This window comes from Carcharodon carcharias (genome assembly GCF_017639515.1).
Source record: "Carcharodon carcharias isolate sCarCar2 chromosome 40 unlocalized genomic scaffold, sCarCar2.pri SUPER_40_unloc_2, whole genome shotgun sequence".
NCBI classification, from domain to species: Eukaryota; Metazoa; Chordata; class Chondrichthyes; order Lamniformes; family Lamnidae; genus Carcharodon; species Carcharodon carcharias.
Window position 1 is genome coordinate 233,817 of NW_024470856.1, and position 261,787 is coordinate 495,603.

Below are 261,787 nucleotides of genomic sequence, written 5' to 3' on the forward strand. Positions count from 1 at the left end.
AAAAACACCAACAAATTCAACAACAACCTCAACATTGAAAAACACCAACAAATTCAACAACAACCTCAACATTGAAAAACACCAACAAATTCAACAACAACCTCAACATTGAAAAACACCAACAAATTCAACAACAACCTCAACATTGAAAAACACCAACAAATTCAACAACAACCTCAACATTGAAAAACACCAACAAATTCAACAACAACCTCAACATTGAAAAACACCAACAAATTCAACAACAACCTCAACATTGAAAACACCAACAAATTCAACAACAACCTCAACATTGAAAACACCAACAAATTCAACAACAACCTCAACATTGAAAAACACCAACAAATTCAACAACAACCTCAACATTGAAAACACCAACAAATTCAACAACAACCTCAACATTGAAAAACACCAACAAATTCAACAACAACCTCAACATTGAAAAACACCAACAAATTCAACAACAACCTCAACATTGAAAAACACCAACAAATTCAACAACAACCTCAACATTGAAAACACCAACAAATTCAACAACAACCTCAACATTGAAAAACACCAACAAATTCAACAACAACCTCAACATTGAAAACACCAACAAATTCAACAACAACCTCAACATTGAAAAACACCAACAAATTCAACAACAACCTCAACATTGAAAAACACCAACAAATTCAACAACAACCTCAACATTGAAATCAAGAACAAATTCAACAACAACCTCAAGATTGAAAAACACCAACAAATTCAACAACAACCGCAACATTGAAAAACACCAACAAATTCAACAACAACCTCAACATTGAAAAACACCAACAAATTCAACAACAACCTCAACATTGAAAACACAACAAATTCAACAACAACCTCAACATTGAAAAACACCAACAAATTCAACAACAACCTCAACATTGAAAAACACCAACAAATTCAACAACAACCTCAACATTGAAAACACCAACAAATTCAACAACAACCTCAACATTGAAAAACACCAACAAATTCAACAACAACCTCAACATTGAAAAACACAACAAATTCAACAACAACCTCAACATTGAAAACACCAACAAATTCAACAACAACCTCAACATTGAAAACACCAACAAATTCAACAACAACCTCAACATTGAAAAACACCAACAAATTCAACAACAACCTCAACATTGAAAACACCAACAAATTCAACAACAACCCAACATTGAAAAACACCAACAAATTCAACAACAACCTCAACATTGAAAAACACCAACAAATTCAACAACAACCTCAACATTGAAAAACACCAACAAATTCAACAACAACCTCAACATTGAAAAACACCAACAAATTCAACAACAACCCCAACATTGAAAAACACCAATGAATTCAACAGCAAACTCAACATTGAAAAACACCAACAAATTCAACAACAACCTCAACATTGAAAAACACCAACAAATTCAACAACAACCTCAACATTGAAAAACACCAACAAATTCAACAACAACCTCAACATTGAAAAACACCAACAAATTCAACAACAACCTCAACATTGAAAACACCAACAAATTCAACAACAACCTCAACATTGAAAAACACCAACAAATTCAACAACAACCTCAACATTGAAAAACACCAACAAATTCAACAACAACCTCAACATTGAAAAACACCAACAAATTCAACAACAACCTCAACATTGAAAACACCAACAAATTCAACAACAACCTCAACATTGAAAAACACCAACAAATTCAACAACAACCTCAACATTGAAAAACACCAACAAATTCAACAACAACCTCAACATTGAAAAACACCAACAAATTCAACAACAACCTCAACATTGAAAAACACCAACAAATTGAACAACAACCTCGACATTGAAAAACAGCAACAATTTCAACAACAACCTCAACATTGAAAAACACCAACAAATTCAACAACAACCTCAACATTGAAAAACACCAACAAATTCAACAACAACCTCAACATTGAAAAACACCAACAAATTCAACAACAACCTCAACATTGAAAACACCAACAAATTCAACAACAACCTCAACATTGAAAAACACCAACAAATTCAACAACAACCTCAACATTGAAAAACACCAACAAATTCAACAACAACCTCAACATTGAAAAACACCAACAAATTCAACAACAACCTCAACATTGAAAACACCAACAAATTCAACAACAACCTCAACATTGAAAAACACCAACAAATTCAACAACAACCTCAACATTGAAAAACACCAACAAATTCAACAACAACCTCAACATTGAAAAACACCAACAAATTCAACAACAACCTCAACATTGAAAAACACCAACAAATTCAACAACAACCTCAACATTGAAAAACACCAACAAATTCAACAACAACCTCAACATTGAAAACACCAACAAATTCAACAACAACCTCAACATTGAAAAACACCAACAAATTCAACAACAACCTCAACATTGAAAAACACCAACAAATTCAACAACAACCTCAACATTGAAAAACACCAACAAATTCAACAACAACCTCAACATTGAAAAACACCAACAAATTCAACAACAACCTCAACATTGAAAAACACCAACAAATTCAACAACAACCTCAACATTGAAAAACACCAACAAATTCAACAACAACCTCAACATTGAAAACACCAACAAATTCAACAACAACCTCAACATTGAAAAACACCAACAAATTCAACAACAACCTCAACATTGAAAAACACCAACAAATTCAACAACAACCTCAACATTGAAAACACCAACAAATTCAACAACAACCTCAACATTGAAAAACACCAACAAATTCAACAACAACCTCAACATTGAAAAACACCAACAAATTCAACAACAACCTCAACATTGAAAAACACCAACAAATTCAACAACAACCTCAACATTGAAAAACACCAACAAATTCAACAACAACCTCAACATTGAAAAACACCAACAAATTCAACAACAACCTCAACATTGAAAACAACAACAAATTCAACAACAACCTCAACATTGAAAAACACCAACAAATTCAACAACAACCTCAACATTGAAAAACACCAACAAATTCAACAACAACCTCAACATTGAAAACACCAACAAATTCAACAACAACCTCAACATTGAAAAACACCAACAAATTCAACAACAACCTCAACATTGAAAAACACCAACAAATTCAACAACAACCTCAACATTGAAAAACACCAACAAATTCAACAACAACCTCAACATTGAAAAACACCAACAAATTCAACAACAACCTCAACATTGAAAACACCAACAAATTCAACAACAACCTCAACATTGAAAAACACCAACAAATTCAACAACAACCCTAACATTGAAAAACACCAACAAATTCAACAACAACCTCAACATTGAAAAACACCAACAAATTCAACAACAACCTCAACATTGAAAAACACCAACAAATTCAACAACAACCTCAACATTGAAAAGCACCAACAAATTCAACAACAACCTCAACATTGAAAAACACCAACAAATTCAACAACAACCTCAACATTGAAAAACACCAACAAATTCAACAACAACCTCAACATTGAAAAACACCAACAAATTCAACAACAACCTCAACATTGAAAAACACCAACAAATTCAACAACAACCGCAACATTGAAAAACACCAACAAATTCAACAACAACCTCAACATTGAAAAACACCAACAAATTCAACAACAACCTCAACATTGAAAAACACCAACAAATTCAACAACAACCTCAACATTGAAAAACACCAACAAATTCAACAACAACATCAACATTGAAAAACACCAACAAATTCAACAACAACCTCAACATTTAAAACACCAACAAATTCAACAACAACCTCAACATTGAAAAACACCAACAAATTCAACAACAACCTCAACATTGAAAAACACCAACAAATTCAACAACAACCTCAACATTGAAAAACACCAACAAATTCAACAACAACCTCAACATTGAAAAACACCAACAAATTCAACAACAACCTCAACATTGAAAAACACCAACAAATTCAACAACAACCTCAACATTGAAAAACACCAACAAATTCAACAACAACCTCAACATTGAAAACACCAACAAATTCAACAACAACCTCAACATTGAAAAACACCAACAAATTCAACAACAACCTCAACATTGAAAACACCAACAAATTCAACAACAACCTCAACATTGAAAAACACCAACAAATTCAACAACAACCTCAACATTGAAAAACACCAACAAATTCAACAACAACCTCAACATTGAAAAACACCAACAAATTCAACAACAACCTCAACATTGAAAAACACCAACAAATTCAACAACAACCTCAACATTGAAAAACAGCAACAAATTCAACAACAACCTCAACATTGAAAACACCAACAAATTCAACAACAACCGCAACATTGAAAACACCAACAAATTCAACAACAACCACAACATTGAAAACACCAACAAAATCAACAACAATCCCAACATTGAAAACACCAACAAATTCAACAACAACCTCAACATTGAAAAACACCAACAAATTCAACAACAACCGCAAATTGAAAAACACCAACAAATTCAACAACAACCTCAACATTGAAAAACACCAACAAATTCAACAACAACCCCAACATTGAAAAACACCAACAAATTCAACAACAACCTCAACATTGAAAAACACCAACAAATTCAACAACAACCTCAACATTGAAAAACACCAACAAATTCAACAACAACCTCAACATTGAAAATCACCAACAAATTCAACAACACTCAACATTGAAAACACCAACAAATTCAACAACAACCTCAACATTGAAAAACACCAACAAATTCAACAACAACCTCAACATTGAAAACACCAACAAATTCAACAACAACTCAACATTGAAAACACCAACAAATTCAACAACAACCTCAACATTGAAAAACACCAACAAATTCAACAACAACCTCAACATTGAAAACACCAACAAATTCAACAACAACCTCAACATTGAAAACACCAACAAATTCAACAACAACCTCAACATTGAAAACACCAACAAATTCAACAACAACCTCAACATTGAAAAACACCAACAAATTCAACAACAACCTCAACATTGAAAAACACCAACAAATTCAACAACAACCTCAACATTGAAAAACACCAACAAATTCAACAACAACCCCAAGATTGAAAAACACCAACAAATTCAACAACAACCTCAACATTGAAAAACACCAACAAATTCAACAACAACCTCAACATTGAAAAACACCAACAAATTCAACAACAACCTCAACATTGAAAAACACCAACAAATTCAACAACAACCTCAACATTGAAAAACACCAACAAATTCAACAACAACCTCAACATTGAAAAACACCAACAAATACAACAACAACCTCAACATTGAAAAACACCAACAAATTCAACAACAACCTCAACATTGAAAAACACCAACAAATTCAACAACAACCTCAACATTGAAAAACACCAACAAATTCAACAACAACCTCAACATTGAAAAACACCAACAAATTCAACAACAACCTCAACATTGAAAAACACCAACAAATTCAACAACAACCGCAACATTGAAAAACACCAACAAATTCAACAACAACCTCAACATTGAAAAACACCAACAAATTCAACAACAACCTCAACATTGAAAAACACCAACAAATTCAACAACAACCTCAACATTGAAAACACCAACAAATTCAACAACAACCTCAACATTGAAAAACACCAACAAATTCAACAACAACCTCAACATTGAAAACACCAACAAATTCAACAACAACCTCAACATTGAAAACACCAACAAATTCAACAACAACCTTCAACAGTGAAAAGCACCATCAAATTCACAACAATCTCAACATTGAAAATCACCGACAAATCAACAACAACCTCAACATTGAAAAACACCAACAAATGCAAGAACAACCTCAACATTGAAAAAAACCAACAAATTCAACAACAACCTCAACATTGAAAATCACCAACAAATTCAACAACAACTTCAACATTGAAAAACACCAACAATTTCAACAACAACCTCAACATTGAAAACACCAACAAATTAAACAACAATCCCAACATTGAAAAACACCAACAAATTCAACAACAACCTCCACATTGAAAAACACCAACAAATTCAACAACAACCTCAACATTGAAAAACACCAACAAATTCAACAACAACCTCGACATTGAAAACACCACAAATTCAACAACAACCTCAACATTGAATAACACCAACAAATTCAACAACAACCTCAACATTGAAAAACACCAACTAATTCAACAACAACCTCAGCATTGAAAAACACCAACATAGTCAACAACAACCTCAACATTGAAAAACACCAACAAATTCAACAACAACCTCAACATTGAAAAACACCAACAAATTCAACAACAACCTCAACATTGAAAAACACCAACAAATTCAACAACAACCTCAACATTGAAAAACACCAACAAATTCAACAACAACCTCAACATTGAAAACACCAACAAATTCAACAACAACCTCAACATTGAAAACACCAACAAATTCAACAACAACCTCAACATTGAAAAACACCAACAAATTCAACAACAACCTCAACATTGAAAAACACCAACAAATTCAACAACAACCTCAACATTGAAAAACACCAACAAATTCAACAACAACCTCAACATTGAAAAACACCAACAAATTCAACAACAACCTCAACATTGAAAAACACCAACAAATTCAACAACAACCTCAACATTGAAAACACCAACAAATTCAACAACAACCTCAACATTGAAAACACCAACAAATTCAACAACAACCTCAACATTGAAAACACCAACAAATTCAACAACAACCTCAACATTGAAAACACCAACAAATTCAACAACAACCTCAACATTGAAAACACCAACAAATTCAACAACAACCTCAACATTGAAAACACCAACAAATTCAACAACAACCTCAACATTGAAAAACACCAACAAATTCAACAACAACCTCAACATTGAAAAACACCAACAAATTCAACAACAACTCAACATTGAAAAACACCAACAAATTCAACAACAACCTCAACATTGAAAAACACCAACAAATTCAACAACAACCTCAACATTGAAAACACCAACAAATTCAACAACAACCTCAACATTGAAAAACACCAACAAATTCAACAACAACCTCAACATTGAAAAACACCAACAAATTCAACAACAACTTCAACATTGAAAATCAGCAACCAATTCAACAACAACCTCAACATTGAAAAACACCAACAAATTCAACAACAACCTCAACATTGAAAAACACCAACAAATTCAACAACAACCTCAACATTGAAAAACACCAACAAATTCAACAACAACCTCAACATTGAAAAACACCAACAAATTCAACAACAACCTCAACATTGAAAAACACCAACAAATTCAACAACAACCTCAACATTGAAAAACACCAACAAATTCAACAACAACCTCAACATTGAAAAACACCAACAAATTCAACAACAACCTCAACATTGAAAAACACCAACAAATTCAACAACAACCTCAACATTGAAAAACACCAACAAATTCAACAACAACCTCAACATTGAAAAACACCAACAAATTCAACAACAACCTCAACATTGAAAAACACCAACAAATTCAACAACAACCTCAACATTGAAAAACACCAACAAATTCAACAACAACCTCAACATTGAAAAACACCAACAAATTCAACAACAACCTCAACATTGAAAAACACCAACAAATTCAACAACAACCTCAACATTGAAAACACCAACAAATTCAACAACAACCTCAACATTGAAAAACACCAACAAATTCAACAACAACCTCAACATTGAAAAACACCAACAAATTCAACAACAACCTCAACATTGAAAACACCAACAAATTCAACAACAACCTCAACATTGAAAAACACCAACAAATTCAACAACAACCTCAACATTGAAAAACACCAACAAATTCAACAACAACCTCAACATTGAAAACACCAACAAATTCAACAACAACCTCAACATTGAAAACACCAACAAATTCAACAACAACCTCAACATTGAAAACACCAACAAATTCAACAACAACCGCAACATTGAAAAACACCAACAAATTCAACAACAACCTCAACATTGAAAAAACCAACAAATTCAACAACAACCTCAACATTGAAAAACACCAACAAATTCAACAACAACCTCAACATTGAAAACACCAACAAATTCAACAACAACCTCAACATTGAAAAATACAACAAATTCAACAACAACCTCAACATTGAAAACACCAACAAATTCAACAACCCCAACATTGAAAACACCAACAAATTCAACAACAACCTCAACATTGAAAACACCAACAAATTCAACAACAACCTCAACATTGAAAACACCAACAAATTCAACAACAACCTCAACATTGAAAAACACCAACAAATTCAACAACAACCTCAACATTGAAAAACACCAACAAATTCAACAACAACATCAACATTGAAAAACACCAACAAATTCAACAACAACCTCAACATTGAAAAACACCAACAAATTCAACAACAACCTCAACATTGAAAAACACCAACAAATTCAACAACAACCTCAACATTGAAAAACACCAACAAATTCAACAACAACCTCAACATTGAAAACACCAACAAATTCAACAACAACCTCAACATTGAAAAACACCAACAAATTCAACAACAACCTCAACATTGAAAAACACCAACAAATTCAACAACAACCACAACATTGAAAAACACCAACAAATTCAACAACAACCTCAACATTGAAAACACCAACAAATTCAACAACAACCTCGACATTGAAAAACACAAATTCAACAACAACTCAACATTGAAAACACCAAATTCAACACAACCAACATGAAAACACCAAAAATTCAACAACAAAACATTGAAAACACAACAAATTCAACACCCCAACTTGAAAACACCAACAAATTCAACAACAACCACAATTTGAAAACACCAACAAAATTCACAACAACATCAACATTGAAAAACACCAACAAATTCAACCAACAAACATTGAAAAACACCAACAAAAAATTCAACAACAAACTCAACATTGAAAACACCAACAAATTCAACAACAACCTCAACATTGAAAAACACCAACAAATACAACAAAAATCTTAACATTGAAAAACACCAACTTATTCCACAACACCGCAACATTGAAAAGACAAACAAATTCAACAGCAGTCTCGACATTGAAAAACACCAACAAATTCAACAACAACCTCACACAAAAACCCAAATTCAGCAACAACCGTAACATTGAAAAACAACAACAAATTCAACAGCAACCGCAACATTGAAAAACACCAACAAATTCAACAACAACCTCAACATTGAAAACACCAACAAATTCAACAACAACCTCAACATTGAAAACACCAACAAATTCAACAACAACCTCAACATTGAAAAACACCAACAAATTCAACAACAACCTCAACATTGAAAACACCAACAAATTCAACAACAACCTCAACATTGAAAACACCAACAAATTCAACAACAACCTCAACATTGAAAACACCAACAAATTCAACAACAACCCCAACATCGAAAACACCAACAAATTCAACAACAACCTCAACTTTGAAAAACACCAACAAATTCAACAACAACCTCAACATTGAAAAACACCAACAAATCAACAACAACCTCAACATTGAAAACACCAACAAATTCAACAACAACCTCGACATTGAAAACACCAACAAATTCAACAACAACCTCAACATTGAAAACACCAACAAATTCAACAACAACCTCAACATTGAAAACACCAACAAATTCAACAACAACCGCAAATTGAAAAACAGCAACAAATTCAACAACAACCTCAACATTGAAAGCAGCAACAAATTCAACAACAACCCCAACATTGAAAAACACCAACAAATCAACAACAACCGCAACATTGAAAACAGCAACAAATTCAACAAAAACCTCAACATTGAAAACACCAACAAATTCAACAACAACCTCAACATTGAAAAAACCAACAAATTCAACAACAACCTCAACATTGAAAACACCAACAAATTCAACAACAACCTCAACATTAAAAACACCAACAAATTCAACAACAACCTCAACATTGAAAACACCAACAAATTCAACAACAACCTCAACATTGAAAAACAACAACAAATTCAACAACAATCTCAACATTGAAAACAACAACAAATTCAACAACAACCCCAAACATTGAAAAAAACAACAAATTCAACAACAACCTCAACATTGAAAACACCAACAAATTCAACAACAACCGCAACATTGAAAACACCAACAAATTCAACAACAACCTCAACATTGAAAACACAAACAAATTCAACAACAACCTCAACATTGAAAACACCAACAAATTCAACAACAACCGCAACATTGAAAAACACCAACAAATTCAACAACAATCGCAACTTTGTAAAAAATCAAAAAATTCAACAACACTCAACATTGAAAAACAACAACAAATTCAACCACAACCTAAACACTGAAAACACCAACAAATTCAGAAACAACCTCGACATTGAAAAACAGCATCAAATTCAACAACCACAGCACTGAAAACACCAACAAATTCAACAACAACCGCAACATTGAAAACACCAACAAATTCAACAACAACCTCAACATTGAGAAACACCAACAAATTCAACAACAACCTGGACATTGAAAAACACCAACAATATCAACAACAAACTCAACATTGAAAATCACCAACAAATCCAACAACAGCCTCAAAATTGAAAAACACCAACAAATTCAACAACAACATCAACATTGAAAAACACCAACAAATTCAACAACAACCCCAACATTGAAAAACACCAACAAATTCAACAACAACCTCAACATTGAAAACACCAACAAATTCAACAACAACCTCAACATTGAAAAACACCAACAAATTCAACAACAACCTCAACATTGAAAACACCAACAAATTCAACAACAACCTCAACATTGAAAACACCAACAAATTCAACAACAACCTCAACATTGAAAAACACCAACAAATTCAACAACAACCTCAACATTGAAAAACACCAACAAATTCAACAACAACCTCAACATTGAAAAACACCAACAAATTCAACAACAACCGCAACATTGAAAAACACCAACAAATTCAACAACAACCTCAACATTGAAAACACCAACAAATTCAACAACAACCTCAACATTGAAAAACACCAACAAATTCAACAACAACCTCAACATTGAAAAACACCAACAAATTCAACAACAACCTCAACATTGAAAACACCAACAAATTCAACAACAACCTCAACATTGAAAACACCAACAAATTCAACAACAACCTCAACATTGAAAACACCAACAAATTCAACAACAACCTCAACATTGAAAAACACCAACAAATTCAACAACAACTTCAACATTGAAAAACACCAACAAATTCAACAACAACCTCAACATTGAAAAACACCAACAAATTCAACAACAACCCCAACATTGAAAACACCAACAAATTCAACAACAACCTCAACATTGAAAACACCAACAAATTCAACAACAACCTCAACATTGAAAAACACCAACAAATTCAACAACAACCTCAACATTGAAAAACACCAACAAATTCAACAACAACCTCAACATTGAAAACACCAACAAATTCAACAACAACCTCAACATTGAAAAACACCAACAAATTCAACAACAACCTCGAAAATTAAAAGACACCAACAAATTCAACAACCACAACATGAAAAACACCAACAAATTCAACAACAACCTCAACATTGAAAAACACCAACAAATTCAACAACAACCTCAACATTGAAAACACCAACAAATTCAACAACAACCTCAACATTGAAAACACCAACAAATTCAACAACAACCTCAACATTGAAAAACACCAACAAATTCAACAACAACCTCAACATTGAAAACACCAACAAATTCAACAACAACCTCAACATTGAAAAACACCAACAAATTCAACAACAACCTCAACATTGAAAAACACCAACAAATTCAACAACAACCTCAACATTGAAAAACACCAACAAATTCAACAACAACCCCAACATTGAAAACACCAACAAATTCAACAACAACCTCAACATTGAAAAACACCAACAAATTCAACAACAACCTCAACATTGAAAAACACCAACAAATTCAACAACAACCTCAACATTGAAAAACACCAACAAATTCAACAACAACCTCAACATTGAAAAACACCAACAAATTCAACAACAACCTCAACATTGAAAAACACCAACAAATTCAACAACAACCTCAACATTGAAAAACACCAACAAATTCAACAACAACCTCAACATTGAAAAACACCAACAAATTCAACAACAACCTCAACATTGAAAAACACCAACAAATTCAACAACAACTTCAACATTGAAAACACCAACAAATTCAACAACAACCTCAACATTGAAAACACCAACAAATTCAACAACAACCTCAACATTGAAAACACCAACAAATTCAACAACAACCTCAACATTGAAAAACACCAACAAATTCAACAACAACCTCAACATTGAAAAAACCAACAAATTCAACAACAACCTCAACATTGAAAACACCAACAAATTCAACAACAACCTCAACATTGAAAACACCAACAAATTCAACAACAACCTCAACATTGAAAAACACCAACAAATTCAACAACAACCTCAACATTGAAAACACCAACAAATTCAACAACAACCTCAACATTGAAAACACCAACAAATTCAACAACAACCTCAACATTGAAAACACCAACAAATTCAACAACAACCTCAACATTGAAAACACCAACAAATTCAACAACAACCTCAACATTGAAAAACACCAACAAATTCAACAACAACCTCAACATTGAAAAACACCAACAAATTCAACAACAACCTCAACATTGAAAAACACCAACAAATTCAACAACAACCTCAACATTGAAAAACACCAACAAATTCAACAACAACCTCAACATTGAAAAACACCAACAAATTCAACAACAACCTCAACATTGAAAAACACCAACAAATTCAACAACAACCTCAACATTGAAAACACCAACAAATTCAACAACAACCTCAACATTGAAAACACCAACAAATTCAACAACAACCTCAACATTGAAAAACACCAACAAATTCAACAACAACCTCAACATTGAAAAACACCAACAAATTCAACAACAACCTCAACATTGAAAAACACCAACAAATTCAACAACAACCTCAACATTGAAAAACACCAACAAATTCAACAACAACCTCAACATTGAAAACACCAACAAATTCAACAACAACCTCAACATTGAAAAACACCAACAAATTCAACAACAACCTCAACATTGAAAAACACCAACAAATTCAACAACAACCTCCTCAATGAAAAACACCAACAAATTCAACAACAACCTCAACATTGAAAAACATAAATAAATTCAACAGCAACCTGAACATTGAAAAACACCAACAAATTCAACAACAACCTCAACATTGAAAAACACCAACAAATTCAACAACAACCGCAACATTGAAAAACACCAACAAATTCAACAACAACCTCAACATTGAGAAGCACCAACAAATTCAACAACAACCTCAACATTGAAAAACACCAACAAATTCAACAACAACCTCAACATTGAAAAACACCAACAAATTCAACAACAACCTCAACATTGAAAACACCAACAAATTCAACAACAACCTCAACATTGAAAACACCAACAAATTCAACAACAACCTCAACATTGAAAAACACCAACAAATTCAACAACAACCTCAACATTGAAAAACACCAACAAATTCAACAACAACCTCAACATTGAAAAACACCAACAAATTCAACAACAACCTCAACATTGAAAACACCAACAAATTCAACAACAACCTCAACATTGAAAAACACCAACAAATTCAACAAACTCAACATTGAAAACACCAACAAATTCAACAACAACCTCAACATTGAAAACACCAACAAATTCAACAACAACCTCAACATTGAAAAACACCAACAAATTCAACAACAACCTCAACATTGAAAACACCAACAAATTCAACAACAACCTCAACATTGAAAAACACCAACAAATTCAACAACAACCGCAACATTGAAAACACCAACAAATTCAACAACAACCTCAACATTGAAAACACCAACAAATTCAACAACAACCTCAACATTGAAAAAACCAACAAATTCAACAACAACCTCAACATTGAAAACACCAACAAATTCAACAACAACCTCAACATTGAAAAACACCAACAAATTCAACAACAACCTCAACATTGAAAAACACCAACAAATTCAACAACAACCTCAACATTGAAAACACCAACAAATTCAACAACAACCTCAACATTGAAAAGACCAACAAATTCAACAACAACCTCAACATTGAAAAACACCAACAAATTCAACAACAACCTCAACATTGAAAACACCAACAAATTCAACAACAACCTCAACATTGAAAAACACCAACAATTTCAACAACAACCTCAACATTGAAAAACACCAACAAATTCAACAACAACCTCAACATTGAAAACACCAACAAATTCAACAACAACCTCAACATTGAAAAACACCAACAAATTCAACAACAACCTCAACATTGAAAAACACCAACAAATTCAACAACAACCTCAACATTGAAAACACCAACAAATACAACAAAAACCTCAACATTGAAAAACACCAACAAATTCAACAACAACCTCAACATTGAAAAACACCAACAAATTCAACAACAACCTCAACATTGAAAACAATAACAAATTCAACAACAACCTCAAAATTGAAAAACACCAACAAATTCAACAACAAACTCAACATTGAAAAACACCAACAAATTCAACAACAACCTCAACATTGAAAAACACCAACAAATTCCACAACAACCTCAACATTGAAAACACCAACAAATTCAACAACAACCTCAACATTGAAAAACACCAACAAATTCAACAACAACCTCAACATTGAAAAACACCAACAAATTCAACAACAACCTCAACATTGAAAAACACCAACAAATTCAACAACAAACTCAACATTGAAAACACCAACAAATTCAACAACAACCTCAACATTGAAAAACACCAACAAATTCAACAACAACCTCAACATTGAAAACACCAACAAATTCAACAACAACCTCAACATTGAAAAACACCAACAAATTCAACAACAACCTCAACATTGAAAACACCAACAAATTCAACAACAACCTCAACATTGAAAAACACCAACAAATTCAACAACAACCTCAACATTGAAAACACCAACAAATTCAACAACAACCGCAACATTGAAAACACCAACAAATTCAACAACAACCTCAACATTGAAAAACACCAACAAATTCAACAACAACCTCAACATTGAAAAACACCAACAAATTCAACAACAACCTCAACATTGAAAAACACCAACAAATTCAACAACAACCTTAACATTGAAAACACCAACAAATTCAACAACAACCTCAACATTGAAAACACCAACAAATTCAACAACAACCTCAACATTGAAAAACACCAACAAATTCAACAACAACCTCAACATTGAAAAACACCAACAAATTCAACAACAACCTCAACATTGAAAAACACCAACAAATTCAACAACAACCTCAACATTGAAAACACCAACAAATTCAACAACAACCTCAACATTGAAAACACCAACAAATTCAACAACAACCTCAACATTGAAAAACACCAACAAATTCAACAACAACCTCAACATTGAAAAACACCAACAAATTCAACAACAACCTCAACATTGAAAACACCAACAAATTCAACAACAACCTCAACATTGAAAACACCAACAAATTCAACAACAACCTCAACATTGAAAAACACCAACAAATTCAACAACAACCTCAACATTGAAAAACACCAACAAATTCAACAACAACCCCAACATTGAAAAACACCAACAAATTCAACAAAAACATCGACATTGAAAACACCAACAAATTCAACAACAGCCTCAACATTGAAAAACACCAACAAATTCAACAACAACCTCAACATTGAAAAACACCAACAAATTCAACAACAACCTCAACATTGAAAAACACCAACAAATTCAACAACAACCTCAACATTGAAAAACACCAACAAATTCAACAACAACCTCAACATTGAAAAACACCAACAAATTCAACAACAACCTCAACATTGAAAACACCAACAAATTCAACAACAACCTCAACATTGAAAACACAACAAATTCAACAACAACCTCAACTTTGAAAAAACAACAAAAAATTCAACAACAACCTCAACATTGAAAAACACCAACAAATTCAACAACAACCTCAACATTGAAAAACACCAACAAATTCAACAACAACCTCAACATTGAAAAACACCAACAAATTCAACAACAACCTCAACATTGAAAACACCAACAAATTCAACAACAACCTCAACATTGAAAAACACCAACAAATTCAACAACAACCTCAACATTGAAAAACACCAACAAATTCAACAACAACCTCAACATTGAAAAACACCAACAAATTCAACAACAACCTCAACATTGAAAAACACCAACAAATTCAACAACAACCTCAACATTGAAAAACACCAACAAATTCAACAACAACCTCAACATTGAAAACACCAACAAATTCAACAACAACCTCAACATTGAAAAACACCAACAAATTCAACAACAACCTCAACATTGAAAAACACCAACAAATTCAACAACAACCTCAACATTGAAAAACACCAACAAATTCAACAACAACCTCAACATTGAAAAACACCAACAAATTCAACAACAACCTCAACATTGAAAAACACCAACAAATTCAACAACAACCTCAACATTGAAAAACACCAACAAATTCAACAACAACCTCAACATTGAAAACACCAACAAATTCAACAACAACCTCAACATTGAAAAACACCAACAAATTCAACAACAACCTCAACATTGAAAAACACCAACAAATTCAACAACAACCTCAACATTGAAAAACACCAACAAATTCAACAACAACCTCAACATTGAAAAACACCAACAAATTCAACAACAACCTCAACATTGAAAACACCAACAAATTCAACAACAACTTCAACATTGAAAACACCAACAAATTCAACAACAACCTCAACATTGAAAAACACCAACAAATTCAACAACAACCTCAACATTGAAAACACCAACAAATTCAACAACAACCTCAACATTGAAAACACCAACAAATTCAACAACAACCTCAACATTGAAAACACCAACAAATTCAACAACAACCTCAACATTGAAAACACCAACAAATTCAACAACAACCTCAACATTGAAAAACACCAACAAATTCAACAACAACCTCAACATTGAAAAACACCACCAAATTCAACAACAACCTCAACATTGAAAAACACCACCAAATTCAACAACAACCTCAACATTGAAAACACCAACAAATTCAACAACAACTCAACATTGAAAACACCAACAAATTCAACAACAACCTCAACATTGAAAACACCAACAAATTCAACAACAACCTCAACATTGAAAAACACCAACAAATTCAACAACAACCTCAACATTGAAAAACACCAACAAATTCAACAACAACCTCAACATTGAAAAACACCAACAAATTCAACAACAACCTCAACATTGAAAAACACCAACAAATTCAACAACAACCTCAACATTGAAAAACACCAACAAATTCAACAACAACCTCAACATTGAAAAACACCAACAAATTCAACAACAACCTCAACATTGAAAAACACCAACAAATTCAACAACAACCTCAACATTGAAAACACCAACAAATTCAACAACAACCTCAACATTGAAAACACCAACAAATTCAACAACAACCTCAACATTGAAAACACCAACAAATTCAACAACAACCTCAACATTGAAAAACACCAACAAATTCAACAACAACCTCAACATTGAAAACACCAACAAATTCAACAACAACCTCAACATTGAAAAACACCAACAAATTCAACAACAACCTCAACATTGAAAACACCAACAAATTCAACAACAACCTCAACATTGAAAAACACCAACAAATTCAACAACAACCTCAACATTGAAAAACACCAACAAATTCAACAACAAGCGCAACATTGAAAACACCAACAAATTCAACAACAACCTCAACATTGAAAACACAAACAAATTCAACAACAACCTCAACATTGAAAAACACCAAAAAATTCAACAACAACCGCTACTTTGAAAACACCAACAAATTCAACAACAATCTCAACATTGAAAAAATCAACAAATTCAACAACAACCTCAACATTGAAAAACACCAACAAATTCAACAACAACCTCAAAATTGAAAACACCAACAAATTCAACAACAACCTCAACTTTGAAAGACACCAACAAATTCAACAACAACCCAACATTGAAAACACCAACAAATTCAACAACAACGCAACATTGAAAACACCAACAAATTCAACAACAACCTCAACATTGAAAAACACCAACAAATTCAACAACAACCTCAACATTGAAAAACACCAACAAATTCAACAACAACCTCAACATTGAAAAAGACCAACAAATTCAACAACAACCTCAACATTGAAAAACACCAACAAATTCAACAACAACCTCAACATTGAAAAACACCAACAAATTCAACAACAACCTCAACATTGAAAAACACCAACAAATTCAACAACAACCTCAACATTGAAAACACCAACAAATTCAACAACAACCTCAACATTGAAAAACACCAACAAATTCAACAACAACCGCAACATTGAAAAACACCAACAAATTCAACAACAACCTCAACATTGAAAAACACCAACAAATTCAACAACAACCTCAACATTGAAAACACCAACAAATTCAACAACAACCTCAACATTGAAAACACCAACAAATTCAACAACAACCTCAACATTGAAAAACACCAACAAATTTCACAACAACCTCAACATTGAAAACACCAACAAATTCAACAACAACCTCAACATTGAAAAACACCAACAAATTCAACAACAACCTCAACATTGAAAAACACCAACAAATTCAACAACAACCTCAACATTGAAAAACACCAACAAATTCAACAACAACCTCAACATTGAAAACACCAACAAATTCAACAACAACCTCAACATTGAAAAACACCAACAAATTCAAAAGAAACCTCAACATTGAAAACACCAACAAATTCAACAACAACCTCAACATTGAAAACACCAACAAATTCAACAACAACCTCAACATTGAAAAACACCAACAAATTCAACAACAAACCCAACGTTCAAAACACCAACAAATTCAACAACAACCTCAACATTGAAAAACACCAACAAATTCAACAACAACCGCAACATTGAAAAACACCAACAAATTCAACAACAACCTCAACATTGAAAAACACCAACAAATTCAACAACAACCTCAACATTGAAAAACACCAACAAATTCAACAACAACCTCAACATTGAAAAACACCAACAAATTCAACAACAACCTCAACATTGAAAAACACCAACAAATTCAACAACAACCTCAACATTGAAAACACCAACAAATTCAACAACAACCTCAACATTGAAAAACACCAACAAATTCAACAACAACCTCAACATTGAAAACACCAACAAATTCAACAACAACCTCAACATTGAAAAACACCAACAAATTCAACAACAACCTCAACATTGAAAAACACCAACAAATTCAACAACAACCTCAACATTGAAAACACCAACAAATTCAACAACAACCGCAACATTGAAAACACCAACAAATTCAACAACAACCTCAACATTGAAAACACCAACAAATTCAACAACAACCTCAACATTGAAAACACCAACAAATTCAACAACAACCTCAACATTGAAAAACACCAACAAATTCAACAACAACCTCCACATTGAAAAACACCAACAAATTCAACAACAACCTCAACATCGAAAAACACCAACAAATTCAACAACAACCTCAACATTGAAAACACCAACAAATTCAACAACAACCTCAACATTGAAAAACACCAACAAATTCAACAACAACCTCAACATTGAAAACACCAACAAATTCAACAACAACCGCAACATTGAAAACACCAACAAATTCAACAACAACCTCAACATTGAAAAACACCAACAAATTCAACAACCCCAACATTGAAAACACCAACAAATTCAACAACAACCTCAACATTGAAAAACACCAACAAATTCAACAACAACCTCAACATTGAAAAACACCAACAAATTCAACAACAACCTCAACATTGAAAAACACCAACAAATTCAACAACAACCTCAACATTGAAAAACACCAACAAATTCAACAACAACCTCAACATTGAAAACACCAACAAATTCAACAACAACCTCAACATTGAAAAACACCAACAAATTCAACAACAACCTCAACATTGAAAAACACCAACAAATTCAACAACACCTCAACATTGAAAAACACCAACAAATTCAACAACAACCTCAACATTGAAAATCACCAACAAATTCAACAACAACCTCAACATTGAAAAACACCAACAAATTCAACAACAACCTCAACATTGAAAAACACCAACAAATTCAACAACAACCTCAACATTGAAAAACACCAACAAATTCAACAACAACTCAACATTGAAAACACCAACAAATTCAACAACAACCTCAACATTGAAAACACCAACAAATTAAACAACAACCTCAACATTGAAAAACACCAACAAATTCAACAACAACCTCAACATTGAAAAACACCAACAAATTCAACAACAACCGCAACATTGAAAAACACCAACAAATTCAACAACACCTTCAACATTGAAAAACACCAACAAATTCAACAACAACCTCAACATTGAAAAACACCAACAAATTCAACAACAACCTCAACATTGAAAAACACCAACAAATTCAACAACAACCTCAACATTGAAAAACACCAACAAATTCAACAACAACCTCAACATTGAAAAACACCAACAAATTCAACAACAACCTCAACATTGAAAAACACCAACAAATTCAACAACAACCTCAACATTGAAAAACACCAACAAATTCAACAACAACCTCAACATTGAAAACACCAACAAATTCAACAACAACCTCAACATTGAAAACACCAACAAATTCAACAACAACCTCAACATTGAAAACACCAACAAATTCAACAACAACCTCAACATTGAAAACACCAACAAATTCAACAACAACCTCAACATTGAAAAACACCAACAAATTCAACAACAACCTCAACATTGAAAAACACCAACAAATTCAACAACAACCTCAACATTGAAAACACCAACAAATTCAACAACAACCTCAACATTGAAAACACCAACAAATTCAACAACAACCTCAACATTGAAAAACACCAACAAATTCAACAACAACCTCAACATTGAAAACACCAACAAATTCAACAACAACCTCAACATTGAAAAACACCAACAAATTCAACAACAACCTCAACATTGAAAAACACCAACAAATTCAACAACAACCTCAACATTGAAAACACCAACAAATTCAACAACAACCTCAACATTGAAAAACACCAACAAATTCAACAACAGCTTCAACATTGAAAACACCAACAAATTCAACAACAACCTCAACATTGAAAAACACCAACAAATTCAACAACAACCTCAACATTGAAAAACACCAACAAATTCAACAACAACCTCAACATTGAAAAACACCAACAAATTCAACAACAACCTCAACATTGAAAAACACCAACAAATTCAACAACAACCTCAACATTGAAAAACACGAACAAATTCAACAACAACCTCAACATTGAAAAACACCAACAAATTCAACAACAACCTCAACAGAAAACAAACAACAAATTCAACAACATGCGCATCATTGAAAACACCAACAAATTCAACAACAACCTCAACATTGAAAAACAACAACAAATTCAACAACAACCTCAACATTGAAAACACCAACAAATTCAACAACAACCGCAACATTGAAAAAACACCAACAAATTCAACAACAACCTCAACATTGAAAAAATCAAAAAATTCAACAACAAGCTCAACATTGAAAAACAACATCAAATTCAACCACAACCTAAACACTGAAAACACCAACAAATTCAGAAACCACCTCGACATTGAAAAACAGCAACAAATTCAACAACCACAGCACTGAAAACACCAACAAATTCAACAACAATCGCAACATTGAAAACACCAACAAATTCAACAACAACCTCAACATTGAGAAACACCAACAAATTCAACAACAACCTCAACATTGAAAACACCAACAAATTCACAACAACTCAACATTGAAAAATACCAACAAATCCAACAACAACCTCAATATTGAAAAACACCAACATATTTAACAACAACCTCAACATTGAAAAACACCAACAAATTCAACAACGCCCTCAACATTGAAAAACAACAAAAAATTCAACAACAACCTCAACATTGAAAACACCAACAAATTCAACAACAACCTCAACATTGAAAAACACCAACAAATTCAACAACAACCTCAACATTGAAAAACACCAACAAATTCAACAACAACCTCAACATTGAAAACACCAACAAATTCAACAACAACCTCAACATTGAAAAACACCAACAAATTCAACAACAACCTCAACATTGAAAAACACCAACAAATTCAACAACAACCTCAACATTGAAAACACCAACAAATTCAACAACAACCTCAACATTGAAAAACACCAACAAATTCAACAACAACCCCAACATTGAAAACACCAACAAATTCAACAACAACCTCAACATTGAAAAACACCAACAAATTCAACAACAACCTCAACATTGAAAAACACCAACAAATTCAACAACAACCTCAACATTGAAAACACCAACAAATTCAACAACAACCTCAACATTGAAAAACACCAACAAATTCAACAACAACCTCAACATTGAAAAACACCAACAAATTCAACAACAACCTCAACATTGAAAAACACCAACAAATTCAACAACAACCTCAACATTGAAAACACCAACAAATTCAACAACAACCTCAACATTGAAAAACACCAACAAATTCAACAACAACCTCAACATTGAAAAACACCAACAAATTCAACAACAACCTCAACATTGAAAAACACCAACAAATTCAACAACAACCTCAACATTGAAAAACACCGACAAATTCAACAACAACCTCAACATTGAAAAACACCAACAAATTCAACAACAACCTCAACATTGAAAAACACCAACAAATTCAACAACAACCTCAACATTGAAAAACACCAACAAATTCAACAACAATCTCAACATTGAAAAACACCAACAAATTCAAAAACAACCTCAACATTGAAAACACCAACAAATTCAACAACAACCTCAACATTGAAAAACACCAACAAATTCAACAACAACCTCAACATTGAAAAACACCAACAAATTCAACAACAACCTCAACATTGAAAAACACCAACAAATTCAACAACAACCTCAACATTGAAAAACACCAACAAATTCAACAACAACCTCAACATTGAAAACACCAACAAATTCAACAACAACCTCAACATTGAAAAACACCAACAAATTCAACAACAACCGCAACATTGAAAACACCAACAAATTCAACAACAACCTCAACATTGAAAACACCAACAAATTCAACAACAACCTCAACATTGAAAACACCAACAAGTTGAACAACAACCTCAACATTGAAAAACACCAACAAATTCAACAAAAACATCGACATTGCAAACACCAACAAATTCAACAACAGCCTCAACATTGAAAATCAGCAACAAATTCAACAACAACCTCAACATTGAAAAACACCAACAAATTCAACAACAACCTCAACATTGAAAAACACCAACAAATTCAACAACAACCTCAACATTGAAAACACCAACAAATTCAACAACAACCTCAACATTGAAAAACACCAACAAATTCAACAACAACCTCAACATTGAAAAACATCAACAAATTCAACAACAACCTCAACATTGAAAAACACCAACAAATTCAACAACAACCTCAACATTGAAAAACACCAACAAATTCAACAACAACCTCAACATTGAAAAACACCAACAAATTCAACAACAACCTCAACATTGAAAAACACCAACAAATTCAACAACAACCTCAACATTGAAAACACCAACAAATTCAACAACAACCTCAACATTGAAAACACCAACAAATTCAACAACAACCTCAACATTGAAAAACACCAACAAATTCAACAACAACCTCAACATTGAAAAACACCAACAAATTCAACAACAACCTCAACATTGAAAACACCAACAAATTCAACAACAACCTCAACATTGAAAACACCAACAAATTCAACAACAACCTCAACATTGAAAAACACCAACAAATTCAACAACAACCTCAACATTGAAAACACCAACAAATTCAACAACAACCTCAACATTGAAAAACACCAACAAATTCAACAACAACCCAACATTGAAAACACCAACAAATTCAACAACAACCCAACATTGAAAACACCAACAAATTCAACAACAACCTCAACATTGAAAAACACCAACAAATTCAACAACAACCCCAACATTGAAAACACCAACAAATTCAACAACAACCTCAACATTGAAAAACACCAACAAATTCAACAACAACCTCAACATTGAAAACACCAACAAATTCAACAACAACCTCAACATTGAAAACACCAACAAATTCAACAACAACCTCAACATTGAAAAACACCAACAAATTCAACAACAACCTCAACATTGAAAAACACCAACAAATTCAACAACAACCTCAACATTGAAAAACACCAACAAATTCAACAACAACCTCAACATTGAAAAACACCAACAAATTCAACAACAACCTCAACATTGAAAACACCAACAAATTCAACAACAACCTCAACATTGAAAAACACCAACAAATTCAACAACAACCACAACATGAAAAACACCAACAAATTCAACAACAACCTCAACATTGAAAAACACCAACAAATTCAACAACAACCTCAACATTGAAAACACCAACAAATTCAACAACAACCTCAACATTGAAAAACACCAACAAATTCAACAACAACCTCAACATTGAAAACACCAACAAATTCAACAACAACCTCAACATTGAAAACACCAACAAATTCAACAACAACCTCAACATTGAAAACACCAACAAATTCAACAACAACCTCAACATTGAAAACACCAACAAATTCAACAACAACCTCAACATTGAAAACACCAACAAATTCAACAACAACCTCAACATTGAAAAACACCAACAAATTCAACAACAACCTCAACATTGAAAACACCAACAAATTCAACAACAACCTCAACATTGAAACCACTAATAAATTCAACAACAACATCAACTTTGAAAAATACCAACAAGTTCAACAAAATAAACATTGGAAAACACCAAACAATTATTTAATATTATCATGAGAGGGGGACGCCTCCTAAATGTCACAATGTTCAAAGCTCGCACCTGGTCTCCATGGTGACAGCATCATGGGAGGGGCGGCTCCTAAAAGTCACAACAGGCAGGTTGCGTGACCAGCTTCCCATGGTGATGGCAGCATGGGAATGGGTGCTCCGAAACGTCAGAATGTGCAAGGGTCGGACAAGGTTCCTATTGTGACGGCATCATGGGAGGCGAGGCTTTTAAAAGTCAGAACGGGCAGGGGGCGGGACCTGCTCCCCATGGTAACAGCATCATGGGAGGGGCGGCTCCTATCCGTCACAAAGTGCAAGGGGTGCAAGTGTTCTCCATGGTGACGGCATCATGGGCGGGGCGGATTCTAAACGTCACCACGGGCAAGGGGCGGAACCTGGTCCATATGGTGGCGACATCATTGGGGTGGGGTGGGGGGGGGGGGGCGGCGGCACCTAAACGTCACAATGGCCAGGAGGCCGGACTGGTCCCAGTGATGACCGCATAATGGGAGGGTCGAGAACTGTGATGGCAAAATGGGCAGGGTGGCGGCTCCTGGTCCCCATGACGACGGCTTAATTGGAGGGGCGTGTCCTTTGACTGCACCATGGAAAGGGCGAAGGACGTGGTCCCCATGATGATGGCATAATGCAGAGGCTTTTGACAGAGGCCTTGTGACAACACAATGGACAGGGGTTGGTGTCTGGTCCCCATGATGATGGCATAACAAAGAGGGGCGTGTCCGGAAGGGGCCCATTGGACGGGACAGTAACCTTGTCCCTTTGATGAAGGCACAATTGAAAGGGGCGAGCCCTGCTTCCATTGGCCAGGTTAAGCTGGACTGGGTTAGAGAGGTCTCCTGGCGGCCCCGCCCATGACCCTCAGCCATTGGAGCAGGGAGAAAAGGTGAGAGGGCAAATGGTCACCGCCCCTCCATTCCCACCGGCGCTCACGTGAATAGCCAATGGTCCAGCAGCAACAGGTATAACAATGGTTTTGTGAAACTTCATGCTGGATATTTCTCCTGCATTACCTTCCATTCTGCCCTTCAGTTACCCTTTGATGTTATAACAATCCTCAGGAGAATCAATAAACAGGAATCTGGTTGTGAAATTGCCAAATACTGGCCTGTAAAAGCACTACATTATCTCTAGGTTACCTCCGCGAGTTAAAATGTGAATATTTCACCAACATCACAGAGCAAACATGCCCCAATTAAAAACCATAGGATCAGAATTGGTAAGCATTGTGCAGAGGCCGATATTGAGAGGCCCCCAATACACACAGACACATATAGAAGCACACACAGGACACACACTAAGGCTGACACATACACGCTCACATAGACACACATTCACAGGCACATAGACACACATGCACACAGGCACACAAAAATACACACACAGAGGCACATACACACACACACACTCAGAGACACAAACTCAGACACGCGCATGCACACACAGCCACACACAGCCCCCGCACACACAGCACCCCCCCCCCCCCCACACACACACACACAGAGGCGCACACACAAAAAAGACACACGCAGACACGAACACAGACACACAATGGCACAGACACACACTCACACACCTCTATTAATTGCACGATTTGCATTAATTTCAGGGTCTGCATTATTTTCAGTATTTGTATTAGTATCAGGATCTGTTATAATTTCAGGGCCTGTATTAATTTCAGGTTCTGTATTAGCTTCAGGATCTGTATCAGTTTGAGGGTCCGTTTTTAGCTTCAATATCAGTTTAGGTGTCTGTATCAATTTTAAATTCGGTATTACTTTAAGGATCTATATTAATTTAAACATTTGTATTAGTTTCAGGACCTTTATTAATTTAACGATCTGTGTTAAATTAAAGATCTGTATTGATTTAAGGATCTGTATTATTTTCAGGATCTGTATTACTTTCAGGTTCTGTATTAGCTTCATATAGGACATTGCAGATTTTTTTCAACCAACATTTCTTCATTCCTTTTCTTCTTTGTTAATCACTTTAAAACTCTGTATTATCTAATTGGAGAGCATCCAAAACATGTTTATAAGGAACCCCCTTCTAGGTGTTACCTCAGATTCTCAGCGGGAGCATCGGCCCTGTGATTAACAGGGAAATGCAGTTGAAGAGAGAGAGAGGCGATCTCAGAATCTGAGAGCAACGGATTGGAAAGTTACAACAATGGATCAGAACCTGAGAACAACATAAAGGAATGTTACACCAATAAACAGGAGTTTATCGGAAGCACTTTATGAGCATTCCAGATATTATAATTAGATACCATTAAATTCCCGGATCTATTGGGCAATCCAGCTTATTCTGCCATTTTACTATCCGATCCTCGGTATTATTGGCGTCCCTCGTCAGTCTGATTGTGTCCGACGAACAATTCTATAAACCATGTTTAACTGCATTAATCTTCTTCACCAAAACTAGAGTTGTTTCGAGATTGCAAATTTGTCTAAACTAGTTCAAGTGAACAGGAGCGACAGTTTAATGATTAACAACTTGTTCAGAAATGTCAGTATCATATATATTCCTTTTTACTATCAGTTGTCTTCCACCATATCACAGACATTTCAGTTTATTGCCACCTGTACAGTAATTTCAATACTTCACTGGATGCCACAATAACATGGACCAATCCAGCACATTCAGCCAAGCTGATATTTTTTTTCTTTCAGCTTGATGTATAATTCCACTGTTTTCTCTGTTCCTGACAGTGAACATGGTGACAATTGTGATCTTAACTCAGGGAAATTGTGGTCTCTCCAAGTGTGTCACTCGCTACCTGGTGTCCATGGTAGCAGCCAATCTACTGGTCATTATTGTCGACCTGATATTGAGACACATTGCAATTGTTTATTGGGAATATTTTAATTTCCTGTGGGACATGCATGTGTGTAATATCCATGCCATCTTGCTTAATGCAGCCACTGACTGCTCTGTCTGGTTCACTGTTACTTTCACATTTGATCAGTTTGTGGTCATTTGTTGCCAGAAGCTAAAAATTAAATATTGAACTGAGAAAACGGCGGCTGTGGTTCTAGTATCAGTCACTGTGCTGAGCTTCTTAAAGAATATTTTCTGGTATTTTATGCTATCAGGTTTGTATATGCTGATGAACAGACCCTGGTTTGTTTTGTAACATTTGAAGTTCAGGATAATCCGGTCTGGATAATCATCAAATTCCTCCATCACATCCTTACTCCCTATGTCCCATTTGTCCTGATTCTGCTGCTCAATGTTCTCACCGTCAGACACATTTTAATGAGCAGCAGAGCCCGTAGTAGTCTCCGGGCTCACAGCAGTGTGGAGAGGCCCAGAGACCCAGAGATGGAGAGCTGGAGGAAATCCATCATTTTACTGTTTGTTATCTCGGCCAATTTCATTCTGTTGTGGGCGATGTTAATGGTATATTCTACAAGGAGGCGGATTTATTACATGGTGTTATTCTGTATGGATGGGTAACTATGTGCGGGAATTGGCCTTCATGCTGCAGCTCCTGAGCTGCTGCACAAACACTGGGATTTACGCCGTGACCCAGACTAAGTTCAGGGAGCAGCTGAAGAATGTGCTGAAATATCCCTTTACTCAAATTCTTCGATGCTTTCGATGATTTGAAGAAATTAGTGAGTGAGAGTTTCTACTTTTCCTCCATTTGATATCAGTCTTCCAGTGAGTCGGTGACCTGCCTCTGTTGTGGCAGAGTGGGGAACTGCCCTCTCCCCATTGTAAAATGTGAGGTCCCGGGTGTGTCCCTGTCACAGCAGAGTCAGCTCTCGCCTATCTCCCTGGTGACAGAGGGGATGGTGGATCCTGTGACCATGGTTAGAAAGCGGGGAGGGCACGCTGGCCATGGGGACAATGAGCCTCGTGGCTTTGAAGGGCAAACGAGGGCGGGAGTGTGGGGGGAGCGTGCGGAGTCTCTTACTCTGCAAACAGACGGGGAAGGCGCTCTCTCTCTCTGGGGACAGAGCCAAGCAAGCACCTGTCTTCATGACCATAGCCTAATCATAGGTTGTTGTTGCTCCATGGTCAGAGTGGGGGCGGGTCCTGTTGCTCCATGGTCAGAGAGGGGGGGGGTCCTGTTGCTCCATGGTCAGAGTGGGGGCGGCTCCTGTTGCTCCATGGTCAGAGGGGGGGCGGGCCCTGTTGCTCCATTCTCAGAGTGCAGGCGGCAATTGTTGCTGCATTCTCAGAATGCGGGCGGGGTCTTTGGCTCAATTTCAGAGCGGGAGGCGGAACCTGGTCTACAGTTTCAGGGCGGGGTAGGGCACTGCCATTGTGATGTCAGTGTTGGGCGGGGCCTGTTGTTGCATTGAGAGAGTGGGTGTGGATTTGGGTTGAGTGATGACATTTTGAAGCAGAGTGGACAAGCTCCTCTCGGCCACGTGGTCACAAGTTGCCCCTCCCACTATGGTATCCATAGTAACCAGGAAACAAGTCCAACCCCAACACGAGCATGCTGGGGCTGATGTCAAAGGCACATGGGAGGAATGTTGATATCACAGGTATTCGCGGGTAGGGGGAGGTTTACCAGCTTCACTGGGTGGGAGGGTGTCCATGTTCCCAGTGAAAGGCCGATAACATGCTGCAGTATAGGTGGGCGTGTATACCGACTTCACTGGGGCCCGGAGATAGATTGAAGAGGTACATACATCGTTAGATGTAGACCAGATAAACGGGGCCAGAGGTGACATGCCAAGATCGGGGCGGTGTGGATTTTGCAGCTGAATCATGGAAAGGGATAGACATACCAGCTGTAGGAATGGTGCAGTGTGATACACAAGGTACACGAGGGGAGAGATATACTCCATACTCCGTCCTGGTGGGGAATAGGCCAGGTACACAGGAGCAGCAGAGAGGAGTGATTCATTTCGCAGGCTGTGCAAGGGAGGGTGATGTAGCAGGTATAAAGGAGCATGGTTAAATAAACCAGCTACACGAGGGGAGGGATTGTTAGACGATGTACACTGGGGAGGGTGTTGATATACCTCGGGGAAGGAGGGAGGTTTATGTTTACAAGGAAAATTTGAGGGTAATATGCATCTTGCCCTGGGGCAGATTTTGTATCAGAATAATAGGGGAACGAGGAGATATATGGACCTGAAGTGATCTCTGTATTTGATTCAGAGACTGCAATAGTTTCAGGATCTGTTTCGGGCTCAGGGTTCGTGTTCAAGTTTTCAGAACATACACTGGGATCGGGGTCTGTTTTACATTCAGGTTCTGATTTAGGTACACGCTTGGTATTCTTATCAGGGTGTGTTTTGGTCCCTTGCCAAGGATTCACCTGGATAAGTGTGATCTCACTGTGGAGCCCAGCTTGATCAATCATAATTTATTTGTTTGTTTAGACATGTGGAGTTTAGCTACTGAACAGAGTCATGGTAGCCAGCTGAAGATCATTTCACAAATGAATGAAACGTTTGGTCAACATTAAAAGATGAACCATATTACACTACTCATTCACCCACAACTATACTTTTAAGATAAATATAGGTTTATAAAGATAGCACTAGCGACACAAACCTTCTTATGCTTTACTGTCCATAGTAAGTAGTCTGTCCATGTAAACCTAAGGTACCCTGTGGTCAGACAGACCGCACTCTGACGTCATGCGATAGATGGTTTCTGAACCAGATGCTATTGTTCTGTATTCAACTCCCTGGAAGCACTTGTTACACCGTGAGCAAACTAGTCTCACTGGATTCTGTCCTTTTGAAGAGGGTTTCCCATCTTCAGTCTGCAATACCTCGCCTTGGAATCTTCTCCCAAATTGACGTTTTCTCTCAGACAAGTTCCAGAAGGGTATAGCTCCAGGGTTTAGAACCAGACTTTCGATGTTCCTCTTCCCTTGTTCACCACATGCATTAAAGCTGTGTTCCAAGCACTCTCTCTCTCACAAGCTCATCTTTAACAGTACATAACTTTCGCATGCTTATAGAAAAGATTTACAGACCTCCAAGTCTTATTTAAACTTGTTGCTTTTTCAAATATCTCACTTTAGATCTAAAGCGTGAAGCCTTTCTCATTGCCCCTCACTCTTTACTTTGATTAACAGGACTTTTTCCCTCGTTCCAGAAGTTCCTTTGCCTCTAACTTCTCCTTTGGACTTTTACTCATTCACTTCCCTGGCATTTGGGTATGTTATTTTTGCTTGGTACATTTTTATTCTTCTGGGGAATCTGCAGCTCCCTCTCTCGGTGCCCAGTCTCTCTGGCGTCCTGGCTTCAAGTGAACTTAAAACTGCTGTTTCATTAGTTCTGTTTGTATGTCTGTGGGAGGAACCTGCCTACTTTGCTCCTTGTTGCTAGGCAACACCATTGTTTGTCAAATCTTCTGTCTTTACCTTTTCCTTAGTGCAGACATCAACTCCAGGTTTGAAATGCAAGCAACATTTTGAAGTGTAACTAAACCTTCTATTTGTCCTCTCTTAAAACACACAGATACAGAAATACATATCAAAAGTAAACTTTAAAGGAAAAACTCATCCTATGTTCAACAAATTCAAATATAACATACTTAAATTATCTCTATTTCCTAACATGGAGTATGTTCGTTTGAATCTGTGTTGGTTTAAGTGGCTGTGCTAGTTTAGGTAGCCGTAAAAGATTCATGGCCTGAAAGCGATTCAGTGACTCTATATGTTTCCGGACCTGTATTAATTGAATGGTCCATATTAGTTTCCTTGTCTGTATTATTTCAGCGACAAACTTGTCTCATCGGCTCTCTAGGTTTCAGCGTCTACATTAGTCCTAGACTCTTTAATAGCTTCAAGGCCTGTATTATCATCTTGGGCCCTATTAGTTCTTTGGGCTGGAGGAAGTTAAGGGCCTATGTGATTAAAGGTTCCTTAATAATTTCAGTGCCTGTAATTTGCAGACTTCAAACGACTACAGCACAGGAGATGGAAAAGATAAGACCTTGGGCACTTGAGTTGCATAGAATATTTTTATTTTAAATAAACGATATCATCATGATAATAGCTGATTGTGGTTGTGGACTCAAGTATTAGATACTTTATGGTGCTCTACCAGATATGACGTCACCTGACCTGAGGGGGGCTGAAGGTCAGAAAACACATGTTCAAAACTGTCTTAATAGAATTCAAACATTGTGGATAGGTATTCATGTTAGGTAGGAGGGAAGGTTTCAGCCTGTGTGAAAAACTAGGGACATACGATGCATGTACCTGTTACTAGAGATGTCTGTTTAATGTAAAACTGTATGTTGATGAGATCAGAATCTGGAAACGGTTCTTCAAAGTGACCAATAATATGTAAATATGTTGAACACTTGTAATTTAGCAGAGTGCGATCTCAAGCTGCTTTGAGATGGTTCTCTCCTTGCACTTGCTCGAATAAACGATGATGACCTGTGCCTGCGTGCCCTGTGGTCCGTTTGTCAAAGTAAACACAGTTTGGCGTAGTCGGCAGGATACTCAGATCGGATCCTTGGGGCGGCTCTGAAAATTGGGCGAGTCCATTTCATGTACTACCTGTAGTGCAGTAAGCCTACCCGACAACGGTCCAGTTAAGTTTCGAAATAATCGGAAGGACGACTCAGGACAGATGATAGGAGGAGCCGATAAGAGGCAGAGGCACGCAGGTGGGCTAACTTTTGAGATAGACCCTTAGCCGAATCCGCGTAAGTCAGACGCCAGTTAAACAATTAGACCACATATCCCACAAATAACAAAAACATTAGGGCCGCGGAATCTAACTTCCCGCAGACGGGGATATATGAACAGAAGGCCGTCAGCAAAACAGAATAGAGCTATAGAGCTCGATTGGGGAACCGCTGACTCCATTACGAGTTACATAGCGGAACAACATTCAAGATTAATCACAGAAATGCAGAAAGTGGGGTGGAATCCACAGGGAACTACTGGAGAACAAAATCAGTGGTGCGTAGAATTAAATGATAAGGCAAAGAAAGGGGTGATGGTTATTCTTACCTTGGATAATTGATCTAGGTTACAAGAACTGCTTGTGCTGAAGAGAGAGAGAGAAAAGGGTGTATCCCTAGGGAGTTAATAAGCAATGACAGGCAGGAGCAGGGGAAATGTCAGGTTTGGTCAGTTTGGTAGTCCCTAAAGTTGGAGCCTCCAAGATCACTTTATTTCCCCCACTGCTATTTGAAGTTTACTTTAGAATATAAGAGTTTAAAGTCAAGTTAAGGATACAGGAATATAAATACTTACCCCTGAACATATGTTTGTTTGTGGGCACGAAGCATTTGTATGTGAGCTTGAATGTGATTTCTTCCGTAAATTGTTATCTTTGTCTGTAATTCAGCACTTTAGGGTTGAATTCCCCATGTTAGATTAAATTAATATTATACTGAAACATTGCAAAGTTTTGTTTCTGAAGTTTGAAATGAAATTTCTGGCAAAGTAAAAACGCAAGTTGAAAGTCATATGAAGCCAAATAGGGTTTTATAAACCAACATTTGTACAAGCCCCTTGCAGACTAGTATCAGCAGCTTGCAAGCTGATTGGAATTCACACATTCGAGTTGGTATTCTAAAATTATGAGGGGGAAAATAAAGATTACTTGAAATTCGAAACAATTCTAGGGAAACCAAAAGACATAAATACAAGGTCTAAGTGGTTCCAATGGACAAAAAGGGGTTTCTTTTGAAGAGATGAATTAAATATTAACGGAGATCTGCATTTCAACAGCACTGTAATTTGAATTTGGGACAATATTGAGATGTAAAGTGCCGTGTAATTTAAGAGGTTACTATGAATACCGGGGAGACTATCCATAGATAAAGAACGTCTCGATAAAGAGATGGGACTTCTAATGTGGATACAAATCTTTACATTTTCAAAAGAGGTTGTTTTAATTTTGATATTTTAAATTACGTTTCTTATAAAGTTTAAAATTTAAGGTTTAGTTCCTGATACTTTCTCAAAAGACTAATTTAATTTTAAAAGGTTTGACAACAATAGGCACTGATTCAAATGCTGCAGACTTTTTTATTTTTAAGCCTATCCCCAAAATATGAAGACAAGCTCAAGACCTTGACAAAGTTTGCCATAAATCCAATTTTTTGGCCGAGTTAATGAATCTGTGATAATTCTAAAAGAAACAGGCGAGATCAATTAATGGGTTACTTTTGGGACAACAAAATGTTGTTTGACAAGAAGATAAGTAAGCAAAACATGTCAATGCCTGATTTCTGTTTTAAAACTATCATAACACTTAACTAGATTTTAAATTCTCTTCACACATCTGAACAAGATAAGATTGTAGTCTGTTGTATGTGTAAAATGGTATGAGGCAAGTAGGAGAAAGAGTTAGGGAAAGAGGACACAATATACAATCTGTTTTAAGGGAACTGAATTTGATAACCTCGCCATCAACTGAGATATTGGAACTGCACAGGCGAGATAAGCAAAGATCTGGAGGCAGAGATCTTAATTGATACAGAATAGTTAAATCTACCTAAATTGTAAGGAAACATTATAAACGATCAAGACAATAGAAAAAATGATCTCAAAAGAATCTTATGATGATCATATTCAGGGGAAAAAAGAACTTAGAGGTAAACTTATGATGAATCTATAGTTGAGGAATTGAAATATAAGGAGCAATAATACTTAAATACAATTTACCACAATGTGGATATAGGTAAAGGGAAACCTGTAAAAAGGCTAAATAGATGAATTACTGATTGTATTGACGTGCCTGCGAGCTACAAAAAGTAAGACCACACGGTTAACACTATGATGACAGACAGAGCTAAGCAACTCCCATAGAGAACCGTCACTGGAAGTGAAGATACTGAGCAATTTAAACATAGGACAAAAAGGTGCATTGTACTGTTATATCGGCAGTTTAGGAAATTGATGTCGGACGTGGGACAGCTGGAGACAGTAGCCTAGAAGGATGGAGGGTGCCTATCCAGATGTATTCAGATCAGGGAACTAATTTCAACAGAAGATTCATTAAATAAATTAATAAATTTAAATATAAACAGAAATTCCTTACCAGCGACAGAGCTCGGGGATGGTGGAAAGGATGAACTGAACTTAGAAAAAACTTTAATCACAAAAGCAATTCAAGATATAGGGAACTCTTTAATATGCAAGTGCGCCTTCGTGCTACCTCAAGCAGGATCCATTTGAAATAATGATAAGGAGAGCAATGCAGTTACCGAGGGAATCATCGTAGAATTGGGAGGTGTAGGACCCCTAAAAGGAAGGATGCGTGATTCTGTGAGGGAAATAATTCAGCAATTGCATGAGTTGAGGAAGGATGTTAGAGGCGGACAGTTGATTAAGGATATGGAAACTGGAAAATCCAATGAGCAACAATGGACCAGGTGGTGAATAGGTGATGGTTAAGGTGAACCCAGAGCGAACAAACATGGACCATACCAGGTAATTATGAAAGGTGATATATCAGCACTTGTAGATATGAGAATGAGAAGTAAAGGGAAGCATTACACACAGTTAAAGGTGCATGTAAATTGGCCAATCGGTAACGTGGAAAACGGGAGCCGATGATAATATCTCCACAGGTCTACAATCCTGGTCGTGGTTGTATCAGTACAGCCCACAAGGTCAGGAATCATCATTGCTCATCCCTCACTGCAGGAGGAACTTTGGTACAGTACGGACAGTGCCGAATGTGACACACAATGGTAACAGTAAGATAACAAGTGCTAGCTAAATGTAGTAAGGGTTTGCTTTAGGTCAGGCATGGGAGGTCCGTCACTATCCAGCCACCTCCAAAGTCTACTTACACAGTCCGAGTAGAGATAATTGAAGCCCCTCAAACCACACCGACTGACCCAACTTGTAACTGTGCATCCAGGACCGACTGGTTAATCAGAAGTTTTTTTTTTATGATAATGCAAATCACGAGCTGGTACCCGTAGTATTGAACATATCTGGAATGCCCTGCCCGAGTGGTGCTCAACCCAACAAACATATGAGGAATGCAATTGGTAAATTAGAGAGAGAGTTAGAGATCAGCTCTATGTAAACGCAGAGGAGGAAAGCAATTAATAAGATAAGGAGAGAGAAAGAAACCAACTTTGTGTGCAAGTAGAGGAGGAAAGCAATTAATAACTTAGTGAGAGAGAAAGAGACCAACCCAGTGTGCAAATAGAGGAGGAATGACATTAATAAATTAGAGAGGGAGAGAGAGCAACACAGTGTTCAAACAGGGGAGGAAAGTTATTAATAAATTGTAGAGAGAGAGAGCAACCAAATGTCCAAACAGAGAAGGGGAAATGTGATAAGTTAGAAAGAAAGCAATCTAGTTTGGAAAATGGTGGATATAATTATTAACTTAAAAACAAAGAGAACATCCCAGTATGCCAAAAGAGGAGTAATGTAATTTATAAATGAGAGGGAGAGGGAGAGAGAGAGCATCCTTGTGTGCCAAAAGACAATGAATGCAGTTAATAAATTAGAGAGAGAGAGACCCACTGTTCCAACAGAGGAATGCAATTAATAAATTGGAGTGAGCAACCTATTGTTCAAATAGAAGAGGAATGCAATTAAGGGATTAGAGGGTAACCCAGTGTGAAAATAGAGGAGGAATGTCATTAATAAAATAGAGAGGGCAACATGGTGCACAAACAGCGGAAGAATGCAATTTGTTATTTTGAGGGAGAGAGCAAACCAATAACAAATAGAAGAGCAATACAACTAATAAATTAAAGGGAGAGGGAGCCAACCAGTGTGCAAATCGAGAGCAAATTAATTTATAAATGAGAGAGGGAGCAAGCCAGTGTGCAATTAGAGGAGGATTACGTTTAATAAATTAGAGAGAAAGTTACCCAATGAGCAAATGGAGGAGGAATTTAATTAATGAATTAGAGGGAGGGAGAGAGAGAGAGAGAGAGAGAGCAACCCAGTGTGCAAATAGAGGAGGAATGGATTTTGTAAATTTGAGAGAGCGCGCTAGCAAACAAGTGTGCAAATAGATGAGGAATCCAATTAACAGGTTGGAGATAGGGCAACCCATTGAGCAAATAGTGGAGGAATGTGATTACTAAATGAGAGAGAGAGAGAAGGAGGGAGAGAGCAACTCAGTGTGAAAATGGAGGAGGAATGTAATTTATAAGTATGAGAGTGAACAACCCAGCGTGCAAATAGATGGGGATTACAATTAATAAATTAGAAATAGAGCAACACGGTCTGAAAATATAGGAGGGTTGTAATTATTAAATGAGAGAGAGAAAAAGAGAGACAGAGCATCCGTGTGTGCAAACAGAGGAGGGTTCTAATTCATAAATTAGAGAGTGAGCTACACAGTGTTCAAATAGAGGTGGGATGTGATTTATAAATTAGAGAGAGGGAGGCAGCAACCTAGTGTGAAAAGAGAGGAGCAATGTAGTTTATGAATTAGAGAGAGTGCTAACCGTTGTACAAATGGAAGAGAACTACAATTAATAAATTTGAAAGTTAGCGATAGAGCACACCAATGTGCATATAGACAAGGAATGTAATTTATGTGTTTGAGAGAGAGAGAGAGAGGGAGCCAGCCTTTGTGAAAATAGAGAAGGAAGGCAAATAATAAATTAGCGAACGAGATGGAGCAAGTCCGTGTGCAACAGAGGAATAATGTATTTGTAAATTTGAGAGAGAGAGCAAACCAGTGTGCAAATAGAAGAGAAATCGAAATAGCGGATTAAAGACAGGGTAACATATTGTGCAAATAGAGGATGAATGAAATTACTAAATTAGAGAGAGAAAGAGAGAAGCCTAGTGCGAAAATGGAGGAGGAATGTAATTTATAAATTGGAGAGAGAGCAACCCACTGTGCACATAGCAGGGGAATGCAATCAATAATTTAGAGAGAGAGGAAAGCAGTGTGCAAATCGAGGAGGATTACAATTAATAAATTAGAAAGAGAACAACGTGCTGTGCAAATGGTGGAGCGTTGTAATTAATAAATGAGAGAGAGAGAGCAACCCTGTGTGCCAAAAGAGTAGGATTGTAATTAACAAATTAGAGAGAGAGAAGCACAGTGTTCAGGTAGAGTAGGAATGTGACTAATAATTTAGAGAGAGAACGAGAGGGCAACCCAGTGTGCAAAGACAAGAGCAATGTAAGTTTTGAATTAGTGAGAGAGAGAGAACCAGTGTGACAATAGAAGAGAAATACAATTACTAAATTAGATAGAGAGAGAGAGCAAACCACTATGCAAATCGAGGAATGCAATTTATAAATTTGAGAGAGAGAGATAAAACCAGTGTGTAAATAGAAGAGGAAAACAATTAATAAATGGGAGAGATAGAGGGGGCAAATAGAGGAGGAATGACATTAATAATTTAGAGTGATAGAGAAGCCCAGTGTGCAAAGATAGGAGGAATGTAATTTATATATGAGGGAGAGAGAGTGAGGGAACCCAGTGTGCAAATGTAGGAAGAATTCAATTAATAAATGGAAGCGAGAGATATCGAGAGCCAACATCTTCACAAAGAGAGGAGGAATGCAATTGATCAATTAGGAAGAAAGACAAAGAAGAACAGTGCTTAAAAAGAAGAGGAACATAATTAACAAATGAAAGCGAGAGCATTTCAATGTGCAAATAGAGGACGGATGCAATTATATAATTACAGAAAGAGCGAGAGCAACCCAGTGCACACATATAATGGGAATTCCATTAATAAATAAGAGAGAGTGAGGGAGCGACGCATTGCGCAAATTGAGGACTAATTCAAATAAATAAATAAAGAGGGAAAGAGAGCAATGCAGTGTTCAAAGAGATAACGAATGCAATTCATAACTTGGTGAGATTCCTCACCAATGTGCAAATACACGAGAAATGCAATTAAGACAATTCCATGAGTTTTCAAAATGGCTTTCTGAGGTCATCACTGGACAGTACTGAGGGAGCACTGCACTGTCACTTAGTGACTGCTGAGGAGCTGTTGCAATGTTGGAGCATCAGTACTGACGGACTGCTGCACAGTTGGAGGGTCAGTACTGAGGCAGTGCCGCTCAGTTGGAGTGTCAGTACTGAGGGAGTTCTGCACTGTCGGAGGGTCAGTACTAAGGGAGTGCTGCACCGTCGGAGGGTTAGTACTGAGGGAGTGCTGCACTGTCGGAGGGTCAGTACTGAGGGAGTGCCGCAATGTCGGAGTGTCAGTAATGAAGGAGTGCTGCACTGTCGGAGGGTCAGTACTGAGGGAGTGCTGCCATGACAAATGGTCAAAGCTGAGGGTGCGCCACATTGTCAGAGGGTCAGTACTGCACTGCCAGATGCTGAGTACTGAGGAGGTGTTGCAATGTCGGATGGTAAGTGCTGAGGGAGTGCCGCACTGTCAGAGCGTCAGTACTGTGGGGGCACTGTTCTGTCAGAGGGTCAATACTGAAGCAGCACAGCACTATCGGATGTTCAGTAATGAGGGAGCGCCGCACTGTCAGAGGGTCAATTCCAAGTGAGCACTGCAGTGTCAGAGGGCCAGTTGCCAGGAGCACTGCACTGTTGGAGGGTCAATACTGATGGGGCGCGACACTATCTGAGGTTCAACACTCAGCTGGTGCTGCACTGTTGGAGGGTCAGTACTGAGGCAGCGTGTGTAACATAGAGGGTTAACCTATTTCCCAAGTATTGAGATCACGGAGTGGACTGATCCCGCGGTACATAGCATTAACATTAGCTTTGGGCCATTGAGGGTTAATGTCAGGAATCACACAAACACACAGAAGCCAGTGGAAAGCAGCTCGGTGTGTCAATTGGGAATGTCAAGACATAGATTGTTGGGTCTGTGCACCGTAAGGGTATTAAAAGTTCTGTGTCTCAACTGGGTCACTGTTGTAGTAATACAAATTTGCTGTAGACCCCCTGAATACATGAACCAGGCTAAAGGATTGGATTAACTTCCCCTGTTCTCATATTTGAAGCAGATCTCTGTTACCTTGCTCCTATTTGCACATGTTCCTGCATGTGTGGTTCCTGAGAGATTTTATCTGCACCTCTGTTTTGAACAATTACTGTCAAACAAAGCAACCTCACAAGTATTTATAGGTTTACCTTTCCTTGTTCGTGATACACGGTATACAGCATTCAAATATGCTCAGCACAGAGCCTGTTTCCATCACGCATCCCCAGCATTGACAAAGGCCCCATAGTGTGGGTGGGAGGAGCTGAAAAACTTGCCTGCACCCAGAAATGAGCATACTGAACTGGCCAATGAACCGTTCAAACTGAATTAGTTTGAGAGAGAAAGAACCATCAGGCAGAGTCTCAGACACTAAATTGGCGAATAATACTAACTATTACTGAACAAAAGCACAATCAAACAACAATGCACTTATCAAACAATGAAAGATTAATCAATCAACTTACAGAATTGTATAGAATTCATCAAATAACCAATAGGAGGAGACAAAGATAAAAGTGTTTTTTATGAACGAAACCCAACAGGACTCACACTTGAATTGTTAACACATTGATATTCATGACTGGGAGCAGCTCACTGCCAGTCGATCAAAATGGCGACAACGTGTCCATCACTCTGCATCACGCTCGAGAATCGGCCTGTTCACCAACATGAAGATCCACGGCAGGAAGTGGCGACTCCGATTAGACATCAACCTCGAATCGAGGGACAGGCGAAGATGAGGCAATTTACTACCCAGCTTGGTGTTGTGACCAAGCTTGGACACAGAACACCCAGTCCCCTCACTAAGTCAGTGATGCAGATTGTAAATTTGATGAAGATGGAGATTGATGAAGATTATTGGGGAGCAACCAATGGACACTGAGAGGTTTGGGACCCAGATCGAAAATCAGTACCTTACTGGGTGACTAATCCAGAGAGTCTGACTTCAAATTGCACTCCTGGGGCTTGAGAACATGACTTTAAAAACAAGTCTGTATACAAACAGACTCGACCAGTATAATCCACTGACAGATTGCGAATATTATAGGGATTTTCACAGTGAGAATTCTCTCTCTAAAACAGTGCTCATTAAGATTTCACATCACAACTTGCCAAGGCTCTTGACAGCACCTTCCAATCTGATGAAACAAACACATTAGAAGGACAAGGGCATCAGACTCATGGGAACGCCACCACCTGCAGGTCTCCCTCCAAGTCACACACCATCCTGACTTGGAATTCTGTCAGCTGTTCCTTGGCTGTCGCTGCGACAACATCCAGGGACTCCCTCCCTAAAAGTACCGTGGGTTTACCTAGACCACATGGAAGGCAAAGGCTCAGGAAGGCAGCTCAGCACCACCTCCTCAAGGGCGATTAGTGATGGGCAATAAAAGCTGGACCAGCCAGCGATGTTCACAACCCAAGAAGCAATGAAAATATATACCCGGACCATGGCACAATGTTGTGTAGAAAATGCTCCGGCCTGGTGCCAATTTCAAACCCCCTACACCTTTCATGATGGACAACTGAAGACAGGTTATGTTACGGGGAAATAAAACTTCCAAATATCAGGTGAGATGTTTCCTTGTTTTGTTTTCAAAATTCCTTTTGGAAAAAACAAACTTTAATTTGCATGGTTGGAGCCACAATGTACATCATTGCTGAATTTATCAGCCAACCAGCGTAGCCAATGTTCACATGTGAATCCCATATGATGAGCAGTGTTGGATGTATTGTTACAGAGACTGACACCACTCACAGCAGCTTGTACCTGAGAGTGAAGCAGAAGCTAAGTGACTGACCCCCACTGAATCTCAGACAGCAGCATCTCATTTGGGGTCTCTGGTAAGCAGTTCACGTTTAAACGACCTTTATAACAAGTTCGGGAATGTGTCGCTTGCTGGGTATTGGCTAGGTGTGTGTGCTGCTTTTCCTTTACGCAGGCATGGCTCAGCAAGAAACAGGATTCGAATATTAGCAGGTTGTCACTACAGGGGGGCTAGATAAGGAGCTAGAGAAGAGGAGGAATGTCAGGAACACCAATGATTTAAATAATTGGTGTTTTGAGAGTTGAACAAGGAAAATCGAAGGATTCGAATGAATGAATTGCTTTGCATTAAGGGCATGTAAGCAAGTGAACTTCACCTCTGGCTATAGAGGTCTCAATGTGAGGGGAAGGTAGAGCTTACATCGATGTGTTGAGGTCCCTGTGAAGGGGGGAGGTAAAGCTTGCGCTACCTGTTGGTGTTCCAGTGACAGGGAGAGGTAGGGCTTGCACTATATGTTGGTATACCATTGAGAGGGGGAGATAGAGTTCACCTATTGTAAATCGATATAATTACTAATCCACTGTCCCAATCTCTAATTAATTTTCCCTTCCTTTCCCTAATCCATTCACTCTCCCTAATGCCAATTCTGCCTTTCACTTTCCAGAATATCACCCAGTGAGATGTGGACTCTGCTGCTGATCCTCGGCTTCCTGAGTAAGTTTATATACATTGTTCTCCAGCTCCACCGTGCATGTTCAAACTACTTAGGGAGAGAGAGTTCATTTATGGTTTTGACGAGGGCGGTTTCACTGCTGTGCCTGAGGCACAAGAAATTGTGAGCAATACACATATTATATAAAATTACAAGGTATTGCTCGACACACAGAATGACAGCATTTTGTCAAATGGCTTGAATGTCACCTAATGTGAACCCATAGAGTCTGGGCCCAAAAAATGATAAGCCAGGGATCTTTCTAAATGGTGAACATCCAGAAGTGCTGCAGGTCCACAGGGACTTGGGGAACATTTACACTGATTATGGTGTAATTAAGAAGTTCCCAAAATAATCTAAAAGCCTAATGTGATGCTGACCTTTATATCTGTAGTAATGGACAAGTGTGTAGACCTCATGTGTCAGATTGATAAATCCCTGGTCAGACCACACACGGAGTAATTGTGAGCAGTCCTGTGCACCAGACCTCAGCAAGGATAGATTGACCTCGGAGGGTGTGACGTGTAGATGTACTAGAACGAAACCTGGATTCCAAGATTCAAATTATTAGGAGATTTTAAACAATCTGAGGTTGTTGTCCCATTTTAGAAGGGGGGATGATTTGATCAAAATGTTCCAGCTATTCAGAGAAAGGGGTTAGAATCTCTTTGCGTGACCTTGGATGTGGAGGATGGGGGGCCGTGATATAAAAATTATATTCAGAGAATCTTGAGTGAAATTAGCAAAGACTTCTATATATAACATTACTAGAAGTATGAATTATACTTCAGTAAAAAGTAATGGATGGTTAACTTCGAAATCTGGGATTGTTATATTTTTATTATCAATGATCTGAACGGACATGGGGCAAAGGATGGCAGATTGAGTTATTTCACAGATCAGCCATAGTCCCACTGACTGCTGGAATAAACCCGAGGGGCTGAATGGGCACGTCCTCTTCCTGTATTCTCAAAACTGATTGGAAAGTTTCAAATATGAAGTGAATTTTAAAAGTCTCGCATCCCTATTACTGAGACACACAATCACAAATCTGATTTAAAATATACCCCATGTATCATCGCTGTTACATATTTATCCTGCACTGTCAAATCTCCAAATTGTCAACAATAACATCTCTCAAAGTCCTGATTAAGGTGCTGTAAAAATAATTCACAAGGAAGATACCAGAACGGAGAGATTTTAATGTACCTGCAAATGCTGAGCTGACTGGGGCCTCTTTCTCTTGTTAAGGTTGAAGACTGAGGGACAACCCGATAGCGATGTTTAATATTGTGACTGTTCTGATAAGTTAGACGTAGAGAAGCTATCCTCACACGCGGGATGGACAACAATTAGGGCTCAAAAATCTTAGATACTCACCAGTAAATCCAGGTGGGAATTCAGGAGGGATCCTTTTCCCTGGATAATGGTGAGAATGTAGATATTGATACCAGGAAATGGATGGGGCGGGTAACAGAGATGGGTTTGTGGGAAAGCTGGATCAACACACGGAGGCGAAATGAAGAGGAAGGTATGTTAATGGGTTAAGTTGAAGAGGAGCTGGGAGGAGGCTTGTTTGTAGCATAAACAACGACATAGAGTAAATGAGCTGAGTGGTCTCTTTCTCTGCTGCAAATCTGACATTATTCAACGTTTTAATAATTTCATTTGCTCATTAATATTCTTTGTTCTATCCCAGCATTTTCTTTCCTTCATGTCCTCTTGAATCACACAATTGTTGCGGTGGAGGAGGAGGCCATTCAGCCCATTGTGTCAGCACTGGCTCTCCCAATGAGCAGTTGAACTAGTGCCACTCAGCCCCTCACACCCTCTCCCTGGAACCCCACACATTCTTCCTTTTCAGATAAGTCTGATTTTCTCTCGATCGCCTCGAGTGAACCTTCCTCCCCTGTAAGTACTTCCTCGTGTCTACATCTCTTCTCTTCCCAATCTCCATGTATCTGTGTCTCTCTCATTCTTGCTCCTTCCTCCAGTAGGAACATTTTCTCCCGATTGACCAGGCCCAGATCCCTCACAATTTTGACCCATCAAGATTTTGAACACCTCAATCATATCTCCTCTTAACCTTCTCTCCCCTAAGGTAAACAGTCACAACTACCTCAATATATCCACGGAACTGAAGTTCCACCTCCCTGGAACTAGTCTCATTAATCTTTTCCGTACCCTCTCCAATGCCTTCACAACCATCAGATGCACATTCCCCTCACTCTCTGTCCCACACACTCACACACCACAACACCCCGAGACATGCATTCATACTGTCTCGTTCTCTCTGTCACACTTGCACACTACCCCACCCCCTGAGACACACAATAAAACTCTCCCCCTCTCTCCTTCACAAAAACTCACTGTCTCTCTGTCACCCACACACACAATCACCACCCTCCCACCCCCCTCTTTCAAACACACGCTAACTCACTTGTCTCTCTCAAACTGACACTCTCACCCTCTCTCTGTCAAACACATTCATACTCTTCCCTCTCTCAATCTCAAACACTCTCTCCTCTCTCATATACATATTCACTCCTTCTCCCTCTCGCTGTCTCACACACACAGACTCTCTCCCTCCCTCTCTCATACGGTCACACTCTCTCCCTCTCCCTGCCTCACACGCTCACTCTCGCCCTCTCACTTTTAAAATACTCACACTTTCTCTCTCTATCTCTGACATTCATTCCATCATCTCTCCCTCTTACAGACTCATACGCTCCCCTGCTCTCTGATGCTGACACTCACAATCTTCACCTCCTTTTCTCACACACTCACACTCTGCCTCTCACAATGTCACACATACTCACAATCTCACCCGCTCTCTGTCACAAAAACTCCCACTCTCCCCATCTCTCTTACACACACTTTCTCTCGCTCTCTCTTTCACAAACTCAAACTATCCCAATGCTTCTTACTATCACATTCACACTCTCCCCTTTCTGTGTCACACATACTCACTCTCTCCCTCGCCCTCTGTCACACACACTCTCCCTCGCCCTCTGTCACACACACTCTCCCCCTCTCTCTGACACTCAAACGAATACTCTCCCCTCTGCCTGTCACAGACTAAACTTTCTCCCCTCTCTCTGTCATACAACCTCCCACTCTCCCACTCTCTCACTCACACACACACAATCGCACATTACCTTTCTCAGTCAGACACAATAACACCCACTCTCCCAAACATTCATCCTCTGTCCATCTGCCATTCATACTCAGACACATTGTCCCCTCTCTCACTCTCACATTCATTGTCCAATCTCTCTCTCACACACAAACATTCCCCCTCTTTCTGTCGCTCACAATCACCCCTCCCCTTTTCTCTTTCACACACATTCATAAGCTCCCCCACCCCCACAACCACCATGCCTCACACACACTAATATTCTGTCCATCCCTCACTCAAACACTCAATTTCCCATCCCTCCCTCTCAGATACTCACAAACCCCCAGGCTCTCTTTCACAACTGCTCACACTCTCCACCATCTCACTCTCACATTCATTGTCCCATCTCATTTTCTCACACACTCACATTCTCCCCTCCCTCATCCACACACACACTCTCTCCCTCTCTCTGTCACACACAATCTCAATCTCCCACTCTCTCCGCCTCACGTTCATTATCCCATCTTTCTCTCTCTCATACACTCACATTCTGCCCTCCCTCGCTCACACACTCACGCTCTCTCCCTCTCTCTGTCGCACACAATCTCACTCTCCCCCACACACTCATTGTCCCATCCCACTTTCTCACGCACTCACATTCTCCCCTCCCTCTCTCTCACGCTCACACTCTCTCCCTTTCTAAGACTCAGTTTCATTGTCCCATCTCTCTCTCTCACACAAAAACACTCTCCAACTTTCTCTGTCGCTCACACTTACAATCTCCCCATTTCTGTCACACAAACTAATACTCTCCCCCAACCCGCGTCACACCACTCTCACTCACGCCGACCCGTTCACTCCCATTCTCGCTCTCCCTCTGTTATAGACACCCACAATCTCTCCCTCTCCCTGTCACCTGAACTCCCACTCTCTCCCTCTCTCTGACACACATAATCACACTCTCCCCCTCCCTCTGTCACACACACACACACACACTCGCCCTCTCTCTCGGACTCACAAACGCACACTCTACCCCTTCCTCTGTCACACACAGTCACACTTTCACTCTCTCTCTCTGTCACACAAAGTAACACTCTCCCTCTCTCGGTTGCGCATACTCAAACTCTCCCCTTCTCTCTTTCACGTACACTCACACTCTTGCCCTCACTTTCAAACATATTCATGCTCGCTCCCTCTTTCTGTCACACAAACTCACATTCCTGCCCTCTCTCTCTGTCACACAAACTAACACTCTCCCCCTCCATCTGTCACACACCCTCACGCTTTCCCACTCTCTATGCCACACACACTCTTATGACCTCGCTCTCTCTGTCACACTATATCACCCTCTCCCTCTACCACTGTGACACAAATCCACACACTCCCCTCTCTCCATCACACAGACTCACGCTCTCCTCATCTCTCCGTCACACACAAACACACTCACCTCCTCTCTCTGTTACACAAACTCAGATTCTCTCACTTTCTCTCTCACACACACTCAGACTCATTCCCACCCTCTGTCACACACACTCACGCTCTCCTCATCTCTCTGTCACACACAAACACACTCACCTCCTCTCTCTGTTACACAAACTCAGATTCTCTCACTTTCTCTCTCACACACACTCAGACTCATTCCCACCCTCTGTCACACACACTCACGCTCTCCTCATCTCTCTGCCACATAGATACACTCACACCCTCTCTCTGTAACACATATTCAGATTCACTTAATTTCTCTCACACACACTCACACACTTACCATCTCTGTCACACACACTCACACTCTCGCAATCTCTCTTCTCTCTGCCACACATTCACACTCTCTCTCTGTCACACAAAATCACTCTCTCCCCAACTATCTCTCACATGCTCACAATTTCTCCCTCGCACTGTCAAAAAAAATCACAATGTCCCCTCTCTCTTTCACACATGCACAGACTCTGCCCCTCTATCACTCTCAAATTTATTGTCCAGTCTCTATCTGACACATACTCACAATGTCCCTTTTTCTCTGTCACACAATCTCACACTCTCCTCTCTCTGACTCACACACGCACTCTCTGCCCCTCTCTGTCATACACTCATGCTTTCCACCCCCCCTCTGTCATACATACTCAAACTCTCCCTCTCTCCCTGACACACACTGACACTCTCCCCCTTTCTCTGTCACACACTCAAAATCTCTCTCTCACTCGGGTAAAGACTCAGGCAATCTGCTCCTCTCTCGTTCACACACTCACAATCTCCCCTCTCTCTGCCACTCACACTTGTTCTCTCCCCCTTCTCTCCTACACTCACACTCTCTCATTCTCCCTGTCACACATTCTCACCCTCTCCCTCTCTCTGACTCTCACACTCATTTTTCCATCTCTCTCACACACTCTTGCACTCTCCCCCTCATTCTGTTGCTGAAACTCACATCCTCCCACTTTTTCTGTCACAGGCACTTAAACTCTTCCACCTCTGTCACCCACACTCATACCCTCCCTCTCTGTCACACCCACTCACTCCCGCCCCCTCCTTCTGTAACACACAGTCATACTTTCCCTCTCTCTCTCTCGATACAAACACTACTATTTCCTCCTCTCTTTGTCAGCACACTCACACTGTCCCCCTCTTTCTATTACACACACTCACTCTCTCACTCTTATTATGTCACATAAGGTCACACATTTCCTCTTCTTCCTGTCAAATAAACTCACAATATCCCTCTCTCTGTCACACACACTCGCACCATACCACCCCCAGGTCAAACACACTCACATGCACCCCCATTCCTTCACTTAAAGTCTCCCCCTCGGTCAAGTAAACTCACACTCTCACCCTCGCTCTGTCACAGGGAGTAACGCTATTCCCCTCTCTCTGACAAAAATAATCCCAATCTCTACCTGTCTCTGTGACACAGAATCACAACCTCACCTTCCCTCTGTCACACAAATTCACACTCTCCCCCTCTCTCTCACATGCACTCCAACTCACTCTCTCACTCTCCCACAAATACGCACACTTTCCCCCTCTCTCACTCTAAATTCAATGTCCAATCTCACTCTCTCACAGGTTCACATTCACCCCCTCCCTTTGTCACACCCTCACTCTCTCTCTCACAATGTCACACAAATTCACACCCTTCCCCGCTATCTTTCACTCTCTCCCACTCTATCTCTCACAAACTCCCTCGCTCTCTCTGTCATGCATGCTCACGATCTCTCTCTCTCTCTTGCACAAACTCACATTCTCTCCCTCCCTCTCTCACAGACACAGACAATCTCCCCATCTCTCTCACATACAATCCAAAAATCTCGCTCACGCTCCCACATATAATCACACTCTCCCGTCTCTCACTCTCACATTCATTGTCCCATCTCACTCTCTCACAGGCTCACACTCACGCCCTCCCTCTGTCTCACTCGTTCCTTCTCTATTTCAACCTACCATCCCCGGGTCAAACACACACATATGCACCCCCACTCTTTTGCTTACTCTCCCCCTCTGTCAAGTCAACTCACACTCTCACCCTCGTTCTGTCACAGGGAATCACACTATTCCCCTCTCTCTGACAAAAATAATCCGAGTCTCTCACTGTCTCTGTGACACAGAATCACAACCAATACCCTCCCCAGCTCTCGTTCACACATACTCCCTCTCTCCCCTCTCTCACATACAGTCTCTCGCTCTCTCTGTCACAAATGCTCACACTCTCTCACTCTCTGTCGTAAAAACTCTCACTTTCTCCTTCTCGCTGTCACACAAAAACACAGTCTCTCCCCCCCTCACACTTTCACTCTCTCTACCCCTCTCTGCCACATACTAAGTATCCTCCTCGCTCTTACATACATACTCACTCTCTCCCCCTCTCTCACTCACTAATTCATTTTCCCATCTCTCCCTCTCACATACTCACACTCTCCCCCTCTTTCTTACACACACACACACTCTCCACCTTTATCTGTCACACACAATCATACTCTCGCACATCCTTAATCACACTCACCCCCTATGCCAATAGCGCTCAATCGCTCCCACTAAGTCTGTCACACACACTCACACTCTCCCACTGTCTCTGTCAGACAATCTCACACTCTCCCCCTCTGCCTGTCACAGGCACTCACAAACTCCCATCTCTCTCACACAAGTTCACATTCTCCTCCTCTCTCTGAAACAGACTCTCACACACCCTCAAGCTGTCCTACTCTCTCTTTCACCCAGACTCACACTCTCCTCCTCATTCTGTTACACATACACTTAATCATCCCCTCGCCCTTTCAAAAACACTCACACTCTCTCCCTCTCTCTGTCATAAATAGTCACACACTTCCTCTCTCGATCACATACACTGACACACTTCCATTTGCTCTTTCACACATACTCACAATCACTTCCTCTCTCTGTCACACATGCACACACACAAACACTTTGGTCACTCATCACAAACACTCACATTCTTCCACTTTGTCTGCCACACACTCACAATCTCTCCCTCTACTTCCCACACACACTCCCTCCCACTCACTGTCACATACACTCACATTCTCCCAATCTCAGTGTCATATACTCACATTCTACCACCTCTCTGTTACATACACTGACATTCTCTCCCATTCTCTCTCACTCACTCACACCCTCTCTCTGTCAACCACACTCACACTTTCCAAAACTATTCCTCACACACTCATACACTCTCCCACTCTGTCACACACAATCACAATCTCCCCCTCTCTCTTTCACAATTACACAGACTCTCCCACTCTTCACACATACACAGACTCTCCCACTCTTTCACTCTAAATTGCATTGTCCAATCTCTCTCTCACACATTCAGTTTACCCTTCTCTCTTTCACACAAACTCACTTTCCTCTCGGTGTCTCAAACAATCACACTGCCTACCTCTCTCTTTCAAAGATGTTCACACTCTCCCTCTCCCCCTGTCACCCACACTGACACTTTCCCCCTCTGTCACACAAATTCCAAATCTCTATTTCTCTCTCTCTCTCTCTCTCTGGTAAAGACACATAAACTTTCATCCAAGCTCCCTCTTGCACACTCACACTCTCAACTCTCTATTTTACAAATACTCACATTCTCCCCCTCTATCTCACGCACTCACACTCTATCCCTCTCCCTGTCACACACATTTGCACTCTCCCCTTCCCTCTTTCAAAAACACTTACACTTTCCCCCTTTCTCTTAATCAAACTCTCCCCCTCTATCAAACAAACTCACACACGCCACATCCTTGTGTCCCACATACTCACACTTTCCCCCTCTTTCTGTCACACACACTCACACTCTCCCCCTCATTATGTTACACAAGCTCTCTATTTTCCCATCACCCTGTCAAAGACACTCACGCTATCACTCTCCCTATGTTACAAAGAGTGAGACTCTCCATCCCTCTGTCACACACACTCAAATTCTCCCCGTCTATTACACACTCACGGCTGCCCCCTCTTTCTGTTAGACACAGACACTATCCCCTGCCTTCTCTCTCACACACTAGCACTCCGTAGCTCTCTCAGTCACACAACTCACACTCTCCATCTCTGTCTCTTACACACTCACACTCTCCACTCTCAATGTCACACACACTCATACTCTCCCACTCACTCTCTCTGAGGCACACACACTCTATGTTTCTCTATCTCACGCACACTCTCCCCGACCTCTTGCAAACACACAGTTTTTCCATCTCTCTGTCACAGGAATACACAATCTCCCCCTCTCTCTGTCGCTCACAAGCACACTCTCCCCCTTTCCTCTCTCACACACACTATCATTCTTCCACCACCCAGCTCTGTCACACACTCACACTCTCCACATCAACACAAACTCAGACTCTCTCCATCTCTCTGTCACACACACTGGCACTGTCCCTCTCCCTATCACACACTCACACTCCCTCTGTCATACACACTCATGCTCTCTCCCTCGGCCTCTCGTACATACTCCCTGCCTCATTCTCTCACCCACACACACTCTCCTCCTCTCCCTCTCACACATACTCCCACTCTCTCCCTCACAAACATTCACAAACTCTCCCTCTCTGTCACACAAAATCACACGCTCCCCCTCTCTCTGACAAAGATACTCATATGTTCAACCTCTCCCACTCTCACATTTATTGTCCCATCTCTCTCCCTCACACACTCACACTCCCCCATTTCTCTGTCACACTCAAACTCTTCCTCCCATCAAAAACAATCACACTATCCACCTATCTTTCTCACTCACACTCTCCCCCTCTCTCTGTCACACATGCTCAAACTGTCACTCTCTGTCACACACACTCACTCTCACCCTCTGCCTTTCATACATACTCTCTGCCTCTCTCTCACACACATATTCTCAGACTCTTTCCCTCTCTGTCACACAAGCTTACACTATCTCCTCTCCCTTTCACACATACTCACAATTTCCTCCTCTCTGACTCTCACATTCATTGTCCCACCTGTCTCCCTCACATGCTCATACACTCCCATTTCTCTGTCACCCTCACACTCTTCCCCATCACAAGGAATGTCACTCTCAACGTCTCTTTCTCACTCACATTCCCCCTCTGTGTCACACACACTCTCACTCTCTCTCTGTCAATTGCACTCACACTCTCCCCAGCTCTCTGTCACACAGGTTCACTCTCACCCCTTCTCTCTTTCACACACTCACACTCTTTCCCCTGTAACAGACACACACTCTCCCCTTCTTTCTCTCATACAAGCAAACTCCCTCACTCTTTCTATTCTGCACACTCACACTCTCCCCCTCTCTCACACATACTCACATTCTCCCCTTCTCTCTGTCACACACACCACACTCTCCACTTCTCTCTCACACGGGCATGCTCTCTCCCACTGTCACTGACACTCACACTCACCCTCTCTCTTTCACACATACTAACAATCTCTCCCTCTTTCTGTCACACAGACGCACACTTTCCCCCTCACACACTTATGCTCTCCCCTCTCCCTGTCATTCAAAATTACACCCTCCCCATTTCTCTGTCACACACACTCACACTCTGACCCCCATCAGACATACTAACCCACTTCACCCCTCTCTCTAAGATACACAGTCATACCCTCCCCCTCTCACCGCCCTGCCCTCTTCCACCTAGACCCTCTCTCTCTCCCCACCTCGCCCTACCTCCCCTGGATATGCTCTCTCTGACTAACCCCATTCTCTATATCTGTACCCGTTCTTTCTAACAGCCAGGCACTCACACACCAGCTGTGCTCTCTAGCTCTGGTCCCACTCCTTCTCACACTGGCCAGGCTGTTCTCCTCCCTGACCTGCTCTCTACACACCGCCGCTGCTCTACATCCCCAGGCCCAGCTCTCTATCACCCAAATAAGCTACCTAAATGCCAGACGCTCTCTGCAAGACGGGACCAGCTCTCTTCTACCCAAGGAATCGCTCCCTTTACCCCATGGACCCTCCTTCCAACACCCTCGGCCCTGCTCTCTAAAGACCCAGCATACTCACTCTCCACGCACACCCACTTGCTACTCCCCAGTCAATCTCTATCTTCTCCCGGCCCCACTCTCTAAGCCCCCTGGTCCAACTCCATCTCTCTCTACCACAGGTACCTCGCTCGCTCCATCTGGCAAGGCTCTCTATCCCTAATAACCACAGGCCCCGCTCCCTAAAACTCCGTTCTGGATCTCTCTCCCCACTGTCCCACTCTCAAGCACCATGGCTCCGCTGTCTCTGCCCCAGGCGCTTCTTTCTCTAAGCACGTGGCCCTGCTCTCTCATCCCCCTGGCCCCTATCTCTCCATATTGCCCCAGTCATTCTCCTGCCAATCTCCCTCACCCATGCCATGCTCAATCTCACCCCAAACCCGATCTCCCTCTCATCGTCGCCGCTCTCAATAACACCCGGCCCCGCTCTCTATCCCCCAGCCCCACTCTCCATGTCCCTGGCACCGCTCTCTATCCCGTGGCACAGCTTTCTCTCCCTTCGGCCCCAGTTCTCTATCCCCCCTGCCCCACTCTCTCTCACCCTGCCATGCTCTCTCAACGCCCTGCTCCGCTCTCTCTTTCCCCAGCCCTGCTCTCTCTCCCCCTTGCCCCACTCTCTCTCCTCCCAGGCCCTGTCTCTCAGCCCCAGCCTTGTTCACTGCCACCGCAGTCCCACTCATTCTCCACCGTGGCCCCACTCTCTTTCCAAACGGCCAAGTTCTCTACCTCCCGGCCCCACTCTCTCACAACAGCCCCGCTTTCTAGCCCTCTGGTCCACCTCGCTCTCTCACCCCAGCCTCACACTCGCGCTCCCCGGCCCTGTTCTTTCCAACCCCCATAAGCAATCCCTCTCCCCCCAGTCCCAAATTCTCTCCTTCCTGTACTGCTGACTGACCCACCAGTCCTGGTTTCTGTGCCCCCCCATCCCACCCTCTCACACCCTGCTTCTGTTCTCTCGCTCTCTGGCTACGGGCTCTGATCCCCCGGTACCACTGTCGCTCCCCAATCTCCAAATTTCTCTGCCCCCTGTTCCACTCTCACTCTCTGGTCCTGCACTGTCTCTTCCCCTTGCACTTCTCTCTCATCCCCGTGGCCAACACTTACCCACCCCCTTCCCCGCTCTCCCATCACCATGGCACCGGTCTCTCTTCCTGCAGCCTCGCTGATTCTGTCACAAATCTCCCTCACCCCGACCCCGCGTCGTCTCCCCCAGGCCATGCTCACTCTCCGCACTGCCGTGATCTCACTCCCCCCAGCCACGATCTCTCTCTCTCCCCAGCTCCGCTCAGTTCCCTACAGGAACCGCTATCCCTCCCCAGGACCCCAAACTCTAAATGCCCGGCCCCAATCTCTAAACCCCCGCCCCGCTCCCTATCCACCGGCCCCGCTCTCCCTGCCCCTGAACCTGCTCCCTATTCCCCAGCCCTGCTCTCTAACACCCAACACCGTTCTTTATCACCCTGGCCCTGCTCTCCCTGCCCCTGACCCTGCTCCCTATTCCCCAGCCCCGCTCTCTAACACCCAACACCGTTCTTTATCACCCTGGCCCTGCTCTCCCTGCCCCTGAACCTGCTCCCTATTCCCCAGCCCCGCTCTCTAACACCCAACACCGTTCTTCATCACCCTGGCCCCGCTCTCCCTGCCCCTGACCCTGCTCCCTATTCCCCGGCCCCACTTCCTAACATCCGGCCCCACTTCCTAACATCCGGCCCCACTCTCTATCCCCCTGGCCCCACTCTCCCTGCCCCTGACCCAGCTCCCTATCTCCCTAGCCATGCTACCCCTGCCCCTGCCCGTTCCCTATTCCCCGGCCCCGCTCTCTAACACCCGGCCCCACTCTCTATCACCCTGGCCCCGCTCTCCCTGCCCCTGCCCCTGCTCCCTATTCCCTGGCCCAGCTCTCTAACACCCGGCCACACTCTTATCTCCCTGGCCATGCTCTCCCTGCCCCTGACCCTGCTCCCTATACCCCTGGCCCCGCTCTCCCTGCCCCTGACCCTTCTCCATATCTCCCTGGCCTCGCTCTCTAACACCCGGCCCCACTCTGTATCTCCCTGGCCCCGCTCTCCCTGCCCCTGACCCTGCTGTCTATCCCCCTGGCAATGCTCTCCCTGCCCCTTACCATGCTCCCTATCTCCCTGGCCCTGCTCTCTAACACCCGGCCCCACTCTGTATCTCCCTGGTCCCACTCTCCCTGCCACTGACCCTGCTCCCTATCTCACTGGCCAAGCTCACTTTCCCCCAGGCCCCTCACTATTACCCTGGCCCCACTCTTTATTCCCTCTGCTCTGTTCTGTAACCCCCGGCCGCTCTATCTAATCCTCGGCCCGGCTTAGTTTCTCCGCCCAGCCCCACATACGCTTGTCCCAGGCCCGCTCTCTATTACCCACACCCCACTTTCTAAAGCCCCCGGCCATAGTCTCGACACCCCGGCCATGCTCTCTATCCATTCGGCCCCACTCCCTCTCCTTCTGACCTCAGTCTCTCAACCCCGGCCCAACTCTCTAACCCCATTGGGCCCACTGTACTTGCCCGTGGCCCCACTCACTCTACCCCCAGCCCGGCGCTCTATTTGTCCAGCCCCAAACTTTAACAACCTGCCCGGCTCACTATCCACTCAGACCCTGTCTCACTTTTCCCCAGCCAAGTTCTCTATCCCACCGACCCCGCTCCATAAACCCAAGCCCCGCTCCCTATACCCTGGGCTCCACTCTCTATAACTCGGGCGCCACTCTCCATCCCATGGAACCGCCGTCTCTCCCTCCGGCCATGCTCTCTAAACACTCGGTCCCACTCTATTACCCTGGCCCCTCTCTCTATTCCCTAAGCCCCGCTCTTTAATGCACCGTCTCCTCGCTCTATCCTCCCGGAACTGCTCTCTATCCCCCCGGCCCTGCTCTCTATCCCACCGGCCCTGCTCTCTATCCCCCCGGCCCTCCTCTCTATCCCCCCGGCCCTGCTCTCTATCCCCCCGGCCCTGCTCTCTATCCCCCCGGCCCTGCTCTCTATCCCTGCGGCCCTGCTCTCTATCCCTGCGGCCCTGCTCTCTATCCCTGCGGCCCTGCTCTCTCTCCCCCCAGCCCCGCTCTCTATCCCCCCGGCCCCGCTCTCTCTCCCCCCAGCCCCGCTCTCGATCCCCCCGGCCCCACTCTCTATCCCCCCCCGGCCTCGCTCTCTATCCCCCACCCCCAGCCCCGCTCTCTATCCCCCCGGCCCTGCTCTCTATCCCCCCCCCGGCCCCGCTCTCTATCCCCCCGGCCCTGCTCTCTATCCCTGCAGCCCTGCTCTCTATCCCCCCAGCCCCGCTATCTATACCCCCCGGCCCCGCTCTCTATCCCCCCCGGCCCCACTCTCTATCCCCCCCTGGCCCCGCTCTCTATCCCCCCCCGGCCCCGCTCTCTATCCCCCCCCGGCCCCGCTCTCTATCCCCTCCCAGCCCCGCTCTCTATCCCCCCCGGCCTCGCTCTCTATCCCCCCCCGGCCCCGCTCTCTATCCCCCCCCGGCCCCGCTCTCTATCCCCCCCCCGGCCCCGCTCTCTATCCCCTCCCGGCCTCGCTCTCTATCCCCCCGGCCTCGCTCTCTCTCACCACGGCCTCGCTCTCTATCCCCCCCGGCCCCGCTCTCTATCCCCCCGGCCCCGCTCTCTATCCCCCCGGCCCCGCTCTCTATCCCCCCGGCCCCGCTCTCTATCCCCCCGGCCTCGCTCTCTATCCCCCCGGCCCCGCTCTCTATCCCCCCGGCCCCACTCTCTATCCCCCCCCAGCCCCGCTCTCTATCCCCCCGGCCTCGCTCTCTATCCCCCCGGCCCCGCTCTCTATCCCCCCGGCCTCGCTCTCTATCCCCCCGGCCTCGCTCTCTATCCCCCCGGCCCCGCTCTCTCTCTCACCACGGACCCGCTCTCTATCCCCCCGGCCCCGCTCTCTATCCCCCCCGGCCACGCTCTCTATCCCCCCCCAGCCCTGCTCTCTATGCCCCCAGCCCTGCTCTTTTTCCCCCCGGCCCCGCTCTCCATCTCCCCAGCCCCGCTCTGTATCCCCCCGGCCCTGCTCTCTATTTCCGCAGCCCTGCTCACTCCCGCGGCCCCACTCTCACTCCTCCGCACCACAGCAGCCCGCTCTCTCTCCCCCAGCCCAGCTCTCTATCCCCCCGGCCCCGCTTACATCCCCCCGCCCCCCGGCTCCGCTCTCTATCTCCCTGGCCCCGCTCTCTAACCATCCCCCCACCGGCCCAGCACTCTGTCTCCCCGGCCCCACTCTCTATCCCCTTGGCCCCACTCTCTCTGCCCCGGCCCCGCTCTCTATTCCCCCGGCCCCGCTCTCTTCCCCCCCCCACCCCCGGCCCCGCTCTCTATCTCCCTGGCCCCGCTCTCTAACCATCCCCCCACCGGCCCAGCACTCTGTCTCCCCGGCCCCACTCTCTCTGCCCCGGCCCCGCTCTCTATCCCCCCGGCCCCGCTCTCTATCCCCCCGGCCCTGCTCTCTATCCCCCCGGCCCTGCTCTCTCTCCCCCCGGCCCTGCTCTCTCTCCCCCCGGCCCTGCTCTCTATCCCCCCGGCCCTGCTCTCTCTCTCCCCGGCCCTGCTCTCTATCCCCCCGGCCCCACTCTCTATCCCCTTGGCCCCACTCTCTCTGCCCCGGCCCTGCTCTCTATTCCCCCGGACCTGCTCTCTCTCTCCTCGCCCGTGCTCTCTATCCCCACGGCCATGGCCTCTCTCTGCTTCTGGCCCCGCTCTCTATCCCCCAGACCCGCTCTCTATTCCCCCGATCCCACTCTTTATTCCCTCGACCCCGCTCTCTCTATCCCCCAGCTCTGCTCTCTTTGCCCCCGGCCCTGGTCTCTCTCCCCCCAGCCCCATTCTCTAACACCTCGTCCGGCTCTCTCTACCCCCGGGTCCCGCTCTATCTCCCCAAGGCCCCGCTCTCACTCCCCCCGCCCCGCTCTCTCTCCCCCAGCCCCACTCTCTACCCCCGGCCCCACTTTCTATCTCCCAGCTCTGCTCTCTCTTTCCCCAGCCCCACTCTTTCTCTCCCCGGCCGCACTCTCTCTACCCCCGGCCCCGCTCTCTCTCCCTAAGGCCCCGCTCTCCCTCCCCCCACCCCGCTCTCTATCTCCCAGCTCTGCTCTCTCTTCCCCCGGCCCCACTCTATCTCCCCCCGGCCCCGCTCTCTCTTCCCCGAGCCCCCTCTATCTCCCCCTGGCCACTCTCTCTTCCCCTGTCCCCACTCTCTCTACACCCGGCCGTGCTCTCTCACTCTAGATTTTCTGTCAGTTTGAGATGATGTTATTGTCATTGTTGTTTTCTCTTAATTGTGTGTGAATGTTTCATTGCAGATACGGAACACTGTCTGTGAGCATTTAGTTAGAGTTGGAGGTTGAGCTATGTGAGAACCTGGTTCAATGAAGGAGGAAACATTCAAGCTTGAATTTGTGACATTTTCAAGCGGTTTGGTGGGGGTGGGGCAGAGTAACTGAGGTTATTGCGACTTTGGGGGTGAAAATTACGTCACTGTGTAACTTCAACTATATTTTATATTAATGTGAAACATCTTTTGTCTCTCAGTCACAGACTCGGGACTCACAGACCCGTGTGTGGATCACACCATCCTGGACCAGGTCTGGAGGAGCGTAAATTGTATATGGCCTGTGTGTTCTTGGCAGTGGAAGTGTGATGCAAATCTTCAGGAAGGATGGTACCGATTTAAAAGGTAATGTGCCAGGAAAATTTCTCATAAACTAGGCAAAGGGAGAAAAATGTGAGTGTTGGCACAGCAAGTGGACAGAGACAGAGATCAACAGTGATATCACTTAGTACAAACAGAACAAAAGCAAATGAATTTCCCATCAGTAGATAGCGATTTGATGCGACTGAGCGGGTGGGCCGCCAGTTCAGACTCAATAACATTGCTGTGGGTCTGGAGACACATGTAGGGCAGGCGAGGTAAGGGCAGCAGATTTCCTTCACAAAAGATAACCACATCAGTTGTTGCAACAATGCTCGATGGTCTCACTCTTCCACAGCTACTGAGAGTAGCTTTATATTCCAGATTCACTCGTTGCATTTACTTTAACAACTGGAGTGGTTGGACCTGACCAGTGTCCCCAGGACATGAGCCTGTCTCACCGGGTCACTCGTTTCCTGACATTAGCACTGTACCACAGCCTTCCCATAAGTGAACAGTAACATTTTCACCATGCAATCACCAGGCAGTGACCATCACTAACAAAAGAGAATCTAACCTTCTCTCCCTGACAAACAAGGGCATTACTAGCGTTCAATCCTCCACTATAAACTAACTGATTAACTCCCCATTAACTCTCCGCCTAACTCCCCAAAATCTGTCCACAAGGCATCTGTCCATATCTACAAGGCACAAGTCAAGAGTGTGATGGAATAATTTCCACCTGCCTGGATTAGTGCAGCTCCAACAACTCAAGAAACTGTGAAGACCATCCAGGACAAAGCAGCCGCACTTAATTGACACGTCATTAAGCACTTTCAATGTTCACTCCATTCATCACCGATCCATAGTAGCAGCAGCGGTGTATACCATCTACAAGATGCACTGCAGAAACTCACCAAGCCTCCTTCGGCAGCACATTGCAAATGCACAGCCTCTGACACCGAGGAGGACAAGGGCAGCAGACATATTGGAACTCCATCACCTGGACGTTTCACTCCAGGTCACTCAACATCCAGACCTGAAAATGTATGACTGTTCCTTCACTGTCGCTGGGTAAAAATCCTAGTGCTCCCTCCCGAACAGCACTTCCAGTGTAACTACTCCAGATGGACTGCAGCTGTTCGAGAAGGCGGCTCACCATTACCTTCTCAAGGAAAACTAGGGGTGGGCAGTAAATATTGGGCCAGCCAATGATTCCCACATCTCGGAAATAATTTTTAGTAACTTGGGACGAGGCCTCATCTCAAGTCATTTATTAATTGCCGGCACCAGACTTTAATAATGTTGTCCAGGCTTTGAATAGGGAAGAGAGGGGATTCAACAGAATGTCTCCAGATGTTGGAGTGGCGCGGGGTCGGGGGCGGAGGGCGGGAGTGAGTGGTGTTGGGGCGCTGGGACGACATGGGGAGAAACAAGGATTGTTCTTCCTCGGGTAGAGAATGGGAGTGAAGAGGTTTAGCAGAGGTGTTCAAATGCATCAAGGGTTTGAATAGAGCAGAAAAGGAGAAATTGTTTACACTGGAATAAGAAACGGAAACAAGGAGACAGGATAAAAGTCATTGGCATAAAAACAAGGACAACGTAAATTTATATTTTTTTTATGAAATAGATACCTCTCCCAGTCCCATCTCCCTCGGTGTCCACTCCCAGTCCCCTCTCTCTCGGTGTCTTCTCCCAGTCCCCTCTCCCTCTGGGACATCTCCCTGTCCCCTCTCCCTCTGGGACATCTCACGGTCCCCTCTCCCTCGGTGTCCACTCCCAGTCCCCTCTCACTCTGGGACATCTCCCTGTCCCCTGTGCCTCTGGGACATCTCCATGTCCCCTCTCCCTCGGTGTCCACTCCCAGTCCCCTCTCCCTCTGGGACATCTCATAGTCCCCTCTCCCTCTGGGACATCTCCCTGTCCCCTGTGCCTCTGGGACATCTCCATGTCCCCACTCCCTCGGTGTCCACTCCCAGTCCCCTCTCCCTCTGGAACATCCCCCTGTCCCCTCTCCCTCTGGAACATCTCCCAGTCCCCTCTCCCTCTGGGACATCTCCCAGTCCCCTCTCCCTCTGGGACATCTCCCAGTCCCCTCTCCCTCTGGGACATCTCCCAGTCCCCTCTCCCTCTGGGACATCTCCCAGTCCCATCTCCCTCGTTGTCTTCTCCAAGTCGCCTCCCCCTCTGGGACATCTCGCTGTCCCCCCTCGATCTGCGACATCTCCCAGTGCCCTCTCCCTCTGGGATCTCTCCCAGTCTCATCTCCCTCGGTGTCTTCTCCCTGTCCCCTCTCCCTCAGTGTCCTCTCCCAGTCCCCTCTCCCTCAGTGTCCCCTCCCAGTCTCCTCTCCCTCTGGGACATCCCCCTGTCCCCTCTCCCTCTGGGACATCTCCCTGTCCCCTCTCCCTCTGGGACATCTCCCAGACCACTCTCCGTCGGGGACTTCTCCTTGACCCTCTCCATCTGGGACCTCAAATTGTCACCTCTCCCTCGGTGTCAACACCCAGTTCCCTCCTCCTCTTGGACATCTCCCTGTCCCCTCTCCCTCAGAGACCTCTCCCTGTCCCCTCTCGCTCGGGGAACTCTCCCTGACCCCTCTCCCTCATTCTCCTCTCCCAGTCCCCTCTCCCTCAGTGTCCTCTCCCAGTCCCCTCTCCCTCAGTGTCCTCTCCCAGTCCCCTCTCCCTCAGTGTCCTCTCCCACTCCCCTCTACCTCAGTGTCCTGCCCCAGTCCCCTCTCCCTCAGTCTCCTCTCCCACTTCCCTCTCCCTCAGTCTCCTCTCCCAGTCCCCTCTCCCTCATTCTCCTCTCCCATTCCCCTCTCCCCCGGTCTCCTCTCCCAGTCCCCTCTCCCTGAGTGTCCTCTCCCAGTCCCCTCTCCCTCAGTGTCCTCTCCTAGTCCCCTCTCCCTCTGGGACCTCTCCCTCTCCCCTCTCCCTCTGTGACGTCTCCCTGTCCCCTCTCCCTCTGTGACGTCTCCCTGTCCCCTCTCCCTCTGTGACGTCTCCCTGTCCCCTCTCCCTCTGTGACGTCTCCCTGTCCCCTCTCCCTCTGGGACCTCTCCCTGTTCCCTCTCCCTCTGGGACCTCTCCTTGTCCCCTCTCCCTCGGGACCTTGCCCTGTGTCCTCTCCCTCTGGGACATCTCCCTGGCCCCTCTCCCTCTGGGATATCTCCCAGTCCCATCTCCCTCTGGGACATCTCCCTGTCCCCCCTCGATCTCGGATATCTCCCGGTTCCTTCTCCCTCTGGGAGCTTTCCCATTCACATCTCCCTCGGTTTCCTCTCCCAGTCCCCTCTCCCTCAATGTCCCCTCCCAGTCCCCTCTCCCTCAGAGACCTCTCTCAGTCCCCTCTCCATCTGGGACATCTCCCAGTCCCCCCTCGATCTGGGACATCTCCCTGTTCCCTCTTCCTCTGGGAACTCTCCCTGCCCCCTCTCCCTCTGGGAACTCTCCCTGTCCCCTCTCCCTCTGGGAACTCTCCCTGACCCCTCTCCCTCTGGGAACTCTCCCTGACCCCTCTCCCTCTGGGAACTCTCCCTGACCCCTCTCCCTCTGGGAACTCTCCCTGACCCCTCTCCCTCTGGGAACTCTCCCTGACCCCTCTCCCTCTGGGAACTCTCCCTGACCCCTCTCCCTCTGGGAACTCTCCCTGACCCCTCTCCCTCTGGGAACTCTCCCTGACCCCTCTCCCTCTGGGAACTCTCCCTGACCCCTCTCCCTCTGGGAACTCTCCCTGACCACTCTCCATCTGGGACAACTCCCTGTTCCCTCTCGATCTGGGACAACTCCCTGTCCCCCCTCGATCTGGGACATCTCCCTGTTCCCTCTCCGTCTGGGTCATCTCCCAGTCCCCTCTCCCTCTGGGTCATCTCAATGTCCCCTCTCCCTCTTGGACATCATCCTTTCCCCCCTCGATCTGGGACATCTCCCTGTTCCCTCTCCCTCTGGGACATCTCCCTGTCCCCTCTCCCTCTGGGACATCTCCCTGTCCCCTTTCCCTCTGGGACCTCTCCCTGTCCCCTCTCCCTCTGGGACATCTCCCTGTCCCCTTTCCCTCTGGGACATCTCCCAGTCCCCTTTCCCTCTGGGACCTCTCCCTGGCCCCTCTCCCTCTGGGACAACTCCCTGGCCCCTCTCCCTCTGGGACCTATCCCTGGCGCCTCTCCCTCTGGGACCTCTCCCTGGCCCCTCTCCCTCTGGGACCTCTCTCTGGCCCCTCTCCCTCTGGGCCCTCTCGCTGTCCCCTCTCCCTCTGCGACATCTCCCTGTCCCCTCTGCCTCAGGGACCTCTCCCTATCCCCTCTCCATCGGTGTCCTCTCCCTGTTCCCTCTCCCTCGATCTCCTCTCCCCATCCCCTCTCCCTCAGTCTCCTCTCCCAGCCCCCTCACCCTCGGTGTCCTCTCCGAGTCTCCTCCCCCTCTGGGACATCTCCCAGTACACTCTCCATTTGGTACCTCTCCCAGTCCCCACTCCCTCTGGGACCTCTCCCTGTTCCCTCTCCTTCAGTCTCCAATCCCAGTCCCCTCTCCCTCTGAGACCTCTCCCAGTCCCCTCTTCCTCTCGGACACCTCCAAGAACCCTCTCCCTCTGTAACATCTCCCTGTCTCCTCTCCCTCTGGGACCTCTCCCAATCTCCTCTTCCTCTCGGACAACTCCCCGTCCCCTCCCCCACTGGGAACTCCCCCTGACCCATCTCCCGCTGGGACATCTCCCTGTCCCCCCTCGATTTTGGACATCTCCCTGTTCACTCTCCCACTTGGACCTCTCACTGTCCCCCCTTTATCGGGAAGATCTCTCTATCCCCCCTCCCTCTGGGAAATCTCCCAGTCCCCTCTCCCTCTGGGTCATCTCCCTGTCCCCCCTCCATCTGGGACATCTCCCTGTCCCCTCTCCCTCTGGGTCATCGCACTGTCCCCTCTCCCTCTGGGACATCTCCCTGTCCCCCTCGATCTGGGACATCTCCCAGTCCCCTCTCCCTCTGGGTTATCTCACTGTCCCCCCTCCATCTGGGACATCTCCCTGTCCCCTCTCCCTCTGGGTCATCTCACTGTCCCCTCTCCATCTGGGACATCTCCCTGTCCCCCTCGATCTGGGACATCTCCCATTCCCCTCTCCATCTGAACATCTCCCTTTCCCCTGTCCCCCTGGGACATCTCCCAGTCCCCTCTCCCTCCGGGACCTCTCCCTGTCCCCTCTCCCTCAGCCTCCTCTCCCAGTCCCTTCTCCCTCAGCCTACTCTCCCTGTCCCCTCTCCCTCAGCCTCCTCTCCCAGTCCCCTCTCCCTCAGTCTCCTCTCCCAGTCCCCTCTCCCTCAGTCTCCTCTCGCTGTCCCCTCTCCCTCAGTCTCCTCTCCCAGTCCCCTCTCCCTCAGTCTCCTCTCCCAGTCCCCTCTCCCTCAGTCTCCTCTCCCTGACCCCTCTCCCTCAGTGTCCACTCCCTGTCCCCTCTCCCTCGGGGAACTCTCCCTGACCCCTCTCCCTCAGTCTCCTCTCGAGGTCCCCTCTCCCTCAGTGACCTCTCCCAGTCCCCTCTCCCTCAGTCTCCTCTCCCAGTCCCCTCTCCCTCAGTCTCCTCTCCCAGTCCCCTCTCTCTCGGTCTCCTCTCCCTGTCCCCTCTCCCTCAGTCTCCTCTCCCAGTCCCCTCTCCCTCAGCCTCCTCTCCCAGTCCCCTCTCCCTCAGTCTCCTCTCCCAGTCCCCTCTCCCTCAGTGTCCTCTCCCTGACCCCTCTCCCTCAGTCTCCTCTCCCTGTCCCCTCTCCCTCAGTCTCCTCTCCTAGTCCCCTCTCCCTCAGCCTCATCTCCCAGTCCCCTCTCCCTCAGTCTCCTCTCCCAGTCCCCTCTCCCTCAGTGTCCTCTCCCAGTCCCCTCTCCCTCAGTGTCCTCTCCCTGTCCCCTCTCCCTCAGTGTCCTCTCCCACTCCCCTCTCCCTCAGTGTCCTCTCCCAGTCCCCTCTCCCTCAGTCTCCTCTCCCACTTCCCTCTCCCTCAGTCTCCTCTCCCAGTCCCCTCTCCCTCATTCTCCTCTCCCATTCCCCTCTCCCCCGGTCTCCTCTCCCAGTCCCCTCTCCCTGAGTGTCCTCTCCCAGTCCCCTCTCCCTCAGTGTCCTCTCCTAGTCCCCTCTCCCTCTGGGACCTCTCCCTCTCCCCTCTCCCTCTGTGACGTCTCCCTGTCCCCTCTCCCTCTGTGACGTCTCCCTGTCCCCTCTCCCTCTGTGACGTCTCCCTGTCCCCTCTCCCTCTGTGACGTCTCCCTGTCCCCTCTCCCTCTGGGACCTCTCCCTGTTCCCTCTCCCTCGGGGACCTCTCCTTGTCCCCTCTCCCTCGGGGACCTTGCCCTGTGTCCTCTCCCTCTGGGACATCTCCCTGGCCCCTCTCCCTCTGGGATATCTCCCAGTCCCATCTCCCTCTGGGACATCTCCCTGTCCCCCCCTCGATCTCGGATATCTCCCGGTTCCTTCTCCCTCTGGGAGCTTTCCCAATCTCATCTCCCTCGGTTTCCTCTCCCAGTCCCCTCTCCCTCAATGTCCCCTCCCAGTCCCCTCTCCCTCAGAGACCTCTCCCAGTCCCCTCTCCATCTGGGACATCTCCCAGTCCCCCCTCGATCTGGGACATCTCCCTGTTCCCTCTTCCTCTGGGAACTCTCCCTGTCCCCTCTCCCTCTGGGAACTCTCCCTGTCCCCTCTCCCTCTGGGAACTCTCCCTGACCCCTCTCCCTCTGGAACAACTCCCTGTTCCCTCTCGATCTGGGACAACTCCCTGTCCCCCCTCGATCTGGGACATCTCCCTGTTCCCTCTCCGTCTGGGTCATCTCCCAGTCCCCTCTCCCTCTGGGTCATCTCAGTGTCCCCTCTCCCTCTGGGACATCTCAATGTCCCCTCTCCCTCTTGGACATCATCCTTTCCCCCCTCGATCTGGGACATCTCCCTGTTCCGTCTCCCTCTGGGACATCTCCCTGTCCCCTCTCCCTCTGGGACATCTCCCTGTCCCCTCTCCCTCTGGGACATCTCCCTGTCCCCTTTCCCTCTGGGACCTCTCCCTGTCCCCTCTCCCTCTGGGCCATCTCCCTGTCCCCTTTCCCTCTGGGACATCTCCCAGTCCCCTTTCCCTCTGGGACCTCTCCCTGGCGCCTCTCTCTCTGGGACCTCTCCCCGGCCCCTCTCCCTCTGGGACCTCTCCCTGGCCCCTCTCCCTCTGGGACCTCTCCCTGGCCCCTCTCCCTCTGGGACCTCTCTCTGGCCCCTCTCCCTCTGGGCCCTCTCGCTGTCCCATCTCCCTCTGCGACATCTCCCTGTCCCCTCTGCCTCAGGGACCTCTCCCTATCCCCTCTCCATCCGTGTCCTCTCCCTGTTCCCTCTCCCTCGATCTCCTCTCCCCATCCCCTCTCCCTCAGTCTCCTCTCCCAGCCCCCTCACCCTCGGTGTCCTCTCCGAGTCTCCGCCCCCTCTGGGACATCTCCCAGTCCACTCTCCATCTGGTACCTCTCCCAGTCCCCACTCCCTCTGGGACCTCTCCCTGTTCCCTATCCTTCAGTCTCCACTCCCAGTCCCCTCTCCCTCTGAGACCTCTCCCAGTCCCCTCTTCCTCTCGGACACCTCCAAGAACCCTCTCCCTCTGTAACATCTCCCGGTCCCCTCTCCCTCTGGGACCTCTCCCAATCTCCTCTTCCTCTCGGACATCTCCCCGTCCCCTCCCCCACTGGGAACTCCCCCTGACCCATCTCCTGCTGGGACATCTCCCTGTCCCCCCTCGATTTTGGGCATCTCCCTGTTCACTCTCCGACTTGGACCTCTCACTGTCCCCCCTCTATCGGGAAGATCTCTCTATCCCCCCTCCCTCTGGGACATCTCCCAGTCCCCTCTCCCTCTGGGTCATCTCACTGTCCCCCCTCCATCTGGGACATCTCCCTGTCCCCTCTCCCTCTGGGTCATCTCACTGTCCCCCCTCCATCAGGGACATCTCCCTGTCCCCCTCGATCTGGGACATCTCCCAGTCCCCTCTCCCTCAGAGATCTCTCCCTATCCCCTATCCCTCAGTCTCCTCTCCCAGTCCCGTCTCCGTCTGAGACCTCTCCCAGTGCCCTCTCCCTCGGGGACCTCTCTCTGTCCCCTTACCCTCGGGGACCACTGAGTGTCCCATCTCCCTCAGTGTCCTCTCCCAGTGCCCTCTCCCTCAGGGTCCTCTGACTGTCCCCTCTCCCTCGGTGTCCACTCCCAGTCCCCCCTCGATCTGGGACATCTCCCTGTTCCCTCTTCCTCTGGGAACTCTCCCTGTCCCCTCTCCATCTGGGAACTCTCCCTGACCCCTCTCCCTCTGGGAACTCTCCCTGACCCCTGTCCCTCTGGAACAACTACCTGTTCCCTCTCGATCTGGGACAACTCCCTGTCCCCCCTCGATCTGGGACATCTCCCTGTTCCCTCTCCGTCTGGGTCATCTCCCAGTCCCCTCTCCCTCTGGGTCATCTCAGTGTCCCCTCTCCCTCTGGGACATCTCAATGTCCCCTCTCCCTCTTGGACATCATCCTTTCCCCCCTCGATCTGGGACATCTCCCTGTTCCGTCTCCCTCTGGGACATCTCCCTGTCCCCTCTCCCTCTGGGACATCTCCCTGTCCCCTCTCCCTCTGGGACATCTCCCTGTCCCCTTTCCCTCTGGGACCTCTCCCTGTCCCCTCTCCCTCTGGGACATCTCCCTGTCCCCTTTCCCTCTGGGACATCTCCCAGTCCCCTTTCCCTCTGGGACCTCTCCCTGGCGCCTCTCTCTCTGGGACCTCTCCCCGGCCCCTCTCCCTCTGGGACCTCTCCCTGGCCCCTCTCCCTCTGGGACCTCTCCCTGGCCCCTCTCCCACTGGGACCTCTCTCTGGCCCCTCTCCCTCTGGGACCTCTCTCTGGCCCCTCTCCCTCTGGGCCCTCTCGCTGTCCCCTCTCCCTCTGCGACATCTCCCTGTCCCCTCTGCCTCAGGGACCTCTCCCTATCCCCTCTCCATCCGTGTCCTCTCCCTGTTCCCTCTCCCTCGATCTCCTCTCCCCATCCCCTCTCCCTCAGTCTCCTCTCCCAGCCCCCTCACCCTCGGTGTCCTCTCCGAGTCTCCTCCCCCTCTGGGACATCTCCCAGTCCACTCTCCATCTGGTACCTCTCCCAGTCCCCACTCCCTCTGGGACCTCTCCCTGTTCCCTCTCCTTCAGTCTCCACTCCCAGTCCCCTCTCCCTCTGAGACCTCTCCCGGTCCCCTCTTCCTCTCGGACACCTCCAAGAACCCTCTCCCTCTGTAACATCTCCCTGTCTCCTCTCCCTCTGGGACCTCTCCCAATCTCCTCTTCCTCTCGGACATCTCCCCGTCCCCTCCCCCACTGGGAACTCCCCCTGACCCATCTCCCGCTGGGACATCTCCCTGTCCCCCCTCGATTTTGGGCATCTCCCTGTTCACTCTCCCACTTGGACCTCTCACTGTCCCCCCTCTATCGGGAAGATCTCTCTATCCCCCCTCCCTCTGGGACATCTCCCAGTCCCCTCTCCCTCTGGGTCATCTCACTGTCCCCCCTCCATCTGGGACATCTCCCTGTCCCCTCTCCCTCTGGGTCATCTCACTGTCCCCCCTCCATCAGGGACATCTCCCTGTCCCCCTCGATCTGGGACATCTCCCAGTCCCCTCTCCCACAGAGAACTCTCCCTATCCCCTATCCCTCAGTCTCCTCTCCCAGTCCCCTCTCCGTCTGAGACCTCTCCCAGTGCCCTCTCCCTCGGGGACCTCTCTCTGTCCCCTTTCCCTCGGGGATCACTGAGTGTCCCATCTCCCTCAGTGTCCTCTCCCAGTGCCCTCTCCCTCAGGGACCTCTGACTGTCCCCTCTCCCTCGGTGTCCACTCCCAGTCCCCTCTCCATCTGGGACCTCTCCCTGTCCTCTCTCCCTCTGGGACATCTCCCTGCCCCCTCTCCCACTGGGACATCTCCCTGACCCCTCTCCGTTGGAGAGTTCTCCCTGTCCCCTCTCCCTCTGGGACCTCAAATTGTCACCTCTCCCTCGGTGTCAACAACCAGTCCCCTCTTCCTCTTGGACATCTCCCTGTCCCCTCTCCCTCTGGGACCTCTCCCTGTCCCCTCTCCCTCTGGGACATCTCCCTGTCCCCTTTCCCTCTGGGACCTCTCCCTGTCCCCTCTCCCTCTGGGACATCTCCCTGTCCCCTTTCCCTCTGGGAAATCTCCCTGTCCCCTCTCCCTCTGGGACATCTCCCTGTTCCCTCTCCCTCTGGGACCTCTCCCTGTCCCCTCTCCCTCTGGGACATCTCCCTGTCCCCTTTCCCTCTGGGACATCTCCCTGTCCCCTTTCCCTCTGGGACATCTCCCTGTCCCCTCTCCCTCTGGGACATCTCCCTGTCCCCTTTCCTTTTGGGACATCTCCCTGTCCCTTCTCCCTCTGGGACATCTCCCTGTCCCCTCTGCCTCAGGGACCTCTCCCTATCCCCTCTCCGTCTGTGTCCTCTCCCTGTTCCCTCTCCCTCGATCTCCTCTCCCCATCCCCTCTCCCTCAGTCTCCTCTCCCAGTCCCCTCACCCTCAGTGTCCTCTCCGAGTCCCCTCCCCCTCTGGGACATCTCCCAGTCCACTCTCTATCTGGGACCTCTCCCAGTCCCCACTCCCTCTGGGACCTCTCCCTGTCCCCTCTCCCTCTGGGACATCTCCCTGTCCCCTTTCCCTCTGGGACCTCTCCCTGTCCCCTCTCCCTCTGGGACATCTCCCTGTCCCCTTTCCCTCTGGGAAATCTCCCTGTCCCCTCTCCCTCTGGGACATCTCCCTGTTTCCTCTCCCTCTGGGACCTCTCCCTGTCCCCTCTCCCTCTGGGACATCTCCCTGTCCCCTTTCCCTCTGGGACATCTCCCTGTCACCTTTCCCTCTGGGACATCTCCCTGTCCCCTCTCCCTCTGGGAGATCTCCCTGTCCCCTTTCCCTCTGGGACATCTCCCTGTCCCCTCTGCCTCAGGGACCTCTCCCTATCCCCTCTCCGTCTGTGTCCTCTCCCTGTTCCCTCTCCCTCGATCTCCTCTCCCCATCCCCTCTCCCTCAGTCTCCTCTCCCAGTCCCCTCACCCTCAGTGTCCTCTCCGAGTCCCCTCCCCCTCTGGGACATCTCCCAGTCCACTCTCTATCTGGGACCTCTCCCAGTCCCCACTCCCTCTGGGACCTCTCCCTGTTCCCTCTCCTTCAGTCTCCACTCCCAGTCCCCTCTCCCTCTGGGACCTCTCCCAGTCCCCTCTCCCTCTGAGACCTCTCCCAGTCCCCTCTTCCTCTCGGACACCTCCAAGAACCCTCTCCCTCTGTAACATCTCCCTGTCTCCTCTCCCTCTGGGACCTCTCCCAATCTCCTCTTCCCCTCGGACATCTCCCAGTCCCCTCCCCCACTGGGAACTCCCCCTGACCCATCTCCCGCTGGGACATCTCCCTGTCCCCCCTCGATTTTGGACATCTCCCTGTTCATTCTCCCACTTGGACCTCTCACTGTCCCCCCTCTATCGGGAAGATCTCTCTATCCCCCCCTCCCTCTGGGACATCTCCCAGTCCCCTCTCCCTCTGGGTCATCTCACTGTCCCCCCTCCATCTGGGACATCTTCCTGTCCCCCTCGATCTGCGACATCTCCCAGTCCCCTCTCCATCTGGACATCTCCGTTTCCCCTGTCCCCTGGGACATCTCCCAGTCCCCTCTCCCTCCGGGACCTCTCCCTGTCCCCTCTCCCTCAGTCTCCTCTCCCAATCCCCTCTCCCTCAGTCTCCTCTCCCAGTCCCCTCTCCCTCAGTGTCCTCTCCCTGTCCCCTCTCCCTCAGTCTCCTCTCCCTGACCCCTCTACCTCAGTGTCCTCTCCCTGTCCCCTCTCCCTCGGGGAACTCTCCCTGACCCCTCTCCCTCAGTCTCCTCTCCAGGTCCCCTCTCCCTCAGTCTCCTCTCCCAGTCCCCTCTCCCTCAGTCTCCTCTCCCAGTCCCCTCTCCCTCAGTCTCCTCTACCAGTCCCCTCTCCCTCGGTCTCCTCTCCCTGTCCCCTCTCCCTCGGTCTCCTCTCCCAGTCCCCTATCCCTCAGCCTCCTCTCCCAGTCCCCTCTCCCTCAGTCTCCTCTCCCAGTCCCCTCTCCCTCAGTGTCCTCTCCCTGACCCCTCTCCCTCAGTGTCCTCTCCCAGTCCCCTCTCCCTCAGTCTCCTCTCCCAGTCCCCTCTCCCTCAGCCTCCTCTCCCAGTCCCCTCTCCCTCAGTGTCCTCTCCCTGTCCCCTCTCCCTCAGTCTCCTCTCCCAGTCCCCTCTCCCTCAGTCTCCTCTCCCAGTCCCCTCTCCCTCAGTGTCCTCTCCCTGTCCCCTCTCCCTCAGTGTCCTCTCCCAGTCCCCTCTCCCTCAGTGTCCTCTCCGACTCCCCTCTCCCTCGGTCTCCTCTCCAGTCTCCTCTCCCTCGGTGTCCTCTCTGACTCCCCTCTCCCTCAGTCTCCTCTCCCAGTCCCCTCTCCCTCAGTGTCCTCTCCCTGTCCCCTCTCCATCAGTCTCCTCTCCCAGTCCCCTCTCCCTCAGTGTCCTCTCCCTGTCCCCTCTCCCTCAGTGTCCTCTCCCAGTCCCCTCTCCCTCAGTGTCCTCTCCGACTCCCCTCTCCCTCGGTCTCCTCTCCCAGTCTCCTCTCCCTCGGTGTCCTCTCTGACTCCCCTCTCCCTCAGTCTCCTCTCCCAGTCCCCTCTCCCTCAGTGTCCTCTCCCTGTCCCCTCTCCCTCAGTCTCCTCTCCCAGTCCCCTCTCCCTCAGTGTCCTCTCCCAGTCCCCTCTCCCTCAGTGTAATCTGCCAGTCCCCTCTCCCTCAGCCTCCTCTCCCTGTCCCCTCTCCCTCAGTCTCCTCTCCCTGTCCCCTCTCCCTCAGTCTCCTCTCCCTGTCCCCTCTCCCTCAGTGTAATCTGCCAGTCCCCTCTAGCTCAGTTTCCTCTCCGAGTCCCCTCTCCCTCAGTGTCCTCTGCCAATTCCCTCTACATCGGGGATCCTGTCCAGTCCCCTGTCCTTCGAGGACATTTCCCTCTACCTTCTCCTTTGGGGACATCTCCCTTTCCAGTCTCCCTCGGTAAGCTGTCCCCGTCCCCTCCACTGTGTGGAATTTACTGCGTTACCTCGCACTCGAGGATCTATCCCTGCCCCGCTTCCGCGGGGACCTCTCTCTGTGCCATCTCCCTCACCGACCTCTTCCAGTCCCCTCTCCCTCGAGAAACTCTGCGCGTCCATGCCTCTGGGGGCAACTCTCCCAGACACTCCTCCCTCTGGAGCAACACAAGGTCCCTTCCCTCCATCCCCTGACACCGTTATCTCTCCCTCGTGAACCGCCCCAGTTCCTATCCCAGAGAGGCCGATCCCCATCCCTCTCTCTCGGCAAACTCTCCCCTTCAACTGTCCCTCGGGGACATCTCCCAGTCCCCGCTCCCTTGGGGAACTATCCCCATTCGTTCTCAGTCAGGAACCTCGCTTCCTCCCCTACCCCAGGGGACCTTTCCCTGTCCCCTGGCCCTCACGGGCCTATCACTGTCCCCGCTTCCTTGTGAGCCTCTCATTGTCCCCTATACCTCGTGAACCTCTCCCAGGCCCTGCTTCCTTGGGGACCTCTCCCTGTCCCCGCTTCCACGTGAGCCTCTCTCTGTCCCCTATCCTTTGTGAACCTCTCCCTGTCCCCGCTGCCTCGTGAGCCTCTCCCTGTCCCCGCTGCCTCGTGAGCCTCTCCCTGTCCCCACTTTCTTGTGAACCACTCTCTGTCCCCAATTCCTCATGAATCTCTCCCTGTCCCCGATTCCGCGTGAACCTCTCCCTGTCCCCGCTTCCTCGTGAACCTCTCCCTGTCCCCGCTTCCTCGTGAACCTCTCCCTGTCTCCTCTTCCTCATGAACCTCTCCCTGTCCCCGCTTCCTCATGAACCTCTCCCTGTCCCCGATTCCTCGTGAACCTCTCCCTGTCCCCGCTTCCTCAAGAACATCTCCCTGTCCCAAATTCCTCTTGAACCTCTCCATGTCCCCGCTTCCTCATGAGCCTCTCCCTGTCCCCACTTCCTCTTAAACATCTCCCTCTCCCCGCTTCCTCGTGAACATCTCCCTCTCCCAGCTTCCTAGTGAACCTCTCCCTGTTCCCACTTCCTTGTGAGCCTCTCCCTGCTCCCGTTTCTTCGTGAATCTCTCCCTCTCCCTGCTTCCTCGATATATTCTCCCTGTCCCTGTCCCCGCTTCCTCGTGAACCTTTCCTTGTCCCCGATTCCTCCTGAACCTCTCCCAGTCCCTGCTTCCTCATGAACCTCTCCCTGTCCCTCTTTCCTCGGCGACTTCTCTGTCCCCTCTCGCATGGGGACCTGTCCAATTCCTCTGCCCAGGGGGACCCCTTCCCGTTCCTTCTCCCTTGAGGCCCTATCCCTGCACTCTCGTACCGTCCCCTGGTGCCATCGCCTCAAACTCCAGGACCTCTATATGTCCCCTCCCCCAGGGTAACTCTCACCGTCCCCACTCCTTCGGGCACCTCTTCTCATTCCATGTACTTTTTTTCCTGCTCCTAGATGGCATTTCCCCTTCCACTGTCACTCAGTGACCTCACCATGTTCCTTCTCCGTTGGGATCCCTCTGCATTCCCACCACATGCGGGAAATCTCGCAGTCCCCTCTCCATTGGGAACCACTCCTTGGCCCCTCTCCCTGTCCCCTCTCCCCATCCGCTGCCGCAGGGGGAGCTCTCAACATCCCCTCTCCCTAGGGGACCTCTCCACATCTCCTCTCTTCTCCCTCAGGGAGCTCTCCCTCTCACCTCTCCCTCGGGGACATCTCCGTGTCGGCACTGCCTCTGGGACCTGTCCCTTTTCCCTCCATATCTTGGGATTCTCACTGTTCCACTCACCCGACAGCCTCACCCTGTCCTCCCTCCCTCGGGGGCCATTCCCTGCCCCCATTACCTCAGGGTCCTCTCCCTGACAACTCTCCCTCGGGGACCTCAGCCTATCCCATCTCCCTCGAAGGCCAGTCCTCATCCCCTTTCCCCCAGGGCTGTCTCCCTCTCCTCTCACCTTCGGGGAGCTCACCACGTTCCCATTCCCTCGTGGATCTGTCACCCATCACCCTTGGGAATCTCTCCCTGTCCCCTCTACAACAGGGACCTCTCCCCATCCACTAACGTTCGGAGCCCTCTCACCACCCCCTCTCACTGTCCCCACCCTGGTTCCCTCTCACCAGCTCCTCTCCCGCTCCGCACCACGACTGACCGCTGCATCCCCCTCCCCGCCCCCTCTCCCTCTCCCCTCTCCCTCTCCCCACCTCCTCTCCCTCTCCCTGATGCATTACCCCTTCCCAGCCCCTTCCCTCACCCCACCCCCCAAATCCCACACCGAGCCCTTCTCACTCTCCCCGACCCCTCTCCATCTCCCCTCTCCCTCTTCCTCTCCCAGCCCCCTCTCCATCTCCACACCCACGCTCTCTCTCCCCACGCCTTAAGCCTCCCCACGCCCCTCTCACTCTCCCTGACCCCCTCCCTCTCCTTCTCCCTGCAGCCTCTCCCCAGCCACTCACTCTCTCTCAACCCTCTTGTACTCAACTCTCCACTCCTACTCCCCGGTCAGTCTCCCTCTCCATGTCCCTCTCAATCTCGCTGCCCAATCTCCATCTTCCTGCCCGCTCTCCCCGCTCCCTCTCCAGCCCCTGCTTCCCGCCCCGTCCCTGCCCCTTTCCCTCCCCGCGCCGTCTCAGTCTCCTCTGCCCCTCTCCCACCTCTCGCCCATCTCCCTCTCCCCACCCCCTCTCACTCTCCCCGCCCCCTCACCCTGCACCTTCTCCCTTCACCCTCTACAACTCTCCACTCCCGCACACTCTGCCTGCCCCCACTCCCTCTCCCCACACCCTCTCTCCCCCTTCTCCCTGCACCACTCACACACCCTGGCCCCGTCCCCGCCCCCTCTCCCTCTCCCCACCACCTCTCACTCTCCCCGCCCCCTCTCCCACTCCGCGCCCCCTCTTCCCTCTCCCCGCCCCCTCTTCCCTCTCCCCGCCCCCTCTCAATCTCCCCACCCCCACTCCCTCTCCCCGCCACCTCACCCTCTCCCTCTGCCCGCAACCTCTCCCTCTCTCCACCCCCTCACCCTCTCCCTCTCCCCGCCCCCTCACCCTCTCCCTCTCCCCACCCCCTCACCCTCTCTCTGCCCCCTCTCCCCGCCCCCTCTCACTCTCTCCACCTCCTCTCCCAGTCACCTCTCCCTCTCCCCCTCCCTGCCCCCCTCCCTCTCCCTCTCACCGCCCCCTCTCCCTCTACCTCTCCCTTCCCCTTTCCCTCTCCCCCCTCCCTCTCCCTCTCTCCGTCCCGTCTCCCTCTCCCTCTCCCCACTCCCTCTCCCCGCCCCCTCTCAAACTCCCCGCCCGTCTCCCTCTCCCGCCCCCTCTCCCCGCCCCCTCTCCCTCTCCCTGCCCCCTCTCCCTCTCCCTGCCCCCTCTCCCTGCCCCCTCTCCCTCTCCCACCCCCTCTCCCCGCCCCCTCTCCCTCTCCCACCCCCGCCCTCTCTCCCTCTCCCACCCCCGCCCTCTCTCCCTCTCCCTCTCACCGCCCCCTCTCCCTCACACCACCCCCTCTCCCTCTCCCTCTCCCCACACCCTCTCCCTCCCTCCGCTCTCTCTCCCTCTACCTATCAACATTCCAGTTCTGTCGAAGGGTCATGAGGACTCGAAACGTCAACTCTTTTCTTCTCCGCCGATGCTGCCAGACCTGCTGAGTTTTTCCAGGTAATTCTGTTTTTGTTTTGGATTTCCAGCATCCGCAGTTTTTTTGTTTTTAACATTCCCTATCACTGCCCGTCCCCTCCCCTTGTCCCTCTAACTTCCCTCCACATTTGGGCACCTTAATTACTTACGTTGCGCATGTGCAGTTCGCTCCCATTCCTTGTTTTTGCAGCTCGCTCAAAACCGCAAACTCGCTCTGTTTCTGCGCATGTGCGAATGATGTCAGTTCGCGATTTTGCAATTCGCCCCCAGAGCGCGCTTGTGCATTTCGCTCCCATTCGGAGCATGTGTTTTTACTTTGCAGTGTCCGCATTTTGAGCTCGCTCCCAATCCGTTCATGTGCAGCCCACTCGCAAACCGTGCACCTGCAACTCGGTCCCATTCCACGCATGTGCAGCCCTTTCCCGGTCCGCGCATGTGCAGCTTGCTCCAATTCCGCGCATGTGCAGCCCTTTCCCGGTCTGCGCAAGTGCAACTCGCTCTCATTCCGCGCATGTGCAGCTCACCCCCATCCTGCGCATGTGCAGCTTGCTCGCATTCTGCGCATCTGCAGCTCACTCCCATTCTGTGCATGGGCAGCTCGCTCCCATTTGTGCATGTGCAGCTCGCTCCCATCCTGAGCATGTGCAGCTCAGTCCCATCCTGCACATGTGCAGCTCACTCCCATCCTGAGCATGTGCAGCTCGCTCCCATTCTGCGCATGTGCAGCTCACTCCCATCCTAAGCATGTGCAGCTCGCTCCCATTCTGCGCATGTGCAACTCGCTCCTATCCTACGCATGTGCAGCTCACGCCAATTCTGCGCATGTGCAGCCCACTCCCAACCTGCGCATGTGCAGCTCGCTCCCATCCTGTGCATGTGCAGCTCGCTCCCATCCTGCGCATGTGTAGCTCGGCCCCAGACGAGGCCAGCCCTGGAAGGGGAGGTTCTAAGTTTTTGGGTTAGAATAGGACCGGAGTGGCATTAATTGTACAGATCATTCAAAGAGCTAGTGGCAACATGATGGACCAAATGGCCTCCTTCTTAGCTGTAACTTTGCTTAACCCTATGATGCTGTGATTGTTGTTGCAGTTCTGGTGGATGGAAGATTCCAGACTCTGTTGTCCCAGAGCTTCACTGCTCCACATATTCCCCAGGCTGGTTACAGGGTAATGTCAGACTTTCTAATATCAGATTTACATTCACTGCCCAGCACTGCTCACATCGGTTACATTCTTCAATATTTACAAACCTCATTTCAGGTTCACATCCCACCCTGGGACAGGGGGTGGTAACCAGGACAGTTTGTTTTACCTCGCTTTGGAATCCCTGCAACTGGACCCGAGAGATAAAGGTTAAAAACTGCAGCAGGTACTTCGTGTATGAGCTGAAGCCGGCGCCAGGCTGTTCTGCTGCTTATTGCACAGGTACATTGCTGTTTATAAATGACACAGGAGGGTGACTCTGAATGTTCCAGGTCACTCACTGAAATAATAATGTTCCACCTGCTCCCCGCCGTTGTAAGAACCATAACGAATAAAGGTCTGAACGATAAAGTGAACTTTTCACCAAACATCTGGGGAGATGAATCAGACCCTGTTGTCATCACAGACAATAAACAAACCCACCGCTTGATGAAGGAGTAGGTTTTAAAGAGATTGTTAGAGGGGGAGAGAGGTGTGAAGAGGCGGAGCGGGCTAGGGAGGGATTTCCAATGCTTGGAGCCCAGGCGATTGAACACACGCCAGGCACGGCTGGGGATCCAGACTTGGAGGAGTAGAGATTTATTTGAGGGTTCTGGGTCTGGCAGGAATATTATTGCCATGGTGTGTGGGGGCTGTGGAACGTCTGGGTGGGGGTGCATGACCAGAAAGGATTTCAGCACCAACATAACGGCCTGAATCCTCCACTCAAAAAATCTTCTGAGATTGGGTGAAAATTGGGAAATGTGTGATGATCCTGTGGAATTCCTGATGCACACAAAAGCAGTGGAATTGCCCGTGAGGATTTAAGTTACGATGGGCCTGATTCGCATTGCTGGGACTCTCCACAAATTTCTTTGGTATAATCACCTAAGACTGAGTGACTGAGGGGTGTGGGATACAGTGTCTCAGGGAAGGGAGATGCGGTGACTGAGGGGTTTCAGGTGAAGCGACTGAGAGAAATGAGATGTGGTGACTGAGGGTGTAGGGATTTAGTGACTGAGGGAAGTGAGCTGCTCTGACTGGGGGGTTTCAGATGAAGTGAATGAGAGGAGTGGGATGTAGGGCATAACAAGAGTGGGATGTAGTTACTGACAGGAATGTTAGGTTGCGACAGAGGAGATTTGGATGTAGCGATTGAGGGTTGGGAAATCTGGTGACAGAAGGGATTGTGATGAATTGGCTGAGGGGAACGTGATGTGGTGACAGAGGGGATTGGGATATACTGACTGAGGGGAGTTGAATGTAGTGGCTGTGGTTGAATGTAGTGACAATCTCCCCTATCTGCTTACTTCATTGTAGATCCAGGGACAACTACAACTCCGAAATCTGAGGAACACTCGACTCGAGAATCCACTGCCCATCTATCATCTCCCCCAGCAGCATTGGAAATAACAGGTATCATCCTGGAGATCATTTTCTACCAAAACACTTCAGACAAAATGATCTCTGCAATCTCATGCTGAAGGAAGTAGGATATAGTGACTGGCGGAGTGTGATGTGGAGACTAAGGGATTTGGGATGAAGTTACTGAGGGGTTTGGGATGAAGTGACTGAGGGGAGTTGTATGCAGTGACTGAGGGAAGTGAGATACGGTGACTGAGGTGTTTGGGATGAAGTGACTGAGGGTAGTGGCATACAGTGACTCAGGGACGGGAGATGTGGTGACTGAGGGATTTCGGGTGAAGTGACTGGGAGGAATGGGATGTAGGGAGTAACAAGGGTGGGATGTAGGAACTGAGAGGAATGTTAAGTTTCAATGTCGTGACTGAGAGGTGTGAGATCTGGTGACTGAAGGGATCAGGATGAGGTGACTGAGGGGACTGCGATGTGGTGACTGACGGGATTGGGATATACTGACTGAGGGGAGTGGAATGTAGTGTCTGATAGGAGTGAGATGTAGTGACTAAGGGGATTGGGATATACTGACTTAGGGGAGTGGGATATAATGACTGAGGGGAGTGGGATGTAGTGACTGAGGGCAGTGGGATGAAGTGACTAAGTGTAATTGGAGGTAGTTACTGAGTGCAGTGGGATGCAGTGACTGAGGGGAGTGGGGTGCAATGACTAAGTGCAATTGGAAGTAGTAACTGAGGGGAGTGGGATGCAGTGACTGAGTGCAGTGGGATGTTGTGACAGGGGAGTGGGATGAAGTGGCTCCCCGGGTGAGAAGCAGTAAGTCAGGGGAGTTTGGTTGGAATTACAGAAGGAAAACTGACACCGAATCTCAGGGTAGCCAGGGGGAGTGAATGAGGGGAGAGCATTGTAGTGACTGAGGCGAGTTGGATTTAGTGGCTGAGTGGAATGGAATAGATCGAATGAGGGGAGTAGGATTTCATGACCGTTGGGATTGGGATGTAGTGACTGAAGGGTGTGTGATATATTGACTGATGGGACTTAGAGTTAGTTACAGGGGTACAGACAGGAGTGACAGAGCAGGGAAACATTGTTGGTCTTCCTATTGAATATCTGATGCAGTGAATCATTTCCTGACTTTTATTAGCAATTAAATGATCTCTTAAGTTGATAGGTGCACGTCAATCCCCGATGTCTCCTTACTTCATTGCAGATCAAGGGACAAAACCAAATCTGGAATCTGAGGAACACGTGAGTCGAATATCTACACTCCCTGAAACAACTAGAGCAACAGGAGCTGAAATTCCAGGTATCAGTTTGGAGGAGATATTCCACAGAAAATTTTCACACAACATGATCACTGAAACCTGGAACTGAGGGGTGTGTCATGCACTGACAGAGGGGAGTGGGGTATTGCGACTGAGTGGAATGAGTTGAAGTAACTGAGAGGAGTGGGATTCAGTGACTGAGCGAAATTGGATGCAGTGACTGAGGGGAGTGCTTTGAAATGATTGGATTTAGTGGGATGTAGTGACTGAGGGGAGTGGGATGCAGTGTCAGGAGCAATTAAATGCAGTGTATTAAGCGAGTGAGGTGCACTGACTAAGGGGATAATTAAGCTGTGATTTTGGGGAGTGGGATGCAACAATTGAGTGAAGGGGGATGGTCTTACCGAGTGCAGGGAGATATAATGATTCAGGGGAGCAGGATGTAATGAGTGTTTCCATTGGTTTGTAGTGACTGAGTGAAGTGAGATGCAGTGGTGGACGGCACTGGGGTGCAGCGACACTCTGGAGTTGGATGCACTAAATGGGTGGATTTGAAACCAATGTCTTAGTGGAGTGGGAAATAGTGACTGTGCGGAGTGGGATGCAGTGAAAGAGGGGTTGGGATGTAGTGACTGAGGGGAGTTCGATGTAGTGACTGAGGGGAGTTTGATGTAGTGATTGAGGGCAGTTTGATGTAGTGACTGAGGGGAGTAGGCTCTAATGAATATGGGGAGTGGGATGTGATGACTGAGAGAAGTGATATGTATTAACTGATGTGTGTGGGATTTACTAACTCTGGTGAGTTGGAGATAGTGACTCAGGGATATTGGATGTAGTGATTGAGGGGATTGGGAGATATTGACTAAGTGGAGTGAATGCACTGAAGGAGGGGATTGGAATTTTAGAGAGTGAGTGGAGCTGGAAGATATCACTGTTGTGATTGGGATGTAGGGCCTGAGGGGAGTCAGTTGCCATGATTAATGGGTGTCTGATGAACTGGTTGAGGGGATTCAAATTTATTTTCCTGAGGAGTTCAATGCATTGACCGGGGGGAGAATAATGCATTGGCTGAGGGAAGTGGGATTTAGCTACTGAGGGGAGGTGGATGGAGAGACTGAGGGTAATGGGTTGCAGTGGCAGAGTGGAGTGGGATGTAATTATCGAGGGAAGTGAGATGTAATATCTGATGGTAGTGGGTTGCAGTATTTGAGGGGAGTGGGTTGCAGTGTCTAAAGGAGGAGGGATGTAGTGAATGGGGAGAGAGGGATTTATTGGCGTGGGGAAATGGGATATAATGACAGAGGAGAGTGTGATGTACTGTCTGAGGGGAGAGGGATGCAGTGACTGAGGGGAGTTGGGTTTAGTGACTGAGGGCAGTGGGATGTAGTGACTGAGTTGAGTGCGATGTGTGACTGAGGTTATTGGTATATACTGACTGATAGGAGTGGAATCCAGTGACTGAGGGGAGTGGGATGAGGTGACTGAGGGAACTGCGATGTGGTGACTGAGGGGATTGGGATATACTGACTGAGGGGAGTGTAATGTAGTGGCTGAGTGGAGTGGAATGTAGTGGCTGAGGGGAGTGGGACGCATTGACTGAGGGGAGTTTGCTGTAGTGACTGAGGGGAGTAGGCTGTAATGAATGCAGGGAGTGGGATGTGATGTCTGAGAGAAGTGGTAAGAAGTAACTGATGGGAGTGGGATTTACAAATACTGGTGAGTGGGAGGTAGTAACTCAGGGGATATGGATGTAGTGATTGAGGGGCGTGGGAGTTAGTGACTGAGTGGAGTGAATGCGCTGATGGAGGGGATTGTGATGAAGTGACCGAGTGGAGCTGGAAGATATCACTGATGTGATTGGGATGTAGTGCCTGAGGGTAGTCAGTTGCCGTGATTGATGGGAATCTGATGAACTAGCTGAGGGGATTCGAATTCATTCTCCTGAGGAGTGCAATGCATTGACTGAGGGGAGAGTAATGCATTGGGTGAGGGAAGTGAGATTTAGCTACTGAGGGGAGGTGGATGGAGTGATTGAGTGGAGTGGGTTGCAGTGGCAGAGTGGAGTGGGATGTAATTATCAAGGGAAGTGAGAAGTAATATCTGAGGGTAGTGGGATGCAGTATTTGAGGGTAGTGGGAAGCAGTGTCTAAAGGAAGAGGGATGTAGTGAATTGGGGAGAAGGATGTAGTGCCATGGGGGAGTGGGATGTAATGACAGAGGGGAGTGTGATCCACTGTCTGAGCGGAGAGGGATGCAGTGACTGAGGGGAGTGGGATTTAATGACTGAGGGGACTGGCATGTGGTGACTGAGGGGATTGGGATATACTGATTGAGGTGAGTGGGATGCAGTGACTGAGGGGAGTGGGATGTTGACACTAAGGGGAATTGGATGTAGTGACTTAGGGGAATGGGAGATAATGACTGAGGGGAGTGAGATGTAGTGACTAACTGTAATTGGAGGTAGTGACTGTGGGGAATGGGATGCAGTGACTGAGGGGAGTCTGATGTTGTGACTGAGGGGAGTGGGAGGTAGTGACTGAGGGGAATGGGATGCAGTGACTGAGGGGAGTGTGATGTTTTGACTGAGGGGAGTGTGATGAAGTGCCTCCCAGGGTGGGACGCACTGAGTCAGGGGAGTGGGGTGGAATTACAGAAAGAGAACTGACACCGAGTCTCAGGGTAGCCAGGGGGAGTGAATGAGGGGAAAGCGTTATAGTGACTGAGGTGAGTGGGATTTAGTGGCTGAGTGGAATGGAATAGACCGAATGAGGGGAGTAGGATTTAATGACTGGTGGGATTGGGATGTAGCGACTGAGGGGAGTGTGATATATTGACTGATGTCACTTAGAGTTAGTTACAGGGGTACAGACAGGTTTGACAGAGCAGGATAACATTGTTGGTCTTCCAATTGAATATCTGAGGCAGTGAACCATTTCCTCACTTTTGTTAGCAATTACATGATCCCTTGAGTTGATAGGTGCACGTCAATTCACCATGTCTCCTTACTTCATTGCAGTTCCAGGCACAACACCAAATCTGGAATCTGAGGAACACTTGAGTGGAAAATCTACTCTCCCTGAAACAACTAGGGCAACAAGAGCTAAAATAGCAGGTATCAGTTTGGAGGAGATATTCCACAGACAATTTTCACACAACATGATCACTGAAACCTGGAACTGAAGAGTGTGTCGTGCACTGATAGAGGGGAGTGGGGCATTGCAACTGAGGGGAATGAGTTGAAATAACTGAGAGGAGTGGGATTCAGTCACTGAATGGAATTGGATACAGTGACTTAGGGGAGTGCAATGAAATGATTGGGTTGATTGCGATGTTGTGACTGAATGGAATGGGATGCAGTGACAGAAGGAATTAAATGCAGTGTATTAGGCGAGTGAGGTGCATTGACTAAGGGAATAGTTAAGTTGTGATTTTGGGGAGATGAATGCGGCAATTGAGTGAAGGGGGTGGCTCTGACCGAGGGTAGGGAGATGTAATGATTCAGGGGATCAGGATGTAATGAGTGTTTCGAGTGGTTTGCAGTGACTGAGTGAAGTGAGATGCAGTGGTGACCGGCATTGGGGTTCAGCGGCACTCTGTAGTTGGATGCACTAACTGGCTGGAATTGAAAGCAGTGTCTTAGTGGAGTGGGAAATAGTAAATGTGCAGAGTGGGATGTCGTGAATGAGGGGTTTGGGATGTAGTGACTGAGGGGTTTGGGTTGTAGTGACTGAGGGGAGTTTGATGTAGTGACTGAGGAGAGTAGGATGTAATGAATGCGGAGAGTGGGATGTGATGTCTGAGAGAAGTGGTATGTAGTAGCTGATGGGAGTGGGATATACAAACTCTTTTGAGTGGGAGGTAGTGACTCAGGGGATTCGGATGTTGTGATTGAGGGGCGTTGGAGTTAATGACTGAGTGGAGTGAATGCACTGATGGATGGGATTATGATGAAGTGATCGAATGTAGCTGGAATATATCACTGTTGTGATTTGGATGTAGAGCCTGAGGGGAGTCAGTTGCCGTGATTGATAGGAATCTGATGAACTAGCTGAGGGGATTGGAATTTTTGCTCCTGAGGAGTGCAATGCATTGACTGAGGAAAGGATAATGCATTTGCTGTGGGAAGTGGGATTTAGCAACTGAGGGGAGATGGATGGAAAGACTGAGGGGTGTGGGTTGCTGTGGCAAAGGGCAATGGGATGTAATTACCAAGCGACGTGAGATGTAATATCTGAAGGTGAGTGGGAAGCTATATTTGAGGGGAGTGTGATGCAGTGTTTGAGGCAAGAGGGATATAGTGAATGGAGGAGAGGGATTTAGTGGCATGGGCGAGTGGGATGTAATGACAGAGGGGATTGTAGTGCAGTGTCTGAGGGGAGAGGGATGTAATGACTGAGGGGAACGGGATTGACTGACTGGAGCAGCATGCAGTGATTGAGTGGGGTTGGATCTACAGACTGAGGGGAGTTGGATGCATTGACTGAAGTGAGCGGGATGCAGTTACTCAGGGGTGTGTGATGTCTGACAGGCATCAGATGCACTGACTGAGGAGCATAGGATGTAGTGACGCAGGGGTGTGGGTTGTAGTGACTGAGGGGAGTGGGAAATTGTAATTAAGGTGGAAGGGATGCAGTGACATAGGGGAGCGGGATGCAGTGACTTATGTGAGCGGGATGTAGTGATTGAGGGGAGTAGAAGTGGTGACTAAGAGGAGTGGGAAGTAGTGGGTTGGAGGAGTGGGATGTTGTGATGTGGGATTGGGATGCAGTGATTGAGAGGAGTGGGGTGCTGCGACTGAGGGGAGAGGGATGTAGTGTCTGAGGGGTGTGTAAGGCAGTGTCTGAGAGGAGTTGGATGTAGTGACATAGGGGAGTGAGATGTAGTTACTGAGGATAGCGGGATATAGTTACAGAGGGGAGTGGGATATATTTACAGAGGGGAGTGGGATGTGGTGACTGAGGGGAGTGGAAAGCAGTGAATGAGGGGGGTGTAATGTTGTGACTAAGGGCAGTAGGATTATTGACTGAGGGAAGTGGTATACAGTGATTGAGAGGAAAGTGACTGAGTGAATTGGGATTTTGCCACTGTGTGGAGTGGGATGCAGAGATTGATGGGAGTGGGATGCAATGACTGATGGGTTTGGGATGTGGTGACTGTGCAGTGCCTTGTTCAGTTCGTGAGATGAATATTAATAAGCGAGTGAGGGGAGTGTTATTAATTGAGCGAGGGGAGCGCAATTTAGTGACGGAGGTGATTGTAATTGAGAGACCGAGGGGACTGTTAATAAGTGAACAAGGGCATTTTATGTCATTGAACGGCGGAGGGGTTGAATTCAGTGAGTGAGCGGAATAAGGAGTGCTGTCTGAAAAGGAGTGGGATGTAATAAAAGAGGCGAGCGAGTTATAGTTATTGCGGGAAGTGGGAAGTAATAACTGAGGGCCATAGGATGTAGCGTGTGATGGGAGTGCGATGTTGTGACTGAAAGTAGAGGGAGCTTCCCACTGGGGTATAGTCAGGAGTGAAAGGTCGGCATTCTTTGGTTTCGGACTCTGTAAATAATATACTGATTCATTTTGAAAACTTTCCTACAAATTCAATGAAGTCTTGAGGTCATCTGTACTCTGCAATCTCCCATGTCCCCGTACTGCATTGTAGATCCAGGGACAACACCAACTCCGAAATCTGAGGAAGACTCGACTCGAGAATCCACTGCCCAACCATCATCTCCCCCAGCAGCATTGGAAATAACAGGTATCATCCTGGAGATCATTTTCTACCGAAACACTTCAGACAAAACGATCTCTACAATCTCATGCTGAATGAAGTAGGATATAGTGACTTGGGGGAGTGGGATGTGGAGACTGACGGGTTTGGAATGAAGTTACTGAGGAGATTGGGATTTAGTGACTGAGGGAAGTGAGATGCGGTGACTGAGGGGTTTGGGGTTTAGTGACTGTGAGATACGGTGACTGGGTGGTTTGGGATGAAGTGACTGAGGGGAATTTGATGTAGTGCCTGAGGAGAGTAGGATGTAATGAATGCGGGGAGTGGGATGTGATGTCTGAGAGAAGTGGTATGTAGTAACTGAAGGGAGTGGGATTTACAAACTCTTTTGATTGGGAGGTAGTGACTCAGGGGATTCAGATGTAGTGATTGAGGGGCGTTGGAGTTAATGACTGAGTGGAGTGAATGCACTGATGGAAGGGATTATGATGAAGTGATCGAATGTAGCTAGAATATTTCACTGTTGTGATTTGGATGTAGAGCCTGAGGGGAGTCAGTTGCCGTGATTGATAGGAATCTGATGAACTGGGTGAGGGGATTGGAATTTATGCTCCTGAGGAGTGCAATGCATTGACTGAGGGAAGTGGGATTTAGCTACTGAGGGGAGGTGGATGGAGTGACTGCGTTGAGTGGGTTGCTGTGGCAGAGCGCAATGGGATGTAATGATCGAGGGATGTGAGATGTAATATCTGAGGGGAGTGGGAAGCACTATATGAGGGGAGTGTGATGCAGTGTCTGAGGCAAGAGGGATATAGTGAATGGGGGAGAGGGATGTAGTGGCATAGGCGAGTGGGATGTAATGAAAGAGGGGATTGTAATGCAGTGTCTGAGGGGAGAGGGATGTAGTGACTGAGGGGAACGGGAGGTACTGACTGGAGTGGCATGCAGTGACTGAGGGGCGTTGGATGTCCTGACTGAGGGGAGTTGGATGCATTGACTGAAGTGAGCGGGATGCAGTTACTCAGGGGTGTGTGATGTCTGACAGGCATCGGATGCACTGACTGAGGTGCGTGGGATGTAGTGACTCAGGGGTGTGGGATGTAGTGACTGAGGGGAGTGGGACATTGTAATTAAGGGGGGAGGGTTGCAGTGACATAGGGGAGCGGGATGCAGTGACTTATGTGAGCGGGATATAGTGATTGAGGGGAGTAGAAGCGGTGACTGAGCGGAGTGGGGTGCTGCGACTGAGGGGAGAGGGATGTAGTGTCTGAAGGGTGTGTAAGGCAGTGTCTAAGGGGAGTTGGATGTAGTGACATAGGGCAGTGAGATGTAGTTACTGAGGGGAGTGGGATATATTTACAGAGGGGAGTGGGATGTGGTGACTGAGGGGAGCGGAAAGCAGTGACTGAGGGGGGTGTAATGTTGTGACTAAGGGGAGCGGGATTATTGACTGAGGGAAGTGGTATACAGTGATTGAGAAAATTGGGAAAAAGTGACTGAGTGAATTCGGTTTTTGCCACTGTGTGGAGTGGGATGCAGTGATTGTAGGGAATGGGATGCAATGACTGATGGGTTTTGGATGTGGTGACTGTGCAGTGCCTTGTTCAGTTCGTGAGATGAATGTTAATAAGCGAGTGAGGGGAGTGTTATTAATTGAGCGGGGGGAGTGCAATTTAGTGACGGAGTTGATTGTAATTGAGAGACCGAGGGGACTGTTATTAAATGAACGAGGGCATTTTATGTCATTGAATGGCGGAGGGGTTGAATTCAGTGAGTGAGCGGAATAAGACTTGCTGTCTGAAAAGGAATGGGATGAAATGACAGAGGTGAGCGAGTTTGAGTTATTGCGGGAAGTGGGACGTAATAACTGAGGGCCATAGGATGTAGCGTGTGATGGGAGTGCGATGTTGTGACAGAACGTAGAGGGAGTTTCCCACTGGGGTATAGTCAGCAGTGACAGGTTGGCATTCTTTGGTTTTGGACTGTGTAAATAATATACTGATTCATTTCGAAAACTTTCCTGCAAATTCAATGAAGTCTTGAGGTCATCTGTACTCTGCAATCTCCCATGTCCCCTTACTTCATTGTAGATCCAGGGACAGCACCAACTCCGAAGTCTGAGGAAGACTCGACTCGAGAATCCACTGCCCAACCATCATCTACCCCAGCAGCATTGGAAATAACAGGTATCATCCTGGCGATCATTTTCTACCGAAACACTTCAGACAAAACGATCTCTACAATCTCAAGCTGAATGAAGTAGGATATAGTGTCTTGGGGGAGTGGGATGTGGCGACTGAGGGGTTTGGGATGAAGTTACTGAGGAGATTGGGATTTAGTGACTGAGGGAAGTGAGATACGGTGACTGAGGGGTTTGGGATGCAGTGACTGAGGGGTTTGAGGTTTAGTGACTGAGGGAAGTGAGATGCGGTGACTGAGGGGTTTGGGATGCAGTGACTGAGGGGATTGGGATTTAGTGACTGAGGGCAGTGGGATGTAGTGACTGAGGGCAGTGGGATGTAGTGACTGAGGGCAGTGGGATGGAGCGACTGAGGGGAGTGGGATGTAGTGACTGAGGGCAGTGGGATGTGGTGACTGAGGGCTGAGGGATGTAGTGACTGAGGGCAGTGGAATGTAGTGACTGAGGGCAGTGGGATGGTGCAACTGAGGGCAGTGGGATGTAGTGACTGAGGGCAGTAGGATGTAGTGACTGAGGTCAGTGAGATATGGTGACAGAGGGAAGTGGGATGCAGTGACTGAGGGCAGTGGGATGTAGTGACTGAGGGCAGTGGGATGGTGCAACTGAGGGCAGTGGGATGTAGTGACTGAGGGCAGTGGGATGTAGTGACTGAGGGCAGTGGGATGGAGCGACTGAGGGGAGTGGGATGTAGTGACTGAGGGCAGTGGGATGTGGTGACTGAGGGCTGAGGAATGTAGTGACTGAGGGCAGTGGGATGTAGTGACTGAGGGCAGTGGGAAGGTGCAACTGAGGGCAGTGGGATGTAGTGACTGAGGGCAGTGGGATGTAGTGACTGAGGTCAGTGGGATATAGTGACAGAGGGAAGTGGGATGCAGTGACTGAGGGCAGTGGGGTGTAGTGACTGAGGGCAGTGGGATGTAGTGACTGAGGGCAGTGGGATGTAGTGACTGAGGGCAGTGGGATGTAGTGACTGGGGCATTGGGATGTGGTGACTGGAGGCAGTGGGATCTGGTGATTGAGGGCAGTGGGATGTAGTGACTGAGAGCAGTGGGATGTAGTGACTGAGGGCAGTGGGATGTAGTGACTGAGGGCAGTGGGATGTGGTGACTGAGGGCAGTGGGATGTAGTGACTGAGGGCAGAGGGATGTGGTGACTGAGGGCAGTGGGATGTAGTGACTGAGGGCATTGGGATGTATTGACTGAGCGGAGTGGAATGTGGTGACTGAGGAGAGTGGGATGCAGTGACTGAGGGGAGTGGGATGCAGTGACTGAGAGGAGTGGGATGCACTGACTGAGGGGATGCGATGTGTTGACTGAATGCAGAAGGATGTGCTGATTGAGGGGAATGAGATGTGGTAACTGAGGGGAGTGGAATGTAGTTACTGCAGTGATAGGGAAGTACGGACTGCGAGTTATTCACTGGGGTACAGCCAGGAGTGACAGAGCAGGGTTGACTATTCTGGGTTTCCAATTCTATAACTAATGAAGTGAAGCATTTCCCAATCTTTCCTATGAATTGAAAGCTCTCGTTAGGTGATGGATGTACGATAATCTGGTGTCTCTCCTTACATTTTTAAAGATCAAGCGACAAAACCATCACCGGAATCTGATGAACACTCGGCTCGAAAATCCACTCTCTCTGAATCAACGAGCCCAAAGGAAGGTGAAATAGCAGGTTTCAGTTTGGAGGGGATATTCCAGAGAAAATCTCTGGAGTCTGTGCAATATGCTGACTGATGGGAGTGGGATGTACGGACTGAGGGGAGTGGTTTGCCATGAATGAGGAGACTGGTATGTAGTGATGAGTGGAGTGGGATGTAGTGACTGAGGGAAGTGTGATACGGACACTGAGGGGAGCGGTATGCCGTACCTGAGGAGAATGGAATGTTGTGACTAAGTGGAGTGGGAGGTAGTGACTGAGGTGAGTGTGCTGCAGTGAGTTAGGGGAGAGGGATGTCGTAACTGAGGGAGTGGAATGCACTGACTGAGTAGAGTGTGATGTAGTGACTAAGGGGAGAGTAATGCAGTGACTGAGTGGAATGGGATGTAATGTCTGAGGGAATGGAATGTAGTGACTGAGAGAAGTGGGATAAAGTGACTGAGGGGAGTGGCATGCAATCACTGAAGGGGGTGGGATATAATGGCTGAGATGACGGGGATGTAGTGACTGAGAGGAGTTGGAGGCAGTGGCTGAGGTGAGTGGGATGCAAGGATTTAGGGTAGTGGGATGCAGTGACTGAGGAGAGTGGGAAGTAATGGCTGAGGGGAGTGCGATATAGTGACTGAGCGGATTGGGAAGTCGTGACAGATGAGACTGGAATGAAGTGACTGAGAGGAGTGGGAAGCAATGACTGAAGGGATTTCCATGTCGTCACAGAGGGGAGTGGGATGCAAGGACTGAGAGTGGAGTGATGTAATGACTGAGGGGGATAGGTTGTAGTGACATGAGTGGAGTGGGATGCAGTAACTGACGAGATTGGGATGCAGTGACCAAGTGGATTAGGATGCAGTGACTGATGTGAGTGGGATGTAGTGACTGAGGGGAGTGGGAACCAGTGACTGAGGGTAGTGGGAAGCAGAGACTGAGGGGAGCGGGATCAACTGAGTGAGGTGAGTGGGTTGAAGTGACTGAGGAGAGTGGGATGTAGTGACTGAGGGGAGTGGAATTTAGTGACTGAGGTGAGTGGGATGCATTGACTGAGGGGAGTGGGATGTAATGACAGAGGTGAGATTGATGCAGTGACTGAGCGGAATGGGATGTAGTGGTTGAGGGGGATGGGTTGTAGTGACTTGGGAATTGGGATGCAGTGACTGAGGGGAGTGGGAAGCAATGACTGAGAGGAGTGGGATGTAGTGCCTGGAGGAGATTGGGATGTAGTGACTAGGAGGAGTGGGTTGCAGTGGCTGAGAAGATTATGATGTAGTGACTAGGGGGAGTGGGAAGAGTGACTGAGGGGAGTGGGATGCAATGACTTAGGGGAGTGGGATGACGTGATTGAGCAGAGATGGGAAGTAGTGACTGAGCGGAGTGTGGTACAGTGACTGAGGGGACCGGGATGTCGTGACTAAGGAAATTGGAATTCAGTGACTGAGAGGAGGGTGAAGCAGTGACAGCGGGATTATCATGTCATGACAGGGGAGTGGAATACAGTGACTGAGGGGAGTGGGATGCATTGAATGAGGGAAGTGGGATGCAGTGAATGAGGGGAGTGGGATGCAATGAATGAGGGGATTGGGTTATCGTGACTGAAGGGAGTGGGATGTAGTGACTGGGTTGATTGGGATGTAGTAAATGAGGGGATTGGGATGCAATGAATTAGGGGAGTGGGATGCAATGAATGAGAGTAGAGGGATGTTGTGACTGACAGGAGTTGGGTGAAGTGACTGAGTTGAATGGAATGTAGTAAATGAGGGCAGTGGTATGTAGTGACTGAGGGTATTGTGATGTGGTGGGCGAGGGGAGTGGGTTAGAGAGACTGAAAGTGGAATCATGTAATGACTGAGGAGGGTAGGCTGTAGTTACTAAGGGAGTTTTATTTAGTAACTGAGGGGAATGGAAAGCAGTGACTGAGGAGATAGGCTGCAATGACCGAGGGGAGTGGGATGTAGTGACTGAGGGGAGGTGGATATAGTGACTGAGGGGAGAGGAATTTATTGAGTGAGATGAGTGGAATGCATTGCCTAAGGGGAGTGAGATGTAATAACTGAGGGGAGTGGGTTGTTATGACTAAGTGGTGTGGGACATAGTGACAGAAGGGAGTGGGATATAGTGACTGAGTGGAGTGGGATATAGTGACTGAGTGGAGTGGGATGTAGTGACTGAGGGGAGTGGGATGTTATGACTAAGTGGTGTGGGACATAGTGACAGAGTGAAGTGGGATATAGTGACTGAGTGGTTTGGAATGTAGTGACAGAGTGGAGTGGGATATAGTGACTGAGTGGAGTGGGATGTCGTGACAGAGTGGAGTGGGATATAGTGACTGAGTGGAGTAGGATGTAGTGACAGAGTGGAGTGGGATATAGTGACTGAGTGGAGTGGGATATAGTGACTGAGTGGAGTGGGATGTAGTGACAGAGTGGAGTGGGATATAGTGACTGAGTGGAGTAGGATGTGGTGACAGAGTGGAGTGGGATATAGTGACTGAGTGGAGTGGGATATAGTGACTGAGTGGAGTGGGATGTAGTGACAGAGTGGAGTGGGATATAGTGACAGAAGGGAGTGGGATGTAGTGACTGAAAGGAGTGGGATGTAGTGACTGAGTGGAGTGGGATGTAGTGACTGAGTGGAGTGGGATATAGTGACAGAAGGGAGTGGGATGTAATGACTAAGTGGTGTGGGATGTAGTGACTGAGTGGTGTGGGATATAGTGACAGAGGGGAGTGGGATGTAGTGACTGAGTGGTGTGGGATGTAATGACTGAGTGGTGTGGCATATAGTGACAGAAGGGAGTGGGATGTAATGACTGAGTGGTGTGGGATGTAGTGACTGAGTGGTGTGGGATATAGTGACAGAGGGGAGTGGGATGTAGTGACTGAGTGGAGTGGGATGTAGTGACTGAGTGGAGTGGGATGTAATGACTGAGTGGAGTGGGATATAGTGACAGAAGGGAGTGGGATGTAGTGACTGAGTGGTGTGGGATATAGTGACAGAGGGGAGTGGGATGTAGTGACTGAGTGGAGTGGGATGTAGTGACTGAGTGGAGTAGGATATAGTGACAGAGTGGAGTGGGATGTAGTGACTGAGTGGAGTGGGATTTAGTGACTGAGTGGAGTAGGATGTAGTGACAGAGTGGAGTGGGATGTAGTGACTGAGTGGAGTAGGATATAGTGACTGAGTGGAGTGGGATGTAGTGACAGAGTGGAGTGGGATGGCCTTACTGAGGGGAGTGAAATGTAGTCACTGTGGGCATTGGGATGTAGTGACTGAGTGGTTTTTAATGTAGTTAGTGAGGGACAGGGATATTGTTTTGAGGGTAGTGGGATGTAGTGGTTGACGGGAGTGTGATGTAGTGACTGAGGTGAGTTGGATGCAGTGTCTGAGGTCAGTGAGAGCTAGTAACTGACGGGAGTTAGGTGCCCTGACTGAGGGAAATGGGATATCCTCACTGTGGGGACTGGGATGGAATGACTGATGGGAGTAGGATGCAGAGACTGATGCGGAAAGGGTTGCAGTGACTGAGGCTAGTGAGATGCAGTGACTGAGGGAGTGGGATGTAGTGACTGAGTAGAGTGGGATGTTGTTACTGAGGTGAGTGAGATGCAGTCACAGAGAGATTGGGATGTAGTCACTGAGTGTATTTTAATGTAGTGAGTGAGGGGACTGGGATATTGTGACTGACGAGAGGGGGATATAGTGGCTGACGGGCGTTGGTTGTAGTGACCGAGGGGAGTGTGATGTCAGACTGAGGTGAGTGGGTTTCAGTTTCTGAGGTCAGTGAGATGTGGCAACTGAGGGGAGCTGGATGCTTTGACTGAAGCAAATGGGATATAGTCACTGTGGGGAAAGGGTTGTAAATACTGAGGCCAGTGAGATGCAGTGACTGAGGGAGTGGGACGTGGTGACTGAGGTGAGGTGGATGTAGTGAGTGAAGGGAGAGGAATGAAGTGACTGAAATGAGTGGGACGCATTGACTGAGGGGAGTGGGATGTAGCGACTGACCCGAGTGGGATGTTATGACGGAGGGGAGTGGGAATTTAGTGACTGAGTTGAGTGGGATGGTGTTACTGAGGGGAGTCAGCTGTAGTCACTGAGGGATTGGGAACTAGTCACTGAGTGGTTTTTAATGTAATGAGTGAGGGGACCTGAATATTGTGACTGAGGAGAGTGGGATGTAGTGGCTGACTGGCGTTGGGGAGTAGGATATAGTTACTGAGGGGATAGGGAAAAAGGGACTGAGGGGAGTGGGATGTAGTGACTGAGGGGAGTGGGATGTTGCGACTGAGGAGAGTGTGATATATTTAATGAGCGGACTGGAATATTGTGACTGAGGGGAGTGGGATGTAGTGACTGAGGGGAGTGTGATATATTTAATGAGGGGACTGGAATATTGTGACCGAGGGGAGTGGGATGTAGTGACTGAGAGGAGTGGGATTTAGTGACTGAGGGCAGTGGGATATATTTTATGAGCGGGCTCGAATATTGTGACTGAGGGGAGTGGGATGTAGTGACTGAGGGGAGTGGGATGGAGTGACTGAGGGGAATGTGATATATTTAATGAGGGGACTGGAATATTGTGACTGAGGGGAGTGGGATGTAGTGACTGAGAGGAGTGGGATTTAGTGACTGAGGGGAGTGGGATATAGTGACTGAGGGGAGTGGGATGTAGTGACTGAGGGGAGTGGGATGTAATGACTGAGGGGAGTGTGATATATTTAATGAGGGGACTGGAATATTGTGACTGAGGGGAGTGGGATGTAGTGACTGAGAGGAGTGGGATTTGGTGACTGAGGGGAGTGGGATATAGTGACTGAGGGGAGTGGGATGTAGTGACAGAGGGGAGTGTGATATATTTAATGAGGGGACTGGAATATTGTGACTGAGGGGAGTGGGATGTAGTGACTGAGAGGAGTGGGATTTAGTGACTGAGGGGAGTGGGATATAGTGACTGAGGGGAGTGGGATGTAGTGACTGAGGGGAGTGGGATGTAGTGACTGAGGGGAGTGTGATATATTTAATGAAGGGACTGGAATATTGTGACTGAGGGGAGTGGGATGTAGTGACTGAGAGGAGTGGGATTTAGTGACTGAGGGGAGTGGGATATAGTGACTGAGGGGAGTGGGATGTAGTGACAGAGGGGAGTGTGATATATTTAATGAGGGGACTGGAATATTGTGACTGAGGGGAGTGGGATGTAGTGACTGAGGGGAGTGGGATGTAATGACTGTGGGAATGTGATATATTTAATGAGGGGACTGGAATATTGTGACTGAGGGGAGTGGGATGTAAGGACTGAGAGGAGTGGGATTTAGTGACTGAGGGGAGTGGGATATAGTGACTGAGGGGAGTGGGATGTAGTGACTGAGGGGAGTGGGATGTAGTGACTGAGGGGAGAGTGATATATTTAATGAGGGGACTGGAATATTGTGACTGAGGGGAGTGGGATGTAGTGACTGAGAGGAGTGGGATTTAGTGACTGAGGGGAGTGGGATATAGTGACTGAGGGGAGTGGGATGTAGTGACAGAGGGGAGTGTGATATATTTAATGAGGGGACTGGAATATTGTGACTGAGGGGAGTGGGATGTAATGACTGAGAGGAGTGGGATTTAGTGACTGAGGGGAGTGGGATATAGTGACTGAGGGGAGTGGGATGTAATGACTGAGGGGAGTGGGATGTAGTGACTGAGGAGAGTGTGATATATTTAATGAGGGGACTGGAATATTGTGACTGAGGGGAGTGGGATGTAGTGACTGAGAGGAGTGGGATTTAGTGACTGAGGGGAGTGGGATATAGTGACTGAGGAGAGTGGGATGTAATGTTTGAGGGGAGTGGGATGTAGTGACTGAGGGGACTGTGATATATTTAAAGAGGGGACTGGAATATTGTGACTGAGGGGAGTGGGATGTAGTGACTGAGGGGAGTGTGATATATTTAATGAGGGGACTGGAATATTGTGACTGAGGGGAGTGGGATGTAGTGACTGAGGGGAGTGGGATGTAATGACTGAGAGGAGTGGGATGTAGTGACTGAGGGGAGTGGGATGTAGTGACTGAGGGGAGTGGGATGTAGTGACGGAGGGGAGTGTGATATATTTAATGAGGGGACAGGAATATTGTGACTGAGGGGAGTGGGATGTAGTGACTGAGAGGAGTGGGATGTAGTGACTGAGGGGAGTGGGATGTAGTGACTGAGGGGAGTGGGATGTAGTGACTGAGGGGAATGGGACGTCGGGAGTGTGGGGAGTGAAATGTAGTGACTGAGGGGAGTGGGATATAGTGACTGAGGGGAGTGAGATGTAGTGACTGAGGGGAGTGGGATACAGTGACTGAGGGGAGTGGGATGTAGTGACTGAGAGGAGTGGGATGTAGTGACTGAGGGGAGTGTGATATATTTAATGAGGGGACTGGAATATTGTGACTGAGGGGAGTGGGATGTAGTGACTGAGAGGAGTGGGATGTAGTGACTGAGGGGAGTGTGATATATTTAATGAGGGGACTGGAATATTGTGACTGAGGGGAGTGGGATGTAGTGACTGAGAGGAGTGGGATGTAGTGACTGAGGGGAGTGGGATATAGTGACTGAGGGGAGTGGGATGTAGTGACTGAGGGGAGTGGGATGTAGTGACTGAGGGGAGTGTGATATATTTAATGAGGGGACTGGAAAATTGTGACTGAGGGGAGTGGGATGTAGTGACTGAGGGGAGTGGGATGTAGTGACTGAGGGGAGTGGGATATAGTGACTGAGGGGAATGGGATGTAGTGACTGAGAGGAGTGGGATTTAGTGACTGAGGGGAGTGGGATGTAGTGACTGAGGGGAGTGGGATATAGTGACTGCGCGGAATGGGATGTAGTGACTGAGAGAAGTGGGATTTAGTGACTGAGGGGAGTGGGATATAGTGACTGAGGGGAGTGGGACGTCGGGACTGTGGGGAGTGAGATGTAGTGCCTCAGAGAGTGTGGAGTGGTAACTGAGGGGAGTTCGATGAAGTGACTGAGGTAAATGGGATGTAGTCACTTCGGAGAGTGGGATGCAGTGACTGAGGGTAGTAGGATATAGTTAATGAGGGGAGTGGGATATTGGGACAGAGGGGAGTGGGATGTAGTGACTGAGGAGTTTTGGGTTTAGTGCCTGGTGTACAGCCAGGGGTGATGGAGCAGGGTGACATTGGTGAGTTGAAATGCATAAAAGATGAAAGTGAATCATTGTCTGAAGTTTCCTGCCAATTTTACGCTCTCATGAGGTGATAGCGTACTTCAAAATTCTATGTCTCCTGGCTTCATTTTAGATCCAGGGACAAGACCAACTCTGGAAACTAAGGAACATTCGAGTCGAAAATCCAATCTCTCTGAATCAACTAGCCCAATAGCTTCTGAAATATCACTTAGCAGTTTGGAGGTGATATTCCACAGAACATGCTCAGACACCATGATAGCTGAAAACTGGCAGTGAAGATTGCTGGTTGCAATGACTGAGGGGAGTGGGATGTAGTGAGAGGGGGGAATGGGATCAGGTAGCTAAGGGGAATGAGTGGAGGTAAGTGAGGGGATAGAGATTCCGTGGGTAAGAGAAGTAGGATGTCGAATTGAGGGTAAAGGGAGGTACTGAATGAAGGGAAGGGGATGCATTGACTGAGGTAATCGAGAAGTATCAAATGAAGTGAGGGGATGCAGTGACTGAGGGGAGTGGGATTATGCAAATGAGGTGAGAGGGATCCAGGGATTGAAGCGATTGGGGCACAGTGAGTGAAGGGGAGCGGGGTGCAGTAACTAAAGGAAGCGGGGTTTAATGACTAAGGGGAGCGGGATGCAGTGAGAGAGGGAAGTGGGGTTAAGTGATCAAGGGGAACACGATGCAGTGACTGAAGAAAGTGTGGTTTAGTGACCAAGGTGAGTGGGAAGCAATGGCTGAGGTAAGTGGGGTTTATTGATCAAGGGGAGCGGGATACAGTGACTGAGGGAAGTGGGGTTTAGTGATCAAGGGGCGGGGTTTGCAGTGACTGAGAGAAGTGGGGTTTAGTGACCAAGGGGAGTGGGATGCAGTGACTGAGGGAAGTGGGGTTTAGTGACCAAGGGGAAAGGGATGCAGTAACTGAGGGAAGTGGGGTTTAGTGATCAAGGGGAGGGGGATGCAGTGACTGAATGACGTGGGGTTTAGTGATCAAGAGGAGGGGGATGCATTGACTGAGGAAAGTGGGGTTAAGTGATCAAGGGGAACACGATGCAGTGACAGAAGGAAGTGTGATTTAGTGACCAAGGAGAGTGGGAGGCAATGGCTGAGGTAAGTGGGGTTTAGTGATCAAGGGGAGCAGGATACAGTGACTGAGGGAAGTGGGGTTTAGTGATCAAGGGGAGGGGGATGCAGTGACTGAGAGAAGGGAGGTTTAGTGAGCAAGCGGAGAGGGATGCAGTGACTGAGGTAAGAGGGGTTTAGTGATCAAGGGGAGAGGGATGCAGTGACTGAGGGAAGTGGGTTTCAGTGACCAACGGGAGCGCGATGCAGTGACTGAGTGAAGGGCTGTTTAGTGACCAAGGGGAGCTGGATGCAGTGACTGAGTGAAGTGGGGTTTAGTGACCAAGGGGAAAGGGATGCAGTAACTGAGGGAAGTGGGGTTTAGTGACCAAGGGGAGGGGGATGCAGTGACTGAGGGACGTGGGGTTTAGTGACCAAGGGGAGGGGGATGCAGTGACTGAGGGAAGTGGGGTTTAGTGATCAAGGGGAGGGGGATGCAGAGACTGAGAGAAGTGTGGTTTAGTGACCAAGGGGAGTGGGATGCAGTGACTGAGGGAAGAGGGGATTAGTGACCAAGGGGAGAGGGATGCAGTGACTGAGGTAAGCGGGATTCAGTGACCAAGGGAAGCAGGATGCAGTGACTGAGGGAATTTCGTTTCAGTGACTAGCGGGAACGCGATGCAGTAACTGAGTGAAGTGCTGTTTAGTGACCTAGGGGAGCGGAATGCAGTGACTGAGGGAAGTGGGTTTCAGTGATCAAGGGGTAGGGGATGCAGTGACTGAGAAAAGTGGGGTTTAGTGACCAAGGGGAGTGGGATGCAGTGACTGAGGGAAGCGGGTTTCAGTGACCAAGGGGAGCAGGATGAAGTGACTGAGGGTAATGGGTTTCAGTGACCAACGGGAGCGCGATGCAGTGACTGAGTGTAGTGGTGTTTAGTGAACAAGGCGAGCGGGATGCAGTGACTGAGGGAAGTGGGTTTCAGTGACCAACGGGAGCGCGATGCAGTGACTGAGTGAAGTGGTGTTTAGTGACCAAGGGGAGCTGGATGCAGTGACTGAGTGAAGTGGGGTTTAGTGACCAAGGGGAGGGGGATGCAGTGACTGAGGGAAGTGGGGTTTAGTGACCAAGGGGAGGGGGATGCAGTGACTGAGGGAAGTGGGGTTTAGTGACCAAGGTGAGCAGGATGCAGTAATTGAGGGATGTGTGGTTTAGTGACCAAGGTGAGTGGGAAGCTATGGCTGTGGTAACTGGGGTTTAGTGATCAAGGGGAGCAGGATACAGTGATTGAGGGAAGTGGGGTTTAGTGATCAAGGGGAGGGGGATGCAGTGACTGAGAGAAGTGGGGTTTAGTGACCAAGGGGAGTGGGATGCAGTGACTGAGGGAAGAGGAGTTTAGTGATCAAGGGGAGAGGGATGCAGTGTCTGAGGGAAGTGGATTTCAGTGACCAAGGGGAGCGCGATGCAGTGTCTGAGTGAAGTGTTGTTTATTGACCAAGGCGAGCGCGATGCAGTGACTGAGTGAAGTGGTGTTTAGTGACCAAGGGGAGTGGGATGCAGTGACTGAGTGAAGTGGGGTTTAGTGACCAAGGGGAAAGGGATGCAGTAAGTGAGGGAAGTGGGGATTAGTGATCAAGGGGAGGGGGATGCAGTGACTGAGGGCAGTAGGGTTAAGTGATCAAGGGGAACACGATGCAGTGACTGAAGGTAGTGTGGTTTAGTGACCAAGGTGAGTGGGAAGCAATGGCTGAGGTAAGTGGGATTTAGTGATCAAGGGGAGCAGGATACAGTGACTGAGGGAAGTGGGGTTTAGTGATCAAGGGGAGTGGGATGCAATGACTGAGGGAAGAGGGGTTTAGTGATCAAGGGGAGAGGGATCAGTGACTGAGGGAAGTGGATTTCAGTGACCAAGGGGAGAAGGATGCAGTGCCTGAGGGAATTGGGTTTCAGTGACCAACAGGAGCGCGATGCAGTGACTGAGTGAAGTTGTGTTTAGTGACCAAGGCGAGCGGGATGCAGTGACTGAGGGAAGTGGGTTTCAGTGACCAACGGGAGCACGATGCAGTGACAGAGTGAAGTGGTGTTTAGTGACCAAGGGGAGCTGGATGCAGTGACTGAGTGAAGTGTGGTTTAGTGACCAAGGGGAAAGGGATGCAGTAACTGAGGGAAGTGGGGTTTAGTGACCAAGGGGAGGGAGATGCAGTGACTGAGGGACGTGGGGTTTAGTGACCAAGGAGAGGGGGATGCAGTGACTGAGGGAAGTGGGGTTTAGTGACCAAGGTGAGCGGGATGCAGTAATTGAGGGATGTGGGGTTTAGTGACCAAGGGGAGGGGGATGGAGTAATTGAGGGAAGTGGGGTTTAGTGATCAAGGGGAGCGGAATGCAGTGACTGTGGTAAGTGGGGTTTAGTTATCAAGGGAGGGGGATGCAGTGACTGAGTGAATTGATGTTTAGTGACCAAGGGGACTGGGATGCAGTGACTGAGTGAAGTGGGGTTTAGTGTCCAAGGGGAAAGGGATGCAGTAACTGAGGGAAGTGGGGTTTAGTGATCAAGGGGAGGGGGATGCAGTGACTGAGGGACGTGGGGTTTGGTCATCAAGGGGAGGGGGATGCAGTGACTGAGGGAAGTAGGGTTAAGTGATCAAGGGGAACACGATGCAGTGACTGAAGGAAAGGTGGTTTAGTGACCAAGGTGAGTGGGAAGCTATGGCTGTGATAACTGGGGTTTAGTGATCAAGGGGAGCAGGATACAGTGATTGAGGGAAGTTGGGTTTAGTGATCAAGGGGAGGGGGATGCAGTGACTGAGAGAAGTGGGGTTTAGTGACCAAGGGGTGTGGGATGCAGTGACTGAGGGAAGAGGAGTTTAGTGATCAAGGGGAGAGGGATGCAGTGTCTGAGGGAAGTGGATTTCAGTGACCAAGGGGAGCGCGATGCAGTGACTGAGTGAAGTGTTGTTTATTGACCAAGGCGAGCGGGATGCAGTGACTGAGGGAAGTGGGTTTCAGTGACGAACGTGAGCGCGATGCATTGACTGAGTGAAGTGGTGTTTAGTGACCAAGGGGAGCTGGATGCAGTGACTGAGTGAAGTGGGGTTTAGCGACCAAGGGGAAAGGGATGCAGTAACTGAGGGAAGTGGGGTTTAGTGACCAAGGGGAGGGAGATGCAGTGACTGAGGGACGTGGGGTTTAGTGATCAAGGGGAGGGGGATGCAGTGACTGAGGGAAGTGGGGTTTAGTGACCAAGGAGAGGGGGATGCAGTGACTGAGGGAAGTGGGGTTTAGTGACCAAGGTGAGCGGGATGCAGTAATTGAGGGATGTGGGGTTTAGTGACCAAGGGGAGGTGGATGGAGTAAGTGTGGGAAGTGGGGTTTAGTGATCAAGGAGAGCGGAATGCAGTGACTGAGTGAAGTGGGGTTTAGTTATCAAGGGGAGTGGGCTGCAGTGTCTGAGGGAAGAGGGGTTTAGTGATCAAGGGGAGAGGGATGCAGTGACTGAGCGAAGCGGGATTCAGTAACCAAGGGGAGCAGAATGCAGTGACTGAGGGATTTGGGTTACAGTGACCAACGGGAGCACGATGCAGTGACTGAGTGAATTGTTGTTTAGTGACCAAGGGGATCGGGATGCAGTGACTGAGGGAAGTGGGTTTCAGTGACCAACGGGAGTGCGATGCAGTGACTGAGTGAAGTGGAGTTTAGTGATCAAGGGGAGGGGGATGCAGTGACTGAGGGAAGTAGGGTTAAGTGATCAAGGGGAACACGATGCAGTGACTGAGGGAAGTGTGGTTTAGTGACCATGGTGAGTTGGAAGCAATGGCTGAGGGATGTGGGGTTTAGTGATCAAGGGGAGGGGGATGCAGTGACTGAGAGAAGAGGGGTTTAGTGACCAAGGGGAGTGGGATGCAGTGACTGAGGGAAGAGGGGTTTAGTGACGAAGGGGAGAGGGATGCAGTGACGGAGGGAAGTGGGGTTTAGTGACCAAGGTGAGCAGGATGCAGTAATTGAGGGATGTGGGGTTTAGTGACCAAGGGGAGGGGGATGGAGTAAGTGAGGGAAGTGGGCTTTAGTGATCAAGGGGAGCGGGATGCAGTGACTGAGGGAAGTGGGGATTAATTATCGGGGGAGGGGCATGCAGTGACTGAGAGAAGTGGGGTTTAGTGACCAAGGGGAGTGGGATGCAGTGACTGAGGGAAGAGGGGTTTAGTGATCAAGGGGAGAGGGATGCAGTGACTGAGGGAAGCGGGATTCTGTGACCAATGGGAGCAGGATGCAGGGACTGAGGGAATTCGGTTTCAGTGACCAACGGGAGCGCGATGCAGTGACTGAGTGAAGTGTTGTTTAGTGACCAAGGGGATCGGGCTGCAGTGACTGAGGGAAGTTGGTTTCAGTGACCAATGGGAGCGCGATGCAGTGACGGAGTGAATTGGTGTTTAGTGACCAAGGGGAGTGGGATGCAGTGACTGAGTGAAGTGGGGATTAGTGACCAAGGGGAAAGGGATGCAGTAACTGAGGGAAGTGGGGTTTAGTGATCAAGTGGAGGGGGATGCAGTGACTGAGGGACGTGGGGTTTGGTCATCAAGGGGAGGGGGATGCAGTGACTGAGGGAAGTAGGGTTAAGTGATCAAGGGGAACACGATGCAGTGACTGAAGGAAGGGTGGTTTAGTGACGAAGGTGTGTGGGAAGCTATGTCTGTGGTAACTGGGGTTTAGTGATCAAGGGGAGCAGGATACAGTGATTGAGGGAAGTGGGGTTTAATGATCAAGGGGAGGGGGATGCAGTGACTGAGAGAAGTGGGGTTTAGTGACCAAGGGGAGTGGGATGCAGTGACTGAGGGAAGAGGAATTTAGTGACCAAGGGGAGCGCGATGCAGTGACTGAGTGAAGTGTTGTTTATTGACCAAGGCGAGCGGGATGCAGTGACTGAGGGAAGTGGGTTTCAGTGACCAACAGGAGCGCGATGCATTCACTGAGTGAAGTGGTGGTTAGTGATCAAGGGGAGCTGGATGCAGTAACTGAGGGAAGTGGGTTTAAGTGACCAAGGGGAGGGAGATGCAGTGACTGAGGGACGTGGGGTTTAGTGATCAAGGGGAGGGGGATGCAGTGACTGAGTGAAGTGGGGTTTAGTGACCAAGGAGAGGGGGATGCAGTGACTGAGGGAAGTGGGGTTTAGTGACCAAGGTGAGCGGGATGCAGTAATTGAGGGATGTGGGGTTTAGTGACCAAGGGGAGGGGGATGGAGTAAGTGAGGGAAGTGGGGTTTAGTGATCAAGGGGAGCGGAATGCAGTGACTGAGGGAAGTGGGGTTTAGTTATCAAGGGAGGGGGTTGCAGTGACTGAGATAAGTGGGGTTTAGTGACCAAGGGGAGTGGGATGCAGTGTCTGAGGGAAGAGGGGTTTAGTGATCAAGGGGAGAGGGATGCAGTGACTGAGCGAAGCGGGATTCAGTGACCAAGGGGAGCAGAATGCAGTGACTGAGGGATTTGGGTTACAGTGACCAACGGGATCGCGAAGCAGTGACTGAGTGAATTGTTGTTTAGTGACCAAGGGGATCGGGATGCAGTGACTAAGGGAAGTGGGTTTCAGTGACCAGCGGGAGCGCGATGCAGTGACTGAGTGAAGTGGAGTTTAGTGATCAAGGGGAGGGGGATGCAGTGACTGAGGGAAGTAGGGTTAAGTGATCAAGGGGAACACGATGCAGTGACTGAGGGAAGTGTGGTTTAGTGACCATGGTGAGTTGGAAGCAATGGCTGAGGTAAGTGGGGTTTAGTGATCAAGGGGAGCAGGATACAGTGATTGAGGGTTGTGGGGTTTAGTGATCAAGGGGAGGGGGATGCAGTGACTGAGAGAAGAGGGTTTTAGTGACCAAGGGGAGTGGGATGCAGTGACGGAGGGAAGAGGGGTTTAGTGACCAAGGGGAGAGGGATGCAGTGACTGAGGGAAGTGGATTTCTGTGACCAAGGGGAGAAGGATGCAGTGACTGAGGGACTTGGGTTTCAGTGACCAACAGGAGCGCGATGCAGTGACTGAGTGAAGTGTTGTTTAGTGACCAAGGCGAGCGGGATGCAGTGACTGACGGAAGTGGGTTTCAGTGACCAACGGGAGCGCGATGCATTGACTGAGTGAAGTGGTGTTTAGTGAACAAGGGGAGCTGGATGCAGTGACTGAGTGAAGTGGGGTTTAGTGACCAAGGGGAAAGGGATGCAGTAACTGAGGGAAGTGGGTTTTAGTGACCAAGTGGAGGGAGATGCAGTGACTGAGGGATGTGGGGTTTCGTGATCAAGGGGAGGGGGATGCAGTGACTGAGGGAAGTGGTGTTTAGTGACCAAGGGGAGGGGGATGCAGTGAATGAGGGAAGTGGGGCTTAGTGACCAAGGTGAGCGGGATGCAGTAATTGAGGGATGAGGGGGTTAGTGACCGAGGGGAGGGCGATGGAGTAAGTGAGGGAAGTGGGGTTTAGTGATCAAGGGGAGCGGGATGCAGTGACTGAGGGAAGAGGGGTTTATTGATCAAGGGGAGAGGGATGCAGTGATGAGGGAAGCGGGATTCAGTGACCAAGGGGAGCAGGATGCAGTGACTGAGGGAAGAGGGGTTTATTGATCAAGGGGAGAGGGATGCAGTGATGAGGGAAGCGGGATTCAGTGACCAAGGGGAGCAGGATGCAGTGACTGAGGGAATTGGGTTTCAGTGACCAACGGGGGCGCGATGCAGTGAGTGAGTGAAGTGTTGTTTAGTGACCAAGGGGAGCGGAATGCAGTGACTGAGGGAAGTGGGTTTCAGTGACCAACGGGAGCGCGATGCAGTGACTGAATGAAGTGGGGTTTAGTGACCAAGGGGCGCGGGATGCAGTGACTGAGGGAAGTGGGGTTAGTGATCAAGGGGAGGGGGATGCACTGACTGAGGGACGTGGGGTTTAGTGATCAAGGGGAGGGGTATGCAGTGACTGAGGGAAGTAGGGTTAAGTGATCAAGGGGAACACGATGCAGTGACTGAAGGAATTGTGGTTTAGTGACCAAGGTGAGTGGGAAGCAATGGCTGAGGTAAGTGGGGTTTAGTGATCAAGGGGAGCAGGATACAGTGACTGAGGGCAGTGGGGTTTAGTGATCAAGGGGAGGGGGATGCAGTGACTGAGAAGAGTGGGGTTAAGTGACCAAGGGGAGTGGGATGCAGTGACTGAGGGAAGAGTGGTTTAGTGACCAAGGGGAGAAGGATGCAGTGACTGAGGGAATTGGGTTTCAGTGACCAACAGGAGCGCGATGCGGTGAGTGAGTGAAGTGCTGTTTAGTCACCAAGGGGATCGGGATGCAGTGACTGAGGGAAGTGGGTTTCAGTGACCAACGGGAGCGCGATGCAGTGACTGAGTGAAGTGGTGTTTAGTGACCAAGGGGAGCTGGATGCAGTGACTGAGTGAAGTGGGGTTTAGTGACAAAAGGGGAGGGGGTGCAGTGACTGAGGGACGTGGGGTTTAGTGATCAAGGGGAACACGATGTAGTGAAAGAAGAAAGTCTGGTTTAGTGACCAGGTTGATTGGGAAGCAATGGCTGAGGTAACTGGCGTTTAGTGATCAAGGGGAGCGGAATGCAGTGACTGAGGGAAGTGGGGTTTAGTGATCAAGGGGAGGGTGATGCAGTGACTGAGAGAAGTAGGGTTTAGTGACCAAGGGAATGGGATGCAGTGACTGAGGGAAGAGGGGTTTAGTGATCAAGGGGAGATGGATGCAGTGACTGAGTGAAGTATTGTTTAATGACCAAGGGCAGCGGATTGCATTGACTGCGGGAAGTGGATTTCAGTGACCAACGGGAGCGCGATGCAGTGACTGAGTGAAGTGGTGTTTAGTGACCAAGGGGCGCGGGATGCAGTGACTGAGTGAAGTGGGGTTTAGTGACCAAGGGAAAAGGGATGCAGTAACTGAGGGAAGTGGGGTTTAGTGATCAAGGGGAGATGGATGCAGTGACTGAGTGAAGTATTGTTTAATGACCAAGGGCAGCGGATTGCATTGACTGCGGGAAGTGGATTTCAGTGACCAACGGGAGCGCGATGCAGTGACTGAGTGAAGTGGTGTTTAGTGACCAAGGGGCGCGGGATGCAGTGACTGAGTGAAGTGGGGTTTAGTGACCAAGGGAAAAGGGATACAGTGACTGAGGGACGTGGGGTTTAGTGATGAAGGGGAGGGGGATGCAGTGACTGAGGGAAGTGGGGTTAAGTGATCAAGGGGATCACAATGCAGTGACTGAAGGAAGTGTGGTTTAGTGACCAAGGTGAGTGGGAAGCAATGGCTGAGGTAAGTGGGGTTTAGTGATCAAGGGGAGCGGGATTCAGTGAGTGAGGGAAGTGGGGTTTAGTGATCAAGGGGAGGGGGATGCAGTGACTGAGAGAAGTGGGGTTTAGTGACCAAGGGGAGTGGGATGCAGTGACTGAGGGAAGAGTGGTTTAGTGATCAAGCGCAGAAAGATGCAGTGACTGAGGGAAGTGGATTTCAGTGACCAAGGGGAGAAGGATGTAGTGACTGAGGGAAATGGGTTTCAGTGACCAACGGGAGCGCAATGCAGTGACTGAGTGAAGTCGTGTTTAGTGAACAAGGCGAGCGGGATGCAGTGACTGAGGGAAGTGGGTTTCAGTGACCAACGGGAGCGCGATGCAGTGACTGAGTGAAGTGGTGTTTAGTGACCAAGGGGAGCTGGATGCAGTGACTGAGTGAAGTGGGGTTTAGTGACCAAGGGGAGGGGGATGCAGTGACTGAGGGAAGTGGGGTTTAGTTACCAAGGGGAGGGGGATGCAGTGACGGAGGGAAGTGGGGTTTAGTGACCAAGGTGAGCAGGATGCAGTAATTGAGGGATGTGGGGTTTAGTGACCAAGGGGAGGGGGATGGAGTAAGTGAGGGAAGTGGGCTTTAGTGATCAAGGGGAGCGGGATGCAGTGACTGAGGGAAGTGGGGTTTAATTATCAGGGGGAGGGGGATGCAGTGACTGAAGGAAGTGGGGTTTAGCGACCAAGGGGAGTGGGATGCAGTGACTGAGGGAAGAGGGGTTTAGTGATCAAGGGGAGAGGGTTTGCAGTGACTGAGGGAAGCGGGATTCAGTGACCAATGGGAGCAGGATGCAGTGACTGAGGGAATTGGGTTTCAGTGACCAACGGTAGCGCGATGCAGTGACTGAGTGAAGTGTTGTTTAGTGATCAAGGGGATCGGGCTGCAGTGACTGAGGGAAGTTGGTTTCAGTGACCAACGGGAGCGCGATGCAGTGACTGAGTGAGGCGGTGTTTAGTGACCAAGGGGAGTGGGATGCAGTGACTGAGTGAAGTGGGTTTTAGTGACCAAGGGGAAAGGGATGCAGTAACTGAGGGAAGTGTGGTTTAATGATCAAGGGGAGGGGGATGCAGTGACTGAGGGACGTGGGGTTTAGTCATCAAGGGGAGGGGGATGCAGTGACTGAGGGAAGTAGGGTTAAGTGATCAAGGGGAACACGATGCAGTGACTGAAGGACGTGTGGTTTAGTGACCAAGGTGAGTAGGAAGTATGGCTGTGGTAACTGGGGTTTAGTGATCAAGGGGAGCAGGATACAGTGATTGAGGGAAGTGGGGTTTAGTGATCAAGGGGAGGGGGATGCAGTGACTGAGAGAAGTGGGGTTTAGTGACCAAGTGGAGTGGGATGCAGTGACTGAGGGAAGAGGGGTTTAGTGATCAAGGGGAGAGGGATGCAGTGTCTGAGGGAAGTGGATTTCAGTGACCAAGGGGAGCGCGATGCAGTGACTGAGTGAAGTGTTGTTTATTGGCCAAGGCGAGCGGGATGCAGTGACTGAGGGAAGTGGGTTTCAGTGACCAACGGGAGCGCGATGCATTGACTGAGTGAAGTGGTGTTTAGTGACCAAGGGGAGCTGGATGCAGTGACTGAGTGAAGTGGGGTTTAGTGACCAAGGGGAAAGGGATGCAGTAACTGAGGGAAGTGGGGTTTATTGACCAAGGGGAGGGAGATGCAGTGACTGAGGGACGTGGGGTTTAGTGATCAAGGGGAGGGGGATGCAGTGACTGAGGGAAGTGGGGTTTAGTGACCAAGGAGAGGGGGATGCAGTGACTGATTGAAGTGGGGTTTAGTGACCAAGGTGAGCGGGATGCAGTAATTGAGGGATGTGGGGTTTAGTGACCAAGGGGAGGGGGATGGAGTAAGTGAGGGAAGTGGGGTTTAGGGATCAAGGGGAGCGGAATGCAGTGACTGAGGGAAGTGGGGTTTAGTTATCAAGGGAGGGGGATGCAGTGACTGAGATAAGTGGGGTTTAGTGACCAAGGGGAGTGGGATGCAGTGTCTGAGGGAAGAGGGGTTTAGTGATCAAGGGGAGAGGGATGCAGTGACTGAGCGAAGCGGGATTCAGTGACCAAGGGGAGCAGAATGCAGTGACTGAGGGATTTGGGTTACAGTGACCAACGGGAGCGCGATGCAGTGACTGAGTGAATTGTTGTTTAGTGACCAAGGGGAGTGGGATGCAGTGACTGAGTGAAGTGGGGTTTAGTGACCAAGGGAAAAGGGATGCAGTAACTGAGGGAAGTGGGGTTTAGTGATCAAGGGGAGGGGGATGCAGTGACTGAGGGACGTGGGGTTTAGTCATCAAGGGGAGGGGGATGCAGTGACTGAGGGAAGTAGGGTTAAGTGAGCAAGGGGAACACGATGCAGTGACTGAAGGAAGTGTGGTTTAGTGACCAAGGTGAGTGGGAAGTATGGCTGTGCTAACTGGGGTTTAGTGATCAAGGGGAGCAGGATACAGTGATTGTGGGAAGTGGGGTTTAGTGATCAAGGGGAGGGGGATGCAGTGACTGAGGGAAGTGGGGTTTATTGACCAAGGGGAGGGAGATGCAGTGACTGAGGGACGTGGGGTTTAGTGATCAAGGGGAGGGGGATGCAGTGACTGAGGGAAGTGTGGTTTAGTGACCAAGGAGAGGGGGATGCAGTGACTGATTGAAGTGGGGTTTAGTGACCAAGGTGAGCGGGATGCAGTAATTGAGTGATGTGGGGTTTAGTGACCAAGGGGAGGGGGATGGAGTAAGTGAGGGAGTGGGGTTTAGGGATCAAGGGGAGCGGAATGCAGTGACTGAGGGAAGTGGGGTTTAGTTATCAAGGGAGGGGGATGCAGTGACTGAGATAAGTGGGGTTTAGTGACCAAGGGGAGTGGGATGCAGTGTCTGAGGGAAGAGGGGTTTAGTGATCAAGGGGAGAGGGATGCAGTGACTGAGCGAAGCGGGATTCAGTGACCAAGGGGAGCAGAATGCAGTGACTGAGGGATTTGGGTTACAGTGACCAACGGGAGCGCGATGCAGTGACTGAGTGAATTGTTGTTTAGTGACCAAGGGGAGTGGGATGCAGTGACTGAGTGAAGTGGGGTATAGTGACCAAGGGGAAAGGGATGCAGTAACTGAGGGAAGTGGGGTTTAGTGATCAAGGGGAGGGGGAAGTATGGCTGTGCTAACTGGGGTTTAGTGATCAAGGGGAGCAGGATACAGTGATTGTGGGAAGTGGGGTTTAGTGATCAAGGGGAGGGGGATGCAGTGACTGAGAGAAGTGGGGTTTAGTGACCAAGGGGAGTGGGATGCAGTGACTGAGGGAAGAGGGGTTTAGTGATCAAGGGGAGAGGGATGCAGTCTCTGAGGGAAGTGGATTTCAGTGACCAAGGGGAGCGCGATGCAGTGACTGAGTGAAGTGTTGTTTATTGACCAAAGCGAGCGGGATGCAGTGACTGAGGGAAGTGGGTTTCAGTGACCAACGGGAGCACGATGCATTGACTGAGTGAAGTGGTGTTTAGTGACCAAGGGGAGCTGGATGCAGTGACTGAGTGAAGTGGGGTTTAGTGACCAAGGGGAAAGGGATGCAGTAACTGAGGGAAGTGGGGTTAAGTGACCAAGGGGAGGGAGATGCAGTGACTGAGGGACGTGGGGTTTAGTGATCAAGGGGAGGGGGATGCAGTGACTGAGGGAAGTGGGGTTTAGTGACCAAGGAGAGGGGGGTGCAGTGACTGAGGGAAGTGGGGTTTAGTGACCAAGGTGAGCGGGATGCAGTAATTGAGGGATGTGGGGTTTAGTGACCAAGGGGAGGGGGATGGAGTAAGTGAGGGAAGTGGGGTTTAGTGATCAAGGGGAGCGGAATGCCGTGACTGAGGGAAGTGGGGTTTAGTTATCAAGGGAGGGGGATGCAGTGACTGAGATAAGTGGGGTTTAGTGACCAAGGGGAGTGGGATGCAGTGTCTGAGGGAAGAGGGGTTTAGTGATCAAGGGGAGAGGGATGCAGTGACTGAGCGAAGCGGGATTCAGGGACCAAGGGGAGCAGAATGCAGTGACTGAGGGATTTGGGTTTCAGTGACCAACGGGAGCGCGATGCAGTGACTGAGTGAATTGTTGTTTAGTGACCAAGGGGATCGGGATGCAGTGACTGAGGGAAGTGGGTTTCAGTGACCAACGGGAGCGCGATACAGTGACTGAGTGAAGTGGTGTTTAGTGACCAAGGGGAGTGGGATGCAGTGACTGGGTGAAGTAGGGTTTAGTGATCAAGGGGAGGTGGATGCAGTGACTGAGGGAAGTAGGGTTAAGTGATCAAGGGGAACACGATGCAGTGACTGAGGGAAGTGTGGTTTAGTGACCATGGTGAGTTGGAAGCAACGGCTGAGGTAAGTGGGGTTTAGTGATCAAGGGGAGCAGGATACAGTGATTGAGGGATGTGGGGTTTAGTGATCAAGGGGAGGGGGATGCAGTGACTGAGAGAAGAGGGGTTTAGTGACCAAGGGGAGTGGAATGCAGTGACTGAGGGAAGAGGGGTTTAGTGATCAAGGGGAGAGGGATGCAGTGACTGAGGGAAGTGGGGTTTAGTGACCAAGGAGAGGGGGATGCAGTGACTGATTGAAGTGGGGTTTAGTGACCAAGGTGAGCGGGATGCAGTAATTGAGGGATGTGGGGTTTAGTGACCAAGGGGAGGGGGATGGAGTAAGTGAGGGAAGTGGGGTTTAGGGATCAAGGGGAGCGGAATGCAGTGACTGAGGGAAGTGGGGTTTAGTTATCAAGGGAGGGGAATGCAGTGACTGAGATAAGTGGGGTTTAGTGACCAAGGGAAGTGGGATGCAGTGTCTGAGGGAAGAGGGGTTTAGTGATCATGGGGAGAGGGATGCAGTGACTGAGCGAAGCGGGATTCAGTGACCAAGGGGAGCAGAATGCAGTGACTGAGGGATTTGGGTTACAGTGACCAACGGGAGCGCGATGCAGTGACTGAGTGAATTGTTGTTTAGTGACCAAGGGGAGTGGGATGCAGTGACTGAGTGAAGTGGGGTTTAGTGACCAAGGGGAAAGGGATGCAGTAACTGAGGGAAGTGGGGTTTAGTGATCAAGGGGAGGGGGATGCAGTGACTGAGGGACGTGGGGTTTAGTCATCAAGGGGAGGGGGATGCAGTGACTGAGGGAAGTAGGGTTAAGTGAGCAAGGGGAACACGATGCAGTGACTGAAGGAAGTGTGGTTTAGTGACCAAGGTGAGTGGGAAGTATGGCTGTGCTAACTGGGGTTTAGTGATCAAGGGGAGCAGGATACAGTGATTGTGGGAAGTGGGGTTTAGTGATCAAGGGGAGGGGGATGCAGTGACTGAGGGAAGTGGGGTTTATTGACCAAGGGGAGGGAGATGCAGTGACTGAGGGACGTGGGGTTTAGTGATCAAGGGGAGGGGGATGCAGTGACTGAGGGAAGTGTGGTTTAGTGACCAAGGAGAGGGGGATGCAGTGACTGATTGAAGTGGGGTTTAGTGACCAAGGTGAGCGGGATGCAGTAATTGAGTGATGTGGGGTTTAGTGACCAAGGGGAGGGGGATGGAGTAAGTGAGGGAAGTGGGGTTTAGGGATCAAGGGGAGCGGAATGCAGTGACTGAGGGAAGTGGGGTTTAGTTATCAAGGGAGGGGGATGCAGTGACTGAGATAAGTGGGGTTTAGTGACCAAGGGGAGTGGGATGCAGTGTCTGAGGGAAGAGGGGTTTAGTGATCAAGGGGAGAGGGATGCAGTGACTGAGCGAAGCGGGATTCAGTGACCAAGGGGAGCAGAATGCAGTGACTGAGGGATTTGGGTTACAGTGACCAACGGGAGCGCGATGCAGTGACTGAGTGAATTGTTGTTTAGTGACCAAGGGGAGTGGGATGCAGTGACTGAGTGAAGTGGGGTTTAGTGACCAAGGGGAAAGGGATGCAGTAACTGAGGGAAGTGGGGTTTAGTGATCAAGGGGAGGGGGAAGTATGGCTGTGCTAACTGGGGTTTAGTGATCAAGGGGAGCAGGATACAGTGATTGTGGGAAGTGGGGTTTAGTGATCAAGGGGAGGGGGATGCAGTGACTGAGTGAAGTGGGGTTTAGTGACCAAGGGGAGTGGGATGCAGTGACTGAGGGAAGAGGGGTTTAGTGATCAAGGGGAGAGGGATGCAGTCTCTGAGGGAAGTGGATTTCAGTGACCAAGGGGAGCGCGATGCAGTGACTGAGTGAAGTGTTGTTTATTGACCAAAGCGAGCGGGATGCAGTGACTGAGGGAAGTGGGTTTCAGTGACCAACGGGAGCACGATGCATTGACTGAGTGAAGTGGTGTTTAGTGACCAAGTTGAGCTGGATGCAGTGACTGAGTGAAGTGGGGTTTAGTGACCAAGGGGAAAGGGATGCAGTAACTGAGGGAAGTGGGGTTAAGTGACCAAGGGGAGGGAGATGCAGTGACTGAGGGACGTGGGGTTTAGTGATCAAGGGGAGGGGGATGCAGTGACTGAGGGAAGTGGGGTTTAGTGACCAAGGAGAGGGGGGTGCAGTGACTGAGGGAAGTGGGGTTTAGTGACCAAGGTGAGCGGGATGCAGTAATTGAGGGATGTGGGGTTTAGTGACCAAGGGGAGGGGGATGGAGTAATTGAGGGAAGTGGGGTTTAGTGATCAAGGGGAGCGGAATGCCGTGACTGAGGGAAGTGGGGTTTAGTTATCAAGGGAGGGGGATGCAGTGACTGAGATAAGTGGGGTTTAGTGACCAAGGGGAGTGGGATGCAGTGTCTGAGGGAAGAGGGGTTTAGTGATCAAGGGGAGAGGGATGCAGTGACTGAGCGAAGCGGGATTCAGGGACCAAGGGGAGCAGAATGCAGTGACTGAGGGATTTGGGTTTCAGTGACCAACGGGAGCGCGATGCAGTGACTGAGTGAATTGTTGTTTAGTGACCAAGGGGATCGGGATGCAGTGACTGAGGGAAGTGGGTTTCAGTGACCATCGGGAGCGCGATACAGTGACTGAGTGAAGTGTTGTTTAGTGACCAAGGGGAGTGGGATGCAGTGACTGGGTGAAGTAGGGTTTAGTGATCAAGGGGAGGGGGATGCAGTGACTGAGGGAAGTAGGGTTAAGTGATCAAGGGGAACACGATGCAGTGACTGAGGGAAGTGTGGTTTAGTGACCATGGTGAGTTGGAAGCAATGGCTGAGGTAAGTGGGGTTTAGTGATCAAGGGGAGCAGGATACAGTGATTGAGGGATGTGGGGTTTAGTGATCAAGGGGAGGGGGATGCAGTGACTGAGAGAAGAGGGGTTTAGTGACCAAGGGGAGTGGAATGCAGTGACTGAGGGAAGAGGGGTTTAGTGATCAAGGGGAGAGGGATGCAGTGACTGAGTGAAGTGTTGTTTAGTGACCAAGGTGAGCGGGATGCAGTGACTGAAGGAAGTGGGTTTCAGTGACCAACGGGAGCGCGATGCATTGACTGAGTGAAGTGGTGTTTAGTGACCAAGGGGAGCTGGATGCAGTGACTGAGTGAAGTGGGGTTTAGTGACCAAGGGGAAAGGGATGCAGTAACTGAGGGAAGTGGGGTTTAGTGACCAAGGTGAGGGAGATGCAGTGAGTGAGGGACGTGGGGTTTAGTGATCAAGGGGAGGGGGATGCAGTGACTGAGGGAAGTGGGGTTTAGTGACAAAGGGGAGGGGGATGCAGTGACTGAGGGAAGTGGGGATTAGTGACCAAGGTGAGCGGGATGCAGTAATTGAGGGATGTGGGGTTTAGTGACCAAGGGGAGGGGGATGGAGTAAGTGAGGGAAGTGGGGTTTAGTGATCAAGGGGAGCGGGATGCAGTGACTGAGGGAAGTGGGGTTTAGTTATCAAGGGGAGGGGGATGCAGTGACTGAGAGAAGTGGGTTTTAGTGACCAAGGGGAGTGGGATGCAGTGACTGAGGGATGAGGTGTTTAGTGATCAAGGGGAGAGGGATGCAGTGTCTGAGGGAAGTGGATTTCAGTGACCAAGGGGAGCGCGATGCAGTGACTGAGTGAAGTGTTGTTTATTGACCAAGGCGAGCGGGATGCAGTGACTGAGGGAAGTGGGTTTCAGTGACCAACGGGAGCGCGATGCATTGACTGAGTGAAGTGGTGTTTAGTGACCAAAGGGCGCTGGATGCAGTGACTGAGTGAAGTGGGGTTTAGTGACCAAGGGGAAAGGGATGCAGTAACTGAGGGAAGTGGGTTTTAGTGACCAAGGGGAGGGAGATGCAGTGACTGAGGGACGTGGGGTTTAGTGATCAAGGGGAGGGGGATGCAGTGACTGAGGGAAGTGGTGTTTAGTGACCAAGGGGAGGGGGATGCAGTGAATGAGGGAAGTGGGGATTAGTGACCAAGTTGAGCGGGATGCAGTAATTGAGGGATGAGGGGTTTAGTGACCGAGGGGAGGTGGATGGAGTAAGTGAGGGAAGTGGGGTTTAGTGATCAAGGGGAGCGGGATGCAGTGACTGAGGGAAGTGGGGTTTAGTTATCAAGGGGAGGGGGATGCAGTGACTGAGAGAAGTGGGGTTTAGTGATCAAGGGGAGAGGGATGCAGTGATGAGGGAAGCGGGATTCAGTGACCAAGGGGAGCAGGATGCAGTGACTGAGGGAATTGAGTTTCAGTGACCAACGGGGGCGCGATGCAGTGAGTGAGTGAAGTGTTGTTTAGTGACCAAGGGGAGCGGAATGCAGTGACTGAGGGAAGTGGGTTTCAGTGACCAACGGGAGCGCGATGCAGTGACTGAATGAAGTGGGGTTTAGTGACCAAGGGGCGCGGGATGCAGTGACTGAGTGAAGTGGGGTTTAGTGACCAAGGGGAAAGGGATGCAGTAACTGAGGGAAGTGGGGTTAGTGATCAAGGGGAGGGGGATGCACTGACTGAGGGACGTGGGGTTTAGTGATCAAGGGGAGGGGTATGCAGTGACTGAGGGAAGTAGGGTTAAGTGATCAAGGGGAACACGATGCAGTGACTGAAGGAAGTGTGGCTTAGTGACCAAGGTGAGTGGGAAGCAATGGCTGGGGTAAGTGGGGTTTAGTGATCATGGGAGCAGGATACAGTGACTGAGGGCAGTGGGGTTTAGTGATCAAGGGGAGGGGGATGCAGTGACTGAGAAGAGTGGGGTTTAGTGACCAAGGGGAGTGGGATGCAGTGACTGAGGGAAGAGTGGTTTAGTGACCAAGGGGAGAAGGATGCAGTGACTGAGGGAATTGGGTTTCAGTGACCAACAGGAGCGCGATGCAGTGACTGAGTGAAGTGGTGTTTAGTCACCAAGGGGATCAGGATGCAGTGACTGAGGGAAGTGGGTTTCAGTGACCAACGGGAGCGCGATGCAGTGACTGAGTGAAGTGGTGTTTAGTGACCAAGGGGAGCTGGATGCAGTGACTGAGTGAAGTGGGGTTTAGTGACAAAAGGGGAGGGGGATGCAGTGACTGTCTCTTTCTCTCTCTCATCACCACCTCCCCCTTCCCATCCCCCACCAGCTAAACACACCCACCGAACATCCCCCTTTAACCTTAGTGATCAAGGGGAACACAATGTAGTGACTGAAGAAAGTCTGGTTTAGTGACCAGGTTGATTGGGAAGCAATGGCTGAGGTAACTGGCGTTTAGTGATCAAGGGGAGCGGGATGCAGTGACTGAGGGAAGTGGGGTTTAGTGATCAAGGGGAGGGTGATGCAGTGACAGAGAGAAGTAGGGTTTAGTGACCAAGGGAATGGGATGCAGTGACTGAGGGAACAGGGGTTCAGTGATCAAGAGGAGATGGATGCAGTGACTGAGTGAAGTATTGTTTACTGACCAAGGGCAGCGGATTGCATTGACTGCGGGAAGTGGATTTCAGTGACCAACGGGAGCGCGATGCAGTGACTGAGTGAAGTGGTGTTTAGTGACCAAGGGGCGCGGGATGCAGTGACTCAGTGAAGTGGGGTTTAGTGACCAAGGGGAAAGGGATGCAGTAACTGAGGGAAGTGGGGTTTAGTGATCAAGGGGAGGGGGATACAGTGACTGAGGGAAGTGGGGTTTAGTGATCAAGGGGAGGGGGATGCAGTGACTGAGGGAAGTGGGGTTAAGTGATCAAGGGGAACACGATGCAGTGAGTGAAGGAAGTGTGGTTTAGTGACCAAGGTGAGTGGGAAGCAATGGCTGAGGTAAGTGGGTTTTAGTGATCAAGGGGAGCGGGATACAGTGAGTGAGGGAAGTGGGGTTTAGTGATCAAGGGGAGGGGGATGCAGTGACTGAGAGAAGTGGGGTTTAGTGAGCAAGGGGAGTGTGATGCAGTGACTGAGGGAAGAGTGGTTTAGTGATCAAGCGGAGAAAGATGCAGTGACTGAGGAAAGTGGATTTCAGTGACCAAGGGGAGAAGGATGTAGTGACTGAGGGAAATGGGTTTCAGTGACCAACGGGAGCGCGATGCAGTGACTGAGTGAAGTGGTGTTTAGTGAACAAGGCGAGCGGGTTGCAGTGACTGAGGGAAGTGGGTTTCAGTGACCAACGGGAGCGCGATGCAGTGACTGAGTGAAGTGGTGTTTAGTGACCAAGGGGAGCTGGATGCAGTGACTGAGTGAAGTGGGGTTTAGTGACAAAGGGGAGGGGGATGCAGTGACTGAGGGAAGTGGGGTTTAGTGACCAAGGGGAGGGGAATGCAGTGACGGAGGGAAGTGGGGTTTAGTGACCAAGGTGAGCAGGATGCAGTAATTGAGGGATGTGGGGTTTAGTGACCAAGGGGAGGGGGATGGAGTAAGTGAGGGAAGTGGGCTTTAGTTTTCAAGGGGAGCGGGATGCAGTGACTGAGGGAAGTGGTGTTTAATTATCAGGGGGAGGGGGATGCAGTGACTGAGGGAAGTGGGGTTTAGTGACCAAGGGGAGTGGGATGCAGTGACTGAGGGAAGAGGGGTTTAGTGATCAAGGGGAGAGGGATGCAGTGACTGGGGTAATTGGGTTTCATTGACCAACGGGAGCGCGATGCAGTGACTGAGTGAAGTGTTGTTTAGTGATCAAGGGGATCGGGCTGCAGTGACTGAGGGAAGTTGGTTTCAGTGACCAACGGGAGCGCGATGCAGTGACTGAGTGAGGCGGTGTTTAGTGACCAAGGGGAGTGGGATGCAAAGACTGAGTGAAGTGGGGTTTAGTGACCAAGGGGAAAGGGATGCAGTAACTGAGGGAAGTGGGGTTTAGTGATCAAGGGGAGGGGGATGCAGTGACTGAGGGACGTCGGGTTTAGTCATCAAGGGGAGGGGGATGCAGTGACTGAGGGAAGTAGGGTTAAGTGATCAAGGGGAACACGATGCAGTGACTGAAGGAAGTTTGGTTTAGTGACCAAGGTGAGTGGGAAGTATGGCTGTGCTAACTGGGGTTTAGTGATCAAGGGGAGCAGGATACAGTGATTGAGGGAAGTGGGGTTTAGTGATCAAGGGGAGGGGGATGCAGTGACTGAGAGAAGTGGGGTTTAGTGACCAAGGGGAGTGGGATGCAGTGACTGAGGGAAGAGGGGTTTAGTGATCAAGGGGAGAGGGATGCAGTCTCTGAGGGAAGTGGATTTCAGTGACCAAGGGGAGCGCGATGCAGTGACTGAGTGAAGTGTTGTTTATTGACCAAAGCGAGCGGGATGCAGTGACTGAGGGAAGTGGGTTTCAGTGACCAACGGGAGCACGATGCATTGACTGAGTGAAGTGGTGTTTAGTGACCAAGGGGAGCTGGATGCAGTGACTGAGTGATTTGGGGTTTAGTGACCAAGGGGAAAGGGATGCAGTAACTGAGGGAAGTGGGGTTAAGTGACCAAGGGGAGGGAGATGCAGTGACTGAGGGACGTGGGGTTTAGTGATCAAGGGGAGGGGGATGCAGTGACTGAGGGAAGTGGGGTTTAGTGACCAAGGAGAGGGGGATGCAGTGACTGAGGGAAGTGGGGTTTAGTGACCAAGGTGAGCGGGATGCAGTAATTGAGGGATGTGGGGTTTAGTGACCAAGGGGAGGGGGATGGAGTAAGTGAGGGAAGTGGGGTTTAGTGATCAAGGGGAGCGGAATGCCGTGACTGAGGGAAGTGGGGTTTAGTTATCAAGGGAGGGGGATGCAGTGACTGAGATAAGTGGGGTTTAGTGACCAAGGGGAGTGGGATGCAGTGTCTGAGGGAAGAGGGGTTTAGTGATCAAGGGGAGAGGGATGCAGTGACTGAGCGAAGCGGGATTCAGTGACCAAGGGGAGCAGAATGCAGTGACTGAGTGATTTGGGTTTCAGTGACCAACGGGAGCGCGATGCAGTGACTGAGTGAATTGTTGTTTAGTGACCAAGGGGATCGGGATGCAGTGACTGAGGGAAGTGGATTTCAGTGACCAAGGGGAGCGCGATGCAGTGACTGAGTGAAGTGTTGTTTATTGACCAAGGCGAGCGGGATGCAGTGACTGAGGGAAGTGGGTTTCAGTGACCAACGGGAGCGCGATGCATTGACTGCGTGAAGTGGTGTTTAGTGACCAAGGGGCGCTGGATGCAGTGACTGAGTGAAGTGGGGTTTAGTGACCAAGGGGAAAGGGATGCAGTAATTGAGGGAAGTGGGTTTTAGTGACCAAGGGGAGGGAGATGCAGTGACTGAGGGACGTGGGGTTTAGTGATCAAGGGGAGGGGGATGCAGTGACTGAGGGAAGTGGTGTTTAGTGACCAAGGGGAGGGGGATGCAGTGAATGAGGGAAGTGGGGATTAGTGACCAAGTTGAGCGGGATGCAGTAATTGAGGGATGAGGGGTTTAGTGACCGAGGGGAGGTGGATGGAGTAAGTGAGGGAAGTGGGGTTTAGTGATCAAGGGGAGCGGGATGCAGTGACTGAGGGAAGTGGGGTTTAGTTATCAAGGGGAGGGGGATGCAGTGACTGAGCGAAGTGGGGTTTAGTGATCAAGGGGAGAGGGATGCAGTGATGAGGGAAGCGGGATTCAGTGACCAAGGGGAGCAGGATGCAGTGACTGAGGGAATTGAGTTTCAGTGACCAACGGGGGCGCGATGCAGTGAGTGAGTGAAGTGTTGTTTAGTGACCAAGGGGAGCGGAATGCAGTGACTGAGGGAAGTGGGTTTCAGTGACCAACGGGAGCGCGATGCAGTGACTGAATGAAGTGGGGTTTAGTGACCAAGGGGCGCGGGATGCAGTGACTGAGTGAAGTGGGGTTTAGTGACCAAGGGGAAAGGGATGCAGTAACTGAGGGAAGTGGGGTTAGTGATCAAGGGGAGGGGGATGCACTGACTGAGGGACGTGGGGTTTAGTGATCAAGGGGAGGGGTATGTAGTGACTGAGGGAAGTAGGATTAAGTGATCAAGGGGAACACGATGCAGTGACTGAAGGAAGTGTGGTTTAGTGACCAAGGTGAGTAGGAAGTATGGCTGTGGTAACTGGGGTTTAGTGATCAAGGGGAGCAGGATACAGTGATTGAGGGAAGTGGGATTTAGTGACCAAGGGGAGTGGGATGCAGTGACTGAGGGAAGAGGGGTTTAGTGATCAAGGGGAGAGGGATGCAGCGTCTGAGGGAAGTGGATTTCAGTGACCAAGGGGAGCGCGATGCAGTGACTGAGTGAAGTGTTGTTTATTGGCCAAGGCGAGCGGGATGCAGTGACTGAGGGAAGTGGGTTTCAGTGACCAACGGGAGCGCGATGCATTGACTGAGTGAAGTGGTGTTTAGTGACCAAGGGGAGCTGGATGCAGTGACTGAGGGAAGTGGGGTTTAGTTATCAAGGGAGGGGGATGCAGTGACTGAATGAAGTGGGGTTTAGTGACCAAGGGGAGGGGGATGCAGTGAATGAGGGAAGTGGGGATTAGTGACCAAGTTGAGCGGGATGCAGTAATTGAGGGATGAGGGGTTTAGTGACCGAGGGGAGGTGGATGGAGTAAGTGAGGGAAGTGGGGTTTAGTGATCAAGGGGAGCGGGATGCAGTGACTGAGGGAAGTGGGGTTTAGTTATCAAGGGGAGGGGGATGCAGTGACTGAGAGAAGTGGGGTTTAGTGATCAAGGGGAGAGGGATGCAGTGATGAGGGAAGCGGGATTCAGTGACCAAGGGGAGCAGGATGCAGTGACTGTGGGAATTGAGTTTCAGTGACCAACGGGGGCGCGATGCAGTGAGTGAGTGAAGTGTTGTTTAGTGACCAAGGGGAGCGGAATGCAGTGACTGAGGGAAGTGGGTTTCAGTGACCAACGGGAGCGCGATGCAGTGACTGAATGAAGTGGGGTTTAGTGACCAAGGGGCGCGGGATGCAGTGACTGAGTGAAGTGGGGTTTAGTGACCAAGGGGAAAGGGATGCAGTAACTGAGGGAAGTGGGGTTAGTGATCAAGGGGAGGGGGATGCACTGACTGAGGGACGTGGGGTTTAGTGATCAAGGGGAGGGGTATGCAGTGACTGAGGGAAGTAGGGTTAAGTGATCAAGGGGAACACGATGCAGTGACTGAAGGAAGTGTGGCTTAGTGACCAAGGTGAGTGGGAAGCAATGGCTGAGGTAAGTGGGGTTTAGTGATCATGGGAGCAGGATACAGTGACTGAGGGCAGTGGGGTTTAGTGATCAAGGGGAGGGGGATGCAGTGACTGAGAAGAGTGGGGTTTAGTGACCAAGGGGAGTGGGATGCAGTGACTGAGGGAAGAGTGGTTTAGTGACCAAGGGGAGAAGGATGCAGTGACTGAGGGAATTGGGTTTCAGTGACCAACAGGAGCGCGATGCAGTGACTGAGTGAAGTGTTGTTTAGTCACCAAGGGGATCAGGATGCAGTGACTGAGGGAAGTGGGTTTCAGTGACCAACGGGAGCGCGATGCAGTGACTGAGTGAAGTGGTGTTTAGTGACCAAGGGGAGCTGGATGCAGTGACTGAGTGAAGTGGGGTTTAGTGACAAAAGGGGAGGGGGATGCAGTGACTGTCTCTTTCTCTCTCTCATCACCACCTCCCCCTTCCCATCCCCCACCAGCTAAACACACCCACCGAACATCCCCCTTTAACCTTAGTGATCAAGGGGAACACAATGTAGTGACTGAAGAAAGTCTGGTTTAGTGACCAGGTTGATTGGGAAGCAATGGCTGAGGTAACTGGCGTTTAGTGATCAAGGGGAGCGGGATGCAGTGACTGAGGGAAGTGGGGTTTAGTGATCAAGGGGAGGGTGATGCAGTGACAGAGAGAAGTAGGGTTTAGTGACCAAGGGAATGGGATGCAGTGACTGAGGGAAGAGGGGTTCAGTGATCAAGGGGAGATGGATGCAGTGACTGAGTGAAGTATTGTTTATTGACCAAGGGAAGCGGATTGCATTGACTGCAGGAAGTGGATTTCAGTGACCAACGGGAGCGCGATGCAGTGACTGAGTGAAGTGGTGTTTAGTGAACAAGGGGCGCGGGATGCAGTGACTCAGTGAAGTGGGGTTTAGTGACCAAGGGGAAAGGGATGCAGTAACTGAGGGAAGTGGGGTTTAGTGATCAAGGGGAGGGGGATACAGTGACTGAGGGAAGTGGGGTTTAGTGATCAAGGGGAGGGGGATGCAGTGACTGAGGGAAGTGGGGTTAAGTGATCATTGGGAACACGATGCAGTGAGTGAAGGAAGTGTGGTTTAGTGACCAAGGTGAGTGGGAAGCAATGGCTGAGGTAAGTGGGTTTTAGTGATCAAGGGGAGCGGGATACAGTGAGTGAGGGAAGTGGGGTTTAGTGATCAAGGGGAGGGGGATGCAGTGACTGAGAGAAATGGGGTTTAGTGACCAAGGGGAGTGGGATGCAGTGACTGGGTTAAGAGTGGTTTAGTGATCAAGCGGAGAAAGATGCAGTGACTGAGGAAAGTGGATTTCAGTGACCAAGGGGAGAAGGATGTAGTGACTGAGGGAAATGGGTTTCAGTGACCAACGGGAGCGCGATGCAGTGACTGAGTGAAGTGGTGTTTAGTGAACAAGGCGAGCGGGATGCAGTGACTGAGGGAAGTGGGTTTCAGTGACCAACGGGAGCGCGATGCAGTGACTGAGTGAAGTGGTGTTTAGTGACCAAGGGGAGCTGGATGCAGTGACTGAGTGAAGTGGGGTTTAGTGACCAAGGGGAGGGGGATGCAGTGACTGAGGGAAGTGGGGTTTAGTGACCAAGGGGAGGGGAATGCAGTGACGGAGGGAAGTGGGGTTTAGTGACCAAGGTGAGCAGGATGCAGTAATTGAGGGATGTGGGGTTTAGTGACCAAGGGGAGGGGGATGGAGTAAGTGAGGGAAGTGGGCTTTAGTGATCAAGGGGAGCGGGATGCAGTGACTGAGGGAAGTGGGGTTTAATTATCAGGGGGAGGGGGATGCAGTGACTGAGGGAAGTGTGGTTTAGTGACCAAGGGGAGTGGGATGCAGTGACTGAGTGAAGTGTTGTTTAGTGATCAAGGGGATCGGGCTGCAGTGACTGAGGGAAGTTGGTTTCAGTGACCAACGGGAGCGCGATGCAGTGACTGAGTGAGGCGGTGTTTAGTGACCAAGGGGAGTGGGATGCAGTGACTGAGTGAAGTGGGGTTTAGTGACCAAGGGGAAAGGGATGCAGTAACTGAGGGAAGTGGGGTTTAGTGATCAAGGGGAGGGGGATGCAGTGCCTGAGCGACGTGTGGTTTAGTCATCAAGGGGAGGGGGATGCAGTGACTGAGGGAAGTAGGGTTAAGTGATCAAGGGGAACACGATGCAGTGACTGAAGGAAGTGTGGTTTAGTGACGAAGGTGAGTAGGAAGTATGGCTGTGGTAACTGGGGTTTAGTGATCAAGGGGAGCAGGATACAGTGATTGAGGGAAGTGGGGTTTAGTGATCAAGGGGAGGGGTTGCAGTGACTGAGAGAAGTGGGGTTTAGTGACCAAGGGGAGTGGGATGCAGTGACTGAGGGAAGAGGGGTTTAGTGGTCAAGGGGAGAGGGATGCAGTGTCTGAGGGAAGTGGATTTCAGTGACCAAGGGGAGCGCGATGCAGTGACTGAGTGAAGTGTTGTTTATTGGCCAAGGCGATCGGGATGCAGTGACTGAGGGAAGTGGGTTTCAGTGACCAACTGGAGCGCGATGCATTGACTGAGTGAAGTGGTGTTTAGTGACCAAGGGGAGCTGGATGCAGTGACTGAGTGAAGTGGGGTTTAGTGACCAAGGGGGAAAGGGATGCAGTAACTGAGGGAAGTGGGGTTTAGTGACCAAGGTGAGCGGGATGCAGTAATTGAGGGATGTGGGGTTTACTGACCAAGGGGAGGTGGATGGAGTAAGTGAGGGAAGTGGGGTTTAGTGATCAAGGGGAGCGGAATGCAGTGACTGAGGGAAGTGGGGTTTAGTTATCAAGGGAGGGGGATGCAGTGACTGAATGAAGTGGGGTTTAGTGACCAAGGGGCGCGGGATGCAGTGACTGAGTGAAGTGGGGTTTAGTGACCAAGGGGAAAGGGATGCAGTAACTGAGGGAAGTGGGGTTAGTGATCAAGGGGAGGGGGATGCACTGACTGAGGGACGTGGGGTTTAGTGATCAAGGGGAGGGGTATGCAGTGACTGAGGGAAGTAGGGTTAAGTGATCAAGGGGAACACGATGCAGTGACTGAAGGAAGTGTGGCTTAGTGACCAAGGTGAGTGGGAAGCAATGGCTGAGGTAAGTGGGGTTTAGTGATCATGGGAGCAGGATACAGTGACTGAGGGCAGTGGGGTTTAGTGATCAAGGGGAGGGGGATGCAGTGACTGAGAAGAGTGGGGTTTAGTGACCAAGGGGAGTGGGATGCAGTGACTGAGGGAAGAGTGGTTTAGTGACCAAGGGGAGAAGGATGCAGTGACTGAGGGAATTGGGTTTCAGTGACCAACAGGAGCGCGATGCAGTGACTGAGTGAAGTGGTGTTTAGTCACCAAGGGGATCGGGATGCAGTGACTGAGGGAAGTGGGTTTCAGTGACCAACGGGAGCGCGATGCAGTGACTGAGTGAAGTGGTGTTTAGTGACCAAGGGGAGCTGGATGCAGTGACTGAGTGAAGTGGGGTTTAGTGACAAAAGGGGAGGGGGATGCAGTGACTGAGGTACGTGGGGTTTAGTGATCAAGGGGAACACAATGTAGTGACTGAAGAAAGTCTGGTTTAGTGACCAGGTTGATTGGGAAGCAATGGCTGAGGTAACTGGCGTTAAGTGATCAAGGGGAGCGGGATGCAGTGACTGAGGGAAGTGGGGTTTAGTGATCAAGGGGAGGGTGATGCAGTGACAGAGAGAAGTAGGGTTTAGTGACCAAGGGAATGGGATGCAGTGACTGAGGGAAGAGGGGTTCAGTGATCAAGGGGAGATGGATGCAGTGACTGAGTGAAGTATTGTTTATTGACCAAGGGCAGCGGATTGCATTGACTGCGGGAAGTGGATTTCAGTGACCAACGGGAGCGCGATGCAGTGACTGAGTGAAGTGGTGTTTAGTGACCAAGGGGCGCGGGATGCAGTGACTCAGTGAAGTGGGGTTTAGTGACCAAGGGGAAAGGGATGCAGTAACTGAGGGAAGTCGGGTTTAGTGATCAAGGGGAGGGGGATACAGTGACTGAGGGAAGTGGGGTTTAGTGATCAAGGGGAGGGGGATGCAGTGACTGAGGGAAGTGGGGTTAAGTGATCAAGGGGAACACGATGCAGTGAGTGAAGGAAGTGTGGTTTAGTGACCAAGGTGAGTGGGAAGCAATGGCTGAGGTAAGTGGGGTTTAGTGATCATGGGGAGCGGGATACAGTGAGTGAGGGAAGTGGGGTTTAGTGATCAAGGGGAGGGGGATGCAGTGACTGAGAGAAGTGGGGTTTAGTGAGCAAGGGCAGTGTGATGCAGTGACTGAGGGAAGAGTGGTTTAGTGATCAAGCGGGGAAAGATGCAGTGACTGAGGAAAGTGGATTTCAGTGACCAAGGGGAGAAGGATGTAGTCACTGAGGGAAATGGGTTTCAGTGACCAACGGGAGCGCGATGCAGTGACTGAGTGAAGTGGTGTTTAGTGAACAAGGCGAGCGGGATGCAGTGACTGAGGGAAGTGGGTTTCAGTGACCAACGGGAGCGCGATGCAGTGAATGAGTGAAGTGGTGTTTAGTGACCAAGGGGAGCTGGATGCAGTGACTGAGTGAAGTGGGGTTTAGTGACCAAGGGGAGGGGGATGCAGTGACTGAGGGAAGTGGGGTTTAGTGACCAAGGGGAGGGGAATGCAGTGACGGAGGGAAGTGGGGTTTAGTGACCAAGGTGAGCAGGATGCAGTAATTGAGGGATGTGGGGTTTAGTGACCAAGGGGAGGGGGATGGAGTAAGTGAGGGAAGTGGGCTTTAGTGATCAAGGGGAGCGGGATGCAGTGACTGAGGGAAGTGGGGTTTAATTATCAGGGGGAGGGGGATGCAGTGACTGAGGGAAGTGGGGTTTAGTGACCAAGGGGAGTGGGATGCAGTGACTGAGGGAAGAGGGGTTTAGTGATCAAGGGGAGAGGGATGCAGTGACTGAGGGAATTGGGTTTCAGTTACCAACGGGAGCGCGATGCAGTGACTGAGTGAAGTGTTGTTTAGTGATCAAGGGGATCGGGCTGCAGTGACTGAGGGAAGTTGGTTTCAGTGACCAACGGGAGCGCGATGCAGTGACTGAGTGAGGCGGTGTTTAGTGACCAAGGGGAGTGGGATGCAGTGACTGAGTGAAGTGGGGTTTAGTGACCAAGGGGAAAGGGATGCAGTAACTGAGGGAAGTGGGGTTTAGTGATCAAGGGGAGGGGGATGCAGTGCCTGAGGGACGTGGGGTTTAGTCATCAAGGGGAGGGGGATGCAGTGACTGAGGGAAGTAGGGTTAAGTGATCAAGGGGAACACGATGCAGTGACTGAAGGAAGTGTGGTTTAGTGACCAAGGTGAGTAGGAAGTATGGATGTGGTAACTGGGGTTTAGTGATCAAGGGGAGCAGGATACAGTGATTGAGGGAAGTGGGGTTTAGTGATCAAGGGGAGGGGATGCGGTGACTGAGAGAAGTGGGGTTTAGTGACCAAGGGGAGTGGGATGCAGTGACTGAGGGAAGAGGGGTTTAGTGATCAAGGGGAGAGGGATGCAGTGTCTGAGGGAAGTGGATTTCAGTGACCAAGGGGAGCGCGATGCAGTGACTGAGTGAAGTGTTGTTTATTGGCCAAGGCGAGCGGGATGCAGTGACTGAGGGAAGTGGGTTTCAGTGACCAACGGGAGCGCGATGCATTGACTGAGTGAAGTGGTGTTTAGTGACCAAGGGGAGCTGGATGCAGTGACTGAGTGAAGTGGGGTTTAGTGACCATGGGGAAAGGGATGCAGTAACTGAGGGAAGTGGGGTTTAGTGACCAAGGTGAGCGGGATGCAGTAATTGAGGGATATGGGGTTTAGTGACCAAGGGGAGGTGGATGGAGTAAGTGAGGGAAGTGGGGTTTAGTGATCAAGGGGTGAGGGATGCAGTGACTGAGCGAAGCGGGATTCAGTGACCAAGGGGAGCAGAATGCAGTGACTGAGGGATTTGGGTTACAGTGACCAACGGGAGCGCGATGCATTGACTGAGTGAATTGTTGTTTAGTGACCAAGGGGATCGGGATGCAGTGACTGAGGGAAGTGGGTTTCAGTGACCAACGGGAGCGCGATGCAGTGACTGAGTGAAGTGGTGTTTAGTGACCAAGGGGAGTGGGATGCAGTGACTGGGTGAAGTAGGGTTTAGTGATCAAGGGGAGGGGGATGCAGTGACTGAGGGAAGTAGGGTTAAGTGATCAAGGGGAACACGATGCAGTGACTGAGGGAAGTGTGGTTTAGTGACCATGGTGAGTTGGAAGCAATGGCTGAGGTAAGTGGGGTTTAGTGATCAAGGGGAGCAGGATACAGTGATTGAGGGATGTGGGGTTTAGTGATCAAGGGGAGGGGGATGCAGTGACTGAGAGAAGAGGGGTTTAGTGACCAAGGGGAGTGGGATGCAGTGACTGAGGGAAGAGGGGTTTAGTGATCAAGGGGAGATGGATGCAGTGACTGAGTGAAGTGTTGTTTAGTGACCAAGGTGAGCGGGATGCAGTGACTGAGGGAAGTGGGATTCAGTGACCAAGGGGAGCAGGATGCAGTGACTGAGGGAATTGGGTTTCAGTGACCAACGGGATCGGGATGCAGTGACTGAGGGAAGTGGGTTTCAGTGACCAACGGGAGCGCGATGCAGTGACTGAGTGAAGTGGTGTTTAGTGACCAAGGGGAGTGGGATGCAGTGACTGAGGGAAGTGGGGTTTATTCATCAAGGGGAGGGGGATGCAGTGACTGAGGGAAGTAGGGTTAAGTGATCAAGGGGAACACGATGCAGTGACTGAAGGAAGTGTGGTTTAGTGACCAAGGTGAGTTGGAAACAATCGCCGAGGTAAGTGCGGTTTAGTGATCAAGGGGAGCAGGATACAGTGACTGAGAGAAGAGAGGTTTAGTGATCAAGGGGAGGGGGATGCAGTGACTGAGGGACATGGGTTTTCGTGACCAAGGTGAGCGGGATGCAGTAACTGAGGGATGTGGGGTTTAGTGACCAAGGGGAGGGGGATGGAGTAAGAAAGGGAAGTGGGGTTTAGTGATCAAGGGGAGGGGGATGCAGTGACTGAGGGAAGTGGGGTTTAGTTATCAAGGGGATGGGGATGCAGTGATTGAGAGAAGTGGGTTTCAGTGACCAACGGGAGCGCGATGCAGTGACTGAGTGAAGTGGTGTTTAGTGACCAAGGGGAGTGGGACGCAGTGACTGAGTGAAGAGGGGTTTAGTGACCAAGGGGAAAGGGATGCAGTAACTGAGGGAAGTGGGGTTTAGTGATCAAGGGGAGGGGGAAGCAGTGACTGAGGGACGTCGGGTTTAGTCATCAAGGGGAGGGGGATGCAGTGACTGAGGGAAGTAGGGTTAAGTGATCAAGGGGAACAAAATGCAGTGACTTAAGGAAGTGTGATTCAGTGACCAAGGTGAGTGGGAAGCAATGGCTGAGGTACCTGGGGTTTAGTGATCAAGGGGAGCAGGATACAGTGATTGACGGAAGTGGGGTTTAGTGATCAAGGGGAGGGGGATGCAGTGACTGAGAGAAGAGGGGTTTAGTGACCAAGGTGAGTGGGATGCAGTGACTGTGGGAAGAGGGGTTTAGAGATCAAGGGGAGAGGGATGCAGTGACTGAGGGAAGTGGATTTCAGTGACCAACAGGAGCGCGATGCAGTGACAGAGTGAAGTGTTGTTTTGTGGCCAAGGCGAGCGGGATGCAGTGACTGAGGGAAATGGGTTTCAGTGACCAACGGGAGCGCGATGCAGTGACTGAGTGAAGTGGTGTTTAGTGACCAAGGGGAGCTGGATGCAGTGACTGAGTGAAGTGGGCTTTAGTGACCAAGGGGAAAGGGATGCAGTAACTGAGGGAAGTGGGGTTTAGTGAATAAGGCGAGGGGGATGCAGTGACTGAGGGACGTGGTGTTTAGTGATCAAGAGGAGGGGGATGCAGTGACTTAGGGAAGAGGGGTTTAGTGACCAAGGGGAGGGGGATGCAGTGATTGAGGGAAGTGGGTTTCAGTGACCAACGGGAGCGCGATGCAGTGACTGAGTGAAGTGGGGTCTAGTGACCAAGGGGAAAGGGATGCAGTAACTGAGGGAAGTGGGGTTTAGTGACCAAGGGGAGGGAGATGCAGTGACTGAGGGACGTGGGGTTTAGTGATCAAGGGGAGGGGGATGCAGTGACTGAGGGAAGTGGGGTTTAGTGACAAAGGGTAAGGGTAATGCAGTGACTGAAGGATGTGAGGTTTAGTGACCAAGGGGAGCGCAGTGCAGTAACTGAGGGAAGTGGGGTTTAGTGACCAAGGGAAGGGGAATGGAATAAATGAGGGAAGTGGGGTTTAGTGATCAAGGGGAGCGGGATGCAGTGACTGAGGGAAGTGGGGTTTAGTGACCAAGGGGAGCGCAATGCATTGACTGAGTGATGTGGGTTTCAGTGACCAAGGGGATCAGGATGCAGTGACTGAGGGAAATGGGTTTCAATGACCAACGGGAGCTCGATGCAGTGACTGAGTGAAGTGGGGTTTTGTGACCAAGGGTAGCGGGATGCAGTGACAGAGTGAAGTGGTGTTTAGTGACCAAGGGTTGCGGGATGCAGTGACTGAGTGAAGTGGGGTTTAGTGACCAAGGGTAGTGGGATGCAGTGAATGAGTGAAGTGGTGTTCAGTGACCAAGGGGAGCAGGGTGCAGTGACACAGGGAAATGGCTTTCAGTGACCAACGGGAGAGCGATGCAGTGACTGAGTGAAGTGGTGTTTAGTGACCAAGGGGAGCGGGATGCATTGACTGAAGTGGGGTTTAGTGACCAAGGGAAGTGGGATGCAGTGACTGTGGGAAGCAGGGGAAAGTGACAAAGTGGAGCGGGATGCAGTGACTGAGGGAAGTGGTGTTTAGTGACCAAGGGGAGGGGGATGGAGTGACTGAGGGAAGTGGGTTTTAGTGATCAAGGGGAGCGGGATGCAGTGACTGAGATAAGTGGGGTTTAGTGACCAAGGGGCGTGGGATGCAGTGTCTGAGGGAAGAGGGTTTTAGTGATCAAGGGGAGAGGGATGCAGTGACTGCGCGAAGCGGGATTCAGTGACCAAGGGGAGCAGAATGCAGTGACTGAGGGATTTGGGTTACAGTGACCAACGGGAGCGCGATGCAGTTACTGAGTGAATTGTTGTTTAGTGACCAAGGGGATCGGGATGCAGTGACTGAGGGAAGTGGGTTTCAGTGACCAACGGGAGCGCGATGCAGTGACTGATTGAAGTGGTGTTTAGTGACCAAGGGGAGTGGGATGCAGTGACTGGGTGAAGTAGGGTTTAGTGATCAAGGGTAGGGGGATGCAGTGACTGAGGGAAGTAGGGTTAAGTGATCAAGGGGAACACGATGCAGTGACTGAGGGAAGTGTGGTTTAGTGACCATGGTGAGTTGGAAGCAATGGCTGAGGTAAGTGGGGTTTAGTGATCAAGGGGAGCAGGATACAGTGATTGAGGGATGTGGGGTTTAGTGATCAAGGGGAGGGGGATGCAGTGACTGAGAGAAGAGGGGTTTAGTGACCAAGGGGAGTGGGATGCAGTGACTGAGGGAAGAGGGGTTTAGTGATCAAGGGGAGAGGGATGCAGTGACTGAGTGAAGTGTTGTTTAGTGACCAAGGTGAGCGGGATGCAGTGACTGAGGGAAGTGGGTTTCAGTGACCAACGGGAGCACGATGCATTGACTGAGTGAAGTGGTGTTTAGTGACCAAGGGGAGCTGGATGCAGTGACTGAGTGAAGTTGGGTTTAGTGACCAAGGGGAAAGGGATGCAGTAACTGAGGGAAGTGGGGTTTAGTGACCAAGGGGAGGGAGATGCAGTGACTGAGGGACGTGGGGTTTAGTGATCAAGGGGAGGGGGATGCAGTGACTGAGGGAAGTGGGGTTTAGTGACAAAGGGGAGGGGGATGCAGTGACTGAGGGAAGTGGGGTTTAGTGACCAAGGTGAGCGGGATGCAGTAATTGAGGGATGTGGGGTTTAGTGACCAAGGGGAGGGGGATGGAGTAAGTGAGGGAAGTGGGGTTTAGTGATCAAGGGGAGCGGGATGCAGTGACTGAGGGAAGTGGGGTTTTTTTATCAAGGGGAGGGGGATGCAGTGACTGAGAGAAGTGGGGTTTAGTGACCAAGGGGAGTGGGATGCAGTGACTGAGGGAAGAGGGGTTTAGTGATCAAGGGGAGAGGGATGCAGTGACTGAGGGAAGCGGGATTCAGTGACCAAGGGGAGCAGGATGCAGCGACTGACGGAATTGGGTTTCAGTGACCAACGGGATCGGGATGCAGTGACTGAGGGAAGTGGGTTTAAGTGACCAACGGGAGCGCGATGCATTGACTGAGTGAAGTGGTTTTTAGTGACCAAGGGGAGTGGGATGCAGTGACTGAGGGACGTGTGGTTTCGTCATCAAGGGGAGGGGGATGCAGTGACTGAGGGAAGTAGGGTTAAGTGATCAAGGGGAACACGATGCAGTGACTGAAGGAAGTGTGGTTTAGTGACCAAGGTGAGTTGGAAGCAATCGCCGAGGTAAGTGGGGTTTAGTGATCAAGGGGAGCAGGATACAGTGACTGAGAGAAGAGAGGTTTAGTGATCAAGGGGAGGGGGATGCAGTGACTGAGGGACGTGGGGTTTAGTGACCAAGGTGAGCGGGATGCAGTAACTGAGGGATGTGGGGTTTAGTGACCAAGGGGAGGGGGATGGAGTAAGTGAGGGAAGTGGGGTTTAGTGATCAAGGGGAGGGGGATGCAGTGACTGAGGGAAGTGGGGTTTAGTTATCAAGGGGAGGGGGATGCAGTGACTGAGAGAAGTGGGTCTCAGTGACCAACGGGAGCGCGATGCAGTGACTGAGTGAAGTGGTGTTTAGTGACCAAGGGGAGTGGGACGCAGTGACTGAGTGAAGTGGGGTTTAGTGACCAAGGGGAAAGGGATGCAGTAACTGAGGGCAGTGGGGTTTAGTGATCAAGGGGAGGGGGATGCAGTGACTGAGGGACGTGGGGTTTAGTCATCAAGGGGAGGGGGGATGCAGTGACTGAGGGAAGTAGGGTTAAGTGATCAAGGGGAACAAAATGCAGTGACTGAAGGAAGTGTGGTTTAGTGACCAAGGTGAGTGGGAAGCAATGGCTGAGGTAATTGGGGTTTAGTGATCAAGGGGAGCAGGATACAGTGATTGACGGAAGTGGGGTTTTGTGATCAAGGGGAGGGGGATGCAGTGACTGAGAGAAGAGGGGTTTAGTGAACAAGGTGAGTGGGATGCAGTGACTGTGGGAAGAAGGGTTTTGTGATCAAGTGGAGAGGGAATCAGTGACTGAGGGAAGTGTATTTCAGTGACCAACAGGAGCGCGATGCAGTGACTGAGTGAAGTGTTGTTTTGTGACCAAGGCGAGCGGGATGCAGTGCCTGAGGGAAGTGGGGTTTAGTGAATAAGGCGAGGGGGATGCAGTGACTGAGGGACGTGGGGTTTAGTGATCAAGAGGAGGGGGATGCAGTGACTTAGGGAAGAGGGGTTTTTGACCAAGGGGAGGGGGATGCAGTGACTGAAGGATGTGAGGTTTAGTGACCAAGGGGAGCGCAATGCAGTAACTGAGGGAAGTGGGGTTTAGTGACCAAGGGAAGGGGGATGGAGTAAATGAGGGAAGTGGGGTTTAGTGATCAAGGGGAGCGGGATGCAGTGACTGAGGGAAGTGGGGTTTAGTGACCAAGGGGAGCGCAATGCATTGACTGAGTGATGTGGGTTTCAGTGACCAAGGGGATCAGGATGCAGTGACTGAGGGAAATGGGTTTCAGTGACCAACGGGAGCTCGATGCAGTGACTGAGTGAAGTGGGGTTTTGTGACCAAGGGTAGCGGGATGCAGTGACTGAGTGAAGTGGTGTTTAGTGACCAAGGGTTGCGGGATGCAGTGACTGAGTGAAGTGGGGTTTAGTGACCAAGGGTAGCGGGATGCAGTGAATGGGTGAAGTGGTGTTCAGTGACCAAGGGGATCAGGGTGCAGTGACAGAGGGAAATGGCTTTCAGTGACCAACGGGAGAGCGATGCAGTGACTGAGTGAAGTGGTGTTTAGTGACCAAGGGGAGCGGGATGCATTGACTGAGTGAAGTGGGGTTTAGTGACCAAGGGAAGTGGGATGCAGTGACTGAGGGAAGCAGGGGTAAGTGACAAAGTGGAGCGGGATGCAGTGACTGAGGGAAGTGGTGTGTAGTGACCAAGGGGAGGGGGATGGAGTGACTGAGGGAAGTGGGGTTTAGTGACCAAGGGGAGGGGGATGGAGTGACTGAGGGAAGTGGGGTTTAGTGATCAAGGGGAGCGGGATGCAGTGACTGAGGGATGTGGGTTTTAGTGACCAAGGGGAGGGGGATGCAATGACTGAGGGAAGTGGGGATTAGTGACCAAGGTGAGCGGGATGCAGTAATTGAGGGTTGTGGGGTTTAGTGACCAAGGGGAGGGGGATGGAGTAAGTGAGGGAAGTGGGGTTTAGTGATCAAGGGGAGCGGGATGCAGTGACTGAGGGAAGTGGGGTTTTTTTATCAAGGGGAGGGGGATGCAGTGACTGAGAGAATTGGGGTTTAGTGACCAAGGGGAGTGGGATGCAGTGACTGAGGAAAGAGGGGTTTAGTGATCAAGGGGAGAGGGATGCAGTGACTGAGGGAAGCGGGATTCAGTGACCAAGGGGAGCAGGATGCAGTGACTGACGGAATTGGGTTTCAGTGACCAACGGGATCGGGATGCAGTGACTGAGGGAAGTGGTTTTAAGTGACCAACGGGAGCGCGATGCAGTGACTGAGTGAAGTGGTTTTTAGTGACCAAGGGGAGTGGGATGCAGTGACTGAGGGACGTGGGGTTTCGTCATCAAGGGGAGGGGGATGCAGTGACTGAGGGAAGTAGGGTTAAGTGATCAAGGGGAACACGATGCAGTGACTGAAGGAAGTGTGGTTTAGTGACCAAGGTGAGTTGGAAGCAATCGCCGAGGTAAGTGGGGTTTAGTGATCAAGGGGAGCAGGATACAGTGACTGAGAGAAGAGAGGTTTAGTGATCAAGGGGAGGGGGATGCAGTGACTGAGGGACGTGGGGTTTAGTGACCAAGGTGAGCGGGATGCAGTAACTGAGGGATGTGGGGTTTAGTGACCAAGGGGAGGGGGATGGAGTAAGTGAGGGAAGTGGGGTTTAGTGATCAAGGGGAGGGGGATGCAGTGACTGAGGGAAGTGGGGTTTAGTTATCAAGGGGAGGGGGATGCAGTGACTGAGAGAAGTGGGTCTCAGTGACCAACGGGAGCGCGATGCAGTGACTGAGTGAAGTGGTGTTTAGTGACAAAGGGGAGTGGGACGCAGTGACTGAGTGAAGTGGGGTTTAGTGACCAAGGGGAAAGGGATGCAGTAACTGAGGGAAGTGGGGTTTAGTAATCAAGGGGAGGGGGATGCAGTGACTGAGGGACGTGGGGTTTAGTCATCAAGGGGAGGGGGGATGCAGTGACTGAGGGAAGTAGGGTTAAGTGATCAAGGGGAACAAAATGCAGTGACTGAAGGAAGTGTGGTTTAGTGACCAAGGTGAGTGAGAAGCAATGGCTGAGGTAATTGGGGTTTAGTGATCAAGGGGAGCAGGATACAGTGATTGACGGAAGTGGGGTTTTGTGATCAAGGGGAGGGGGATGCAGTGACTGAGAGAAGAGGGGTTTAGTGACCAAGGTGAGTGGGATGCAGTGACTGTGGGAAGACGGGTTTTGTGATCAAGGGGAGAGGGATGCAGTGACTGAGGGAAGTGGATTTCAGTGACCAACAGGAGCGCGATGCAGTGACTGAGTGAAGTGTTGTTTTGTGACCAAGGCGAGCGGGATGCAGTGCCTGAGGGAAATGGGTTTCAGTGACCAACGGGAGCGCGATGCATTGACTGAGTGAAGTGGTGTTTAGTGACCAAGGGGAGCTGGATGCAGTGACTGAGTGAAGTGGGCTTTAGTGACCAAGGGGAAAGGGATGCAGTAACTGAGGGAAGTGGGGTTTAGTGACCAAGGGGAGGGAGATGCAGTGACTGAGGGACGTGGGGTTTAGTGATCAAGGGGAGGGGGATGCAGTGACTGAGGGAAGTGGGGTTTAGTGACAAAGGGGAGGGGGATGCAGTGACTGAGGGAAGTGGGGTTTAGTGACCAAGGTGAGCGGGATGCAGTAATTGAGGGATGTGGGGTTTAGTGACCAAGGGGAGGGGGATGGAGTAAGTGAGGGAAGTGGGGTTTAGTGATCAAGGGGAGCGGGATGCAGTGACTGAGGGAAGTGGGGTTTTTTTATCAAGGGGAGGGGGATGCAGTGACTGAGAGAAGTGGGGTTTAGTGACCAAGGGGAGTGGGATGCAGTGACTGAGGGAAGAGGGGTTTAGTGATCAAGGGGAGAGGGATGCAGTGACTGAGGGAAGCGGGATTCAGTGACCAAGGGGAGCAGGATGCAGCGACTGACGGAATTGGGTTTCAGTGACCAACGGGATCGGGATGCAGTGACTGAGGGAAGTGGGTTTAAGTGACCAACGGGAGCGCGATGCATTGACTGAGTGAAGTGGTTTTTAGTGACCAAGGGGAGTGGGATGCAGTGACTGAGGGACGTGTGGTTTCGTCATCAAGGGGAGGGGGATGCAGTGACTGAGGGAAGTAGGGTTAAGTGATCAAGGGGAACACGATGCAGTGACTGAAGGAAGTGTGGTTTAGTGACCAAGGTGAGTTGGAAGCAATCGCCGAGGTAAGTGGGGTTTAGTGATCAAGGGGAGCAGGATACAGTGACTGAGAGAAGAGAGGTTTAGTGATCAAGGGGAGGGGGATGCAGTGACAGAGGGACGTGGGGTTTAGTGACCAAGGTGAGCGGGATGCAGTAACTGAGGGATGTGGGGTTTAGTGACCAAGGGGAGGGGGATGGAGTAAGTGAGGGAAGTGGGGTTTAGTGATCAAGGGGAGGGGGATGCAGTGACTGAGGGAAGTGGGGTTTAGTTATCAAGGGGAGGGGGATGCAGTGACTGAGAGAAGTGGGTCTCAGTGACCAACGGGAGCGCGATGCAGTGACTGAGTGAAGTGGTGTTTAGTGACCAAGGGGAGTGGGACGCAGTGACTGAGTGAAGTGTGGTTTAGTGACCAAGGGGAAAGGGATGCAGTAACTGAGGGCAGTGGGGTTTAGTGATCAAGGGGAGGGGGATGCAGTGACTGAGGGACGTGGGGTTTAGTCATCAAGGGGAGGGGGGATGCAGTGACTGAGGGAAGTAGGGTTAAGTGATCAAGGGGAACAAAATGCAGTGACTGAAGGAAGTGTGGTTTAGTGACCAAGGTGAGTGGGAAGCAATGGCTGAGGTAATTGGGGTTTAGTGATCAAGGGGAGCAGGATACAGTGATTGACGGAAGTGGGGTTTTGTGATCAAGGGGAGGGGAATGCAGTGACTGAGAGAAGAGGGGTTTAGTGACCAAGGTGAGTGGGATGCAGTGACTGTGGGAAGAAGGGTTTTGTGATCAAGTGGAGAGGGAATCAGTGACTGAGGGAAGTGTATTTCAGTGACCAACAGGAGCGCGATGCAGTGACTGAGTGAAGTGTTGTTTTGTGACCAAGGCGAGCGGGATGCAGTGCCTGAGGGAAGTGGGGTTTAGTGAATAAGGCGAGGGGGATGCAGTGACTGAGGGACGTGGGGTTTAGTGATCAAGAGGAGGGGGATGCAGTGACTTAGGGAAGAGGGGTTAAGTGACCAAGGGGAGGGGGATGCAGTGACTGAAGGATGTGAGGTTTAGTGACCAAGGGGAGCGCAATGCAGTAACTGAGGGAAGTGGGGTTTAGTGACCAAGGGAAGGGGGATGGAGTAAATGAGGGAAGTGGGGTTTAGTGATCAAGGGGAGCGGGATGCAGTGACTGAGGGAAGTGGGGTTTAGTGACCAAGGGGAGCGCAATGCATTGACTGAGTGATGTGGGTTTCAGTGACCAAGGGGATCAGGATGCAGTGACTGAGGGAAATGGGTTTCAGTGACCAACGGGAGCTCGATGCAGTGACTGAGTGAAGTGGGGTTTTGTGACCAAGGGTAGCGGGATGCAGTGACTGAGTGAAGTGGTGTTTAGTGACCAAGGGTTGCGGGATGCAGTGACTGAGTGAAGTGGGGTTTAGTGACCAAGGGTAGCGGGATGCAGTGAATGGGTGAAGTGGTGTTCAGTGACCAAGGGGATCAGGGTGCAGTGACAGAGGGAAATGGCTTTCAGTGACCAACGGGAGAGCGATGCAGTGACTGAGTGAAGTGGTGTTTAGTGACCAAGGGGAGCGGGATGCATTGACTGAGTGAAGTGGGGTTTAGTGACCAAGGGAAGTGGGATGCAGTGACTGAGGGAAGCAGGGGTAAGTGACAAAGTGGAGCGGGATGCAGTGACTGAGGGAAGTGGTGTGTAGTGACCAAGGGGAGGGGGATGGAGTGACTGAGGGAAGTGGGGTTTAGTGACCAAGGGGAGGGGGATGGAGTGACTGAGGGAAGTGGGGTTTAGTGATCAAGGGGAGCGGGATGCAGTGACTGAGGGATGTGGGTTTTAGTGACCAAGGGGAGGGGGATGCAATGACTGAGGGAAGTGGGGATTAGTGACCAAGGTGAGCGGGATGCAGTAATTGAGGGATGTGGGGTTTAGTGACCAAGGGGAGGGGGATGGAGTAAGTGAGGGAAGTGGGGTTTAGTGATCAAGGGGAGCGGGATGCAGTGACTGAGGGAAGTGGGGTTTTTTTATCAAGGGGAGGGGGATGCAGTGACTGAGAGAATTGGGGTTTAGTGACCAAGGGGGAGTGGGATGCAGTGACTGAGGAAAGAGGGGTTTAGTGATCAAGGGGAGAGGGATGCAGTGACTGAGGGAAGCGGGATTCAGTGACCAAGGGGAGCAGGATGCAGTGACTGACGGAATTGGGTTTCAGTGACCAACGGGATCGGGATGCAGTGACTGAGGGAAGTGGTTTTAAGTGACCAACGGGAGCGCGATGCAGTGACTGAGTGAAGTGGTTTTTAGTGACCAAGGGGAGTGGGATGCAGTGACTGAGGGACGTGGGGTTTCGTCATCAAGGGGAGGGGGATGCAGTGACTGAGGGAAGTAGGGTTAAGTGACCAAGGGGAACACGATGCAGTGACTGAAGGAAGTGTGGTTTAGTGACCAAGGTGAGTTGGAAGCAATCGCCGAGGTAAGTGGGGTTTAGTGATCAAGGGGAGCAGGATACAGTGACTGAGAGAAGAGAGGTTTAGTGATCAAGGGGAGGGGGATGCAGTGACTGAGGGACGTGGGGTTTAGTGACCAAGGTGAGCGGGGATGCAGTAACTGAGGGATGTGGGGTTTAGTGACCAAGGGGAGGGGGATGGAGTAAGTGAGGGAAGTGGGGTTTAGTGATCAAGGGGAGGGGGATGCAGTGACTGAGGGAAGTTGGGTTTAGTTATCAAGGGGAGGGGGATGCAGTGACTGAGAGAAGTGGGTCTCAGTGACCAACGGGAGCGCGATGCAGTGACTGAGTGAAGTGGTGTTTAGTGACAAAGGGGAGTGGGACGCAGTGACTGAGTGAAGTGGGGTTTAGTGACCAAGGGGAAAGGGATGCAGTAACTGAGGGAAGTGGGGTTTAGTGATCAAGGGGAGGGGGATGCAGTGACTGAGGGACGTGGGGTTTAGTCATCAAGGGGAGGGGGGGATGCAGTGACTGAGGGAAGTAGGGTTAAGTGATCAAGGGGAACAAAATGCAGTGACTGAAGGAAGTGTGGTTTAGTGACCAAGGTGAGTGAGAAGCAATGGCTGAGGTAATTGGGGTTTTGTGATCAAGGGGAGGGGGATGCAGTGACTGAGAGAAGAGGGGTTTAGTGACCAAGTTGAGTGGGATGCAGTGACTGTGGGAAGACGGGTTTTGTGATCAAGGGGAGAGGGATGCAGTGACTGAGGGAAGTGGATTTCTGTGACCAACAGGAGCGCGATGCAGTGACTGAGTGAAGTGTTGTTTTGTGACCAAGGCGAGCGGGATGCAGTGCCTGAGGGAAATGGGTTTCAGTGACCAACGGGAGCGCGATGCATTGACTGAGTGAAGTGGTGTTTAGTGACCAAGGGGAGCTGGATGCAGTGACTGAGTGAAGTGGGCTTTAGTGACCAAGGGGAAAGGGATGCAGTAACTGAGGGAAGCGGGGTTTAGTGAATAAGGCGAGGGGGATGCAGTGACTGAGGGACGTGGGGTTTAGTGATCAAGAGGAGGGGGATGCAGTGACTTAGGGAAGAGGGGTTTAGTGACCAAGGGGAGGGGGATGCAGTGACTGAAGGATGTGAGGTTTAGTGACCAAGGGGAGCGCAATGCACTAACTGAGGGAAGTGGGGTTTAGTGACCAAGGGAAGGGGGATGGATTAAATGACGGAAGTGGGGTTTAGTGATCAAGGGGAGCGGGATGCAGTGACTGAGGGAAGTGGGGTTTAGTGACCAAGGGGAGCAGGGTGCAGTGACAGAGGGAAATGGCTTTCAGTGACCAGCGGGAGAGCGATGCAGTGACTGAGTGAAGTGGTGTTTAGTGACCAAGGGGAGCGGGATGCATTGACTGAGTGAAGTGGGGTTTAGTGACCAAGGGAAGTGGGATGCAGTGACTGAGGGAAGCAGGGGTAAGTGACAAAGTGGAGCGGGATGCAGTGACTGAGGGAAGTGGTGTGTAGTGACCAAGGGGAGGGGGATGGAGTGACTGAGGGAAGTGGGGTTTAGTGACCAAGGGGAGCGGGATGCAGTGACTGAGGGATGTGGGTTTTAGTGACCAAGGGGAGGGGGATGCTGTGACTGAGGGAAGTGGGGTTTAGTGACCAAGGGGAGCGGGATGCAGTGACTGAGCGAAGTGCTGTTTAGTGACCAAGGGGAGGGGGATGCAGTGACTGAGGGAAGTGGGGTTTAGTGACCAAGGGGAGGGGGATGCAGTGACTGAGGGAACGGGGGGTTTAGTGACAAAGGGGAGCGCGATGCAATGACTGAGGGAAGTGGGGTTTAGTGACCAAGGGGAGCGAGATGCAGTGATTGAGGGAAGTGGGGTTTAGTTACCAAGGGGGGGGGGGATGCAGTGACTGAGGGAAGTGGGGTTTAGTGACCAAGGGGAGGGGGGATGCAGTGACTGAGGGAAGTAGGGTTAAGTGATCAAGGGGAACAAAATGCAGTGACTGAAGGAAGTGTGGTTTAGTGACCAAGGTGAGTGGGAAGCAATGGCTGAGGTAATTGGGGTTTAGTGATCAAGGGGAGCAGGATACAGTGATTGACGGAAGTGGGGTTTTGTGATCAAGGGGAGGGGGATGCAGTGACTGAGGGAAGTAGGGTTAAGTGATCAAGGGGAACAAAATGCAGTGACTGAAGGAAGTGTGGTTTAGTGACCAAGGTGAGTGGGAAGCAATGGCTGAGGTAATTGGGGTTTAGTGATCAAGGGGAGCGGGATGCAGTGACTGAGCGAAGTGGTGTTTAGTGACCAAGGGGAGGGGGATGCAGTGACTGAGGGAAGTGGGGTTTAGTGACCAAGGGGAGGGGGATGCAGTGACTGAGGGAAGGGGGGTTTAGTGACAAAGGGGAGCGCGATGCAATGACTGAGGGAAGTGGGGTTTAGTGACCAAGGGGAGCGAGATGCAGTGATTGAGGGAAGTGGGGTTTAGTTACCAAGGGGGGGGGGATGCAGTGACTGAGGGAAGTGGGGTTTAGTGACCAAGGGGAGGGGGGATGCAGTGACTGAGGGAAGTAGGGTTAAGTGATCAAGGGGAACAAAATGCAGTGACTGAAGGAAGTGTGGTTTAGTGACCAAGGTGAGTGGGAAGCAATGGCTGAGGTAATTGGGGTTTAGTGATCAAGGGGAGCAGGATACAGTGATTGACGGAAGTGGGGTTTTGTGATCAAGGGGAGGGGGATGCAGTGACTGAGAGAAGCGGGGTTTAGTGACCAAGGTGAGTGGGATGCAGTGACTGTGGGAAGACGGGTTTTGTGATCAAGGGGAGAGGGATGCAGTGACTGAGGGAAGTGGATTTCAGTGACCAACGGGAGCGCGATGCATTGACTGAGTGAAGTGGTGTTTAGTGACCAAGGGGAGCTGGATGCAGTGACTGAGTGAAGTGGGCTTTAGTGACCAAGGGGAAAGGGATGCAGTAACTGAGGGAAGTGGGGTTTAGTGAATAAGGCGAGGGGGATGCAGTGACTGAGGGACGTGGGGTTTAGTGATCAAGAGGAGGGGGATGCAGTGACTTAGGGAAGAGGGGTTTAGTGACCAAGGGGAGGGGGATGCAGTGACTGAAGGATGTGAGGTTTAGTGACCAAGGGGAGCGCAATGCACTAACTGAGGGAAGTGGGGTTTTGTGACCAAGGGTAGCGGGATGCAGTGACTGAGTGAAGTGGTGTTTAGTGACCAAGGGTTGCGGGATGCAGTGACTGAGTGAAGTGGGGTTTAGTGACCAAGGGTAGCGGGATGCAGTGAATGAGTGAAGTGGTGTTCAGTGACCAAGGGGATCAGGGTGCAGTGACAGAGGGAAATGGCTTTCAGTGACCAGCGGGAGAGCGATGCAGTGACTGAGTGAAGTGCTGTTTAGTGACCAAGGGGAGCGGGATGCATTGACTGAGTGAAGTGGGGTTTAGTGACCAAGGGAAGTGGGATGCAGTGACTGAGGGAAGCAGGGGTAAGTGACAAAGTGGAGCGGGATGCAGTGACTGAGGGAAGTGGTGTGTAGTGACCAAGGGGAGGGGGATGGAGTGACTGAGGGAAGTGGGGTTTAGTGACCAAGGGGAGCGGGATGCAGTGACTGAGGGATGTGGGTTTTAGTGACCAAGGGGAGGGGGATGCTGTGACTGAGGGAAGTGGGGTTTAGTGACCAAGGGGAGCGGGATGCAGTGACTGAGCGAAGTGGTGTTTAGTGACCAAGGGGAGGGGGATGCAGTGACTGAGGGAAGTGGGGTTTAGTGACCAAGGGGAGCGGGATGCAGTGACTGAGCGAAGTGGTGTTTAGTGACCAAGGGGAGGGGGATGCAGTGACTGAGGGAAGTGGGGTTTAGTGACCAAGGTGAGGGGGATGCAGTGACTGAGGGAAGGGGGGTTTAGTGACAAAGGGGAGCGCGATGCAATGACTGAGGGAAGTGGGGTTTAGTGACCAAGGGGAGCGAGATGCAGTGATTGAGGGAAGTGGGGTTTAGTTACCAAGGGGGGGGGGGGGATGCAGTGACTGAGGGAAGTGGGGTTTTGTGACCAAGGGGAAAGGAATGCAGTAACTGAGGGAAGTGTGGTTTAGTGACCAAGTGGAGGGGGATGCAGTGACTGAGGGACGTGCGGTTTAGTGATCAAGGGGAGGGTGATGCACTGATTGAGGGAAATGGGGTGTTGTGACCAAGGGGAGGGGATGCAGTGACTGAGGGAAGTGGGGTTTAGTGACCAAGGGGAGCGGGATGCAGTAACTGAGGGAAGTGGGGTTTAGTGACCAAGGGGAGGGGGATGCAGTAACTGAGGGAAGTGGGGTTTAGTGATCCAGGGGAGCGGGATGCAGTGACTGAGGGAAGTGGGGTTTAGTGACCAATGGGAGTGCGATGCAGTGACTGAGGGATGTTGGGTTTAGTGATCAAGGGGAGTGGGATGCGATGACTGAGGGAAGTGGGGTTTAGTGACCAAGGGGTGTGGGATGCAGTGAGTGAGGGAAGTGGGGTTTAGTGACCAAGGGGAGCGCGATGCAGTGACTGAGTGAAGCGGGGTTTAGTGACTAAGGGGAGCGCGATGCAGTGACTGAGGGAAGAGGGGTTTAGTGACCAAGAGGAGCACGATGCAGTGACTGAGGGAAGTGGGATTCAGTGACGAAGGGGAGCAGGATGCAGTGACAGAGGGAAATGGGTTTCAGTGACCAACGGGAGAGCGATGCAGTGACTGAGTGAAGTGGTGTTTAGTGACCAAGGGGAGTGGGATGCAGTGACTGAGTGAAGTGGGGTTTAGTGACCAAGGGGAGCGGAATGCAGTGACTGAGGGAAGCAGGGGTTAGTGAGAAAGTGGAGCTGGATGAAGTGACTGAGGGAAGTGGTATTTAGTTACCAAGGGGAGGGGGATGGAGTGACTGAGGGAAGTGGGGTTTAGTGATCAAGGGGAGCCGTATGCAGTGACTGAGGGTTGTGGGTTTTAGTGACCAAGGGGAGGGGGATGCTATCACTGAGTGAAGTGGGGTTTAGTGACCAAGGGGAGCGGGATGCAGTGACTGAGCGAAGTGGTGTTTAGTGACCAAGGGGAGGGGGCTGCAGTGACTGAGGGAAGTGGGGTTTAGTGACCAAGGGGAGGGGGATGCAGTGACTGAGGGAAGGGGGTTTAGTGACAAAGGGGAGCGCGATGCAAATGACTGAGGGAAGTGGGGTTTAGTGACCAAGGGGAGCGAGATGCAGTTAATAAGGGAAGTGGGGTTTAGTTACCAAGGGTGGGGGGGGGATGCAATGACTGAGTGAAGTGGGGTTTAGCGACCAAGGGGAAAGGAATGCAGTAACTGTGGGAAGTGCGGTTTAGTGACCAAGTGGAGGGGGATGCAGTGACTGAGGGACGAGGGGTTTAGTGATCAAGGGGAGGGTGATGCAGTGATTGAGGGAAATGGGGTGTTGTGACCAAGGGGAGGGGGATGCAGTGACTGAGGGAAGTGGGGTTTAGTGACCAAGGGGAGGGGGATGCAGTGACTGAGGGAAGTGGGGTTTAGTGACCAAGGGGAGGGGGATGCAGTGACTGAGGGAAGGGGGGTTTAGTGACAAAGGGGAGCGCGATGCAATGACTGAGGGAAGTGGGGTTTAGTGACCAAGGGGAGCGAGATGCAGTTAATAAGGGAAGTGGGGTTTAGTTACCAAGGTGGGGGGGGATGCAGTGACTGAGGGAAGTGGGGTTTAGTGACTAAGGGGAAAGGAATGCAGTAACTGAGGGAAGTGCGGTTTAGTGACCAATTGGAGGGGGATGCAGTGACTGAGGGACGTGGGGTTTAGTGATCAAGGGGAGGGTGATGCAGTGATTGAGGGAAATGGGGTGTTGTGACCAATGGGAGGGGGATGCAGTGACTGAGGGAAGTGGGGTTTAGTGACCAAGGGGAGGGGAATGGAGTAAGTGTGGGAAATGGGGTTTAGTTATCCAGGGGAGCGTGATGCTGTGATTGAGGGAAGTAGGGTTTAGTGACCAATGGGAGTGCGATGCAGTGACTGAGGGATGTTGGGTTTAGTGATCAAAGGAGTGGGATGCAATGACTGAGGGAATTGGGGTTTAGTGACCAAGGGGAGTGGGATGCATTGAGTGAGGGAAGTGGGGTTTAGTGACCAAGGGAGCGTGATGCAGTGACTGAGAGAAGCGGGGTTTAGTGACCAAGGGGAGCGCGATGCAGTGACTGAGGGAAGTGGGGTTTAGTGACCAAGGGGAGGGGGATGCAGTGACTGAGGGAAGGGGGTTTAGTGACAAAGGGGAGCGCGATGCAAATGACTGAGGGAAGTGGGGTTTAGTGACCAAGGGGAGCGAGATGCAGTTAATAAGGGAAGTGGGGTTTAGTTACCAAGGGTGGGGGGGGGATGCAATGACTGAGTGAAGTGGGGTTTAGCGACCAAGGGGAAAGGAATGCAGTAACTGAGGGAAGTGCGGTTTAGTGACCAAGTGGAGGGGGATGCAGTGACTGAGGGACGAGGGGTTTAGTGATCAATTGGAGGGTGATGCAGTGATTGAGGGAAATGGGGTGTTGTGACCAAGGGGAGGGGGATGCAGTGACTGAGGGAAGTGGGGTTTAGTGACCAAGGGGAGGGGGATGCAGTGACTGAGGGAAGTGGGGTTTAGTGACCAAGGGGAGGGGGATGCAGTGACTGAGGGAAGGGGGGGTTTAGTGACAAAGGGGAGCGCGATGCAATGACTGAGGGAAGTGGGGTTTAGTGACCAAGGGGAGCGAGATGCAGTTAATAAGGGAAGTGGGGTTTAGTTACCAAGGTGGGGGGGGGGATGCAGTGACTGAGGGAAGTGGGGTTTAGTGACTAAGGGGAAAGGAATGCAGTAACTGAGGGAAGTGCGGTTTAGTGACCAATTGGAGGGGGATGCAGTGACTGAGGGACGTGGGGTTTAGTGATCAAGGGGAGGGTGATGCAGTGATTGAGGGAAATGGGGTGTTGTGACCAATGGGAGGGGGATGCAGTGACTGAGGGAAGTGGGGTTTAGTGACCAAGGGGAGGGGAATGGAGTAAGTGTGGGAAATGGGGTTTAGTTATCCAGGGGAGCGTGATGCTGTGATTGAGGGAAGTAGGGTTTAGTGAACAATGGGAGTGCGATGCAGTGACTGAGGGATGTTGGGTTTAGTGATCAAAGGAGTGGGATGCAATGACTGAGGGAATTGGGGTTTAGTGACCAAGGGGAGTGGGATGCATTGAGTGAGGGAAGTGGGGTTTAGTGACCAAGGGGAGCGTGATGCAGTGACTGAGAGAAGCGGGGTTTAGTGACCAAGGGGAGCGCGATGCAGTGACTGAGGGAAGTGGGGTTTAGTGACAAAGGGGAGCGCGATGCAAATGACTGAGGGAAGTGGGGTTTAGTGACCAAGGGGAGCGAGATGCAGTTAATAAGGGAAGTGGGGTTTAGTTACCAAGGGTGGGGGGGGGATGCAATGACTGAGTGAAGTGGGGTTTAGCGACCAAGGGGAAAGGAATGCAGTAACTGAGGAAAGTGCGGTTTAGTGACCAAGTGGAGGGGGATGCAGTGACTGAGGGACGAGGGGTTTAGTGATCAAGGGGAGGGTGATGCAGTGATTGAGGGAAATGGGGTGTTGTGACCAAGGGGAGGGGGATGCAGTGACTGAGGGAAGTGGGGTTTAGTGACCAAGGGGAGGGGGATGCAGTGACTGAGGGAAGTGGGGTTTAGTGACCAAGGGGAGGGGGATGCAGTGACTGAGGGAAGGGGGGTTAAGTGGCAAAGGGGAGCGCGATGCAATGACTGAGGGAAGTGGGGTTCAGTGACCAAGGGGAGCGAGATGCAGTTAATAAGGGAAGTGGGGTTTAGTTACCAAGGTGGGGGGGGATGCAGTGACTGAGGGAAGTGGGGTTTAATGACCAAGGGGAAAGGAATGCAGTAACTGAGGGAAGTGCGGTTTAGTGATCAAGGGGAGGGTGATGCAGTGATTGAGGGAAATGGGGTGTTGTGACCAATGGGAGGGGGATGCAGTGACTGAGGGAAGTGGGGTTTAGTGACCAAGGGGAGGGGAATGGAGTAAGTGTGGGAAATGGGGTTTAGTAATCCAGGGGAGCGTGATGCAGTGATTGAGGGAAGTAGGGTTTAGTGACCAATGGGAGTGCGATGCAGTGACTGAGGGATGTTGGGTTTAGTGATCAAGGGGAGTGGGATGCAATGACTGAGGGCATTGGGGTTTAGTGACCAAGGGGAGTGGGATGCATTGAGTGAGGGAAGTGGGGTTTAGTGACCAAGGGGAGCGTGATGCAGTGACTGAGAGAAGCGGGGTTCAGTGACCAAGGGGAGCGCGATGCAGTGACTGAGGGAAGATGGGTTTAGTGACCAAGGGGAGGGGGATGCTGTGACTGAGTGATGTGGGTTTCAGTAACCAAGGGGAGCAGGAGGCAGTGACTGAGGGAAATGGGTTTCAGTGACCAACGGGAGCGCGATGCAGTGACTGAGGGAAGTGGTGTTTAGTGATCAAGGTTAGCGGGATGCAGTGAATGAGTGAAGTGGTGTTTAGTGACCAAGGGGAGTGGGATGCAGTGACTGAGTGAAGTGGGGTTTAGTGACCAACGGGAGCGCGATGCAGTGACTGAGGGAAGCAGGGTTTAGTGACAAAGTGGAGCTGGATGCAGTGACTGAGGGAAGTGGTATTTAGTTACCAAGGGGAGGGGGATGGAGTGACTGAGGGAAGTGGGGTTTAGTGATCAAGGGGAGCGGGATGCAGTGACTGAGGGTTGTGGGTTTTAGTGACCAAGGGGAGGGGGATGCTGTCACTGAGTGAAGTGGGGTTTAGTGACCAAGGGGAGCGGGATGCAGTGACTGAGGGAAGTGGTGTTTAGTGACCAAGGGGAGGGCGATGCAGTGACTGAGGGAAGTGGGGTTTAGTGACCAAGGGGAGGGGGATGCAGTGACTGAGGGAAGGGGGGTTTAGTGACAAAGGGGAGCGTGATGCAATGACTGAGGGAAGTGGGGTTTAGTGACCAAGGGGAGCGCGATGCAGTGACTGAGGGAAGTGGGGTTTAGTGACCAAGGGTAGGGGGATGCAGTGACTGAGGGAAGTGGGGTTTAGTGACCAAGGGAAGCGGGATGCATTGACTGAGGGAAGTGGGGTTTAGTGATCAAGGGGAGCGCGATGCAGTGACTGTTGGAAGTGGGGTTTAGTGACCAAGGGGAGGGGGATGCAGTGACTGAGGGAAGTGGGGCTTAGTGACCAAGGGGAGGGGGATGCAGTGACTGAGGGAAGTGGGGTTTAGTGACCAAGGGGAGTGGGATGCAGTGACTGAGTGAAGAGGGGTTTAGTGATCAAGGGGATCGCGATGCAGTGACTGAGGGAAGTGGTGTTTAGTGACAAAGGTGAGGGGGATGGAGTGACTGAGGGAAGTAGGGTTTAGTGATCAAGGGGAGGGGGATGCAGTGACTGAGGAAAGAGGGGTTTAGTGATCAAGGGGAGCGGGATGCAGTGACTGAGGGAAGGGGGGTTTAGTGAACAAGGGGAGCGCGATGCAGAGACTGAGGGAAGTGGTGTTTAGTGACCAAGGGGAGAAGGATGCAGTGACTGAGGGAAGTGGGATTTAGTGACCAACGGGAGGGGGATGCAGTGACAGAGGTAAGAGGGGTTTAGTAAACAAGGGGAGCGGGATGCAGTGACTGAGGGAAGCGGGGGTTAGTTGCAAAGGGGAGGTGGATGGATTGACAGAGGGAAGTGGGGTTTAGTGATCAAGGGGAGCGGGATGCAGTGACTGAGGAAGTGTGGTTTAGTGACCAAGGTGATCCCGATGCACTGACTGAGGGAAGTGGGTTTCAGTGACAAAGGGGAACGTATGCATTGACCGAGGGACGTGGGGTTTAGTGACCAAGGGGAGCGGGTGCTGTGACTGAGGGAAGTGGGGTTTAGTGACCAACGGGAAGGGGATGGTGTGACTGAGGGAAGTGGAGTTTTGTGATCAAGGGGAGGGGGATGCAGTGACTGAGGGAAGTGGGGTTTAGTGATCAAGGGGTGCGTGATGCAGTGACTGAGGGAAGTGGGGTTTAGTGACCAAGGGGAGGGGGATGCAGTGACTGAGGGAAGTGGGATTTCGTGACCAACGGGAGGGGGTTGCAGTGAATGAGGGACGTGGGGTTTAGTGACCAAGGGTAGGGGGATGCAGTGACTGAGTGATGTGGGGTTTAGTGACCAAGGGGATGGGGATGCAGTGACTGAGGGAAGTGGGGTTTAGTGACCAAGGGAAGGGGGATGCAGTGACTGAGGGAAGTGGGGTTTAGTGACCAAGGGGAGCGCGATCCAGTGACTGAGGGAAGTGGGGTTTAGTGACAAAGGGGAGGTGGATTGTGTGACTGAGTGAAGTGGAGTTTTGTGATCAAGGGGAGGGGATGCAGTGACTGAGGGAAGTGGGGTTTAGTGATCAGGGGATGCGCGATGCAGTCACTGAGGTAAGAGGGGTTTAGTGACCAAGGGGAGCGGAATGCAGTGACTGAGGGAAGCGGGGGTTAGTTGCAAAGGGCAGGGGGATGGATTGACAGAGGAAAGTAGGATTTAGTGACCAAGGGGAGCGGGATGCTGTGACTGAGGGCATTGGGGTTTAGTGACCAAGGGGAGGGGGATGCAGTGACTGAGGGAAGTGGGGTTTAGTGACCAAGGGGAGTGGGATGCAGTGACTGAGGGAAGTGGGTTTTAGTGACCAAGGAGAGCACGATGCAGTGACTGAGGGAAGTGGGGTTTAGTGACCAACGTGATCCCGATGAACTGACTGAGGGAAGTGGGTTTCAGTGACAAAGGGGAACGGGATGCAATGACCGTGAGAAGTACGGTTTAGTGACCAAGGGGAGCGGGATGCTGTGACTGAGGATATTGGGGTTTAGTGACCAAGGGGAGGGGGATGCAGTGACTGAGGGAAGTGGGTTTTAGTGACCAAGGGTAGCGGGATGCTGTGACTGAGGGAAGTGGGGTTTTTTGACCAAGGGGTGAGGGATGTAGTGACTGAGGGAAGAAGGGTTTAGTGAGCAAGGGGAGCGGGATACAGTGACTGAAGGAAGAATGGTTTAGCGACCAAGGGGAGTGGGATGCAATAACTGAGGGAAGTGGGGTTTAGTGACCAAGTGGATCATGATGCAGGGAATGAGGGAAGTGGGATTCAGAGACCAAGGGAAGCATGATGCAGGAACTGAGGGAAGTGGGGTTTGGTGACCAAAGGGAGCGGGATGCAGTGATTGAAGGAAGAGGGGTTTAGTGATGAAGGGGAGTTGTATGCAGTTTTTGAGGGAAGTGGGGTTTAGCGAAAAAGGGGAGTGCGATGCAGTAACTGAGGCAAGTGGGTTTCGTGACCAAGGGGAGTGCAATGCAGTACCTGAGTGAAGTGGGGTTTAGTGACCATGGGTAGTGCGATGCAGTAACTGAGGGAAGTGGGGTTTGGTGACCAAGGTGTGCGGGATACAGTGACTGAAGGAAGAGGAATTTAGTGACCAAGGGGAGTGCGATGCAGTAACTGAGGGAAGTGGGGTTTAGTGACCAAGGGGAGTGGGATGCAGTAACTGAGGGAAGTGGGGTTTGGTAACCAAGGGGAGTGGGATACAGTGACTGAAGGAAGAGGGGTTTAGCGACCAAGTTGAGCGCGATGCAGTAACTGAGGGAAGTGGGGTTTAGTGACCAAGGGGAGTGCGATGCAGTTAATGAGGGAAGTTGCGTTTAGTGACCAAGGCGGACACGATGCAGGAAATGAGGGAAGTGGGTTTCAGTGACCAAGGGGAGCACGATGCAGGTACTAAGTGAAAGGGGGATTGGTGAGCAAGTGGAGCGGGATACAGTGACTGAGGGAAGTGGGGTTTAGTGACCAAGGGGAGCGGGATGCAGTGACTTAGTGAAGTGGGGTTTAGTGACCAAGGGGAGCGGGATGCAGTGACTGAGGGAAGTGCGGTTTAGTGACCAAGGGGAGCGGGTGCTGTGACTGAGGGAAGTGGGGTTTAGTGACCAAGGGGAGGGGGGTGCAGTGATTGAGGGAAGTGGGGTTTACTTACCAAGGGGAGAGGGATGCAGTGACTGAGGGAAGTGGTGTTTAGTGACCAAGGGGAGCGGGATTCAGTGACTGAGGGAAGTGGGGTTTAGTGACCAAGGGGAGCGGGATGCAGTGACTGAAAGAAGGGTGGTTTAGTGACAAAGGGGAGCGCGATGCAGTGACTGAGGGAAGTGGGGTTTAGTGACCAAGGGGAGCGCGATGCTGTGACTGAGGGAAGTGGGGTTTAGTGACCAAGGGGAGGGGGATGCAGTGACTGAGGGAAGTGGGGTTTAGTGACCAAGGGGAGTGGGATGCAGTGACTGAGGGAAGTGGGGTCTATTGATCAAGGGGAGCGCGATGTAGTGACTGAGGGAAGTGGGGTTTAGTGTCCAATGGGAGTGGGATGCAGTGATTGAGGGAACTGGGGTTTAGTACCAAGGGGAGGGGGATGCAGTGAATGAGGGAAGTGGGGTTTAGTGACCAAGGGGAGTGGGATGCAGTGACTGAGGGAAGTGCGGTTTAGTGACCAAGGGGAGCGCGAAGCAGTGACTGAGGAGAGTGGGGTTTAGTGACAAAGTGGAGGGGGATGGAGTGACTGAGGGAAGTGGAGTTTTGTGATCAATTGGAGGGGGAAGCAGTGACTGAGGGCATTGGGGTTTAGTGATCAAGGGGAGCGGGATGCAGTGACTGAGGGAAGAGGGGTTTAGTGACCAAGGGGAGCGGGTTACAGTGACTGAAGGAAGAGGGGTTTAGCGACCAAGGGGAGTGGGATGCAATAACTGAGCGAAGTGGGGTTTAGTGACCAAGGGGAGCACGATGCAGGGAATGAGGGAAGTGGGTTTCAGTGACCAAGTGGAGCATGATGCAGGAACTGAGGGAAGTGGGGTTTGGTGACCAAAGGGAGCGGGACACAGTGACTGAAGGAAGAAGGGTTTAGAGATCAAGGGGAGTTGGATGCAGTTTTTGAGGGAAGTGGGGTTTAGCGAAAAATGGGAGTGCGATGCAGAAACTGAGGGATTGAGTTTCGTGACCAAGGGGAGTGCGATGCAGTAACTGAGGGAAGTGGGGTTTAGTGACCAAGGAGAGTGCGATGCAGTAACTGAGGGAAGTGGGGTTTGGTGACCAAGTTGAGCGGGATACAGTGACTGAAGGAAGAGGGGTTTAGTGACCAAGGGGAGTGTGATGCAGTAACTGAGGGAAGTGGGGTTTAGTGACCAAGGGGAGTGCGATGCAGTAACTGAGGGAAGTGCGGTTTAGTGACCAAGGGGAGTGTGATGCAGTAACTGAGGGAAGTGGGGTTTGGTAACCAAGGGGAGCGGGATTCAGTGACTGAAGGAAGAGGGGTTTAGCAACCAAGGAGAGTGCGATGCAGTAACTGAGGGAAGTGGGGTTTAGTGACCAAGGGGAGGGGGATGAAGTGACAGAGGGACGTGGGGTTTAGTGATCAAGGGGAGGGGGATGCAGTGTTTGAGGGAAGTGGGGTTTAGTGACCAAGGGGAGGGGGATGCAGTGACTGAGGGAAGTGGGGTTTAGTGACGAAGCGGAGCGGGATGCAGTAACTGAGGGAAGTGGGGTTTATTGACCAAGGGGAGGGGGATGGAGAAAGTGAGGGAAGTGGGGTTTAGTGATCAAGGGGAGCCGGAGGCAGTGACTGAGGGAAGTGCGTTTTAGTGACAAAGCGGAGTGGGATGCAGTGACTGAGGGATGTTGGGTTTAGTGACCAAGGGGAGGGGGATGCAGTGACAGAGGGACGTGAGGTTTAGTGATCAAGGAGAGGGAGATGCAGTGTTTGAGGGAAGTGGGGTTTAGTGACCAAGGCGAGGGGGATGCAGTGACTGAGGGAAGTGGGGTTTAGTGACCAAGCGGAGCGGAATGCATAACTGAGGGAAGTGGGGTTTAGTGACCAAGGGGAGGGGGATGGAGTAAGTGAGGGAAGTGGGGTTTAGTGATCAAGGGGAGCGGGATGCAGTGACTGAGGGAAGTGGGGTTTAGTGACCAAGCGGAGTGGATGCAGTGACTGAGGGATGTTGGGTTTAGTGACCAGGGGAGGGGGATGCAGTGACTGAGGTAAGAGGGGTTTAGTGATCAAGGGGAGCGGGATGCAGTGACTCAGGGAAGGGTGGTTTAGTGATCAGGTGGAGCGCGATGCAGAGACTCAGGGAAGTGGTGTTTAGTGACCAAGGGGAGGAGGATGCAGTGACTGAGGGAAGTCGGATTTAGTGACCAACGGGAGGGGGTTGCAGTGACTGAGGTAAGAGGGGTTTAGTGACCATGGTGAGCGGGATGCAGTGACTGAGGGAAGCGGGGGTTAGTTGCAAAGGGGAGGGGGATGGATTAACAGAGGGAAGTGGGGTGAAGTGACCAACGGGAGGGGGATGCAGTGACTGAGGTAAGAGGGGTTTAGTGACCAAGGGGAGCGGAATGCAGTGACTGACGGAAGCGGGGGTTAATTGCAAAGGGCAAGGGGATGAATTGACAGAGGGAAGAGGGGTTTAGTGATCAAGGGGAGCGGGTTGCAGTGACTGAGGGAAGTGCGGTTTATTGACCAAGGAGAGCACGATGCAGTGACTGAGGGAAGAGGGGTTTAGTGACCAAGGGGAGCGGGATACAGTGACTGAAGGAAGAGGTGTTTAGCGACCAAGGGGAGTGGGATGCAATAACTGTGCGAAGTGGGGTTTAGTGACCAAGGGAAGCACGATGCAGGGAATGAGGGAAGTGGGTTTCAGTGACCAAGTGGAGCACGATGCAGGAACTGAGGGAAGTGGGGTTTGGTGACCAAAGGTAGCGGGACACAGTGACTGAATGAAGAGGGGTTTAGTGATCAAGGGGAGTTGGATGCAGTTTTTGAGGGAAGTGGGGTTTAGCGAAAAATGGGAGTGCGATGCAGAAACTGAGGGATTGGGTTTCGTGACAAAGGGGAGTGCGATGCAGTAACTGAGGGAAGTGGGGTTTGGTGACCAAGGGGAGCGGGATACAGTGACTGAAGGAAGAGGGCTTTCGTGACCAAAGGAAGTGCGATGCAGTAACTGAGGGAAGTGGGGTTTAGTGACCAAGGGGAGTGCGATGCAGTAACTGAGGGAAGTGCGGTTTAGTGACCAAGGGGAGTGTGATGCAGTAACTAAGGGAAGTGGGGTTTGGTAACCAAGGGGAGCGGGATACAGTGACTGAAGGAAGAGGCGTTTAGCAACCAAGGGGAGCGCGATGCAGTAACTGAAGGAAGTGGGGGTTAGTGACCAAGGGGAGGGGGATGCAGTGACAGAGGGACGTGGGGTTTAGTGATCAAGAGGAGGGGGATGCAGTGTTTGAGGGAAGTGGGGTTTAGTGACCAAGGGGAGTGGGATGCAGTGACTGAGGGAAGTGGGCTTTAGTGACCAAGCGGAGCGGGATGCAGTAACTGAGGGATGTGGGGTTTAGTGACCAAGGGGAGGGGGATGGATTAAGTGAGGGAAGTGGGGTTTAGTGATCAAGGGGAGCCGGATGCAGTGACTGAGGGAAGTGGGGTTTAGTGACCAAGCGGAGTGGGATGCAGTGACTGAGGGATGTTGGGAATAGTGACCAAGGGGAGGGGGATGCAGTGGTAGAGAGACGAGGGGTTTAGTGATCAAGGGGAGGGAGATGCAGTGTTTGAGGGAAGTGGGGTTTATTGACCAAGGGGAGGGGGATGCATTGACTGAGGGAAGTGGGGTTTAGTGACCAAGCGCAGCGGGATGCAGTAACTGAGGGAAGTGGGGTTTAGTGACCAAGGGGAGTGGAATGCAGTTCCTGAGGGAAGTGGGGTTTAGTGATCAAGCGGAGTGGGATGCAGTGACTGAGGGATGTTGGGTTTAGTGACCAAGGGAAGCGGGATGCAGTGACTGAGGGAAGGGGGGTTTAGTGATCAGCTGGAGCACGATGCAGAGACTGAGGGAAGTGGTGTTTAGTGACCAAGGGGAGGAGGATGCAGTGACTGAGGGAAGTCGGATTTAGTGACCAACGGGAGGGGGTTGCAGTGACTGAGGTAAGAGGGTTTTAGTGACCAAGGGGAGCGGGATGCAGTGACTGAGGGAAGTGGGGGTTAGTTGCAAAGGGGAGGGGGATGGATTGACAGAGGGAAGTGAGGTTAATTGATCAAGGGGAGGGGGATGCATTGACTGAGGGAAGTGGGATTTCGTGACCAACGGAGGGGGATGCAGTGACTGAGGTAAGAGGGGTTTAGTGACCAAGGGGAGCGGGATACACTGACTGAGGGAAGCGGGGGTTAGTTGCAAATTGCAGGGGGATGGATTGACTGAGGGAAGTGGGGTTTACTGATCAATGGCAGCGGGATGCAGTGACTGAGGGAAGTGCGGTTTATTGACCAAGGAGAGCGCGATGCAGTGACTGAGGGAAGTGGGGTTTAGTGACCAAGGTGATCCCGATGCTCTGACTGAGGGTAGTGGGTTTCAGTGACAAAGGGGAACGGGATGCAATGACCGTGGGAAGTAGGGTTTAGTGTCCAAGGGGAGCGGGATGCTGTGACTGAGGGCATTGGGGTTTAGTGACCAAGGGGAGGTGGATGCAGTGAACGAGGGAAGTGGGTTTTCATGACCAAGGGGAGCGGGATCCTGTGACCGAGGGAAGTGGGGTTTCGTGACCAAGGGGAGAGGGATGTAGTGACTGAGGGAAGAGGGTTTTAGTGACCAAGGGGAGCGGGATACAGTGACTGAAGGAAGAGTGGTTTAGCGACCAAGGGGAGTGGGATGCAATAACTGTTGGAAATGGGGTTTAGTGACCAAGGGGAGCTTGATGCAGGTAATGAGGGAGGTGGGATTCAGTGAGCAAGGGGAGCATGATGCAGGAACTGTGGGAAGTGGGGTGTGGTGACCAAAGGGAGCGGGATACAGTGATTGAAGGAAGAGGGGTTTAGTGATCAAGGGGAGTTGTATGCAGTTTTTGAGCGAAGTGAGGTTTAGCGAAAAAAAGGAGCGCGAAGCAGTAACTGAGGGAAGTGGGTTTCGTGACCAAGGGGAGTGCGATGCAGTAACTGAGGGAAGTGGAGTTTGGTGACCAAGGTGTGCAGGATACAGTGACTGAAGGAAGAGGGTTTTAGTGACCAAGGGGAGTGCGATGCAGTAACTGAGGGAAGTGGGGTTTGGTGAACAAGGTGTGCGGGATACAGTGACTGAAGGAAGAGGGGTTTAGAGACCAAGGGGAGTGCGATGCAGTAACTGAGGGAAGTGGGGTTTAGTGACCAAGGGGAGTGCGATGCATTAACTGAGGGAAGTGGGGTTTAGTGACCAAGGGGAGTGTGATGCAGTAACTGAGGGAAGTGGGGTTTGGAAACCAAGGGGAGTGGGATACAGTGACTGAAGGAAGAGGGGTTTAGCGATCAAGGGGAGCGCGATGCAGTAACTGAGGGAAGTGGGGTGTAGTGACCATGGGGAGTGCGATGCAGTTAATGAGGGAAGTGGGGTTTAGTGACCAAGGCGGACACGATGCAGGGAATGAGGGAATTGGGTTTCAGTGACCAAGGGGAGCACGATGCAGGTACTGAGGGAAAGGGGGTTTGGTGACCAATTGGAGCGCGATGCAGTGACTGAGGGAAGTGGGGTTTTGTGATAAAGGGGAGGGGGATGCAGTGACTGAGGGAAGTGGGGTTTAGTGATCAATGGTTGTGCGATGCAGTGACTGAGGGAAGTGGGGTTTAGTGACCAAGGGGAGGGGGATGCAGTGACTGAGGGAAGTGGGATTTCGTGACCAACGGGAGGGGGTTGCAGTGACTGAGGTAGGAGGGGTTTAGTGACCAAGGCGAGCGGAATGCAGTGACTGAGGGAAGCGGGGGTTAGTTGCAAAGGGCAGGGGGATGGATTGACAGAGGGAAGTGGGGTTTAGTGATCAAGGGGTGTGCGATGCAGTGACTGAGGGAAGTGGGGTTTAGTGACCAAGGCGAGGGCGATGCAGTGACTGAGGGAAGTCGGGTTTAGTGATCAAGGGGAGCGGGATGCAGTGACTGAGCGAAGTGCGGTTTATTGACCAAGGGGAGCACGATGCAGTGACTGGGGGAAGTGGGCTTTAGTGACCAAGGTGATCCCGATGCACTGAGTGAGGGAAGTGGGTTTCAGTGACAAAGGGGAACGGGATGCAATAACCGAGGGAAGTAGGGTTTAGTGACCAAGGGGAGCGGAATGCTGTGACTGAGGGCATTGGGGTTTAGTGACCAAGGGGAGGGGGATGCTGTGACTGAGGGCATTGGGGTTTAGTGACCAAGGGGAGGGGGATGCAGTGACTGAGGGAAGTGGGGTGTAGTGACCAAGGTAAGCGGGATGCTGTGACTGAGGGAAGTGGGGTTTAGTGACCAAGGGGAGAGGTATGCAGTGACTGAGGGAAGAGGGGTTTAGTGACCAAGGGGAGCGGGATACAGTGACTGAAGGAAGAGGGGTTTAGCGAACACCGGGAGTGGGATGCAATAACTGAGGGAAGTGGGGTTTAGTGACCAAGGGGAGCATGATGCAGGGAATGAGGGAATTGGGTTTCAGTGACCAAGGGGAGTTTGATGCAGGAACTGAGCAGAGTGGGGTTTGGTGACCAAAGGGAGCGGGATACCTTGACTGAAGGAAGAGGGGTTTAGCGACCAAATGGAGCGCGATGCAGTAACTGAGGGAAGTGGGGTTTAGTGACCAAGGGGGACACGATGCAGGGAATGAGGGAAGTGGGTTTCAGTGACCAAGGGGAGCACGATGCAGGTACTGAGGGAAGTGGGGTTTGGTGACCAAGTGGAGCGGGATACAGTGACTGAGGGAAGTGGGGTTTAGTGACCAAGGGTAGCGGGTGCTGTGACTGAGGGAAGTGGGGTTTAGTGACCAAGGGGAGGGGGGTGCATTGACTGAGGGAAGTGGGGTTTAGTTACCAAGGGGAGAGGGATGCAGTGACTGAGGAAAGTGGTGTTTAGTGACGAAGGGGAGCGGGATTCAGTGACTGAGGGAAGTGGGGTTTAGTGACCAAGGGGAGGTGGATGCAGTGACTGAGGGAAGGGTGGTTTAGTGACAAAGGGGAGCGTGATGCAGTGACTGAGGGAAGTGGGGTTTCTTGACCAAGGGGAGTGGGATGCAGTGACTGAGGGAACCGGGGTTTAGTGACCAAAGGGAGGGGGATGCAGTGACTGAGGTAAGTGGGGTTTAGTGAACAATGGGAGGGGGATGCACTGAATTAGGGAAGTGGTGTTTAGTGACCAAGGGGAGGGGGATGCAGTGACTGAGGGAAGTGGTGTTTAGTGACCAAGGGGAGCGCGATGCAGTGACTGAGGGAAGTGGGGTTTCGTGACGAAGGGGAGGGGGATGGAGTGACTGAGGGAAGTGGAGTTTTGTGATCAAGGGGAGGGGGATGCACTGACTGAGAGAAGTGGGGTTTAGTGATCAAGGGGAGCGGGATGCAGTGACAGATGGAAGTGGGGTTTAGTGATCAAGGGGAGCGCGATGCAGTGACTGAGGGAAGTGGGGTTTAGTGACCAAGGGGAGGGGGATGCAGTGACTGAGGGAAGTGGGATTTATTGACCAACGGGAGGGGGTTGCAGTGACTGATGTAAGAGGGGTTTAGTGACCAAGGGGAGCGGGATGCAGTGACTGAGGGAAGCGGGGGTTAGTTGCAAAGTGCAGGGGGATGGATTGACTGAGGGAAGTGGGGTTTACTGATCAAGGGGAGCTGGATGCAGTGACTGAGGGAAGTGCGGTTTATTGACCAAGGGGAGCGCGATGGAGTGACTGAGGGAAGTGGGGTTTAGTGACCAAGGTGATCCCGATGAACCGACTGAGGGAAGTGGGTTTCAGTGACAAATTGGAACAGGATGCATTGACCGAGGGAAGTAGGGTTTAGTGACGAAGGGGAGCGGGATGCTGTGACTGAGAGCATTATGGTTTAGTGACCAAGGGGAGGGGGATGCAGTGACTGAGGGAAGTGGGGTTTAGTGACCAAGGGGAGCGGGATGCTGTGACTGAGGGAAGTGGGGTCTAGTGACCAAGGGGAGAGGGATGCAGTGATTGAGGGAAGAGGGGTTTAGTGACCAAGGGGATCGGGATACATTGACTGAAGGAAAAGGGGTTTAGCGACCAAGGGGAGTGGGATTCAATAACTGAGCGAAGTGGGGTTTAGTTACCCAGGGGAGCACGATGCAGGGAATGAGGGAAGTGGGTTTCAGTGACCAAGTGGAGCACGATGCAGGAACTGAGGGAAGTGGGGTTTGGTGACCAAAGGGAGCGGGACACAGTGACTGAAGGAAGAGGGGTTTAGTGATCAAGGGGAGTTGTATGCAGTTTTTGAAGGAAGTGGGGTTTAGCGAAAAAGGTAAGTGCGATGCAGTAACTGAGGGAAGAGGGGTTTAGTGACCAAGGGGAGTGCGATGCACTAACTGAGGGAAGTCGGGTTTGGTGACCAGGGTGATCGGGATACAGTGACTGAAGGAAGAGGGGTTTAGTGACCAAGGGGAGTGCGATGCAGTAACTGAGGGAAGTGGGGTTTAGTGACCAAGGGGAGTGCTTTGCAGTAACTGAGGGAAGTGCGGTTTAGTGACCAAGGGGAGTGTGATGTAGTAACTGAGGGAAGTGGGGTTTGGTAACCAAGTGGAGCGGGATACCTTGACTGAATGAAGAGGGGTTTAGCGACCAAGAGGAGCGTGATGCAGTAACTGAGGGAAGTGGGGTTTAGTGACCAAGGGGGACACGATGCAGGGAATGAGGGAAGTGGGTTTCAGTGACCAAGGGGAGCACGATGCAGGTACTGAGGGAAGTGGGGTTTGGTGACCAAGTGGAGCGGGATACAGTGACTGAGGGAAGTGGGGTTTAGTGACCAAGGGGAGCGGGATGTAGTGAATTAGGGAAGTGGGGTTTAGTGACCAAGGGGAGCGGGATGCAGTGACTGAGGGAAGAGGCGTTTAGTGACCAAGGGTAGCGGGTGCTGTGACTGAGGGAAGTGGGGTTTAGTGACCAAGGGGAGGGGGGTGCATTGACTGAGGGAAGTGGGGTTTAGTTACCAAGGGGAGAGGGATGCAGTGACTGAGGGAAGTGGTGTTTAGTGATGAAGGGGAGCGGGATTCAGTGACTGAGGGAAGTGGGGTTTAGTGACCAAGGGGAGGTGGATGCAGTGACTGAGGGAAGGGTGGTTTAGTGACAAAGGGGAGCGTGATGCAGTGACTGAGGGAAGTGGGGTTTCTTGACCAAGGGGAGCGCGATGCAGTGACTGAGGGAAGTGGGGTTTAGTCACCAAGGTGAATGGGATGCAGTGACTGAGGGAAGTGTGGTTTAGTGACCAAGGGGAGCGGGTTGCAGTGACTGATGGAAGCGGGGGTTAGTTGCAAAGGGCAGGGGGGTGGACTGACAGAGGGAAGTGGGGTTTAGTGATCAAGGGGAGCGCGATGCAGTGACTGAGGGAAGTGGGGTTTAGTTACCAAGGGGAGGGGGATGGAGTGACTGAGGGAAGTGGAGTTTTGTGATCAAGGGGAGGGGGATGCAGTGACTGAGGGAAGTGGGGTTTAGTGATCAAGGGGAGGGGGATGCAGTGACAGATGGAAGTGGGGTTAAGTGATCAAGGGGAGCTCGATGCAGTGACTAAGAGAAGTGGGGTTTTGTGACCAAGGGGAGGGGGATGCAGTGACTGAGGGAAGTGGGATTTAGTGACCAACGGAAGGGGGTTGCAGTGACTGAGGTAAGAGGGGTTTAGTGACCAAGGGGAGCGGGATGCAGTGACTGAGGGCATTGGGGTTTAGTGACCAAGGGGAGGGGGATGCAGTGACTGAGGGAAGTGGGGTTTAGTGACCAAGGGGAGCGGGATGCTGTGACTGTGGGAAGTGGGGTCTAGTGACCAAGGGGAGAGGGATGCAGTGATTGAGGGAAGAGGGGTTTAGTGACCAAGGGGAGCGGGATACAGTGACTGAAGGAAGAGGGGTTTAGCAACCAAGGGGAGTGGGATGCAATAACTGAGCGAAGTGGGGTTTAGTTACCAAGGGGAGCACGATGCAGGGAATGAGGGAAGTGGCTTTCAGTGACCAAGTGGAGCACGATGCAGGAACTGAGGGAAGTGGGGTTTGGTGACCAAAGGGAGCGGGACACAGTGACTGAAGGAAGAGGGGTTTAGTGATCAAGGGGAGTTGTATGCAGCTTTTGAGGGAAGTGGGGTTAGCGAAAAAGGGGAGTGCGATGCAGTAACTGAGGGAAGTGGGGTTTAGTGACTAAGGGGAGTACGATGCAGTAACTGAGGGAAGTGGGTTTTGGTGACCAAGGGGAGCGGGATACAGTGACTGAAGGAAGAGGGGTTTAGTGACCAAGGGGAGTGCGATGCAATAACTGAGGGAAGTGGTGTTTAGTGATCAAGGGGTGCGCGATGCAGTGACTGAGGGAAGTGGGGTTTAGTGACCAAAGGGAAGGGGATGCAGTGACTGAGGGAAGTGGGATTACTTGACCAACGGGAGGGGGATGCAGTGACTGAGGTAAGAGGGGTTTAGTGACCAAGGGGAGCGGGTTGCAGTGACTGATGGAAGCGGGGGTTAGTTGCAAAGGGCAGGGGGGTGGACTGACAGAGGGAAGTGGGGTTTAGTGATCAAGGGGAGCCCGATGCAGTGACTGAGGGAAGTGGGGTTCAGTGACCAAGGGGAGAAGGATGCAGTGACTGAGGGAAGTGGGGTTTAGTGACCAAGGGGAGGGGGATGGAGTGACTGAGGGAAGTGGAGTTTTGTGATCAAGGGGAGGGGGATGCAGTGACTGAGGGAAGTGGGGTTTTTTGATCAAGGGGAGGGGGATGCAGTGACAGATGGAAGTGGGGTTTAGTGAGCAAGGGGAGCTCGATGCAGTGACTGAGAGAAGTGGGGTTTTGTGACCAAGGGGAGGGGGATGCAGTGACTGAGGGAAGTGGGATTTAGTGACCAACGGGAGGGGGTTGCAGTGACTGAGGTAAGAGGGGTTTAGTGACCAAGGGGAGCGGGATACAGTGACTGAAGGAAGAGGGGTTTAGCGAACACCGGGAGTGGGATGCAATAACTGAGGGAAGTGGGGTTTAGTGACCAAGGGGAGCATGATGCAGGGAATGAGGGAATTGGGTTTCAGTGACCAAGGGGAGTTTGATGCAGGAACTGAGCAGAGTGGGGTTTGGTGACCAAAGGGAGCGGGATACCTTGACTGAAGGAAGAGGGGTTTAGCGACCAAGTGGAGCGCGATGCAGTAACTGAGGGAAGTGGGGTTTAGTGACCAAGGGGGACACGATGCAGGGAATGAGGGAAGTGGGTTTCAGTGACCAAGGGGAGCACGATGCAGGTACTGAGGGAAGTGGGGTTTGGTGACCAAGTGGAGCGGGATACAGTGACTGAGGGAAGTGGGGTTTAGTGACCAAGGGTAGCGGGTGCTGTGACTGAGGGAAGTGGGGTTTAGTGACCAAGGGGAGGGGGGTGCATTGACTGAGGGAAGTGGGGTTTAGTTACCAAGGGGAGAGGGATGCAGTGACTGAGGAAAGTGGTGTTTAGTGACGAAGGGGAGCGGGATTCAGTGACTGAGGGAAGTGGGGTTTAGTGACCAAGGGGAGGTGGATGCAGTGACTGAGGGAAGGGTGGTTTAGTGACAAAGGGGAGCGTGATGCAGTGACTGAGGGAAGTGGGGTTTCTTGACCAAGGGGAGTGGGATGCAGTGACTGAGGGAACCGGGGTTTAGTGACCAAAGGGAGGGGGATGCAGTGACTGAGGGAAGTGGGGTTTAGTGAACAATGGGAGGGGGATGCACTGAATTAGGGAAGTGGTGTTTAGTGACCAAGGGGAGGGGGATGCAGTGACTGAGGGAAGTGGTGTTTAGTGACCAAGGGGAGCGCGATGCAGTGACTGAGGGAAGTGGGGTTTCGTGACAAAGGGGAGGGGGATGGAGTGACTGAGGGAAGTGGAGTTTTGTGATCAAGGGGAGGGGGATGCACTGACTGAGAGAAGTGGGGTTTAGTGATCAAGGGGAGCGGGATGCAGTGACAGATGGAAGTGGGGTTTAGTGATCAAGGGGAGCGCGATGCAGTGACTGAGGGAAGTGGGGTTTAGTGACCAAGGGGAGGGGGATGCAGTGACTGAGGGAAGTGGGATTTAGTGACCAACGGGAGGGGGTTGCAGTGACTGATGTAAGAGGGGTTTAGTGACCAAGGGGAGCGGGATGCAGTGACTGAGGGAAGCGGGGGTTAGTTGCAAAGTGCAGGGGGATGGATTGACTGAGGGAAGTGGGGTTTACTGATCAAGGGGAGCTGGATGCAGTGACTGAGGGAAGTGCGGTTTATTGACCAAGGGGAGCGCGATGGAGTGACTGAGGGAAGTGGGGTTTAGTGACCAAGGTGATCCCGATGAACCGACTGAGGGAAGTGGGTTTCAGTGACAAATTGGAACAGGATGCATTGACCGAGGGAAGTAGGGTTTAGTGACGAAGGGGAGCGGGATGCTGTGACTGAGAGCATTATGGTTTAGTGACCAAGGGGAGGGGGATGCAGTGACTGAGGGAAGTGGGGTTTAGTGACCAAGGGGAGCGGGATGCTGTGACTGAGGGAAGTGGGGTCTAGTGACCAAGGGGAGAGGGATGCAGTGATTGAGGGAAGAGGGGTTTAGTGACCAAGGGGATCGGGATACATTGACTGAAGGAAAAGGGGTTTAGCGACCAAGGGGAGTGGGATTCAATAACTGAGCGAAGTGGGGTTTAGTTACCCAGGGGAGCACGATGCAGGGAATGAGGGAAGTGGGTTTCAGTGACCAAGTGGAGCACGATGCAGGAACTGAGGGAAGTGGGGTTTGGTGACCAAAGGGAGCGGGACACAGTGACTGAAGGAAGAGGGGTTTAGTGATCAAGGGGAGTTGTATGCAGTTTTTGAAGGAAGTGGGGTTTAGCGAAAAAGGTAAGTGCGATGCACTAACTGAGGGAAGTCGGGTTTGGTGACCAGGGTGATCGGGATACAGTGACTGAAGGAAGAGGGGTTTAGTGACCAAGGGGAGTGCGATGCAGTAACTGAGGGAAGTGGGGTTTAGTGACCAAGGGGAGTGCTTTGCAGTAACTGAGGGAAGTGCGGTTTAGTGACCAAGGGGAGTGTGATGTAGTAACTGAGGGAAGTGGGGTTTGGTAACCAAGTGGAGCGGGATACCTTGACTGAAGGAAGAGGGGTTTAGCGACCAAGTGGAGCGTGATGCAGTAACTGAGGGAAGTGGGGTTTAGTGACCAAGGGGGACACGATGCAGGGAATGAGGGAAGTGGGTTTCAGTGACCAAGGGGAGCACGATGCAGGTACTGAGGGAAGTGGGGTTTGGTGACCAAGTGGAGCGGGATACAGTGACTGAGGGAAGTGGGGTTTAGTGACCAAGGGGAGCGGGATGTAGTGAATTAGGGAAGTGGGGTTTAGTGACCAAGGGGAGCGGGATGCAGTGACTGAGGGAAGAGGCGTTTAGTGACCAAGGGTAGCGGGTGCTGTGACTGAGGGAAGTGGGGTTTAGTGACCAAGGGGAGGGGGGTGCATTGACTGAGGGAAGTGGGGTTTAGTTACCAAGGGGAGAGGGATGCAGTGACTGAGGGAAGTGGTGTTTAGTGATGAAGGGGAGCGGGATTCAGTGACTGAGGGAAGTGGGGTTTAGTGACCAAGGGGAGGTGGATGCAGTGACTGAGGGAAGGGTGGTTTAGTGACAAAGGGGAGCGTGATGCAGTGACTGAGGGAAGTGGGGTTTCTTGACCAAGGGGAGCGCGATGCAGTGACTGAGGGAAGTGGGGTTTAGTCACCAAGGTGAATGGGATGCAGTGACTGAGGGAAGTGTGGTTTAGTGACCAAGGGGAGCGGGTTGCAGTGACTGATGGAAGCGGGGGTTAGTTGCAAAGGGCAGGGGGGTGGACTGACAGAGGGAAGTGGGGTTTAGTGATCAAGGGGAGCGCGATGCAGTGACTGAGGGAAGTGGGGTTTAGTTACCAAGGGGAGGGGGTTGGAGTGACTGAGGGAAGTGGAGTTTTGTGATCAAGGGGAGGGGGATGCAGTGACTGAGGGAAGTGGGGTTTAGTGATCAAGGGGAGGGGGATGCAGTGACAGATGGAAGTGGGGTTTAGTGATCAAGGGGAGCTCGATGCAGTGACTGAGAGAAGTGGGGTTTTGTGACCAAGGGGAGGGGGATGCAGTGACTGAGGGAAGTGGGATTTAGTGACCAACGGAAGGGGGTTGCAGTGACTGAGGTAAGAGGGGTTTAGTGACCAAGGGGAGCGGGATGCAGTGACTGAGGGCATTGGGGTTTAGTGACCAAGGGGAGGGGGATGCAGTGACTGAGGGAAGTGGGGTTTAGTGACCAAGGGGAGCGGGATGCTGTGACTGTGGGAAGTGGGGTCTAGTGACCAAGGGGAGAGGGATGCAGTGATTGAGGGAAGAGGGGTTTAGTGACCAAGGGGAGCGGGATACAGTGACTGAAGGAAGAGGGGTTTAGCGACCAAGGGGAGTGGGATGCAATAACTGAGCGAAGTGGGGTTTAGTTACCAAGGGGAGCACGATGCAGGGAATGAGGGAAGTGGCTTTCAGTGACCAAGTGGAGCACGATGCAGGAACTGAGGGAAGTGGGGTTTGGTGACCAAAGGGAGCGGGACACAGTGACTGAAGGAAGAGGGGTTTAGTGATCAAGGGGAGTTGTATGCAGCTTTTGAGGGAAGTGGGGTTAGCGAAAAAGGGGAGTGCGATGCAGTAACTGAGGGAAGTGGGGTTTAGTGACTAAGGGGAGTACGATGCAGTAACTGAGGGAAGTTGGTTTTGGTGACCAAGGGGAGCGGGATACAGTGACTGAAGGAAGAGGGGTTTAGTGACCAAGGGGAGTGCGATGCAATAACTGAGGGAAGTGGTGTTTAGTGATCAAGGGGTGCGCGATGCAGTGACTGAGGGAAGTGGGGTTTAGTGACCAAAGGGAAGGGGATGCAGTGACTGAGGGAAGTGGGATTACTTGACCAACGGGAGGGGGATGCAGTGACTGAGGTAAGAGGGGTTTAGTGACCAAGGGGAGCGGGTTGCAGTGACTGATGGAAGCGGGGGTTAGTTGCAAAGGGCAGGGGGGTGGACTGACAGAGGGAAGTGGGGTTTAGTGATCAAGGGGAGCCCGATGCAGTGACTGAGGGAAGTGGGGTTCAGTGACCAAGGGGAGAAGGATGCAGTGACTGAGGGAAGTGGGGTTTAGTGACCAAGGGGAGGGGGATGGAGTGACTGAGGGAAGTGGAGTTTTGTGATCAAGGGGAGGGGGATGCAGTGACTGAGGGAAGTGGGGTTTTTTGATCAAGGGGAGGGGGATGCAGTGACAGATGGAAGTGGGGTTTAGTGAGCAAGGGGAGCTCGATGCAGTGACTGAGAGAAGTGGGGTTTTGTGACCAAGGGGAGGGGGATGCAGTGACTGAGGGAAGTGGGATTTAGTGACCAACGGGAGGGGGTTGCAGTGACTGAGGTAAGAGGGGTTTAGTGACCAAGGGGAGCGGCATGCAGTGACTGAGGGAAGCGGGGGTTACTTGCAAAGTGCAGGGGGATGGATTGACTAAGGGAAGTGGGGTTTACTGATCAAGGGGAGCTGTATGCAGTGACTGAGGGAAGTGCGGTTTATTGACCAAGGGGAGCGCGATGGAGTGACTGAGGGAAGTGGGGTTTAGTGACCAAGGTGATCCCGATGCACCGACTGAGGGAAGTGGGTTTCAGTGACAAATTGGAACAGGATGCATTGACCGAGGGAAGTAGGGTTTAGTGACGAAAGGGAACGGGATGCCGTGACTGAGGGCATTGGGGTTTAGTGACCAAGGGGAGGGGGATGCAGTGACTGAGGGCATTGGGGTTTAGTGACCAAGGGGAGGGGGATGCAGTGACTGAGGGAAGTTGGGTTTAGTGACCAAGGGGAGGGGGATGCAGTGACTGAGGGAAGTGGGGTTTAGTGACCAAGGGAAGCGGGATGCTGTGACTGTGGGAAGTGGGGTCTAGTGACCAAGGGGAGAGGGATGCAGTGATTGAGGGAAGAGGGGTTTAGTGACCAAGGGGAGAGGGATACAGTGACTGAAGGAAGAGGGGTTTAGCGACCAAGGGGAGTGGGATGCAATAACTGAGCGAAGTGGGGTTTAGTTACCAAGGGGAGCACGATGCAGGGAATGAGGGAAGTGGTGTTTCGTGACGAAGGGGAGCGGGATTCAGTGACTGAGGGAAGTGGGGTTTAGTGACCAAGGGGAGGTGGATGCAGTGACTGAGGGAAGGGTGGTTTAGTGACAAAGGGGAGCGTGATGCAGTGACTGAGGGAAGTGGGGTTTCTTGACCAAGGGGAGCGGGATGCATTGAATGAGGGAACCGGGGTTTAGTGACCAAAGGGAGGGGGATGCAGTGACTGAGGGAAGTGGGGTTTAGTGAACAATGGGAGGGGGATGCACTGAATTAGGGAAGTGGTGTTTAGTGACCAAGGGGAGGGGGATGCAGTGACTGAGGGAAGTGGTGTTTAGTGACCAAGGGGAGCGCGATGCAGTGACTGAGGGAAGTGGGGTTTAGTGACAAAGGGGAGGGGGATGGAGTGACTGAGGGAAGTGGAGTTTTGTGATCAAGGGGAGGGGGATGCAGTGACTGAGAGAAGTGGGGTTTAGTGATCAAGGGGAGCGGGATGCAGTGACAGATGGAAGTCGGGTTTAGTGATCAAGGGGAGCACGATGCAGTGACTGCGGGAAGTGGGGTTTAGTGACCAAGGGGAGGGCGATGCAGTGACTGAGGGAAGTGGGATTTAGTGACCAACGGGAGGGGGTTGCAGTGACTGATGTAAGAGGGGTTTAGTGACCAAGGGGAGCGGGATGCAGTGACTGAGGGAAGCGGGGGTTAGTTGCAAAGTGCAGGGGAATGGATTGACTGAGGGAAGTGGGGTTTACTGATCAAGGGGAGCTGGATGCAGTGACTGAGGGAAGTGCGGTTTATTGACCAAGGGGAGCGCGATGGAGTGACTGAGGGAAGTGGGGTTTAGTGACCAAGGTGATCCCGATGCACCGACTGAGGGAAGTGGGTTTCAGTGACAAATTGGAACAGGATGCATTGACCGAGGGAAGTAGGGTTTAGTGACGAAGGGGAGCGGGATGTTGTGACTGAGAGCATTGGGGTTTAGTGACCAAGGGGAGGGGGATGCAGTGACTGAGGGAAGTGGGGTTTAGTGACCAAGGGGAGCGGGATGCTGTGACTGAGGGAAGTGGGGTCTAGTGACCAAGGGGAGAGGGATGCAGTGATTGAGGGCAGAGGGGTTTAGTGACCAAGGGGAGCGGGATACAGTGACTGAAGGAAAAGGGGTTTAGCGACCAAGGGGAGTGGGATTCAATAACAGAGCGAAGTGGGGTTTAGTTACCCAGGGGAGCACGATGCAGGGAATGAGGGAAGTGGGTTTCAGTGACCAAGTGGAGCACGATGCAGGAACTGAGGGAAGTGGGGTTTGGTGACCAAAGGGAGCGGGACACAGTGACTGAAGGAAGAGGTGTTTAGTGATCAAGGGGAGTTGTATGCAGTTTTTGAGGGAAGTGGGGTTTAGCGAAAAAGGTGAGTGCGATGCAGTAACTGAGGGAAGTAGGTTTTGTGACCAAGGGGAGTCCGATGCAGTAAGTGAGGGAAGTGGGGTTTAGTGACCAAGGGGAGTGCGATGCAGTAACCGAGGGAAGTTGGGTTTGGTGACCAAGGGGAGCGGGATACAGTGACTGAAGGAAGAGTGGTTTAGTGACCAAGGGGAGTGCGATGCAGTAACTGAGGGAATTGGGGTTTACTGACCAAGGGGAGTTCGATGCAGTAACTGAGGGAAGTGCGGTTTAGTGACCAAGGGGAGTGTGATGCAGTAACTGAGGGAAGTGGGGTTTGGTAACCAAGGGGAGCGGGAAACAGTGACTGAAGGAAGAGGGGTTTAGCGACCAAGGGGAGCGCAATGCAGTAACTGAGGGAAGTGGGGTTTAGTGATAAAGGGGAGTGCGATGCAGTACCTGAGGGAAGTGGAGTTTTAGTGACCAAGGGGAGCACGATGCAGTTACTGAGGGAAGTGGGGTTTGGTGACCAAGTGGAGCGGGATACAGTGACTGAGAGAAGTGGGGTTTAGTGACCAAGGGAAGCACGATCCAATGACTGAGGGAAGTGGGGTTTAGTGACCAAGGGGAGCGGGATGAAGTGACTGAGGGAAGTGGGCTTTAGTGACCAAGGGGAGCGGGTGCTGTGACTGAGGGAAGTGGGGTTTAGTGACCAAGGGAAGGGGGATGCAGTGACTGAGGGCAGTGGGGTTTAGTGACCAAGGGGAGCGCAATACATTGACTGAGGGAAGTGGGGTTTAGTGACCAAGGGGAGGGGGATGCAGTGACTGAGGGAAGTGGGGTTTAGTGACCAAGGGGAGGGGGATGCAATGACTGAGGGAAGTTAGGTTTAGTGACCAAGGGGAGTGGGATGCAGTGACTGAGGGAAGTGATGTTTAGTGACCAAGGAGAGCGCGATGCTTTGACTGAGGGAAGTGGGGTTTAGTGACAAAGGGGAGGGGGATGGATTGACTGAGGGAAGTGGAGTTTTGTGATCAAGGGGAGGGGGATGCAGTGACTGAGGAATTTTGGGTTTAGTGATCAAGGGGAGCGGGATGCAGTGACAGATGGAAGTGGGGTTTAGTGATCAAGGGGAGCGCGATGCAGTGACTGAGGGAAGTGAGGTTTAGTGATCAAGGGGAGGGGGATGCAGTGACGGAGGGAAGTGGGATTTAGTGACCAACGGGAGGGGGTTGCAGTGACTGAGGTAAGAGGGGTTTAGTGACCAAGGGGAGCGGCATGCAGTGACTGAGGGAAGCGGGGGTTATTTTCAATGTGCAGTGGGATGGATTGACTGAGGGAAATGGGGTTTACTGATCAAGGGGTGCTGGATGCAGTGACTGAGGGAAGTGCGGTTTATTGACCAAGGGGAGCGCGATGCAGTGACTGAGTGGAGTGGGGTTTGGTAACCAAGGGGAGCGGGATACAGTGACTGAAGGAAGAGGGGTTTAGCGACCAAGTGGTGCGCGAGCAGTAACTGAGGGAAGTGGGGTTTAGTGACCAAGTGGGACACGATGCAGGGAATGAGGGAAGTGGGTTTCAGTGACCAGGGGAGCACGATGCAGGTACTGAGGGAAGTGGGATTTGGTGACCAAGTGGAGCGGGATACAGTGACTGAGGGAAGTGGGGTTTAGTGACCAAGGGGAGCGGGATGTAGTGAATTAGGGAAGTGGGGTTTAGTGACCAAGGGGAGCGCGATGCAGTGACTGAGGGAAGTGGGGTTTAGTGACCAAGGGGATGGGGATGCAGTGACTGAGGGAAGTGGGGTTTAGTTACCAAGGGGAGAGGGATGCAGTGAATGAGGGAAGGGTGGTTTAGTGACAAAGGGGAGCGCGATGCAGTGACTGAGGGAACTGGGGTTTAGTGACCAAGGGGAGCGCGATGCAGTGACTGAGGGAACTGGGGTTTAGTCACCAAGGTGAGGGGGATGCAGTGACTGAGGGAAGTGGGGTTTAGTGACCAAGGGGACAGGATGCAGTGACTGAGGGTAGTGGGGTTTAGTGAAGAATGGGAGGGGGATGCAGTGAATTTGGGAAGTGGTGTTTAGTGGCCAAGGGGAGTGGGATGCAGTGACTGAGGGAAGTGGTGCTTAGTGACCAAGGGGAGCGCGATGCAGTGACTGAGGGAAGTGGGGTTTAGTGACAAAGGGGAGGGGGATGGAGTGACTGAGGGAAGTGGAGTTTTGTGATCAAGGGGAGGGGGATGCAGTGACTGAGGGAAGTGGGGTTTAGTGATCAAGGGGAGGGGGATGCAGTGACAGATGGAAGTGGGGTTTAGTGATCAACGGGAGCGCGATGCAGTGACTGAGGGAAGTGGGGTTTTGTGACCAAGGGGAGGGGGATGCAGTGACTGAGGAAAGTGGGATTTAGTGACCAACGGAAGGGGGTTGCAGTGACTGAGGTAAGAGTGGTTTAGTGACCAAGGGGAGCGGGATGCAGTGACTGAGGGAAGCGGGGGTTACTGGCAAAGTGCAGGGGGATGGATTGACTGAGGGAAGTGGGGTTTACTGATCAAGGGGAGCTGGATGCAGTGACTGAGGGAAGTGCGGTTTATTGACCAAGGGGAGCGCGATGGAGTGACTGAGGGAAGTGGGGTTTAGTGACCAAGGTGATCCCGATGCACCGACTGAGGGAAGTGGGTTTCAGTGACAAATTGGAACAGGATGCATTGACCGAGGGAAGTAGGGTTTAGTGACGAAAGGGAACGGGATGCTGTGACTGAGGGCATTGGGGTTTAGTGACCAAGGGGCGGGGGATGCAGTGACTGAGGGAAGTGGGGTTTAGTGACCAAGGGAAGCGGGATGATGTGACTGAGGGAAGTGGGGTCTAGTGACCAAGGGGAGAGGGATGCAGTGATTGACGGAAGAGGGGTTTAGTGACCAAGGGGAGCGGGATACAGTGACTGAAGGAAGAGGGGTTTAGCGACCAAGGGGAGTGGGATGCAATAACTGAGCGAAGTGGGGTTTAGTTACCAAGGGGAGCACGATGCAGGAACTGAGGGAAGTGGGGTTTGGTGACCAAAGGGAGCGGGACACAGTGACTGAAGGAAGAGGGGTTTAGTGATCAAGGGGAGTTGTATGCAGTTTTTGAGGGAAGTGGGGTTTAGCGAAAAAGGTGATTGCGATGCAGTAACTGAGGGAAGTAGGTTTTGTGACCAAGGGGAGTCCGATGCAGTAAGTGAGGGAAGTGGGGTTTAGTGACCAAGGGGAGTGCGATGCAGTAACCGAGGGAAGTGGGGTTTGGTGACCAAGGGGAGCGGGATTCAGTGACTGAAGCAAGAGGGGTTTAGTGAACAAGGGGAGTGCGATGCAGTAACTGAGGGAATTGGGGTTTACTGACGAAGGCTAGTGCGATGCAGTAACTGAGGGAAGTGCGGTTTAGTGACCAAGGGGAGTGCGAGGCAGTAACTGAGGGAATTGGGGTTTACTGACCAAGGGGAGTGTGATGCAGTAACTGAGGGAAGTGGGGTTTGGTAACCAAGGGGAGCGGGAAACAGTGACTGAAGGAAGAGGGGTTTCGCGACCAAGGGGAGCGCAATGCAGTAACTGAGGGAAGTGGGGTTTAGTGATCAAGGGGAGTGTGATGCAGTACCTGAGGGAAGTGGGGTTTTAGTGACCAAGGGGAGCACGATGCAGGGAATGAGGGAAGTGTGTTTCAGTGACCAAGGGGAGCACGATGCAGCTACTGAGGGAAGTTGGGTTTGGTGCCAAGTGGAGCGGGATACAGTGACTTCGGGAAGTGGGGTTTAGTGACTAAGGGGAGCGGGATGAAGTGACTGAGGGAAGTGGGGTTTAGTGACCAAGATGAGGGGGGTGCAGTGAATGAGGGAAGTGGGGTTTAGTGACCAATGGGAGCGGGATGCAGTGACTGAGGGAAGTGGTCTTTTGTGAACAATGGGAGGGGGATGCAGGGACTGAGGGAAGTGGGGTTTAGTGACCAAGGGGAGCGGGATGCAGTGACTGAGGGAAGTGGGGTTTAGTCACAAAGTTGAGGGGGATGGAGTGAATGAGGGAAGTGGAGTTTTGTGATCAAGGGGAGGGCGACGCAGTGACTGAGGGAAGTGGGGTTTAGTGATCAATGGGAGCGGGATGAAGTGACTGAGAGAAGTGGGGTTTAGTGACCAAGGGGAGGGGCATGCAGTGACTGAGGGAAGTGGGGTTTAGTGACCAAGGGGAGGGGGGTGCAGTGAATGAGGGAAGTGGGGTTTAGTGACCAAGGCGAGCACGATCCAGTGACTGAGGGAAGTGGGGTTTAGTGACCAAGGGGAGAGGGATGAAGTGACTGAGGGAAGTGGGCTTTAGTGACCAAGGGGAGCGCAATGCAGTGACTGAGGGAAGTGGGGTTTAGTGACCAAGGGGAGGGGAATGCAGTGACTGAGGGAAGTGGGGTTTAGTGACCAAGGGGAGGGGGATGCAATGACTGAGGGAAGTGGGGTTTAGTGACCAAGGGGAGTGGGATGCAGTGACTGAGGGAAGTGATGTTTAGTGACCAAGGAGAGCGCGATGCTTTGACTGAGGGAAGTGGGGTTTAGTGACAAAGGGGAGGGGGATGGATTGACTGAGGGAAGTGGAGTTTTGTGATCAAGGGGAGAGGGATGCAGTGACTTAGGAATTTTGGGTTTAGTGATCAAGGGGAGCGGATGCAGTGACAGATGGAAGTGGTGTTTAGTGATCAAGGGGAGCGCGATGCAGTGACTGAGGGAAGTGGGGTTTAGTGATCAAGGGGAGCGGGATGCAGTGACTGAGGGAAGTGGGATTTAGTGACCAACGGGAGGGGTTGCAGTGACTGAGGTTAGAGGGGTTTAGTGACCAAGGGGAGCGGCATGCAGTGACTGAGGGAAGCGGGGGTTATTTTCAAAGTGCAGTGGGATGGATTGACTGAGGGAAATGGGGTTTACTGATCAAGGGGAGCTGGATGCAGTGACTGAGGGAAGTGCGGTTTATTGACCAAGGGGAGCGCGATGCAGTGACTGAGTGAAGTGGGGTTTGGTAACCAAGGGGAGCGGGATACAGTGACTGAAGGAAGAGGGGTTTAGCGACCAAGTGGTGCGCGATGCAGTGACTGAGGGAAGTGGGGTTTAGTGACCAAGTGGGACACGATGCAGGGAATGAGGGAAGTGGGGTTTGGTGACCAAGTGGAGCGGGATACAGTGACTGAGGGAAGTGGGGTTTAGTGACCAAGGGGAGCGGGATGTAGTGAATTAGGGAAGTGGGGTTTAGTGACCAAGGGGAGCGCGATGCAGTGACTGAGGGAAGTTGGGTTTAGTGACCAAGGGGATGGGGATGCAGTGACTGAGGGAAGTGGGGTTTGGTTACCAAGGGGAGAGGGATGCAGTGACTGAGGGAAGGGTGGTTTAGTGACAAAGGGGAGCGCGATGCAGTGACTGAGGGAACTGGGGTTTAGTGACCAAGGGGAGCGCGATGCAGTGACTGAGGGAACTGGGGTTTAGTGAAGAATGGGAGGGGGATGCAGTGAATTTGGGAAGTGGTGTTTAGTGACCAAGGGGAGTGGGATGCAGTGACTTAGGGAAGTGGTGCTTAGTGACCAAGGGGAGCGCGATGCAGTGACTGAGGGAAGTGGGGTTTAGTGACAAAGGGGAGGGGGATGGAGTGACTGAGGGAAGTGGAGTTTTGTGATCAAGGGGAGGGTGATGCAGTGACTGAGGGAAGTGGGGTTTAGTGATCAAGGGGAGGGGGATGCAGTGACAGATGTCAGTGGGGTTTAGTGATCAAGGGGAGCGCGATGCAGTGAGTGAGGGAAGTGGGGCTTTGTGATCAAGGGGAGCGGGATGCAGTGACTGAGGGAAGCGGGGGTTACTGGCAAAGTGCAGGGGGATGGATTGACTGAGGGAAGTGGGGTTTACTGATCAAGGGGAGCTGTATGCAGTGACTGAGGGAAGTGCGGTTTATTGACCAAGGGGAGCGCGATGGAGTGACTGAGGGAAGTGGGGTTTAGTGACAAAGGTGATCCCGATGCACCGACTGAGGGAAGTGGGTTTCAGTGACAAATTGGAACAGGATGCATTGACCGAGGGAAGTAGGGTTTAGTGACGAAAGGGAACGGGATGCTGTGACTGAGGGCATTGGGGTTTAGTGACCAAGGGGAGGGGGATACAGTGACTGAGGGCATTGGGGTTTAGTGACCAAGGGGAGGGGGATGCAGTGACTGAGGGCATTGGGGTTTAGTGACCAAGGGGAGGGGGATGCAGTGACTGAGGGAAGTGGGGTTTAGTGACCAAGGGGAGGGGGATGCTGTGACTGAGGGCATTGGGGTTTAATGACCAAGGGGAGCGGGATGCAGTGACTGAGGGAAGTGGGGTTTAGTGACCAAGGGGAGCGGGATGCTGTGACTGTGGGAAGTGGGGTCTAGTGACCAAGGGGGGAGTGATGCAGTGATTGAGGGAAGAGGGGTTTAGTGACCAAGGGGAGCGGGATACAGTGACTGAAGGAAGAGGGGTTTAGCGACCAAGGGGAGTGGGTGCAATAACTGAGCGAAGTGGGGTTTAGTTACCAAGGGGAGCACGATGCAGGGAATGAGGGAAGTGGCTTTCAGTGACCAAGTGGAGCACGATGCAGGAACTGAGGGAAGTGGGGTTTGGTGACCAAAGGGAGCGGGACACAGTGACCGAAGGAAGAGGGGTTTAGTGATCAAAGGGAGTTGTATGCAGTTTTTGAGGGAAGTGGGATTTAGCGAAAAAGGTGAGTGCGATGCAGTAACTGAGGGAAGTAGGTTTTGTGACCAAGGGCAGTGCGATGCAGTAACTGAGGGAAGTGGGGTTTAGTGAACAATGGGAGGGGGATGCAGGGACTGAGGGAAGTGCGGTTTAGTGACCAAGCGGAGGGGGATGCAGTGACTGAGGGAATTGGGATTTAGTGACCAAGGGGAGGGGGATGCAGTGACTGAGGGAAGTGTGGTTTAGTGACCAAGGGGAGCGCGATGCAGTGACTGAGGGAAGTGGGGTTTAGTGACCAAGGGGAGTGGGATGCAGTGACTGAGGGAAGTGGGGTTTAGTGACCAAGGGGAGCGGGATGCAGTGACTGAGGGAAGTGGGGTTTAGTCACAAAGTTGAGCGGGATGGAGTGACTGAGGGAAGTGGAGTTTTGTGATCAAGGGGAGGGGGACGCAGTGACTGAGGGAAGTGGGGTTTAGTGATCAATGGGAGCGGGATGCAGTGACTGAGAGAAGTGGGGTTTAGTGACCAACGGGAGGGGGATGCAGTGACTGAGGGAAGTGGGGTTTATTGACCAAGGGGAGTGGGATGCAGTGACTGAGGGAAGTGGTGTTTAGTTACCAAGGGGAGCGCGATGGTTTGACTGAGGGAATTGGGGTTTAGTGACAAAGGGGAGGGGGATGGAGTGACTGAGGGAAGTGGAGTTTTGTGATCAAGTGGAGGGGGATGCAGTGACTGATGGAAGTGGGGTTTAGTGATCAAGGGGAGCGCGATGCAGTGACTGAGGTTAGTGGGGTTTAGTGATCAAGGGGAGGGGGATGCAGTGACTGAGGGAAGTGGGATTTAGTGACCAACGGGAGGGGGTTGCAGTGACTGAGGTAAGAGGGGTTTAGTGACCAAGGGGAGCGGCATGCAGTTACTGAGGGAAGCGGGGGTTAGTTTCAATGTGCAGGGGGATGGATTGACTGATGGAAATGGGGTTTACTGACCAAGGGGCGCTGGATGCAGTGACTGAGGGAAGTGCGGTTTATTGACCAAGGGGAGCGCGATGCAGTGACTGAGGGAAATGCGGTTTATTGACCAAGGGGAGCGCGATGCAGTGACTGAGGGAAGTGGGGTTTATTGACCAAGGGGAGCGCGATGCAGTGACTGAGGGAATTGGGGTTTCGTTACCAAGGTGATCCCGATGCACCGACTGAGGGAAGTGGGTTTCAGTGACAAATTGGAACAGGATGCATTGACCGAAGGAAGTAGGGTTTAGTGACGAAGGGGAGCGGGATGCCGTGACTGAGGGCATTGGGGTTTAGTGACCAAGGGGAGGGGGATGCAGTGACTGAGGGAAGTGGGTTTTAGTGACCAAGGGGAGTGCGATGCTGTGACTGAGGGCATTGGCGTTTAGTGACCAAGGGGAGGGGGATGCAGTGACTGAGGGAAGTGGGGTTTAGTGACCAAGGGGAGTGGGATGCAGTGACTGAGGGAAGTGGGATTTAGTGACCAACTGGAGGGGGTTGCAGTGACTGAGGTAAGAGGGGTTTAGTGACCAAGGGGAGGGGGATGCAGTGACTGAGGGAAGTGGGGTTTAGTGACCAAGGGGAGTGCGATGCTGTGACTGAGGGCATTGGCGTTTAGTGACCAAGGGGAGGGGGATGCAGTGACTGAGGGAAGTGGGGTTTAGTGACCAAGGGGAGCGGGATGCTGTGACTGAGGGAAGAGGGGTTTAGTGACCAAGGGGAGAGGGATGCAGTGATTGAGGAAAGAGGGGTTTAGTGACCAAGGGGAGCGGGATGCATTAACTGAGCGAAGTGGGGTTAAGTTACCAAGGGGAGCACGATGCAGGGAATGAGGGAAGTGGGTTTCAGTGACCAAGTGGAGCACGATGCAGGAACTGAGGGAAGTGGGGTTTGGTGACCAAAGGGAGCGGGACACAGTGACTGAAGGAAGAGGGGTTTAGTGATCAAGGGGAGTTGTATGCAGTTTTTGAGGGAAGTGGGGTTAGCGAAAAAGGGGAGTGCGATGCAGTAACTGAGGGAAGTGGGGTTTAGTGACCAAGGGGAGTACGATGCAGTAACTGAGGGAAGTGGGGTTTGGTGACCAAGGGGAGCGGGATACAGTGACTGAAGGAAGAGGGGTTTAGTGACCAAGGGGAGTGCGATGCAATAACTGAGGGAAGTGGGGTTTAGTGACCAAGGGGAGTGCGATGCAGTAACTGAGGGAAGTGCGGTTTAGTGACCAAGGGGAGTGTGATGCAGTAACTGAGGGAAGTGCGGTTTGGTAACCAAGGGGAGCGGGATACAGTGACTGAAGGAAGAGGAGTTTAGCGACCAAGGGGAGCTCAATGCAGTAACTGAGGGAAGTGGGGTTTAGTGACAAAGGGGAGGGGGAGGAAGTGACTGAGGGAAGTGGAGTTTTGTGATCAAGGGGAGGGTGATGCAGTGACTGAGTGAAGTGGGGTTTAGTGATCAAGGGGAGGGGGATGCAGTGACAGATGTCAGTGGGGTTTAGTGATCAAGGGGAGCGCGATGCAGTGACTGAGGGAAGTGGGGCTTTGTGATCAAGGGGAGCGGGATGCAGTGACTGAGGGAAGCGGGGGTTACTGGCAAAGTGCAGGGGGATGGATTGACTGAGGGAAGTGGGGTTTACTGATCAAGGGGAGCTGTATGCAGTGACTGAGGGAAGTGCGCTTTATTGACCAAGGGGAGCGCGATGGAGTGACTGAGGGAAGTGGGGTTTAGTGACCAAGGTGATCCCGATGCACCGACTGAGGGAAGTGGGTTTCAGTGACAAATTGGAACAGGATGCATTGACCGAGGGAAGTAGGGTTTAGTGACGAAAGGGAACGGGATGCTGTGACTGAGGGCATTGGGGTTTAGTGACCAAGGGGCGGGGGATGCAGTGACTGAGGGCATTGGGGTTTAGTGACCAAGGGGAGGGGGATGCAGTGACTGAGGGCATTGGGGTTTAGTGACCAAGGGGAGGGGGATGCAGTGACTGAGGGAAGTGGGGTTTAGTGACCAAGGGGAGGGGGATGCTGTGACTGAGGGCATTGGGGTTTAGTGACCAAGGGGAGCGGTATGCTGTGACTGAGGGCATTGGGGTTTAGTGACCAAGGGGAGGGGGATGCTGTGACTGAGGAAAGTGGGGTTTAGTGACCAAGGGGAGCGGGATGCTGTGACTGTGGGAAGTGGGGTCTAGTGACCAAGGGGGGAGGGATGCAGTGATTGAGGGAAGAGGGGTTTAGTGACCAAGGGGAGCGGGATACAGTGACTGAAGGAAGAGGGGTTTAGCGACCAAGGGGAGTGGGTACAATAACTGAGCGAAGTGGGGTTTAGTTACCAAGGGGAGCACGATGCAGGGAATGAGGGAAGTGGCTTTCAGTGACCAAGTGGAGCACGATGCAGGAAGTGAGGGAAGTGGGGTTTGGTGACCAAAGGGAGCGGGACACAGTGACTGAAGGAAGAGGGGTTTAGTGATCAAAGGGAGTTGTATGCAGTTTTTGAGGGAAGTGGGATTTAGCGAAAAAGGTGAGTGCGATGCAGTAACTGAGGGAAGTAGGTTTTGTGACCAAGGGCAGTGCGATGCAGTAACTGAGGGAAGTGGGGTTTAGTGAACAATGGGAGGGGGATGCAGGGACTGAGGGAAGTGCGGTTTAGTGACCAAGGGGAGGGGGATGCAGTGACTGAGGGAAGTGGGATTTAGTGACCAAGGGGAGGGGGTTGCAATGACTGAGGGCAGTGTGGTTTAGTGACCAAGGGGAGCGCGATGCAGTGACTGAGGGAAGTGGGGTTTAGTGACCAAGGGGAGTGGGATGCAGTGACTGAGGGAAGTGGGGTTTAGTGACCAAGGGGAGCGGGATGCAGTGACTGAGGGAAGTGGGGTTTAGTCACAAAGTTGAGGGGGATGGAGTGACTGAGGGAAGTGGAGTTTTGTGATCAAGGGGAGGGGGACGCAGTGACTGAGGGAAGTGGGGTTTAGTGATCAATGGGAGCGGGATGCAGTGACTGAGAGAAGTGGGGTTTAGTGACCAACGGGAGGGGGATGCAGTGACTGAGGGAAGTGGGGTTTATTGACCAAGGGGAGTGGGATGCAGTGACTGAGGGAAGTGGTGTTTAGTTACCAAGGGGAGCGCGATGGTTTGACTGAGGGAATTGGGGTTTAGTGACAAAGGGGAGGGGGATGGAGTGACTGAGGGAAGTGGAGTTTTGTGATCAAGTTGGGGGGGATGCAGTGACTGAGGAATTTGGGGTTTAGTGATCAAGGGGAGCGGGATGCAGTGACAGATGGAAGTGGGGTTTAGTGATCAAGGGGAGCGCGATGCAGTGACTGAGGGAAGTGGGGTTTAGTGATCAAGGGGAGGGGAATGCAGTGACTGAGGGAAGTGGGATTTAGTGACCAACGGGAGGGGGTTGCAGTGACTGAGGTAAGAGGGGTTTAGTGACCAAGGGGAGCGGCATGCAGTTACTGAGGGAAGCGGGGGTTAGTTTCAATGTGCAGGGGGATGGATTGACTGATGGAAATGGGGTTTACTGACCAAGGGGCGCTGGATGCAGTGACTGAGGGAAGTGCAGTTTATTGACCAAGGGGAGCGCGGTGCAGTGACTGAGGGAAATGCGGTTTATTGACCAAGGGGAGCGCGATGCAGTGACTGAGGGAAGTGGGGTTTATTGACCAAGGGGAGCGCGATGCAGTGACTGAGGGAATTGGGGTTTCGTTACCAAGGTGATCCCGATGCACCGACTGAGGGAAGTGGGTTTCAGTGACAAATTGGAACAGGATGCATTGACCGAGGGAAGTAGGGTTTAGTGACGAAGGGGAGCGGGATGCCGTGACTGAGGGCATTGGGGTTTAGTGACCAAGGGGAGGGGGATGCAGTGACTGAGGGAAGTGGGTTTTAGTGACCAAGGGGAGTGCGATGCTGTGACTGAGGGCATTGGCGTTTAGTGACCAAGGGGAGGGGGATGCAGTGACTGAGGGAAGTGGGGTTTAGTGACCAAGGGGAGTGGGATGCAGTGACTGAGGGAAGTGGGATTTAGTGACCAACGGGAGGGGGTTGCAGTGACTGAGGTAAGAGGGGTTTAGTGACCAAGGGGAGGGGGATGCAGTGACTGAGGGAAGTGGGGTTTAGTGACCAAGGGGAGTGCGATGCTGTGACTGAGGGCATTGGCCTTTAGTTTACAAGGGGAGGGGGATGCAGTGACTGAGGGAAGTGGGGTTTAGTGACCAAGGGGAGCGGGATGCTGTGACTGAGGGAAGAGGGGTTTAGTGACCAAGGGGAGAGGGATGCAGTGATTGAGGGAAGCGGGGTTTAGTGACCAAGGGGAGCGGGATGCATTAACTGAGCGAAGTGGGGTTAAGTTACCAAGGGGAGCACGATGCAGGGAATGAGGGAAGTGGGTTTCAGTGACCAAGTGGAGCACGATGCAGGAACTGAGGGAAGTGGGGTTTGGTGACCAAAGGGAGCGGGACACAGTGACTGAAGGAAGAGGGGTTTAGTGATCAAGGGGAGTTGTATGCAGTTTTTGAGGGAAGTGGGGTTAGCGAAAAAGGGGAGTGCGATGCAGTAACTGAGGGAAGTGGGGTTTAGTGACCAAGGGGAGTACGATGCAGTAACTGAGGGAAGTGGGGTTTGGTGACCAAGGGGAGCGGGATACAGTGACTGAAGGAAGAGGGGTTTAGTGACCAAGGGGAGTGCGATGCAATAAGTGAGGGAAGTGGGGTTTAGTGACCAAGGGGAGTGCGATGCAGTAACTGAGGGAAGTGCGGTTTAGTGACCAAGGGGAGTGTGATGCAGTAACTGAGGGAAGTGCGGTTTGGTAACCAAGGGGAGCGGGATACAGTGACTGAAGGAAGAGGAGTTTAGCGACCAAGGGGAGCTCAATGCAGTAACTGAGGGAAGTGGGGTTTAGTGACCAAGGGGAGTGCGATGCAGTAACTGAGGGAAGTGGGGTTTTAGTGACCAAGGGGAGCGCGATGCAGGGAATGAGAGAAGTGTGTTTCAGTGACCAAGGGGAGCACGATGCAGGTACTGAGGGAAGTGGGGTTTGGTGACCAAGTGAAGCGGGATACAGTGACTGAGGGAAGTGGGGTTTAGTGACCAAGGGGAGGGGGATGCAATGACTGAGGGAAGTGGGGTTTAGTGATCAAGGGGTGCACGATGCAGTGACTGAGGGACGTGGGGTTTAGTGACCAAAGGGAAGGGGATGTAGTGAAAGAGGGAAGTGGAATTACTTGACCAACGGGAGGGGGATGCAGTGACTGAGGTAAGAGGGGTTTAGTGACCAAGGGTAGCGGTTTGCAGTGACTGATGGAAGCGGGGGTTAGTTGCACAGGGCAGGGGGGTGGACTGACAGAGGGAAGTGGAGTTTTGTGATCAAGGGGAGGGGGATGCAGTGACTGAGGGAAGTGGGGTTTAGTGATCAAGGGGAGGGGGATGCAGTGACAGATGGAAGTGGGGTTTAGTGATCAAGGGGAGCTCGATGCAGTGACTGAGAGAAGTGGGGTTTTGTGACCAAGGGGAGGGGGATGCAGTGACTGAGGGAAGTGGGATTTAGTGACCAACGGAAGGGGGTTGCAGTGACTGAGGTAAGAGGGGTTTAGTGACCAAGGGGAGCGGGATGCAGTGACTGAGGGCATTGGGGTTTAGTGACCAAGGGGAGGGGGATGCAGTGACTGAGGGAAGTGGGGTTTAGTGACCAAGGGGAGCGGGATGCTGTGACTGTGGGAAGTGGGGTCTAGTGACCAAGGGGAGAGGGATGCAGTGATTGAGGGAAGAGGGGTTTAGTGACGAAGGGGAGCGGGATACAGTGACTGAAGGAAGAGGGGTTTAGCGACCAAGGGGAGTGGGATGCAATAACTGAGCGAAGTGGGGTTTAGTTACCAAGGGGAGCACGATGCAGGGAATGAGGGAAGTGGCTTTCAGTGACCAAGTGGAGCACGATGCAGGAACTGAGGGAAGTGGGGTTTGGTGACCAAAGGGAGCGGGACACAGTGACTGAAGGAAGAGGGGTTTAGTGATCAAGGGGAGTTGTATGCAGTTTTTGAGGGAAGTGGGGTTAGCGAAAAAGGGGTGTGCGATGCAGTAACTGAGGGAAGTGGGGTTTAGTGACCAAGGGGAGTACGATGCAGTAACTGAGGGAAGTGGGTTTTGGTGACCAAGGGGAGCGGGATACAGTGACTGAAGGAAGAGGGGTTTAGTGACCAAGGGGAGTGCGATGCAATAACTGAGGGAAGTGGGGTTTAGTGATCAAGGGGTGCGCGATGCAGTGACTGAGGGAAGTCGGGTTTAGTGACCAAAGGGAAGGGGATGCAGTGACTGAGGGAAGTGGGATTACTTGACCAACGGGAGGGGGATGCAGTGACTGAGGTAAGAGGGGTTTAGTGACCAAGGGGAGCGGGTTGCAGTGACTGATGGAAGCGGGGGTTAGTTGCAAAGGGCAGGGGGGTGGACTGACAGAGGGAAGTGGGGTTTAGTGATCAAGGGGAGCGCGATGCAGTGACTGAGGGAAGTGGGGTTTAGTGACCAAGGGGATGGGGATGCAGTGACTGAGATAAGTGGGGTTTAGTGACCAAGGGGAGGGGGATGGAGTGACTGAGGGAAGTGGAGTTTTGTGATCAAGGGGAGGGGGATGTAGTGACTGAGGGAAGTGGGGATTAGTGATCAAGGGGAGGGGGATGCAGTGACAGATGGAAGTGGGGTTTAGTGATCAAGGGGAGCTCGATGCAGTGACTGGGAGAAGTGGGGTTTTGTGACCAAGGGGAGGGGGATGCAGTGACTGAGGGAAGTGGGATTTAGTGACCAACGGGAGGGGGTTGCAGTGACTGAGGTAAGAGGGGTTTAGTGACCAAGTGGAGCGGGATGCAGTGACTGAGGGAAGCGGGGGTTACTTGCAAAGTGCAGGGGGATGGATTGACTGAGGGAAGTGGGGTTTACTGATCAAGGGGAGCTGGATGCAGTGACTGAGGGAAGTGCGGTTTATTGACCAAGGGGAGCGCGATGGAGTGACTGAGGGAAGTGGGGTTTACTGACCAAGGTGATCCCGATGCACCGACTGAGGGAAGTGGGTTTCAGTGACAAATTGGAACAGGATGCATTGACCGAGGGAAGTAGGGTTTAGTGACGAAAGGGAACGGGATGCTGTGACTGAGGGCATTGGGGTTTAGTGACCAAGGGGCGGGGGATGCAGTGACTGAGGGAAGTGGGGTTTAGTGACCAAGGGGAGGGGGATGCAGTGACTGAGGGAAGTGGGGTTTAGTGACCAAGGGGAGGGGGATGCAGTGACTGAGGGAAGTGGGGTTTAGTGACCAAGGGGAGGGGGATGCAGTGACTGAGGGAAGTGGGGTTTAGTGACCAAGGGGAGGGGGATGCAGTGACTGAGGCAAGTGGGGTTTAGTGACCAAGGGGAGGGGGATGCAGTGACTGAGGGAAGTGGGGTTTAGTGACCAAGGGAAGCGGGATGCTGTGACTGTGGGAAGTGGGGTCTAGTGACCAAGGGGAGAGGGATGCAGTGATTGAGGGAAGAGGGGTTTAGTGACCAAGGGGAGCGGGATACAGTGACTGAAGGAAGAGGGGGTTTAGCGACCAAGGGGAGTGGGATGCAATAACTGAGCGAAGTGGGGTTTAGTTACCAAGGGGAGCACGATGCAGGGAATGAGGGAAGTGGCTTTCAGTGACCAAGTGGAGCACGTTGCAGGAACTGAGGGAAGTGGGGTTTGGTGACCAAAGGGAGCGGGACACAGTGACTGAAGGAAGAGGGGTTTAGTGATCAAGGGGAGTTGTATGCAGTTTTTGAGGGAAGTGGGATTTAGCGAAAAAGGTGAGTGCGATGCAGTAACTGAGAGAAGTAGGTTTTGTGACCAAGGGGAGTGCGATGCAGTAACTGAGGGAAGTGGGGTTTAGTGACCAAGGGGAGGGGGATGCAGTGACTGAGGGAAGTGTGGTTTAGTGACCAAGGGGAGCGCGATGCAGTGACTGAGGGAAGTGGGGTTTAGTGACCAAGGGGAGGGGGATGCAGTGACTGAGGGAAGTGGGGTTTAGTGACCAAGGGGAGGGGGATGCAATGACTGAGGGAAGTGGGGTTTAGTGACCAAGGGGAGTGGGATGCAGTGACTGAGGGAAGTGGGGTTTAGTGACCAAGGGGAGCGGGATGCCGTGACTGAGGGAAGTGGGGTTTAGTCACAAAGTTGAGGGGGATGGAGTGACTGAGGGAAGTGGAGTTTTGTGATCAAGGGGAGGGGGACGCAGTGACTGAGGGAAGTGGGGTTTAGTGATCAATGGGAGCGGGATGCAGTGACTGAGAGAAGTGGGGTTTAGTGACCAAGGGGAGGGGGATGCAGTGACTGAGGGAAGTGGGGTTTATTGACCAAGGGGAGTGGGATGCAGTGACTGAGGGAAGTGGTGTTTAGTGACCAAGGGGAGCGCGATGGTTTGACTGAGGGAATTGGGGTTTAGTGACAAAGGGGAGGCTGATGGAGTGACTGAGGGAAGTGGAGTTTTGTGATCAAGTGGAGGGGGATGCAGTGACTGAGGAATTTGGGGTTTAGTGATCAAGGGGAGCGGGATGCAGTGACTGAGGGAAGTGGGGTTTAGTGATCAAGGGGAGCGCGATGCAGTGACTGAGGGAAGTGGGGTTTAGTGATCAAGGGGAGGGGGATGCAGTGACTGAGGGAAGTGGGATTTAGTGACCAACGGGAGGGGGTTGCAGTGACTGAGGTAAGAGGGGTTTAGTGACCAAGGGGAGGGGGATGCAGTGACTGAGGGAAGTGGGGTTTAGTGACCAAGGGGAGTGCGATGCTGTGACTGAGGGCATTGGCGTTTAGTGACCAAGGGGAGGGGGATGCAGTGACTGAGGGAAGTGGGGTTTAGTGACCAAGGGGAGCGGGATGCTGTGACGGAGGGAAGAGGGGTTTAGTGACCAAGGGGAGAGGGATGCAGTGATTGAGGGAAGAGGGGTTTAGTGACCAAGGGGAGCGGGATGCATTAACTGAGCGAAGTGGGGTTAAGTTACCAAGGGGAGCACGATGCAGGGAATGAGGGAAGTGGGTTTCAGTGACCAAGTGGAGCACGATGCAGGAACTGAGGGAAGTGGGGTTTGGTGACCAAAGGGAGCGGGACACAGTGACTGAAGGAAGAGGGGTTTAGTGATCAAGGGGAGTTGTATGCAGTTTTTGAGGGAAGTGGGGTTAGCGAAAAAGGGGAGTGCGATGCAGTAACTGAGGGAAGTGGGGTTTAGTGACCAAGGGGAGTACGATGCAGTAACTGAGGGAAGTGGGGTTTGGTGACCAAGGGGAGCGGGATACAGTGACTGAAGGAAGAGGGGTTTAGTAACCAAGGGGAGTGCGATGCCATAACTGAGGGAAGTGGGGTTTAGTGACCAAGGGGAGTGCGATGCAGTAACTGAGGGAAGTGCGGTTTAGTGACCAAGGGGAGTGTGATGCAGTAACTGAGGGAAGTGGGGTTTGGTAACCAAGGGGAGCGGGATACAGTGACTGAAGGAAGAGGAGTTTAGCGACCAAGGGGAGCTCAATGCAGTAACTGAGGGAAGTGGGGTTTAGTGATCAAGGGGAGTGCGATGCAGTAACTGAGGGAAGTGGGGTTTTAGTGACCATGGGGAGCGCGATGCAGGTACTGAGGGAAGTGGGGTTTGGTGACCAAGTGAAGCGGGATACAGTGACTGAGGGAAGTGGGGTTTAGTGACCAAGGGGAGGGGGATGCAATGACTGAGGGAAGTGGGGATTAGTGATCAAGGGGTGCACGATGCAGTGACTGAGGGAAGTGGGGTTTAGTGACCAAAGGGAAGGGGATGTAGTGACTGAGGGAAGTGGGATTACTTGACCAACGGGAGGGGGATGCAGTGACTGAGGTAAGAGGGGTTTAGTGACCAAGGGGAGCGGGTTGCAGTGACTGATGGAAGCGGGGGTTAGTTGCAAAGGGCAGGGGGGTGGACTGACAGAGGGAAGTGGGGTTTAGTGATCAAGGGGAGCGCGATACAGTGACTGAGGGAAGTGGGGTTTAGTGACCAAGGGGATGGGGATGCTGTGACTGAGGGAAGTGGGGTTTAGTTACCAAGGGGAGGGGGATGGAGTGACTGAGGGAAGTGGAGTTTTGTGATCAAGGGGAGGGGGATGCAGTGACTGAGGGAAGTGGGGTTTAGTGATCAAGGGGAGGGGGATGCAGTGACAGATGGAAGTGGGGTTTAGTGATCAAGGGGAGCTCGATGCAATGACTGAGAGAAGTGGGGTTTTGTGACCAAGGGCAGGGGGATGCAGTGACTGAGGGAAGTGGGGTTTTGTGACCAAGGGGAGGGGGATGCAGTGACTGAGGGAAGTGGGATTTAGTGACCAACGGAAGGGGGTTGCAGTGACTGAGGTAAGAGGGGTTTAGTGACCAAGGGGAGCGGGAGGCAGTGACTGAGGGAAGTGGGGTTTAGTGACCAAGGGGAGCGGGATGCTGTGACTGTGGGAAGTGGGGTCTAGTGACCAAGGGGAGAGGGATGCAGTGACTGAGGGAAGTGGGGTTTAGTGACCAAGGGGAGCGGGATGCTGTGACTGTGGGAAGTGGGGTCTAGTGACCAAGGGGAGAGGGATGCTGTGATTGAGGGAAGAGGGGTTTAGTGACCAAGGGGAGCGGGATACAGTGACTGAAGGAAGAGGGGTTTAGCGACCAAGGGGAGTGGGATGCAATAACTGAGCGAAGTGGGGTTTAGTTACCAAGGGGAGCACGATGCAGGGAATGAGGGAAGTGGCTTTCAGTGACCAAGTGGAGCACGATGCAGGAACTGAGGGTAGTGGGGTTTGGTGACCAAAGGGAGCGGGACACAGTGACTGAAGGAAGAGGGGTTTAGTGATCAAGGGGAGTTGTATGCAGTTTTTGAGGGAAGTGGGATTTAGCGAAAAAGGTGAGTGCGATGCAGTAACTGAGGGAAGTAGGTTTTGTGACCAAGGGGAGTGCGATGCAGTAACTGAGGGAAGTGGGGTTTAGTGACCAAGGGGAGGGGGATGCAGTGACTGAGGGAAGTGTGGTTTAGTGACCAAAGGGAGCGCGATGCAGTGACTGAGGGAAGTGGGGTTTAGTGACCAAGGGGAGGGGTATGCAGTGACTGAGGGAATTGGGGTTTAGTGACCAAGGGGAGGGGGATGCAATGACTGAGGGAAGTTGGGTTTAGTGACCAAGGGGAGCGGGATGCCGTGACTGAGGGAAGTGGGGTTTAGTCACAAAGTTGAGGGGGATGGAGTGACTGAGGGAAGTGGAGTTTTGTGATCAAGGGGAGGGGGACGCAGTGACTGAGGGAAGTGGGGTTTAGTGATCAATGGGAGCGGGATGCAGTGACTGAGAGAAGTGGGGTTTAGTGACCAAGGGGAGGGGGATGCAGTGACTGAGGGAAGTGGGGTTTATTGACCAAGGGGAGTGGGATGCAGTTACTGAGGGAAGTGGTGTTTAGTGACCAAGGGGAGCGCGATGGTTTGACTGAGGGAATTGGGGTTTAGTGACAAAGGGGAGGCTGATGGAGTGACTGAGGGAAGTGGAGTTTTGTGATCAAGTGGAGGGGGATGCAGTGACTGAGGAATTTGGGGTTTAGTGATCAAGGGGAGGGGGATGCAGTGACAGATGGAAGTGGCGTTTAGTGATCAAGGGGAGCTCGATGCAGTGACTGAGAGAAGTGGGGTTTTGTGACCAAGGGGAGGGGGATGCAGTGACTGAGGGAAGTGGGATTTAGTGACCAACGGAAGAGGGTTGCAGTGACTGAGGTAAGAGGGGTTTAGTGACCAAGGGGAGCGGGATGCAGTGACTGAGGGCATTGGGGTTTAGTGACCAAGGGGAGGGGGATGCAGTGACTGAGGGAAGTGGGGTTTAGTGACCAACGGGAGCGGGATGCTGTGACTGTGGGAAGTGGGGTCTAGTGACCAAGGGGAGAGGGATGCAGTGATTGAGGGAAGAGGGGTTTAGTGACCAAGGGGAGCGGGATACAGTGACTGAAGGAAGAGGGGTTTAGCGACCAAGGGGAGTGGGATGCAATAACTGAGCGAAGTGGGGTTTAGTTACCAAGGGGAGCACGATGCAGGGATGAGGGAAGTGGCTTTCAGTGACCAAGTGGAGCACGATGCAGGAACTGAGGGAAGTGGGGTTTGGTGACCAAAGGGAGCGGGACACAGTGACTGAAGGAAGAGGGGTTTAGTGATCAAGGGGAGTTGTATGCAGTTTTTGAGGGAAGTGGGATTTAGCGAAAAAGGTGAGTGCGATGCAGTAACTGAGGGAAGTAGGTTTTGTGACCAAGGGGAGTGCGATGCAGTAACTGAGGAAAGTGGGGTTTAGTGACCAAGGGGAGGGGGATGCAGTGACTGAGGGAAGTGTGGTTTAGTGACCAAGGGGAGGGCGATGCAGTGACTGAGGGAAGTGGGGTTTAGTGACCAAGGGGAGCGCGATGCAGTGACTGAGGGAAGTGGGGTTTAGTGACCAAGGGGAGGGGGATGCAATGACTGAGGGAATTGGGGTTTAGTGACCAAGAGGAGCGGGATGCCGTGACTGAGGGAAGTGGGGTTTAGTCACAAAGTTGAGGGGGATGGAGTGACTGAGGGAAGTGGAGTTTTGTGATCAAGGGGTGGGGGACGCAGTGACTGAGGGAAGTGGGGTTTAGTGATCAATGGGAGCGGGATGCAGTGACTGAGAGAAGTGGGGTTTAGTGACCAAGGGGAGGGGGATGCAGTGACTGAGGGAAGTGGGGTTTATTGACCAAGGGGAGTGGGATGCAGAGACTGAGGGAAGTGGTGTTTAGTGACCAAGGGCAGCGCGATGGTTTGACTGAGGGAATTGGGGTTTAGTGACAAAGGGGAGGCTGATGGAGTGACTGAGGGAAGTGGAGTTTTGTGATCAAGTGGAGGGGGATGCAGTGACTGAGGAATTTGGGGTTTAGTGATCAAGGGGACCGGGATGCTTTGACAGATGGAAGTGGGGTTTAGTGATCAAGGGGAGCGCGATGCAGTGACTGAGGGAAGTGGGGTTTAGTGATCAAGGGGAGGGGGATGCAGTGACTGAGGGAAGTGGGATTTAGTGACCAACGGGAGGGGGTTGCAGTGACTGAGGTAAGAGGGGTTTAGTGACCAAGGGGAGGGGGATGCAGTGACTGAGGGAAGTGGGGTTTAGTGACCAAGGGGAGTGTGATGCTGTGACTGAGGGCATTGGCGTTTAGTGACCAAGGGGAGGGGGATGCAGTGACTGAGGGAAGTGGGGTTTAGTGACCAAGGGGAGCGGGATGCTGTGACTGAGGGAAGAGGGGTTTAGTGACCAAGGGGAGAGGGATGCAGTGATTGAGGGAAGAGGGGTTTAGTGACCAAGGGGAGCGGGATGCATTAACTGAGCGAAGTGGGGTTAAGTTACCAAGGGGAGCACGATGCAGGGATGAGAGAAGTGTGTTTCAGTGACCAAGGGGAGCACGATGCAGGTACTGAGGGAAGTGGGGTTTGGTGACCAAGTGAAGCGGGATACAGTGACTGAGGGAAGTGGGGTTTAGTGACCAAGGGGAGGGGGATGCAATGACTGAGGGAAGTGGGGTTTAGTGATCAAGGGGTGCGCGATGCAGTGACTGAGGGAATTGGGGTTTAGTGACCAAAGGGAAGGGGATGCAGTGACTGAGGGAAGTGGGATTACTTGACCAACGGGAGGGGGATGCAGTGACTGAGGGAAGTGGGATTTAGTGACCAACGGGAGGGGGTTGCAGTGACTGAGGTAAGAGGGGTTTAGTGACCAAGGGGAGCGGGATGCAGTGACTGAGGGAAGCGGGGGTTACTGGCAAAGTGCAGGGGGATGGATTGACTGAGGGAAGTGGGGTTTACTGATCAAGGGGAGCTGTATGCAGTGACTGAAGGAAGTGCGGTTTATTGACCAAGGGGAGCGCGATGGAGTGACTGAGGGAAGTGGGGTTTAGTGACCAAGGTGATCCCGATGCACCGACTGAGGGAAGTGGGTTTCAGTGACAATTTGGAACAGGATGCATTGACCGAGGGAAGTAGGGTTTAGTGACGAAAGGGAGCGGGATGCTGTGACTGAGGGCATTGGGGTTTAGTGACCAAGGGGAGGGGGATGCAGTGACTGAGGCAAGTGTGGTTTAGTGACCAAGGGGAGGGGGATGCAGTGACTGAGGGAAGTGGGGTTTAGTGACCAAGGGGAGCGGGATGCTGTGACTGTGGGAAGTGGGGTCTACTGACCAAGGGGAGAGGGATGCAGTGATTGAGGGAAGAGGGGTTTAGTGACCAAGGGGAGTGGGATACAGTGACTGAAGGAAGAGGGGTTTAGCGACCAAGGGGAGTGGGATGCAATAACTGAGCGAAGTGGGGTTTAGTTACCAAGGGGAGCACGATGCAGGGAATGAGGGAAGTGGCTTTCAGTGACCAAGTGGAGCACGATGCAGGAACTGAGGGAAGTGGGGTTTGGTGACCAAAGAGAGCGGGACACAGTGACTGAAGGAAGAGGGGTTTAGTGATCAAGGGGAGTTGTATGAAGCTTTTGAGGGAAGTGGGATTTAGCGAAAAAGGTGAGTGCGATGCAGTAACTGAGGGAAGTAGGTTTTGTGACCAAGGGGAGTGCGATGCAGTAACTGAGGGAAGTGGGGTTTAGTGACCAAGGGGAGGGGGATGCAGTGACTGAGGGAAGTGTGGTTTAGTGACCAAGAGGAGCGCGATGCAGTGACTGAGGGAAGTGGGGTTTAGTGACCAAGGGGAGGGGGATGCAGTGACTGAGGGAAGTGGGGTTTAGTGACCAAGGGGAGGGGGATGCAATGACTGAGGGAAGTGGGGTTTAGTGACCAAGGGGAGTGGGATGCAGTGACTGAGGGAAGTGGGGTTTAATGACCAAGGGGAGCGGGATGCCGTGACTGAGGGAAGTGGGGTTTAGTCACAAAGTTTAGGGGGATGGAGTGACTGAGGGAAGTGGAGTTTTGTGATCAAGGGGAGGGGGACGCAGTGACTGAGGGAAGTGGGGTTTAGTGATCAATGGGAGCGGGATGCAGTGACTGAGAGAAGTGGGGTTTAGTGACCAAGGGGAGGGGGATGCAGTGACTGAGGGAAGTGGGGTTTATTGACAAAGTTGAGTGGGATGCAGTGACTGAGGGAAGTGCTGTTTAGTGACCAAGGGGAGCGCGATGGTTTGAATGAGGGAATTGGGGTTTAGTGACAAAGCGGAGGCTGATGGAGTGACTGAGGGAAGTGGAGTTTTGTGATCAAGTGGAGGGGGATGCAGTGACTGAGGAATTTGGGGTTTAGTGATCAAGGGGAGCGGGATGCAGTGACAGATGGAAGTGGGGTTTAGTGATCAAGGGGAGCGCGATGCAGTGACTGAGGGAAGTGGGGTTTAGTGATGAAGGGGAGGGGGATGCAGTGACTGAGGGAAGTGGGATTTAGTGACCAACGGGAGGGGGTTGCAGTGACTGAGGTAAGAGGGGTTTAGTGACCAAGGGGAGCGGCATGCAGTGACTGAGGGAAGCGGGGGTTAGTTTCAATGTGCAGGGGGATGGATTGACTGATTGAAATGGGGTTTAATGACCAAGGGGAGCTGGATGCAGTGACTGAGGGAAGTGCGGTTTATTGACCAAGGGGAGCGCGATGCAGTGACTGAGGGAAGTGCGGTTTATTGACCAAGGGGAGCGCGATGCAGTGACTGAGGGAAGGGGGGTTTATTGACCAAGGGGAGCGCGATGCAGTGACTGCGGGAATTGGGGTTTCGTAACCATGGTGATCCCGATGCACCGACTGAGGGAAGTGGGTTTCAGTGACAAATTGGAACAGGATGCTTTGACCGAGGGAAGTAGGGTTTAGTGACGAAGGGGAGCGGGATGCCGTGACTGAGGGCATTGGGGTTTAGTGACCAAGGGGAGGGGGATGCAGTGACTGAGGGAAGTGGGGTTTAGTGACCAAGGGGAGCGCGATGCTGTGACTGAGGGCATTGGCGTTTAGTGACCAAGGGGAGGGGGATGCAGTGACTGAGGGAAGTGGGGTTTAGTGACCAAGGGGAGCGGGATGCTGTGACTGAGGGAAGAGGGGTTTAGTGACCAAGGGGAGAGGGATGCAGTGATTGAGGGAAGAGGGGTTTAGTGACCAAGGGGAGCGGGATGCATTAACTGAGCGAAGTGGGGTTAAGTTACCAAGGGGAGCACGATGCAGGGAATGAGGGAAGTGGGTTTCAGTGACCAAGTGGAGCACGATGCAGGAACTGAGGGAAGTGGGGTTTGGTGACCAAAGGGAGCGGGACACAGTGACTGAAGGAAGAGGGGTTTAGTGATCAAGGGGAGTTGTATGCAGTTTTTGAGGGAAGTGGGGTTAGCGAAAAAGGGGAGTGCGATGCATTAACTGAGGGAAGTGGGGTTTAGTGACCAAGGGGAGTACGATGCAGTAACTGAGGGAAGTGGGGTTTGGTGACCAAGGGGAGCGGGATACAGTGACTGAAGGAAGAGGGGTTTAGTGACCAAGGGGAGTGCGATGCAATAACTGAGGGAAGTGGGGTTTAGTGACCAAGGGGAGTGCGATGCAGTAACTGAGGGAAGTGCGGTTTAGTGACCAAGGGGAATGTGATGCAGTAACTGAGGGAAGTGCGGTTTGGTAACCAAGGGGAGCGGGATACAGTGACTGAAGGAAGAGGAGTTTAGCGACCAAGGGGAGCTCAATGCAGTAACTGAGGGAAGTGGGGTTTAGTGATCAAGGGGAGTGCGATGCAATAACTGAGGGAAGTGGGGTTTTAGTGACCAAGGGGAGCACGATGCAGGGAATGAGGGAAGTGTGTTTCAGTGACCAAGGGGAGCACGATGCAGGTACTGAGGGAAGTGGGGTTTGGTGACCAAGTGAAGCGGGATACAGTGACTGAGGGAAGTGGGGTTTAGTGACCAAGGGGAGGGGGATGCGATGACTGAGGGAAGTGGGGTTTAGTGATCAAGGGGTGTGCGATGCAGTGACTGAGGGAAGTGGGGTTTAGTGACCAAGGGGAGGGGGATGCAGTGACTGAGGGAAGTGGGATTACTTGACCAACGGGAGGGGGATGCAGTGACTGAGGTAAGAGGGGTTAAGTGACCAAGGGGAGCGGGTTGCAGTGACTGATGGAAGCGGGGGTTGGTTGCAAAGGGCAGGGGGGTGGACTGACAGAGGGAAGTGGGGTTTAGTGATCAAGGGGAGCGCGATGCAGTGACTGAGGGAAGTGGGGTTTAGTGACCAAGGGGATGGGGATGCAGTGACTGAGGGAATTGGGGTTTAGTTACCAAGGGGAGAGGGATGGAGTGACTGAGGGAAGTGGAGTTTTGTGATCACGGGGAGGGGGATGCAGTGACTGAGGGAAGTGGGGTTTACTGATCAAGGGGAGGGGGATGCAGTGACAGATGGAAGTGGGGTTTAGTGATCAAGGGGAGAGCGATGCAGTGACTGAGGGAAGTGGGGTTTAGTGATCAAGGGGAGGGGGATGCAGTGACTGAGGGAAGTGGGATTTAGTGACCAACGGGAGGGGGTTGCAGTGACTGAGGTAAGAGGGGTTTAGTGACCAAGGGGAGCGGGATGCAGTGACTGAGGGAAGCGGGGGTTACTGGCAAAGTGCAGGGGGATGGATTGACTGAGGGAAGTGGGGTTTACTGATCAAGGGGAGCTGTATGCAGTGACTGAGGGAAGTGCGGTTTATTGACCAAGGGGAGCGCGATGGAGTGACTGAGGGAAGTGGGGTTTAGTGACCAAGGTGATCCCGATGCACCGACTAAGGGAAGTGGGTTTCAGTGACAAATTGGAACAGGATGCATTGACCGAGGGAAGTAGGGTTTAGTGACGAAAGGGAACGGGATGCTGTGACTGAGGGCATTGGGGTTTAGTGACCAAGGGGAGGGGGATGCAGTGACTGAGGGCATTGGGGTTTAGTGACCAAGGGGAGGGGGATGCTGTGACTGAGGGCATTGGGGTTTAGTGATCAAGTGGAGCAGGATGCAGTGACTGAGGGAAGTGGGGTTTAGTGACCAAGGGGAGGGGGATGCAGTGACTGAGGGAAGTGGGGTTTAGTGACCAAGGGGAGGGGGATGCTGTGACTGAGGGCATTGGGGTTTAGTGACCAAGGGGAGGGGGATGCTGTGACTGAGGGCATTGGGGTTTAGTGACCAAGGGGAGGGGGATGCAGTGACTGAGGGCATTGGGGTTTAGTGACCAAGTGGAGGGGGATGCTGTGACTGAGAGCATTGGGGTTTAGTGACCAAGGGGAGGGGGATGCAGTGACTGAGGGAAGTGGGGTTTAGTGACCAAGGGGAGCGGGATGCTGTGACTGTGGGAAGTGGGGTCTAGTGACCAAGGGGAGGGGGATGCTGTGACTGAGAGCATTGGGGTTTAGTGACCAAGGGGAGGGGGATGCAGTGACTGAGGGAAGTGGGGTTTAGCGACCAAGGGGAGCGGGATGCTGTGACTGTGGGAAGTGGGGTTTAGTGACCAAGGGGAGGGGGATGCAGTGATTGAGGGAAGAGGGGTTTAGTGACCAAGGGGAGCGGGATACAGTGACTGAAGGAAGAGGGGTTTAGCGACCAAGGGGAGTGGGATGCAGTAACTGAGCGAAGTGGGGTTTAGTTACCAAGGGGAGCACGATGCAGGGAATGAGGGAAGTGGGTTTCAGTGACCAAGTGGAGCACGATGCAGGAACTGAGGGAAGTGGGGTTTGGTGACCAAAGGGAGCGGGACACAGTGACTGAAGGAAGAGGGGTTTAGTGATCAAGGGGAGTTGGATGCAGTTTTTGAGGGAAGTGGGATTTAGCGAAAAAGGTGAGTGCGATGCAGTAACTGAGGGAAGTAGGTTTTGTGACCAAGGGGAGTGCGATGCAGTAACTGAGGGAAGTGGGGTTTAGTGACCAAGGGGAGTGCGATGCAGTAACCGAGGGAAATGGGGTTTGGTGACCAAGGGGAGCGGGATTCAGTGACTGAAGGAAGAGGGGTTTAGCGACCAAGGTGAGCGCAATGCAGTAACTGAGGGAAGTGGGGTTTAGTGATCAAGGGGAGTGCGATGCAGTACCTGAGGGAAGTGGGGTTTTAGTGACCAAGGGGAGCACGATGCAGGGAATGAGGGAAGTGTGTTTCAGTGACCAAGGGGAGCACGATGCAGGTTCTGAGGGAAGTGGGGTTTGGTGACCAAGTGGAGCGGGATGCAGTGACTGAGGGAAGTGGGGTTTAGTGACTAAGGGGAGCCGGATGAAGTGACTGAGGGAAGTGGGCTTTTGTGACCAAGGGGAGCGGCTGCTGTGACTGAGGGAAGTGGGGTATAGTGACCAAGGGGAGGGGGGTGCAGTGAATGAGGGAAGTGGGGTTTAGTGACCAAGGGGTGCGGAATGCAGTGACTGAGGGAAGTGGTGTTTAGTGAACAATGGGAGGGGGATGGAGTGACTGAGGGAAGTGGTGTTTAGTGACCAAGGGGAGCGCGATGCAGTAACTGAGGGAAGTGGGGTTTAGTGACCAAGGGGAGGGGGATGCAGTGATTGAGGGAAGAGGGGTTTAGTGACCAAGGGGAGCGCGATGCAGTGACTGAGGGAAGTGGGGTTTAGTGACCAAGGGGAGGGGGATGCAGTGACTGAGGGAAGTGGGGTTTAGTGACCAAGGGGAGGGGGATGCAATGACTGAGGGAAGTGGGGTTTAGTGACCAAGGGGAGTGGGATGCAGTGACTGAGGGAAGTGGGGTTTAATGACCAAGGGGAGCGGGATGCCGTGACTGAGGGAAGTGGGGTTTAGTCACAAAGTTGAGGGGGATGGAGTGACTGAGGGAAGTGGAGTTTTGTGATCAAGGGGAGGGGGACGCAGTGACTGAGGGAAGTGGGGTTTAGTGATCAATGAGAGCGGGATGCAGTGACTGAGAGAAGTGGGGTTTAGTGACCAAGGGGAGGGGGATGCAGTGACTGAGGGAAGTGGGGTTTATTGACAAAGGGGAGTGGGATGCAGTGACTGAGGGAAGTGGTGTTTAGTGACCAAGGGGAGCGCGATGGTTTGACTGAGGGAATTGGGGTTTAGTGACAAAGGGGAGGCTGATGGAGTGACTGAGGGAAGTGGAGTTTTGTGATCAAGTGGAGGGGGATGCAGTGACTGAGGAATTTGGGGTTTAGTGATCAAGGGGAGCGGGATGCAGTGACAGATGGAAGTGGGGTTTAGTGATCAAGGGGAGCGCGATGCAGTGACTGAGGGAAGTGGGGTTTAGTGATGAAGGGGAGGGGGATGCAGTGACTGAGGGAAGTGGGATTTAGTGACCAACGGGAGGGGGTTGCAGTGACTGAGGTAAGAGGGGTTTAGTGACCAAGGGGAGCGGCATGCAGTGACTGAGGGAAGCGGGGGTTAGTTTCAATGTGCAGGGGGATGGATTGACTGATTGAAATGGGGTTTACTGACCAAGGGGAGCTGGATGCAGTGACTGAGGGAAGTGCGGTTTATTGACCAAGGGGAGCGCGATGCAGTGACTGAGGGAAGTGCGGTTTATTGACCAAGGGGAGCGCGATGCAGTGACTGAGGGAAGTGGGGTTTATTGACCAAGGGGAGCGCGATGCAGTGACTGCGGGAATTGGGGTTTCGTAACCGACTGAGGGAAGTGGGTTTCAGTGACAAATTGGAACAGGATGCTTTGACCGAGGGAAGTAGGGTTTAGTGACGAAGGGGAGCGGGATGCCGTGACTGAGGGCATTGGGGTTTAGTGACCAAGGGGAGGGGGATGCAGTGACTGAGGGAAGTGGGGTTTAGTGACCAAGGGGAGCGCGATGCTGTGACTGAGGGCATTGGCGTTTAGTGACCAAGGGGAGGGGGATGCAGTGACTGAGGGAAGTGGGGTTTAGTGACCAAGGGGAGCGGGATGCTGTGACTGAGGGAAGAGGGGTTTAGTGACCAAGGGGAGAGGGATGCAGTGATTGAGGGAAGAGGGGTTTAGTGACCAAGGGGAGCGGGATGCATTAACTGAGCGAAGTGGGGTTAAGTTACCAAGGGGAGCACGATGCAGGGAATGAGGGAAGTGGGTTTCAGTGACCAAGTGGAGCACGATGCAGGAACTGAGGGAAGTGGGGTTTGGTGACCAAAGGGAGCGGGACACAGTGACTGAAGGAAGAGGGGTTTAGTGATCAAGGGGAGTTGTATGCAGTTTTTGAGGGAAGTGGGGTTAGCGAAAAAGGGGAGTGCGATGCATTAACTGAGGGAAGTGGGGTTTAGTGACCAAGGGGAGTACGATGCAGTAACTGGGGGAAGTGGGGTTTGGTGACCAAGGGGAGCGGGATACAGTGACTGAAGGAAGAGGGGTTTAGTGACCAAGGGGAGTGCGATGCAATAACTGAGGGAAGTGGGGTTTAGTGACCAAGGGGAGTGCGATGCAGTAACTGAGGGAAGTGCGGTTTAGTGACCAAGGGGAATGTGATGCAGTAACTGAGGGAAGTGCGGTTTGGTAACCAAGGGGAGCGGGATACAGTGACTGAAGGAAGAGGAGTTTAGCGACCAAGGGGAGCTCAATGCAGTAACTGAGGGAAGTGGGGTTTAGTGACCAAGGGGAGCACGATGCAGGGAATGAGGGAAGTGTGTTTCAGTGACCAAGGGGAGCACGATGCAGGTACTGAGGGAAGTGGGGTTTGGTGACCAAGTGAAGCGGGATACAGTGACTGAGGGAAGTGGGGTTTAGTGACCAAGGGGAGGGGGATGCGATGACTGAGGGAAGTGGGGTTTAGTGATCAAGGGGTGTGCGATGCAGTGACTGAGGGAAGTGGGGTTTAGTGACCAAGGGGAGGGGGATGCAGTGACTGAGGGAAGTGGGATTACTTGACCAACGGGAGGGGGATGCAGTGACTGAGGTAAGAGGGGTTTAGTGACCAAGGGGAGCGGGTTGCAGTGACTGATGGAAGCGGGGGTTAGTTGCAAAGGGCAGGGGGGTGGACTGACAGAGGGAAGTGGGGTTTAGTGATCAAGGGGAGCGCGATGCAGTGACTGAGGGAATTGCGGTTTAGTGACCAAGGGGATGGGGATGCAGTGACTGAGGGAATTGGGGTTTAGTTACCAAGGGGAGGGGGATGGAGTGACTGAGGGAAGTGGAGTTTTGTGATCACGGGGAGGGGGATGCAGTGACTGAGGGAAGTGGGGTTTACTGATCAAGGGGAGGGGGATGCAGTGACAGATGGAAGTGGGGTTTAGTGATCAAGGGGAGAGCGATGCAGTGACTGAGGGAAGTGGGGTTTAGTGATCAAGGGGAGGGGGATGCAGTGACTGAGGGAAGTGGGATTTAGTGACCAACGGGAGGGGGTTGCAGTGACTGAGGTAAGAGGGGTTTAGTGACCAAGGGGAGCGGGATGCAGTGACTGAGGGAAGCGGGGGTTACTGGCAAAGTGCAGGGGGATGGATTGACTGAGGGAAGTGGGGTTTACTGATCAAGGGGAGCTGTATGCAGTGACTGAGGGAAGTGCGGTTTATTGACCAAGGGGAGCGCGATGGAGTGACTGAGGGAAGTGGGGTTTAGAGACCAAGGTGATCCCGATGCACCGACTGAGGGAAGTGGGTTTCAGTGACAAATTGGAACAGGATGCATTGACCGAGGGAAGTAGGGTTTAGTGACGAAAGGGAACGGGATGCTGTGACTGAGGGCATTGGGGTTTAGTGACCAAGGGGAGGGGGATGCAGTGACTGAGGGCATTGGGGTTTAGTGACCAAGGGGAGGGGGATGCTGTGACTGAGGGCATTGGGGTTTAGTGACCAAGGGGAGGGGGATGCAGTGACTGAGGGAAGTGGGGTTTAGTGACCAAGGGGACGGGGATGCAGTGACTGAGGGAAGTGGGGTTTAGTGACCAAGGGGTGCGGGATGCTGTGACTGTGGGAAGTGGGGTTTCGTGACCAAGGGGAGAGGGATGCAGTGATTGAGGGAAGAGGGGTTTAGTGACCAAGGGGAGCGGGATACAGTGACTGAAGGAAGAGGGGTTTAGCGACCAAGGGGAGTGGGATGCAGTAACTGAGCGAAGTGGGGTTTAGTTACCAAGGGGAGCACGATGCAGGGAATGAGGGAAGTGGGTTTCAGTGACCAAGTGGAGCACGATGCAGGAACTGAGGGAAGTGGGGTTTGGTGACCAAAGGGAGCGGGACACAGTGACTGAAGGAAGAGGGGTTTAGTGATCAAGGGGAGTTGGATGCAGTTTTTGAGGGAAGTCAGATTTAGCGAAAAAGGTGAGTGCGATGCAGTAACTGAGGGAAGTAGGTTTTGTGACCAAGGGGAGTGCGATGCAGTAACTGTGGGAAGTGGGGTTTAGTGACCAAGGGGAGTGCGATGCAGTAACCGAGGGAAATGGGGTTTGGTGACCAAGGGGAGCGGGATTCAGTGACTGAAGGAAGAGGGGTTTAGCGACCAAGGTGAGCGCAATGCAGTATCTGAGGGAAGTGGGGTTTAGTGATCAAGGGGAGTGCGATGCAGTACCTGAGGGAAGTGGGGTTTTAGTGACCAAGGGGAGCACGATGCAGGGAATGAGGGAAGTGTGTTTCAGTGACCAAGGGGAGCACGATGCAGGTTCTGAGGGAAGTGGGGTTTGGTGACCAAGTGGAGCGGGATGCAGTGACTGAGGGAAGTGGGGTTTAGTGACTAAGGGGAGCCGGACGAAGTGACTGAGGGAAGTTGTCTTTTGTGACCAAGCTGAGCGGCTGCTGTGACTGAGGGAAGTGGGGTATAGTGAACAAGGGGAGGGGGGTGCAGTGAATGAGGGAAGTGGGGTTTAGTGACCAAGGGGTGCGGAATGCAGTGACTGAGGGAAGTGGTGTTTAGTGAACAATGGGAGGGGGATGGAGTGACTGAGGGAAGTGGTGTTTAGTGACCTAGGGGAGCGCGATGCAGGGACTGAGGGAAGTGGGGTTTAGTGACCAAGGGGAGGGGGATGCAGTGACTGAGGGAAGTGGGATTTAGTGACCAAGGGGAGGGGGATGCAGTGACTGAGGGAAGTGGGGTTTAGTGACCAAGGGGAGAGGGATGCAGTGACTGAGGGAAGTGGGGTTTAGTTACCAAGGGGAGGGGGAAGCAATGACTGAGGGAAGTGGGGTTTAGTGATCAATGGGAGCGGAATGCAGTGATTGAGGGAAGTGGGGTTTAGTGATCAAGGGGAGGGGGATGCAGTGACTGAGGGAAGTGGGGTTTAGTGACCAAGGGGAGGGGGATGCAGTGCCTGAGGGAAGTGGGGTTTATTGACCAAGGGGAGTGGGATGCAGTGACTGAGGGAAGTGGTGTTTATTGACCAAGGGGAGCGCGATGCTTTGACTGAGGGAATTGGGGTTTAGTGACAAAGGGGAGGGGGATGGAGTGACTGAGGGAAGTGGAGTTTTGTGATCAAGTGGAGGGGGATGCAGTGACTGAGGAATTTGGGGTTTAGTGATCAAGGGGAGCGGGATGCAGTGACAGATGGAAGTGGGGTTTAGTTATCAAGGGGAGCGCGATGCAGTGACTGAGGGAAGTGGGGTTTAGTGATCAAGGGGAGGGGGATGCAGTTACTGAGGGAAGTGGGATTTAGTGACCAACGGGAGGGGGTTGCAGTGACTGAGGTAAGAGGGGCTAAGTGACCAAGGGGAGCGGCATGCAGTGACTGAGGGAAGCGGGGGTTAGTTTCAAAGTGCAGGGGGATGGAGTGACTGATGGAAATGGGGTTTACTGATCAAGGGGTGCTGGATGCAGTGACTGAGGGAAGTGCGGTTTATTGACCAAGGGGAGCGCGATGCAGTGACTGAGGGAAGTGCGGTTTATTGACCAAGGGGAGCGCGATGCAGTGACTGAGGGAAGTGGGGTTTATTGACCAAGGGGAGCGCGATGCAGTGACTGAGGGAAGTGGGGTTTCGTAACCAAGGTGATCCCGATGCAATGACTGAGGGAAGTGGGTTTCAGTGACAAATTGGAACAGGATGCATTGACCGAGGGAAGTAGGGTTTAGCGACGAAGGGGAGCGGGATGCCGTGACTGAGGGCATTGGGGTTTAGTGACCAAGTGGAGGGGGATGCAGTGACTGAGGGAAGTGGGGTTTAGTGACCAAGGGGAGGGGGATGCAGTGACTGAGGGAAGTGGGGTTTAGTGACCAAGGGGAGCGGGATGCTGTGACTGAGGGAAGAGTGGTTTAGTGACCAAGGGGAGAGGGATGCAGTGATTGAGGAAAGAGGGGTTTAGTGACCAAGGGGAGCGGGATGCAATAACTGAGCGAAGTGGGGTTAAGTTACCAAGGGGAGCACGATGCAGGGAATGAGGGAAGTGGGTTTCAGTGACCAAGTGGAGCACGATGCAGGAACTGAGGGAAGTGGGGTTTGGTGACCAAAGGGAGCGGGACACAGTGACTGAAGGAAGAGGGGTTTAGTGATCAAGGGGAGTTGTATGCAGTTTTTGAGAGAAGTGGGGGTTAGCGAAAAAGGTGAGTGCGATGCAGTAACTGAGGGAAGTGGGGTTTAGTGACCAAGGGGAGTACGATGCTGTAACTGAGGGAAGTGGGGTTTAGTGACCAAGGGGAGGGGGATGCAATGACTGAGGGAAGTGGGGTTTAGTGATCAAGGGGTGCGAGATGCATTGACTGAGGGAAGTGGTGTTTAGTGACCAAGGGGTGGGGGATGCAGTGACTGAGGGAAGTGGGATTACTTGACCAACGGGAGGGGGATGCAGTGACTGAGGTAAGAGGGGTTTAGTGACCAAGGGGAGCGGGATGCAGTGTCTGATGGAAGCAGGGGTTAGTTGCAAAGGGCAGGGGGGTGGACTGACAGAGGGAAGTGGGGTTTAGTGATCAAGGGGAGCGGGATGCAGTGATGAGGGAAGTGCGGTTTATTGACCAAGGGGAGCACGATGCAGTGACTGAGGGAAATGGGGTTTAGTGACGAAGGGGTGGTGGATGCAGTGACTGAGGGAAGTGGGGTTTAGTGATCAAGGGGAGGGGAATGCAGTGACTGAGGGAAGTGGGGTCTTGTGACCAAGGGGAGGGGGATGCATTGCCTGAGGGAAGTGGGGTTTATTGATCAAGGGGAGCGCGATGCAGTGACTGAGGGAAGTGGAGTTTTGTGATCAAGGGGAGGGGGATGCAGTGACTGAGGGATTTGGGGTTTAGTGATCAAGGGGAGCGGGATGCAATGACAGATGGAAGTGGAGTTTAGTGATGAAGGGGAGCGCGATGCAGTGACTGAGGGAAGTGGGTTTTAGTGATCAAGGTGTGGGTGATGCAGTGACTGAGGGAAGTGGGATTTAGTGACCAATGGGAGGGGGTTGCCGTGACTGAGGTAAGAGTGGTTTAGTGACCAAGGGGAACGGGATGCAGTGACTGAGGGAAGTGGGGTTTAGTGATCAAGGTGTGGGTGATGCAGTGACTGAGGGAAGTGGGGGTTAGTTGCAAAGTGCAGGGGGATGGATTGACTTAGGGAAGTGGGGTTCACTGATCAAGGGGAGCTGGACGCAGTGACTGAGGGAAGTGCGGTTTATTGAACAAGGGGAGCGCGATGCACTGACTGAGGGAAGTGGGGTTTAGTGACCAAAGGGAGTGCGATGCAGTAACTGAGGGAAATGCGGTTTAGTGACCAAGGGGAGTGTGATGCAGTAACTGAGGGAAGTGGGGTTTGGTAACCAAGGGGAGTGGGATACAGTGACTGAAGGAAAAGGGGTTTAGCGACCAAGGGGAGCGCGATGCAGTAACTGAGGGAAGTGGGGTTTAGTGACCAAGGGGTGTGCCATGCAATAAATGAAGGAAGTGGGGTTTAGTGACCAAGGGGGAAACGATGCAGGGAATGAGGGAAGTGGGTTTCAGTGACCAAGGGGAGCACGATGCAGGTACTGAGGGAAGTGGGTTTTGGTGACCAAGTGGAGCGGGATGCAGTGACTGAGGCAAGTGGGGTTTAGTGACCAAGGGGAGAGGGATGCAGTGACTTAGGGAAGGGTGGTTTAGTGACAAAGGGGAGCGCGATGCAGTGACTGAGGGAAGTGGGGTTTACTGACCAAGGGGAGGTGGATGCAGTGACTGAGGGAAGTGGGGTTTAGTGACCAAGGAGAGCGGGTTGCAGTGACTGAGGGAAGTGGGTTCTAGTGATCAAGGGGAGCGCGATGCAGTGACTGAGGGAAGTGGGGTTTAATGACCAAGGGGAGGGGGATGAAGTGACTGAGGTAAATGGGGTTTAGTGACCAAGGGGAGTGGGATGCAGTGACTGAGGGAAGTGCTGTTTAGTGACCAAGGGGAGCGTGATGCAGTGACTGAGGGAAGTGGGGTTTAGTGACAAAGGGGAGGGGGATGGAGTGACTGAGGGAAGTGGAGTTTTGTGATCAAGGGGAGGGCGATGCAGTGACTCAGGGAGGTGGGGTTTAGTGATCAAGGGGAGCGGGATGCAGTGACAGATGGAAGTGGGGTTTAGTGATCAAGGGGAGGGGGATGCAATGACTGAGGGAAGTGGGATTTAGTGACGAACGGGAGGGGGTTGCAGTGACTGAGGTAAGAGGGGTTTAGTGACCAAGGGGTGCGGGATGCAGTGACTGAGGGAAGTGGGGGTTAGTTGCAAAGTGCAGGGGGACGGATTGACTGAGGGATGTGGGGTTTACTCATCAAGGGGAGCTGGATGCAGTGACTGAGGGAAGTGCGGTTTGTTGACCAAGGTGATCGCGATGCAGTGACTGAGGGAAGTGGGGTTTAGTGATCAAGGGGAGTGCGATGCAGTAACTGAGGGAAGTGGGGTTTTAGTGACCAAGGGGAGCACGATGCAGGGAATGAGGGAAGTGTGTTTCAGTGACCAAGGGGAGCACGATGCAGGTACTGAGGGAAGTGGGGTTTGGTGACCAAGTGAAGCGGGATACAGTGACTGAGGGAAGTGGGGTTTAGTGACCAAGGGGAGGGGGATGCAATGACTGAGGGAAGTGGGGTTTAGTGATCAAGGGGTGCGAGATGCAATGACTGAGGGAAGTGGTGTTTAGTGACCAAGGGGAGGGGGATGCAGTGACTGAGGGAAGTGGGATTACTTGACCAACGGGAGGGGGATGCAGTGACTGAGGTAAGAGGGGTTTAGTGACCAAGGGGAGCGGGATGCAGTACTGATGGAAGCAGGGGTTAGTTGCAAAGGGCAGGGGGGTGGACTGACAGAGGGAGTGGGGTTTTGTGATCAAGGGGAGCGGGATGCAGTGATTGAGGGAAGTGCGGTTTAGTGATCAAGGGGAGGGGAATGCAGTGACTGAGGGAAGTGGGGTTTAGTGACCAAGGGGAGGGGGATGCATTGCCTGAGGGAAGTGGGGTTTGGTGACCAAAGGGACCAGGACACAGTGACTGAAGGAAGAGGGGTTTAGTGATCAAGGGGAGTGGTATGCAGTTTTTGAGGGAAGTGGGGTTTAGCGAAAAAGGGGAGTGCGATGCAGTAACTGAGGGAAGTGGGTTTCGTGACCAAGGGGAGTGCGATGCAGTAACTGAGGGAAGTGGGGTTTAGTGACCAAGGGTAGTGCGTTGCAGTAACTGAGGGAAGTGGGGTTTGGTGACCAAGGGGAACTGGATACAGTGACTGAAGGAAGAGGGGTTTAGTGATCAAGGAGAGTGCGATGCAGTAACAGTGGGAAGTGGGGTTTAGTGACCAAGTGGAGGGGGATGGACTGCCTGAGGGAATTGGGGTTTAGTGACCAAGGGGAGCGGGATGCAGTGACTGAGGGAAGTGGGATTTAGTGATCAAGGGGAGCGCGATGCAGTGACTGAGGGAAGTGGGGTTTAGTGACCAAGGGTAGGGGGATGCAGTGACTGAGGGAAGTGGGGTTTAGTGACCAAGGGGAGGGGGATGCAGTGCCTGAGGGAAGTGGGGTTTAGTGACCAAGGGCAGGGGGATGCAGTGACTGAGGGAAGTGGGGTTTAGTGAAAAAGGGGAGGGGGATGGAGTGACTGAGGGAAGTGGAGTTTTGTGATCAATGAGAGGGGGATGCAGTGACTGAGGGAAGTGGGATTTCGTGACCAACGGGAGGGGGATGCAGTGACTGAGTTAAGAGGGGTTTAGTGACCAAGGGGAGCGGGATGCAGTGACTGAGGGAAGCGGGGGTTACTGGCAAAGGGCAGGGGGATGGATTGACAGAGGGAAGTGGGGTTTAGTGATCAAGGGGAGCGGGATGCAGTGACTGAGGGAAGTGTGGTTCATTGACCAAGGGGAGCAGGCTGCAGTGACTGGGGGAAGTGGGGTTTAGTGACCAAGGGGAGCGCGATGCAGTGACTGGGGGAAGTGGGGTTTAGTGACCAAGGTGATCACGATGCACTGACTGAGGGAAGTGGGGTTCAGTGACAAAGGGGAACGGGATGCAATGACCGAGGGAAGAAGGGTTTAGTGACGAAGGGGAGCGGGATGCTGTGACTGAGGGCATTGGGGTTTAGTGATCAAGGGGAGGGGGATGCTGTGACTGAGGGCATTGGGGTTTAGTGATCAAGGGGAGGGGGATGCTGTGACTGAGTGAAGCGGGGTTTAGTGACCAAGGGGAGCGGGATGCTGCGACTGAGGGAAGTGGGGTTTAGTGACCAAGGGGAGGGGGATGCAGTGATTGAGGGAAGAGGGGTTTAGTGACCAAGGGGAGGGGGATGCAGTGACTGAGGGAAGTGGGGTTTAGTGACCAAGGGGAGGGGGATGCAGTGACTGAGGGAAGTGGGGTTTAGTGACCAAGGGGAGTGGGATGCTGTGACTGAGGGAAGTGGGGTTTAGTGACCAAGGGGAGAGGGATGCAGTGACTGAAGGAAGAGGGGTTTAGTGACCAAGGGGAGCATGATGCAGGGAATGAGGCAAGTGGGTTTCAGTGACCAAGGGGAGCATGATGCAGGAACTGAGGAAAGTGGGGTTTGGTGACCAAAGGGAGCGGGATACAATAATTGAAGGAAGAGGGGTTTAGTGATCAAAGGGAGTTGTATGCAGTTTTGGAGTGAAGTGGGGTTTAGCGAAAAAGGGGAGTGCGATGCCGTAACTGAGGGAAGTGGGTTTCGTGACCAAGGGGAGTGCGATGCAGTAACTGAGGGAAGTGGGGTTTAGTGACCAAAGGGAGTGCGATGCAGTAACTGAGGGAAATGCGGTTTAGTGACCAAGGGGAGTGTGATGCAGTAACTGAGGGAAGTGGGGTTTGGTAACCAAGGGGAGTGGGATACAGTGACTGAAGGAAAATGGGTTTTGCGACCAATGGGAGCGCGATGCAGTAACTGAGGGAAGTGGGGTTTAGTGACCAAGGGGGAAACGATGCAGGGAATGAGGGAAGTGGGTTTCAGTGACCAAGGGGAGCACGATGCAGGTACTGAGGGAAGTGGGGTTTGGTGACCAAGTGGAGCGGGATGCAGTGACTGAGGGAAGTGGGGTTTAGTGACCAAGGGGAGAGGGATGCAGTGACTTAGGGAAGGGTGGTTTAGTGACAAAGGGGAGCGCGATGCAGTGACTGAGGGAAGTGGGGTTTAGTGACCAAGGGGAGGTGGATGCAGTGACTGAGGGAAGTGGGGTTTAGTGACCAAGGAGAGCGGGATGCAGTGACTGAGGGAAGTGGGTTCTAGTGATCAAGGGGAGCGCGATGCAGTGACTGAGGGAAGTGGGGTTTAATGACCAAGGGGAGGGGGATGCAGTGACTGAGGTAAGTGGGGTTTAGTGACCAAGGGGAGTGGGATGCAGTGACTGAGGGAAGTGCTGTTTAGTGACCAAGGGGAGCGTGATGCAGTGACTGAGGGAAGTGGGGTTTAGTGACAAAGGGGAGGGGGATGGAGTGACTGAGGGAAGTGTAGTTTTGTGATCAAGGGGAGGGGGATGCAGTGACTGAGGGAGGTGGGGTTTAGTGATCAAGGGGAGCGGGATGCAGTGACAGATGGAATTGGGGTTTAGTGATCAAGGGGAGGGGGATGCAATGACTGAGGGAAGTGGGATTTAGTGACAAACGGGAGGGGGTTGCAGTGACTGAGGTAAGAGGGGTTTAGTGACCAAGGGGAGCGGGATGCAGTGACTGAGGGAAGCGGGGGTTAGTTGCAAAGTGCAGGGGGATGGATTGACTGAGGGATGTGGGGTTTACTGATCAAGGGGAGCTGGATGCAGTGACTGAGGGAAGTGCGGTTTAGTGACCAAGGTGATCCCGATGCACCGACTGAGGGAAGTGGGTTTCAGTGGCAAATTGGCACAGGATGCATTGACCGAGGGAAGTAGGGTTTAGTGACGAAGGGGAGCGGAATGCTGTGACTGAGGGCATTGGGGTTTAGTGACCAAGGGGAGGGGGATGCAGTGACTGAGGGAAGTGGGGTTTAGTGACCAAGGAGAGCGGGATGCAGTGACTGAGGGAAGTGGGTTCTAGTGATCAAGGGGAGCGCGATGCAGTGACTGAGGGAAGTGGGGTTTAATGACCAAGGGGAGGGGGATGCAGTGACTGAGGTAAGTGGGGTTTAGTGACCAAGGGGAGTGGGATGCAGTGACTGAGGGAAGTGCTGTTTAGTGACCAAGGGGAGCGTGATGCAGTGACTGAGGGAAGTGGGGTTTAGTGACAAAGGGGAGGGGGATGGAGTGACTGAGGGAAGTGTTGTTTTGTGAACAAGGGGAGGGGGATGCAGTGACTGAGGGAGGTGGGGTTTAGTGATCAAGGGGAGCGGGATGCAGTGACAGATGGAATTGGGGTTTAGTGATCAAGGGGAGGGGGATGCAATGACTGAGGGAAGTGGGATTTAGTGACAAACGGGAGGGGGTTGCAGTGACTGAGGTAAGAGGGGTTTAGTGACCAAGGGGAGCGGGATGCAGTGACTGAGGGAAGCGGGGGTTAGTTGCAAAGTGCAGGGGGATGGATTGACTGAGGGATGTGGGGTTTACTGATCAAGGGGAGCTGGATGCAGTGACTGAGGGAAGTGCGGTTTAGTGACCAAGGTGATCCCGATGCACCGACTGAGGGAAGTGGGTTTCAGTGGCAAATTGGCAGAGGATGCATTGACCGAGGGAAGTAGGGTTTAGTGACGAAGGGGAGCGGAATGCTGTGACTGAGGGCATTGGGGTTTAGTGACCAAGGGGAGGGGGATGCAGTGACTGAGGGAAGCGGGGTTTAGTGACCAAGGGAAGCGGGATGCTGTGACTGAGGGCAGTGGTGTCTTGTGACCATGGGGAGAGGTATGCAGTGATTGAGGGAAGAGGGGTTTAGTGACCAAGGGGAGTGGGATGCAATAACTGAGCGAAGTGGGGTTTAGTGACCAAAGGGAGCACGATGCAGTGAATGAGGGAAGTGGGTTTCAGTGACCAAGTGGAGCACGATGCAGGAACTGAGGGAAGTGGGGTTTGGTGACCAAATGGAGCGGGACACAGTGACTGAAGGAAGAGGGGTTTAGTGATCAAGGGGAGTTGTATGCAGTTTTTGAGGGAAGTGGGGTTTAGCGAAAAAGGGGAGTGCGATGCAATAACTGAGGGAAGTGGATTTCGTGACCAAGGGGAGTGCGATGCAGTAACTGAGGGAAGTGGGGTTTAGTGACCAAGGGGAGTGTGATGCAGTAACTGAGGGTAGTGGGGTTTGGTAACCAAGGGGAGCGCAATGCTGTAACTGAGGGTAGTGGGGTTTAGTGATCAAGGGGAGTGCGATGCAGTAACTGAGGGAAGTGGGGTTTTAGTGACCAAGGGGAGCACGATGCAGGGAATGAGGGAAGTGTGTATCAGTGACCAAGGGGAGCACGATGCAGGTACTGAGGGAAGTGGGTTTGGTGACCAAGTGGAGCGGGATACAGCGACTGAGGGAAGTGTGGTTTACTGACCAAGGGGAGTGGGATGCAGTGACTTAGAGAAGTGGGGTTTAGTGACCAAGGGGAGCGGGATGCAGTTTCTGAGGGAAGTGGGCTTTAGTGAACAAGGGGAGCGGGTGCTGTGACTGAGGGAAGTGGGGTTTAGTGGCCAATGGGTTTGGGATGCAGTGAATGAGGGAAGTGGGGTTTAGTGACCAAGGGGAGGGGGATGCAGTGACTGAGGGAAGGGGTTTTAGTGACAAAGGGGAGCGCGATGCAGTGAATGAGGGAAGTGGGTTTCAGTCACCAAGTGGAGCACGATGCAGGAACTGAGGGAAGTGGGTTTCGTGACCAAGGGGAGTGCGATGCAGTAACTGAGGGAAGTGGGGTTTGGTAACCAAGGGGAGCGGGATACAGTGGTTGAAGGAAGAGGGGTTTAGCGACCAAGGGGAGCGCAATGCAGTAACTGAGGGTAGTGGGGTTTAGTGATCAAGGGGAGTGCGATGCAGTAACTGAGGGAAGTGGGGTTTTAGTGACCAAGGGGAGCACGATGCAGGGAATGAGGGAAGTGTGTTTCAGTGACCAAGGGGAGCACGATGCAGGTACTGAGGGAAGTGGGTTTGGTGACCAAGTGGAGCGGGATACAGTGACTGAGGGAAGAGGGGTTTAGTGACCAAGGGGAGTGGGATGCAGTGACTTAGAGAAGTGGGGTTTAGTGACCAAGGGGAGCGGGTGCTGTGACTGAGGGAAGTGGGGTTTAGTGACCAAGGGGAGGGGGATGCAGTGACTGAGGGAAGTGGTGTTTAGTGACCAATGGGAGGGGGATGCAGTGACTGAGGGAAGTGTTGTTTAGTGACCAAGGGGAGGGGGATGCAGTGACTGAGGGAAGTGGGGTTTAGTGACAAAGGGGAGTGTGATGCAGTGACTGAGAGAAGTGGGGTTTAGTGACCAAGGGGAGCGCAATGCAGTGACTGAGGGAAGTGGGGTTTAGTGACAAAGGGGAGGGGGATGCAGTGACTGAGGGAAGTGGGGTTTAGTGACCAAGGGGAGGGGGATGCAGTGACTGATAGAAGTGGGGTTTAGTGACCAAGGCGAGGGGGATGCAGTGACTGAGGGAAGTGGGGTTTAGAGACAAAGGGGAGGGGGATGCAGTGACTGAGGGAAGTGGGGTTTAGTCACAAAGGTGAGGGGGATGGAGTGACTGAGGGAAGTGGAGTTCTGTGATCAAGGGGAGGGGGATGCAGTGTCTGAGGGAAGTGGGGTTTAGTGATCAAGGGGAGCGGGTTGCAGTGATTGAGGGAAGTGGGCTTTAGTGATCAAGGGGAGGGGGATGCAGTGACTGAGGGAAGTGGGGTTTAGTTACCAAGGGGAGGGGGAAGCAGTGACTGAGGGAAGTGGGCTTTAGTGATCAAGGGGAGGGGGATGCAGTGACTGAGGGAAGTGGGGTTTAGTGACCAAGGGGAGGGGGATGCAGTGACAGAGGGAAGTGGGGTTTAATGACCAAGGGGAGTGGGATGCAGTGACTGAGGGAAGTGCTGTTTAGTGAACAAGGGGAGCGCGATGCAGTGACTGAGGGAAGTTGGGATTAGTGACAAAGGTGAGGGGGATGGAGTGACTGAGGGAAGTGGAGTTTTGTGATCAAGGGGAGGGGAATGCAGTGACTGAGGGAAGTGGGGTTTAGTGATCAAGGGGAGCGGGATGCAGTGACAGATGGAAGTTGGGTTTAGTGATCAAGTGGAGCGCGATGCAGTGACTGAGGGAAGTGGGGTTTAGTGACCAATGGGAGGGGGATGCAGTGACTGAGGGAAGTGGGATTTAGTGACCAACGGGAGGGGTTTGCAGTTATTGTGGTAGGAGGCGTTTAGTGACCAAGGGGAGCGGGATGTAGTGACTGAGGGAAGCGGGGGTTACTGGCAAAGTGCAGGGGGATGGATTGACTGAGGGAAGTGGGGTTTACTGATCAAGGAGAGCTGGATGCAGTGACTGAGGGAAGTGCGGTTTATTGACCAAGGGGAGCGCGATGCAGTCACTGAGGGAAGTGGGGTTCACTGACCAAGGTGATCCCGATTCACCAACTGAGGGAAGTGGATTTCAGTGACAAATTGGAACAGGATGCATTGACCGAGGGAAGTAGGGTTTAGTGACGAAGGGGAGCGCGATGCTGTGACTGAGGGCATTGGGGTTTAGTGACCAAGGGGAGGGGGATGCAGTGACTGAGGGAAGTGGGTTTTAGTGACCAAGGTGAGCGGGATCCTGTGACTGAGGGAAGTGGGGTCTAGTAACCAAGGGGAGAGCGATGCAGTGATTGAGGGAAGAGGGATTTAGTGACCAAGGGGAGCGGGATACAGTGACTGAAGGAAGAGGGTTTTAGCGACCAAGGGGAGTGGGATGCAATAACTGAGCGAAGTGGGGTTTAGTGACCAAGGGGAGCACGATGCAGGGAATGAGGGAAGTGGGTTTCAGTGACCAAGTGGAGCACGATGCAGGAACTGAGGGAAGTGGGGTTTGGTGACCAAAGGGAGCGGGACACAGTGACTGAAGGAAGAGGGGTTTAGTGATCAAGGGGAGTTGTATGCAGTTTTTGAGGGAAGTGGGGTTTAGCGAAAAAGGGGAGTGCGATGCAGTAACTGAGGGAAGTGGGTTTCGTGACCAAGGGGAGTGTGATGCAGTAACTGAGGGAAGTGGGGTTTGGTAACCTAGGGGAGCGGGATACAGTGACTGAAGGAAGAGGGGTTTAGCGACCAAGGGGAGCGCAATGCAGTAACTGAGGGAAGTGGGGTTTAGTGACCAAGGGGAGGGGGATGCAGTGACTGAGGGAAGTGGGGTTTAGTGACCAAGGGGAGGGGGATCAGTGACTGAGGGAAGTGGGGTTTAGTGACCATTGGGAGTGGGATGCAGTGACTGAGGGAAGTGGTGTTTAGTGAACAAGGGGAGCGCGACGCAGTGACTGAGGGAAGTGGGGTTTAGTGACAAAGGGGAGGGGGATGGAGTGACTGAGGGAAGTGGAGTTTTGTGATCAAGGGGTGGGGAATGCAGTAACTGAGGGAAGTGGGGATTAGTGATCAAGGGTAGCGGGATGCAGTGACAGATGGAAGTTGGGTTTAGTGATCAAGGGGAGCGCGATGCAGTGACTGAGGGAAGTGCGGTTTATTGACCAAGGGGAGCGGGATGCAGTGACTGAGGGAAGTGGGGTTTAGTGACCAAGTGGAGCGGGATGCAGTGACTGAGGGAAGTGGGGTTTAGTCACAAAGGGGAGGGGGATGGAGTGACTGAGGGAAGTGGAGTTTTGTGATCAAGGGGAGGGGGGTGCAGTGACTGAGGAAAGTGGGGTTTAGTGATCAAGGGGAGCGCGATGCAGTGACTGAGGGAAGTGGGGTTTAGTGACCAAGGGGAGGGCGATGCAGTGACTGAGGGAAGTGGGATTTAGTGACCAACGGGAGGGGGTTGCAGTGACTGAGGTAAGAAGGGTTTAGTGACCAAGGGGAGCGGGATGCAGTGACTGAGGGAATCGGGGGTTACTGGCAAAGTGCAGGGGGATGGATTGACTGAGGGAAGTGGGGTTTACTGATCAAGGGGAGCTGGATGCAGTGACTGAGGGAAGTGGGGTTTAGTGACTAAGGTGGTCTCGATGCACCGACTGAGGGAAGTGGGTTCCAGTGACAAATTGGAACAGGATGCATTGACCGAGGGAAGTAGGGTTTAGTGACGAAGGGGTGCGCGATGCTGTGACTGAGGGCATTGGGGTTTAGTGACCAAGGGGAGGGGGATGCAGTGACTGAGGGAAGTGGGGTTTAGTGACCAAGGGGAGTGGGATGCTGTGACAGAGGGAAGTGGGGTCTAGTGACCAAGTGGAGAGGGATGCAGTGATTGAGGGAAGAGGGTTTAGTGACCAAGGGGAGTGGGATACAGTGACTGAAGGAAGAGGGGTTTAGAGACCAAGGGGAGTGGGATGCAATAACTGAGCGAAGTGGGGTTTAGTGACCAAGGGGAGCACGATGCAGGAACTGAGGGAAGTGGGTTTCGTGACCAAGGGGAGTGCGATGCAGTAACTGAGGGAAGTGGGGTTTGGTAACCAAGGGGAGCGGGATACAGTGACTGAAGGAAGAGGGGTTTAGCGACCAAGGGGAGCGCAATGCAGTAACTGAGGGAAGTGGGGTTTAGTTACCAAGGGGACGGGGATGCAGTGACTGAGGGAAGTGGGGTTTAGTGACCAAGGGGACGGGGATGCAGTGACTGAGGGAAGTGGGGTTAGTGACCAAGGGGAGTGGGATGCAGTGACTGAGGGAAGTGATGTTTAGTGACCAAGGGGAGCGCGATGCAGTGACTGAGGGAAGTGGAGTTTTGTGATCAAAAAGAGGGGGGTGCAGTGACTGAGGGAAGTGGGGTTTAGTGATCAAGGGTAGCGGGATGCAGTGACAGATGGAAGTTGGGTTTAGTGATCAAGGGGAGTGCGATGCAGTGACTGAGGTAAGAGGGGTTTAGTGACCAAGGGGAGTGGGATGCAGTGACTGAGGGAAGCGGGGGTTACTGGCAAAGTGCAGGGGGATGGATTGACTGAGGGAAGTGGGGTTTACTGATCAAGGGGAGATGCACGCAGTGACTGAGGGAAGTGCGTTTTATTGACCAAGGGGAGCGCGATGCAGTGACTGACGGAAGTGGGGTTTACTGACCAAGGTGATCCCGATGCACCGACTGAGTGAAGTGGGTTTCAGTGACAAATTGGAACAGGATGCATTGACCGAGGGAAGTAGGGTTTAGTGACGAAGGGGAGCGCGATGCTGTGACTGAGGGCATTGGGGTTTAGTGACCAAGGGGAGGGGGTGCATTGACTGAGGGAAGTGGGGTTTAGTGACCAATGGGAGAGGGATGCAGTGATTGAGGGAAGAGGGGTTTAGCGACCAAGGGGAGTGGCATGCAATGACTGAGGGAAGTGGTGTTTAGTGAACAAGGGGAGCGCGATGCAGTGACTGAGGGAAGTGGGGTTTAGTGACCAAGGGGAGGGGGATTCAGTGACTGAGGGAAGTGGGATTTAGTGACCAACGGGAGGGGGTTGCAGTGACTGAGGTAAGAGGGGTTTAGTGACCAAGGGGAGCGGGATGCAGTGACTTAGGGAAGTGGGGTTTATTGGCCAAGTGGAGGGGGATGCAGTGACTTAGGGAAGTGGGGTTTAGTGACCAAGGGGACTGGGATGCAGTGACTGAGGGAAGTGGGGTTTATTGGCCAAGTGGAGGGGGATGCAGTGACTTAGGGAAGTGGGGTTTAGTGACCAAGGGGACTGGGATGCAGTGACTGAGGGAATTGGAGTTTAGTGACCAAGGGGAGGGCAATGCAGTGACTGAGGGAAGTGGTGTTTAGTGACCAAGGGGAGCGGGATGCAGTGACTGAGGGATTTGGGGTTTAGTGACCAAGGGGAGGGGGATGCAGTGACTGAGGGAAGTGGGGTTTAGATAACTAGGGGAGTGGGATGCAGTGACCGAGGGAAGTGGGGTTTAGTTACCAAGGGGAGTGGGATGCAGTGACTGAGGGAAGTGGGGTTTAGATACCAAGGGGACTTGGATGCATTGACGGAGGGAAGTCGGTTTCATTGACCAAGGGGAGACCGATGCAGTGACTGAGGGAAGAGTGGTTTAGTGACCAAGGGGAGTGGGATGCAGTGACTGAGGGAAGTGGGGTTTAATGACCAAGGGGAGTTGGATGCAGTGACTGAGGGAAGTGGGGTTTAATGACCAAGGGGAGGGGGATGGAATGACTGAGGGAATTGGGGTTTAGTGACGAAGGGGAGGTGGATGCAGTGACTGAGGGAAGTTGGGTTTAGTGACCAAGGGGAGGTGGATGCAGTGACTGAGGGAAGTGGGGTTTAGTGACCAAGGGGAGCGGGATGTAGTGACTGAGGGAAGCGGGGGTTACTGGCAAAGTGCAGGGGGATGGATTGACTGAGGGAAGTGGGGTTTACTGATCAAGGAGAGCTGGATGCAGTGACTGAGGGAAGTGCGGTTTATTGACCAAGGGGAGCGCGATGCAGTCACTGAGGGAAGTGGGGTTCACTGACCAAGGTGATCCCGATTCACCAACTGAGGGAAGTGGATTTCAGTGACAAATTGGAACAGGATGCATTGACCGAGGGAAGTAGGGTTTAGTGACGAAGGGGAGCGCGATGCTGTGACTGAGGGCATTGGGGTTTAGTGACCAAGGGGAGGGGGATGCAGTGACTGAGGGAAGTGGGTTTTAGTGACCAAGGTGAGCGGGATCCTGTGACTGAGGGAAGTGGGGTCTAGTAACCAAGGGGAGAGCGATGCAGTGATTGAGGGAAGAGGGATTTAGTGACCAAGGGGAGCGGGATACAGTGACTGAAGGAAGAGGGTTTTAGCGACCAAGGGGAGTGGGATGCAATAACTGAGCGAAGTGGGGTTTAGTGACCAAGGGGAGCACGATGCAGGGAATGAGGGAAGTGGGTTTCAGTGACCAAGTGGAGCACGATGCAGGAACTGAGGGAAGTGGGGTTTGGTGACCAAAGGGAGCGGGACACAGTGACTGAAGGAAGAGGGGTTTAGTGATCAAGGGGAGTTGTATGCAGTTTTTGAGGGAAGTGGGGTTTAGCGAAAAAGGGGAGTGCGATGCAGTAACTGAGGGAAGTGGGTTTCGTGACCAAGGGGAGTGTGATGCAGTAACTGAGGGAAGTGGGGTTTGGTAACCTAGGGGAGCGGGATACAGTGACTGAAGGAAGAGGGGTTTAGCGACCAAGGGGAGCGCAATGCAGTAACTGAGGGAAGTGGGGTTTAGTGACCAAGGGGAGGGGGATGCAGTGACTGAGGGAAGTGGGGTTTAGTGACCAAGGGGAGGGGGATCAGTGACTGAGGGAAGTGGGGTTTAGTGACCATTGGGAGTGGGATGCAGTGACTGAGGGAAGTGGTGTTTAGTGAACAAGGGGAGCGCGACGCAGTGACTGAGGGAAGTGGGGTTTAGTGACAAAGGGGAGGGGGATGGAGTGACTGAGGGAAGTGGAGTTTTGTGATCAAGGGGTGGGGAATGCAGTAACTGAGGGAAGTGGGGATTAGTGATCAAGGGTAGCGGGATGCAGTGACAGATGGAAGTTGGGTTTAGTGATCAAGGGGAGCGCGATGCAGTGACTGAGGGAAGTGCGGTTTATTGACCAAGGGGAGCGGGATGCAGTGACTGAGGGAAGTGGGGTTTAGTGACCAAGTGGAGCGGGATGCAGTGACTGAGGGAAGTGGGGTTTAGTCACAAAGGGGAGGGGGATGGAGTGACTGAGGGAAGTGGAGTTTTGTGATCAAGTGGAGGGGGATGCAGTGACTGAGGGAAGTGGGGTTTAGTGACCGGGGGAGGGGGATGCAGTGACTGAGGGAAGTGGGGTTTAGTGACCAAGGGGAGTGGGATGCAGTGACTGAGGGAAGTGGGGTTTAGTGACCAAGGGGAGGGGGATGCAGTGACTGAGGGAAGTGGGGTTTAGTGACCAAGGGGAGGGGGATGCAGTGACTGAGGGAAGTGGGGTTTAGTGACCAAGGGGAGTGGGATGCAGTGACTGAGGGAAGTGGGGTTTAGTGACCAAGGGGAGGGGGATACAGTGACTGAGGAAAGTGGGGTTTAGTGACCAGCGGGAGGGGGATGTAGTGACTGAGGGAAGTGGGGTTTAGTGACCAAGGGGAGGGGGGATGTAGTGACTGAGGGAAGTAGGGTTTAGTGACCATGGGGAGTGGGATGCAGTGACTGAGGGAAGTGGGGTTTAGTGACCAAGGGGAGTGGGATGCATTGACTGATGGAAGTGGGGTTTAGTGACCAAGGGGAGGGGGATGCAGTGACTGAGGGAAGTGGGGTTCTAGTGACCAAGTGGAGAGGGATGCAGTGATTGAGGGAAGTGGGGTTTAGTGACCAAGGGGAGTGGGATACAGTGACTGAGGGAAGTGGGGTTTAGTGACCAAGGGGAGTGGGATGCAGTGACTGAGCGAAGTGGGGTTTAGTGACCAAGGGGAGCACGATGCAGGAACTGAGGGAAGTGGGGTTTAGTGACCAAGGGGAGTGCGATGCAGTGACTGAGGGAAGTGGGGTTTAGTGAACCAAGGGGAGCGGGATACAGTGACTGAAGGAAGAGGGGTTTAGCGACCAAGGGGAGCGCAGATGCAGTGACTGAGGGAAGTGGGGTTTAGTTACCAAGGGGACGGGGATGCAGTGACTGAGGGAAGTGGGGTTTAGTGACCAAGGGGACGGGGGATGCAGTGACTGAGGGAAGTGGGGTTAGTGACCAAGGGGAGTGGGATGCAGTGACTGAGGGAAGTGAGGTTTAGTGACCAAGGGGAGCGCGATGCAGTGACTGAGGGAAGTGGAGTTTTGTGATCAAAAAGAGGGGGGTGCAGTGACTGAGGGAAGTGGGGTTTAGTGATCAAGGGTAGCGGGATGCAGTGACAGAGGGAAGTTGGGTTTAGTGATCAAGGGGAGTGCGATGCAGTGACTGAGGTAAGAGGGGTTTAGTGACCAAGGGGAGTGGGATGCAGTGACTGAGGGAAGCGGGGGTTACTGGCAAAGTGCAGGGGGATGGATTGACTGAGGGAAGTGGGGTTTACTGATCAAGGGGAGATGCACGCAGTGACTGAGGGAAGTGCGTTTTATTGACCAAGGGGAGCGCGATGCAGTGACTGACGGAAGTGGGTTTACTGACCAAGGTGATCCCGATGCACCGACTGAGTGAAGTGGGTTTCAGTGACAAATTGGAACAGGATGCATTGACCGAGGGAAGTAGGGTTTAGTGGACGAAGGGGAGCGCGATGCTGTGACTGAGGGCATTGGGGTTTAGTGACCAAGGGGAGGGGGTGCATTGACTGAGGGAAGTGGGGTTTAGTGACCAATGGGAGAGGGATGCAGTGATTGAGGGAAGAGGGGTTTAGCGACCAAGGGGAGTGGCATGCAATGACTGAGGGAAGTGGTGTTTAGTGAACAAGGGGAGCGCGATGCAGTGACTGAGGGAAGTGGGGTTTAGTGACCAAGGGGAGGGGGATTCAGTGACTGAGGGAAGTGGGATTTAGTGACCAACGGGAGGGGGTTGCAGTGACTGAGGTAAGAGGGGTTTAATGACCAAGGGGAGCGGGATGCAGTGACTTAGGGAAGTGGGGTTTATTGGCCAAGTGGAGGGGGATGCAGTGACTTAGGGAAGTGGGGTTTAGTGACCAAGGGGACTGGGATGCAGTGACTGAGGGAAGTGGGGTTTATTGGCCAAGTGGAGGGGGATGCAGTGACTTAGGGAAGTGGGGTTTAGTGACCAAGGGGACTGGGATGCAGTGACTGAGGGAATTGGAGTTTAGTGACCAAGGGGAGGGCAATGCAGTGACTGAGGGAAGTGGTGTTTAGTGACCAAGGGGAGCGGGATGCAGTGACTGAGGGATTTGGGGTTTAGTGACCAAGGGGAGGGGGATGCAGTGACTGAGGGAAGTGGGGTTTAGATAACTAGGGGAGTGGGATGCAGTGACCGAGGGAAGTGGGGTTTAGTTACCAAGGGGAGTGGGATGCAGTGACTGAGGGAAGTGGGGTTTAGATACCAAGGGGACTTGGATGCATTGACGGAGGGAAGTCGGTTTCATTGACCAAGGGGAGACCGATGCAGTGACTGAGGGAAGAGTGGTTTAGTGACCAAGGGGAGTGGGATGCAGTGACTGAGGGAAGTGGGGTTTAATGACCAAGGGGAGTTGGATGCAGTGACTGAGGGAAGTGGGGTTTAATGACCAAGGGGAGGGGGATGGAATGACTGAGGGAATTGGGGTTTAGTGACGAAGGGGAGGTGGATGCAGTGACTGAGGGAAGTTGGGTTTAGTGACCAAGGGGAGGTGGATGCAGTGACTGAGGGAAGTGGGGTTTAGTGACCAAGGGCAGCGCGATGCAGTGACTGAGGGAAGTGGGGTTTAGTTACCAAGGGGATTGGGATGCAGTGACTGAGGGAATTGGGGTTAAGTGTCCAACGGGAGCGGGATTCAGTGACTGAGGGAGGTGGGGATTAGTGACCAAGGGGAGTGGGATGCAGTGACTGAGGGAAGTGGGGTTTAGTGACCCAGGGGAGTGGGATGCAGTGACTGGGGGAAGTGGGGTTAAGTCACCAAGGGGGGTCTGGCTCTGTCAGTCATTACATTGGAATTTAGAGTTGAGAGTAGTTTGCCTAATCCAGCTCCTATTCTCTCTTCCTCCAATAACCCAGTCACCACTCTTCACTCTCACTCTATTTCAGCCCTGTCCTCCCTCGTTCCAGTTGTTTGTCACTTCTTCTCTCCCTCTTGCTCCATGCCACATGCTGAAGCTTTAGTTTGGCTGCTTTCTCCCAGAATCTGGAGAGTTTGCGCCCTGATTCTTTATTTCACAATTGAAATGTGGATGATTCTGCAGCAGAGGATTTCTGACGAATCCCTTGCTGAGTAATGGTACAGACTGATTCGCTGTGGTGATCCAGTGATGTCAGGTTTTCCAGTAAGTAAAGGCTGTTCAGAGCAGAAGGACAGAAGGAATAGGATCAGGAGCAGGCCATTCGGCCCCTCGAGCATGCTCCCCCATTCAATACGATCATGGCTGATCTTGGGATTCAAACACACTTTCCTGCCCGCTCCCCATATCCCTTGTTTCCTTGAGACACCAAATATTTGCCGAAATCTGTATTACAATTAATTGCAGGAAGCCATTCCTGGCACTGGTCAATCATTCCGAATCTCTGTCAAACCCCTGTTCTTTCGCGATGTGCCTTTAGGGATTGAAATCTGGCGTCCTTCCCCGCTCTGGTCTATATGTGACTCCAGATCCACAGTAATGTGATGACCCCTCACTCTCCTCTGAAATGGCCCAGGCAGCCAATCAGGTGTATACAGCCGCTGCAGGGAAGGGAGACCAGACGGACAGCAGCGCTTCAACAAGGCACCTGCCCACCACCTTCACATGGTCAGTTATGGATGGATAGTAAATGCTGACCTTGCCCGCGATGCAGACACACAACAAATTAAAACAAATCAAAACCGTGTATTCGCTTCGTGTGGAGTCATTGCAAACACGGGCTGCAACTTTCGAAATATTTCCTGAGCTTCTCTGTCAATGGTTCTGTCTCTGTGTCACTTGAAGCTTCATCTCTCTCTCTCTCTCTCTGTCTCTCTCTCTTTCTCTCTCTGTCTCTCCCTGTCTCTCGCTCACTGTGTCTCACTGCCTTTCTCTCTGCCTGTCGGTCTGTCTCTCAATGCCTCTCTCTCTACCTGTCTCTGACTGCCTCTCTCTGACTGTCTCTCACTGCCTCTCTCTCTGCCTGTCTCTCTCTCCCTGTCTCTCCCTGTCTCTCGCTCACTGTGTCTCACTGCCTCTCTCTCTGCCTGTCTGTCTCTCTCTCTCTGTCGCTCTCTCTCTCTACCTGTCTCTCACTGCCTTTCTCTCTGCCTGTCTGTCTGTCTGTCTCTCTCTACCTGTCTCTCACTGCCTCTCTCTCTGTCTCTCACTGCCTTTCTCTCACTGTGTCTCACTGCCTCTCTCTCTGCCTGTCTGTCTGTCTCTCACTGCCTCTCTCTCTACCTGTCTCTCACTGCCTCTCTCTCACTGTCTCTCACTGCCTCTCTCTCACTGTGTCTCACTGCCTCTCTCTCTACCTGTCTGTCTCTCTCTTTCTCTACCTGTCTCTCACTGCCTCTCTCTCTATCTCTGCCTCTCTATCCCTCTCTCTCTGTCTCTCTCTCTTTCTCTCTCTGCCTCTCTCTCACTGTGTCTCACTGTCTCTCTTTCTGCCTGTCTGTCTGTCTCTCACTGCCACTCTCTCTATCTCTCTCTCTGTCTCTTTCTCTTTGTCTCCCTCCGTGTCTCTTTCCCTCCTTCACTGATTTTTATGTCGATAATTGTTTAATATTTCCGTACTCTCCCTGATGCCCCTATCCCCCTTGACCTCTGTTGCTCCATCTCTTTATGTCTCGGTGACTATCGTCATCTCTCCATTTCTCGAGTTGTCTCCTTTGTCTCAATATGTCTCTGACTGCCTCCATCTATTTCTTCACCTCACTTTACTGGCTTCCTCTGTTATTTCTCGCTCTGCCTCTTCCTGTCATTGTTCACCGCGCTCTCTTTCTCTCTCTCTGTTTTATTCTCTCACTGTCTCTCTCTCCGTCCCTCCCTCTGACTGTCTCTCACCCTCTCCCTGTCTCTCACTCTATCTCTCTCTTCCTGTCTCTCTCTTCCTCTTTCCCTCTCTGTCTCCCTCTTCCTCTACGTCTCTCTCTAGCTCTCTCTTCCTGTTCTCTTCCTCTCTCCCTCGCTGTCTCCCTCTCCCTCTCTGTCTCCCTCTACCTCCCTGTCTCTCTAGCTCTCTCTTCCTGTCTCTCTATTCCTCTCTCCCTCTCTGTCTCCCTCTCCGTCTCTGTCTCTCTCTAGCTCTCTCTTCATGTCTCTCTTCCTCTCTCACTTTCTGCCTCTCTCTCTCTTTGTCTCTCTCTCTCGTCTCTCTTCCTGTCTCCATCTCTGCCTCTATCTCCCCGTTTCTTCCTCTCTCTCTCTCTTTGTGTCTCTCCCCCATCTCTCCTTCTCTCTCTTTCTGACTGTCTCTCCATCTGCCTCTTCTATTTCTATCTGTCTCTACCTCTATTTCTCTCTCTCTATTTCTCTTTCTCTCTGACAAGATGTAAACACGTGATGAAAATGATATAAGGAGAGGTAACAAGGGGCTAGCAGTAAAGTGAAAGAATAGAGAATGCTAATACGGGAAGTGGAGAATTGAGATAAGGTGGAATGAGATGAAGAGAGAAATGGAGAGAGGGAGAACGAATAAAGGGGATGATAAACTGCATTAGAGGAAACAGAAATTAAACGGAAGAGAGGGTTCTGAATACAAACTGTGCCTTATGTAAAATTCTGAGCGTGTTTAAGCTCTTGATGTTGTGAGTGTTGTTTTTAGAAACTAACTACAAGATGATTCGTGTGAAGGTCACTTCAGTGAGAGGGCTCAATGAAGAGAGAGCGAGAGATATCATTATGGATCGGGTGAGAGACTGCACTGCATTCAGGACAAACATGGGAGACACCAGATCCTCCCTTTCACACTTTGTATTCACCGATCGCGAGCTCCCCCCTCAGATAATGTTCCAATTTCCCCTCTGGTTATTCTCCTGCCCATTGATCAGAAACTGAACTGGACTCGTCATTTAAATCCTGTGGCTACAAGAGCAGGTCAGCGGCTGGGAATCCTGCAGCGATTAACTCACCTGCTGACTCCCTAAAGCCTGTTCACAATTGACAAGGCACAAGTCAGGTATGTGATGGAATATTCTCCACTCGCCTGGATGAGTGCAGCTCCTGCAACACTCAAGAAGCTCGACACCATCTAGAACAAAGCAGCTCTGCTTGATTGGCACCAAATACACAAATAATCACCTCCTCCACCTCCGACGCACAGTAGCAGCTGTGTCTGTACCATCTATAACATGCACTGCAGCAACTCACCAAGGCTCATTAGACACACTGTGGCAGTAATGTGTGTACTATCTACAAGATGCACTGCAGCCACTCACCAGCGCTCCTTAGACACACAATGGCAGTAGTTAGTGTACAATTTACAAAATGCACTGCTGGAATTCACCAAGTCTTCTTAGACACACAGTAGCAGCTATGTGTGTACCATCTACCAGATTCACTGCAGCAACTCACCAAGGCTCCTTAGACACACTGTGGCAGTAATGTGTGTACTATCAACAAGATGCACTGCTGCAACTCACCAAGGCTCCTTAGACACACAATAGTAGCAGTGTGTACTATCTACAAGATTCACTGCAGCCACTCACCAGCGCTCCTTAGACACACAGTAGTAGCAGTGTGTACCATCTACAAGATTCACTGCAGCAACTCACCAAGGCTCCTTAGACACACTGTGGCAGTAGTGTGTGTACTATCTACAAGATGCACTGCAGCAACTCACCAATGCTCCTTAGACACACAGTGGCAGTAGTTAGTGTACAATTTACAAAATGCACTGCTGGAATTCACCAAATCTTCTTAGACACACAGTGTGTACCATCTACATGATGTACTGCAGCAACTGACCAAGGCTCATCCGACAGCACCTACCAAACCCACGACCACTACCAGTTAGAAGGACAAGGGCAGTGGATAATGGGAACACAACCACCTGGAATCCCACATCCCGCGACTGAACTGTAAAAGAAGATATTTCTCATGATAAATCCTTCTCTCACACATTCGGACATCCTGTCCAATCCCTCCCTTGCTTTTGACATTCATCCATCATTTCTTCTGTTTACGGCAGTTCCAGAAGGATCAATGTCTAATCGGCTTGAAGCGGGAAGACATTCAGTGTACAGGTGTGGACCATCCGGAACCGTGAAAGAGATGGAGAGGGTCACCGAGCAGCCGTGATCCCATCTCCATGTGTTTTACAAACTCGCTCGATGACAGCTCTGCTTTAACTTCAGCTTCTTTAACACAATGAACCTGTCAGCAAAGTGATCATCTACAGCTAGACATGTGTGATTGTTACCCCTATTGATTCAGCTCCACACTGCAAGGGTGGGGGGCAGTTGTTCAGCTTTTTATTTAAATAGAGAATGATTTCCCTGTTTTGAATGAGTGACCTCTGGTCAGGCTGAAGCCAGACTGACCCTTCCAGCTCCGGCCTGTTCCAGGAATGAAGTGATCTCCTGTTTAATAAAGATGTTCGATTAAAGATCTCCCTCTGTGTGCAGGTCCTAAAGCCTCATGGAGCTGTCAACACTGAGAACGGGCACAGGGACAACAGATAGACCCCGGTTGAAGGTCAACCTCTGGGAAGATATCATGTTTTTAATCAATGTATCTGTAGAATGGGGGAATAATTGGGTGCTGCATTTTGCATAGTCAAAAATAGACTCAAAAGTCAAGATTTTATTGGATATAAGAGTAATTTTGTGTGGCAATAGCTGTTTTAGATCTGCTTTATAAATATATATTGATGTTGGTGTGAGAGGAAGAAAATGTGAGGGGAGCAGCTGAATTAACTGAAGTTACTGATGAGGTGGATTGATTGGCATATTCCTTACACGGAATTTTATTCCTGAGGAAGTGAAAAGTGAGATTTTTTTTTCCATTTTCACTGACGAGCATCAATAGAAATGTTGTGAAATGATCCATTGACCCTGCAGGGTAAACCTGTCAAACTGCACAGGTCAGCAAGCAGGGCTTCCATTGATGGACAATCAGACAAGGAAATCTCTCCGTTAGAAAGGCATCAATAAAGGGGCAGAATGCAAGGAGCATTCCAATTGCAAGGGTTTCAGTGGCTGAATACTGAGCTTACAACTGGAACACACTTGAGTCTCTGATAATCCGCTCTGATAGGACATCTGATTGTTTTAAAATTTTGTGTGTAAATGTTATTGCATTAATTTTCTGCTCAATAAATTCTTGAACGCTTCACCTGAACATTTTAAGAAGTTCCTTTTATAATGGAATGGCTGCATTATCTGAAACATTTCCGCCTCTCTTTGTCTGGATGGGTGTGTGAGTGCTGAGTTGATTCCACATTCCCAGCTCCCAGGGTAAAAGCCTCTTCTCAAACCCGTTTACTGTCTTGAGATTTAAGTGATACAACCCTACCCTCTGCTGGCCAGCTCACCGCCACTACAGGCGCTGCTCTCTGCCAGTCTCAGAGAAGTTCAGTTCATGGCTGCATCTAGAAACAGACTGAGTAACTGTGAATATTGAACAATATTGTAAGGGATTGAAGTTTACAGCAGGGTGCACAGTTCACTCGGTGGTGCACTCACTCTTTCACCACCTGACCCTGGATATGAACTCCCTCCTCATTCCCCATTGGAGATATTGGCTGGAGATGTTAGTTGGGGGTTATTTCAGACTGCTATGGGCACATTAGGTACAGTTATTATTCTCTATTCCCATTCAGAATGGGGTTCGGTAAACTTTGCTCCATTCTGTAATTTTGCTTCAATACATTATCAATGCTTAACCCTACACAATGCATCTTGCTAAAAGTTTCCATATGTTTCAAATAAAATTTTCCAAGTTTCTCACACTGATTCTTTTCGAATGGAAACAAATAATTTGAAAGCACAAGCAACATAGAGAATTGTTTGTTAGAGTTCTTTATATGGGAAACCCACAGTGCTCACAACCCCCATCCCTCCATCTTCCTGCGATATCTTTATCTGCCCCAGTGAATGTGTAGCAGGAGCAAGCTCGCCCCATTCTCCCTGGTATGCTTTCCCTCTTCCTGTTCTTATTTCCCTGCAGGAAGGAGTTGGCAATTAACCCCGCCAGTCCACCGCCCTCCGCATCTAGGCTCCAATTTTAAGGGCACTAGAGGGAAAAAGCTGAAACCAGGATTGGGATTAGGCCATGGCCCGTCCAGTGACCATGAACGCAGGTGCTAGCTTTGCTCTGTCCCCATAGAGAGAGGACCCTCCCCACGCTGTTACCAGATTCAAAGTCTCCACTACACCCTCTGCCAGCAGAGCCAGGGGGAATGTCCCACTCTGCATCCATTGTGACAGGCCCTGCCTCTCACTGATTCCAGAGCGATGGGCCACATTGCCCCTCTCTCACAACCGCAAAACCACCAGCTTTCACTGTCCCCATGAAATAGTCTCTTCCTCTCTTGGATCAGCAGATCCCTGTTAGTAAGGGCTGAAGATTCCGCTGACACAATGAGCTAACATTTTGAGGAGGGACCCTCCTTAAGAGTTTCCGGAAGGGTCCATGGAGACTGACATTAATTCCAGCCACTGAACAAACAGGTTCTGTTAAACCTGTCAATCCAATTCTTCTTGCACCCAACTGAAGTCGTCCATTTACGTGGTCCAGCTGGGACATGTGAGAGTTTTTGAGGGACAGGAGTAGTGTAAAGAAAGAACTGAGATGTAGAACATCGGCAAATAGTGGAATTGTGACAGAGAGAGACAGTGAATGAATGTGACAGAGATAGATACTGTGAGTGCTTGTCGCACAGAGAGGGGGAGAGGCTGAGTGTGTATGATGGAGAGAGTGTAAATATACATGCCAGAGGGAGAGACCATGAGTGTGTGTGGCAGGAGAGAGAGGGGAGTCAGAGTATGTGTGACAGAGAGAGGGAGAGAGTGTGAATGTTTGTGACAGAGGGAGAGACTGTGAGTTCTTGTCACAGAGAGGGAGTGGGTGTGAGTGTGTGTAACAGAGAGAGGGAGAGACTGTGACTGTGTGACAGACAGAGGGAGAGAGTGTGATTTTATTGTGACAGAGAGAGGGAGAGGGTGTGATTTTTTGTGACAGAGGGAGGTATATAGTGTGAATATTTGTGACAGATGGATAAAGTGTGAGTGGTTGTCAAAGAGAGACGGGGAAAGTCTGAGTGTGTGTTACAGAAAGAGAGAGAGTGTGAATGATTGTGTCAGAGAGTCCACTTGAATGTGTGTGTGTGAGAGAGGGACTAAGTGTAAGTGTGTCTGACAGAGAAGCAGAGGATGTGAGTGCCCATGACAGCAAGAGTCAGGGTGAGTGTATGAGTGGGGGAGTGTGTTTGTGTCTTACAGAGTGTCAGAGAGTGTGAATACATTTGACAGAGAGAGGGTGAGACTATGAGTGTGTGTGACAGAGGGCGAGAATGTGAGTGCTTGTCATAGAGAGAGGAGGAGAGTGTGTGTGTATGTCACACAGAGGGGGAGTATAAGTGTGTGTGGCAGAGAGAAGCGGATAGTGTGAGTGTGAGCAACGGAGAGAGGGGGATAGTGTGAATGTGTGTGACAGAGAGAAGCGGATAGTGTGCGTGTGTGTGACAGATAGAGAGAGAGAGTGTTCACTTGTGCGAGGGAGCGTGTGCGGGCCGGTGTGTGTGTGACAGAGAGACGGAGTGTATGTCCGCGTGTAAGAGAGAGTTTGCGCGTGTGTGTGACAAACAGAGGGAGAGAGTGTGAGTGCTTGTCAGAAAGAGGGGGCGAGAGTGAAGGGGAGAGTGTGAGTGTGCGTGACAGAGACAGGGAGATAGTGTGAGTGCTTGTCATATAGAGAGGACAAGATTGTGATTGTGAATCACAGGGAGGGGATAGAGTGTAGGTGTGCGTGACAGTGAGGGGGAGAGTGTGTTTGTGTATGGCAGATGGAAGGGGAGAGCGTGATTTTTTTTATCACAGGGAGGGTATAGAGTGTGAGTGTGTGTGATGGAGAGAGGAAGTGAGTGTGAGTATGAATGACAGAGAGGGGGAAAGTGTGAGTAGGTGTGACAGAGAGGGTTGGATAGTGTGAGTGTGTGTGACAGAGAGAGGGGAGAGTGCATGCGTGTGAGTGCTTGTCACTGAGAGGGGGCGAGACCTTGAATGTCTATGAAAGAGAGAAGGGGAGAGTGTGAGTGTGCGTGACATAGAGGGTGGGAGAGTGTGAGTGTGTGTCGCAGAGAGAAGGGTGAGGGTAAGTGTGTGTGAGACAGAGAGAGGAAGAGCGTTTGAGTGCTTGTCACAGAGAGAGGGCGAGAGTGTGAGTGTGTTTCACAGGGAGGGGGAAGAGTGTGAGTTTATAAAAAATATAGGAACAGGCCCCGCCTCCATTTCAAAACTAGAGCAAAATGCCCCACCTGCGCAGAGCAATGGGGCATCAGGCCCCACCTCTCCTCTGACACTGAGGCAACAAGTCCCGCCTCAGGCCCAAAAATGAAGCAACAGGCCCCTCCTCCACTCCGACCAGGAAGCAGCAGGCCACACCTCCGAACTGACAATGGAGCAACAGGCCCCTCCTCCACTCCGACCAGGAAGCAGCAGGCCACACCTCCACTCCGACCAGGAAGCAGCAGGCCACACCTCCACTCCGACAATGGAGCAACAGGCCCCTCCTCCACTCCGACCAGGAAGCAGCAGGCCACACCTCCACTCTGACAATGGAGCAACAGGCCCCTCTTCCACTCCGACCAGGAAGCAGCAGGCCACACCTCCTCTCCGACCAGGAAGCAGCAGGCCACACCTCCACTCCGACCAGGAAGCAGCAGGCCACACCTCCGCTCTGACAATAGAGAAACTGGCCCCTCCTCCACTCCGACCAGGAAGCAGCAAGCCACACCTCCGATCTGACAATGGAGCAATAAGCCCCTCCTCCACTCCAAACAGGAAGCAGCAGACCACACCTCCACTCTGACAATGGAGCAACAGGCCCCTCCTCCACTCCGACCAGGAAGCAGCAGGCCACACCTCCGCTCTGACAATGGAGCAACAGGCCCCTCCTCCACTCCGACCAGGAAGCAGCAGGCCACACCTCCGCTCTGACAATGGAGCAACAGGCCCCGCCTCTTCTCCGACCAGGAAGCAGCAGGCCACACCTCCGCTCTGACAATGGAGCAACAGGCCCCTCCTCCACTCCGACCAGGAAGCAGCAGGCCACACCTCCGCTCTGACAATGGAGCAACAGGCCCCTCCTCCACTCCGACCAGGAAGCAGCAGGCCACACCTCCGCTCTGACAATGGAGCAACTGGCCCCTCCTCTGCTCCAACCAGGAAGCAGCAGGCCACACCTCCGCTCTGACAATGGAGCAACAGGCCCCTCCTCTTCTCCGACCAGGAAGCAGCAGGCCACACCTCCGCTCTGACAATCGAGCAACAGGCCCCTCCTCCACTCCGACCAGGAAGCAGCAGGCCACACCTCCGCTCTGACAATGGAGCAACAGGCCCCTCCTCCACTCCGACCAGGAAGCAGCAGGCCACACCTCCGCTCTGACAATGGAGCAAAAGGCCCCTCCTCCTCTCCGACCAGGAAGCAGCAGGCCACACCTCCGCTCTGACAATGGAGCAACAGGCACCTCCTCCACTCCGACCAGGAAGCAGCAGGCCACACCTCCGATCTGACAATGGAGCAACAGGCCCCGCCTCCACTCCGACCAGGAAGCAGCAGGCCACACCTCCGCACTGACAATGGAGCAACAGGCCCCTCCTCCACTCCGACCAGGAAGCAGCAGGCCACACCTCCGCTCTGACAATGGAGCAACAGGCCTCGCCCCCGCTCTCACAGTGGAACAACATGTCCCGCACCTGTTCTGGTTAAAGAGCCTCGTGCCCCACCTCTGCCAATGTTCTAGCCAGCCAATGTTCTATCCATGTTACTGTGTGCCCCCCCTATACGCTGAGCGTTTGTTCTCAGCAATAACCTTTCATGTGGCAGCATATCAAGTGCCTTCTGAAAACCCAAGCACAGCACATCTACAGGTTCCCCTTTATCCATGGTGCAAGTTGCAGCATCAAATAAATCGGTTAACCATGAGTCTTCTTGCACAAAACCATGCTGACTCTCGCCCGCTAACTTCAGCTTTTCGAAGTGGCCAGCGAGAACCCCGTTGACGATCAATTCTAACACCTTCCCCACGACAGGCGTCAAGGTAACTGGCCTATCATTCCCTGATATCCGTTCTCTCCCTTCTTGCATAGAAGGGTTAAATTTATTGCTTTCCGGTCTGATGGGACCTTTCCAGAATCTAGCGAATTTGGGAAAATTAATGCCAGCACATACACGACGTCTACACCTAACGTTGCAGAAACAGAACCTGTCCACCTTTCAGGCCTGTGAAGTGAACATGCACCTTGATAAGATTGTTAAAAAATATATATTTGGAGTCACAGCAGCACTCAGGAAAGAGGTGCCTGTGCCATTTGGTGCTATCAGGCCCCCATATTAAAGGAAGAATATACTTGTGTCACAATCTGGTTGGGGATTGCCTCACTGTGCCTCTCCCAGATGCAGCTAAACAATCTCAGCAAACTGGCAGATCAGTTGAAACCAGAGAATCTCCCGAAACTCCAACAATCTCCACGGTGACCTGGCATCTTCTGGTATCTTGTCAAATAGACCTTTAGTTTACACATCCTTAAACTGAAAATATTTCACTGATATGAAGAAACATATGGACCTTACAGACCCTCAGTGTTCATTCATGACGCTTGAACTAATTTAGCTCCAATACTTCAAAAAAGTACTTTTTGACCGCCAGCCCTGAGTGAAATGACTGCAACCCCCATCTCTAGACAGGGAAGCTCACAGAGTGCCATGGGATCTTTGATGTCCACCTGTGAGAGCTTGCAGGGCCTCGGTTTAAAGTCTCATTTGAAAGCCTGCACGTCTGACAGTGCCACACTCCCTCAGTAATTAACTGAAGTGTCAGCCTAAATTATATAAAGTGAGATTTGAACCAAAGTCCCTTTTGACTCGGGGCCCATGAGATTACTGCTGAACCATTTTAAATGTTAAAAGCTCAAGAGGGGCTTTTTTATTATTTCAATAAACCTTTGTACATTTTCTTGTCTTTACAGAACGTAAGATCCCATATTTCACACAGGACCCCTTCTCCTACATTGCTCTGCCCACCATAAAGCATGCCTACCATGAGTTTGAAATCAGGATAACATTCCGCCCAGATGCAGCTGATGGTAAGAATTCCTTCCCTCTGTGTTTCTCATAAAAGCTCTGAATTACGCTCAAGTAAAAAAGCCATTCAGTGACTCACCCAAGCGACCTTCATGTGTGAAGTGCGTGTTAGCGGGTGGAATTTGGAGAAATGACATAGAACCTAACCCTCTCCTCACTTGACACCAAAATAGCCCAACGGCACCTTCTATGTGAGTGTAGCTCAATTACAGTCCATATCCTCCAGTAGGAATATTACTGTGGGGACCTGATAAACAGGAGATCCTACTAGAAAATAAATAGTTAAACATGTTTGATATACGTGTTTGTTTTGATTTGCTCCATCAGTTGCTGATTTTGTCTTAGATGATGAGTGCTGATTAAGTCCCTGCAGTCTCAGAGCTAAGATTCTTCCCAACCAGCTCGCTCAATGGTGTTCCTCATTTTCGAGGAAATTTGGGTGTGAAGCAGAAGGGAAAATATTTTCAGGGTTACGGGAAAGGGCGGACGAGTGAGACCAGTGAAACTTTCCTTGTGGAGCTGAATCGCCTCCTGTGTTGTAACAGTTCTTGATATACACGCAGGTTAACATTTCATTCTCGAAAAAGCTTCACTCTTTCCTCCATTGTAGGTTCTAGCACTTACACATCACAAGTTGGGCAATGGATCTCCCGCCATTTTAAAGATGTAGGAACTGGCTCCCTCTATTTTAAAGATGGGAATGGATCTCCCTCCATTTTAAAGACAGGAATGGATCTCACTCCATTTTAAAGATGGAGAAGACTTAGCCTAGTGGGACATCAGCAAATCTTTTGATAAGGTCCCACAAGGGAGACTGAAAGTGAAGGTAAGAGCCCATGGGATCCAAGGCAATTTTACCAATTGGATCCAGAATTGGCTGAGTGGCAGGATGGTCAAGGGGTGTTTTTGTGTTTGGATTCCTGTGGGGTTCCACAGGGATCGGTTTTGGGTCCCTTGCTGTGTGTGGTATGTATAAACGATTTAGACATCAATGTAGGAGGGTTGATCAGCACGTTTGCAGATGACACGATAATTTGTGGGGTGGTAAATAGTGAGGAGGATAGACTTAGATTACAGGAGGATATAAACGGGCTCGTCAGTTGCAAATGGTCTTTAATCCGGATAAGTGTGAGGTGATGCACTTGGGCTGGACAAACAAGGTGCAGGAATACATGATTAATGGTAGGACCCTGGGATCTAATGAGCATTACAGGGACTTTGGTGTGCATGTCTACCGGTCCCTTAAGGTAGCGGTACAGGTAAATAAGGTAGTTAATAAGGCATATGAGATACATTCCTTTATTAGCCGAGTCATAGAATATAACAGGAAGAAGATTATGCTGGAGCTGCATAAAACGCTGGTTAGGCCACAGCTAGAGTACTGTGTGCAGTTCTGGAATCCACATTATAGGAAGGATGTGATTGCACTAGAGAGAGAGCAGAGGAGATTTACCAGGGTGTTGCCTGGGCTGGAGAATTTTACATATGAGGAGAGATTGGATAGACTTGGATTATTTTCCCGGGAGCAGAGGAGATTGAGGAAGGACATGACTGAGGTGAATAAAATTATGAGGGGCATTGATAGGGTAGACAGGAAGGAAGATTTCCCCTTGGTGGAGGGAACAATAACCAGGGAGCATAGATTGAAGGCAGGGGGCAGGAGGTTTAGAGAGGAAGTGAGGAAGGATTCTTTCACCCAGAGGGTGGTGGGAATCTGGAACTCTCTGCCTGAAAGGGGGTTAGAGGCAGAAACCCTCATAACATTTCAGAATTTTTGGATGTGCACTTGCGATACCTTGGCATATAAGGCTGTGGGCCTAGTACTGGAAAATAGGATTAGAATTGCTAGGTTCCATTTCGATCGGCACAGACTTGTTTGTCAGAAGGGCCTTTTCCTGTGCTGGACACCTCTCTGACTCCATGACAGTTCTCCCTCCATTTTAAAGAAGGAAATGGGATCCACCTCAATTTCAAGGATTGAGAAATGATCTCCCTCCATTTTAAAGATGGAGAAGGGATCTCCCTCCATTTTAAAGTCTGAGAAATGATCTACCTCCATTTTAAATACGGAGAAGGGATATCCCTCCATTTTAAGGATAGATTAGAGACCTCCCTTGATTTTATAGATGAAGAAGTGGTCTTCATCCAATTTTAAGATGGGGAAGGGATCTCCCTCTATTTTAAAGATGATGGAGTCATCGCCCCAATTTTAAAGAAGGTAATGGGATCCCCATCAATTCTAAAAATGGGGAAGGAATCACGCTCCTTTTTCAAGATTGGGAAGGGATCCGCCTCCATTTAAAAGATGGGGAAGTGATCTCCCTCCATTTTGAAGATGGGAAAGGGATCTCCCTGTATTTTAAAGATGGAGGAGTCATCTGCCTCCATTTTAAAGATTGAGGATGGTTCTTGCTCCATTTCATCCACCCTCTATCTCTCCCTCTCTCTATTTCTCTCTCTTTCTCTCTCTCCCTATGTCTTTTTCATTCTCTCAATTTGGCTCGCTGACTATATCTCTCACCCCAAAATCTCGTTTTCTTCTCTCACCTCATTCTCCTCTCTTTTGCTCCATCCATTTTCCATCGGACAACTGCCTGTCTCGCTCTCTCTTCCTTTCCCTCTCTCTCTCTCTTTTTCTCCCACTTGTCCTGTCTCTGGGTCTCTCTCACTTCCTCCTTCATTCCCAATCTTTCTCTCGTCCCACCTTTTGTTCTCTATTGCCCGTCTCTCTGTCTCCCCCTACCTCTCGCACCTACTCTGTATTTCTCTCTCACCCAGATTTGTTCCTTCTCTCTCTAACCACCCAATCTCTGTGTCCCTCCCATCTCATCTCAGTCTCTCACTCTCACCCCATCTCTTCACCTTACACTTGATCCACTCTCTCTATCTCTCTTAAACCATCTCTTTTTCTTTCATTCAATTGTCTCTCTCCATCTTTCTTTCTCGACCTACCTCTCTGTCTCTATTTTTCTCTCTCTCTCACCCTATCTTTTTATCATACGCTCACTCACCTCTCTGTCTCTCTCAATCTCTGACCCCATCGTATTTCATTTCTCTTGATCGCCTCTGTCATATCTCTCTTGCCCCATTTCTCTGTCCCTTTCTCTCTCACCCTGCCTCTATCTCACTCCATCGCTCTGTCACTCTCTGTCCGTCCCTTGCTCTTAACACATCAATCTGTCGCTCTCGTTCACTCTGTCTCTGTTTCTCTCACCCCATCTCTTTGTCATGCACTCGCTCTCCTCTCCCAGTTCACCATTCACTCACAGCAGCTCCTTTCCTTTCTGTCTTTCGCCTCTCACTATCTCTCCTGTCACTCTGTCTGCCTGTGGCAGTCTCTCACAATGTCGCTAGCTCGGCCGTTTTGCTCTCTCTCACTCCCTGTCTCTCTCTGTCTCTCTCTCTCTATCTCTCTGTTCCACACCCCCAGTGTCTATTATGCACCAGAATAGGATGTGAAACTGAAGGGAAACTATTTCCAGGCTTATAGGGAAAAGGAGGTCGAGTGAGACAAGTGAAACTTTTCTTGCAGAGTGTCAACAGTAATTCATTGGGCTGAATGGACTCCTCCTGTCTTGTAACCATTCTGTGCTGCACACAAAATTAACTTTTCATTCTCAAATCGGCTTTACTATTTCCTCCCTTATAGGTTCCAATAATTCCACTTCACAAGTTGGGAAAGGCATGTCCCTCCAACTTAGAGATGGGGAAGGGGTCTCCCCACGTTTTAAAGATGGAGAAGGGATCTCCCTACATTCTAACGATGAAAAATGGAGCGCCCTCCATTTTAAAGGTGGCGAAGGGACCTTCCCCCATTTTAAAGATGGAGAAGTGATTTTCCCACTTTTTAAATATGGAGAAGGGATCTCCCTCATTTTTTAAGATCGAGAAGGGTTCTCCCTCCATTTTGAAGATGGGGAAGCGATCTGCATCCATTTTAAAGATGACGATTGGATTTCCCTAAATTGTAAAGTTGGAGAAGGAATCTGCCCCCATTTCAAAGACTGAGAAGTGATCTCCATCCATTTTAAAGATGTAGAAGGGATCTTCGTCGATTTAAATGATGGGGAAATGATCACCATTGCTTTTAAAGATGGATAAGCGATCTCCCTCCATTTTACAGAAGAGGAAAATAATTCCCTCTATTTTAAAGATTGAGAAGGCATCAGCCATCATTTGAAAGATGAGGAAGGGTTCTCCCTCCAATTTAAAGATGGGGAACGGATCTCCCTCCAATTTAAAGATGGAGAACGGATCTCCTTCAATGTTAAAGATGGAGAAGGAATCTCCCTTTTAAAGATGGGGAAAAGATGCCCCTCCATTTAAAGATGGGGAAAAAGATATGTCACAGGATAATGTTTTTTATACCCAGGCATGGTGAAAAATATTTGCAGCTTTAGCCTTTTCTCCAGCTGATGAACTTTTAACTTGAACACTTTTTAATTTCAACTCATATTCAAAGGAGAATGAGGCTTTTTAATCTCAAAACACAAGAGCAGAGGGAACTTTACTCAGTATCTAACCCCACGCTGTACCTGTCCTGGGAGTGTTTGATGGGACATTATAGAGGGAGCTTTACTCTGTATCTAACCCCGTCCTCTACCTGTTCTGGGAGTGTTTGATGGGGACAGTGTAGAGGGAGCTTTACTCTGTATCTAACCCCGTGCTGTACCTGCCCTGGGAGTATTTGATGGGCACAGTATAGAGGGAGCTTTACTCTGTATCTAACCCCGTCCTCTACCTGTTCTGGGAATGTTTGATGGGCACAGTGTAGAGGGAGCTTTACTCTATATCTAACCCCGTGCTGTACCTGCCCTGGGAGGGTTTGATGGGGACAGTATAGAGGGAGCTTTACTCTGTATCTAACCCCGTGCTGTACCTGCCCTGGGAGTATTTGATGGGCACAGTATAGAGGGAGATTTACTCTGTATCTAACCCCGTGCTGTACCTGCCCTGGGAGTGTTTAATGGGGACAGTGTAGAGGGAGCTAAACTCTATATCTAACCCGGTGCTGTACATGTCCTTGGGGTGTTTGATAGGGAAAGTTTAATAACAACTTTAATTCCTATCTAACACTGTGTTGTCCACTAACGGATGCACAAAAAGTGAAATCTGTGGTTTCATTTCTGTGTCACTTTCGGTACCTTGAAGCTTATGTTTGGAGCTGGAAATCAGTCAGTTAATGAATGTTATCCTGAAATTTTCACCCTGAAAATTGTGAGCCTTAGTGTTGTGGAAACTTGTGAAGAAATTCACACATTCCTACATTGTGAAATGTAAGTTCCCTTTGAAGCAATAGGATGTAGGGCCAGGGAGTCTGAATGGACAACAGGTTTTGGTTGATTAAAGACTGAATTTTAATGACGTCCTTTGCAGCATCCGTTTACTGTAAATGTCCCGAGATAGTGAAATGCTTCAGAAGCTGCTCACAGGAGATCTCCCGAGTGAATGAAACCGTTCCCCAATGTCTGACTTACTTTCCATGTCTTCAGAGACATAAAGAGAGCAGAAATATTGTAAGATACAGATCATGAGATGCCCGAGAATCACAGAATTGAAGTTGTGGGGCCCTCTCCTGATTCAGAATGTCAGTTTTGATGTTTTACTCTGTGAACCTTGGTTAATGATTCAGAAAGCAGAAAGTTCCAATCCCGCACTTTGCTCTTGTGAATTTGAATTCTGAATTTTCTTTAAATTTAGTCTGGAATTAAAAACATCCGGAATCGAATGATTCACATTCTGTCTGCTGCTGCAAAGCCCTTGTGTGTGTCTCAGTTTCTCACTTTATATTAACGATTTAAGATAATGGGATAGAATTCCACTCGTTTACAAACGGGCACAAAAAGAGGCATCATTGTCAGCGTTGTAGATGGAAGCTTCAAATTCCAAAGAGATATGAACACCTTAATTGAATGGGTGAAATAGTGAAAGATGGATTTCATTGTAAGCTAATGTGATTCTGCTCAGTTTAAAAAGGATGGAATAGATTACATTTTAAATCATGAAAAGCTGCAAAGAGTGCTCCAAAGAGACTTGGGAGTCCCTGTCCATTTGTGTCAAGACTAAATAGTGCCAATGATGATGAACTAAATGTGATGTCTGGTATAAAGCTGGTTAAAAACTCACATGGCACATTCCATTGTTCAGCCTCTGTAATCTGCACTTCAACACATCACAATAAAGATTATATTTTCAACAGTTCGTGATTTCAACCAATCATTCGATGTAAAAAAAATCCTCACTGAACCCCTCGAGTCGATCACAGACTGTAAGTCACTCCCGGCTATCTGTTATATTTTATATAAAGCAGCCTGAACCCCCCGATTAGATTCCAGTCTGTAAATCACAACCGGGTAACTGTTATTCTACATATAACCCACTCCGAACCACTGGATTCGATTCCAGTCTGTAACTCACTCCGGGGTATCTGTTATTCTATATATAAACCTCCCCGAACCCCTCGATTCAATGACAGTCTATAACTCACTCCCAGGTATCTGTTCTTCTATATATCAACCAGGCCGAACCCCTTGATTCGATTCCAGACAATAACTCATTCCCGAGTATCTGTCATTCTATATATAAACCAACCCGAACCCTTCGATTAGATTCCAGTCTGTAACTCACTCCCGGGTATCTATTATTCTATATATAAACCCCCTGAACCCCTCGATTAGATTCCTGTCTGTAACACACTCCCGGATATCTATTATTCTATATATAAACCCCACAAACCACTCGATTAGATTCCAGTCTGTAACTCACTCCCGGGTGTCTGTTATTATTTGTATAAACCCCCTGAAAGCCTCGATTAGATTCCAGTATGTAACTCACTCCCGGATGTCTGTTATTCTATATCTAAACCTCACAAACCCTTTGATTAGATTCCAGTCTGAGAGAAAACATACATTAAACGGAAGTTATTGTTCTGAATGCAAACTGTGCCTTATTCCTGTGTGATATTCCTGGTGTGTTTAACCTGTTGATGTTGTGACTTTTGTGTTTAGATAGTAACTACAAGAGGATTATATTGATGACTACTTCAGTGAGAGGGCTCAATGAAGTGAGAGCGTGGGATATCATTGCGGCTCGGGTGAGAGAATGCATTGCACTCAGGACAGAAATGGGAAACACCAGATCCTCCTTATCATCCTCTTCATTCACTGATCAGAAGCTACTCCCTCAGATAACTGTTCCAATTTCCCCTCTACGTATTATCCTGTCCATTTAGCAGAAAGGGAACAGGAGCCGCCATATAAATACTTTGGCTATTAGAGCAGGTCAGAGGCTGGGAATTCTCTGGCAAGTAACTCACCTCATTACTTCCCAAAGCCTGACCACAATCTTCAAGTCAGAAGTGTGATGGAATAATTTACACTTGCCTGGATGAGTGCAGCTCCCACAATACTTAAGAATGGTGACACCATCGAGGACCAAGCCACCCCACCTGATTATCACCCCAGCCACAAACATTCACCTCCTTCACCACCGACACACAGTAGCAGCAGTGTGTGTACCATCTACAAGACGTACTGTTGGAATTCGCCAAGGCTCCTTAGACAGCACCCTCCAAACCCACGACCGCTAACACATAGACGGACAAGGGCAACAGGTAGATGCGAAGGAACACCACCACCTGGAAGACATCATTCCTTGGATGAATAAAAACATCATATATTTCTCATGATCAAGCAATATCTCACACACCAAGTCATCCTGCCCAACCCCTCCCTTGCTTGTGACAATCATCCATCAGTTCTTCTGTTTATAGCAGCTCCAGAAGGATCAATGTTTAATCGGCTTTAAGCAATAAGAAATTCAATGCTCAGGTCTGGACCATCTGGAACCGTGAATCTGATGGAGACTTTCACCCAGCAGCCGTGAATCCATCTCCGTGTGCTTAACAAACTCCCTCGATGACGGCTCTGCTTGAACGTTAGCTTATTTAACACAATGAACCTGTCATCAAAGTGATCATCTACAGCTAGACATGTGTGATTATGTTACCACTGTTGATTTAGCTCCATACAGGAAGGGTGAGGGAGATTTTCAGCCTTTGCTTTGTTAAGTAGAGGATGAAGTAACTCTTTTAATTTAGGGACCTCTGGTCACACTGCAGGCGGACTGAGCTCTCCAACTCCCAGCAGTTTCACGAATGAAGTGATCTCCTGTTTAATGAAGGTGTTTGATTAAAGATATCCTACTGTGTACAGGTCCTAAAGCCTCATGGAGCTGTCAACACTGAGAACGGGCACAGGGACAACAGATAGACCCTTGTTGAAGGTAAGGCTCTGGGAAGATATCATCTTTTCAATCAATGTATCTGTAGACTGGTGGAAAAAATCGCTGCTTGGCTTTGCAGAATCAGAAATAGATTCACAGCCAAGATTCTATTGGATATAAGAGTATTTTTTGTGTGACGTTAGCTGTTTTGGACCTGCTGTATAAACATATATTGATGTTAGTGAGATAGAAACAAAATGTAAGGGGAGCAGCTGAATTAACTGAAGTTACTGATAAGAGGTGGATTGAATAACATTTTCCTGACATGAATTTGTTTTCCGGAGAAACTGGAAAAGTCAGTTTTTTTTCACATTTTGACTCACGAGCATCAATAGAAATGTTGTGAAATGATCCATTGACCCTGCAGGGTAAACCTGTCAAACTGCACAGGTCAGCAAGCAGAGCTTCCATTGATGGACAATCAGACAAGGAAATCTCTCTGTTAGAAAGGCATCAATAAAGGGGCAGAATGCAAGGAGCATTCCAATTGCAAGGGTTTCAGTGGCTGAATACTGAGCTTACAACTGGAACATCCTTGAGTGTCTGATAATCCGCTCTGATGGGAAACCTGATTGTATTAACACTTTGTGTGTAATTGTTATTTCTTGAATCCTGTGCTCAATAAATCCAAGAATGCTTAACCTCAACGTTTCAAAAAGCTCCTCTTTTCTGGAATGTCAGGATCATCTGAAACCTTTTCCCCTCCCTTTCCAGTTACGGGCTGCTCACTGTGTGGTGAGGCTCAGCATCAGGCAGGATGGGAATGTCATTTTTGAGTTGGTTCCACATTCCCAGCAATCCAGTGTCAAAGACTCTTCTCAAACCGTTTCCCTGACTTGTGATTTAAGTGATACAACCCCACCCTCTACTGGCAGCTCATTGTTACTACAGGCGCCGCTCTGAGCCAGCCTCAGATGAGTTTTGCTGCTTCCTGGCTGCATCTGGAAACATTGATGAAGAGTGAATATTGAAAAATACTGTAAAGGATTGAAGTTTGCACCAGGGTTCACAGTTCACTCGGATGGTACATTTGGTCCTTTACCACCTGACCCTATAGATGTACTTTCTCCACATTCCCTATTGGAGATATTGGTTGGAGATAGTAGTTGAGGATTATTTCAGACTGCAACGTGCATATTTGGTTCACTTATTAGGTCTAATCCCATTCAGAATGTGAGTAGATAAAGGTTGCAGTGCTCGGTAATTTCTCTGTAATACATTGGCAATGTTGGCTCCTGTTAATGGTTTTATTGGAATCCGTCTTTGTGATAATGTTCTCAATATCTCTCCAATTCTTTGCCGATATGAAATATAATGAAAACACAAGCAGTATACAGGACATGATTGATTGTTACAATTAATTTATAAGAACCCTCCAGTGCTGAACATGTTCTCACATCCCATCACCTTCCTGGTATAAGTCACTCTTCCCCAGTGAACTTGTGGTAGAAGCAGCCTCGCCCAGTCTCCCTGCCGTGACTTACCCCATCCCTGTTCTTATTTTCCCCGCGGGCAGACGTGGCATTGTCGAAGAATTAGAGTAAAGGGATATTTCAGCACATTCTTCAACTGATCCCTGAACTTAGTCTGGGTCACGGTGTAAATCCCAATGTTTGTGCAGCAGCTCGGGAGCTGCAGCATGAAGCCCAATTCCGGCACATAGTCACCCATCCATACAGAATACAGCCCCATATAAAACATTCGCCTCCATATAGAATACTCCATTAACACCGCCCACAAGACAATGAAATTGGCCGAGTTAACAAACAGTAAAATGATGGATTTCCTCCGACTCTCCATCTCTGGGTCTCTGGGCCTCTCCCCACTGCTGTGAGCCCGGAGTCTCCTGCGGACTCTGCTGCTCATTAAAATGTGTCTGACAGTGAGAGCATTGAGCAGCAGAATCAGCACACATGGGACACAGGGGGTTAGAATGTGATGGAGAAACTCGATGATTATCCAGACTGGATTATCCTGAACTTCGAATGTTACAAAGCAAAACCAGGGCTTGTTCCTCAGCAAATACGAATCTGATAGCATAAAATACCAGAAAATATTGTTTAACATGCTCAGCACAGTCACTGATCCAATAACCACAGTCGCCGTTTTCTCAGTGCAATATTTACTTTGCAACTTGTGGCAACAAATGGCCACAAACCGATCAAAGGTGAAAGTGATGGTGAACCAGACAGAACAGTCAGTGGCTGCATAAAGCAGGGCAGCATGGATATTACACACACGCATGTCCCACAGGAAATTAAAGTATTCCCAATAAACAATTGGAATGTGTCTCAATATCAGGTCGAAAATAATGACCAGTAGATCCGCTGCTGCCATGGACACCAGGTAGCGACTGACACATTTGGATAGACCACAATTTCTCCGGGTTAAGATCAAAATCGTCAATAGGTTTACTGTAAGGAACAGTAAAAACAGTGGAATTATGCAACATGCTCAAAATTTAAAAATCTCTTTTGCTGAAGGCACTAAAATGTTCCATTATATTGCTGCATCTAGTAACATTTTGAAACTGCTGTGGATACACTAATAAACTGTAATGCCTGTTATATAGCGGAAGGCAGTTTAGATGAAATATGCACTGAGTGGCAGAACTCGATGATTATCATAATCTTGATGTCTCATATTTCCTGAACTGTTTGAAAAACTTTGCAATCTTGAAACACTTCAAATTTAGATGGAGGAGTGTAATGCAGTTAAACATGTTTTTTTACAATTAATAGCCCTGTACAGTGAGACTTACCAGGGACGCCAATAATAGCAAGGAGGGGATAGTAAACTGCCTGAATAACGCGGAGCATCCAATAGACCCGGCTTTCCAATGACATCCACTTATAATATGTGGAAAGTTGATAAAGCGCCACCAATAAACTCCGGCTCATTGCCATAACATTCCAATCTATTGTTGTCAGATTCTGATCCATTATTGTAACATTCCAATCTATTGTTCCCAGATTCTGATCCATTGTTGTAACATTCCAATCTATTGCTCTCAGACTGTGATTTAACCTCTCCCTCTCTCTTGGAACAGCAGGTCATTGAATGTGAGAGAGCTGCAGCTTCCACTGTCACTATAAACTAACACATTGAGGATCTCCCTTATTAACAGCAGCGGGAAGGATCCATGGAGACTGGCATTCATTCCAGCCACTGAACAAAAAGGTTCAGTTAACTCCTTCAATCCAATTCGTCTTGCAAACCACTACATGTTTACATTTACCTGGTCCAGCTGGGGTTTATGAGCGTTTCTAGGTGCACGATAGTGTAAAGAGACAATTGAGAGGTAGGAAATCGGGCAAAAAAAGGAGTTGTTCAATAAAAAAGATGGGATGGACATAAGCAATTCATTAAATATGGCAGGGCACACCATTAGGAAGATTTAAATAACAATATATTTTTATTGAGAAATGGAACCAGAGTTTACAAAAGTAAGAAAGGCATACAAAAATTCTGTAAATCTATAAGTCTTGGTGAAGCATCAGCTGAAGTATCATGTCTAATTCTGGGGAACAAATTTCAGGAAGGATATCAGGGCTTTGGAGAGGGTGCAGAGGAATTTTACTGGATTTGGAACAGGGATGAGGGGCTTGAATTTGGTGGAGAGAATTCAGGGGAAGTTTAATGAAGTCATTTAAATCATGGCCTTTGATAGAGTAAATAACGAGGGGCTGGTGATCCTGGATTCCTTGTCAGGAACGAGAAGAATGATTTCAAAAGTGATTGACAGGGAAGCAGGGATGGGTTGAATAGTTGTTGGCGCAAAGAATTCTGGAATGTGCAGCCCGAAAACTTGGTGGAGGCAGAGAGACACATCACCTTCAAAGTAGAAATGGATGCTTACAGACGGTGGGAAATGGGACAACTAATGGAGGGGAGGAGAGAACGATTGATTATATTGGCCTTGAAAAATGTAGTAAGAGATACAATGGGCCAAATGACCTTTTTCTCAACTCTATGATTCCATGACTTTGTTCCATAAGAGTATATTGGATCCGTATATAATGTTTACAGTTGTTATTGAACAGATTCATTGAGAGACGGGCTGATCATATTTGTATATTCATGGATGCCAGAGAGGAAAACAAAACACGCAGGAACTAACGATTGCCCTGAAACTAATAAAGAGCCTGAAACTAATCCAGATCCTGAAACTAATAAAGATCCTGAAACTAATACAGACCCTGAAACTAATAAAGATCCTGAAACTAATACAGACCATGAAACTAATAAAGATCCTGAAACTAATACAGACCATGAAACTAATAAAGATCCTGAAACTAATACAAATCCTGAAACTAATACGTGGTCTGGAATTAATACAGACCCTGAAACTAACACATGGTCTGCAATTAATACAGACCCTAAAACTAACACATGGCCTGGAATTAATACAGACCCTGAAACTAACAAATGGTCTGGAATTAAGACAGACCCTGAAAGTAATAAGTACTCCGGAATTTATAAAGACCCTGAAACTAATAAATGGTCTGGAATTATTACAGACCCTGAAACTAACACATGTCGTGGAATTAATACAGACCCTGAAACTAATACACGGCCAGGAATTAATACAGACCCTGAAACTAATACAGGGTCTGGAAGTAATACAGACCCTGAAACTAATACATGGCCTGGAATTAATACAGACCCTGAAACTAACACATGTCGTGGAATTAATACAGACCCTGAAACTAATACAGACCCTGAAACTAATACATGTCGTGGAATTAATACAGATCTGAGACTAACACATGTCATGGATTTAATACAGACCCTGAAACTTATACAGACCCTGAAACTAATGCAGTCCCTGAAACTAATACAGACCCTGAAACTAATGAATTCCCTGACATTAATACAGACCCTGAAACTAATGTATGTCGTGGAATTAATACAGACCCTGAAACTAATACCGACCCTGAAATTAACACAGACCCTGAAAATAATGCAGACCCAACACTAATACAGTGCCTGGAGTTAATGAAGATTCTGAAAAAAATGCAGACCCCGAATACATAATCTAGTCCCAGAATCTAATTCCGGCATTGGATCTAATGGAGCTCCTGAGACTACGATTAACCATGAAACTAATCTTGGCCCTGATCATTAGACAGCACCTGAAACTATTACTGAGCCGAAAATGAATATGGCCCCTGAAAATACAATTACATGAAGAAAATACTTCCGCGGTAATAAATCAAGAGCATAAACAAATACACCCAGCAACAACTGAATCCCCACAAACTGATCAAAACCATAAAACAAGCACAGACCTCAAATCTAATAGAGACCCTGTAAATAATGCAAAATCCTAACCGTTAAAGGCCTCGATAATGATACGGGCCGTGAATCGAATGCAGACCCTGTGAGCGTTAGAGGTCCTGAATCTATCCCTGGCCATGAAATTAACAGGTTACCCCAGTCCTTACCTAGTGTCAACATGGAGCAATCCCGTGTCAGGTAACATATAGAGCTGTGCTCGGTCAGTGCTCACCAACGTTGAATTCCACAGTTCCAGTCTCCATGCACCCTAACTTTGTCAGTAGAGATTCCACCTCTTCTATTAATATGCGATTTCTTCCAATGCACTTCCTCATCCTGTCAGGGAGAGCATCACTGCGGCACCCTCAGTGACCAGCAACTCCAAAGAGAGGTAGAAGATATATTAGAATCGGCGATCAATAGATTTGAATGTTTCAACACTAGATCGGAATCTGAGAACAATGCAATTGAATGTTACAACAATGGACCAAAATCTGAGAACAACTGATTGGAATGTTACAAAATCCATTGAAATGATGTAGCAGTGGATCAGAATCCAAGAATGAAGGATGGGAAACATACAACAAGAGGCAGCGGTTTCTCCCGGGATATTTGCTACCTGTTTACATTGTATGATGGAATCGCATTCTAATAGCGGGTCAAAATGGTGCTTCAGATTATTCAGTACCTTCACTATCCCATCGTCGTTATTGTTGGTGTGCTTCCTAAGTCTCTATCTCTAGAGTTATTTATTATATAAATAATGCTCAATCACAATGCTGTTCTTCAAATTTACATTCTTATATTCGGTTCAGTTGGCATCACTGCAATCTATATTTGTCTAGCTATTAGGTCTGGAAGCCACATTTCACTTCATAACTGCTCATTCTAATTATTCCTCACATGAACCTTGTGACGATTGAAGCCAGTGTCTTCTGTCTGCATCAGAAAACCTGTACTTCATCCACACACCGTCCAGCAACCATACCTCCCAACTGCTCCCTATTCTTGTATTTGTGTCCCTCAATGGTCTCTCACTTCAAATGTGTCCAATTATCCTGCCCCTTCCCATTATTCATACGATCCACTCCCCCCACCCCCCCCCCCAAAAACCCACCCCCCCCCCCCCCCCCCCCCCCCCCCCCCCCCACGGCCTCTAGTCTTATTGAATCCAATTGTTAAACAGGGGTTTTCTTTTCCACAGTATCTCTCCCTGGATTCACTGCCTCAACATCAGGGAAAACTGTTTCAAAAACAAAGTGCATCTCTCTATCTCTGGATCTCTGGGACTCTCCCCACTGCTGTGAGCCCGGAGTCTACTGCATGCTCTGCTGCTCACTAAACTATACCTGACTGTTAAAGCATTGAGCACTAGTATCAGGAAAAATGGGACACCCGGTGTTACAATGCAATGAAGAAACTATATTGCTGCCCATGCCCTTGAACTCTGAGCATCCAATGTCAGCAAACAAAACCAGGGGAAACTCATGCCCCAATACTGAGCCATATACATAATATACCAAAACACATCCTTCAGCAGCCCAACAAACTCACTGTTCCCAGAACCACAGATGCAGCTTTTGTGATGCAATATTTTGCTCTCAACTTACTGCAACAAATAGCCACACATCGATCGAATGTAAAAGTGACAGTGATCCAGGCAGAACAGTCTGTGGCTGTGTCAAGCAGAACAGCATGTATATTACACACCGGAATAAAAAAAGTAGGAACATAAACTCGATAGAATAACGAATTGGAAGATGCCTCAGCATCAGATCTATGGTAATGATCAGGAAATCTGTCCCTTGCATGGCCACAAGGTTGTAAGTGACACATGTCGAGGGACCACACTTTCCCTGAGAAATGATCATTATTGTCAGCATGTTAACTGTGAGGAAGGGAGAAAAACAGATACATTAATCTTTAGGCTGGGACGAGTTACCAGTTTAACAGAATATAGTTGAATTTTGTAAATGCCTTGCTGTACCCAATTGTGCCTACAAATATTTCTGCCCATGACACCGCTATCATCTGCAGAAAGCTGTTGTTCTTCAATAATGTAAACCAGTCAATGTTTATTAATATTCGTGATGGGGTAATCCTTCAGCACAAGTCGCACCTCAAAATGAGTTAAGAACATGGCAAAGCTACATTAATATTGCAGGAACCCAGACAGCGAAGCCCAATGCGACTGGAAGAAATAAGACAATGAACTGATCAGATTAAAGTTCTCCGTTTCTGCAACATCTAATATTGGTTCCATTAAAAAAAAATAATAAACATAACGGAGGAGAGGCTCTGCATACATCCACAAAGGGATGTTGTGGTTTTGGGTCAGGATGTTTGTTTTGGATGTGGTGGGGTAGTTATTGGTCAAGTTATTTGATTTGAAATTGTTGGGGTGGTTATGGGTCAGATTGTTTTATTTGAACGGGTTTGGCTGGCTAAAGGACAGTTGATCAGCAGGATGGGTTGGTCATGGGTCAGGTTGTTTGTTTTGAGTGAGGTGGGGAGGTTATGGGTCAGGTTCTTTGATGTGTATGATTTGGGCTGGTTATTTATCAGGTTGTTTGATGTAAATGCTGTGGGGTGGTTATGGGTCACATCTTTGAACTGAATGTGGTGGACTGGTTTGGGTATGATTTTTTGCTTTGAATTTGATGGGGTGGTTATGGGTCAGTTTCTTTGATTTGAAAGTTATGGGGTGGTTAATGGACAAATTGCTTGATTTGAATGGGGTGGGGTGTTAATTGGCCATGATGTTTGATTTGAATGGGATGGGGTGGTTATGATTCAATCTCTTTGATTTGAAAGGGATGGGGTGGTTTTAGGTCAGGTTGTTTGTTTTGAATGGGGTGGGGTGGTTATGGGTCAGGTTGTATGATTATAATGGGGTCGGGTGGTTATGGCTCAGTTTTTCGATTTGAACAGGGTTGGGTGGGAAAGGGTCAGTTTGTTTGATTTGAATCGGGTGGGGTGGTTTGGGTCAGGATTTTTAATTGCAATGGGGTAGGGAGGTTATGTTTTAAGGTGATTGATTTGACTGAGATGGGATAATTATTGGTCAGGTTGCAGGAACCAAAACAGCGGAGCCCAATGCAACTGGAAGAAATAAGCCAACCCTCAATCAAAAAGATTAAAGATCTGCATTTCTGCAACATTTAGTGTTGGTTCCATTAAAAATTAATACACAGACCGGAGGAAGGGGCTCTGTATAGATCCACATCCTCAATGATCTGGGCACAGCAGGGCAGCACAAAAGAATCGGCTGCAAGATTTGCAGCCATTTTCGGCCAGAAAATCCGAGTGGATGGTGCATTCCGGCCTCCTCCTCAACTCCTCTGAAGTGCAGACGCCAAACTGAAGCCACTCGCTTCACCTCGGTAATATCAAGGTACGTGTGAAGTCACTGAGCACAGCAAAGGCCCCAGGGACTGACTGCATCACAGCCAGAGCTTTGAGGACTTGTGCCCCAGAATTAGCCGCGGCTCCAGCCAAGCTGCTGTAGGACAATTACATGACAGGCACCTACTGGGAGAAGTGGGTAATTGGCCTGTTATGTTCTGTACACACGCACACACACAAAGAAGGGAAAAGCGGGTCGAACTCAATCATCAACAATGTGATGGAAGGTGTGACAGGCAGTGAAAGCAGGCGCCACTTACACAGTCTAACCTGTGCACCCAGGATCACTCTGTGTTCAGCTAAGGCCATTGGTTGGCAGCCCCCATTACAGCCATGGGCCTAACAGGGGAATACGCTCAATTCAAGATATAAGATTCTGGTGACTGCCCTTGACTTAAGTCCTTGTTTGACCCTGTGTTGGCTAGCAGTCCGGCGAAAGGAAAGTGCTTTAGGTTGTTTGAGGCTAAGTAGATGAGCTCCAAAAGACCATCCGGTTGGCAACTACTCCCAACCATCTGTAACTGCTGTAGCAATGAATTCCCCTTCATCACAAGGACAGGCGACGGGTACTTCACTGACCATTATAACTTACACAGAACTATTCGTCACTCCTGGAAAGCTGAAGCTGAATGTTTCCACACAGAGCACCGCAAAGACATCATGCGGGCTGATGCTGATCAGCCGCAACAATATTGGCAGCACACAAGTAGCAGGCAACGCCTATTTGCAGCTCAGGAGGAGAAGACAATGCTGAGCGCAGAGAATTAAAGAGTTGCAAGAGTAATGTAGCAATTGATAGCTGCTTGAATAATTATTGATTACAGCGTCTTACCAGGAACAATAGTAACAGTGAAGAGAGGAGACACTCAATGACAAGAACACAAATAAAATAATACCTGTCTGACAGAAACAATGCTGGGTGCAGAGACTTACCAGGAACTGCAAGAGCAACGAGCAATGGATAGTAAACTTCCTGAAGCTCATAGAGGAACAATTCAATCCTCAGATCCACTGAATAATCCGAGTGCATTGTTGGCCTCTCTGCGGATCTCCTGTTCTGTGTTAGAGCTGGTGCTGATGTTCACACTGACTGCGTGCAATGACACTTTGGAATGTTTTTCCCCAATTAATATTACTGAGAACACTTCTGGTGACAGAGTGAGTGTGTATCCAGCCAGACTGATGCTAATTACCTCAGCAAAGGGCTTAGCTTAACCCTGCTCAACACTCCCTTATTATTATCCACACCTCACAACCTATGTTTAACTGGGTGTGAAAATAATATCCCCAAACCTCAGAACACAATTCCCAATATTCAAAGCCAGTGAAGGGTTGTATGACAGATGTGGTCGCACTGGCAGAGACTGTTACAGATGCAGAGAGACAATATAACACTCATAAGGTGACAGAGCACCTCAGACACCAAGAGCTCACGCAGCGCCCAGAACCTGAATCAGCCCCAATAAACTGACCGATCATCTCTAAGTTCACCCTTCACCAGTAAGTTGATCCTTCAGCTGCCAGGCTGGTGGAACAATGATAAACTCACCCCACTGTTGTGAGATGGCGGCTCAGTGTCTATAACATTAACCATCCTCATTAAACTGGTGCAGTCTATAGGAGCTGAACCAGCCGGAATGGAGTGAATCAGATTCACAGAGAATCCATGGAATACGTAATAGGGGACGAGGCGCTTGACCATATCCAGGGAATTCTATTGCTTAGGCTGCAAACGAGAATCCTCCCATCTTCCTCATCTCAATCTAACTATTCATTCCCCTCATTGTCAGGGATCGGGACAGCAAAGGCAGTGGCTCAGGTTGGGTTGGTGATGGGATTGACTGGGGTGGAAATAGGCTGAGGGTCTAAGGCTACTGTGTGGGTCGGAGCAGAAAGGCTGAGTAGAGGATGAGGGGTGAGGCCGAGGGTCGTGGGAATCAAGCTGAGACGCAGGTTCAAGGGAGCAGTGGTCACATTGGATCAAGAGAACCAAGGTCAGCTTCGTTGTCACAGGTTATATGAGGGTTACAAAACTGGCTGTTTCAGGGTTGGACAGACTGTCGGGTTTAGGCAAAGGGTCAGGGTTTAGAATGAATGTCATTGTTTAGGCGGAGGGACAGGGTTTTGGCAGAGGGTGAGGGGTTAGACAGTGGGTCAGGTGTTGGTCCGATGGCCAGTGGTTAGGTGGAGGGTCAGGAGTTAGGCAGAGGGTCGGGGGAATCAGGGATGACATTCGATCAACGGACAGAGATCCAATAGAGCCAAGTGAACAGAGTGGGACACTTGAAGTTGACAGGTTATATGATAGGCAGGGGATAAGCGGTCAGACTGGATTAAGGAAGTGGTTATGGGTCAGGTTGTTTGAGCTGAATGGGGTTGGTGGCTATGGGTCAGGTTTTTTGATTTGAATATTTTGAGGTGGTTATGGGTCAGGTTTCTTTTAATTTGAACGTGATGGGGTTGTTATGGGTCAGTTTGTTTGATTTGAATGGGGTGGTGTGGTTATGGGTCAGCTTATTTGCCTTGAATGTGGTGTTGTGGTTATTTGTCAGATTGTTAGATTTGAATGGGGTGGGGTGGTTATGGGTCAGGTTGTTAGATTTGAATGGGGTGGGGTGGTTATGGGTCAGGTTGTTATATTTGAATGGGGTGCGGTGGTTATGGGCCAGTTTGTTTGATTTGAAACTTATGGGGAGGCTATAGGACAGATGTTTTGGTTTCAGTGAGGTTCGGTGCTGCTGGGTCAGATTGTAAGATTTGAATTTGGTGCGGTGCTTTTGGGTCAAGTTGTTTGATTTTAATTGGATCGGGTGGATATGGGTTAGAATGTTTGATGAGAATGCTGTGGGGTGGTTCTCGGTCAGATTGTTGGATTTGAATGGACTGGGGTGTTTCGGGGTCAGATTGTGTGATTTGAATGTGGTGGAGAGTTTATGGGTCAGGTTGTTTGTTTTGAATGGGTTTGGGTGGTTATCGGTCAGGTTGTTTGCTTTGAATGCTTTGGTGTGTTTATGGGTCATGTTGTTTGGTTTGAGTGGGTTGGGGTGTTTATGGGTCAAGTTGTTTGATTTGAATGGGTTTGGGTGGTTATGGGACACGTTGTTTGGTTTGAATGGGGTGGGATGGTTAAGGGGTTAGGTTATTTGGCTTCATTGTGGTGTGTGGTCATCGGTCAGATTGTTTGGTTACTGTGAGGTTCAGTGGTGATGGGTCAGGTTGTTTGATGTGAATGGTTTGGTGTTTTTATTTGTCAGGTTGTTTGATGTGAGTGCTCTGTATTCAGCCTGAACTCTGTGTTCATTGTGGGCTCTTTGTTGAGCAGGGGCTCAGCATGCATGGTTCGGTCTATGTTCTGAGTGATCACTATGTTTAGTGTGGGATCTATTTTCGGGATGATTCTCTGTATTCATTGTGAGCTCTGTTTTCAGCTGGGACCTATTTTTCATGGCTCGTTCTATGTTCAGGGTGTGCTCACTGTTTATTATAGACTCTATGTTCAGAAAAATATCTGTGTTCAATTTCAGTAAAGTGTTCAGTATTGCCTCTGTGTTTAAGGTGATCTCAATCTTCAGGTTGAGCTCTTTGAATAGGGTGATGTGTTTTCGGTGTGGCCCCTGTGTTCAGGGTGATATCTATGTTCAGTTTGACGTCGGTGTTTAGCTTGAACTCTGTTTTCAATGTGAGCTCTCTGTTTAGTGTTGGCTCTCTTATTCATGGTTAACTCTATGTACAGGGAGAGCTATGTGTTCTTGGTGAGCTCTGTGTTCAAAGAGGTCTCTCTGGGGTCAGTGGGCTCTCTGATTTCTGTGGGCTCTGTATTCATTGTGTGCTCTGTGCTCAGGGTGAACTCTGTTTTCAGTGGTGGCTCTTTTTTCAATGTGCTCTCTTGGTTCAGTGTGGTTTCCGATATCAGTGAGTGCTGTGCTTTCATTGCGGGGCCCCGTGCTGAGTGTGGGGCCCCGTGCTGAGTGTGGGAACCCTTGTTGAGTGTATTTCGAAGGTGTGCTCTTTTACCAGGGTCTGCACTGTGCAGGATGTGTTCTATGTTCAATTTGAGCTCTTCGTTCAGTGAGTACCTGGGTTTGGTGAGGTCTCTTGGTTCAGTCGCGGACTGTGTCCAGTGCAGCCGTTGTGTTCAATTTGATCTCTGTGTCAATTATGGGTGCTGTGATCAGGGTGCGTTCTGTGTTCTGTGAGGGCTTCTTTGCTGTTTATGCTCTCTGTGCTCAATGTGGGCTTGCTGTTCAACCGGGCTCTGTATTCAGTGTTGGTTTTCTGTTCAGGGTGCGCTCTATGTTCAATGAATGTTCAGTGGGGTCTCTGTGTCCAGTGGGGTCTCTGTGTTCAGTGGGGTCTCTGTGTTCAGTGGGGTCTCTGTGTTCAATGTGAGCACTCCATTCATTGTGGGCCCTGTGTTCAGTGTGGGTTACATAAGACCATAAGAAATAGGAGCAGGATATGGGCCATTCAGCCAATCGAGTCTGCTCCACCTTTCAATCATGGCTGATAAATGTTTCAAACCCATTCTCCCGCTTATTCCCCTAACCATTGATCCCCTTAACGATCAAGAACCTATCTATCTCAGAGCTAAATTAACTCAATGACCTGGCCTTTACAGCTTTCAATGGCCATGGATTATATACATTGACCACTCTTTGGCTAAAGAAATTTCTCCTCATCTCTGTTCTAAAAGGTCTTCCATTTACTCTGAGGCTGTGCCCTGGGGTCCTAATCTCACCTACTTATGCAAAGATCTTCCCCACATCCACTCTATCCAGGCCTTTCAGTATTCTGTAAGTTTCATTAAGCTCCCTCCTCAACCTTCTAATCTTCATCAAGTATAGTCCCAGAGCCTTCAAACTTTCTTCATATATTAAGCCTTCCATTCCTGAGATCGTTCTTCTGAACCAACTCTGGACCATCTACAGGGCCAGCACATCCTTCCTGAGACACGGGGCCCAAAATTACTCACAATATTCTAAAAGGGACCTGATAAGACTCTTATAAAGCCTCAGCAGCACATACCTGCTTTTATATTCTAGTCCTCTCGAAATAAATGACAAAATTGCATTTGCCTTCCTAACTACCGACTCAACCTATAAGTTAACCTTAAGAGAATCCTGGGCTAGGACTCCCAAGTCCCTTTGCACTCCAGATTTCTGAATTATCGTCGCATTTAGAAAATAGTCTAGCCTCTATTCTTCCTACTAAGGTGCATGAACTCACATAATCCCACCTTATATTCCATCTCCCACTTATTTGCCCATTCTCCTAAACTGTCCAACTCCTTCTGCAGCTTCCCCGCCTCCTCAATACTACCTGTCCCTCCACCTATTTTTGTATCAACTGCAAACTTAGCAAGGATGCCCTCAGTTTCTTCCTCTAGATCATTAAAGTATAAAGTGAAAAGTTATGGTGCCAACACTGACCCCTGTGGAACTCCACTAGTCACTGACCGCCATCCTGAGAAGGACCACTTTATCTGCCTGCTGCCAGGCAGCCAATCGTCTATCCATGTTAGTACCTTGCCTCTAACACCATGGGCACTTATCTTAATGAGCAGCCTCCTGTGCGGCACCTTGTCAAAGGCCATCTGGAAGTGCGAGTAAACAACATCCATTGGCTCTCCTTTGTCTAACCCATTCGTTACCTCCTCAAATAATTCCAACAGATTTGTCAGGCATGACGGCCCCTTGATGAAACCATGCTGACTTTGCCGTATTTAACATGCACTTCCAAGTATTCTGAAATCTCCTCCTAAAAAATGGACCCTAAATTCTTACCAATGACTGAAGTCAGACTAATCAGCCTGTTATTTCCCGTCTTTATCATGAAGCAACAGGACCTGGCCAGACTCTAACAATGAAGCAACAGGACCCGGCCCCACTCTGACAATGAAGCAACAGGACCCGGCCCCGCTCTGACAATGAAACAACAGGACCCGGCCCCGCTCTGACAATGAAACAACAGGACCCGGCCCCTCTCTGACAATGAAACAACATGTCCCGCCCCCGCTCTGACAATGAAGCATCATGCCTCACCCCTGCCAATGTTCTAGCCAGCCAATGTTCTATCCATGTTACTGTGTGACCCCCCCTATACGCTGAGCTTTTGCTTTCTGCAATAGCCTTTCATGTGGCAGCTTATCAAATACCTTCTGAAAGCCCAAGCACAGAACATCTACAGGTTCCCCTTTATCCACAGCGCAAGTTGCACCATCAAACAACTCAAATAAATTGGTTAACCATGAGTCCTCTTGCACAAAAGCATGCTGACTCTCGCCCGTTAACTTGAGTATTTCCAAGTGCCCAGCTACAACCCCGTTAACGACCAATTCTAACACCTTCCCCACAACAGGTGTCAAGCTAACTGGCCTATCGTTCCCTGATTTCTGCTCCCTCCCTTCTTGAATAGAAAGGTTTAATTTATTGCTTTCCAGTCTGTTGGGACATTTCCAGAATCTAGCGAATTTGGGAAAATTAATGGCAAGACATACACGACCTCTGCACCTAACATTGCAGAAAGAGAACCTGTCCACCTTTCAGGCCTGTAATGTGAACATGCACCTTGATAATTTTGTAAACAAATACGTATTTGGAGTCATAGCAGCACTCAGGAAAGAGACAATTTTATGTTGGCAGGCCCCCTCATTAAAGGAAGAATATACTTGTGTCACAATGTGGTTGGGGATTGCTTCCCTCCGCCTGTACCAGTTTCCCAGTTGCAGCTAAACAATCTCAGCAAACTGGCAGATCAATTGAAACCAGAGAATCTCCAAAAACTCGAACCATCTCCGCAGTGACCTGGCATCTTCTGATATCAGATTTTATAATGGTCCGTGGCTGTCGTTATAAAAATTATTTCCCTCATTAGGAACGTGCAGTGTTGAGCTCTGTGAAGTCGTGTGGAGTATCCTGCGTGAAACATTGTTTCCTACCTTATTTAAACGTTTAATCAAGAGCCAGAACATGCAAGACACTTTAAGTAGTTAAGTACATGACACGTTAAAGATATACAAAGTTGGAAAGCATAATCTTAATTCCAATATAGAATCTAGAATTTAAAACTATTCAGTGTTACGGTCAGAAATATCTTATAAATGTGCATCAAGCTTTAAAGCATATTGTTACCTTAAGTACCAAGAAGAGTGAGCCGATAATGCTCAGCGCAATGAAGTTTGAAATGAGCAGCCATGAAGACAGCTCTAGTGAGAAGCGGTAACTTGAGGATTTCAACACTGCTGGCTTTTCAGTTGTATGATTTCCTATCTATCTGTCAATTCTGACTGAACTACATCGCTCTTAGCAACTGTGGTGTTGATTCTTTGACTAAGTTCCTTTCTCTTTATTCATCTTCTTAAGGTTCTATTAATCACTCTTTTTTATAATGGTTTAATTGTTGAGGACTTTCTCATTATATGGTCACTGTGAGTGTTTTTTATGTTCAATAATTTTTTGTAATATGTTCTAATAACAACTCTTATAACCGGTTTAACTTGTTTCAGTATTCACAACTAGTAGGCTATATCCCCGCCGCATTGGCCCTTCATAAAGAATTCTGATCATGTTCACTTCGAAATGACTATAGTCCGCTAGACCTTAGTGATATACTCGACCAGGTTATCAGGATTCTTTCTTAAAACATCAATACCTCCAAGCTGCACACAAATTTATCATTAATGAATGTGATTATCGTTTTAACATGTCTTTGCTAAATGTTGAAACTTTATCACATAGACAGAATTAACATATTCTGATGATTTTTTTTTTTTCTGGAGATTGCCCATATCTGGTACTGGATTCCGAAGATGGCTTTTGCAATTTCAGTGAATTCTCACACCATGAGGGCATGTTCCAATGGTATTTTGATGTATCTGAATGTGCAAAGTAAACTGTGTGAAGCTTTTATCCATTTTCTACACCTTAACAAAGAGTGACCGCTGATTCAATTCTAAAGTAAAATGTCCTAATCATATTCAACCTCACTATTTCCATCTTCCATCACAGGCTGTAGGCTCAGTGGTTGGAGAATATGAATTATTGGAAGGTGGAGAATTAGAGAGTGCTGCACAGTTGGTGGGTTAGGAAAGGTGGAGTGCTGCCCTGTCGGAGGCTCAGTGCTGCGGGAGTGGCACACTGTCGGATAGTCAGTACTGAGGCAGTGCGGCACTCTCGAAGGGTGTGTATTGAGCTGGTGCTGCACTGTCAGTGGTTCAATATTGAGGTAGTGCTGCACTGTGGGATGTTCAGTATTTAGACTTTGATGCACTGATAAGGGGGTCATAGAGAGTGAGAGCTGATATAAAGGCAGGGCAGTAAAGAAAGGAATCTGCAGTGTTGGGGCGTCAGCATTTCAGGAGTGCTGCACTGTGAGACGCTCAGTTCTGATGGAGTTCTGATCGATGGGAGAGTCCGTACTGATGGAAAGCTATGCTGTCAAAGTGTCAGTGTAGAAGTAGTGCTGCACTGTCAGAGGGTCAGCAAAGAGGAGTGATGTACTTTCGGAGGGTCAGTCTGAGGGTGTGCCACACTGTCAGAGGTTCAGTGCTGAAAGAATGCATTGTTGGATGGCCAGTACTGAGAGCGTGCTGAACTGGCAGAGGGTGAGTACTGAGGGAGCGATGCAATGTCCATGAGGGGAGCACCGAGGAAGCGCTGCATAATCCGATGGTCAGTACTGAGGGATTGCCGGATTGCTGGAGGGTCAGTATTGAGGGAGTGCTCTACTATCAGATGGAAAATGCTGAGGGATTATTGCACTGCTGGAAGGTTAGTACAGAGCGAGTGCAACACTGTCAGAAGGTGAGTACTGATGGAGTGCTGCATTGTCGTCGAGTTAGTACTGAGAGAGTGCTGAACTGCCAGAGGGTCAATACTGAGGAAGCTCCACGTTGTCATCGGGGTAGCACTGAGGGAGTGCTGCACTATCAGATGGTCAGTAGTGGGGAAGTACTTCACTGTTGGAGGATCAGTATTGAGGGAGTGCTCTACTATCAAATGGTCTGTAATGAGAGAGTGCTGCACTGCTGGAGGCTCAGTGTTGAGGGAGTGCTTCACTGTCAGAGGGTCAGTAGTGAAGTAGTGCTACACCGTTGAAGGTTCAATATTCATGAAGTGCTGCATTGTCAAACGGTCTATACTGAGGTATTGCTGCACTATTGGAGGGTCAGCACTGAGGTATGGCCGCACTAGCGCAGTGTCAGTGCAGAGCGAGTGTGGCACAGTTAGTGGCTCAGCAGGGAAGGAGCACCGTACTGTCAGAATGTCAGAACTGTGGCAGTGCTGCACTGATAGAGAGTCAGACATGAGGGTCTGCAGCATTGATGTATGCTCAGTGCTGTCACAGTGCTGAAATGTCAGAGGGTCAGTACTGAGGGAGCACTGCAGTGTAAGAGAGACATCATTGAGGGAATGCTGGCACTCTGGGTGGGTGAGTACTGAGGGACCGATACATTGTCCGAGAATACAGTACTGAATTTTGTCATGGGTCAGTACTGAGGTACTGCTACACATTCAGAGGGTCAGTACTGAGATACAAGCCCGTTTTATCACCCTTCCTGGCACGCTATACTTGAAATAACACATCGCTAGACCGCCACATCTAGATCACCAGGTATTACATTCTTCCTCCTGCGGTATATCTGGATTATCACATTGTCGTAACCCCCCACAGCTGGTGTGCCCGTTATAGTACCTTTCCTTATTCGAGAGCCTGGAATACCACACACCACCCCACGTTGCACCTATTGTATCACCCCGCTTCCTTGGTGTAACTGTAATGGGCACCTCAACCACTGTTGCTGCTATATTACCCTCCTGCCCTGGTGTGCCTGGAATACCCGCCAACCACATGTACCTGTATTAAACCTCCCCCAGCCAGAGATAAACACCACCCTACTTGGTGTTGCTGCTTTTGTTGATGCCTTGGTTGCTATGAAATCCAGGAGTGGGCGGGACCATTGATGACAGGACCCTTCCTTCTCTGTGCTCCAGTCAGTATGGGCCTCTGTACAGGTCTGGCAAACAACATCATGTTGAACAGACGCTGTCTATTTGCTCTGTCACCATAAAGATAACAGCACCACCCTCCTTTTTGCCTGCTGTCGGCACAGTAACAGACCCTCCATCAATGGAAAGACAAAAATAAATGGAAACTTAAAGGACATTCTCAGTCAGTGTTCAAGTCATTCAATGGATTGAAGAATTGGAGTAAAAGGATATTTCAGCAGATTCTTCAACTGCTGCCTGAACTTAGACTGGGTCACAGCGTAAATCCCAGTGTTTGTGCAGCAGCTCAGGAGCTGTAACATGAATCCCAATTCCATCACAATATAATCTAGGTCAACATGCATATTCCCCAAGAATGATATCCGGCTCCATATAGAAAACAATATTAACAATGCCCACAACAGGATGAAATTGGCTGAGATAACGAAGAGCAAAATGATAGATTTCCTCCGACTCTCCATCTCTGGGTCTCTGGGAGTCTCCCCACTGATGTGAGCCCGGAGTCTCTTGCGGGCTCTGCTGCTGAATAAAATGTGTCTGACAGTGAGAACATTGAGCAGCAGAATCAAGAAAAATGGGACACAGGGGGTAAGAATGTGATGGAGAAATTCTATAGTTATCCAGGACTTAGAGAACTGAACAGCAAATGTTACTGTGCAAAACCATGGTGCGTTCCTCAGAAAATACCCACCTGTGAGCATAAAGTACCAGATGATGTTCTTTAAACAGCTCAGCACAGTCACTGTTCCCAGAACAATAGCCGCCGTTTTCTCAGTGCAATATTTACTTTTCAGATTCTGGTGACAAATAGCCACAAATCGATCAAAGGTGAAAGTGACAGTGAACCAGACGGAACAGTCAGTGGCAGCATATAGGAAGACAGCATGGATATTACACACAGGGATAGAATACAGGAAACGAAACTCTTCCCCAAAAACGATTGGAATGTGTCTCAATATCAGGTCGAGGATAACAACCAGTAGATCCGCTGCTGACATAGCCACCAGGTAGCGAGAGACACATTTGGATAGACCGCAGTTTCCCCGAGACAGGATGACAATTGACAATAAATTAACTGTGTGGAAGAAAGACAAGCATGGAAATTAGCTTGGGAGAAAAGTGACCAGTTTCATTAAACAAGTCTTGAAATGTTGATTTTTGTTCTTCTTTCCTGAGCTGTGTGAATATGATTGTGCCTGAATGAACAACGAAAAAGCCAGTGATGATCTGGAAGGCTGGAGAGATTTAAGTGATAAAAGGTTGTTACTGAAATATTTGTATTAAAATCTGTTTTACTTTCCCGCATGGCTTAAAATCTGTTGGCCCCTGCACTTCACCAAATCTAAGCAAGCTTCTCCCCCATCTAATATCCCAGGTGTAACTGAGTTGTCACAATGCTGGATGCTAAACATTCATTTTTGGACAGGGGCTTTTCTTCCGGGGCTTCGGATTCCGAGGCAGGGCTGTTCCTAACAGGTCCCAAACCCGTCCATTAACAAGGCTCACCGACCTGAAACATCACATTTGCTTCCTCGCTGCAGTTTCTGCCTGACATGTTAGGCATTTAAAAAACAACAACAAAGGCAACTTACATTAATATAGCACCTTTAGTATAAGCAAACATGTCTAGGCGTTTGACAGGAGCAATATCGGACCAAATGCTACACCGAACTGAGGAAGAAGATATTGGACCCGTTAAACCAGAGCTGGAACACAGTGTTACATCTTACATAATGTTTTAAAAGGAAGGAAGAGAGGTGGGGATGGGAGAATATTGCAGAGGATACAATCCAGTATAATGTAACCAATACAAACTCAATTGTCCAAGTCAGAGGCAATGCAAGGACAGAGAGACTTGGGCTGTTTGTGCACATATCTCTGCCGGGGGCAGGACAGGCCAAAAACGCTCTGAATAGAGCTTATGGGATCCCCCACAGTGTAATAGAGGCAGAGTGAACACAATGCACGGTGGTATAATAAACCTACGTAAAACACTACTTTGATCCCGTCCTGTATGTTGTTTCAAACATCGGGCGCCACACTTTCAGAAAGATGTAAAGGTTTGGGAAGAAGTATAGGTGATATTTACCAGAATTGATCCAGTGACGTAGGATACACGTACAGACTAGAGAAGCTGCCGTTGTTCTTTTCCCAACAGCACCTCACCCAGTACCCCAACTCCAGCTTGCCATGGATGCTGTGCTCAAGCAGGGATAAGACAGCGCCGGGACAGTGGGTGCTGTGGAGATAGGGACTTGGAAAGTGCAAAGGGCGTGGGCCTTGCGTTCTGGTCTGCTGGACGCTGTTGGCAAAAGTTAGACTAGGGAAGAAACTGAGGAGACTAAATTGTGGCGCAGAACTGCTCACCTGTGGGTCCGAATTGGGAATGTCCAAATTGGCTGGCAGTTTGCCTGAGCCTAAATTTCAATTCTCCCCGCCGGGTGTGAAGCCTGACAACCCCCATGACAATGCACAGAAGAGGGGGCCAACTGAGCCCTCAAGTTCAGCCATGACCCACAACCTTAGAAATGAGCAGATAGGAGTTCTGAGGTCCGTGGATCAGGAATAGATTGGTGATCAGAACTTCACACAATGACACTGGTCTTACGAGAATTTAGACAACATGCACTGTAATGAAGTTAAACAAGCTTCACAAGTTAATGTCTGAATGCAAATACTTACTAGGGACACCGAGAATAGCGAGGATGGGGTAGTAAACCCCTTGAATAACGTAAAGCGCCCATAAAATGCGCCAATTTAATTTTATCCGATGATCCTCTGCAGAAAGTAAGTTAAGCGCCGTGGTGAAGCTCGTCCTCATTGTTGTAACATTCCAATCTATTCTTCTCAGCTTCTGATCCATTGTTGTAACATTCCAAATTATTGTTCTCAGATTCTGTCCTCCCCTCTGCCTCCCTACTAAGCAGATGATCCCGGCTTGTTGCGGATGGAATGCTCCCGATAATACTGTGGAATAACGCATTGAAAGGCACCGCATATAAATAGAAGAGTGCAACCTGTCAGAGGCACAGTTAAATTCCATGGAGACTGACATTAATTACAGCCACCGAACAATCAGGTTCAGTTAACCCGTTTCATTCCAGCACTCTTGTGTCAGAACAGAGATGCACGAGTTTTGCTGAGTGAAGTGTTCTGGTCTTAGCAGAGGCACTGACCATAATCTTTCATTCTTCCTTGTATACGGGACTGAAGCTCGATGACTGGAATCTTGTAAATGTTCCACCCTGCTTTGAAAATAGAACAAACACTCTAACTGCAGCCAGGCAGTCGAATGACGCTGGTGGCTCAATTTCTACAGGCCATGATGTAGGGCAAAAATAGTGTCCTTTCTGTATCGGTTCATAGAATACAAGGGACATGGGAAACTTAATAGCAAAGCAAACATGTCTGATGAATTGCATCGTGGCTGCTTCCGGAATAGCTGAAAGTGATGATTATAGTCCATTCCTTGTTATTTAGGTGGTATTACCAAAGGCGTGCAATCAGACGTTATTAGTACGGCATGTAATGGAAGCGGAAACCCATGGGGTAAAGAGGCAGTGGTAGAGTAGGTGTGACATTGAACTGGAGACAGAAGAGAGAGAAAGGGTGATCAGCTTTTAAAAAAAAATCATTCATGGGCGTGGCCTTCACTGGCTGGCCCAGCATTTGTTGCCCATCCATAACTGCCCCTTGAGAAAGTGGTGGTGAGCTGCCTTCTTGGAACTGGTGCTGGCCATATGATGTGAGTACACCCACAGTGCTTTAGGGAAGGAGTTCCAGAATTTCTACCCAGCAAAAAGGATGGAATGCCGATGTATGTCCAAGTCAGATGGTGAATCACTTGGAGGAGAACTTCCAGATTGTGGTGTTCCCATGTATCTGCTGTCCTTGTCCTTCTAGATGTAAGCCCTCGTCTGTTAGGAAGGTGCTGTCTAAGGAGCCTTGATGAGTTCATCCAGTGCATGTTCTAGATGGTACACACTGCTCTTAATGTCTGTCGGTGGTGCAGGGGGTGAATATTTGTGGATTTGCTGCCAATTACGTGGGGCTGTTTTGTCCTGGACGGTCTCAAGCTTATTGAGTTTTGTGGGAATTGCACTCATGAAGGCAAGTGGAGTTTTTCACAAATAAAAGTACGTGAGGAAGGGATCTGGGACAATTTCAAAGTATTTTCTTTAACAGATTTGAACAAATGCAAGTTATCTGAACAAGGATGTCCGGTTGAAAGGAAAAGTAAGATATTCCTCCAGAGGAGGAACTTCACACTAACATGTTATAACTCACTGGTTAGGCCTCGGCTGGAGCATTGTGTCTAATTCTGGATTTGTTATTTTACAAAGCAGGGCATGGTCCTGGTGAGGCTGTTGATGATATTTCCAAGAATGGTTATAAGGATGAGGGACTCCAGCCACGTGGGGCATTGACGAAATTGGGACTGTTTTTTTTTAAATAGTATCATAGTATCAGGTAAAAGGAAGTTACAAAAGAGACATTGGAATCGGGATGGGCTTTCACAGAGTGAGAAGCAATAAACAGGTTTCATTTGAATATCGGTCATTAACCACTTCCCGAGTGAGTGCAGTTCAAACAATACTCAGGAAGCAGGACACCAATCAAGACAAAGCAGCCCCGCTTGATTGGCAACCGATCCAGGAACCCCCTCCACCACCAGCGCAGGGTGGCTGTGGATTTCAGGGATAATTGAAAAGATCAGTGGAGGAACTAATTGGATAGTGTTTGTGTGTATGTGTGTACTTAGGCACTTGTTTACTGTTTGTGTGTATGTGTGTACATAACCACTTGTTTACTGTTTTTGTTTACGTATGTACATAACCAAACGATTACCATTTGTGTATGTGTGTTTGCATAAATACTTGTTTACTGTTTGTGTGTATGATCAACCCTCTGCTGGATGCTCTCTTTTTTCTTGGACTGTCGCTTTAATATGAGACTGCTGCTTTATAACCTATCATGGCTACTGTTTAAAGGCAAGTTCACTGGAATAGAATGAGGAATATCTACAATCTTGCTATCCTGGAAAACAGTGTGCCATAAAAGAACAGGATGGTTCTGGAAAGGAGCCCTGGACTAACGGGAATTGCCTGATGACAACATTTGAATGAGCTCCTGACCAGGTGATAGGGTTTTATGTGGTACAGTGCAGGCAGTTCAGATCCTAGCATGCAAAGAGGGGAGAAACAAAACCTCTCTCTCTCTCCTGCCTTTGTCAAGAATCCAATAAGGAGCTGGCTGGCGATTTCTCATATTTTTGCATCCTGCTTTCTCTCAAACCCCGTTTCAAGAAGATTTCTCAGACCCGCTTTTTACCTACAGCTCTACTCTCTTTACCCCTTAGACCTGATCTCTCTCTACAGCTCCATTCTCTCCAGACCCAGACCTGCTCTTTCCCTACCACTCTACTGTCTCTGCCCCACCCCCAGAACTGTGCTCTACCTACAGCTCCACTATCTTTACACCTCAGACCTGATCTCTCTCTGCAGCTCCACTCTCTCTAAACCCAGGCCTGCTCTGTCCCAACCACTCTACTCTCTCTAGCCCCCAGACCCGCTCTCTACCTACAGCTCTATTCTCTCTACACCCCATACCCGCTCTCTCCCGACAGCTCCACACTCTCAACCACCCAGACCGGCTCGCTCCCTATGGCTCCACTCTCTCTGCACCCCAGACCCGCTCTCTCCCTACAGAATGACTCTCTCTACCCCCACAAGGCCCGCTCCCTCCCTACAGCTCCACTGTCTTTCCCACCACCCCCCCAGACCCACTCTCTCCTTACATCTCCATCTCTCTACGGCCCCCCCCAGACCTGCTCTCTCCCTAATGCTCCAATCTCTCTACCCCCCAGACTCGCTCTCTCCCGAGGTTTCCAGTCTCTCTACACCCCCAGTCCCGTTCTCTCCCTCCAGCTCCAGTCTCTCTAAACCCGAGACCAACTCGCTCCCTAAGGCTCCGCTCTCTCTACTCCTCTGACACCAAAACATTCAAATTGAACAATCAGACAAATTATCAACCTACAACATTGAAATCAAACAACCTCACCAGTACTTACCCCACCCCATTCAAATCGAAGTATGTGAAAAATTAAAACCCCACCCCTATGAAATCAAGCAATCTCTCTCAAATCCACCCTTCCCCATTCAAAGCAAATAAACTGACCCATAAGCACACCAACCCATTCAAATGAAACAACCTGACCCATAACAACCCCACCACATTCAAATCTAACAACGTGACCCATATCCACCCCATCAGGTTCTAGTCTAACAACCTGACCATAACCACCCCACCCACTAAAATCCCACAACCTGAAGCACAATCACCCCACA

The 261,787-nt window shown here is 50.0% G+C and overlaps 1 protein-coding gene across 1 annotated transcript; it reads left to right on the plus strand.

The window, feature by feature from the left end:
* The first annotated feature begins 42,136 nt into the window (after positions 1-42,136).
* On the plus strand, positions 42,137-228,824 carry LOC121275025 (uromodulin-like). Its single transcript, XM_041182418.1, has 11 exons — positions 42,137-42,242; positions 42,831-42,880; positions 59,019-59,163; positions 76,921-76,997; positions 77,091-77,255; positions 87,469-87,564; positions 89,158-89,241; positions 219,986-220,071; positions 221,351-221,405; positions 228,351-228,467; positions 228,793-228,824. Exons 2-11 carry the CDS (start codon positions 42,847-42,849, stop codon positions 228,822-228,824), a joined length of 891 nt encoding a protein of 296 aa, XP_041038352.1. The 5' UTR covers positions 42,137-42,242; positions 42,831-42,846.
* Positions 228,825-261,787: the final 32,963 nt, after the last annotated feature.

Coding starts and splice junctions, on each gene's coding strand:
- LOC121275025 (XM_041182418.1), top strand. CDS start 42,847: ATGTGGACTCTGCTGCTGATCCTCGGCTTCCTGA. Junction 220,072..221,350: donor GAGATATCATTATGGATCGG/GTGAGAGACTGC, acceptor TGTTTACGGCAG/TTCCAGAAGGATCAATGTCT. Junction 228,468..228,792: donor CCGCCCAGATGCAGCTGATG/GTAAGAATTCCT, acceptor TTGCTCCATCAG/TTGCTGATTTTGTCTTAGAT.